A 288358-nucleotide genomic window follows, 5' to 3' on the forward strand; every position below is an offset into this window, starting at 1 on the left:
AAAAAGAAATTAGGAACAGCAGATTATAGATAGTGGCTGTTTTATAGGAGAAACATATATAAAGTTTTAAAAAAACATTTCAGGAGGTTCAGAATTTTTGATATTTTGTCTGTCACCCTTAACAGATGTTTCAGCACATGTGGGCACTTACTGGAATGCCACAGTAGCAAGGAAACCAGTGCTTTGATTTTTAACTTATTTAACAATATTAATGAGTTAGGTAACAGGGAACAGTATGACTACTGTTCATTGAAAACCAAAACATCAATCTTCTTAACATAGTGTTGGAGGCACAGGGCATGTCTTAGCGATTAATGACCAGTTGGAGGAGTAGGTATCTCAATACATAGCTAAGGGCCATTAACCCCAACTAGTCATTAATTCACAGGAAATGTCCTGTACTGAGGTCATTATTGCTAATAAAATGCACACACAGAAAGTTTCCTCTCTTTTGCCTGTGTACATAAACATGCATTCACACTACATACACAGTTACATGTCATAAAAGAATAGTATTACACATGTCCAGAAGCGCAGGAAAACTAAACCTAATGAGAAATTTCATATACTTAAACTCTTTGTTGCTGTTGCTTAGTCACTAAGTTGTGTTCGACTCTTTTCTGACCCCATGGACTGTAGCCCTCCAGGCTCCTCTGTCCATGGGATTTCCCAGGCAAGAATACTAGAGTGGTTTGCCATTTCATTCTCCAGGGGATCTTCCCCACTCAGGGATCAAACCTGTGTCTACTGCATTGGTAGTCGGATTCTTTACTACTGAACCACCAGGAAAGCCCTAGTTTAATCCTGACATTCAGCTAACCTTTCAGTCTTTTTGGAGACTGTGGGTAGGTGGGAGTATGCATGTTAGTATGGCAAAGCTGTGGATCTGCTGTGATCAGATACCCATGTTCTGCTAACATGACGATGCTGGGAAAATTGAAAATAACAGGCAAGTGGGATCAAAAAAGCACTGATGAAAATAGATGATAGCACTCATGGTCTAAGACTAAAGGCAGTGTGAATAACTGCATCATTTGAGTTCTACTATATTAGATATCAGAACAGGCATGAGGCACATTTAAGTGTTAGGCTGAACTACTCTTCGGTTTCCTCTCTCCTTCACCCACTGAATCATGCTACCTCCCTTACCCGTTTTTTTGGTGTTTTTTTTTTTAATCATGCTTCCAGCTGTTTTGGAACCCTTCACCATGTATTAGTGTCATCTGGAACTGTCTCTCCTTTTTTCTCTCTCTTTTTTTATTTTCTATCTCTGTGAAACTAGCTTTGTCTTACCTAAACCTATATTAAACTCCTTTGATTGTCTTCCATAGCATCATATCAATATCTTGATATTAACAGTTATTTCTTGGGAGTTTATTATTTGTATCTAATCAACTGCTCCTTTTAGAAAAGACTCTTATCTTTCTTCTCACCTTAATAAATGTTTAGAGATGAGTTATGGTGTTAGTGACCAGGAATATATATATAATATATATTGTTGAGTGTATATTCCTTAAAAAATATTTTATTTGCCAAAAAACACGTTTTTAAGGAGAATCTATAACACAAAGAATGTATCTGTGTTTTACAGGCATAAATGTAAAATTAAAAAGGTGAAGAAATAAATTTTTTAAGACACCAAATAATTGAAAGCTCATATAATTTAAAACTAATTCTTATAAATTTTTCTGTAGACAAATTAAGTGTTTTGTGCCAACAGTGTATGTGTTGTCCTAATAGTTTTTATATAATATAAAACTTTAGTCTTTTAGAGTTTGTTTTTAAAATGTTATTTACTGAGGGACTTCATTAGTGTTTTATTCTAAAATACATATTTTTACTTAAATTATTAAAGCTAGAATTTTCATTAAGGGCTGCTGATAGTATGGATCTTTTATGTCAGACTGAAATTTCTGTTTTCTCTTAAATTATATCATTCAGTTCAGTTTAGTTGCTCAGTCATGTCTGACTCTTTGCAGCCCCTTGGACTGCAGCCCACTAGGCTTACCTGTCCATCACCAACTCCTGGAGCTTGCTCAAACTCATGTCCACTGATGCCATCAAACCATCTCATCCTCTCTCATCACTTTCTCCTCCCGCCTTCAATCTTTCCTAGGTTTGGGGTCTTTTCTAATGAGTCAGTTCTTCACCATGTGGCCAAAGTATTGGAGCTTCAGCTTTAGCATAATTCCTTCCAATGAATATTCTGGGCTCATTTCCTTTAGGACTGACTGGTTTGATCTCCCTGCAGTCCAAGGGAATCTCAAGAGTCTTCTCCAACACCACAGTTCGAAAGCATCAATTCTTTGGTACTCAACTTTCTTTATGGTCCAACTCTCACATCCATGCATGACTACTGGAAAAACCATATCTTTGACTAGACCCATCTTTGTTGGCAAAATAATGTTTCTGCTTTTTAATATGCTGTCTAGGTTGGTCATAAATTTTCATGGCTGCAGTCACCATCTGCAGGGATTTTGGAGCCCAAGAAAATAAATCTCTCACTGTTCCCATTGTTTCCCCATCTACCTGCCATGCAGATGCCATTTGATTTTCTGAGTGTTAACTTTTAAGCCGTTTTTTCACTCTCTTCATTCAGTTTCATTAATATGCTCTTTAGTTCCTCTTCACTGTCTGCCATAAGGGTGGTGTCATCTGCATATCTGAGGTTATTATATTTCTCCCAGCAATCTTGATTCTAGCTTGTGTTTCATCCAGTCTGGAATGTCCCATGGGGTACTCTGCATATAAGTTAAATAATCAGGGTGACATTATACAGCCTTGACATACTCCTCTCCCAATTTGGAACCAGTCCGTTGTTCCATGTCTGGTTCTAACTGTTGCTTCTTGACCTGCCTACAGATTTCACAGGGGACAGGTAAGGTGGTCTGGTATTCCCATCTCTTGAAGAATTTTCCACAGTTTGTTAAATCGACAGAGTCTAAGACTTTGGTGTAGTCAATACAGCAAAAATAGATGTTTTTCTGGAATTTCTTGCTTTTTCTATGGTCCAGTGGATGTTGGCAATTAGATCTCTGGAATCATCACAAAATGTCAAGCAAATGTGAAGAATATTTGTGGGGCGTATTTGGTACATTATTCTTAAATGAGTATTTAAATCAACTTGATTCTTTTCATTTGTAGTAATCTTCTAAATCAAAGAATTAAATATGCACAGATTACACAAAGATAGAATAGTTTGGTACTTCCTACAGGTAATTAAAGTAACTGAGAAAACATAGTGTATTAAGCATTCATGTTGAACACTTCATGAATAAACAACATATAATCTGTAATGTATTCTTAGAATATTTGTCTTATGTATAAAATTAATACATATATAATTTGTTTTATTTCACCTTCCGAGACTGATTTTGACTTCTGAGATTTAAGATAAATTTAAGGAATCTTTAATCAAAGTCATTCTAATAAAAGCATTTTAATAAAGAGTTGATCTTCCATAAGAAAAATACTCTTAATAGACTTTCTCTTAAAATTAACCATATAGGCATATAGTATTTACTTTGATATTAAATAATTAGATAATTAGTAAAGTATAATATTTTTTAATTATGGCTTAACTTTCAGTAAGGAAGTACAGAAATTATTGATACTTGAAGCAGGTACCACATCTGGAATCCTTCCCAGAAGCAGGCAAAGCATTATTGCTCCTATGAGTTATGTCTTAGAAAATATCGAGGAGAGGGAAGACTTTTCAAGAGTTGAAAATAACTTGATTGTGACATAATGAAAAGCACATAAAATACTTTGGGGCTAAGGAGGCTGATTCTATCTAAAGTCTGGAACAAATGTTTTAATTCATCTTTTATTGGTCATATGACCTTGAGAGAATTATCAAAATGTGTACTTCAGTTTCCTCCTCTGTAAAATGAGGAAAACATATAATTACCTGTCTTTCTTGGATGTCACTAGCATTGATAAAAAATAAATGGAGGCATGTTAAAAATTTTAAGAGTATATTTGAGCAAAAATCAATCTGAATTGTGTGATACCAAACTGAAGTATCAACCACTAATACTGAGAAGCTGAAGCAGAAAGGTTCTATGAAGCGCTAAAAGACCTTCTAGAACTAGCAACAAAAAAGATATCCTTTTCAACATGGGGAGTGGAATACAAAAGTGGAAAGTGAAGAGATAACTGTAGTAACAGACAAGTTTGGCCTGGAGTACAAAATGAAGCAGGGCATAGGCTAACAGTTTTGCCAAGAGAATGCACTGATCTTAGCAAACACTCTCTGCCAACAGCACAAGAGATGACTTTACACATGGACATCACCAGATGGTCAATACCAAAATCAGATTGATTATATTATTTGCAGTCAAAGATGGAGAAGCTCTATACAGTCAGCAAAAACAAGACCAGAATCTGACTGTGGCTCAGACATGAACTCTTTATTGCAAAATTCAGACTTTAATTGAAGAAAGTAGGGAAAACCACCAGACCATTCAGGCATGACCTAAATTAAATCCGTCATGACTGTACAGTGGAAGTGAGAAATAGATTCAAGGGACTAGATCTGATAGACAGAGTGCCTGAAGAAGTATGGATGAAGGTTTGTAACATTGTACAGGAGGCTGTGATCAAGACCATCCCCAAGAAGTAGAAATGCAAAAAGCAAAATGGCTGTCTGAGGAGGCCTTACAAATAGCTGAGAAAAGAAGAGATGTAAAAGGCAAAGAAGAAAAGGAAAGATACACCCATTTGATGCAGAGTTCCAAAGAATAGCAAGGAGAGATAAGAAAGTCTTCCTCAGTGAATAATGCAAAGAAATAGAGGAAAACAATAGAACGGGAAAGACTGGAGATCTCTTCCAGAAAATTAGAGATACCACGGGAACTTTTCATGCAAAGATGGACACAATAAAGGACAGAAATGGTACAGACTTAACAGAAGCAGCAGATATTAAGAAGAGGTGGTAAGAATTCACAGAAGTTCTTCATGACCCAGATAATGACGATGGTGTGATCACCAACCTAGAGCCAGACATCCTGGAGTCTGAAGTCAAGTGGGCATTAGGAAACATCACTATGATCAAAGCTATTGGATGTGATGGAATTCTGGCTGAACTATTTCAAATCCTAAAAGATGATGCTGTTAAAGTGCTGCACTCAATACGCTAGCAAATTTGGAAACAACCATTTCAACGGACTGGTTCCAAATTGGGAAAAAAGTACATCAAGGCTGTATATTGTCACCCTGCTTATTTAACTTATATGCAGAGTACATGATGCTGAATACTGACTGGATGAAACACAAGCTGGAATCAAGATTGCTGGGGGAAATATCAGTAACTTAAGATATGCAGATGACACCACCCTTAAGCAGAAAGTAAAAAGGAACTAAAGAGTCTCTTAATGAAGGTGAAAGAGGAGAGTGAAAATGCTGGCTTAAAAATCAACATTCAAGAAACTAAGATCATGGCATCTGGTCCCATCACTGGATGGCAAATAGATGCGGAAACAATGGAAACAGTGAGAGACTTTTATTTTCTTGGGCTCCAAAATCACTGCAGATGGTGACTGCAGCCCTGAAATTAAAATATGCTTGCTTCTTGGAAGAAAAGCTATGACACACCTAGACAGCATATTAAAAAGCAGAGATGTCAGTTTGCCAACAAACGTTCATCTAGTCAAAGCTATGGTTTTTCCAGTAGTCATGTTTGAATATGAGAGTTGGACCATAAGGAAAGTTGAGTAGCAAATAATTGATGCTTTTGAACTGTGGTGTTGGAGAAGACTCTTGAGATTCCCTTGGAATGCAGGGAGATCAAACCAATCAATCCTAAAGGAAATGAGCCCTGAATATTCATTGGAAGGACTTATGCTGAAGCTGAAGCTCCAATACTTTGGCCAGCTGGTGAAGAACTGACTCATTAGATAAAGACACCCATGCTGGGAAAGATTGAAGTCTGGACAGAGGATGAGACGGTTTGATGGCATCAGCAACTCAGTGAACATGAGTTTGAGCAAGCTCTGGCATTTGGTGATGGAGATGGAAGCCTGGCATGCTGCAGTCCATGGGGTTGCAAAGAGTCTGACACAACTGAGCAACTAAACTGAACTGAAACTGAAAGTGGTTAAGAGCACTCCACTGATAGATGGATACTAGGGGAAAGATTTACCTAAAGAAACTTTCCAAAACAGGAAGATTATTTGATTGTCTATACCTTAAAGCCTAGTTAACTGTTTGATTGGTTGTTCTTAGTGTTATAAATTTGTACTTTTGAGGCATTTACAGGCTTAGGCTTTGTTCAATTAGATAGGCTACATGGCACTAGAGTAACCTCAATCTAATGACATACTTGTTTAATTTATCAGCATTAGGTCATTTAATTTATGTAAACCAGCTTTTTTCTTCTCTTTCTTTTTTATTTTCTAAATTATGAAAGTAAGATAACACATTATAGGAGACTTGGAAAATATAGAACAAAGTTACATATAGTTCCTCTATATATTACAATTATTTTTTAAGTAAGTAAATTAAGATTTTTAGTTGGAGTTTCAATATCAAACACAAAAATTAATAGAATGAATATACAGAAAAGTAGAAGTATGTAGTAGACATGAAAACCACCATGAACCAATTCAACGTAATTAAGAATTATACAATTTTCACAAGATAGCAGGATACAAATTTTGTCCTAGTTTCCATAGAGTATAAACTAGGAGACACTGTAACATATCCAAGAACATAAAGGAAGGTGCAAAAATTTCATGGTTTAAAGCTATTGAAATCATATAGTCTGTTCTCTTGTTACTGTGGAATTATGTTAGAAATCAGTATCAAAAGATATTTGAAAATTACCCACATATTTTCAACTACAATATGACATTTACCAAGGAGATATTTGACTTACCCATTTAAAGCCTCACTAAAGTTAGAAGACTGAAAAAAACACAGAGGGTGATTGTAGAGAAGAAAGTATTTAAATTAGAAATTAATATCAAAATGAGAGAGTAATATCAAAGATATTTTTAAAACTGCATGTATTTGGAATTTAAATGTCCACTTGTAAATGATGGATATGTTTGAAAAGCCATAACATGGAAGATTAGAAAATATTTGTAACAGAATAAAAATGAAATGGAGAAGGCAATGGCAATCCACTCTAGTACTCTTGCCTAGAAAATCCCATGGACAGAGGGGCCTTAGGAGTCAGGGTCATTAGGAGTCAGACATGACTGAGCGACTTCACTTTCACTTTTCACTTTTGTGCATTGGAGAAGAAAATAGCAACCCACTCCAGTATTCTTGCCTCTAGAATCCCAGGGACGAGGGAGCCTGGTGGGCTGCCGTCTATGGGGTTGCACAGTGTTGGACACGACTGAAGCGACTTAGCAACAACAGCAATAGCAAAAATGAAAAGGGTATTTATCAGAATTTGTTGCATGCAGCTGAACCTGCTCAATGCAATTAAATAAATATGGATTCTTGAATAGGGTAAAAAAAACATGCAATGAACAGTAGCATAAGATTTTTACACCACTTTTTTTTTTTTTTTTACTTTTCTGAATGTTGAGTTTAAAGCCAATCTTTTCACTCTGCTCTTTCACTTTCATCAAGAGGCTCTTTAGTTCTTCTCTTTCTGCCATAAGGGTGGTGTCATTTACACCACTTTTTAAAAAGTACCAGTTCATGTAAATACTCAATGAATATTATTTATAATTATTATTACAAGACTTAGTTGGAAATATGTGAGTTTTGATTTATTCCATGTCTTAACGAAGACAACCAAGGCAGCTTGATTGTGACAACCTATAATAACTATGTCCTCTTTTAAATTTTTTTCTTCTACGGTATTTTATATTTAGTGCCACCCTGTGTGGAGTAATATAGGTTGCAGGTAAGATTGCCTTGTCCCAGGTCTAAAATCTGTACTGGCGGCCCTGACCAGATCATGTTTAATTGTCCCAGTTATAGGTAGACTTGGGAATATTTTTTGGTCAGAAACAAAAGAACTCTCTCAAAATGATAGCTTTTATTCAGTTTTACTTGAGGATCTTTCTCTTTGAGGAAGGTATGAGGCAAGAGTAGGCTTCTACCAGTATTCTTTTCTGACCACGAATCCATCAAAATACAGAAAGAATTGGTTCCTCCTATATTTGCATAAAACAAGACAAACATTTTAGTAGAAGAAGGTATGCTAATTAACCTAAGTAGTTGAAGTTTTTGTTTTGCACTCATCTCCATGTCTGAATAAAGCCAGCTGTTTATTTATTACATTTTTATTATTCAGTTCTGATTCATTCCCCCTGCAACAATTTGTAAGAGCAGAACAAGAGAGAAGGAGAAATTATTTTTTTAAAAAACATACATTCAGAAAACTATAATTTACTAAGTACAGAGAAATCTGCAAACTGCTATATTAATAGTTGTTTTCTTCTTTTTAGATTCAGTTAACACTGTTTGAAAGAGAACATTGTTTTCATCATGGTTGTTACTAAAGATGAGAGACCAAAGTCCAGAAGCCACAATTTTCATCTTTTTCATGCCTTGATGATGATAAGCATGACCATGCTGTTTCTTCCAGTCATTAGAACTTCTAAGCAAAATATTCCACGACTCAAGCTAACCTACAAAGGTAAATGTGTCAGTGTTTTCCAGCATTTCTTCTTTTATTTAGAAACGCATGCTGAGTTCAGTGAAATGTTTGTAATCAGTTAATAATAATATATTATAGAACAAAAAGCCCAATTATTTATTTTTCTTGGTGAAGAAAATAGATGTAAAAACTGTCCATGTATACTTTCAGTTCATTATTTACAAGTATTAACTATTGATTAGCATAATTAGGAAAATTTTATCCTCAAGTTGCAGTCAGCTTGTATTAAAACAAATCAATCGCTAGATATGGTCAGGCCACTCAAGATGGTTTTTCTCTTGCTCTCTGTAAGTCTCCTGCTCAACCAGTACCCGCTTCACCTACATCTGCCAGACTCCTACATGCTTGCTTAGGCTCCAGCTAATGATTGTTCTAACTTTTAGCCACCAAGATAGCCTATCAAAGCGGAGGAAGGGGTTTCTGCTGATTGCCCTGGTAACTGATGAGCCAACCTGCTGTCAATTCTTTCTGTAAATGGTAACATCGCCCCACCTCCCTCCCCGCTACCCCCTAACCCCCGGCCTCTGGGAGTGAAGCCTGCTGCCATGTTCTGCTTTGGGGTCAGTCATAACCTCTGTGGGGTGTTGCTCTAAGATCTTACTTCAGGCATGTAAGCTCCCCTTCTGTTAAACTACTGATATTTCTGTCGCTGACCCTGGGCTCTTTCTTTGGTCTTGAAGCTGGGCAAATACAGGCCTCCTAGGCCTGCAGTGAGCAACCTAACACCCTAAAAATAGAAAAATTGTTAATTCCATACAGCTGCTACTAATTAGCTTATCCTTGGCATTTTTTAAAAACATTAAGATATCTTCAAAATACTAACAAACTAACATATCTTGAATATCTCAAGCATATACATATTTTATTGTTTAAGAAGTGTGAAAGGCTTAAAACAGATGAGAAAACATTGAAGAAGTGAAATCTAATCACTTTTATATTAATTTAAACATTTAAAAGCAAAGTTTATATGCTAGTATTTAACCATCATGTTTATATGTAAGTGTAATATATAAATATATATATATCGAGAGAGAGAGAGAGGATGTACCGTTTCGTGCTTGAAGATTTTTTTTTCCTGGTATCCCCTTGGCCTCTTTAATACCTTAACTAATGAGAGGAATATAGGGGATTTTCCTTTATTCTGAATTTGGCAGGTAAAAATAATGCTGGCAGTTTTAATCTTTAAGATAAAAAGTTATCTTAGGTAATCTTTTAAAAGATAGCTTTTCAGCTCAAATTAAATAGCAATACTAAAGCTAATTTGATGCTTAATGTAAGCATAAGTGGAATTATTTTATCACATACACTACACATTTCATATGTTGGTATTTGTTTTGAAGTTATATCTCATGAACAAACGAGTTAGGCTAGCATCATTATCTTTGAGTTTTTACATTCTTCTCAAATTGCTAGAACGGGTAAAACTAACCTATGGTTTTTAAAAAAATCAAGATATTGCTTTTGCATGGTTGAGGGGTGATCATATGGAAAGGAATGTGAGAGGAAACTCCCTTGAATTATGGAAATGTTTTCTATCCTAATAGGGATATGGATACATAATATGGGCTTTTCACAATCCATCATATTGCACATGTCTGATTTGTTTGCCTGTTTTTAAGGCAAATGCCTCTACATTTACCTTAAGTTCCCTGATAACTAAGTTGGTAAAGAATCCTCCTGCAATGCAGGAGATCCTGGTTCAATTCCTGAGTTGGGAGGGTCCGCTGGAGAAGAGATTGACTACTCCACTCTGGTATCCTTGGGCTTCCCTTATGGCTCAGCTGGTAAAGAATCCACTTGCAAAGGGGGAGACCTGGGTTCGATCCCTGGGTTGGGAAGATCCCCAGGAGACGGGAAAGGTTACCTACTCCAATATTCTAGCCTGGAGAATTCCATGGACTACAGTCCCTGGGGTTGCAAAGAGTCAGACACGACTGAGCAACTTTCACTTCACTTCCTCATAGAACAGAAAACAAATAGTAAAAGTCAAACAGTTAAAAAAAAAAAAATAGAAAGTTTGAAAATAGATTGAAGGGAAAAAAAAGGAAATATTACCTGGTTTCTGTGATACAGTTAATAATGCCAGAGCATTGTATTGATGAATATAAACATGCAAAATAGACTTGGAAAGAAACTTTAATAATAGTTAATGATTACTCTCTAGGATTCCTCATGAGCAAAGCGTTGGAATAAGGCTTGTGTGTGAATTATGTTATCCTCATCACCACCCTGGGAGGTGGAGATTATTACCATCTTCCTATAAATGAGGATACTGAGGTACTGAGAGATTAAGAAATTAAGGTCTCAAATTAGTTCGTGGCTCAACTCCTGAGCCAGCCCGGTGCTGCTGGGAGCCTGTGTGCCTATTCATATTTCTCACACCCTGGACAAGAGCTTTTCTTCCCTGAGGCACTTACCTACCTGACTGATTGTATGATTTCAGTTGTCAAAATCAAATGGGTTTGAAGAAAATCACAGTCTCCGTTTAAGATTACTCAGGAGCCAAAAGAGATTTACAGACTTGTGGGATTTCCTCCCCTCTGATAGTCTTACAGGAAGTAAAGATTGTCATTGTGCTAATTTGTAGTCATAATCAAAATTTTGTATGATTAACTGTAAAATGTTAACTCAAATGTGGTAACTTGATCATTTGAAAATAATGGATAAGGTTCTAAAAATTAAAAAGAATTAAAAACATTAATTTTAGGTAGCTGCTGGTAATTAGCTTATTCTTAATAAGAAAGTTTTGGGGAGCTGAATCTGTTTTTGTACTTGGAATACAAAGTACAAAAGTGTGGAGAGTTTAAAATCTTGTTTTATTTATCTCTCTGTATATTCTATATATTCTCACTTCTCCCAGCACCTAGTACTTATATAAAAGAACTGGTATAAATGTTGGATTCAATGCCATAAGAACTCTTCTTTTTATGGTTCTTATATTTAGTATACTTTATTTTTTAGGTATTTATTTACAAGTAGGTTATCTGCATTTCAAAAGCAGTAGCAAAGATTGAATGCAGTGAAGTAATTTAAAAAACCTCTGAACTTACCCGTGTTACCCACACACACTCCCTCTCCCCTGCCCCTCCTTCCTCCACCACTCTCCAATAGTGCTCTGTGGCTGCTGTTAGTTATTCACTTCCAGGATATGAGGCTAGAAAATTCAGGTCCAATGAAAAGTTGATTGTAATTTTCAAAAATTATTCATTTTTATGAGCACAAAATCAGCTTTATTTTCCATAACTCAAGCTTCCTTATGTGCAGACCGGAGACACAGCCCATATCAGTAGAGTTAGCTACTTTGAACAGCTGCAAGATTATTTTACGGGATTTCTTAAAGGTCAACAGAAATATAATAACCATTTTATCTAAAGAAGGCCCTTTGATAGACTTAGTTTTGAACCTCTGAATCCACAGGAGCTTGTTTGGTTCTTTTGTTGTGTAAAGAGATTCCCTCTCAGTTGAATATTTTGAATTCTTACACATTTATACATGCTAAATCAGTTTCTAGAGTAGTAAGTAAGGAACCTGGAGGTCAGGATGATCTGGGTTTCTGTATTTTGTGTTGTAAGGATAAAATATACATACATATATGGCCTTACAAGGTGGGCTTCTCACAGTGGCTTGTATACTTTATACTGCAGATGTATTAGATATAATTTTTGAAAAATGACCAACTTCAATCTTGAAATTAGTATAAACATTTTGTATATTGTTCTCCTGATGAAGAAACTTACACAAGTTAAGGATATTCATACCCAGGAATCTGTAGTATCTGCAGTGGTGCTTGGGAAACTCCTAAAGATGAAATAGGTAATACAGCTAAAGAGAATGTACAAAAGCTTTGGAAAAGGAAAAGCCACTCTCTTTTGAATTTCTTTTCCAGATAGGAAGGCAAACAATAAACAGGTAAACCAATGAGTGGAGGTTACTTCAATCATGGGTTGTGCCATCCAGGATATAAGTCAAAAGACTGAATCCAGGATCCTAGTTAGACTTTATCATGTCTAAGTTTTAGGACACTATGAAGAACCTTGTTTTTATACCCATTTTATAGATAAGAAACATGAGGTCAGAGCTTGAAGGCCTTGCTCTAAAGCATGAAGCTGTTAAGTGAAAGAACTAAGTTGTGTGTTTCCATCTCTCTAGTTCAGGTTCGTGTTCTTGCCACTTTATGCCCTTGAAAGAGATATTGCATGTTCAGAAATAGAAATATCAAGATATATAAAAGAAGAAGAAAACAAGGCTTCATTATTACATCTTTGGCAATATGCTCTTTTCAGTAACTACCAAGAGTACTAATTATTTTTTGCTCCTCCAAAACTTATGTGTTTCTGTAGAAAAAAAGCTTGATGTCACCCTTAAAATTTTCATCTGCTATTATACAAATAAACTTTAGTGTATTTGATAGAATAGTAATTTTGTTGAATTTTCTGAGGAATGAATGGATATCTATATGTTTTTTATTATTTGCAAAGAAATCTGTATAAATGTGAAATGCAGCATGTCTCAAGTAGAGATAACAATTTGAGGCATCTAACTTACTGGATTTGACTAGTCTAATATTGATTCTGTTCATCTTGATTGAGTATAGCAATGAAGAAGGCAGATTCTGAAGCCAAACTGCTTATGTCTGTGAGACATTTGGATGTTTACTTTCTGTATTGCAGTTTTCTAAATGCATTAATGTATTTAATAAGGATATTGTGAAGGTATCTTGATTCATGTAAAGCATGAAAGACAGTGTTTGACATAGTAAGCATTTAGTTGTCAGTTATTTTTTGCAAATCATTATTATCTTGCTAGGTATTAATGGTTGTTCCTAGACCACAATTTTCCCTGTGTAAACAAGTTTGAAAAATATTATATAGTTTCCTCCTGGGGATTTACAGCATATATTAAAATTGCCTCTGTTTATTCTCAGAGATTTTCTACTAGAGTTAGTTTCTCTTAGTCCAGTACCACCCACAGACTATGAATTTATTGAAGGTACTTTCCAGTATTTTTATCTTCATCATATTCTAGTAGTTAACAAGCCTTTGGATCATTATTGACCTTGATAAGAGGAGTGTCTTTGAGTGGTCGGTAACTTTCAGAGTGGGTTAAAAGGAATCATAAAATCATTCAGAAGCTCCTTTTGAAAGTGGACATTTTTGTTGTCAAATCAATGATTTGCTCTGAATTTATCTCCCCTTACGTACATAGTGAACAAGCATAATCAATCTTATAGGAGGAATCCCCATATATACATGTATATATTTTTTCCCCCATGTGGAGCAAGTCATTGATACTTTAATTTCTAATGAACTCACTTGTTTTCCTGGACATATTTTCCCTAAACTGAGGCTGTGTGTGGGATTGGTTTTTGTCTGGCACATTCAAGGATCCTAAAGAAGACAGTCAAAGGAACAACTATTAATACCTAGCAAGATAATAATGTTTCACAGAAAATAATAACTGACAGTATGGCTAAAAAGAGATGGAATGGGAGAAATAAGAAAAATGATTAAATCAGAGTTAATAGAAGGGAAGGAGGATCAGATTCTTTCACTGTTGCCATTGTTAAAACATTGGCTTTTAGTCTGAATGTTATGGGAGTCCCCTGGAGAATTTTGAACACAGGTGACTGGATCTGACTTTCGTTATTATAGGATCACTCTGGCTTCTGTATTGTATGCAATAAAAAGGAGAGATCAGGAAACTAGGGAGCTAAGTCTGAGAGGATTGTAATAATCCAGGTGGGAAATGATGGTCTGTGAGTCAGACTCCTTCTGTGGAGGTAGAAGAAGATGGGAAGGTAGAGCCAATATGGTTTGTTGATGGATTAGAAGTGAATGATGGGTTGGATGGGGTGGATGTGAAGTAAGAGAAAAATCAAGCCTAACCCCATGGTGTGTGTTTGTTTTTTGATCTAAGGATGGAGTTAATATTAATTGAGATGGTGGAGATTGTGAAAGACTGCTGTGTGGGAAGATCAAGTGGACATATTTATTTGAGAAGTCTTTTAGATATCTAAGTGAAATGCCAAGGAAGTATTTGAGTGTATAATTTCTGGAGTTTATGGGCAGTGTCAGTTGGAGATATGAATTTGGCAGTTAGCATATATAAATTTTAGTTCCTTAAGTCAGAGAATTAGAGAAAGAAGGAATGAGCATCAACATGAAGTAAAAGAAGTGCTCAGGTGTGGAGGAGCAAAATCAGAAGCTGTGGTGTAGAGGAAGTTATATGAAGAAAGTAAGAAGAGGACTCATCAGCAGTGCCCTGTTTAGCTCTGCCATGAAAGATAAGTAAAAATCAACATTAAATTTAACAACAAAAGTCTATTGTTGACCTTGATAAGAATAGTATCTTCAAGATTGGGAGCCAGAACAGAAGCATGCATTCTGGGCTCAGGAACTGGAGATAAGTGTAGATAATTCTTTCAAGGGGTTTTCCTATAATGGAGACATGGGCAGTAGTAGCTGAAAGGACAATGAGATCAATAGAATTTTTTTTTTTTCTTTTATGAGTGAAACAGCAACATATTTTTGTGTTAATTGAAATAATCTAGGTGAGGAATAATTAATGATTCAGGAGCAATATGGGATAATCCATACCCTATTGAAAATAATGATAAGACTCAATTTTTTTTTCTCTAAAATCAGGCTCCTTTTAGAACATAAGTTAATAAAAGTGGCTTATTTTGCATAATAAACTATTACCTGGTTCATTATCAGTGTCAAATGTTGTCCAGGTGGAAAGAGAGATTAAATAGATATGAAAATATATTCAGTTTGATATACTGACAAAGGTTGTAAGTACTACATATGTTTAGAAAATTTATACGTAAGGATTTGGAAATAACTCAAAAAGATTAAATGATAACATCAGAATCACATAAGTAGATAATTAAAAAACTGATCTGTCTTCTGCATTTCAGTTCAATAATGTCTGTATTACAACTTGCCTGTAATCTAAAAAATTTATTTAGTAATAATTAAAATCTATTTTCTGGAGTAAGAAATGACAGCCCACTCCAGTATTCTTGCCTGGGAAATCCCATAGACAGAGGAGCCTGGCAGGCTACAATCCAATGGGTCGCAAAGAGTCAGGCACTAATGAACACACACACACAAAATCTATTTAACAATATATGTAAAGCACTTTTCTAAATGTAATTGATCTATAGAGGTTCACAGAGTGGTAGAAGTTACTAATATTACCATACAAAGGTATCATATAAAAAGTGTCCTGGAATTAAGAACATATGTGAATCACTGAAGTCTGCACAGTCATCAGTGTCATCCCCCCAGCAGGGTGGGGTGAAGGAGAGCTATATTATGAGACACTTTGATTGTGTCCTGCTTATGCATAAATATGGAAGGAACTTACAAGAGTATAACTTAAGTAAAGGTAAATTTTTCTGGTATTAAACCCAGTCAACCTGTTTTTTTGGTTACAATAGATTTTTTTCTTTTAAATAGTGGGTTTACTATCTATAAATTATTGAGGAGATAAAAGTTTTTATATGCAATTGCTTTTTGTATGACTTCAATAGCCTAAAATTTGGCTCTATTAAGGACTTCTTACAGTGAGGGTCTTTCAATATATGTGTAAAATATAAATTTATGGATATTTTAAAAATGAATGTCATTGGGTCTTTTTAATAAAATTTGATGAATGCCTCTCAAGAACTTGTAATATACCTTTTGCATCTTCCTGAGTCCTTTAAACATGCTATTTTAATCCTATTAATTAAAAAGAGGCATAAATTAAAACTAAAGTGCTTTTTACTTAGAAAGATACTCATAAAGAGGTTTATTTCACTAAAGCCACAGTTAGCCAGACAGTCTAGAAAATAAGACAAATATTTCAGCAATCCCAATGGAATGGTGAAGTGGGGGAAGTGATAGAAGTGTACTCATTGATCTTAAAATATAAAATATAACTGTAGTGGGTGATTGGGCTTAGAGTTAGAAGACCTAGATATGTTTTTACTCTCTCTTTGGCGTGTACTGTTCTTACACCATTAAAATAGTTGGTTGCTCTTTCTGAGTCTAGGTTTTCTTATCTGAAAATTATATATAGATAATCCTTCTGGTTCTCCTTAAGGATCAAATTAAATACTAGAGGAGAAGCTCCTTAGATGTAATAAAGCACAAAATGGATATTATGATAGGCTTCAGAGAGAAACCAAATATATTATTGAATTAATTGAAGTAAGGTGGGAAGAAAATTCAAGGCCTTTAAAAATATATTTTGGCATTGTGGATATAATTTCTTATGCCACAAATAATAGGAAATTCACTTAAGTCGATAATAAATCATAACTTGTCTTTACATTTTCCTTCCAGGTTAATGGATATTAAATGGATTACTTCTCTTCTTTGTATGAGAAAACTGAGGGGGGAAAGCTTTATATGTCATTGGTTGAAACTAAGTAGGTCATTTATCACTTATAGCAATTAAGCTAGTTGTAAGTTAATCACATTGATCAAATCTGTTCATCCCTAACTTATTCTAACACTGTAGTATTGTATAGGAACAACAATAATTTGGCTATTTTGTGTAAATTAACACACCATCATTTAAGGGTTTGAGAGAAGCTCTAGTGTGGGGAGGAAAGTGTCCAGCACTTCAGAGCAATGGGCCCATGGTTTTCTTTAGTGTTGCTACTCCAACTGCAGTGTAAGTAGCAGCAGTACCAGCATAAATGAGAAACTCGTTAGAAATGCAGAATCTTAGGGCCTCCCTCAGATGCCTCAGTGAGAATCCGTTATTTTAGCAAGAATCTGAGCTGATTTGAATGCATGTTAATGCTGAGAAGCACTGCTTTACAGTGCTTTATTTCTGAAACCAACCCCTGATACACACACAAACAGGAATACTTGGATGTCACAACAGGAATCTCTCATGATTACAGAGCACTAGAGCCACAGTGGGGTCTCCAAATGGCACATTAACCTCTCTGAATTATTAATAAGCTTGCAATAAATTCTGATTTAAATGGAAGGTAGAAAACTCAACACAAACAAGAATCACTCCTTTGAAAAAATCAGTTAAATGTTTATTAGACTTCTTATGTGAAAAAAAGAGGTGATGAATTGCAGTGATAATTAAGACTTATTTTTATCTGCAAGGGCTTCTAATCTTTTTAAAGGATGGAATAACTGCAAAAAGACTGATGCCATAGTATTATGGTAAATAAATCAAAACACTTAAAAGAACTTCAGAAGAGGTTGGGTGTGAAATTGAACTTGGAAAATTGGAAGAAATTTAGTTTATTGAATTTAACTGTTTGTTGGTATTAGATAATTTGATCATGAAATTCTGACAATTCTAATTAGGGGAAAAAACAGAATATATAACTTCATGTGGATTGGAGAGGGATTGGCGAGGGATGGGAGCAGAGAACAAAGTTGTTTAGGAACCTGTTGCAGCAGTTTTGAGAAGTAGTAATATGGCTGTTTGCCTAGCTGACAATAGGAATAAATGTTTGAGGAAGAAGAATGAAAGATTTACATAAGAAAATCTACAAGGCTTTAAATTTACCTGGATGTTGAGGTGAGGGAAATGCAATAGCCTTGGAGGTACCAATTATTTAAACAGGGGAATAAAAGAGTAAGGGAATAAGGAAGAAGAACTAAAAACGATTCTGCTATCCTGAGCCTGAGAATTCAGTTATGTCATTAAAGTCATTGTAATTGGTAGGATGAGGTGGCTGAGGGGAAAATGACAATATCAAGCTAGCTATTGGAAATTCTGAACTATGACTTGGGAGATGCAATGGGGTTTTAGGTGTATGTTTTGAAATCATCAGTAGAGAACTAACACTTCATGAGAAAATGGTTATAGGAAACTAAATGGAAAAGCTTATTTCATTGTTTATGCCCTACTGCCTGAATTAAGGGGCCTTCCCAGGTAGCTCTAGTGGTAAAAACCCTGCCTGCCAATACAGGAGACATAAAAGACACAAGTTTGATCCCTGGGTTGGGAAGTTCCCCTAGAGTAGGAAATGGCAGCTCACTCCAGTATTCTTGCCTGGAGCATTCCATAGACATAGAAGCCTACATAGGCAGGATACAGTCCATAGGGATGCAAAGAGTCAGACACGACTGAAGTGACTTAGCATGCACGCATGTTTAAATTAAGGAGGACATTATTCTATGACTGTATTTTGAATCTCCCTCTTGCAATTCCATAAGCGTATTCTGATTCAAATTCCATGCACATCTCTATAGAATTATCTTCCTTAGGTAAGAGAGAGGACCCTTTCTGGACAAATCCTAGAGAAAAGTTCCATGGATAACTGACATCTGTTTGTTCTAAATGAAAAACCAAATGGACATTTCCCTGAATCAATGGAAATTAATTTTCAAATCAGATGTCATGCTGAATGCCCAGCATAATAAATGAAAAACAAAAAAGACATATTCAGGCCAATCATTTTAAATTTTATAATAGCAGAGTGAGGAGGGAAAAAGAAAGAAAAAATAAAAAACAGAAGACAGTCAAATCCTTGGGGCACTGATGGCATGAGACTTCCAAACTATGACTTTGGATATATGGAAAATTTCAAAAATCTAAGTCACAGACACTTCTGGAGATGTGCTCACCAAAATAAGAAAATAAATCAAAGAATGAAGACATGAGATCCAGGAAAGATGGGAGTCATACCAGGAGAGAAGTTGAAAAAAGTCTGAGAAAGTATTACTCAGGCCAGAGAACAGACAGTTCAGATTGGAGCAGGAGGAAGAAAGAGTCTAGGAGTGGGTATTCCTGGAGAGAAACAAAAACATATGACAATTTCATTTGAAAATGTTATGGACACAGTTTTCAGAAGGTGTGGAAAGGTTTGACTATGATCTTAATGAAGTCAAAGCAAATGTCACAATTAAGAAATTGTTAACAAAACCAACATATTGTTCAAGAAAGTAAGGATCATTAAAGAACAGTTTTTCTAAGTAGGGAAGAATATTTACCTTGTACTAATAATGGAATGATTAAATATAGCTTTCATAAAAATGGATATTCTATAATGTTAGGGACTTGGTTGGAGGGAAAGAGTTGGCATAAGAAATCTAAAATTCTCAGTTTCTGTAAATAATAATTCAATAGAAATGTCTGAGTGATTGAAAGAATAGTAATGCATATATATTATTTGTAAATAAGAAAATAAATAGAAAATAAACTAGTAAATATGTCAATAGATTCTAGATTGGAGGTGGACAGAGAATTGGAGATGACAGATGGGCTTATATATGCTTCTTAACATTACTTATATATATATATGCTTAACTTTGATTAGTGTAATTTAAAATTATTATTGTAAAATATTATGTTAGTCTCATAACTCTGCTCTGTAAATTAACTTGTATGCGTCTTTGCTTGAGGAATTATTTGCTGTTGTCATATTTGTCTTGCTATTTGGAATCAATAATAAGTGATGTATTATAAAATAAAATGTATTGACATTTTTGAGTTTTTTAAAATTAAATTCACATTCTAAATTGAAAACAAATTTATGCTCACTTGTGACATGGTGTTTAGACTTTAAGTATTCCTTAAAATTTGAGAAGGAAGACATTCTCAATACCTTAAAGTGAATTAAGAAAGTAATTGTCAAAGTAGAATGTATCGTTCCTAAAATTATCCTGTCAAGTATTTCTGAGGCAGTTTATTCTGTCATTTATTGCATTGTTCTGGAAATGTATCAGTTATTTATAATGTTAGCTTTTTTTATAGGTCAGTAGCAAAATTTATTATGGCCAAGCTTTTGAGAATTTAAAACTATTCATTCTTACTCAAAGAATTTAAAAGGGATCCATAATCATAAATTATGAATCTGACATGTGATGGATTATAAAAGGCATCTATTGTTGAAAGCTGGCCAAATAAGAATAAACCTGTGATTTAAAAGCATGGATGTAGATGAAAATGTGATGGTGTAAAATTACCACACTCCTATTCCACGTCTTGTCCTGGAAAAAATGTAGCTCTGATGATATAATAGACTGTACTTGTTCCTAGTATATGTTTCCCTATGTGGTGTCACCTGATTTATTATTGATATAGATAATGATCTGTCTGAGACCTAATGAACAGAACGGTTTCCAACATTCCATTGCAGATGAGCAAATGAGAATTTGATTTCTTTTTCTTTCTGATTTGAACTTGCATTATTTTGCAAGGTAGAGTTAGACTTTTCATCTAGAAAAATAGAACAGTAATATATTCTTATAATTTAATCTTTTTGTTGGGATTTTAAGTTTGAATAATATTCTTTATATATTTTGAGCAGTTAGCTATGGAGACTTAAGCTTCATACATAGAGAATAAGCACTATGTTTGATAGGTGAAGGTGAGCGATCTTGGTCACCAAAATCTTTTCATATAGTCTCAGGCCTCAGAAAACCAATTGAAAGTCAGGTGGGGCCAATTTAAAATGAGCTCTCTTTCCAAAGGTTAAATCCAAGAAAGAATTCTTGCCTTGCCTTGGACAAAAAGCAGGAGAAATACAGGTTCATAGCGGGCCAAAGAGACTCAGTGAGTCACAAAATTAGGGACTAATTTTCATTTTGGAATGAACAGTTTGCTCTCTTTACTCAACTCCTGACCCAAACAGAGAACAGGCTTTGGGGAAGTTGTGAGATTTGAAGTTTGTAGTGAGGTTGGTTTGACAGCCAGAACATTTCTGGAAACTGTGGGATCAAGAGGTTCCATAGAAGGAGTCTTGGGAGACTGGCAGTCATGGAAACCCAGGGAATTCAGAAGTCAAGAGGAAGAAGCTGAATTTATGGAGAAGGCAGGAATGAAGACACCTTTATGTCTTTATTTAGATGATGTTGCAGAGAACACACTAGAGGTGTGACTGTGTTCAAGAAACGTCAGAATAGCCCTAACAATATAATGGTTATTTCTTTGAAGAAAAAGATGAGCAGGTAGGGTAAGAATTTGTACTTTTCTGCTGAATATACTGAATGGTAGGGAAAAGTAACAGAGTTGTGTGTATGTGTGTGTTTGTCTTTCTTTCATTCTTTTTTTTTTTTTTGGCAAGTGCCGAGTCCTAACCAATGGACCACCAGGAGATCCCCAGGGTGACAGGGTTTTGATCTGGATTCATTTTGGCTATAAGCTTTTTCTGCTGAGGAATTTGACTGGAAACTGACTTTGCTCAAAGGTGATTTTATTTTTACCCCATGAAAATCTGCCCTTAATAACTTTGATTTTCTCCTTTAAAAAAAGAGCTTCCTGTTAAGTGTTCTTTAAAGGATGTGGGAAGCCATTTTTTAACTATGTAGTCTTCTCAAGAGAGAGATTGTCAGCTCCACCCAGTTTAGAATTTCTGGCAATAAATTCAGGATTTCAAGGGTTTGGGATTTTGTTCATTTAATAGTGAACATTGAGGAAGTCTGTGTTGCCTAATCCTAAATTTGTTAGATTCCGCGTGACTGGCCACTCCTTTCCTTTCTGGGGTGAAGAGGAAGAATGTAGAACATCAGGTCAAATATTTCTTCAGGCTGAAAGAACAATTATATGAAGGGACACTACAGGGAGATATAAAGACTTCTTTATAGAACAAGCCGTTGTTTCAAATAGGAGCAGGAATTGTGAGATCTTCCACCTTCCGCTCACATAGAGGGGCATGTGGCTGTGAGTCAGGGGGTTCATTGCTGTCCTATTCCACCATGAAGAACAAACTGGTTTTGTGAAGCCCACTTAACCATCCTGAACCTCATTGAATTGGTAATAGAGAATTCAAACAGCATTATCAAGATCTCCCTTTAGCTCTAATTACGTTATACTGTATTTCTGTTCTTCCCAAAGGTTAGAGACTACCTGTTCCAGGGAATAGAGCAATGGCCTGGAGTAAACAGATGAATGAGTTACTTGATATGTGTCCATTTAAGTTTGTTATTTGATATGTGTCTGTTTTAACAGAGTTCAATGTATGGTTCTAATGCCGTAGAACTTCAGTGTTGGAAGGTGATCAGAGACCATTTGGTTTCTCTATCCACCATATTGGCAAGAGCTGTGTTATTTGGCTTGCTAATGAAGACAGAGAGGAAGCTCTTTCTATTTTACTGTTAAAAGTATTTAACAATCTACTACTGTGGTACCATTGTCCTTTGTCACAAGTACATTCTCAAGACTTCCCTGGTGGTCCAGTGATTAAGACTCCATACTTCCAATGCCAGGGGCATGGATTCGATCCCTGCTTGGGGAACTAAGATCGTATATGCCCTGTGGTGCAGCCAAAATAAATAAGGTCTTCAGCTACTAGAAGTTAAAAAAAAAAGATATATTCTCATTTTTTTTTTGTGGATGAGCATTTTCTCCGCACTAGGCTGTGAGGTCCGTAAGAGTGGAACTTGTTAGCAGAGTTTTTACAGCATATGCAGAGAACCTGGTGATCTTAGATGAGTCAGTTGTTTGCCTTCAGAAATCTAGTTTTATGAAGGTAGAGACTGACTTGTTGTGTTAGAAATGAGAAATTATTTTAAGTATGCTATTAACTCTATGTGGGAGACATACAATTTATCTGTGCCTTTGGTAAGGTAACAGGAGATATTGATGAACTCTGGATATACTCTTTAGCAACGCACACATACATACAAGGGGACTGCCCGATGGTGTTAGTGGTAAAGAACCCACCTGCCAATGCAGGGGATCTAAGAGACTTGCGGGTTCAATCCCTGGGTCGGGAAGATCTTCTGGATAAGGGCATGGCAACCCACTCCAGTATTCTTGTCTGGAGAATCCCATGGACAGAGGAACCTGCTGGGCTACAGTCCATCAGGTTGCCAAGAAGCAGATACGACTGAAGTAACTTAACATGCAGGCACATGAATACAAATATAGGAAAATACTATGCTCTTTATAGGAGTTTTGAACCACAGAACCATCCTGTTGTAATGGTTTCTTGATTATGGATTATGAACATCTTGTCTGTGTCATCATTCAATTAAAATCCATCCTGTGCAGGGTTTTCATAGTTAAACTAGTAAATGATTAATCATAACTTTGATGTATTTATTTCAGAAATAATCAACTGTAGATTTTTCAAGAATCTATTGATAGAACAAGAATGGGAATTTGAGGCCCTGGTTGAGTGAGATTACAAACTGAGAACAAGGTGATAGGAAAATGAACTGCTAAAAGAACAGGAGTGATTATGGTGGCTTAGGTCAAAGGTTTAGGTAGAAAGAACAAAGAATGCATTTAGGACCTAGAGGTCTGCAGAAAGGTGGGGCTGGTTAAGTAAGTACAGAGCAGACCCCCTCTGAATGGCTTTTATGAAGCAACCCATTCAATCCACCACCAAAGTTGGGGGCGGGGGAAAACAAGATGATGTCTTTGTTAAAAAGACTTATAAACTGTGGACAATTTAAAAAATTATATGCCTAAGACTTGCTGGTTTAAGGAAAGAAAAAATAAAGCTTGGAAATATATTGCCAAATTATTAGTCTTTAACTTGCATGAGTTTTCAGCCTGCAGAGCCAGCATTCATATCTGATTCCTGAAATCCTGAGAGTATATCAGCTTTAGGTGTTAAGATACAGACTCTGGATTTAACTTTTTTTTTCCCTAGGCTTTTGTTGATGATCCCGTGGAAACAAAAGTGAATTTGCTTGGTTTGGCAGAAATGCGAGAAAGATAAGCTGCTTGGGGGAGAGGGAACCTGTTCCATTCCCTGTCCCAAGATCTTTTCAAAATGTGTCAACCTGAGAAATTTTCATATGTAATGTCTGAATCTAATTATTTACTTTGGCTGCCAAGCATCGGTAAAGCATGCTCTAATCGGTTTGATGCTAACATTGTCACAAGGCAACATTAAATCATTTTGAAATGATAATACTTAAGGTTAGTCAATATTTTTGCAGCTGTTTTTCCTAAAACTAAACTTGATAAAATTGGTTATGGAAAACGAAAATAAAGCAAATGATGATGTCCTTTATTTTCCTCATTTAAGTAGACAGAAAATGAGATGCAATATCCTAAACATCTTCCTCCTCCCCTTAGTACCACCATAATTCAGGGACTTACCATCTTTTAGAAACTTTAGGATAGTCTCTCTGCCCCTGTGTTTCCTGATTCTCATCCATCCTGAACACAGCAGCTAGACTTACGTTTGTAACGCTAAGCTATACTCTTTATCACTTTCTCTGCATAAAATATTTTATTGGCTTTCAGTTACATATATAATACCTAAGCTCTGCAGCCTAACGGTTTACACAGTGACTACTTTGAGACAGCCTAATTTTTCACTGCCCCTACCTCTTCTCTCTGTTCCAGCATACTGGACTACTGCAGTTCCACACATATTTATTAAGTTCTCAATTTGTCTCAGACTCTGAGCTGTGTGCTGAGGGTTCTAAGATAAGTAAGACCTGGTCTTTGACCCGAAGGAACTCATACCCCATAGTAGGAAATGCATTAAACATGCAATATGTAAGCATAATATAAGATGGTATATACCCTGGTACAATCCATTTGAGTGTTCCTCTGCTTGGAGTAAAATGTTTTTTATATTTTTCCTGTAAAGCTCTGTCTACCCTTCAGGAATGTTTGTAAATATCACCTCCTTCTGTAAGGTGATACATAATTAATTGCTTGAAAGATCTGTTAACATTTTGTGTATACTTCTATTAGAATTTATTTTGCTTGTATTGTATTATCTATGCCTATCTATTTGTATATGGATCCGTGAGCCCCTAACAGCGAGGCTCAGCCATCCCACAACCTTGTTTACATGCTTAATACTTAATACTTTCTAAGCTTATAAGTATTTGTAGACAAAATAGCTTTTTAATGTTATTTCAAAATCATTTTAAAAAACACAGAGATGTTCTAATCTTCATGAGTCAGATTTAATGGAAGATGAGATGATACTCCTTAATAGAACTCATTTGGTCCAAACCAGAGTTTAATATTCAAAGTAACACTGTTTATTGAACTTCTCCTATCTTTAGGACATTGTTCTAAGAACTTCATAAAGTTACCTCCTTTAATCATGGGAATTATGAGTTGGGAAATATGACTTCCTTTTTATAGATTATAAATCATTATTATAATAGCTAATAGTTACACAGCACTGCCAGGCACTATTCTAATGCTGGTCATATGTTTACTCATTATTCTTCACACTTTCATGATTTATTACATTGTTTCTATCCATCATTATTCCCATTTTATAGATGAGAAAACGAAGGCAGGTTAACTTTCTTGCCCTAGATCATACAGCCAGAATTGCAAAGTCCAGTAAAATATAATGGACTTTAATAAGTGACAAGTGATGTTATTTTTTTCATGTTATTTAATAGTCTAGGGTTGCAGAAAATGAGAAGGCATGATTAGTACTTGGAGAAAGAAATATTGAAAAGATTTGGGTTCCTGTAAACTCAGAACTAAATTTAAATTTATTTCCTTTTTTGTTTGTTTTGTTTGGCCATATCACATGGCTTACGGATAGTTCTCTTAGTTCTCTGACCAGGGATTGAACCTAGGCCCTCAGCAGTGAGGCCCTCATCCTACCAATAGGCTTTAGACCTAAATCTGAATAGAAATGTGTCTATATCACAATCACAACTGAAAGACTTAGGCCTTGTAACAGCCCCAAAATAAATGGAGACTGGGACTGAGGTTATATTATCAGCTTTGCCACTGTTGTTTTGTGACTTTAGGGCATCTGACTTCATCTTGATGGAATTAAACACCTTCATTTATAAAATCATGAACTGGCATAAATTAAGTTTTAAGGTCCCTTCTCACTTTATAATTCTGATTCCATGACTGGTTCAGGATCACATCTCCTTCAGGTCTCCTTCAGACTTCCCTGGTGGCTCAGACGGTAAAGCGTCTGTCTACAATGTGGGAGACCCAGGTTCGATCCCTGGGTCGGGAAGATCCCCTGGAGAAGGAAATGGCAACCCACTCCAGTACTATTGCCTGGAAAATCCCATGGACAGAGGAGCCTGGTAGGCTACAGTCCATGGGATCGCAAAGAGTCGGACACGACTGAGCGACTTCACTTTCACTTTCACTTTCAGAATTCATTACTTCTACGTTTACATCTTCCTGTATATGTGAACTTTGTGTGTGCATGCTCAGTCATGTCCAACTGTTTGTAACCCTATGGACTGTAGCCTGTCAGGCTCCCTGTTCATGGAATTCTCCAGGCAATAATACTGGAGTGGGTTGCCATGCCCTCCTCCAGGGTGTCTTTCTGACCCCGAGGATCTTTATGACCCAGGGATCGAACCACTATCTCCTGCATTTCCTGCATTGCAGGCGGATTCTTTACCACTGAACCACTGGGAACTAGGCAGTGTGTAATCTTCCAAACATAGATATCATAAAAAGTAGAAGGGGGAAAAAAATGTCTGAGATTTATCATATACTTAGTTGGCTGCTTCCTTTGTGTATATTGATCATTTGATCAGTTTGCAAATCTTACTGTAGCTGAATGCATTAATTTATAACTTAAGAAAGCAAACAGGATTGTGAAAAATTTTGTATTTATTGCTTTTCTTCTAACATGTTTTATATTTATTTTGATAATAATATAAACACATCAATAAAATAGAAGTATAAGTTGAATCTTTCTAAACAAGTGTGTGCTAAAATCTGTCTGTGGTTTGCATATATATAAATTGGAATTTTCATGATGTATATATGCATTTACAAAGTGGAATGGTGTGTATATGGAAGCAAATAAATATTTTGCTTAATAAGAATTTTTTTTTCTATCCTTTTTATTTTCCCATAGACTTGCTGCTTTCAAATAGCTGTATTCCCTTTTTGGGCTCATCAGAAGGACTGGATTTCCAAACTATTATGTTAGATGAGGAGAGGGGCAGGCTGCTCCTGGGAGCCAAGGATCACATCTTCTTGCTCAGTCTGGTTGACTTAAACAAAAATTTTAAGAAGGTCAGTTTATTTCTGTCTAGTTGATTGGATGCATTTATTTTCATCTATGCTCCTTTCCGTCTCTTTCGTTTTAAGTGATTCAGCATCAAATGCAGTAGGTCATGTGCATGTCAAAAAAGAACATATTAAAAGAACGTATTGCCTCTGATACATATTTCTGGATTTTATGGATTTAAACACATATGCATGCTTTTTGTTAACACTGAGTGTAATACTAAAACCTTTGAAAATACGAATGAAAGGTATGAAAAGTTAATAAATGGATGCTAACAGAAATGCAAAGTTTTAGATTTAAAAACTAGAAATGAGTTATTCATGAAGTATTAACATTTATATCTGTAGCAATTATTATAAATTTTTGAATTAATTTTCAGTGAACATATAAGCATACTTTAAAATGATAGTATGACTCCGGTAGCATTTTAAACCACGCTGTCTTCTCCACATTCTAATTTTACATTTAAACAGATTTCTTCTATGAATTACTCACATTCAGATAGTAAGGATGAACAATGCCTCAATTATGGGCTCATTAACAACAATCTTACCACTTAAAGAAATATATGCTCAAAACTGAAAAGCAATTACTATTGTATTCTACATTTTCAGCTAGCACTGTGATATGCAAAGCAAGGATGGCCACACTGTCTTAATTATTATTAACTAATATTGTAACTTAGTAAATATCAATATCTATGCAAACAAAAATGGATATCAAGACTAGAGGAGTTGAATGACTAATGAGAAGACATATGATCATTCTGCATCTGTAAGGTATACTTGGTTGTTTTTTCTTTCTCTTCTTTTCCATAAGAAATCCTATTGCAAAAGAAATACTAGGAACCATTGCAAGGTTTCAGGTCAGTAGTTCCCAATACTGTATTCTTGCCTGGAGAAGTCCATGGACAGAGGAGCCTGGTGGGCTACAGTCCACAGGGATGCAAATAGTTGGACACAACTGAAGCGACTTAGCATGTACACACTGAGTTAATAGATACTTCATCCCATTCAGAAAGAGTTATTTATAGGTCACTCTTGGACTTTGAAGCTTCACATAGCTTTCACCTACAATGACCATTTTAACTTAACCCTCTAATTATGAGGCACTTTTAATAACTAAATAACAGTTGTTCCACTATTTGAATATTATCAGCACCAAGAGTTTTAGTCTACATAGGCAAAATATTTGTCACCATATGCGTTACTATTGCTTAATGAGCACGTGCATTAGAAATATTGTTTTTGCTCTTGTAATCATTTAATTTTTAAGTAGTACTTCCACACATTTTGAGGCCCACCAAAGGAAAAGGAATACTTTTTAAATAAATGCTCAGGTATGGTAAAGAACTAATCTTTGAATGCAAATGTATATGTGTGCCTTTTGTGTAATCTGTGAGCACTACAGTATTGCCAGTAGTTCTTGACTTGTGTCAGTCCAAACACACAAACTCATAAGGTTATCTTATTTTTTAAGATGAGTATTATTCTATAGCCTAGATATTGTTTATAGTAAGATAAAATAAACAGTTGTGTGGTAGAATTTGAAAAAACTTACCTTTCATTCTGACATTAAAGCTTCATTCCATTTATTCCTTTTTAAAAATATATTTATTTATTTGGCTGTCTGGTCTTAGCTGTGGCACATGTAATCTTTAGTTGTGGTGTATGAACTCTTAGTTGTGACATGTGGGATCTAATTCCCCGACATTGGGATTGAACCTGGACCTCCTGCATTGATAGCATGGAGTCTTAGCTCTATGCTATGGAAATTCCCTTATATAATAACTGGGAAATCCCCCAGTTCTTCTTAAGGGTGTATTTTTTCCCTTAGGAGTATGAGTACTTAAAAAAATTCCTAGGAGAGGCTATAGACAATATCAACTAGTATCTCAACATCAGTAAATATCTTTATGGCTCTTCTTACGAAAGAGGACAAAGGAAATCTTCAACTTTGTGGTTTTTCTTTAAAAGACACTACATAGCTAACAAAGCATTTTTCCAAATATGTTTCAGTCTTAGAATAATAAAAAAAGCGATTCATACTTTTAAGGGAATTTGTTCTGGTGCTGTTCTCTGCCTTCAGAGATTGGAAAGGGTTGGAAGAATAAGTCCATTTATCTGAACTGAGTGTATTAGATCATTGCTTAAAATAAATTCTGATAGCTAACTTCCTCCTCTGGCTATTTTAAGTAAATCTCTCTTTGGCTATATTCCATGCTTGAAATGTGCTAATATCTAATAAAATAAATGTTTATGAAATATTGATTTCCCTTATGATGTTATTGAAATAAATGGTCATTTGAACATACTATAAAAGTAGAGTCTATACTAGAGACTTTCTGTTTAACTGACATTTATCTTTGTAAAATGAACAATTCATAAAGAGGTTAGGTATGCAAAGGTAAGAATTTATGTTTTTATAGGTATCCACCTTTAAAATTTATATAAATCATGTCAATTCTAAAAGGTTCTTACTGCACAGTAGCAAGTAAGTGTCAAGATGTAGTAGTTGAGCAGTGATTAGACCTACGTGGTTTGCATTGGCTCAGTGCCCCTCAGCAAAAATCCAGACTCCTCTGTGGAAGAAACCACACATGCTGGGACTCTGTGGGGCTGAAGGATTTCCTTTGTATTCTTTATAGAGTAAAGCAATCTACAACACATAACTGAGCTGTGAGTGACTGGTTGGGAATTTTTTCCTCTGGGAAATTTAAGAAGAAATTGTGTAGAAAGTATCCAGTTGGAGTATCAAAATTTAGGATATCTGTTTATTTGAAGTTTTTGTACAAACAAGGTTGTGCCTACTGAAATATCAGCCATTGTCATTTCATATTTGCCACAAGAATTTAGAGTGGAATCACTAAAAGTAGTAGCAAAAAGTCATTTCATCATAAATATTTAATAATATTCTTCTTATGATCTTAACTCTGTTCAGACTAGATTTTTGAGTCTTTTATAATGCATGAGGCAGGTATATGAATGGGGCAGGTATATGATCAATAATGTTTGAGAAAATAGCCGTAGGAGAAGAAAGTCGAAATTAGACCTTTCAGGGCATTTTCTCTATCTAGAAAGTCAAAATTAAGTAGACCAAATTTTTTTTTCAAATTCTGACATTTAGATAAGAGGGATAAGCTATATTTTTTTTTTTTAAATTTCTACAGAGACATAATAGACTTAAAGGCAAGTATAAGCATTACCAGGGACATGATATCCCAGAGTTTAAGGAGGCTTTTTCTACAGTTGATCTGTTGTTGTTTAGTCACTAAGTTGTGTCTGACTCTTTGCAACCCCATGGACTGTAGCTCACCAGGCTCATCTGTCCATGGGATTTGCCAGGCAAAGAATACTGGAATGGGTTGCCATTTCCTTCTCTAGAGGATCTTCCTGACCCAGGGATTGAACCCACATCTCCTTCATTGGCAGGTGGCTTCTTTACCATTGAGCCACCAGGGAAGCCTGTAGAGTTGGTCCATTAGTCCTCTATTTAGTTCAGAAATGTGAATTTCTGTGAATTTCTCTCAGAAGGTTTGAAACAGATAATGCACATTGATTTGATATTCCCTTCCCTCAACCCTAGATCAAAATGGAGCAATCAGATCCATTCAGAAGGGATCCCATTCCAAGGGCAGAGATCTGGATCTATATTTAATCACTCCCACTAGTTTTGTTGTAAGTTGAGTTCTCCCAGAAGCCAACTGTGAGATGAAAATTAGCTTATAGAGTATTTGCAAGGGAGGGTTTCTTGGGATCAACACACATGAGGTTACCACTAAGGAAGTAGCATTAGACAAAGGGAGAAACAAGCTCTGTTGCAGCTTGAACAAAAGCCTCAGCTGACAGACCATGCTGATAAGGTAGCAAACATTTCAATATTTTCATCTAATGTAAGTGATAATACCATTTTTCAGCTTCATTTATCTAGTAAAAGAGAATATCCATTCTCTCCCCATCTCATCCATTCACCATGACCATTTATGTTATCGCTTAGAAAAATAAGAATCTGATCATATTTCTTCTCTGTTTATAGACTTCTGGCAGTTCTCAATTTCCAAAGAACTTGCATAAACTACAGGATTCTGTTGACTTCTAAGTCCTTCCCATCCATTTCTACCCTGTTTCGTCTCCTTTTAACCCACTCTTCCTTGTTCTCTCACTAGCATTTTACTTTGTTTGCCTCTTTCTCTTTCTTTTACTCTAACTGCCATGTTAGTTCCTTTAAAATAATTCAAGTTTTGTACTTTGCTACAATTTCCTGAAATTGCCATTCACTTTCTTGCTCATCTCACTCTTCATTTTTGAAGGCATTTATCTAATTTTACTCTTTTACTGCATCCTGTTCTCCAAGGGTTCCTCATCCTCAGGAGACATAACTATCTTTGTGTTTACTAGAACATTTTATATATTTGTTGTTCAGTCGCTCAATCATGTCCAACTCTTTGCAGCCCCATGGACTGCAGCATGCCAGGCTTCCCTGTCCTTCACCATCTCCTGGTGCTTGCTCAAACTCATGTCCATTTAGTTGGTGATGCCATCCAACCATCTCATCCTCTGTCATCCTCTTCTCCTCCTGCCTTCAAACTTTCCCAGCATCAAGGTCTTTTCTAATGAGTTGGCTCTTTGCACCAGGTGGCCAAAGTATTAGAGCTTCAGCATCAGTCCTTCCAATGATGTTTCAGGACTGATTCCCTTAAGGATTGTCTAGTTTGATCTCCTTGCGGTCCAAGCAACTCTCAACAGTCTTCTCCAACTCCACAGTTCAAAAAGCATCTCTTCTTTGGTGCTTAGCCTTCTTTATGTTCCAGCTCTCCCATCCATACATGACTACTGGAAAAACCATAGCTTTGATTATACAGAGGTTTGTCAGCAAAGTGATATCTCTGCTTTTAATACACTGTCTAGGTTTGTCATAGCCTTTCTTCCAAGGAGCAAGCATCTTTTAATTTCATGATTGTAGTCGCCATCTGTAGTGATTTTGCAGTCCAAGAAAATGAAGTCTGTCACTGTTTCCATTGTTTCCCCATCTATTTGCCATGAAGTGATGAGACCGGATACCATGATCTTAGTTTATCAAATGTTAAGTTTTAAGCCAGCTTTTTAACTCTCCTCTTTCATCTTCATTAAGAGACTCTTTTGTTCCTCTTCACTTTCTGTCATTAGGATGGTGTCATCTGCATATCTGAGGTTATTGATGTTTCTCCCAGCAATCTTGATACCAGCTTATACTTCATCCAGCCTGGCATGTCCCATGATGTACTCTACATATAATTTAGATAGGCAGGGTGACAATATACAGCCTTGATGTACTCCTTTCCCAATTTTGAACCAATCTGTTTTTCCATGTCCAGTTCTAACTGTTGGGTTTTTTGCCTGCATAAAGGTTTTGCAAGAGGCAGGTAGGGTGATATGGAATTCCTATCTCCTTAAAAATTCTCCAAAGTTTGTTGTGATCCACACAGTGTCAAATGTCCTATCTGATAAAGCTATTATCATCCATTTGTATAAATATATCCCCCTTTTAATAATACACTCCTTGAGTGGGGGAACTATTTTACATGCACTTTTGATTCTCCTTTAAACATTGTACAGTGTCTTAGCCATAAAGAATACTAAATAATGTTTCCTCATTTTTTTGAGTTGGTAATTTTGTTATCTTCTTTTGAGTGTGAGACCAATATATTACTCTTTAATCAAATAGTGTGCTTTCCACTTAAAAGTCACCTTAATTGGGCTGGTTAAAAAAAAAAAAAGACTTATTAAACTATAGAATAAGTGTCCAGAGTTTGAGTGGCTATATAAAAGATAATATTATCTGCTTAGCAATAATATGAATGATCTGGTTCTTTCTGTGTCATCTGTCTGCCATCACTGGTGTTGGCATTACCCTAAGGTTTGTAGAAAGGTGGCTGTAGCAGTTTCATGGGCCACATCCAGACAAGGGAATACAAAAGAATAAAAAAACATTACTTACTATGTCTCATTCTTAGGAGCAAGGAAACCTTTTAAAGAATTCTGCCTTGTACCTCTTTGGCCTAAGCATGTCAATTCGGGGGAAACTATGATTTGCTTACATCAGCCAGCTGCTTTAGAAGGAAGACGTGTTCACAAATCGGTCACTTTGCAGACATGGAGGAGAAACAAGTTTTCTGAAAAAAATAATTTTCTTAGGGGAATTTTTCTTATTATTAACATAGATTTCCATAGGCAAACATGAAAGTTTTCTCAGATAATCAAAGACTGTGTATTTTCTCTTTGGAGGAAGTTATAAAGATTAGCTATTTCTACAAGGAAATTATCTGGAAGGATTTATTTTTCTTTCAGGAGATATCTTGGAAAATATTCACTGCAAGTAAAAATCCTTGAAATAATTTATTTTTCTGCACACTGTATGGTAAAAAATGAAAAACCTGCTAACCTTTACAAATACTTCTCTTGCTTATGTAAGAGTTCATTTGCCTCTATAAAACTTCTCTATGATTATTTAATCTAAGCTTTTAAAATCTAATCTGCTGTAGCTTTTTTTCAAATCTGCTGATATCCTGTAAGTTTTTTCCCTACAATATTGTTAACTGTTGTTTGGGTGATACAGTCAGTAGGGAATACATTACAGTTTAACTCAGAGAATTAAAGACTATATCATTATTGTGTAGTACTAGATTTTCACATTATACACTAAATATTTAATGTACAGATAACATATTTTTTTTAACAAATCAAGTAAGTAGACTTAAGAATCCTTGGGAATATTACCTAACAGAATTATATCTAAACTAATTTTGGCTTGAATGATGATCTAGTGTTGAAACCTATTATATGTATTTGTAGAACTAAAACTTTGAATAATTTTTAGCAACTGAACTTTGAATAATTTTTTCTTTTGGCCTTCTACCTAAGTCAGTTTTTTAAAATCTTTTTCACAGATAACTTTGAGTGTCTATTATTGGTGCTAAGAACGTGGTGTGAGTGCATGCTAAGTTGCTTCTGTCGTGTCTGACTCTTTGCAACCCTATGGACTATAGCCATAGGATGGGAAAAACATGTTTGAGAAATGGGGTAGAAAAAAATCATTTCTCCCCTCCACGTGTAAATTTCTCATGTGTGCATGCTAAGTTGCTTCAGTCATGCCAGACTCTGTGATCCTATGGACTGTAGCCCACCAGGCTCCTCTGTCCATGGGGTTCTCTAGGCAAGAATACTGGAGTGGGTTGCCATGCCCTCTTCCTGGGGGTCTTTCCAACCCAGGAATCAAACCTTCCTCTCTTAACATATGCATTAGCAGCTGGGTTCTTTACAACTAGCGCCACCTGTGGCCTCAGTTAAACTAGATTTCTGCCCTAACCCTTAACCTATCCCATCTCTAGAGTCAGAGGAATTTTAATATAGTCCTTGAAAAAGGTGGTCAACTGCAGACAGACATTTATATCCATTTATCATTCATTTATAAGTGATGCGTGAGAAACCTGTTCAGTGTAGACATCATAATAATGAAAGTGTTTGACAGTTGTACTGTATGGTTTAAGGACCAGTGGCTTCTAAACAAATTATCCTGAACTACACAGTATCTGTCACTTTGACTACAAATGAACATTTTCCACCTCAGCCAGCCTTAAGTAGTCCTAGCAATAATTCATGTAAAATCCAGAGCTCTCTCTATGTAAACTTTAGCAGTAATATATACAAGCTAAAAGTCTCTCACTCTCTCTTCTCACTCTTTCTTTTTAATGGAATCATAGTTGACAGTAAAAAAAAAAAAAAAAATCCAATACTCTGTTTGGTTATGTTATTTAGTTGGCTTCTTGATTTAATGAATTGTTGGGATCCTTCTATCTGAAAATGTAACTCATTTTGGAAGCAGTTCAAACCATGCTTGGGCGGAGTTAGTCTCTAAACCAGCATGTAAGCAAAAAGGTCACAAAGGGAATGATTTATTAAGCTAAGTATGGCCTTTGTATCTATTAATGAAGCATTTTTTTCTTGGTTTTCTTTTGTTTTCTCTCGTTTTTTTCAAGTAGGCTATAGAGGCTGATGAATAGACCAATGAGAAACAAGCTTACTCTGAAACTACAGTTATTATTTATTTCACATGCTAATCTAACAGCAACCGTTATGTCAACTCATGGAGCGTAATAATAAACAACTTTATTTTACCTCCCACAGTTCATTTCAATCTACTCTGTGGGACTCTGTTATCTCCCTGGACCTGTCTGACTTCAGCAGACCCCATCACTTTCCAGGTCACTCTTGGGTAGTATACAGTTGTTACCCAGCAGTTAAAAGGTCCATTCTCATATAACAGAGCATTCAACCTCATTTAAAATTCTCCCTGTTTGGGCATGCCATGGGAGGGAGGGCAGGCTCTCAAGTAGGGAGAAATTTAGAGGCTTCTTCACTCCTGACTCTGCTTAGCACACCTCCTCTTTTGTGAGCTGTTATACTCAGTGTCTGACCCTCTAATGTCATATCAGGAGGAGGGGAGAGGAAAGGGGTTCAGGGAAGTACCTTTTGCCATCACCAGAGAGACCCCACTTCTCATCCATCTGGCCTTGTCAGACGTTAAAGGGTGACTTTTCTTTCATAAGCACCATTGTGAGTTTCTGGAATGTCCTCTTTCTGGAGTTTCTTCTCTTGCAGTTCTCTGGATACAAGTGACTGTATTTCTGCTCTACCAGTGTGTCCTGATTATCCTGAAGCAGGTTGCAGTTCCATCAAATGTTAACTTCTAAAGTCTTTTCAATCAAGGGGATCAAGGGGACTTAATGCCCTCCCATTTTTGCATGAGCATGGCTCCCACCTGTCCCCTAGGAAACTGTCATGTGTATTTTCCTGGACACACTCTGGAATTTCAGGTTGATATCAGTATGGCCCCTGAGCCTGGCCTCTGCTTCTGCTGCAACCTGTCAGTCTCTCTCTCATTCTTTATGCATTCATCCACAATGTCCCACAGCAGCGTGTTTAACAGCTAGTGCATCTTCAGGTGTGTTCGACTCTTTGTGACCCTATGGACTGTAACCTGCTAGTCTCTTCTGTCCATGGGATTCTTCAGGCAAGAATACTGCAGTGGCTTGCCATTTCCTCCTCCAGGGGGTCTTCCAGACCCAAGGATTGAACCTGTGTCTCTTATATCTCCTGCATTGACTGGTGGATTCTGCACCATTAGTGCCACCTGGGAAGCCCCCAGGTACATCTTGAGGTGCCATCAAAGCTGATTCCCTGGCATCTACTCCTCACCCTAGGGCTTGTAAGACACATGATACAACTATCTCGGAGAAAATATCCTTCTCAAGGGAAAAGAAAAAGCTTTCTAATCTCCAGGATCCAACTATTTTATAGCTTGAACATAGATGTTCTATATGATTCTTGGCCACCTACTTTGAAGATTTTTTGCATCTTGAGCTAACATGTCATTTTCAATTTTTTATCAGCTAAATTTTATTTTTTAATACCTTGCTCTACTGTCTAAGTCATAAAATGAGCTTTCGAAAGAATGTTGCTTTACCTCCAAATGAAACAGGCAAGCTCATTGTATATCATTCCTGATGTATGCACTCTAGAATTATAGGAATAATGGAGAATGTCAGTATCCTTATTAGAATTTACATTTTGGATAGTAATAGCCTTATTCAAAACATTTGCTGTTTTACATCTTGTTTCCCATGTTTTTCAATAGTATTTCTGTTGGGTTCTAGCAAAGCTAAGTCATAACTGAGAAGCTAATAAATGAGAATGTAGGACATGCAATGATTCATTTTTAAATAATCGAAACATTAATCTTCAAATAGTTTAATTTCACTTTGAGACAGTACTTATCTTTTTCCCTTGTTATTTATTTAATTAAAAATATTTTATCTTGAAATTGACATGTGTCAAAATTAAATGCTATACATAAAATGTTCGAAGAATTGCTATGTTATCTAATCAAAAGTGAAGATTGTTAACCAGGCCCCAACAGAAACCTATTAGCTAAATTTGCAGGGTTGAAGGCAGAAGCAGTTTAATACTTAAAAATTTTTTATGTTCAAGATAGTTGAACATAATTTTTTAGTTCAAGGTATGTTGATGTTTGTTTTTAATGTAAAAAGCACTAAATATGTTTCTGGCAGAACCAAAGGAAATTTTCCTATGGGTTTTAAAATGAGAAAGCAATATATCAAAGCAATATAAATTTTATAGCCTACCTAAGAGGATTCCATATTTTTATGGAATAACTTGAGACAGTTTCATTTCACCTTGCAAAAGTTAGATCCCCACAGTTATGAACTTTAGATTCTTTCAGTTATTTAACCAAAAAATAATCAAAACTATTTAAAAGGAAACATTGGATAAAGATAAAACCCTTAAAAGCTAGAACTCAGACACTCTAAGAAGCTTGACTTCCTTTTTTACCTTATTGTTGATAGTCATTCCATGTTTATAAATGTGACAGTTTTTGTCTTCTTTCTAATAACCATAATGTAATTTTGTATTATTTTTTTCCTTATTTAACGTGAAAACAAGGTATGTAATTACGAAAATTAGATTACTTGAAATTTATCAAACTATGCTTCTGTTTTTAAGGACTTTGATTAGAAAAATTATAATTAGTTTATAATTTTAACTACAATAATTTTCAGTGGAATATTTAAACACCTTTTTTTTGTATAGCATGAAAGGAATTTATTTTCCTTTCCTTAGGGAAGCCTAAAACAAGAGGGTTTCTCATACATGGGGATGCTGTACTTGCTTGCTTTATATTGAGTATAAGCAGAAATGCTTTTATAAATCAGAGTGACCTTCTGACTATTTCATTAACTCATTTCATGGCTGAATAAGACATTCTCATCTAATGTGTGACCCTGGAAGTCTATTATCTGGGGGGAAAGACTCAGAATAAATAACTTTTCAATTAAAATCAAGTTATTGATGAAAGAAAATTGCCACTCTTTTCTTAGTTAATACTTGAAATAAAGAAAATATAAACCCTTGGAAACCATGTGGACATCCCTATAAATTAAGTTTTGGTATAAGGCGCCCTGCTTAGTTTCATGGTGATTAATCTGCTCCTATTGCCTGCAGAACACATGCTGTCTAGTCATCAGAGGTGGAACAATTGCCTCCTTCATGGATGGGCTGGCTCCCCCGCCCGGGTGCTGATGTGCAGGTCCCATCTGGTCACTGTAATGGACTGTCAGGATGTTGTCAGACTGCTCAGACCTCTGCCAGAACTCTGACAAGAACTCTTTCTCTGTCTCCAGTTTTACAGGAAACTGTGTAGATCACGTTTCAATAATTTTCAAGTACTTACTCTATATGCGAAGCTGTGCCAGGTGCTAAAGAGGGTAGAAAGGAAAAGTGATGTTCCTGGTCACTCAGTATCAGTGGTTACTTAACTTTAATGAGTCATATACTTGTTGAAGAAGATAATGGAGTCTGTGACTTATATTCCTTACAAAATTTTGGAATCTATCCACAGTTGTAATTGCACCACAAATTCAAAATTACCAGCCTATCTGTGGATGTCTTTCCTTTTAATTTGTATAATACAAAAGCTAATTCTGCAGATAATGCTAAGATAACAGTTGAAAGCACAGCATTAGCTGCTAACAAGTGATGCAGTAGAGACTTGAACTCCTGTCTTGGGAGTCCACTGCAGTTCATTGCTCTTTATGCCAGGCAAAAGTCCCAAGCTTAATCTGCTTGCAGAAAGAAAGGGGCAGATGGATGTGATAAGCATGAGTGTATCGGAATTCAGAAGTAGGCAGTAGAAGAAAACTAAATGTATTGGTAAAAGAGGCTTTGAGCCGAGTCCTAAAACAGGAAAGGGAAAGACAGTTCTTACCCAAGACTTACTTCATGAGGAAAGCTATGTGCCCAGATTAGACCCAAAACTTAAGAATTTAAACTTCCCCTTCTGTAACAGTTTCTGTCCAAGCCAGTCTGAGATCTATGAGCTTCACCGCTGGCCCTCCTGTCTTTATTTCCAGCACTTTGTTCTTTCAGCTTAGGTCTCCTACCTCTCTTATGTCCTGGGAACCCAGACTCTGGAGTAGTCACTGCTCCCTCAATTGTTCATATCCTTGTGTCATACAGCATTTAGAAAAGCATTTTCCCAACTTTTTTTACAACCATTCAAAAACTTGGCTCCTGTTCTTTAACAGAGATGGCCACTTGAATTTTTAAGACTGAAATTTTGTCTTTAATTAGATTTTATGGACGAGTTGTAACTTCCTCTTGGTATTCCATTCAGCTGTTTTGACATCTCTAAATTAGGGCAAAGGGCATTTGACTGACCTTGCACTTGCTAACTTGAGTCAATTAAATTGCTTCTCCAAAGATGAAACAAACAGCAGATATAATTAGCATTTCCTTAGGATGTTGTTATAAGGCCTTATCATTATTTGAATGTTTCTGTAACTTGCCTACGATTAACTAATTAAAAATAAAGTGCCTGACATTTCACCTTACTAAGAGATAACTCTTAATAAGTTATATAGCTTATAAATGAAACTGTAATTGTTAGAGACATTGCAGCATTTTACTGTGAGCTCCTCCTGCCTATTTGTATTCAAAGTGAAGTAAATATGCTTCAAAAAAAAAAAAAAACAAATCATTTTGGATTTTGGAAAGAGATAAGCAAACATAGTCTGCTTATGATTGTATACAATTGTGCTCATTTCGCATGCTAGCAAGGTAATGCTCAAAATCCTTCAAGCTAGGCTTCAGCAGTACATGAACCATGAACTTCCAGATGTACAAGGTGGATTTAGAAAAGGTAGAAGAAACAGAGACCAAATTGCCAACATCTGTTGGATCATATAAAAAGCAAGGGAATTCCAGAAAAACTTCTTCTACTTCTGCTTCATTGACTACACTAAAGCCTTTGACTGTGGATCACAACAAACTGTGGAAAATTCTTAAATAGATGGGAATACCAGACCACTTTACCAGACCACATTACCTGCCTGGGAAACCTGTATACAGGACAAGAAGCAACAGTTAGAACCAGACATGGAACATGGATTGGTTCAAAGTTGGGAAAGGAATTTATCAAAGATGTATATTCTCATCCTGCTTGTTTACCTTGTATGCAGAGTACATCATGCTAAATGCAAGGCTGGATGAATCACAAACTGGAATCAAGATTGCAGGGAGAAATATCAACAACCGTCAGATATGCAGATAATACCCTTCTGATGGCAGAAAGCAAAGAGGAGTTAAAGAGCCTCTTGATGAGAGTGAAAGAAGAGAGTGGAAAAGCTGGCCTAAAACTGAACATTCGAAAACTAATATCATGGTATCCAGTCCCACCACTTCATGGCAAATAGATGGTGGAAAAGTAGAAACAGTGGCAGATTTTATTATCTTGAGTTCCAAAATCACTGTGGACAGAGACTGCAGCCACAAAATTAAAAGACACTTGCTCGTTGGAAGAAAAGCTGTGACAAACTTAGACAGCATATTAAGAATTAGAGACAACACTTTGCTGACAAAGGTTCTACTACTCAAAGCTATGGTTTTTCCAGTAGTCATGTATGGATGTGAGAGTTGGACCATAAAGAAGGCTGAGTGCCAAAGAATTGATGCTTTTGACCTGTGGTGTTGGAAAAGACTCTTGAGATTCCCTTGAACAGCAAGGAGATCAAACCAGTCAATCCTAAAGGAAATCAACCCTAAATATTCATTGGAAGGACTAATGCTGGGAAAGATTGAGAGCAGGAGGAAAAGGGGGTAACAGGAGATAAGATAGTTGCATGGCATCACTGACTCAGTGGAGATGAGTTTGAACAAACTGTGGGAGATAGTGAAGGACAGGAAGAGAGGGAAGCCTGGCATGCTGGAGTCTGTGGAATTGCAAAGAGTTGGACACAACTCTGTGAATGAACAACAAAGCAAATAAAATCAACAGAAGGTTAATAGATCATAGGTTGTATTATCTCTGTTCAGACTAGGAATCTACATTCTGTAAATCTGAAAGAAACAGATATATACCTATTTGTACTTGTTTTTTAAAGAAATATGTAGCCCTTCACAAAGTTACATGTCATCCTTGTGTAGGGAGCATACTAATCTTTTCTATATACTTCCAATTTTAGTATTTCAGTGTCAGGTGAACAACAAAGGGGCTCAGTCATACATATACATGTATTCATCTGTTCCTCATCTCCTAACAACTCGATTATTTTCTTTCCTTAGTAAAAATTCTTAAGTCACTGCATAGCCTCTGTGCTAAATTGCTCAGTCATGTCCAACTCTGCAAGCCCATGGATCGAGGCTCTTCTGTCCATAGGATTTTCCAGGCAAGAATACTGGAATAGGTTGACATGGTGCTGACAAAGCAAGCACTACATATATCTATTTAGAAGTTAGTATCCAATCCTTTCAAGTGTTACAGGCAGAGATGAATCTTTTGGAAGTGATCAATTTCAATTATGAAATACTTTGAAGACAACATAAGCATACTAACATGGTAAGTCAGTAAATTGTTGAATATGGAAACTAACTTATCAGACATTTGTTTTAAAACATTAACTCATAAATTAATCATTTTCAAGTGGAGACATTTTATACAGTTATTTACTTCTCTTCTTTCCCATGTAGTTTTCTGTTATTGGCTTGATCTCTAAGATTAGCACTCAAATTAAAACCAATTTGCAACCCCTAATTATTTTGTAGTGGTTTAATTAGTAGTTTCACCCTAGGTAATTACGTTGAGAAAAATTCTTGGGCTCGTCTGGATCCACAGAAAAGATCTGTTTGATTTCTGATGTCTGCCCTGCACACGGATGGCAAGATCAGCTTTGTACATATTTGAGATCCTTCATGTCTAGGCTCCAAGGTCTGGAAGAGTACTCCCACCAAAATGAGAGCCTTAAGATCTGTGTCTGGTACATCATACAATGTTAGTTAAAAACTAGTGTTCTGTGGGAATATTTCAGGACAACTGAAATAAGGCAGTTATGCAGGTAACATCTCGGCTTCTGGTATGCCTCACATTGATAAGTGAAAGAAAAATGTCTATGGTTAATTTTCTAAAGGAGTAATGACAACTGCATCAACTTTTAGAAATAGAGTATGTGTTTTGTTTGCCTTGCACATGCAGCTCTTAATATGGTATGATGCTGGATAGGCAAAGCACCAAAGTGCAAGAGAATATGTATGTCATTTTACTGTTAATAAATTCAGTGAAGGCAGTGAGAGTATTAATAATCACTGCCGTAAAACTTTCCCATTACCTAATGATCAAGAAAGCCTTTTATAGAGATTGTGGACTTTGTATCTTCAAGTATGAGGTGTGATTTTTGTCTGAGCATGAGGCAGTTTCAAAGTATACTACCTGGGCTATTGAAATAATCTCAAGATCTCAGGTACTTCCTGGGCTTTTGTGTAAACCATGTTGATACTTGAAACTATATGTGAAATACTCTATCTCCAATCAGAATTATAATCTCTGTCTCTGTCTGTAGCTCTTTTTTTCTTACAGTTTTGTCCACTCTGTACCTCTCTACACACACATACACACACAAACATATTCAATCTCTCATATTATATACGTCACTTCAAAAGATAATTAGAAAACAAATACATTACTTGAACATATTTCTGCCAAATCTATGTAAGTGTGCCTGGAAATTTTGTTTCTTTGGCTTTGTTTTTATATTGAATTGCATGAAATTTTGCTGCTTTGTGCTGGAGGCGGTCACGGCAACCCACTCCAGTATTCTTGCCTGGAGAATCCCCATGGACAGAGGAGCCTGGCGGACTACATACCGCCCATGGGGTTGCAAAGAGTCGGACATGACTGAGCAACTGAGCACAGCACAGCACATTGTTTATCAACAAGGGATCAAAGGGAATATTTAAAAAATAAATAAATAAACCTTATTCTAATGACTAGGTAGCAAGTAAAAGAAAATTTCACCATAAATGATAATTAAAATGATTGCTTTTAAATACTGGCACAACTTCAGTGATTTTTTTTTTCCCTTTTAAGTAAATGTTTAGAGTCTGAAAGATAATCAGATATCTTCTAGATTGTTATTCTTAAGATAATTCTATTTGTGATTCCTAAATTCTTGACAGCAATATGTCAAAATAAGCCAATATAATTTCAACAACTTTATTTTTATGGCTTGAATGTTTCCTTAAGAAGTAAAATTGTCTTTATGATACTATCTTAGAATTCCTGTGGAATAACAATAATGACCTAGGGATAATTTCTGTTTTTTAACAAGTTTTAGGCTTTATGGGATTGAAGGTGAATCATGAAAAGTGAGATAACATTTTGGGGAAAAATTCTGCTTTGTAAACAGACATTAGAAGATTTATTAATATTGACTTTTGAAGTCCAACAAATTTTCAGTGCTTGAATATCTTTGTATAGCATTTACCCACTAATCAGAAACTCAGTTCTTGGAAGCTTGTCGTTTTAGTATTAATTGCTTCATTTACTAGGGTGACATAATTCAGTTTAAAACTGTATGACTTAAAGTTAATAACTGAAAATGTACAATTAAACCATTTAAACATCTTTTAAAATGTGTGCCCCTTTACAAAGAGAAAACAGAATCTTCAATTACTATTTTACTGTCAAGTCTTTAAGACACAATTAGAGCTGAAACTATTCAACTAAACTGTTCTATTAGAGTTGAAACTATAAGATCAAGTAATTTAAAATAATGCCTCAGAAGTCAAGACTGGTAGGGACTTTTTTCCCACATAGTGCTTCTAGGGCTCCCTGAGCATCCTGGCCCCATCCTCTGTGCTCCCTTCTCCCTAGGTTTATATCTCTGGTGGAAATGCCATTACCCTGTTTACAGAACTGTCTTCTGACTCATATTGTAGACCTCAGTGCCACACCTTACCAGGTATACAGAAGCCCTTTCGTAGTTATGTGTTTAATGAACAAATAAGTAATGAACAGTAAGTAATCTGTGCTAACCTTGGAACTTTGATTTAGACTTCAAAAATGATAAATAAAAAAAAGATCGCTTTTACATTTTATCAATCTTTAGATAACTCCTTTTTGAAGCTCTTATAAATATATTAAAAATCAATTTTAGAAACATCATTTATCTCATAATTTACTTCAACTCAAGCACTGAGTACATTGGTTTAAGGTAAAAGAAAGAACCCAATGATGTTCTTTGTCTTTTTTTTTTAAGTCACACTTAATATGAAAAAAGTCCTGTATTTCCTTTTTTTTTTTTTTTTTTTCGAATAGTACTAATACCAGTAAGCTATTCAGGTCTGAACAAATCTACAAATATTTATTCTAAATTTATCTCTGAAATATGATTAAATCTGACCATCATATAAAAACAGAAAAGAGCAAGATCTGACATACTGAAAGGATTCAAAGAAATATTAATCTGGATTAGACACCAAACAAAATGAGCTAGTGATTAAACAAGTTGACACATTGTGGATATGCATTCCGTGTACCATTTATTTTTATTCCAATGATACAAAGTTATCCTTTGTAAAATCACTGTTATGCAAAAGAATCAGCAAATGTAGCTTTGCAGTATTGCAAGATGAAAGAATTCTTGAGATTGCACAAAGTGCATATATGTAACAATACTGAACTATATGCTTAAAATAACTAAGGCGATACATTTGATGTTATGCATATTTTATCACAATTAAGAATAATAGTAAATAATCAGCAAGATAAAAGATGATATCTTGAGCTTATAAGTTCAAATATGAAACAAAGATTCCATAAATTCAAGATTCCATAAATTCAAGGTGTTATTTTTAAAGGGACAAGAAGTATACTCAGTTCAGTGTTTTTGCTGCCAGTGACTAAAAATAAAAATAAACAATAAAATAAAACAACTCAAAGAAACTCTCAAATTTCCTTATAGCTAAGCTACAGTGTTTTATTTTTGCTCTTCATATATTAATTGATTTAGGACTTCTTGATTTCAGATTGATGACAGACTGTTGTCTGTCATCTGGTTTATGCATGGCCCATTTTGATTCATTTACTAATTTACATAATTAAAAACACCTAAGAAATAAACATCTGAAAACACACCATCCAGAACAAAAGCTAAAATCTGTAATATCCTGTTTTTTTTTTTTTTACTGGTAATCTTTTTCTTTTTATTAGTCTTGTATAATCATCTGTCTGAATCCTGTATTCATCACTCTTCTGCTTTTGAATTCTGTATTCATCACTCTTCTGCTTTCTTTTTATGTATTTATCGTATGTACATACATACATAAAAAGTGCCTTTTATTTTAGTTGTTTTTAATATTATTCTAAGGAGATTATGCTATTGGTCATTTTGAGGAATATACTTTTTCGCTAATAATGAAATTGCTGAGGTCCATTCATACTGCTTTTCATTGCGATAGTCCATTCATATTTTATTGCTGGCTGTTATTCAAAACGTCAGATATGCAGATGATACCACTCTAATGGCAGAAAATGAAGAGGAACTAAAGAGCCTCTTGATGAGGGTGAAGTAGGAGAGTGAAAAAAAAAATCAGCTTAAAACTAAATATTAAAAAAATTAAGATCATGGCATCTGGCACCATTACTTCACGGCAAACAGAAGGGGGGAAGGGAGAAGTAGTGACAGATTTCCTCTTCTTGGGCTCTAAAATAACTGCAGATGGTGACTGCAGCCATGAAATCAGAAGACAATTGCTTCTTGGCAGGAAAGCTATGACAAACCTAGACAGTGTATTGAAAAGCAGAGCCATTACTCTGTCAACAAAGATCCGAATAATCAAGGCTATGGTCTTCCCAGTGGTCATGTACAGTTGTGAGAGCTGAACCACAAAGAAGGCAAAGCACCAAAGAATTGATGCCTTCAAATTGTGGTGCCAGAGAAGACTCCCGAGAGTCTCTTGGACAGCAAAGAGATCAAACCAGTCAATCTTAAGGGAAATCAACCTTGACTACTCATTGGAAAGGCTGATGATGAAGCTGAAGCTCCAGTATTTTGGTCATCTGATGTGAACAGTTGACTCATTGGAAAAGTTCCTGATGCCGGGAAAGATTGAGGGCAGAAGAAGAGAGTGTCAGAGGGTGAGATGGCTGGATGGCATCATGGATGCAATGGACATGAACTTGGGCAAACTTTGGGAGATGATGAGGGACAGGGAGGCCTGGAGTGCTGGAGTCCATGGGGTTGCAAAGGGTTAGACACAACTGGGCATCTGAACAATTGTTCAAAATCACGTGAATGTGTTTTAAACCATTTCTGGACAAACAGCATCTTTATGTCTTTATTGTGAGCCACATCCATGTTAGCTGGTCACCTGAGCCTGCTGCTATATCAACAACCATATCTGTGCACTCTTTTTCATTAGATTTGTAGTTGTTAAAATATGCTCTAGGACTTCCCTGGTGGTCCAATGGTTAAGACTCTGGGCTTTCAATGCAGAGGGCTTGGGTTCAATCCATTGTCAGGGAACTAAGATCCCACATGCCATCCGATGTGGCCAAAATTTTTTTTTTTTTAATGCTCTAAATGAACAACCTTGCTTTATTTAAAAATCACAGTAATTACATCATATACATCTATTCAAAGAATATAAGTGCTATTCTATGTTCTCTTTGTTCAGAAATATAAAACCCTGATATCTGACTATGAATATAATATCATATAAACATTAGTGACTTCTAAATCATTTGTTTAATTCCAGGTTTAACAAGTCTCTTTCAGTGTATTCCCTCAGGATATTTTCCTTTTTCCTCACCTATTAAAATATTTTCTGCTAACATTGATGAGAAACATAATGAAAGTTTGTCAGGAACTCTTGGAACATATAAGCTACTCAGAGCTTGACTTTCTTGTTTCTTCTTGCCTATAGCTTAACAAAGAGCAATTCTTTCTGTAAGCTAATGGAGTATTACAACAGTTTTAGGCTTTATTTTGAAAAACTTCCTGGAAGAACTTCTAAAGTTCATTAAAAACAAGACAAATTATTTGTGGTAAATTCAGGACTGTTCAAGCTGATTAAAAGTGATCAATCAAGGAGCCTACTGCCTTTGTCTGTATGCATTTGCTCGAATAATATTTATTATGTAGTGTTTGAGACCGCCCCCCGCCCCTCCCAGTTCAAGGCACAGACTTTGGGTCATGCTTTGGCTCTGTTGCAAACCAGTCTGATGGCCCTCGACTTGTTGTTTAATGACTATATGAAGAAATTTTCTGACCCCAAAATGGTTAGAATAAGCATAGCTATTTTAAAGGTCACTGAAAGATTTAAATAAGATAGTGCTTATCATCCTATTTTAATGTTTAACTAAATGAAAGATGTGTCTCAGTTTTATATGTGTTAAATATTATGAACATTTTCGCACTGGTCTTTGACTTGAAGTGATAAATTATGCTTGTGACAGAGAGCCGTTTCTCACACCTCATTGAATGTTTATAGTGCACTACTGCTCTGAGCAAACAGAGAAAAAACAGGCTAAAAAGAATCTCTTAACTATAGCAAATGCTAACCTGAAGTTCTGTTGAAGTCACAATAAGAAGTTATACCACATGATTTATCTATTACTAAATACATTTCAGAAGAAATTATAATATTGACAGATAGAAATGAATGTTTCTGACAGTTTTTTCTTATAATCTTTTTAGAAAATATTTAAATCTCAAAATTCTTAAATCATAGCTAACAATATGCTTTTGGCTTGATACTCACTCTTTAATTTCACACCCTTTCCTAATTAGAATTGTAGGGTGTTTTAAATATTCAGATTCTAACACACCTTGAAATGTTTTACAGATTTATTGGCCTGCTGCAAAGGAACGGGTGGAATTGTGTAAATTAGCTGGGAAAGATGCCAATGTAAGTATGAGACTTTAAAAAATATCTTTGTTAAACTGGTACTGATATGATAGCAAATATTTATATTAAATTTTATTGAATGAATGGCATTAGTGTATTATTTTTACAACCACACTAATAGTCTGTGTAAAGATTAATATGGTATAAAATATTCCTACTTTGCCAAAATGAATGACATTATTCTCAGAAATTTAGAAATACTACACTTTCTAAAGTGTTAATTCTGATTGTATTTTCTTCACAAAAAAATACCAAAAATACATTTAAAACATTTAAAAATAAACTATCAGGAAATACTATATTTCTAGAATTGTGTATTTTTATCTAATCCATGTATTTTGTGAATGCACACAAAATCATCAGTTGTTGTAGCATTACAAACACACACTTGATATTTAATTTTGGGTGAAATTAAACTTATAACTACAAGAATTCTTTCAAAAGTAGGCATTATAGAGATCCTAAGAAAGATCGATTGTCTTGCTTGCTCCGTCCAATTGTGTTGCCTGTTTAAGCTCCTGAGATGCTAAGGCTTTGACCACCTCTTCTCATCTGAAAGTTCTGATTCAGGTCAAATTCTCTGTATTCCACCCTGACTTCTTGCATTGTAATGATAGGGAGCATTGCTCTTCTTTGGAAAAATAAGTCACCCCCTGAATATAACTCAAGATGACAAAGTTCCAACTTTGGGCAAAAGCATGGACATCGTGAGGCTTCCTTTGCATCATCCTGGAATGTTTCCCCTCACCACTATATGTTTCCCCTCACCAAAAATATTAAGCTGAGAAGTACCCTTTTATTTAATAACAGCAAGTAGTGTGTGTTGTATGATGGCATAACTAGATTAAAAATGTCTCACTTAAATATTGTGATAAAGGTAAAGCAACATGACATGTTGCTTAATAAATTTAAGGGGAAGCTTAGAAGCCTACCAATCCAAAGTGAAAAATGAAAGTGAAAGTCGTTCAGTTGTGTCTGGACTGTAGCCCACCAGGCTTCTCTGTCTGTGAAATTTTCCAGGCAAGAATACTGGAGTGGGTTGCCATTTCCTTCTCCAGCGGATCTTTCCAACCCAGGGACTGAACCCAGGTCTCCTACACTGGAGGCAGATTCTTTACCATCTGAGCCAGCAGGGAAGCCTCATAACAACTGACTTATTCACTCATTTGTTCATTCATTTACTCAACAAGTATTTATTAAGAGCCTAAAGATGTATAGTTATATTCTTGAGTTATATTGATCCATATATCCGATTATGGATCAAAAATATTTCAAAAAAGAAATTCCAGACAGTTTCAAAAAAATAAACTTGAATTTACTGCCTTCTGACAACTTTTATATAGTATTTACATTGTATTTACAATTGTTTATGTATCATTACATAGTACTAAGTATTATAAGTAATCTAGAGATAAAGTATATGGGAAGATATGTAGAGGTTTTTCTGCCATTTTATATAAAGGACTTGAGCATCTTCAGATTCTTACATCTGTTAGGGTTTTGGAGCCAATTCCCTGAGGATACTGAGGGACGATTGTCCTACAAAACAAAATAATCAAAATGAAAGAAACTTTTGGTTATTCCTGATTTTGTATTCAATCAGTGTTAAATGTGATCTTTTCGGGCACCTAATATTAGCAGAAATATATCAGGGAGTGTTTGTTTCAAATGCAACAGGAAAACATTTTTATATTTATTTTACTAGAAATGAAAGAGATTAAACTAATTTAGAATATATTCTTCCTTTCATGTCTCTAATTTCTTCACCCTGTTCAGTGTCAGGTACCCTGGGAGCAGGCGCCCAGGTCTGAAAAAGCCACAGTACTTTTTTAACTCATGGGGAAAATAGATGCTTTGGTTATGGTTTTTCAAAATCATTTTGTTACATAACAATAGAAGCTTATCATAAACAGTGTGAACATTTCAATGGTTTGTATTTCACTAGTATTGAGTGTCTGATGAAGAGGCAAGAAGGAAAAGGCTGTTTTAAATGTGCTACAATGAAATAGTGTCAGTTTTCCCATGGAATAGATGAGGGATAAGCTCTCAAGGTCAGACAATCAGTGAAGGTTTTAATTGTGTCCGTGTTCTCATTTCAGTATGTTCACTAATTCCAGTTATATAGTAACTCAGTTGCCCCTCTTATTAAGTTAAAGTAAAGAGTGATAAACTTTTTTGATGGTAGTGTCCTAGATAGCACATAAGAACCAGTATATGGAATCTATTCTTCCAATTCAATTGTATTTGAGAGCTGATAATCACCTCTAACACGTACTGTTAACCTAGGATTAGAGATTTGGGGAGCTTTTCTCTTTTTACTGAAGTCAGTAAAGTTTACTGTTGAAGTATGTAGGAATAATAAAAGTGTCTGTCTCCTTTTTTAATTTGTCCCTTTAAAATAATATTATATTTTAGAGTTAATAAGAATAGGTAACATATTTATAGTACTTACCATGTTCCAGGAACTGCTTTCAATGCTTTATACCTATAATCTTGATTAATCCTTAAGACAATATATTAGATTTTATTATTATTCCTCATTTTCCATATGAGAAGACTGAAACCAGAACAATTAACTGACTTGCCCTATATTATGTATTCAGTAAATAGTGAAGCCAGGAATTAAATCAAGAAGACTTGCCCCACAATCTGTGCTCTTATGAAATACTATAATCTACACATAAAGATTTGAGTTTTATATGTAAGGTCTACAAACTGAATCCCTCAAATCATTTCTTTCTTTACTATCACTATAACACAGATCCTCATTTTACATCATTACATAGATTTTGGTCAACAGAAAACTGAGACTAGTATGTGGTTTTATTATCATCTCTTACTACCTTTGGCGTTACCCTCTCTCTCCCTTCTCTAGTAATTTTTACCTATTTCCCAAGAGTGTATTGAGAATTAACAAGTGTTTAGAAAGACTGTCCCTTTACACAAAGGTACTATATAACTGAAAAATAGTGAATTATTTACCATAATGAAAGTTAGCTAGTTGGTGTACAGAGGGGGTGGAAGAACAGGATACAAGAGAACTAGTCTTCTTGCTTGAGTACAGTCCACAGTTTTAATCCAGGGAAGGAAGAGGTGACAGACACTATTTGGTCTATTTTGTTTCTGTTTAGAATATTATTCAACAGAAAGTCACTAGAGAAATGGCTGGTCCGGCAAAGAAAAGTGGGGTAAACAGCTCAGTCCTGGCAAAAGAATGGATGAGGTGTGGGCAGCCGGGGCTGTTCATCAGCTTATCTATCAGGGCACACAACCTTGTCAATAGAGACACTGCATAGAGTTAAAGGATCTTCCGTCTCTAAAGTTCTCTGATTACATTTACTTTCCATTTTAAAGAACATCTAAAAGTAAAACAAAGTGTTCACTGCAGAAAGTTTGAAGACTATATAGATTCACTGTAAATATGTCTTTCCCCATGAACATTACCCAGAGATAGCTGGTGACATTTTGATGTTTATTCTTCTATCTTATCTGTTTACTATTTTTCAGAATGAAATCATTGTATACATAGTCCCTTAAACATTTTTTTTTCACTTCACAGACTGCCATGAGCATTTTCCCATGTCATTAAATTCCTTTTTATAACACTACTTTTAATAGCTGCACTGCATTCCTTTATATATTATTTCATCAATCCCCTATTGTTAGAATTTTGATATATATCCAGTTTTTACTATTGTAAATGATGCCACACATGAAAAACCTTATATATAAATATTGTGAACATCTTTGGTTATTGGGTAGAATTACTGGTCAAAGGATATTAAATATTTTATGCATTGTAAAATGGCCCTCCAGAAAGTTTAAGCTTCTTATACTTAAATTAGCAGTACCTGCTCTTAAGAGGGTATATTTCCCAATACCCTTGCTAATATTGTATACAACATATACTTAATGCTTAACATTTCATTCATTAATACATTAATGAATGAAATAAATATATTTAATTTTTGCCAACAAAAACAAAATTATTTTTATTGCTTTTAGCTTGAAGTTCGTTCATTACTATAAGCACTAAATATCTTATCTATTTGTAAAATTAAGATTTATATTCATGTATGATTACTTTGTGTCACACTCATGTAAAAAACGTCCTTTCCTAGTTTTCCTATTAGGTGTTTAGACTTTTATAGGCACATCTCTCAATTTTTTTCCTTTAATTATATTTTTTCCCTTTCTACCATAGGTGGTAGAAATCTGTTAGATTTTTTTTGTTGTTGTTAAATCACTTTTGAGAGAAATGTGATATCTGGATTTTCATACACTTATTCTGAAGTGTTAACAACATATTAAAATTTTTTAATATTATAAGACCGAAACATCTTTGCAGACTGAATTTTAACAGAGGTCTACCCGACAAACCTAAGATATACCACAATGATAGTTCAGTTCAGTTCAGTCACTCAGTCGTGTCTAACTCTTTGCGACCCTATGAATCACAGCACACCAGGCCTACCTGTCTATCACCAACTCCTGGAGTTCACCCAAACTCATGTGCATCAAATCAGTGATGCCATCCAGCCATCTCATCCTCTGTTGTCTCCTTCTCCTCCTGCCCCCAATCCCTCCCAGCATCAAGGTCTTTTCCAATGAGTCATCCCTTTGCATCAGGTGGCCAAAGTATTGGAGTTTCAGCCTCAGCATTAGTCCTTCCAATGAACACCCAGGACTGATCTCCTTTAGGATGGACTGGTGGTTAGATCTCCTTGCAGTCCAAGGGACTCTCAAGAGTCTTCTCCAACACCACAGTTCAAAAGCAACAATTCTTTAGCGCTCAGCTTTCTTCAGAGTCCAACTCTCACATCCATACATGACCACTGGAAAAACCATAGCCTTGACTAGATGGACCTTTGTTGGCAAAGTAATGTCTCTGCTTTTAAATATGTTATCTAGGTTGGTCATAACTTTCCTTCCAAGGAGTAAGCGTCTTTTAATTTCATGGCTGCAATCACCATCTGCAGTGATTTTGCAGCCCCCCAAAATAAAGTCTGACACTGTTTCCACTGTTTCCCTGTCTATTTCCCATGAAATGATCGGACCAGATGCCATGATCTTCGTTCTCTGACTGTTGAGCTTTAAGTCAACTTTTTCACTCTCCTCTTTCACTTTCATCAAGAGGCTTTGCAGTTCCTCTTCACTTTCTGCCATAAGGGTGGTATCTTCTGCATATCTGAGGTTATTGATATTTCTCCTGGCAATCTTGATTCCAGCTTGTGCTTCTTCCAGCCCAACATTTCTCATGATGTACTCTGCATATAAGTTAAATAAGCAGGGTGACAATATACAGCCTTGACGTACTCCTTTTCCTATTTAGAACCAGTCTGTTATTCCATGTCCAGTTTCAACTGTTGCTTACTGACCTGCATATAGGTTTCTTAAGAGGCAGGTCAGGTGGTCTGGTATTCCCATCTCTTTGAGAATTGTCCACAGTTTATTGTGATCCACACAGTCAAAGGTTTTGGCATAGTCAAGAAAGCAGAAATAGATGTTTTTCTGCAACTCTCTAGCTTTTTTGATGGTCCAGCGGATGTTGGCAATGATGTTGCCAACGGATATTTCCAGCAGATGTGGGTGGATGTTGATTTCTGGTTCCTCTGCCTTTTCTAAAACCAGCTTGAACATCTGGAGGTTCACGGTTCACGTATTGCTGAAGACTGGCTTGGAGAATTTTGAGCGTTACTTTACTAGCATGTGAGATGAGTGCAGTTGTACAGTAGTTTGAGCATTCTTTGGCATTGCCTTTCTTTGGGATTGGAATGAAAACTGACCTTTTCCAGTCTTGTGGCCACTGTTGAGTTTTCCAAATTTGCTGGGATATTGAGTGCAGCACTTTCACAGTATCATCTTTCAGGATTTGAAATAGCTCAACTGGAATTCCATCGCCTCCACTAGCTTTGTTCGTAGTGATGCTTTCTAAGGCCCACTTGACTTCACATTCCAAGATGTCTGGCTCTAGGTGAGTGATCACACCATTGTGATTATCTTGGTCATGAAGATCTTTTTTGTACAGTTCTTCTGTGTATTCTTGCCACAATGATAGGCATGTGGCAAATTATCAAAAAAACTGAGGATCACAGTATTCTGCAAAATATACTAAACACAAAGACTGACCAGATTCTTAATCATAGGTGTCTTTTCATGTAGCACCTAAATAAATTAAAATAAATGATTACAATTCAGTTATCAGAAACACATATAAAGCTGTATTGGATTTAATTGAATTACATATAAGATTAGGGACTTACAAGTACTTCCGTTTTGCTAATATTTTTCCAAGTATTAAGGGGAAACAAGTTATAGATGATAATACATAGACTAATAGGTATTTGTCTTTTCTCTAAGTATTAAGTTTTATATTTGTTTTATTTATTTAGCTAAATATCTATTTATATATGTGTGTAAGGATGTGTATGGGGCTTCACTAGTGGCTTAGTCATAAAGAATCCACCTGCCGATGCAGGAGACACGGGTTCAATCCCTGGGTTGGAAAGATCCCTGGGAGAAGGAAATGGTAACCCCCTCCAGTATTCTTGCCCTGGAACTCTCATGGTGTAAGAAGCATGGCAGGCTACAGTCCATGGGGTCACAAAGAGTTAGATAGGACTTAGCAACTGAATGAATAGCAACAACAGAAAGAAATGTGTATAAGGGTAGATGTTGAAATGAGTAATATTACTTGAAAATATCAGCAAGCCGGTGTGTGTGTGTGTGTGCATGCTAAGTTGCTTCAGTCGTGTCCAGCTCTGTGCAACGCTATGGACTGTAGCCTCCAGTTTACCCAAAAGTTAGTTCTGCCCAAAGTTTTCTGATTCATTGGAAAAAACCCTAATGCAATTTCCCAGCCAAGAATACTGAAGTGGGTTGCCATTTCCTTCTCCATCGGATCTTCCCAACCCATTTATCCAACCTGGGACTCCTGCATTAGCAGGCAGATTCTTTCACCACTGAGCCATTACTACTATGTGTGCATGTGTGCTAAGTCGCTTCAGTCCTGTCCGACTCTGTGCGACCCCATGGACTGTAGCCCTCCAGGCTCCTCTGTTCATGGGATTCTCCAGGCAAGAATATTGGAGTGGGTTGCTGTGCCCTTCTCCAGGGGATCTTTCCGAATTCTCTTAAGTCTCCTGCATTGGCAGGTGTTTTCTTTACCACTAGTGCCACCTGGGAAGCCCAGAAGATTGGTACTTGTTTTTAATTCTGTCTTTTTCAGTCTGTCTTATAGTGGAGAGTTGAGGAGGTAGGAAAGAGAGTAGGTAAAAAGCATAGGAAGGAAAGAGAAATTCAGTTCTCCTCCAAGGTTGAGTATATCACTCACTGAGTTGAATTGTTTGATCATGTGCAACAACCCTTACCATTGTGGCAATAGCTATAAATTAGTCAGCTTTCAGGGAAAATTAAAAATGCTGCCTCTCAGAGTTTTCTTTCTTCATGCCTCACAGAATTACACCACTCTTAGTAGCTATGCAGGTTGCTAAGTGAATTAAATCAAGTTAATTATTGCTCGTGCTATTTAAGCAAAACTTAATGAAACTTGTGCACAAAAAGAAAACACAGAATCTTTGAGCCTTAAAAAATGTTATAAATTAAAAGAGAAAGACTTTTGTTTCACTTGAGGCACTAGTGTTTGGCTGAAATGACCACCCTAGGCAAACTTTGAAATAAGAGACTTTATCTTTTAGAATCTCTTCCCACATTTCTTTCCTTCAGGCAACCAATGTCTTTTCATTGCCTCCAGTTTTCTTAGAGAACTGCCTGCCATCAACTTCATCGACTATTGTGTCTGACTATTTGTGACCCCATGGACTGCAGCACCCGAGGACTCCCTGTCCCTCACCATCTCCTGTTTTCCCAAGTCCCTCACCATCTCCTGTTTTCCCTAGTTCATGTTCGTTATATCTGTGGTACAATCCAACCATCTCATCCTCCATCTCCCTCTTCTCCTTCTGCCTTCAATCTTTCCCAGCATTAGGGTTTTTTCCAATGAATCAGAAAACTTTGGGCAGAACTGACTTTTGGGTAAACTGAGTCAGAAAATTCAGGATTGTCCCTACAGTGTTCTATTCCATGGCAGCCCAGTCTGAGAGAAGGGAGGAATTTCATAAACAAATCCTTGGTAATATCTCACCAAGTCAGGAACTAGCATAATGGGTTACTTTCCAGGGCTGGCTGCATCTTAATAAAGTACTCCCAGAAAAGTTAAAGGATGTGGAATGCTTTAGGTGTGATTCAGAGGTTTTTCTTTATCATCACTCAAATTGTATCTCCTTTGTGTGTGATGTTTCACTCTGGGCCTTAGTTGCCGTTTTAAACAGTGCTGTGTCTCACAGTCTCTAATCTCTTAGACTTTATAATTTATAATCTCGAAAGGCAGTTGTTTTATTTCTTTATACAAATATTTATTTCAAACTCTTGTAAAATTACTGTGTTAGTCGGCTTGAGCTACCATAACAAAATACCATAAACTAGGCTGCTTTAACAACAGCCATTTATTTCTGACAATTCTGGAGCCTGGGAAGTTCAAGATCAAAGTGCAGGCCAACTTTGTTTCTAGGGAAAATTCTCTTCTTGGCTCATAGGTGGCCGTCATCCGGTGGTTTCTGCACAGGGCAGAGAGAGTGAGAGCAAGTGCCCTGGTCTTTTCTTATAAAGGCCTGAATCCTATCAGGAGGATTCCAGCCTCCTGACCTCTTCTAAGGCTATTGCTATTATTCAGTTGCCAAGTTGTGTCTAACTATTTGTGACCCCATGGACTGCAGCACACAAGGCTTGCCTGTCCCTCACCATCTCCTGGAGTTTTCCCAAGCTCATGTTCATTATATCTGTGGTACCATCCAACCATCTCATCCTCCATCTCCCTCTTCGCCTTCTGCCTTCAATCTTTCCCAGCATTTGGGTTTTTTCCAATGAATCAGCTGTTCACATCAAGTGGCCAATGTATTGGAGATTCAACATTAGTCATTCCAAAGAGTATTCTGGTTGATTTCCTTTAAGATTGACTAGTTTGATCTCTTTACTTTCCAAGGGACTCCCAAAAGACTTATAGCTATTTACTTCCTAAAAACCTGACCTCCGACCACCATCACCCTGGAGGCATTAGGGTTTCAACCTATGAATTTGGGGAGGACTTAAATATTCACTCCATAACCATTCTTCTCTAAATTCTATGACTCTGGTGAAACAGCTTTTGAAAAATGATGTAATTACTAGCAGTGAGTCAATCCCACCTCACTCCAGGCATATCCATCTATACTTTTCCCCTCCCTGTGTACTATTCCTTGTATAGATTTTACCCTTGCGTAAGCCTCTTCGTGGGGAAAAGACTAATAAGTAGAAGTTCCTTCACTGAACATGAATGAGCAAGATGAAGGCTGGAGAATATTAGAATCTCTTAACCCTACCAGTGAAGCCATCATTAGAATTTATCTGATGATCACCTACATTTTTACTCTTTTTCGCCCTGGCTTATTTCATGTTACTGAGACATTTGTTCAAAACCATTAGTAGGGTGAATTTTCTCTCTGAATTAAGTTTTCACTTGTGATTGTCTAACATGATATAAAAGAACATGAAGCTAGTTTTCTACAGTGCTTTTATGTCAATAAAAAATAAATTCTCTTCATCAGATACCTCAATGGAAGTGTGAAAAACATATAATATGATTTTGTTAAGATTGTCTGCCAGATAAATTGTCTCAATGAATATAAAATTTTCCTTTCTTAGGAATCTACGTATAATACTTTTATGAGAACATATATTAAATGTATGAAAATATTCAAGATATTAAGGATTCAACAGTATGATTTGCATATGCTAAAATAGGGCTTTCTTTTTTGCAGCACAAATGTGTAACCATATGTAGTTTTCCTGCTGCTATTAGAGAATTCTGACTCTCCCTACATGATAAACATCCTTCTATTCTATGGCTAACTGAGGGACTGACTGATACTGTCCTCTCATTTAGTCTTAAGCAACTGCTTTGTTTGTAAGGGAGCAGAGAGCAGAAAACTCAGTAAGTTAGTTCTTTATAGCATTTTTCTGGGTAGAATGTGCAGATTTTATTCACTGGGATCTACAAATTCTTGAGACATGAGATTGCTAAGCCAGCTGGACAAAAAAGAACTAGGTACTAGAAACTCTGTACCACAGCTATGCAGAAATCGCTCTTTCCTTGAAAATCAGAACAGCCACTGAGAAACATTATTTTGTATAGATCAAAATCAGAGTATATGATAAGCAATTATTAAGTGTTATAGTCTTTATTTTAATCCACATAACAATCATAATCCTACCAGCTAAGTTATCATCTGCCATTAAAAATATTTAATTAAAAAAATCATCCTACCAGTTGGTTTTTATCTTTTTTTATTTTTTAATATTCTCCTCCTAACAACCCTAATGACAACAGGGACCTGATGGGTGAAGGACCTGTGGCCATTCAGGCAAGAGAAAATGGATCTTTTCTCTCAATCACAGTGATTTCATAGTTTTCCAACCTCCTTAGTAAACACTTGTCCATCTCCTAGGTAGAGCTGATTTAAAATAAAACCGTACTATTGCCCAGTGTTTTCTTGGAGTCTTTGGGTCCAAGAATCATGAAGTTAGTTAAAAATTGTTTCCAGTAATTATGTAAAGATAAGGGATGGCTTAGAGAAGATGAATTGAAAATAATAAGAATGACTATTCTGAAAAATGGAGTCACTATTTACAAGCAGTTCGGGGATAGAAAATAATTAAGTTATAAAGATACACATTTTAAAGAATACTTTTAGGCCCAAGCATTTGGAAAAGAGGCAGAAATATTAAGTCTCTTAAAATTTTGACATGGCATAAAAAAACCCACTCCAGTACTCTTGGCTGGAAAATCCCATGGATGGAGGAGCCTGGAAGGCTGCAGTCCATGGGGTCGCTAAGTCGGACATGACTGAGCGACTTCACTTTCACTTTTCACTTTCATGCATTGGAGAAGGAAATGGCAACGCACTCCAATATTCTTGCCTGGAGAATCCCAGGGACTGCAGAGCCTGGTGGGCTGCCGTCTATGGGGTCACACAGAATCGGACACGACTGAAGTGACTTAGCAAAGCAAAGCAAAAAATATTTATGGAACAAACAGAAGTTCTTGGAATAAGCTGGACTTAAGCTAAATCTTTAAGGCTCAGTTGCTGCTGCTAAGTCGCTTCAGTCATGTCCGACTCTGTGCTACCCCAGAGACAGCAGCCCACCAGGCTCCCCCGTCCCTGGGATTCTCTAGGCAAGAACACTAGAGTGGGTTGCCATTTCCTTCTCCAATGCATGAAGGTGAAAAGTCAAAAGTGAAGTCACTCAGTCGTGTCCGACTCTTAGCGACCTCATGGACTGCAGCCTTCCAGGCTCCTCCATCCATGGGATTTTCCAGCCAAGAGTACTGCAGTGGGGTGCCATTGCCTTCTCCGTAAAGGCTCTGTAACATTGAAAAAAATGGAAATAAAGTGGCAGGGCATTGTGGGAAATAAGAATGGAATAATATATAGGAAGACATCTGTGTTAAGTGTTATGTTTACTGTAGCTGATTCAGTTGAAACTGCACACAGTAAGATCTATATGGGACAGAAAATGAAGGAACATCAGAGCATAATATTTGGTTTGGGTTTGGTTCTGTAGGTAATTCTTGAAAGTAAGTATGGATACCTCTTTCATACTCTGTATATATTCATTCTGTAGGTCCCACTGAGTCCTACTGTAGAAATGTGCATTCTAGTACTCTGGTTACTTCGAAGCCATAAAACTTCAAAAAAAGCTTCAAGTCATAGTTTCTAATTTGTTTTGTCTCCTTTGCTAAGTCAGGTGTTAAGCATTTCTCATAAATCTTTTTTATTTTAGCACTTATTTTTGATGATTAATCTACTTGGAAAGCAGGTGGTATGAATGATACCTTGAAATACCTGAATTATATGCTAATGCTTTTATGTTTTTTATGCCCAATAGACAGAATGTGCAAATTTCATCAGAGTACTTCAACCCTATAACAAAACTCACGTTTATGTGTGTGGAACTGGAGCGTTTCATCCAATATGTGGATATATTGATCTTGGAATCTACAAGGAGGTAATATTGTGAAATAGCATGAAAACAATTTACTATAATAGCTTATTACTTACTGCCTATGACATAAAATAAGTAGATTTGAATATAAAAATTGAATCATTTTCTGTATGAACTAAGAACTTATGTTTCCAACCACTTGATAGATTATTACCATTTTGATTATCTGCTTTATCCACTGAATAAAAACTTCTTCTATTAAAAGTTTTCTAGTGACATGATGAAAATTAATAGTGTAAAATGTTGAAAGTACTTGTTTTCTAGGCTCTATGTACAGCTTTATTTCCTCTTGAGCTTCCTATATAACTAGATCTATTTATGATGTTGCTGTTGGTAAAGATTTGTTTCCTGTAAGACCTTGTGACAGAATGGTATCTTCTAAATAACTTAATTTTTCCCATCCGACAAATTTGACTTGTTGCATAAGTTTACAATAGCAGACACTAAATGTAGATAATTTTAATGATTTTCTTAAAATTGTATAGTTAGTTGTTATCATACTTGTTATCATACTGGACTTATTTCTGCCAGACCAAATTTGCATAGTGGAAATGTAGGAAGTATTAATTAGGAGTAATGCATTCCATCTATCAATGAGCATTTCAATAAATGAGAAACATACATATTGCAATAGTTTAATCAACATTAATTTGTTAGAGTACTTTCTTTGTGTCATGGACTGTGCCAGGCACTTTACATGGATTGTTTTTTGGAATTTCACAACACTGTTAATGAAGTTTGTATCTTTATAACTCCCGTTCACAAATTAGTGAAAATAGAATCTCAGTGGAATGAAATAACATGCATAAGATTACCCAGCTGATAAATGGCCTAGCAAGGAATTGAACTCAAGTAGTCTATCTCAGGAGAAGGAAATGGCAACCCACTCCAGTACTACTGCCTGGAAAATCCCATGGACAGAGGAGCCTGGTAGGCTACAATCCACCGGGTCGCAAAGAGTCAGACACAACTGAGCAACTTCACTTTCACTTTTCAAGGGAGGAAGAGGAGAAGGCAATGGCAACCCACTCCAGTACTCTTGCCTGGAAAATCCCATGATCAGAGGAGACCGGTAGGCTGCAGTCCATGGGGTCGCGAAGTGTCGGACACGACTGAGCGACTTCACTTTCACTTTTCACTTTCATGCATTGGAGAAGGAAATGGCAACCCACTCCGGTGTTCTTACCTGGAGAATCCCAGGGACGGGGGAGCCTGGTGGGCTGCCGTCTATGGGATTGCACAGAGTCGGACATGACTAAAGTGACTTAGCAGCAGCAGCAGTCTATCTCTAGAGAAAGCATGCCCATCTGAGCTTTAGAATCTGTACTCTAAAGCATTACTTTGTATAGCTTGATGGGTTACACTGTCATCCTTATGTTTATGTATATACTTCTTGTGACTAACCACACATATTTTAAGGAAATTTGGATGTGTGTTTGAAAGTAAAGTCTGGGCTCATCGTACAGGTTTCTTTGCATTGATTTAACTGATTCAAGCAGAGATTACACCCATAACTGTGGCTGGATAAATTTTTCTCTTTAACCAACTTGTCTAACCAGCCCAGACTCAATGGTTTGACAGTAAAGCAACCCTGATAGTTAAATCTCTGAACCACTAGGAGACTTGGCAACTTGAATCCATCATTCTTTGTTGCTGGTGTAATGTTCTCTTGCCTGGCTTTGATGAAGGGTAATATATAACAGTGGCTCATAGCATAGGGTGTAATTATATGAGATAGCCCCACAGCTTGAATGTATTTTGAGGCCTGGGGCTAAAGGCCAAACTCCCAACCTGCTGAGGGATGCAAATAATGTTCTTTAACTTCTAAAACTCACAAGTACTGAAAGGGAATTTAGAAGGAGCTAATTACTTAGCTTGAAACTGTCAAAAAGCCCTGGGGCCATCAAACTTACAGTTTCTGTGAATGAGAAAGTTATAAGTGAACAGGGGTATTAAGCCTTGTGAGTTTTTCACTAGTCAGGAAGACAGGTAATTGTATGGCAACACTGCCTGAAGACTGTCCACTTATGAAATGAGTTATTAGTCCCAGGATTCACTGTCCAGCTCAGAGGGAAGGCATGACATTCTCAAATAGATAAAGTTGCTTCTAAGATGACTTAGAAGGGGGAACAGTAATACAGAGATGGAGGAGAGAAGGGTGTAGAGTCCCCCTTCTTGGGGGACACTCTTTTGTGTTGGGGGCAACGAGAAGAAAGAGGAAGCAGCTGAAATGAATCCCAGATTTCTATCTTTGGCAATGAGCTGGAGAATAGTGTTATTTATTGAGGTGAGACAAGTAACAAATTTGTGGGGAAAATGGTGAGTTAGTTTTATACATTCTGCTTTTGAGAAATGCTCTTTAGGTCATGCCAAGTGGGCAGTTGGATCTGGATTTCAGGACAGAAGTCAGGGGCTGTTGACAACTACTGAGAATTTGAACATGGGGAGCCAGAGTTTGAATTATGGCCCCTGTCATTTACCAGCTCCATGGCCTTCTGCATATACTTTCTAAGCTTCTGTTTATTCAGCAGAAGGATGATGATAATAATAGTAACTCACAGAGTTATTTTAAGAATAAAATAAGAAAACGATTGCGTGGGCTTTGGCATATCACTTGCTCCATTCTGGTCACTTAATATTCAGCTGTATTAGGCAACAAGAACACAGAAAGGTAAAAAGGCAAGTATTTCCAAAGTATGTATATAAACTTTATTTAAAAATAATGTCTGCCATCTATCTATCTACTCTATACTACTGGGGTGCCTGATAGGTTTTTAATAGTTAGCTTGGAAACATGTTCTTTCCTTTGGAATCTCCCTTTGCTACTGCAAACCTCATATTTAAATATTAATAGTATTCATAATTAATATGATATTAACAATAACTTTGCCTAGTTGTTGTGATGATGAAAATTTCCATTCTTATCTTCTTCTGTCTGTATTTCAACAGTATTTCTCTGTGTGTAGTTTGGACAGGTGCTTTTTGTGTAATGAATTAGGTGGGACCAATCTTATAACATTAAAATTGTCTCAAAAGTTAAAATGTCATGTAATTCAGTTTATCTCAGGAAGTCCATTGTATCAGCCTTTATTTCTGACATCATTTTCCTGTTGGTGTCCTTGACTCTGGCTCAAGGAAACCTGCTTTCCTGTTCTCTCCTTTCTCTAGGAGATTATAAGGGAGACCTTGTCCTTAGCTTCCACAGATAACAATTTTATGGGCTTATCTTGAGAATTTCATGAAATATTACATTTTGACAACAGGAGTCTGTACAATTATAAGGATTTATCTAGGACTTTGCATCAACTATGACATTGTCCCAGATACTTTCTTGGGTTTTCTTTTTTAGCTTTTTACGATAATCTTCTGGCACACCAGAATTCAGTTTACTTTTTCCCTTTACAACATCCCATTATAGGCTTTAGAGTCAACAGTTCTGTTTGACCTGTGGAGAATAATGTGCCCTTAATGATATTTAAACATTCTTAAGGGCTGTGTTCTGTAGGTGTTTTTTCCTGGCATATCTCTAGCCCCATCCACAGTTGGGAAACATTCCCTAAAAGTGTTCTCATTGGACTTTTTTCATGCCTAGGCGCCACTATCACAACTTATCATTAGCTGAACTGTTCTAACTAAACATACTTGAGCTTAATCATGTTACATGGTCATGGTGAGTCTATAAATTAATTTCAGCACATTTTTAAATGCATGAATTTGAAATCCTGAGGTTAGATTTGTTAAGAGCATGAACTTTGGAGACAGCCCCAAGTTCAAGCTCTTCCTCTGCCTCTTATTCATTATGTGATACTGAACAAGATCCTTCTCCCTTTTACTCTCAATATTCCTTTTGTAAAGCTGGAATTCATAAAGTAGCCATGTGTTTACATTTATGGTGACAATTCAATCAGATAATGTACATGAAATTCCTGCTCATGGTTAGTATGTATTAACATTAAATACAATTAAGGTATTAAAGCCTATTTTCTTAAAACTATTAAATAGCAATCATTATTCATGCTATTTAAATTAGTATTGCTATTTTTTAAATAAGGCAGTAGTTACTGTTAGTATTGTCTAAAAGAAAAAGACATGAAATGTCACATCATACAAAAATAATAATCCAAATAATCAATTTTTTTCTCTCCCTTTTGCTTCTTTGCTTACTTTCTAGATAAGTGGCACTGAATGATTCCTTTTAATTGCATGTGTGTTCTGATATAACTCTGTAGATATGCCTTCTAGAGAGAATGTCAGAAATGCTGAATTTTGCTAGTGCATTTGTAGGCTGAATCATCAGTCTTTTTGCTGGATGGTAGTGTTGTCACTGTTATGAAACACTCAAACTCATGGGGCCATATTCATCATACATTCATATTTTTCTTGGAAAGTTCAACCTAAGATTTTTTTTTTCCCCTGACCATTAAAAGTCTGGCAATGCCATTCTGTCCGTGGCCACTATTATAAAAATAAATGTTTCTGCCAAAATAACTGTGTGGCTTTAATGTGCATAGTGTTTTCATAATAGTGAAAATACTACGTTGGAATTTTTTTGGCCCACATGTATCAATAGCTCTGAAAATGAACTGCCTGCCTTACAACACTTTTATGTCACTAAAATTACAAAATATCATAAGGCTTAAGTAATATGGTATAGTTGCAGATGCTTAGGTAGATAGACCATCATAGTTCTGAAAGTATGATTATTAAATTTATTTCTTAGAGGAGGAAACTGGCTTATTAGACTCAATATTAGTTAGTAGACTTAAGAAATAGGATTGCTTGATAGCGATTTTGATGATGATAGTGGTCCAGGCTAAATGAATTGATGAAGGCATTGAAAAATTCATTCATTATTATAATTACTACTTAGGGCAAATGGAGATCAAAACATGGGAATTGAGTCTTGACAGAAATAATATTTGTGGAAGAGTTAAGAAGCACAGTTTGATGTGCATGCTATATGTTCAGTTTTTGTTGAATTAATGAGTTAGAATTTAGTTCCTATCTCCGACGTTCTTGATAATTCTGATATTTAAAAAAAATCACACTTGTGTTAATATTTCTCTTAACAGGAAGTTATTTTCAAACTAGACACACACAATTTGGAGTCTGGCAGACTGAAATGTCCCTTTGATCCTCAGCAGCCTTTTGCTTCAGTAATGACAGGTAAGAGCAGCAAAGGATACTTCTTGCTTTTAGGTGTTTTTCTAAAAAGATGTGTGTAGATTCAACCACACTGTCTTAGTGAGTTAAAGATTATTTTGGATTAATCATCCACTGACTGTTTGGTGGTAGTTTTTTAGTGTCACGTCTCTCTGTATTTAGCTCCTTATCCATAAAATGAGTCTCCAGTAATCCTTAATGTCTGCACAGTTACATTTTAAATGAACTTCAGATTGAAAAGGCTGAAATGTGTTTAATGCAAAAGACATTCATGTGTGCTATAATTTTACATATAGATAACTCAGATTTTCTTATATTTAGCTTATATATCCCTATTTGGTTCATTATGGCAGTTAAATTTGGCAGTTCCTTGAACATAATATATGATAAAATATATTGAATATTTGAGTGGGAGAAGTAATAATAAGATGTAAGTGGATAAATTAATAAGACAAATAAATCAAACTATAGAGCACAGACAATAGAATGTTGTAACTCCTCAATTTCACCATAACCTGATTGTATTAATAGAAATGTGAAATTTTTGCTGGCACATTCAGTTTTCTCTTGCTTTGCATACATCATAAATTCTCTTATGGGGGGAACATCATGTTTAAAGAAGGTGGTACTGTGTGGTCTGAAGTCTTTTCTGAAGACTATCAACATGACCTCTGACCTCTAAGTTTCAGCCATTATAAGGACTACTTTTGTCTTGGTTTTGTTCATGACTTTAGTCTCTTTTTATTTAGCTTGTCCATCAGGTGTTTGAATAGACTATCAAGAGTGACACACCATGACATTTTAATTTTCACTTTGTGAGAACCAGTGCTCTTCTTTGAAGTGAAAGTGTGTGTGTTTTGAAAATTATGTGACTAATGTTCAGTCATTATCCTCAGAAAGTGAGGTCGATGATTTGTGACTGATCCGCTAAATGGAATTGACACACCTTTAACAATAGACTGTAGACATTGGTGACCCCTGAACCTCTAAGTAATTTAAGTACAATGAAGATGGTTTTAAAACCTGGATATAGAGATCCAACTTTTATGTTGAAATATACTTTTTTTTTTCCTGGCAAAATGAATGTTTGCAGTTTTATATTTCAAATTAATGGTGTATTTCCTTTATGTCTCTACTGATGATGTTGTTTGGTTCTTCTATTTTTAAAAATTTGCCCCACAATGAAATATTGTCTTGCACTATATTTTTTAAGAGATGGAATCAGTACCATGTCTACATTTACTTTATATAACTGGGAACTTCCCTGGTGGTCCAGTGGTTACCACTCTGCCTTTCTATTGCAGAGGGTGCAGGTTCAATTCCTGGTCAAAGAATAAGATCCCACATGTTGCACTGTGTGCCCCACCCCCCCAGAAAAAATAGTTGTAGTCTACATAACTGAGTTTATCTCTTTTATGTTTATGTGTGTGTGTATCTCCCCGCCCCCCCATCTTTGGAAACTGACGATTGTTATGAATAGTTAGATTGGTTGTCTCACATAGTTCACTAAAAGTCTTATTTCAGTAGATGTAATTGGAAGATTTTTGAAAATATCTGAATCACTTATGCAAAGGCAGAATTTTAAAGATATGTTTTGGAAAGAATTGAGTTTTAGTGATTGTAGTTGTTCTTATATTGGCTTTAACAAATCTAAATGCTCTGTAGAGATTTAGCTATTTTTTAAAATTTTAGTCTATTAAGTGTAAACCAAAGTAGTTGAATATAAAGATTTATTGAAACAGAAGCTTAGCTTCTAAAGGGACAACATGTTCTACTATGGGGACTGCATTCTTCCTGCCATACCCCACCCCCAACAACGTGCTAACTTGCATCAGGAACATGGACCACCACTCCCATTTCCCCTCTCTTGCCCTTGCAACCTTTTCTTTCCCCTTCTCCCACCTGTCTCCCTTCTGTCCTTTCTTCCACTCCTCTCCCTCATCTTAAACTCCTCTGCCCTCTCTTCCTCATACTTTCCACTCTCCATCTCCTTCCCCACCTCTCTCTGCCTCTGGCACCCCTCCTTCTCTTCTCTTCTCTCTCCCCTGTCTCTGGTAAGACATGGTTATCCACTTTACACAAATAACAGGACAAAGAAGTTTGGTATATTTAACTTATATGCAGAATACATCATGAAAAATGCTGGGCTGGAAGAAGCACAAGCTGGAATCAAGATTGCCAGGGGAAATATCAATAAGCTCAGATATGCAGATGACACCACCATTATTGCAGAGAGTGAAGAGGAACTAAAAATCCTCTTGATGAAAGTGAAAGAGGAGAGTGAAAAAGTTTGCTTAAAGCTCAACATTCAGAAAATGAAGATCATGGCATCTGGTCCCATCAATTCATGGGAAATAGATGGGGAAACAGTGGAAACTGTGTCAGATTTTATTTTGCGGGGCTCCAAAATCACTGCAGATGGTGACTGCAGCCATGAAATTAAAAGACACTTACTCCTTGGAAGGAAAGCTATGACCAACCTAGATAGCATATTGAAAAGCAGAGACATTACTTTGCCAACAAATGTCCATCTAGTCAAGGCTATGATTTTTCCAGTGGTCCTGTATGGATGTGAGAGTTGGACTGTGGAGAAAGCTGAGTGCCGCAGAATTGATGCTTTTGAACTGTGGTGTTGGAGAAGACTCTTGAGAGTCCCTTGGACTGCAAGGAGATCCACCAGTCCATTCTAAAGGAGATCAGCCCTGGGTGTTCTTTGGAAGGAATGATGCTAAAGCTGAAACTCCAGTACTTTGACCACCTCATGCGAAGAGCTGACTCACTGGAAAAGACCCTGATGCTGGGAGGGATTGGGGGCAGGAGGAGAAGGGGACAACAGAGGATGAGATGGCTGGATGGCATCACCGACTCAATGGACGTGAATTTGAGTGAACTCCGGGAATTGGTGACGGACAGGGAGGCCTGGCGTGCTGCGATTCATGGGGTCGCAAAGAGTCGGACATGACTGAGAGTCAGACACGACTGAGTGACTGATCTGAACTGAACTGAATGACCACATCTTTCCCTTTTCAGAAATTCCTGTTTATCAGAACTATTAGAAACATGATTAGCTACAAGGAATGCAACATGTTATAATTACAAAGTATGACTTTAGTGCTGAAAGCTCCCTTTCAGCAGAGGTTAGGCAAAGAAAAGTTGTGGTCACTGAGGCTCTGTTGGTTAAGTAAACACTAATTACACAGTCCATTCTTCATTATGATGTTTACTTTTTAAATTTGTGCGTGTGTGGTGTGACAAAGAGCGACTCCTAATTATGACATATCTTTGAATTATTTGTGAGGAGAGGGAAAGAAGATAACAGAAGCTAAATGCATGTGTAATTATTAATTCAGGAGACTTTGGCCTTTTTTATATTCAAGTATTTGGAATCAGCTTACCAAAGTTTATTGAGTTATCTTTTCTTCAGCTGAGCAGATTTTTCAAAATCTGAAGGGGAAATTTATAAGACAATATATTCTGATGTAAGCAGTAAGCATCTTTGGTTTCATGTTGTGAAATTGGTCTGTTTCAGTAGTGTCTGCTGGTAAACTCTTAGAAGTCCTGTGTATTCTTTTCTCCCTTGCAGATGAGTACCTCTACTCTGGAACAGCTTCTGATTTCCTTGGCAAGGATACTGCATTCACGCGGTCCCTTGGGCCTACTCATGACCATTACATCAGAACTGACATTTCAGAACACCACTGGCTCAATGGTTAGTGATTTTTGCACTTTTGATTTTTTTGCCTTTGCTTTTGAGTAGATAAGAAACTCTGGATTGTTCGTTCAGATTTGTTTTGGAAGTTATGTAGCTCAATATATAAAATACATTTGAAAGAGTTCCTCACTGTGTTAGATCTCTAGGACTTATTGCGTATATAATAATAATAATAGCTGACATTTATTATGCTGTGGTCCTTGACATTATTCCATGCTCTACTTGATTTTTAAAAATATTCACAATGTTTTAATGTGAGGGATGTGTTATTATTGTTATGTGCTTTTTAAAGATAAATAAACTGAGGTAGAGAGAAGTTGAGTAATTCAGTCAAGGTCTTAGAACTTGTCAGTTGCTAAGCTGGAGTTCAAGTTGGCAGTCTTTCTCCTATAGCCTATTTTTTAATGACTAAGCCAAATACTGTCTATGAACATAATAGAAAGGGGTTAGATTGTAATGCTAACTTCTTTTGCTGAAAAAAATAGTTTTTCTTTTGGTTAAAATATGTCTCTCCAAAATTTTTAGCATATTGATATTAGTTTGATTATTTTTGTGTTTAAGGTCATACAGCATTTAGAGTTTCTAACAACAAAAAAGACCTCCTGAATGAATTTATTTAATGGAAGGAATGGTGAAAGCCTTTTTTTTTTCTTTTTCCTTTTGCCCTGCTGCCTTCCAACAGGTCAGGTTTTTTTCATAATTTTCTACAGTTTTCCAGTTAACATAGGAACTTACTTCACCATATGGCAGAATAACTTAACTCTGCTATTTAAGCAGGCACACAGCATTTCCCATTCCCACTAAAACCCATAAATATTAGGTTTTAGTGGAGGAGGCCTGGGTAGAGATTTCCTTGCGGCTATCTATGTATCTCTCAGCATCATTCAAGCAGTGACAACATAAACAAAAGGGAAAAACACTTTTAAAACATTTCTTTAGTCAAAACCTCCAGATCCATTTGTTTACACAACAATGTGATCCATTGACCAAGAGAGAACCCTATTAATAGAGTAAACAAACTTAGAATATCCCCAACTAAGTGATTACTGTTAACTTCTTAACACTTGTGCAAGGCAGGACCATATCCTTGAATATTGTGAGGTTTTTGTGGCAATAACTTGGTTTGAGAATGACTCCTTAGATTTTACCAGCAGAAAAGCTTAGTTATCTCTTCAGGTAACAAAATAGTATGGCTTTAAAGTTAAGTATAAATTGTATTTCCCAGTCTTGGGATGGCAAATGTCATCATATTGCCACTCATTTAAGAGATTATTCTATTTTTTCCTTACCAGTGGAATATTCAGAAGAAGTCAGCAGTATTGCTAAGACAATAAATGTGAGAAATATGTATTCAGCTTTTATTTGTCTAGCATGCTGTTCTTAGTGCTATGAGAAGAGATTTACAAAGTAGGAAACTTGTGTTGGTTTAACTTGTTACTGATGAGCAGCTTTTAGGTCCTATGATATACTGAATGCTGTTCTGCCCATTGGGCCTGCAGGGATTATAGGGAAGGGTTGCCGACCTCCTGGATGATGAATGCCCAGAACATCAGAAGAGATGGTTGATGGGACTGAAAAGCTGTGAATGTTTCCTGAAACTATTTTGAAGTTATCTATTATTTAATTTTTTATTTCAGTTTTTTATTTTATTGAAGTATAATTGATTTACAATGTTGCATTAATTTATGCTATATAGCAAAGTTAATCAGATATATTCAATATAGCTATTGAATATAGCTCTCTGTGCTATACAGTTGGAATTTGTTGTTTATCCATCCTGTATATACTGGTTTGCATCTCTTAATCCCAGACTCCCAGTCCTTTCATCTCCCACCCCTCTTGCCCTTGGCAACCTGTTCTCCACATCTGTGAATCTGTTTCTGTTTCACAGATTTGTTCATTTGTGTAGTATTTTAGGTTCCACATTTTGCTTCATATAATAATCTGTAGTTCCATCCATAATGCTGCAAATGACATTATTTCATTTTTTTTAATGGCTGAGTATTATCCCATTTTGTATAAGTATACCACATCTTCTTTACCTTCTTTATCCATTCATCTGTTGACAGGTTTAATTCTTTTTTTGTGTGTCTTTTTTTTAAGGTATAATTGATAAATAACATTTCACCAGTTTCAGGTGTACAACATAATAGTTGATACTTGTATATATTGTGAAATGATCACCATAATAAGTCTAGCTAACTTCTGTCAATACCTATAGAGAATTTTCCTTCTTGTGATGAAAACTTAAGATTTACTCTTAGCAACTTTCAAATATTCAATAAACTGTTATTAATTATAGTCATCATAATGTACATTACATCTCCAAAAGTTACTTATTTTATAACTGGAAAGTTGTATCTTTTGGATTCCTTTTACTAATTCCCTAATCTTAACAAGAATCATATCTTTGTTTTTTATAGAGATAAATGATAATAATAGGAAGGGAAGTAAGGAGGAGGACAAAGAGAGAAGGGCCATTACACCAAAGATAGTAAAATGAGGTTCAATTCAGTTCAGTCGCTCAGTCATGTCCGACTCTTTGCAACCCCAGGAATTGCAGCACGCCAGGCCTCCCTGTCCATCATCAACTACAGAACAAAAGTGGTGGCAGTAGAGGTGGATGTGGGACTATACAGCAACAAATAATTAAAATAGAAGATATTGTTTGGGAATAGAGAAAACCAAGGATATGAGCACGAATGCAAGGATATGAGCAAGAGAAGATTTGGGGTACTGAGAAAACTTTGCAATTATGGAAGTCAGTGGAAAGGAAGTAATTGGAGGGAGAAAGTAGAAGTCTCACTGAATTGAATGCAGGAAACTGATGAAGAATTAGAATTATCATTTATACTTGTAGAATGTTTAAGGCAGATTCCTTTGTCCTTGTTGTTCAGTTGCTCGGCTGGGACAGATTCTTTGTGACCCCATGCACCATGGCTCGCCAGGCTTCCCTCTCCTTCACCACCTCCCTGAACTTGCCCAAACTCATGTCCATTGAGTCAGTGATGCCATCTAACCATCTCATCCTCCGTTGTCCCCTTCTCCTCCTGCCTTCAATCTTTCCCAGCATCAAGGTCTTTTCAAATGAGTCAGGTTTTCGTATCACGTGGCCTAAATATTGGAGTTTCAGCTTCAGCATCAGCCCTTCCAATGAATATTCAGGGTCATTTCCTTTAGGACTGACTCGTTTGATCTCCTTGCTGTCCAAGGGACTCTCAAGAGTCTTCTCCAGCACTGCAATTAGAAAGCATCAGTTCTTTGGTGCTTAGCCTTTTTATGGTCCAACTCTCACAACCGTACGTGACTTCTGGCAAAACAATAGCTTTGACCACATGGACCTTTGTTGGCAAAGTAATGTCTCTGCTTTTTAATATGCTGGCTAGGTTTGTCACAGCTCTTCTTCCAAGGAGCAATCATCTTTTAATTTCAAGCATCTTTTAATTTTCACAATAAGAGGGATGGTATAACCTGGTCTGCCTTGGACATTTTCAGTTTACCTTTGCTGTTCTTTAACTCTGAGGTGTCTGAATTTAGACATAAATTACAGCTCTGTTTATGTGTAACTTTATTACCTAAGTTTAAATAATGACCATCATTTTTTTGTGACTTTAGTCAAACTTTTCTTAGCATTTAAATTTTTTGTCTAAAAATTTGGCATAAATTCTCTGCGGAATTCTCTGGCAGCTCAGTGCTTTCACTGCTGAGGGCCCAAATTCGATCCCTGGCCAGGAAACTAAGATCTCACATGCTGCGTAGTGCAGCCAAAATAAATCAATAACACATTTAAAAAATAAAAATAACAATTTGGCGTAATAATAGTATCTGTTCGCAGGGTGTTACAAGAATTAAATTGTATAGGGAAGTCTGATGAAAGACAATTGTAAAAGCAATTCAGTGTCAATATTGTCATCACCCTCATCGTCATTATTCCTGAAGGTGAGAGAGGCAGCAGGTGGGACTAAAGACCTGGGTGCTCTGATTCTCTGACATCTGTTTAATGCTTAGCATTTTTAGATATTAATCATCTGTTCTTCCTCTGTCTCTGTAATTCTGTGATCTTATCTATTCTAATAGCTTTAAATGTTTTCTCTGTTTTAGTGTTTTCTCAAACTTTATTTTCAACCTTTTCCTGTAACTGTGCTGTGCTGAATTGCTTATTCATGTCCGACTCTTTTTGACCCCATGGACTGTAGCCCGCCAGGCTCCTCTCTGTCCAGGGGGATTCTCCAGGCAAGAACACTGGAGTGGATTGTCATGCTCTCCTCCAGGGGATCTTCCCACCCAGGGATTTAATGCAGGTTTCCTGCATTGCAGGCGGATGCTTTACCATCTGAGCTACCAGTGAAAGTGAAAGTGAAGTCACTCAGTCGTATCCGACTCTTTGCAACCCGTGGACTGTAGCCCACCAAGCTCCTCTTTCCATGGGATTCTCCCGGCAAGAATACTGGAGTGGGGTACCATTTCCTTCTCCAGAAGATTTTCCAACCCAGGAACCAAACTGGGGTTTCCTGCATGACAGGCGGATTCTTTACCAGCTGAGCTACCAGGGAAGCCCCTTCTTGTAACTAAATTCTCTTAAAAATATTTATTTGAATGTCTTACATTTTCATCTCAGTTTAAACAAAAGGAACTAGTTGCTAAATATGGGAAAAAGATACCTAAGCCTTGGCCTTGATTGTGCCATTAAAATCATTTGAGATTTATACAAGTTGTTTAGTGACCTTTTGCTTGAGTTTCTTTGAATAGTAAATAGATGTAGAAAACAATAATAGGATTTAAAATCTAAAAGCCTGGGAATCTAGTTCAAAATTTTCTTGTTTTCCCTTTCTAAACTGCCCTCACCTATTTCCTGATTTTAATCTATCTTAACATTCTTAATTTCATCCACCACGTAACCTTGAAGTTATCTTTAATTTCTTCCTCTCCTTTATCTCCCTTTATCTAATCTATCACTAAGAGCCTTTACTTCCTTCAAAATATTGGTTGACCTTGTTTTTTCCATGGCCACCATCTTTCTTTAGGTCTCCATCACCTTGTCTCTGTTTTATTGCCACTATTTTGTTTGTTAACCCATTTCCCTATATCTGGTTCTCTTATGCTTCAAATTAATTTTATATAGCTTCCATCCTAGTCACTGTTATTAGGCACTTTTAAAGTATTATCTCAGTTAGTGGTGTAATTTTGAGAGAATTACTATTTCCACTTTACAGTTGGGGGTAGATTAGAAATCAGATTAATAGTCTATGGTGAGACAGTTATTGTGCGATTGAAACTCAAGTAGGTGTCTCTAGCTCTAGACACTTTATTCTTTCTATTGTACGATACAGTCCACCAATCTAAATTCTCACCTTGTGGTTGCCCATCTGCTGCTCTTGCAGCCTCATTACAATCAGGGTCCATATCTCCATGCCATGTTGAGCAACAACAAACTGAAGATGTGCTTGTGGAGACCATAGCAAATAGAGAATGTGTGGGTTAGGCAAGCAATGTGGAAGCCCTACACAGCTTAGCCAATATTGTGAACATTTGCTAAGGGATAGTCTGGCGAGATGGAGAAGGCAATGGCACCCCACTCCAGCACTCCTACTGGAAAATCCCATGGATGGAGGAGCCTGGTAGGCTGCAGTCCATGGGGTCGCTAAGAGTCGGACATGACTGAGCGACTTCACTTTCACTTTTCACTTTCATGCATTGGAGAAGGAAATGGCAACCCACTCCAGTGTTCTTGCCTGGAGAATCTCAGGGATGGGAGAGCCTGGTGGGCTGCCATCTATGGGGTCGCACAGAGTCAGACACGACTGAAGCGACTTGCAGCAGCAGCAGCAGCAGCAGCAGTTGGACAGAATCAGAAGAGCACAATGTGTCAGTAGACTCAGTCTGTCAGAAGCTTCCTGGTGCAAGGAAACTATGGCAGAGCAAGGGAAAAATGACAGAAACTATATGAGATTCTTGTAAAGACAAGCTAAGGGAAAAAATTGACTTTGTTGGGGGGACATTTCTATTCTCTATTTTCAGAAGTAGCCATTTTCCAGATATAGTCAGCCTAGTATCCAAAGATAGAGGTCAGAGGAGTCATCTGGATAGTGTCAGGAATATAGGGAGACAAAAAAGCAATGGTTGTTAAAGGAGCTGTGTTTGGGGGTTAGACATTATCTTATTCAAACTTTACATTACACAAATTGAGACTCAGTGTGAAGAAGGGATGTGTTCAGGTCTCCAACTGCTCGGTCCATCCTTCCCTTACAATATCAAACTTCTGACAAAAGTATCATATCATGTCTCCTGAATTTTGGTGGCAGTTATGGAGATAAAAACTGTTTCCTCTTTAAACTGGACCTGACACAGCCAAGTTGCTGATCCAGGCTACTTGCTCCAAAGCTGTTCTGTCCAATATGGTAGACAGTAGCCACTCATGGCTATTTAAATGTAAACTAATTAAAATTAAATAAAATTTAGTTTCTTAGTTACTCAAATCATATTTCAAGAATAGCCCTGTGGGCTGGAGGCTACTTTATTGGACAGCACAGATATAAAATATTTCTATCATCACAGAAATTTCTATTGGACAGCACTGGTCTAAAGTGTCAGTCAGTAAGTCAGTTCAGTCGCTCAATCGTGTCTGACTCTTTGCGATCCCATGAATCTCAGCACACCAGGCATCCCTGTCCATCACCAATTCCCGGACTTCACTCAAACTCATGTACATCGAGTCAGTGATGCCATCCAGCCATCTCATCCTCGGTCGTCCCCTTCTCCTCCTGCCCCCAATCCCTCCCAGCATCAGAGTCTTTTCCAATGAGTCAACTCTTCACATGAGGTGGCCAAAGTATTGGAGTTTCAGCTTTAACATCAGTCCTTCCAATGAACACCCAGGACTGATCTCCTTTAGAATGGACTGACTGGGTCTCCTTGTAGTCCAAGGGACTCTCAAGAGTCTTCTCCAACACCACGGTTCAAAAACATCAATTCTTCAGTGCTCAGCTTTCTTCACAGTCCAACTCTCACATTCGTACATGAGCACTGGAAAAACCATAGCCTTGACTAGATGGAAAGTAATGTCTAGTTGGCAAAGTAATGTCTCTGCTTTTTAATATGTTATCTAGGTTGGTCTAAAGTGTACTTTTTATTAATTATGTACATAGCATAATCAGATAGTGTAATACCTGTCACATATCACAGTGCAATCCACAATCATATAATACAATGTGTAAATTTTCTTGACTACTTATTTTGCATGTAGATGTGAAACTCACTCTGGGGTTTTGTTCAATTACTAAGAACTGACAGGTACTTGATATTTCAAATAATGGGGCCAGTGTCAATGTCTAACTACTTTCCTTTATATATTATTGCATCATTCATTACTTTGTCTAATCCAATGCCAGAAGACGTAAGAAGTATGACTCCTGATTCCTTCTTTGAGAAATGAATCCATCAATTAAATCCCTCACCAGGAGGCTGAAAACTTGTGAAGGTGAACCCTATGGCTGTTCTAGACAAAGTCTTAGATACTTCCACACTTTTCTTTATCAACTTAATCTTAGAACACTTAAGGAAAGCTACAAGTCAGAGGGTTACTCAAACACATTAGACGTTTTTCATGAGAATTTTGAGATAAAAGTAAGAAGTATGACCATTTGGATAATGAAAACAAACAATGACGCCTCAGTTGCATATGTTTCTGTTTTCTTTCCTGGAGTAGATGAGAACTTTTGTTTTAAAATTTTTATTTCCAACATGTGGAGACAGTTTTCATTTGAAGTTTCTCTTGGAGTACTCTTGTCTATAAATTGTTTTTCCACACAGAAGGATAACATTTTTCAAAAGTGGTAGGAAAAAGACACTACAAGAAGAAATAAAGGAAAATAAGGAACTCACTATGTCTTAAGTCCTGTTGTAGGTGTACTTATCTGGGTGACACGATGTTCATAAGGAGAAATGAAAGTGATGTGCTTTCATCAGGCCATATGGATTTATGCCATTTTCATTTGGCAGGGTCTCTTGATGTCATGCTAAAAGTTAGGTTGTGAAAATGCACAATTTCAAACTCCATCCCTATTAAGACATGTGTTTCAAATGCCAAATGGGAGAAACGTACTCTAATAAAGCACAGGTGTCTCTTGGTATGAATTTAAATTATTTAATCCAACTATGCATGTCATATACTGGTGAAATGATATCTATTTTTACATAAACTTAGCAACAAATCAGAAAAGAGTTTCTATCATAAAATACTAACATCAATATTCTAAGACATAGGACCTCAACTGAATCTGTGAGAAAGAAAATTCTCTTTCTTAAAACTGGTATTTATTTTTAACTCAAAATTACTTATTATTTAAATCACAGAATAGTGTACTGTTGGATACTAATGCTTTTTTTTTTCATAATTAGATTTCTTCACATAATAATAAATATTTGGCTTAAATACTTCCACCATTTAATTTGTTTACAGTACTCCAAAATAATTTTCTTACAGTAATAATTTTTTACATGAAAAAGAACCAACATTTAAGAATCCAATATCAATCCAAAACCACAGTCACTGAATAAACACAGTAAGATCATCTATGTTATATATTAGTTGAAATTTAAAAGAAATATAACTTGGAAAAACATGTACTCTATTTTGCCTCACTAATATTATAAAGAAATTTCTGGAATGGGGACTAGTGTCATACTTTAACTTTTGACCTTTTCAAATGGCAATACCTAGCAACAACACCTGGATAATGTTTTGCATAGCCAAAGAGGCTCTTCTGTGCATTTCTACAATAGAATATGAATTAACATGTTTATTTGTATTGCTTTCAGGCAGAGTACATTCCATTCTGTTGTAGAGCTGTGTTTTGTTTGTTGAATTCCGCAAATAAGAGAACACCAATCAGCCCATATAACTGCTGCTTCCATCTGTGTGTCTGAGGAAAGTTTTACAAACAACTCTTTCCCTCACAGTAAAAATCCTTTTTACTTGTAATGATTTTCTGCTTTAAATCACTGAGATCTTTTTTTCTCTCTGAAGAGAGAAGACTGCAAATTTTGTACCACTATGTTATTTTTAAAACTATAAATTTAGCTCAATCATGGGCTTCCATGGTGGCTCAGACAGTAAAGAATCTGCCTGTAATGTGGAAGATCCGGGTTTGATCCCTGGGTTGGAAAGATCCCCTGGAGAAAGGAATGGCAACCTACTCCAGTATTCTTGCCTGGAGAATTCCATGGATAGAAGAGCGTGTACAATCCATGGGGTCGCAAAGAGTTGGACCTGACTGAGTGACTAACACTTACTGTGTTATTTTTAAAAGTATAAATTCAACTCAGTCATGGCAGTAGTTCTGATACTAAAATTACAAAGGGTCATCAGGCTGCATGGAGATAACTTCTACTTAAGTTCTTTTAAGCACCATGATAAATTCTACTTGTGTCGTCTCCATTTTAAGCTTATGTATTTGTTGAGATAAAACAAGCCAATTGTATTCCTATAATTTCTATATCAGTTCTGAAATCCTAGCTGTCCAAGGGACTCAAGAGTCTTCTCCAACACCGCAGTTCAAAAGAATCAATTCTTTGGCCCTCAGCTTTCTTTATAGTCCAATTCTCATATCCATACATGACCACTGGAAAAACAATAACTTTGACTAGATGGATCTTTGTTGGCAAAGTAATGCTTTTTAAGGTTGGTCATAACTTTTCTTAGGTTATGCCTAAGCTTGGTCATAACTTTTCTTCCAAGGAGTAAGTGTCTTTTAATTTCATGGCTGCAATCACCATCTGCAGTGACTTTGGAGCCCCCCAAAATAAAGTCTGCCACTGTTTCCCCATCTGTTTGCTGTGAAGTGATGGGATCACATGCTATGATCTTAGTTTTATGAATGTTGAGCTTTAAGCCAACTTTTTCACTCTCCTCTTTCACTTTCATCAAGAGGCTCTTTACTTCTTCTTCACTTTCTGCTTTAAGGATAGTATCATCTGCATATTCGAAGTTATTAATATTTCTCCCAGCAATCTTGATTCCAGCTTGTGCTTCATCCAGCCTGGCGTTTCTCATGATTTACTCAAGTTAAATAAGCAGAGTAACAATATACAGCCTTGATGTATTCCTTTCCCTATTTGGAGCCAGTCTGTTGTTCCATGTCCAGTTCTAACTATTGCTTTCTGACCTACATACAGATTTCTAAAGAGGCAGGTCAGGTGGTCTGGTATTCCCATCTCTTTCAGAATTTTCCACAGTTTGTTGTGTTCCACACAGTCAAATAAAGCAGAAATAGATGTTTTTCTGGAACTCTCTTGCTTTTTTGATAATCCAGTGAATGTTGGCAATTTGATCTCTCATTCCTCTACCTTTTCTAAATCCAGCTTGAACATCTGGAAGTTCACAGTTCACACACTGTTGAAGCCTGGCTTGGAGAATCAGAGCATTACTTTACTAGCATGTGAGATGAGTGCACTTGTGTGGTAGTTTGAGCATTCTTTGGCATTGCCTTTCTTTGGGATTGGAATGAAAACTGACCTTTACAGTCCTGTGGCCACTGCTGAGTTTTCCAGATTTGCTGGCATATTGAGTGCAGCACTTTCATAGCATCATCTTTTAGGATTTGAAATAACTCACCTGGAATTCCATCACCTCCACTAGCTTTGTTCGTAGTGATGCTTCCTAAGGCCCACTTGACTCTGCATTCCAGGATGTCTGGCTCTAGGTGAGTGATCATACCATCATGATTATCTGGGTCATGATCTTTTTTGTATAGTTCTTCTGTGTATTCCTGCCACCTCTTCTTAATATCTTCTGCTTCTGTTAGATCCATACCATTTCTGTCCTTTATCGAGCCCATCTTTGCATGAAATGTTCCCTTGGTATCTCTAATTTTCTTGAAGAGATCTCTAGTCTTTCCCATTCTTTTTGTTTTCCTTTATTTCTTTGCACTGATCACTGAGAAAGGCTTTCTTATCTCTGTTTCTGTTCTTTGGAACTCTGCATTCAAATGGGTATACCTTTCCTTTTCACAGCTATTTGTAAGGCCTCTTCAGACAGCCGTTTTGCTTTTTTGCATTTATTTTTCTTGGGGATGGTCTTGATCCCTGTCTCCTGTATAATCTCACAGACCTCCATCCATAGTTCTTCAGGCATTCTGTCTATCAGATCTAATCCCTTGAATCTATCTCTCACTTCCACGGTATAATCCTAAGGGATTTGATTTTGGTCATACCTGAATGGTCTAGTGGTTTTCCCTATTTTCTTCAATTTTACTCTGAATTTGGCAATAAGGAGTTCATGATCTGAGCCACAGTCAGCTCCTGGTCTTGTTTTTGCTAACCGTCTTTTTCTCCATCTTTGACTGTAAAGAATATAATCAATCTGATTTCGGTATTGACCATCTTTCTGGTGATGTCCATGTGTAGAGTCTTCTCTTGTGTTGTTGGAAGAGGGTGTTTGCTATGACCAGTGCATTCTCTTGGCAAAACTTTATCAGCCTTTGCCCTGCTTCATTCTGTACTCCAAGGCCAAAGTTGCCTGTTACTCCAGGGGTTTCTTGACTTCCTACTTTTGCATTCCAGTCCCCTTTATGAAAATGACATCTTTTTTGGTTGTTAGTTCTAAAAGGTCTTGTGGGTCTTCACAGAACCATTTTAGCTTCTTTAGCATTACTGGTCGTTGCATAGACTTGAATTACCATGATGTCAAATGGTTTGCCTTGGAAACAAACAGAGTTCATTCTGTCATTTTTGAGATTGCATCCAAGTACTGCATTTTGGAGTCTTTTGTGACTATGGTGACCACTCCATTTCTTCTAAGAGATTCTTGTCCATAGTAGTAGGTATAATGGTCGTCTGAATTAAATTCACCCATTCCAGTCCATTTTAGTTTGCTGATTCCTAAAATGTCAACATTTACTCTTGCCATCTCCTATTTGACCACTTTCAATTTGCTTTGATTCATGGACCTAACATTCCAGGTTCCTATGCAATATTGCTCTTTACAGCATTGGACTTTGCTTCTATCACCAGTCACATCCACAACTGGGTGCTGTTTTTGCTTTGGCTCCATCTCTGCATTCTTTCTGGAGTTATTTCTCCACTGATCTCCAGTAGCATATTGGGCACCTACCAACCTGGGGAGATCATCTTTCTGTATAGTTTCCATTTTATTCCTTTTTTGTCCCTGTCTAATTATGAATACTTTGTATTAAAGTCTTCACTCCTCCTGTCCATCCATGCATCTGCATGACTGACCTAGGGTTAATGAGTCCTGTCTATGTTCTTTTCCTGTATATGAAATGGTAATCTATGGCAGTGACTCTTAAACAAGAATTTTTACAAATCCTTGTAAAAATCACCTATGGGGTTTTATTTATTTCATTTATATATTTTAAAAATATACATGCCAGTGCATCAGGAGATTTGTATCCAGGTCAGTCGCATTGAATTGAGGCATCTGTAAATTCAAAAAGGTGCTATATATTATTATCAATACCTGATCTGTGCCTGTGGAAACCCACAATTGGTTGTCCTTTTCTCTACTCATTGTTCCAATCTTTTCAAGTCATTGGAAACATCAAGACTGGCCCTTCTTCTTAGCCATATCTTGGCCTTCTGTCAGTATTTTCTTTATCCAGATTGTAACTGAACAAAGAGTCAATTTTTGCTCACTTTGTGTTCTTTGATCCTAGAAGTTTTTCTTGTTCTAAGTGCCTTTGCATATAGTAGTAATCAAATATATCATTACTTTTCATGAATATTCTGAAATCCTAATGCTACATTTATAAGAAATTTTATTTCCACAGAAAAATTTTTTTAAAGAAAACATGATATATTTAAATCAAAAATTAATTTGTGACTATAAAGAATTTTAACTTTGCTCAGATATTCAAAACTATTTGTGATGTATCAACAATTTAAAAGCAGGGCTGGAGGGAAAAACAAAAAGCCTTCTGTAGAATTGTTAATGGAACTTGCTAATTTAAGATTAATTAAAAAAGAAAATTTTTAAAATGCTATATGATTTTCTATAAATTTTTTGTGTAATTTAGAACCATATCAAAGTGAGATTATTGAGAACATAAAAATCCACTGGAGTTCTAAGTTCCAGGGAAAGAACAAGGAAATGACAAAAAATAAAAGGGAGAAAGTTCATGCAGATACTTCCCACCCACCCACCCCAGTCTTTTCCTCTTAAGGTTTCACATTTAAGCAGAGAAGAGACTGGATGGGAGACCCAGGGTTGACCCAGAGAGGCTGGGATGATAAAGACTGAACTACTCATCACTTAGAATCAAACTTTAACTTTTGTCTGTTGAAGGAGTCTTTTGTGAAGTCTTGTTTGCTGGGCTATTGATCAACTGTTGTATATTTGCAGGGGCATGGCTTTTAATACCATGGGGTACCCGGCAATTAGGGCCCTGATCAAAACAAAAGCAGTGTTACTTTTTCACCTCCTACTTATTATATTTATTTTTTGGGAAACTTTGTTTTCTCTCATTCCTGCTTCTACTTCCTAAAGAGTGCTCATTGCTTTCTTCCAGGCATCTTGTATATTCTACTTAATTGAAGTCCTTTATTCCTCATTAACCAATTTTTGTCTTTCCTCTAATCAAATGATTTTTATTAATCAAAGTGTTTATTTCTGAACTAGTATCATCCAATAACAGATCTGTTACTCCCAGATCTGTATGTTGACCATATAAATGGTTAACTCTCATTTATATAAAACTAAGACTTAAAAGGCCAAGTACTTTTTAAACAAGGCATTAGTAACCCAAATTGATTTGTCACTGATGCAACTGCAAAGGAGTTAATTGTATTTCCATCATTTTTTTTGCTTGATATGCATCATGGACAATTTTCCCTGCCAGTACATTTAGAACTGCTTCATTTTTAATAACTACATGTTATACTATTGATAACAATTGTGTGAAAATGCTCAGTTTTCCATCATTCTCTTGTTTGTGGCCCTAATAATCATTATTATTATCATCCCAGTCATTTTAATAATGAATAACATTTATTAAATCCTTATTATGTGTCAGACACTACTGGATAGTAAATGCTTTACATGTATTAATTTACTTGATTATCATATTAGTGACCCTAGATATGATGATATTGGTAACCTCATATTAGGTATGAGAAAATTGAGGAATAGAGAAGTAAAAGATTTTTTGCATAAGGTCACCTTTCCAGTAAGTGGCAGAGACAGGATATAAACTTGGAAAGAGTGTCCTCAGAGCCAACACTGAAGTCAACCCAAGCATTTTACTGGTTGGTTGAGTTTTTTTGGCAGTTACACAAACTTCAGCAAATAACATCTTTTTCCTGACCTCTTCATAATGGAAACTGGTTAAAAAACCAATCATAAAAAAGGAAAATATAAAAGTCCAATCATAAACAAGGAAAGTATAAAATCATTGACTCTCTAGGTTTGAAAAAAGGACTTTATGTGTAATTCAGTTGAACTGAGATAATTATGAATCTCAGCCAGTCATGTTCTCACCTGGTCTCTGGAGTCCTAAAGAACTTGTTCAAAACTTCTTTGTGCGAATACCTGTTCCTACTTTGTGTCATGTTTATTTGTGTATATGCCTCACTTCCACATTTCATTCATGTTTTTTATTCTGCTGCTAATTGTTTTACATACAAAAGATACCAGTATTATTGTGGCTGAATTATTTCAGTATTTTAATGTAGAGCTTCTTTTCTTCCAAACAGGGGCAAAATTTATTGGAACTTTCCCCATCCCAGACACCTATAATCCAGATGATGATAAAATATATTTCTTTTTTCGTGAATCATCTCAAGAAGGGAGTACTTCTGATAAGACCATCATTTCTCGAGTTGGAAGAGTTTGTAAGGTATGGTATATTTATTTTACTTTATGCATATGTGTATATGTATGAATAATTAACCATGTAATTTTGAAGTTAATCCCATTATTCATAAATGGCAGAGTAAATTCATGTTATCCTATACACATAATTTTTGAGATCCAAAAGGGAAAAGAATTAAAAATTTTCCAATGTTAAAAATTATTTTTTCCAATCCCTGAGCTGTTTGCAGGTTTGAGTTAGCTCTGCTTGGCAGTTTGCTCCTTTTTATTGGTGGGCTATACCTCTGCCAGCTATCACTATTCCCAGTAAGACCACTGCATTGTCCTGATCCGTGGACATTAAAATGTTTTGTACATTAAATAATCTTAGTTTTAAATAGATAGTAGCAGCATCACTAGCAGAATCATATCCCATATTTTTTAATCAAAACACATCACATGTAAAATTATATATTTTTGCATAATAAGGTGAAAATGTAGTTATAATCTTACTATTTATTTTCTAGAGCATTAATCTAGATTAGGTTCTGAGAGAAAAACATGATAAGAAGGAAACACAAATAAACCAAAGAGCAAAACATTTATTTTGAAGAAAACTGAAATTTTCAATACTACCATTTTGTGGAAATTACAAGAAAACAGAAACTCTATGAAACACTTCCATTTTGTGCCATCAAAGCTGTCATGTAAATACAAGCTTTATAGAATAAAAATACTACTGCGATCATAGTTTACAGCATATTCTTTTGTTAGTGTGGATTTATCTTCACTAAAATCACTTTTCTTAAATATCCAGACACCTTCAGCATTAACTCAGTTATTAAGAGGAAGAGCTGTTAACTTAATAAATACTCTCAGTGGGAAGGTTTCTTTGGTCTTGTACAAACTTTTCATTTTCTTCCATCTGAGCCTATCACTTTTTTTTTCTCAACCTGTGCCCTCAGGCTTTTGAACACTTTCAGGGACAGAAATACAAACCTTCATTGCCCTTAAGAGTGCTAATGAAAACACAGTTTTTGAAAGAGACCAAACTTGTGAGTGCAGATCATTCTTTATCTAGTGTCCTAGCCAGTAATGCTGTCTCCCATTGATCCTTTCACCCCCAGGGGACAGTCTCTGAAAAGCATCCTCATTCTTTCAGAGTCATTTCTCTTGAAGTCTCTCTCCTGGAGATGAATGGCCATTGCTTGGAGTAGTCATAGTATGTGAGTGTACTGAAGCATGCCTTAGCACAACAGTACCCCAGCCCAGAGGCTGTGCTGTGGATGGACATCATTTGTATACATGAACCATGATAAGTATGTCATGAGAGATTTACAACAGTTAGATGTATTTTAAGAGTCACTTTGTGATGAACACATATAACAAGTATTAGCTTTGCGAACCAGTCCAATACTTATTTCTTGATAGGTCGATTCTATTTAATAGAAATTTGTTTATAACAAAGTCATGTTTTTACCCTCATATTAAATATACTGAAAGTTAACTTTAGAAGTGAAGAAATACACAGGTTGCCCCATTTATACATTTGTATTATAAAAATATAATCTAGACTTTAAGTATCAGCATGGGTTATTTTATTTATGAACAAACTCCAATAGAACTGAAAAAACAGAGACTGAAATATGAGTCTTTCTATCACAAAAAACTTCTGAGACCACACAGCAAGATTTTGCCATGCTATTATGTTTGGATAAAAAAGCTAACAAATTGTGAGATCAAATAAGAATGTGAGATGGACGAATTTCCTTCAAAAAAATGAAATAAAGGTTATTCTTAAATTGATGCATCTCTTTACTCAATCCCTGTCTTCAGTTAGCACCGTCTTCAAAATTTCTTGCTACACGTATGATCCACTGGTCAATGTTTGCAATATTTGGTTCTAAATGCATCTTTGTAATTTCTTAATTTTCTGTCCTGCCCTGTCCAAGTTTCTAACTTACCTAATAATTTAGGATTAGCTTAGTAAAAAGTGAGTACTCCTAAGATTTCACTGGCAAGATTAAAAATGATTTGAAATCTTAAAAAAAAGTCCTGCAAAAGAATAATAGGTTTAATTTAAAAAAAAATAGCTATTGAGCATCATCATGGTTGCTATTATACATTATTTTCACATACAAAATATTTTTGTGACACTTTTGGGAATATATTTATTCTTCTGTTTCATTTTTTTTAATCCAGAAGGTTATTATAATACTGTTTTTCTGTTTTCGACAAATAGTAACATAATGTATGTCTATGCTGTGAAACAAAATGATGTTCAATTAAAAAAGATCTAAGAAGAAAGAGAGCATGCTAGAGAGAGTTAAGACTAACTGTGTCCACTGTACTGAATTTACAAAGCTTTTCAGTAACATGAGCTTTTCCTGAGTATAAAGCTTTTCCTTTATACTATTTGTTCCACCAAGATATCCTTATTCCGCAAGGATATTTTTTAGGAAATACTAAGCTTTTGTTGTTCTTGTTGTTATTGTTTTATTTTCTTTTGGGGAGGCTTCCTTGGTAGCTCAACTGGTCAAGAATCTGCCTGCAATGCAGGAGACCCCAGTTCAATTCCTGGGTTGGAAAGATCTGCTGCAGAAGGGATAGGCTACCTATCCAGTATTCTTGGGCTTCCCTGGTGGCTCAGGTGGTAAAGAATCTGCCCACAATGCTGGGGACCTGGGTTCAATCCCTGGATTGGGAAGATTCCCCTGAAAAAGGGAATGGCTACCCACTCCAAAATTCTGGCCTAGATAATTCCATGGACTATACAGGTCACAAACAGTCAGACATGACTGACAGACTTTCATTTTCAGTTTTACCTGAGAACCTTTAGCCCAGTAAAAAACTGTTGACATTTTAAGAGCTCCCTACCTCTACAGCTACTAAAGTAAAAGTTGTTTTATTGACCTGACAAAGGAATTACTATTAGACTGAGTGGTAGAGGGACCAGATGTCAAATTGCCAACATCTGCTGGATCATTGAAAAAGCAAGAGAGTTCCAGAAAAACATCTATTTCTGCTTTATTGACTATGCCAAAGCCTTTGACTGTGTAGATCACAATAAACTGTGGAAAATTCTGAAACAGATGGGAATACCAGACCACCTTACCTGCCTCTTGAGAAACCTGTATGCAGATCAGGAAGCAACAGTTAGAACTGGACATGGAACAACAAACAGACTGGTTCCAAATAGGAAAAGGAGTCCGTCAAGTCTGTATATTGTCACCCTGCTTAATTAACTTATATTCAGGGTACATCATGAGACATGCTGGGCTGGATGAAGCACAAGCTGGAATCAAGATTGCTGGGAGAAATATCAATAACCTCAGATATGCAGATGACACCACCTTTATGGCAGAAAGTGAAGAAGAACTAAAGAGCCTCTTGATGAAAGTGAAAGCGAGTGAAAAAGTTGGCTTAAAGCTCAACATTCAGAAAACTAAGATCATGGCATCCAACCCCATCACTTCATGGCACATAGATGGGGAAACAGTGGAAACAGTGTCAGACTTTATTTTGGGGGGCTCCAAAATCACCGCAGATGGTGATTGCAGCCATGAAATTAAAAGACGCTTACTCCTTGGAAGGAAAGTTTTGACCAAACTAGACTGCATGTTAAAAAGCAGAGACATTACTTTGTCAGCAAAAGTCTGTCTATTCAAGGCTATAGTTTTTCCAGTAGTCATGTATGGATGTGAGAGGTGGACTATAAAGCGAGCTGAGTGCAGAATAATTGATGCTTTTGAACTGTGGTGTTGGAGAAGACTCTTGAGAGTCCCTTGGACTGCAAGGAGATCCAACCAGTCCATCCTAAAGGAGATCAGTCCTGGGTGTTCATTGGAAGGATTGATTTGAAACTGAAACTCCAATACTTTGGCCACTTGAGGCAAAGAGCTGACTCATTTGAAAAGACCCTGATGCTGAGAAAGATTGAGGGCGGGAAGAGAAGGAGACCACAGAGGATGAGATGGTTGGATGGTATCATCGACTCAATGGACATGAGTTTGGTTAGACTCCGGGAGTTGGTGATGGACAGGGAGGCCTGGCGTGCTGCAGTTCATGGGGTCACAAAGAGTCGGACATGACTGAGCAACTTAACTGACTGACTGGTATATTTTGATTGGCAGGGAGGAGGTTTTGGAAATAGGCAAAAATTACACAAAAATGAACAAATAACTGTTTACATGATAAGGGTGAATCTTTTTGTAACCCATTCCTTTATTATTTTATCATTTCATTATTTCAATAACAAAACATAAGTTCAGTGCAAACTGCAGTACACTAGATGCTGGGTGATAAGTAAATTGCTGTCTATCTTCTTTAACACGTTATAATACAGGTGAGGGTAATTGAGATACAAACAAATAATCACAGTGTAATGTGGTCAAGGTCAGACTGAGAACTCTGTGCACTCCATGAAGCCTAATAATTGAGAGGTAGGAGGACTACACCAAGGGCAGGAAAGGAGGATAGGCATTTCAGGTAGCCTTGTGACAAAATACATTTTGTTTACAGAACAGTGATATCTTGTTGTCAGTGGAAATTGAGAGATGGTGGGGAGCAATGTTATCTCTTAAATTGTGGTTAATTGGAAGATAAACAGTATTATTTTCATATTAAGGAGTTTCAATGCTATCATTCAGACAATGAGAAGTTATAAATGTTTTTAGGAAGGGAAGTGACCTCTAGGTATTTAGCAGTTCTTTGAGGAATGCATCTGCATTGAGAAATATTTGTCACTGAGAGACCTGTTAGGTAGTTTCCCAAAGAAAGTAGGAATGAAGAGATATGGGTAAGTTCAAGAGATATTTTTAAAATAGAATGTATGTTAATTTCTAAAAGGTCCTAAATTTACTACCACTCTTATTAATTGCCTGGTGTAGAAAAGGATTGTCCAATAGAACTTTCTGCAATGATGGGAATGTTCTGTATCTAAACTCTACATCATAGTAGCCATGTGGCTATTAGTGATCACATACACCTAATATGACTAATACAGCTAAGGAGCTTAATTTTTGGTGTTATTTAATTTTAATTAATTGCAATTTAAATAGCCTTGTATGGCTAGTGGCTACAATATAATATAGACTATCAAAACATTCATTTACTTAACACATTTATTGGTAACCAGCCCTCTACAGGGCATTTCTAAGCAACAGTTTGATAGAAGTTTTTAAAAAATCACACTTGGGCTCACTGAGCTTATAACCTAGTGCATGATATCTGAATGAAACAAGAAAGCACATAGATTAACACATAATTAGAAGGTATGATAAATGCTATAATGGAAAAATCGCAGGGTGCAATTGGAAAAATAAGTAAACTTAAGATTGGAATGGAGGGTCTTTCTGAGAAATTTACTTTTGAATCAGATGATAAAAATAATTAGGAAGTTGCAGGGCAAAGGTGATAGGGATGATAAGGAACATCACAGGCAGAAGGAAAAGTGCATGTGAAATCTCAGAGGTGGGAAAAAACACTTAAGAAATAAAAAGGTTTACTGTGATTGGAGCAAAACAGATGCATTGAAAATTAGCAGGATAGTGGTCATTTCCTTTTAAACCATGTATAAAATTTCACCAGTCTTCAGAAGTCTTATTTCCCCGACCACAATTAGAATTGACTAATACTGCAGGTATTGACTCCATGATGTTATATGAAAGGCTGCAACAACTTCCTGTCTTACTAGATCCTCCATGCATTTTAATTCTCCCTTACTGCTGTTCCAGAGACCTTGATACTAGTCATGTAGACAAGAGACTCCTACACTCTTAGTAACTGTGGTTTCCAGAAGATAAGGCACATATTAAGAAAATGCACAAAGAGATACATTCTGATATTTAAGATAAGAAACACCAAGAAAAGTTTATGGGCATAAATTTTATATTTGACCATATTGAACTTCATGTTCTCAGTTATGCTGCCATAATAACCTGTTGAAAATATAAAACCTGAGACTCAGTAATGTCTAGATTCATGAATGTGGAAATTACCAGTGTATTGGTAGTTCTTGAAGTCATGGAAATGTCTGAAATTGCCCAGGAAGATTTGTAGTACAAGATCAAAGGGCAAGGACAAAATCCTGAGGGACAATAACATTTGAGAAAGAGCAGAGTGAAATGTCCACAAAGGCACTGAGAAGAAATAGTTTGATAGCAGATAGAGAACTGGACAAGAATGTTGTCACAAGTCAGGGATAGAAACTGTCTGAAGAAGAAAGCAGTTGTCAGTAATGTTAGATACCGACATGTCTGACATTGTCAGGTATAATTATGACTAAAATTCAGGTACTAGTTTTGGCAATAAGAATATAATCAGTAACTTTTGCCCAAATGATACAAATAATTTGCCCAATTTAAAGTGAAATCTAGGCTTACATCTCTGCTGTACTTTTTTTCTAGCTCAGTTTCTTGGCCTAGATAATGAGGACAGTCAATTCTTCCCTGACTGGTTTACCACACAAATGAAAGGCTTGAATGGGATCACATGAACTTGGATATGACAGATACAGAGGAAAGTACTAGAAAACAAAGGCTACTTATACAGTGTTCAAGCAGTTAACCATCTAAGATATTGACATGTAAATAATGTGAGTACATGATCATACTGTCTTAAGTTACATGTCAAAAATCATGTATGCACACATGTCATATGTACACACTTTTGGAGTCAGATCAATTAACTGCTTAGAAGTGTAAGATAATAGTGTGTGTATATTGTGGGGGGTTTGGTGGTGCTGAGAAGCAGATTAGTTACTGAGAACAGATGGTATTTTACTCGTTTTAAATGTTAAAATTACTATTATTACTTTCCCATCATTTTTAGCAATATTTGTGCTTTGAGGATGGATCTTATTTCTGCATAGAGTCAAAGAATTTGCAGACATCTCCTGGTAGCTCAGATGGTAAAGAATCTACCTGCAATGCAGTAAACCTGGGTTCAAGCCTTGGGTTGGGAAGTTCCCCTGGAGAAGGGAATGGCAACCTGCTCCAGTATTCTTGCCTGGAAAATCTCATAGACAGAGGAGCCTGGTGGAGTACAGTCCATGGGATCACAAAGAGTCAAACATGACTGAGCAACTAATACCCACTGGTGAAAATTATGTGAACAATTTAAACAGTGCAAATTTTAGACAAGAAATAGGAATGAGAGATTCACTAAATAGTAAAGAAACTCACCTAGAAGATAATTTCATAGGGTGCTGTTGATCAATAACAGCCTCAGGAGAGTAAGTACCTTCATTCAAAGAATCTCTTCAAACAGAGTATGATTATCATTATAAATGGCAATAAATCTAATGAATTGTTTTCCAGTAGTGTCACTACTTTCTAGTCAAACTACTTATTCAGTTTCCTCAAATTTAAAATAAGGTGTTTAGTCTAGAGTGTTTTCTAAAGTCTTTACCAGGCTCTATAATTCTTGGATTTGAACAGTCAGTATTTTCAAGTACTAAATGGTGCACCTTATTCCCTGGACTGCTCTTGTGATGGTAAATTGCACAAATCTTTGTGGTGAGGTAATAAATGCTAACTGAAAGAATAGGTGAAACTGCATGAAATAAACCTTCTGAAAAGATTTATGTCTATTTACTTTGCAAGCTAGTCCTTTCTGATGTGATGTTTATTACTGTGTGTTTGTGTGTCTGTCTGTCTGTCTGTGTTTCTTTTCAAAACCCACCCTGTAACATGTGGAAATACCAGTCACGTTAGTGGAGCTTGCTCACAACTTTCTGCCTCAAGTTTGTTTTGCATTATTTTTGGATTCTATTCATTTAGCTTACTTATGCTAGCCCACTCCAGATTCCAGCTGCAGGTTGTGCCAGCTCTCTTTTTGTCCTGCGGTATTTCCTTTTGTCCACGCCAGGAATTCAGCTTGGATGGACCTTTCACATAACTTGCCTGGGGGTCTAATTAATAGCCCTTTTGCTTCGATTCTACTTGCATTGTCTATTTTGATATATGGTCCTATTTGGACAATTACTGCCTTTGAAGATTTGTGTTTTTAGGCTGATGACACTTTCGTATGTATTGATCTCCCTCTTGTGTGTGTGTGTGTGTGTGTTTTGCTTACTTACAGCTTGTCGCTTACAACCTAATGAGAGATTTAGAGCCCAGAGTTACAGATGTGCTTTTGCTTCACTTCCATCTGTTTTCCTGTCAGAAATTCCTAGGCAAGGGTTTATATTGTTGGCTATAGCTTTTTTTACTTTTTTTTAATTTAATGAACTCTGATCCTACCTGAAAAAGACTGCTGAATGTGCCTAGATATGCCTAAATTTAATCTGTTAAATCTTCTTAGACAGTGATTTTTTGAACACAGTGTATTACCCGAGTCCTGCATTTCTAATAATCTTTTTGAAGTAGTTAGAAAAACATGTTCTCCATTTTGGTTCTCCAACGACAAATCAAAAACAATCATCTCTAAACACTAGAGTTCTTTTCAGAAAAAAAAAAAAAAGAAAAGAAAAGAAATTTTTGTCTTGAAAGCCTATTCACAAGTTATCCCTTAAAAACCACTGTGTTCAATACCTGCCATCCAAGTTTTTGTTTGTTTTTTCGTCTCCCCTTTGAGATATTCAAGTTTCCCTAGTTTTGCTTCTTTTACTACCAAGGTATTTCAAGATTATTAGTAGATAAATAGAAGACTCATTATTATTTTCCTTTTCTGCTTTTATTTTTAGTGGTCATAACTTGTTTTGCATCTCTATGAAATAGTTAAAGGAAACACAGTTAGGACATATATTTGAAGAAGTCATATGCTGAAAAGGAAAGTAAAACATAGTTCTCTCATTTGATTCAGTGGGTTTCACATCACTATTTTCCATGAGTTCTTTAATGTATTAGAATATCCTCATTTAAGCTCTTCCTTGCAGTATAACAATGTATTTTAATATATATGGTATGTCTTTCCAATTAGTCTCCTGGGAATCTTGTGCTGGTTTTGATTTTTTATTTCTACCACATGATGATCATAGTTTCAAGCTTCTAAATAGGCCATCCTGCATTTGGATTACCTGTATCATTGACATATATAGCCTATACAGATCATCTATATTAAGTTTACAGAGTTTCTAAATTTTGTCCCTAGAATAATTCAGTGAAGAGTGAGGCACCCAGAGAGAAATACATTAAACAATTGCTCTGAAATGTTAGTTACTATGATTTTATCTCCACAATTTCCTGGTGCAAATGGGTGATTTGAAGCTATATCTCAACACAAGATTATTTAAAACCTGCAAGGTATAGCAGTTATTAGAAATGACAAATCAGATACAGAATATGAGTGATGTTTTAAAATATTATTCAACAGGCATTAAAGACACAGAAGTATTAACTTGCCTAAATATTTTTGAATTTGTAAAAATGATCAATAGAAAGCCTGTATGTTTGTCTCAATGTGATAGTGTCAGTTATAGAAAAACAAATGTTTTGTATTTTAATATTTAGATCATACTTCAGAAGAAAGTGGGTAGTGTTAGTTCAAGATAAAATCTCTGAGTATAAATGTTATTGACAGCTAGAATGGTGGAGAGGGGTTCACAAACGTGCATAGATTATGGTTTTTAAAGTGCTTCAGGGAATTGCATTCTCTTGTCTGCACAAAGAAGCAGGAGAGTTCCATTAGGCAAAATAACTTTTAAGGAAAGGAGAATTTATAACCTCTGACTTAACCATCAAACTATTTTTCTTAAGTGTTTAAGATGTTTATTTATTTAAAAAATCTGGTGTCCTTCAAATTTAACCAATTAATATGGTTACAGATTTCTGAATGCACATCTGTATTTTAATTGAATACACTGTGTTCAATGTTCACAAATGTCTTGAAGATTTCATTGATTTACAGAATCTTGAGGATTTAAGAGCATAGGAGCTGAACAGCAGTTAATACACTAAGAGCTTCTGTTTCTCAGTATAAAGGTGAACCTGACAATATTTATAAAGTGTTGAGAGATCCTTGGAGAGGGTGTTATATGGAGATAAAATCATGTTTAACAGATGAACCCAGCATAGTGACCTAAAGGTCAAAAAATACACTCAATAAAAGTTCATGTGTGACAGCTTGTAGCTACTCTATGTGTCCATGTAAGATTTATAAGAACTTGAGTTTGCTGTGACAGAAGAAGGAAAATGGAATCACTATTAACCTGCCTCCTGGCTGATCTCCCCATTAGGAGATTCCAGGATTAGAAGATCATAGTATTTTATAATATGCAGCTATTACCCAATCAAATGATTCAGAGATACTCTATTTTAAACTGCACAAAGATTGTGAATTGTTTTTCATTTAAAAAATTTTTGGTTTTCATTAATCACTTTAAAATTAAGAAATATGGCAAACGTAAAAAAAACTATAGAGAATGAAAAAACAGGCACCTCTACACTCACTACCCACATTGTACACATGTGGTTGGGCTTGTTTACATTTAATTTCATTGCTACTTTCATCTGCATCTTTGTGGAGAGGATGGCAAGGCTCTTGGCAGTCTGACCACAAAGAAGCTGTGGAGTGGAAACACACAGAACTGACCAATGACTAAAAGCTGCTGATTTTGACATCTCAATAATAAAGCTACAGTGTTAGTGAGATAGTTGTGTTCTTTAGAACCTCACAAAAGTAAGCAAGGAGGTGATAGTTTAGTACAAAAGTGGTTACTTCCCTTTCAGCCCTCTTCTGGGCTTAAAGTTCTCAGGGGGGATTTTGTGGATTTGCAAACAAATCCAGAGACTGAGAGCTGGCCCACAAAATCAGTCAACTGACACTTCTCTGCAGGAGAAATACAACTCCTTGTGAACTGAACTTTGCCATCCCAGGTCATGCTTCTGGATGTCTGTAAGAGTTACTATCCAGTCATTAAATGCTTATAATCCATTCCTGAGAGCTATTATCCCAGAAACTATACTTGTTTTCCCATTGACAGCAGGTGGCTTTCATCTTTGACCTGGATTTTTGTGTTTGTTTTTATCTTTTTATTCCTTGAGAGGCCACGCATGGCAGCTCAATTGGTAGGCAAGAACCTTTAAAGATTCTTTTGCTCAAAGTACTGCAGTTTCTATTTGTCAGATTGAAAAAAAAATATTCAGGTACAGTATAAATCTCTTTTCTTTTCAACAAATTTGGAGCTAAGAGAATAGGTAGAGTTTTTGATGGTTTGTCTTAAAATATGGGTGATAACTGCAAATATAAAGGGGACAGTGTTTGAAAATGAGCCATTTCTTGTCACTTTTATCTCATAGTATGTTGAAAAGAGAATGTGATTGCTTATTGTTACGATGACATAGTAATGTGTACAGTGTTAAAGTAATGTCATGGAGCAAATACTTGATACTATCTGCTTATTCACTTAGAGAAATCATTTGGATAACTGCTAGGGGTAAAGCAGTGAACCAAACATGATCCCTAGTATTGTAGTTATGATAGTCGATCTGTTTCTTCATGCACGTTGAGTCAATACTATTTTTAGTATTTATTACTGGCTCCCAAAATGTACAAATATAAGTGATAATAACTTTATAAATATTAGAAATATGTAAGAAGAATGCATTAAAATAGACTTTAGAGTTCTGCTTAGTATAACCTAGGCTCTGCTAAAATAAAGCAAAGGCTAGGTGTGAGAATTTAAAAAGACTAAAGGTCATTAAAAAGATGAGATAACATATGTTTAAATTTATTTAAAATCTTTCTTTCTGAATAATTACAGATAACATATTTTTCCCCCCACAGGCAGTATACTGTGCATTATACAGAATTCATTATTATCTTAGGAGGAAGCATTAATATTATGGAGAAGGCAATGGCACCCCACTCTAGTACTCTTGCCTGGAAAATCCCATGGACGGAGGAGCCTGGTGGGCTACAGTCCATGGGGTCACTGGGAGTTGGACATGAAGCATTAATATTAACATCTGGGTTTATATTAAGTGATCTTAGGATATTAGCAGTATAAGTAAAAATTATGTCTAGGAAAATCTGCCTTTGTATCTGCAGACACTGGAAATCATTTAATAGCTAGCTGAAATATTTTTATTTTTGAGCAGTGATACTCAAATAATAGATGTGGGTTCGATCCCTGTGTCAGAAAGATCCCCTGGAGAAGGAAATGGTAACCCACTCCAGTATTCTTGCCTGGGAAATCTCATGGACAAAGGAGCCTAGTGGGCTACAGTCCACGAGGTCACAAAGAGATACAACTTAGCAACTAAACAACAACAGTTCAAGTAATAGAGGCACAATATACAAACTATAAATTTAAGAGCAATTACAGTCATGTTTGCTTCTAGAGGGTTATTATATAAAATATATATTTTCTTTAACTTCTTTGCTAATTATTAAATCTTTTAGTAATTCTTTATTATGTACTAAATTATATAGAGACACTTTGGTCTGGTATCAAAGCCTTCCTTGATTTTACCCCAGTTTACTTTGTAATATTTTCCTCTATTTCAGTTTATCCCAGTCTTCATCTAAACCAGATTTGTCCTGGTTCACCTTACCCATCTCTGTTTCCCCAATTGTTCTTTGCTCCTCGTTTCCAGCATCTAGAATATTTCCGAACTAATCTCTGAATGTGTGAATCCACCTGTAATCTTAGACAATATTAAATTGTAGTAGTTTTGTCCTCGTTTTCCTAACAAATTTCAGAGGAGGCTCGGATTTTTTGGCATTTATCTCTATTTTTATCTGTACTTTTTCTAAAGAGTTCTGTCAATTTTATCTTGTATTTTTATTCACTAATTATTCAATATATTTTAATAAATACCTGACAGTCAGGATGTTAGTGGTATATTTGGAGTAGATGCTGGATAAAAGAATAAGAATACATTTTCTAATTAGAATTTAAAACTCTCAGAAGTTATTTTGCTTTTTATTATTGCCATGTGTTAATGGTTCTATATAGTGTCAGTAGCAGAATATTATTATCAGAAAAATCTTTTGTTTGTCCAAGTTCTAAACAATTGCTGTGGTTACCATTGTGTTTCTATTATGTATATTTATATGTATATGTATAATCAGCCTCCAACACACATGAACTCAGCTACACACATTTCAAGGGTAAGCTCACATTGAGGGAATGCCCTGGTGGTCCAGTGGTTAAGACTCCACACTTCTACTGCTGTGGGCCCAGGTAGGGACCTAAGATGCCACAAGTTTCACCATGAGGCCAAAAATAAAAAGGAAAGGGTAGGTTCACACTCACTTGGAGTTATTTAAAACTTATAACATTGAGACAATGTAAGCTGTGAGGTGTGACATTCTGTTCATTAAGTGCAAACTTGAGTTCATACTGCTTATTGATTTTGAATGTATTTAAAATTTTAAATTATTTTTTAAGTAGTTTGTTAAAAACCTAAAGAATTCAAGCAAATAATAATTACTCATCTATATGGAGCTATACTTGAACTACTTCTGCTGTTTAGCAGAGATGGATGTGAAACACCATTCACTCACTCTGGGTGTCACAGTACACCCTTGGTGTTGGTTACAAAGACAGCTCTGGTCTCCAGTCTCAGGGACCTTGCTTGCCCTGTTAGCTCTGCCACAGATCCTTTAGCCTTCTGAGATTTGCTCTGGTCTATTAGGATGTCGTCTGAGAATCTAGATTTCCATATTACCCGTGTTAAAACTCAAAGTGATCTCTTTCTCCTGCCCTCCCTTTCCTCTCCTCCTCTCCTTTTCTTTCTTCAAACAAAGCAACTATTTGTTGTGTATGACTTTGAATTCTCCTGTTTGGAGTTGTCATTTAGATGCTTTTCTCTAAATTAATTTTCAGAGATTAAAGAACCACAGAGAAATTAGTTCTAGCTATTCAGACCCGAAATTTGATAGTGAACTATTTATTAACTTCATAGTAACATAGCATGAAGGACAAATTTTTTTATATAATTTATCTTTACATGGAAATATAGTATTGGAAATCATGGCTTCATAGTTTTTGAAAGTCAAAATTAAGTACTGAATGCATTTATACCATGAAAGTCTTATTTATTTATTATAAGCATAGCAGATTTAGTTGAGCCAAATAAAAAATCATATTAATTTAGTGTTCACAGAGACATATTAAATTAAAAATAAGAAAAATATCTTTTTATGGTGAATTATTGAACAGCATAACCCTGTTTATTCTCCCTAATTGATTTAAATGCCTGCATCTTGCTAAATGTCTAAAGAATATATTTTTTCAATTTTTTACTGAGGTATAATTGGCATACAACATTAGTCACAGGTATATAACATAATGATTTCATATTTGTATATACTGTAAAAGGATCACCACAGTAAGTCTACTTAATGTCCATTATCATATATAGTTGCAATGTTTTTTACTCTTACCAACTTTCAAATATGAAATACAGAATTATTTATACTCACCATGCTGTATGGTATATCTCCACCTCTTATTTTGTAACAGTAAGTTGGTACCTTTTGACCCCCTTCCCCATTTCACTCACCTGCCACTAAAGAACATGGTTAATGAAATATTTCAGAATAAAACAGTCGGGAAAAACATCAATTAGTATTTAAAACAAGATTGTTTTTATATGTATGCTATTATGTGTATGTTATTTTGTCTTGCATTTAATTAGTGAAGTCGCCCGGTCGTGTCTGACTCTTTGCGACCCCGTGGGCTGTAGCCTACCAGGCTCTTCTGTCTGTGGGATTTTCCAGGCAAGAGCACTGGAGTGGGCTGCCATTTCCTTCTCCAGGAGATCTTCCCCACCCAGGGATCGAACCCAGAGTAGTCTACGCATTTAATTAGTAGAGTACTAAATTTGGAAAAGGCTATTTTTAGGTCATACCAAAGCATATTTCTAAAGGATGCAAATAATTCATCTAAATTGTATGACTAATGTACAAATCAGTGCTAACATTTATTGAATACAAGTTGTCTGGCCTTTGCTAAGCACTTGACAAAATTTTTTCCATTTAATCATCGAAATAATGATATCTCAAGGCATTTATCATATTTTGTCAATGAGAAAACAGAGACTTGGAGAATTAAATTGCCTTTTGTAGGTCATAGAGAGAAAATTGGCAGAGATGGGAGTTGATTCCAAGCCTGTATTATTTACTGTTGGCTTGCACGCATCTGCTCATTCAGCAGAGCTATGGTGTTTACACTGTACATTTAACTGAAAAAAGCATTTAATGTTGAAGGACAAAACTGCCTTTTCCCTCCTTAGAAAATTCAAGGAGGTAAGCTCTTGAATTGCTTACAAAGAAAGTGAGCAATGACATCAATGAGACACTACCTATAGTAACCACCAGTTTTAGTTGGTGATAAAATCATGTTGGTAAATCTGTATCTTATTTTTTCTTTTTTCAGAATGATGTAGGAGGACAACGCAGCCTGATAAACAAATGGACCACTTTTCTCAAGGCCAGATTGATTTGCTCAATTCCTGGAAGCGATGGGGCAGATACTCATTTTGATGAGCTTCGTAAGTCACATGTTTCTTTTCTCTTAAAAAAAAGAAAAAAAAAGGGTCTTACTGCCTAATTAAGAAATTTAGCATATATTTTATTTTAGCCCCAAATACCTGATTATAAAGCCCAAGACAGCTTGCCGGAGTGGTAGTTATTAAATTCCTACACACAAAAGAACATGGGTGCACATCGTAATGAAGCAATTCCCTTCTTTGTAAGTGTCCTTAAAGTTATGATGGAAACTAAACTGTGGTCAGAAATGGACACTTATGAGCTCTGGGATCCCACAGTTGATCCATTCTTCATGCAGTCTTTTATCTGGAAGGAGCCACCAGCTGTAGGTAACAAGAATGTGGGCTCCTCGTTCTATAGATGCCCTCTGCTGGAGATGCCCTGCAGATCTAGTGAACTCTGTCCCTTCTGACTTTCTAGTAAAAAGTATATGCCAAGAAGCATTAGATTCTTCTCTTTCGTTTCCCCTCTCTACTCCTCTGAATGTGATGCTAAAAGGAATTTGTCAGTTGGATATAAAGTTAGTATTAGCTTTTACCTTTTGAATTTTTTTTGTGGTTTTGTCATGCAATGTAAAAATGATATAATTGAATAATTTTTGTCAGATTGCATTTAAAATATTAAAGTCTATGTTCAATATTCATGGATGATTTCTCATGCTGTATAAAAGCATGCACACCTCTCAAATAATATTTTAAGGGATACTATTTACACTGCTTTAATATCAGTGTTGAACAAGTAATTACACTAGTAATACTGCACAAGAAATTCACTGCTCCAGCTGTTTTCATAGTTAACAAATAGGTAATTGAATTAGTAACAAGCTGGGGCAGTTACAAGAAAACACCTTGCTTTAACACTGGAGGGTAAAAATAACCCATTTTTACTTTCAATTCTCCATCAAGTCACATACACCTAATAGGAAACAGACATGGAGCTTATCAAGTGAACCATCCCATTTACAGGTGATTGAAGTAAACAACTCGGAGGTTAAATGTTCAACACAATGCCAGATAGCTAGTGAGAACTGGACCTTTCCCCTTAATTTCTTTTGTCATAAAGTAATGAATGTCACTGTTATCTTAATTTTACATACTATTTAGAGTTTCAGAAATATTGCATTATTAAGGAAAAAGCAAACATGATATTGAGAAATACGAATTACAGTGAATCATTATTTTTTCCCATTAATAGAAGACATTTACTTACTCCCCACGAGAGATGAAAGAAATCCTGTAGTATATGGAGTCTTTACCACAACCAGGTAAGTTAAAAAAAAGTACTGTAATCTTTCCAGACAATTGATATATGTATGTAAGAAAATAGTTGTATGTTCTGTTTGACCCTTTCTTTTGCATAAAAAAATACACATTTTTTTCATTTTACTTTTTCATATAGTGTTTCCTAGATATCAATACATAAAATGTCTCTGTTCTCTTTACACCTGCAGAGCATCCCCTATACTGACTACCACAATTTATTTAATCAGTCCCCTGTACAGACATTTCCATCGTTTCCAGTCCTTTGCTAATACGCATAATAGTTCGGGGACTAACTTTGTACATGTGCTATTCCTTGTAGGAGCAAGTATATCTCTGTGAGCTAAATTCCTAGACTAAAGTTACTGGATACAAGGGCACATGCATATATTAATCATAATAAATTGGTCGAGCTGCATGACATAGAGGTAACACTAACAAAATACAAAATACTGTCCAGGCTCTAATCAGGAGATGACACTCTTTACTTTTAGAATGTCTTCACATGGACTTACTTGCACTTCCCCTTTACAGAGATGGGAGAGTGGCTATTACTATCACCACATCATCATTGCTCTACTAACTTAAGCAGAGGAAGTTGGTATTAAATGTGTTTGACTGAAGAAGAGTAAGTAATTGCTAGGACAAGAACTGAAGTTGTTTTCCTAACTTCTGTACGTGTATTCTTATCTTCCTTCTGCTTAATGCTATCCTGTATTGTCACTGAGGCTCTGTGACTTCCTTAAAAGTTCTCCTAGCAGCCATGATCTGAGCCACAGTCATCTCCCAGCCTTGTTTTTGTTGGCTGTTGCCAAATTCAGACTTAAATTGAAGAAAGTAGGGAAAACCGCTAGACCATTCAGGTATGACCTAAATCAAATTCCTTATGAATATGCAGTGGAAGTGAGAAATAGATTTAAGGGTCTAGATCTGATAGATAGAGTGCCTGATGAACTATGGAATGAGTTTCGTTACATTGTACAGGAGACCAGGATCAAGACCATCCCCATGGAAAAGAAATGCAAAAAAGCACAATGGCTGTCTGGGGAGGCCTTACAAATAGCTGTGAAAAGAAGAGAGGTGAAAAGCAAAGGAGAAAAGGAAAGATATAAGCATCTGAATGGAGAGTTCCAAAGAATAGCAAGAAGAGATAAGAAAGCCTTCTTCAGTGATCAATGCAAAGAAATAGAGCAAAACAACAGAATGGGAAAGACTAGAGATCTTTTCAAGAAAATTAGAGATACCAAGGGAACATTTCATGCAAAGATGGGCTCGATAAAGGACAGAAATGGTATGGATCTAACAGAAGCAGAAGATATTAAGAAGAGGTGGCAAAAATACATGGAAGAACTGTACAAAAAAGATGTTCACGACCCAGATAATCATGATGATGTGATCACTAATCTAGAGCCAGACATCTTGGAATGTGAAGTCAAGTGGGCCTTAGAAAGCATCAGTACGAACAAAGTTAGTGGAGGTGATGGAATTCCAGTTGAGCTGTTTCAAATCCTAAAAGATGATGCTGTGAAAGTGCTGCACTCAATATGCCAGCAAGTTTGGAAAACTCAGCAGTGGCCACAGGACTAGAAAAAGTCCGTTTTCATTCCAATTCCAAAGAAAGGCAATGCAAAAGAAAGCTCAAACTACCGCACAATTGTACTCATCTCACACACTAGTAAAGTAATGCTCAAAATTCTCCAAGCCAGGCTTCAGCAATACGTGAACCGTGATCTCCCTGATGTTCAAGCTGGTTTTAGAAAAGGCAGAGGAACCAGAGATCAAATTGCCAACATCCGCTGGATCGTAGCAAAAGCAAGAGAGTTCCAGAAAAACATCTATTTCTGCTTTATTGACTATGCCAAAGCCTTTGACTGTGTGGATCACAATAAACTGCGGAAAATTCTGAAAGTGATGGGAATACCAGACCACCTAACCTGCCTCTTAAGAAATCTGTATGCAGGTCAGGAAGCAACAGTTAGAACTGGACATGGAACAACAGACTGGTTCCAAATAGGAAAAGGAGTATGTCAAGGCTGGATATTGTCACCCTGCTTATTTAACTGATATGCAGAGTACATCATGGGAAATGCTGGACTGGAAGAAGCACAAGCTGGAATCAGGATTGCAGGGAGAAATATCAAGGACACCACCCTTATTATGGCAGAAAGTGAAGAGGAACTAAAAAGCCCCTTGATGAAAGTGAAAGAAGAGAGTGAGAAAGTTGGCTTAAAGCTCAACATTCAGAAAACGAAGATCATGGCTTCTGGTCCCATCACTTCATGGGAAATAGATGGGGAAACAGTGGAAACAATGTCAGACTTTATTTTTTGGGGCTCCAAAATCACTGCAGATGGTGACTGCAGCCATGAAATTAAAAGACGCTTACTCCTTGGAAGAAAAGTTATGACCAACCTAGAGAGTATATTCAAAAGCAGAGACATTACTTTGCCGACTAAGGTCCGTCTAGTCAAGGCTATGGTTTCTCCTGTGGTCATGTATGGATGTGAGAGTTGGACTGTAAAGAAGGCTGACCGCTGAAGAATTGATGCTTTTGAGCTGTGGTGTTGGAGAAGACTCTTGAGAGTCCCTTGGACTGCAAGGAGATTCAACCAGTCCATTCTGAAGGAGATCAACCCTAGGATTTCTTTGGAAGGAATGATGCTAAAGCTGAAGCTCCAGTACTTTGGCCACCTCATGCGATGAGTTGACTTATTGGAAAAGACTCTGATGCTGGGAGGGATTGGGGGCAGGAGGAGAAGGGGACGACAGAGGATGAGTTGGCTGGATGGCATCACGGACTCGATGGACGTGAGTCTTGAGTGAACTCCGGTAGATGGTGATGGACAGGGAGGCCTGGCGTGCTGCGATTCATGGGGTCACAAAGAGTCGGACACAACTGAGTGACTGAACTGAACTGAACTAGCAGCCATAAAGCATTCTCAAAGAATATTTGGACCTCACTTGATCTTATTTAATGATAACTTTATTTAACTCAGTAACTTAGTAACTTACCTTTGACTCCATTCCAAATGCACTTTTATTCTCGTTACTTATTACTGCCTATATTACAGTCTTTGAAATACTTTTCACTTTTTCCATTGTGCTGCTGTCAGTCATTATGAATGTATATTGATTGCAGTATTGGAGGAATTGTCAGTGTTGGCATTAGCATTTGGACAAGTGGTCTTCCTGCCTCCTTTGGAATAAATTATTAAAATATTTTGTGGGCAACTTACGTTTTCTGAGAATTTACTGTCATTTAGTTCACAATACCTTTAACTTAAATGGACTTTTGGCTCAGAATATATGAGAAAACAAAACACTATTTAGTTAATTATAAAATATAGGGTGGAAATATTTAAATACAAGAATAGAGAGGATATGCTCGGAAGCTGCTATTTTGAACTCCATTTTTCTGCTATTATAATAATTTATATCTTAACTAAAAAGGTGCAGGAAGAGCACGTGCCTGTACTTATTCACGTATTTGAGCCCTGGTTCTCTTGACATCTTTTCATTCACAGAACTTTCTTTGAAGTCACTGTGCATTTCACACACAAGGCATAGACATGTGCCAGGGAAATACAGCCCCAAGATAGTCCTCATTTTCGACTATCAAGTTTTTGCCCTCCCAGAGTGTGAAGTTACAAGTCAGCTCTTTGTTCTTGGTGTACTTGATTATTTTATTTTTAATGCTGCCATGACGAGTGAGGTAATGTCAGGAGGCAAGTCACATCCTTGGTCCAATGACAAGATATAATTAATCTGCAATAACACCAATACCATTAAGCATAATTCCTTTAAAGTATCAAAGACAGATCATGTGATCGTTAGGGGGGTCATCATTTCCCTTCGTAGCAGCTAGTTTTCTCCCAGCTGCCTGTTTACCATCAGATCCCAATGCTTCCCATTAATGTCATTCCAAGAATTATTAATGATTGAGTTACTCATGTTAGAGAATCCTAAACTCGTTTGTGTAGTGCCAAGCTGAGCCTCTTAGAGTGTAAATGGTGATCTTATTTTTAAGAACACAAATCACTGTAAGTTTTAGATTCAGAGAAATGTCTTTTAATTTCTAGAAATAAAACAAAAATGAAATGTCTGCCAGTGCTAACAATTTTCATCATCAGTTTGAGACAATGTGTTGAATTCCCATGGAGCTTTTTTGCTCCTGAATTGGACATGTCCCCTTCCTGTGTAATCATGATGAATTTTAAGCATCAGATAAATTACATAAACTCAGAAATCCAAAAAGGGATTAAAGAGATTTCAGTTTTTTAATTAATAAAAATTATATGAGGAAATTATTAATAGCCAGTATTTATGGACATTCATTTTAAGAAAGCAGATAGACAAGATATTTCCATACCTAAATATTCCTTTTTATAAAAGTAGGTAATTGTAACTCTTAATTTTGTAAGTTCCTTGAAGGCATTATGCTATAATAACTTCAAATAAAATTCAAGAGTATGTGAATAAATGATACTATTTCTTACATAGTCCTGTCTATCCTCAAGTTTTTCTAGGTGATTCCTATTGTCCATCAGATATCAATATAGATGCTGTCCACTCTCTGAAAACTTACTAGAGACCCTTGAACTGGGTACCCATCTGCGTGTATAGTTTACTATAATTACTATAGTTATACTATAGTTTACTATAATTACCTGTAATGTAACTGTTATCAAACCTTATTCAGGATTATTTGGCTATAAGCTCCTTTAAGACATAGGCCCATTTTGTCTGCAGCACCTATCGGATAGAATGGACCAACAAATGACTGATCCTGTTGCTTTCTTTCAGCTCCATCTTCAAAGGCTCTGCCGTGTGTATGTATAGCATGGCTGACATCAGAGCAGTTTTTAATGGTCCCTACGCTCATAAGGAAAGTGCAGACCATTGCTGGGTGCAGTATGATGGAAGGATTCCTTATCCCCGACCTGGCACAGTATGTATTGAACTTAATAATCAAAATATTATTTTAGGTCCATGTTCTCTTCCTAATTCTAATAAACTACGTTATTCACCACAGCAAAATGCACTGTGGTTTTAAAATAACTAATTATTTACAGTGATGTGTTAAAACGTCTGACCTTTACTGGAACTTAACATTTTTCTTTTGAGTAAGAATTATAAGTACTACAGCAAATAAAGGGCTGTATGGTAAGGAGCAAACTACCCTGGGAATATAGTATTTATCCTCAAATTGTCAATAGAATTGTCAAAATGATTTAATGTCTAGAATGACAAATATTCCAAGGTAGAAGGAAATGCCAAATAAGTATTTATTCCTCACATACAATTCTGCATGTAGCTAGAGTCTTCTAGTCCTTATTTCTATTTTAAAAAGACTATACATCACTTATAATTGTTCTTTTAACTTATATTTTCTCTTATTCTGCATTCATTTTTATTATGTTGCACTTTAGAATTTATTTTAGATGTGGAAAATACCTAGGAAACACTTGGGTCCAAAATTTTATTCAAACAGCATAAATCATGTTTAGAACAGAGGTGAAAAAAGTAGGAAATGTGATTTAGAGTTTATGCATCTGTTTAAAAAAAAACCTTTGTAGTTAAAATCTGTATGTACATGATAAATGGAAGGCTTTTGTTTTGTTGATGTGATTAAAACAGTTATGTTACTATTTTAGGACTGGTTAATTGATCTAATAGAAAGGGAAAATGCCTTTTAAAAAAGATTAATTCATTATAAATATTTCTATGAAGAGCACTAAAATAATCATCAAAATCTCAGAAAAGTTACTGATTTAACCCATCTAATTCTAATGAGTTTTATCTTTTCATATGTTTGTTCTTAAAGAGGAAACATCTGGTAGGCAGGCTTTCTGAGTTCTCTTTTCATCTTCCTGTTATATAATCTAATTAAATTGGGAAAACATAGTTTACCACCATGTCTATTTTCCCTTTCAAAATTCCTCAACATAAATTTATTTCACGGATGTTTTCTGGACTGATAAGGAGTAATCACAACTTTGGAAATGAAGTTTTGCATGTAACATTATGGTTTGCAGTGTTCACTTTTTAATTTTCTTTGAATATCAGAGCTGTACTTGTTCTGTTTTTTTTTTTTTGGTTTTTTAAGACAGTAACATAGGGTGTAGGCACTCAGGGTGTGCAGGTACTCTTCTAAAGGCTTTACAAGTCTTTACAATATCATCTTTATGATGACTCTGTGAAGCAAGTTCTGTTGTTATTAATGTCATTTTACAGATGAGCTATATCAGACACAGGTAGGTGCAGTAACTTGCCCAAGGTCACGAAGTTTGTGAGTGTGCAGCTGAGTTTTAAACTCAGATAAACCTGTCGGCAGAATCCAAGCTCTTAGTCCTTGTACTCTGACACTATATTAAAAACTTGTTATGTTAAATTATATCTATTTTCCTCTTGCATGGGAGATCTTTTACTGGATATACATGCTATATATATGTATAGATAGAGATAGGGCTTCCCAGGTGGTCCAGTGGTAAAGAATCCACGTGCCAGTGCAGGAGACAAGAGACACGGAGACAGAAAGAGTCAGACACGACTGAGTGACTACACACAGACACATATATAAAGCCCTGTATGTATAGGGCTTCCTTTGTGGATCAGATGGTAAAGAATCCACCTGCAATGCAGGAGATCTGGGTTTGATCCCTGGGTGGGGAAGATCCCCTGGAGGAGGGAATGGCTACTCAGTCCAGTATTCTTGTTTGAGAAATCCCATTGACAGAGGAGCCTGATGGGCTACATCCATGAAGTTTGAAGGTTTTATTTATTTACTTTGAGGAGGATAGTTAAACTAAATTTCCTCTAGCTGAGAAAATCTTATGACATATGCTCATGGTCTCATAGTTTGTGAAGTGAGACTAGGATTAAATTTACATTCACATAATTCTAAATCAAATATCATTAACCTCCATGCCATTCTGCCTTCAAAGTGATAAAATCAAACAACACAACAGAACCTTACATTGTTTCTCCAGGGATCAATCTGTTCTCTACAAAAATAATGAAGTGTTGAAGCCTTATTGCACTTGTCATTTCTTTTATTGTAATTCAGGGAACACGGCTTACTTTAATCAAAAGCATGGCTGAATAATTTGCTTTCTAGGAAATGTCAGGAAAGTGGCTTACTGAAAGCCACTTTTCACTTAAGTTAAAAATTTTAAATAGATTATTTTTAAAACTGCCTTTGCAACTTATATTTTCTCAACCATGTTGCTATTAAGATTGAATTCTAAGTTCTCTCAACAGTGCCTTCTGTTGACATTATCACTCCAGTAAATACACACGGGAACTTTCTGTGTGCCGTAACTACTTATTTTTCTTAGTCTAACAGACTTTTGTACTTCCTGTGATAAAAAGTCAAACCTAAACTCGTAGCCTTATGGTGATATCACTGCTCTACAATGTTAATGAGCCTGGCAACTCAAGAATGCACAAGATTCGCTAATGGAATTCCTGTACTTCAAGTGATTCTTCTGCCCTCTGGTGTCCAAACAAAATCTCTGAACAAATTATATTTTGTTCAAATGGGCCTTTTCAACCATTATTGAATTGCTGGATCTTGATAATAAGTTCAAAGTGAAATACAGTATGAAAGAATCCACCAGTGAGTGATAATAGGTCAGATATAGAAACCAGATTGAGATCAGGCCAGAAAGTAGCAGAATCTGGGAAAGATTTGTAATAGCGGGAGATTTTGTTTCTTACATTTATTATTTAAATTTTACTCTGTAGTTTTATTCTGTGTGATAAGTTTTTATGTGTTTTTTTTTTGTGTGTGTGTGTGCTCGGTTGCTCAGCTGCGTCTGACTCTTTGTGGTCCCATGGACTGTAACCTGCCTAACTTCTCTGTCCGTGGAAAATTCCAGGCAAGAATACTGAAGTGGAGTGTGATTTCCTGCTCCAGGGGATCTTCCCAACTCTGGGGTGGAACTTGCGTCTCTAATGACTATTGCACTAGTGCCACCTGGGAAGCCTCAATGATTTATGCATAAATGTTAACAATACGTGTTTATTTCAATGTGAGCTTCAGTTTTTAAAATAGTCTCTTATCAAAAAGGTGAGAAGAAAGGATTTTTGAAAACAATTTACTGTGGTCAGAACACTTCTTACCAGATTTCTAAGTGTACAATACTGTATTGTTATCTACAGGCTGTAATGTCGTAGAGCAGCTCTCTAGATTTTACCCTGTGTACCTGAAATTGTATACCCACTAATTGGTGACTTACCATTCTTCACTTCCCCAAACCCCTGGAAACCACTGTTCTGTTCTCTGCTTCTATGCTTTTGACTATGTTATGGGGCTTCCCCAGTGGCTCAGTGGTAAAAGAATCTACCTGCAATGCAGGAGCCGCAGGAGATGTGGGTTCAATCCCTGGGTCAGGAAGATCCCCTGCAGCAGAGCATGACAACAGTATTCTTGCTTGGAGAATCCCATGGACAGAGGAGCCTGGTGGGCTATAGTCCATAGGGTTGCAAAGAGTCGGACACAACTGAAGTGAGTTAGCACTCATGAACATAATATATATATGGAATTAAGCAATTTTTGTCCTTTATGACTGACTTATTTCCCTTAGTGTAATGTTCTCCAAGTTTATCTACAAGGGTAGGGTTTCCTTCCCTTTAACACTGAATAATATTCTGCCCTATATATGTACCACTTTAAAAAATCCATTCATCAGTTAATAAACATTAGGTTGTTTTCACATAAGATCTGAAGGGTTAAAAGCAAACAAACAAAAAAAAAGATCTGAAGGGTTACCAAAAAATTAAAAAGTAAAACTAACACATGATTCAGCAACCCCACTTCTGGATATTTATCCAAAAGAATTAGAATTGGAATCTTAAAGAGAGATTAGCACTCCCATGTTCATTTGCAGCATTATTCACAATAACCGAAATGTAAAAAGTTTTTGAACTTAAAACATGTAAGGACTATATGTTTCACTACTTTTGAACCATTCTCCCAGGGTTTTTAAACAATTTCTAAACCTCTAATTTTGTAAAAATAACAATTCATTTTTAAATTACATTTTCTCCTAAATAGTTACCATTTTTATTGTTGAATGTTTCAGCTTTAATTTTAAAGATCAAACTTACATGTGAATTTCCCAACTAAGGCTTCATTTTTTGGTGGGGAGCAATAAGATGTAATTATCCATATTGCCTTTTAATTTCATAACTTATTTTTATTATGTGTATATTGGTGAATGAGAAATATATTAAAATTCCCATGAATAGCTTACACATCAGCAAAACCCATTCTTTCTTTGTGTCTAAATATTAGAAAGAGGTGATGCAAATGTTAACTCTGAAAATATCTGAATTCCTTGTTTCAAGGAGATATTGTTATCATATCGTAGGAGAATAATACCTAATGACAATAATTCAGTTTTTAGAGCAGACAGGCTATATGCATTGGTGCTTCACTTATTATTAAAATGCTTGCTGAGAAATTCCAACTTTTACATTGGTCCATGTCCTCAACAGCATGGGTTTGAAATAAAACATGGAATTCATGAGTTCCAAAACTCACCCTATTTTCTCTTCCTGATCTACCTAAAATATTTGGCCTGAGCAATGACATATTTCTGCAAAACATTGTTTTTATAGAGCTGATGATTCTTAGAATTGTATATCTTCACAAATTTCCTAAATTAGATGTCTTCATGAATCTCCTAGGAGAAGGCGCTGGCACCCACTCCATTACTCTTGCCTGGAAAATCCCATGGACAGAGGAGCTTGGTAGGCTGCAGTCCATGGGGTTGCGAAGAGTCGGACATGACTGAACGACTTCCCTTTCACTTTTCACTTTCATGCATTGGAGAAGGAAATGGCAACCCACTCCAGTGTTCTTGCCTGGAGAATCCCAGGGACGGGGGAGCCTGGTGGGCTGTCGTCTATGGGGTCACACAGAGTCGGACACGACTGAAGTGACAGCAGCAGCAGCAGCAGCAGCAGCAGCAGCAGCAGCGCCAGCAGCAGCGTGAATCTCCTAAATTAGATCTGAGTGTAACTTAGACTAGCTCCATTAAGTAAGGATTTTCTGATTATTTGCAGAGAAAAAAGGGTTTTAAGACTGATTCAAAGATAAGGGTACAAAAAGAAAAATACTTCAAAAAAGTATCCTAAACTTCTTTTCTATATTAGACTTTGAGTGCATGTACGCTTAGTTGCTCAATCATGTCCATGCCCAACTCTTTGTGACCCTTTGGACTGTAGCCTGCCAGGCTTCTCTATCCATTGGATTTCCCAGGCAAGAATACTGCAGTGGGTTGCCATTTCCCTCTCCTGGGGATCTTCCCTACCCAGGAGTTGAACTTGAATCTTCTGTGTTTCCCAAGTCTCCTCCACTGCAGGCCGATTCTTTACCACTTAAACTACCAGGAAAACCATAGACTTTGAATCTTACCAAATGAGATGAAAAAAGTAATGGAAGAATCCCCTCACAGTATTGCCCTATCTTTTCATTTCTGCATCTGATAAATGTCTAAAACTTGGTTGCCTTTCCTTTGTTTTAAGCTTTCCTAATTAAAGTATGTGGAAATCTTTGGGGAAATTAATTTTGTGTGTCACTACCTCATAGATGCCTCTCTATCATGTTAAATTCACAGTTTCATTTTTTTCCCCAATATTTGTTTACAGTATGGTTTTCCACTTACTGGATAAAAAACTGTTACTCTATTACCACTTCTAAATTACCAAGAATATCTTTAATTCTAATCCTTCTAGGTTTTTTATTCTGGAAGGGAGAAGCAGAAGCAGAACTAGAACCTGGGCCTCCTGACTCCTGGTTCCTTAATCTGATACACTGAGGCGAGCATATGACAAAACATCTCTCTTTTCCCTTTAACTGTATATAGGACATGTTTCTCTGACAGGGTCAGATTCTAACAAGTCAATCTTTTCAACTGGCTTTCAGCCTTCTTTTCCAAAGGGCCAGCATTCGCTTTTAAAATAAGATTCTCCAAATCCCAAACTATTGGCTGTGTTCAATCAAGTTTTCATTTTTTTTGTATAGAAATCTAAAAGACAACCTTCAAAAACAAGAGATTTACCTGTCTCTACCTCTGGCTCTTCTAACTCTTAAATTGAATATAGCACCTTTCTTGCTCAAATATGTTATAAACTAACTCTCAGAGTAATAAAGGGGCTAGGATGGCACCTATTAAATTTGCATGTTTTACTTTATAAATAAAAATCAGACTGCTTTACACATTTAGCTTATTTTTCCCATTTTGCAAAAAATGAAAGCCCGGTTCAGTTGTTCCCCATGCCATATCTTCCCTTGCACTGGGTCATCCCTCTGGTTTGTTTAAAAGGAAATTGCAACCTGCAGACAAAAGGTCTAAGCAGCAGGGGGAGAAAACTGTCTGGGGCCCACCAGGGGGCCAAGTTCTCTCATTGGATAAAACCCATTTTTTCTCCTCTTATCCATTGCTTCCCACTGCACTGACTGAAGGCCCTCTACAAACATGCAGATGTGCCAAGCATAACATGATCACACCTAGTCCGGGTGGCAGCCTGCCAGGGAAGATAGGCGTGGAACCAGGATTCACTAATGCTGGGTTTACCCTTTCATCCCAGATCCGCCTACAAGCTCCTTTTCTCCTCTGCACTTGTGCTGGTATTGTTTCCAGCAAGATACAGACATTTGAGAGTTTTGAGACTAGCTCTCTGCCCATTTTTTACCCTTCAAATTTTAAACTTAGAGTTTTTCTAAACAGTAGGTGGAGACACAGATAAGTTCCTTGATTGATTTCTTACAATCACAGGAGCTAAAGTGATGGGGGTCAGGCAAATGTTAGAAAGCTGGGGGCAAAAATAAATTGCCCTCTACAGTGTATTCAGATGGACTGAGTCAACAGGTAGAACTTAAAGTACATACGTACAGAGAAAACTTGGCTAGATTGTGAATACCTGGGATGTATGGTTGCAAATGGAAAATCTTCTAGGACTTGTGGAAGGAAGAGAATTGAAGATGGTTATTTAGATGGAGCATTTCCCCACACATTATCTTTCTCTTTTATGGAATTCTTCACTAGTTTCTATTTACCTGCATAAGATGCTTGGCATCTCAAGTTATTTTTAGATCTCTGTGTGATGCAGGTATATGATATCAAAGGGGAACATTCCCCTGGTTTTTAACATACTAAAATAACAATATTTGGTTCAAACTGTACTGTCTTAAACCTCAGGGAGTATGTCTACCAAATCACTTTCATTTGTGAAAGCAGAGTGGCGACGCAGACCAGAGAGATCACACACAGCAACCTAGAGGGTAAAGATCTTATCCAAACACTGGCTGCATGCCATGAGGAAAAGCTGCCATATGAAAAAAATACATTTTCGAAGATCATTTTATAATAGGCAATAGAAACCAGATTTCCTTTTATTTTTTCTTAGATTTTAATATACTTAAACCTTTTTGTCAGAAGGTGAGCAAGAAGGAAAATTTATACTTGTTTTTTGATAAATGGTCATAGCTTCATTTGCCTATACTTTCTCACATTAAAATTTCTTATAATTTGAATATTTGATATAAAATCTGGCTTGAACGGTACAACATATCTTTTGAAATATTGGCTACTCTGTGATTGTAGCTACACAGTCAAAAGAGCTGATTTTCTTAAGTTAGAGAGCTGTTTCAAAGATGTAATGCAGTCAGAAATCTTGCATTTGCTTTGATTTTAATGACAGACCCACCAGATAGCACCACAGGAGTTTTAAGCTATAAGCCTACTATGAATGGCCTTTGACTGAAACATGCAGCCTATAATTGGGCAAGAGCTTTGTATCATTTGAGCTCCATATCCACTTTGAGTTACAGCTTAATCTGCTTAATACGGGGTTTCTTCCATTATCTAGTTGACAGATTTCACTTGGCTAGGAGCAAAGTGCTAGAAACAGTGACTAAAGATACATTTATAGATTCAGACCACCAACCAGCTAAAAGTATGCTCAGTAAGTAACAAATGGCTAACATTCTAGGACATTTCTAACCTCTTTAGTGCAGATCTGGGACAAGACAATAAAACTAATCAGGAGAAGATCAGTTTCTTTTCACATTCAAGACTTTTATGACAGATAAATATATTCTTCAGTTATTTATGGAAAATCATTAACAGATTTTTTTTAAATTACAAGTTCTTTGATATTTCTTATAATTTGGTGAGCTATTACGATTTTATTGCTGTAAATTTAAGGTCAAGGTCATTTATTGTGACTAACTCTAGTATGTTTAGTTCCATAGAATGACCCTGGTGAATGCTTTGACTGAGAAATACAAATTCAGCCTTGACAAGATTCTAATTAGTGTAGTGATAGTGAAGTCGCTCAGTTGTATCCGACTCTTTGCAACCCCTTGGACTGTACCAGGCTTCTCCATCCATGGGATTCTCCAGGCAAGAATACTGGAATGGGTTACCATTTCCTTTTCCAGGGGATCTTCCCGACGGAGGGATCGAACCCAGGTCTCCCGCATTGGAGGCAGACGCTTTAACCTCTGAGCCACCAGGGAAGTTCGGGATATAAATAACTCGGTTCAGTGCAGATTATGATTCCAACTTGTTGAAGAGCTAAAATATGGAGAAAGCAGGACTCTCTTATAAACTTTCCTAATATTGCTCATTTTCTTTTCAATGCTTTCATCATATAGCTAAATTTTTTCATTCCCCAAAGAAATGTATTAGCCTATTAAGAATTCAAGTGTAATAACAGCATTGTTCTGAGATAAATTCCTAAACTGTAATAAAATAAAGTAGATTAGTTTGTGGGAGGGAAGATATTTGATGGAAAAAAGTCAAATATGAAGCAATTCCCTTTTCATATTTTTGGATAGAAGCACATGGAATTCATTTAATTTGTAGCAGTGTAAAATTTTTACTTTTACCACCAGGGGTCAGTGTACACTAACTATTGAATTAGTGGATGCCAAAAGGCACACATGAAGAGATGTTAGACAAGTGAAAAATTCCCTGAGGGTTTCTCCACAGATCGTTTAGGGGAAGAGCTGTTGAATTGCTGAATTGTTCACAGTAAATTTTCACACCAGTTATGAAAAGCTAAATGATTATAATGTCAAACTATTAAAGCTGTTTTATAAGTAATTTTATGACGTTGATTTGTTACATTTTATTTTTTAACAATCATGGTTTTAATTTAAAACTGAAATTTTACATTAATTAAAGGAAGTTGAAAATAATGGTGTTTATAAATCACTTTCTTTCAACTCAAATTTCATGTAACTTTGTAAAAACTAGAGCTAATTTTGGAAACGTTAGAAAATACAGATAAATGGATAGAATTTAGACATTTCTTTCGAACTTTAATAAGCAGGATACTTTGTTTTGTAAGGATCTCTTTGATGACCATTAGCCATTCCATCTGCCAACAAGTTAAGACAGTTGTCTTTCGGCCTCTGAATTTAATTCAAGAAGAGACCAGTGTAAAAGACAATAGAAATATCTATCATGGGGGTTTTATAGTCAGTTTTCTTAAGTTATACTTCTTGGAAGAAAAGATATGGATGGGAATTACCAATTTTCACCTATGCTAACACAACCAAAAAAGACTTTTCAAAAACTGGAGCCCAAATGGACATGGGTAAAAGATTTAAAATGTGTGCACTATTAATGTTTCATTGAGGTATAATTGACATATAGCATATTAGTTTCATGTATAACATAATTTGATATTTGTATACACTGAAAGAAATAGTATGGACCTAACAGAAGCAGAAGATATTAAGAGGTGGCAAGAATACACAGAACTGTACAAAAAAGATATTCACGACACAGATAATCACGACACAGATAATCACGATGGTGTGATCACTCATACTCACCTAGAGCCAGATATCCTGGAATGTGAAGTCAACTGGGCCTTGGGAAGCATCACAATGAACAAAGCTAATGGAGGTGATGGAATTCCAGTTGAGCTGTTTCAAATCCTGAAAGATGATGCTGTGAAAGTGCTGCACTCAATATGCCAGCAAATTTGGAAATCTCAGCAGTGGCCACAGGACTGGAAAAGGTCAGTTTTCATTCTAATCCCAAAGAAGGCAACGACAAAGAATGCTCAAACTACCACACAACTGCGCTCATCTCACACACTAGTAAAGTAATGCTCAAAATTCTCTAAGCCAGGCTTCAGCAATATGTGAATCATGAACTTCCAGATGTTCAAGCTGGTTTTAGAAAAGACAGAGGAACCAGAGATCAAATTGCCAACATCTGCTGGATCATGGGAAAAGGAAAAGAGTTCCAGAAAAACATCTATTTCTGCTTTATTGACTATGCCAAAGCCTTTGACTGTGTGGATCACAATAAACTGTGTAACATTCTGAAAGAGATAGGAATACCAGACCACCTGACCTGCCTCTTGAGATATCTGTATGCAGGTCAGGAAGCAACAGTTAGAACTGGACATGGAACAACAGACTGGTTCCAAATAGGAAAAGGAGGATGTCAAGTCTGTATATTGTCACCCTGCTTATGTAACTTATATGCAGAGTATATCATGAGAAACTCCCTGGGCTGGAGAAAGCACAAGCTGGAATCAAGATTGCTGGGAGAAATATCAATAACCTCAGATATGCAGATAACACCATCTTTATGGCAGTAAGTGAAGAAGAACTAAAGAGCCTCTTGATGAAGGTGAAAGAGGAGAGTGAAAAAGTTGGCTTGAAGCTCAACATTCAGAAAACTAAGATCATGGCGTCCGGACCCATCACTTCATGGCAAATAGATGGGGAAACAGTGGAAACCATGGCTGATTTATTTTGGGGGGGGGGGGGCTCCAAAATCACTGCAGATGGTGACTGCAGCCATGAAATTAAAAGACGCTTACTCCTTGGAAGGAAAGTTATGACCAACCTAGACTGCATATTCAAAAGCAGTGGCATTGTCAACAAAGGTCTGTCTAGTCAAGGCTATGGTTTTTCCAGTAGTCATGTATGGATGTGAGAGTTGGACTATAAAGAAAGCTGAGCACCGAAGAATTGATGCTTTTGAACTGTGGTGTTGGAGAAGACTTTTGAGAGTCCCTTGGACTGCAAGGAGATCCAACCTGTCCATCCTAAAAGAGATCAGTCCTGGGTGTTCATTGGAAGGAGTGATGTTGAATCTGAAACCAATACTTTGGCCACCTGATGCGAAGAGCTGACTTATTTGAAAAGACCCTGATGCTGGGAAAGATTGAGGGCAGGAGGAGAAGGGGATGACAGAGGATGAGATGGTTGGATGGCATCACCGACTCAATGGACATGGGTTTGGGTAGACTCCGGCAGTTAGTTATGGACAGGGAGGCCTGGTGTGCTGCAGTTCATGGGGTTGCAAAGAGTCAGACATCACTGAGTGACTGAATTGAACTGAAAGATGATCACAATAGGTCTAGTTAGCATCAGTAGTCATCCATAGTTATTTTTTTCTCTCGATTAGAACTTTTAAATTTTATTTTCTTAGCAACTTTCAAATATGAAATACAGTGTCTGTAACTAATAGCCACCATACATCACCAGGACTTATTTTATAGCTAGAGGTTTATACCTTTTGACCCCTTCACCCATTTTGCCCATCCCTCACCCCCAACTTCTGGCAGCCGCCAATCTGTTCTCTGTATCTACGAGCTCTTCTGTTTGTCCCATTGTTTAGATTACACATATATGGGATCATACAGTATTTATCTTTCTTTCTTTGACTTACTTCACTTAGCATAATGCCCTCAAGGTCCATCTATGTTGTTGCAAAAGGCAAGATTTCATTTTGTGTGTGGCTGAATAATATTTCTTTGTAATATTTTAGAATATTTTTGAAAGCAAAAACTTGATTTAAATATACTCACGGTGAACTGTATTTATTTATATCTCAATGTGACTTCATGTTGATCCTACTGACCATTCATTTAATATTACCAGTAATAAGCTCTAAAAACTTTGAAAGTAAATGAAAATTTCTCAGGTGCATGAATAATGTCTTTACTCCCTGCCTCATTTCTTTTCAGTGTCCAAGCAAAACCTATGACCCACTGGTCAAATCCACACGAGATTTTCCAGATGATGTCATCAGTTTCATAAAGCGGCACCCTGTGATGTATAAATCAGTATATCCAGTTTTGGGACGACCAACATTCAAGCAAATCAATGTGGATTACAGACTGACACAGATCGTGGTGGATCACGTCGTTGCAGAAGATGGCCAGTATGATGTGATGTTTCTTGGAACAGGTATGCTAGGACCATGTTATGCTTTCTTTCACATGAATTTTTCATTAGACAAACAGAAAATTCAGAAAAGTCTACTGATCAAAATCAAAATGAGTAATTAGTTCATACCTACTCAATGTTTTTTTAACTTGCATAACAATTGCTTTTAATTGACCATCATACCTATCTCCCAGCCTCCATTAGAGTTGTGTGAGATTTCAAAACATATTTCTATAATACAACTGCAGTGTGCCTGCTATAGATGAGGTGCTCAATACATATTTGCTGAATGACTATGGACTAAAACAAGTAGGCAAAGAAAAGTTTCTCTATCTTCAAACTTCACATTTCCTTCTTTACAGAGATATTTGACAATTCTACCCCAAAGGATCCCTTCACCCAGTTTTGAGAATCCCTAACTTAGTTGACATAAGATGGCTTTTCAAAAAAGTTAATTATTAATTTGTAAAGAACTTAAAGTAAAAACTTCTTGGTAATTATTTTTCCTGCCCTTGAATTTTGCAGATTAATTATTCATTATTAGAACTCATTTTATTTACTTTTTGATTGCCAACTCATTAAAATGATTACTTTTTCTAGGAAAAGAAATATTATTTATTTGGTGCATTTCAAAAAAGTAATATCTAATAATGTACTGTGAATTCTAATGGCAATGAAAATAGCATGTATTTTTAAAACAAAAGCACTGCATCCTGGATAATGTTGTATAATTTGATCGATCAAGCATTGCATTAAAAAAATAGAAATTTGATGAGTTTTGAAGAAATTGACACTTTTACTGAAAAAGGTTTTTAGGACTACAAAACAATTTTAGGCTAATTTTATTTCTAAAACAGTATTGGTTTTACAAAAGTTAGGTATATTAGGAAGCATCTGTGTGACAGACTCAAAGGACTTTCAAGCACTCCAGTTGTCAAACCTGATTATGCTGCAGATGGTGGTACCAAGGCCCAGGGAAGAAAAGTGGCATTTTCCAGACAACAGAGATTACTACTGAAGCATCAAAACATGAAATAATTAGTTTGTGATTAATTCTAACGAGTTTACCTCTTAATTGCATGGCCCACCCAAAGCTCATTCCTAGCTCTTGAACATTTCTGAGTCAGAAAAGCCATTTAGCCACTAGGTGGTACTACCTAACTTTTATTGAGAAAATTATAAGGATACTGAGGTAGACTGATTTCCAAATATGGTATTTGGAAAATGTATATTTAATATTTTTCAAAGATTCTAGAATCATTTAAAAACAATTCACGGTCTTTTGTACAAACAGGATTATTACCATACATGTTTATATATTCCAACCACAGTGCTCAGAAGTTTATAAGCAACTATTTTTAATTTATTTTTATATAGGTCAGTCTAGACATTAATCTCCAAATGGAAATTTTTTTCTTTTTCTAAAATGTTCTTTTGATCATCTTTCTGTAATTGCATGCCACCTTGTGGAACTGCAATGTATTATTAATCTTGTGATAATTTAAAATTCTAAAATAATTTTAGATAAAAACTTTACTTTCTAACCCATTAATGTTTCTGTCAGTTAAATACATTTGATTAGTAATGGCCACTTTTCTCATATAGATACCTCTATGATGTTTCTATTTGTTATCATTTCAACTAAGTTTTAAAGGAGACTTAGATATTCCTGTGCTAGGAATACACTCCAAGTATGTGTCTTTTAATATTTTCTTTATAAACATATGTTCTATGAGCTGAAAGCTATAATATTTCAGAAGAGGAGAATCATATATTAGTACATTAAGCTTTATTTCTTGCATGCTTTATTTAACCTGATTTCTTGAAAGGCATTGAGAAAAAAAATGAGGGGAGCAAGGTGAAGGTTGGTAATAAATGTTTAAACATTGAAGTAGAAACATAAGGATCATGGGTAATGTATTTTTTCAGACATTGGAACAGTCCTAAAAGTTGTCAGCATTTCAAAGGAGAAGTGGAATATAGAAGAGGTAGTACTGGAGGAGTTACAGATATTCAAGGTAAGACTTAGGCCAGAGTTCTGGGAGAAGAGACGGTGAACCCAAGCAGTTCTTATATGGGATGTGTTTGTCTCAATATATCATCACTTTTTCTGGAGAAGTCTCTGCAGTTAACTCCTTTATTTTTCGTTCCCTTAAGTGAAGGAAAAATGTTTAAAAAGCAACCAAGAGTTGGGCTCATTTTCCCCTGTAGAATATAACTGAGCTTGGTACTCCTGGGACTACCCCTTATGACTGAGTTTTCCAAGCTTATGCTCAGACAGATCACTACAGTAGATGAAAGCCTGGGATCTCTTTTACTATCCAGATGCTTTTCTGCTTTATAAATTTTACTTTTCAGTTTTTCCTCAGTTGAATTTGAGAAAACTGAAAAGTGTATAAATCATGTTTCCCTGTATTTCTATAAGAAATTTTTTTTTAAGTTGCATGATAGTAAATCTTTATGTATGCTAAGTTCCTCTCAATCACCCAAAAACTTAGTAGATCTAAAATAATAGTTCTCCAGATTTGGGGAATATCCTTAGACTTTTAACAGTAAATCTGAATTGTGGCATTCTTTGTAGATGTTCAGTGAGATTCAGTTCAAAGTTATTTTCTAAAAATGAAATTAGAAATAAAATTGCATTTCTTAGAAGAGCTTTTGAAAAATATGCTGGGTCTTTTGTAACATTTTTGTTGAGATAGCTATATTAAAATATACTGTTTCCATGTGAACATCTATTGTCATAAAAGAGAGTAGACCCTCCACTGTGAGGGGCTCAAGTTAATTAACATGCCGGGTTCCATTGGTTCCTGTTTACAGGATGATACTAGTGGTCCAGGAGTTAACAAAAACAAGACCTGCTGTCTACCATCTACTGAAAACAAAGCTTTGGATAGTTCCTGAGGGAAAAGTCAATGTCAAATATACGTGTGAACCCAGAGGCCAAAAATAAAGCCCCCACAACACATGTAGGCATGTTAGACTGAGTCTGTTCAGTGGCTGTTAGTTTCAAGAGGAATTGTTTGGATGGATTCCACTCTCAAGATTAAATAATGAACCTGTCTGCTTAATTCATTTTAAAAAGGTATTTGATAGAACTTCCTCATTTAACATTTTTCTTTTCATTTCTTTCATATACTTCCTTAAATTTTTTATATCTATTTTGAGAAATTAATATATAGAGAAAGATTGATGATAGATGAAAAGAATTTTAATCATCCCATCATTCTTAGTTTGGGAACTTTTCTGTTCATATATTAAATTTAATATTGCTTGCATAGAGATGTATTTCCTACAAATAAAACTTTCCTCCCATGAAATTATACACATCATGTTGTATAGGGTTCTATAAAGCATATGCTCATTCACAAGGAGCACTATAACTCTTTAGAATTCTGCTACTTGAACAAGTTTTGAACTACTGATCTAAGTGAGAGCAGAAAAAGGCAATAAATAATTATGGAGATGTTCTTGTCAACACTAGTTTGAATTATATGGAAGCAGTTAAGATAAGCAAAGTCAGAAGAGGGAGAAACCTTATGGGTAACTGGGAACAATTTGCAATGCAGAATGCCTTCACATATATTTAGGTAATTTTTCTTTAATAAGAAACTATTTTGATAATTTTCATTAAGGTTGAATCAGTGCACATGGGAAGGAAATAGCAAACATTAAGATCTTTTTCTCCTCGACATAACAGAGCCTTGAAGTTTACTCCAATTATCTTTGGTACAGGATAAAATATTGGCTACTATAAAAGACTGTTCACGATTATTAACAGTTAATTTCTATTTTCAGCATTCATCAATCATCTTGAACATGGAGTTGTCTCTGAAGCAGGTACTTTCTAATTTTTGTGTAAAAATTAGCCACAAAAGGAAGACCGTTTGAATCAAAGTTTGTTTTAGGGAAAATCCACTGAGGCAGGAAGTTAAATTATAAATCTATAAAAAGCTTTAGATTGTTTCTTTTATAACTGATTATTGGGCATTGTTTCAGCCTTGCCTTAGGAGACATGGAACCCAATTTCATTAATTGAATAATACATTCTCCCTTTCTTTGGCTCTTGAAAATTGAGCTCACTTTCCTAGTCTCATGAGAATGCCATTCTGTCAAGGCTGTAAAGTAATTCATGTAACAATAGAATACTAGCACTAAACATTAAAAATGGTTTTTAATCAGGGAGTGTAGGAGTTAGACTACAGTGGCAAACAGCCCAATAGTTAACCTCCAACCTTCCATTTAATATCTTACTCCAGGAGTCAATTTCCTCAACAGTAAAGTTAGAAGAATAATATCTACCTCCTAATAAATTGGATGCTGTATGCAAAATTCTAGACAGAGAGCTGGTACTTTCTAAGTGTAAAATAGATGGTAGCTAATGATAACAATAATAATATTTAATATGATGTCACAGTTCTTGGATATGATACCCCAAACCCCAGTTGATTCAAGAGGTTCAGACTTGCATTACCATTCCTATACATACTCTTGATATATAAGTAAAACACATGATAGACAATATGTTCAACATTAAGTTGTTGCAAAAATTGTCTTAATCCATAGAGTAAGTACACCTAGTATGATACAAGGATTATTAGGAAAATATCCAAGTAGATTTCTTCTTCAGTCTTTTCTGTTAGTTTGTTCATTCATTCAACATTTAGTTCCTGAAGGCCTGCTACTGTCCTTGGAGGGTACAGAAATGGATGAATGGCATAGGTCTTCATCTTTAGAAACTCTTGTCGAGCCGACAGGCAAAGGCACATGCAAACACAGTAGTGCAAAAATGGAACCATGTACTAGGGAGACGGAAAAGAGAAGAGCTGATGGAAAAGGGGGTCAGGGGAGCAGGGGGAGGAAGCTAAGAGAAAGACAACTTGAGCTATGAAAGCTCTTGCAGTTAATCAGATAGAAAGAAGGATGGGATGGACAAGTAGAAGTGGGGAACGTTTGAAAAGGTATAAAGAGTGAAAGATTGTAACTTATCCTGGTAAATTTGTACAGTTGGAGCAAAGAGCATACCTATCCTTATGGAGCAAGGAGGCTAGAAAGGAACCTGGGGAAGTAAAAACAGCAGAAGAGTAGACACATCTTTGCATGGATGCCCTTCTGAGAAGTTTAACATGTTTATCCAAGACAGTGAAAACCTTGAAAGATTTTAAGCAGGAGGGTGTCATGGTAAGATTTTCCTCTTAGAGAGAGCAATCTGGTGTGGCAGTGTGGAAGATGGATTGAGTCCCGGGGTAATAGTAGGACACTTACAAGTGATCCTGGAAAGAGATGATAAGGACTTGAGACAAAGGCAGTGGAGAAGGAGGAGGAAGTAGATTAAGAGTTCTGTATGAGAGAATGGAGAGATAAGGTGGCAGATGGAATGAGAGTGAAGGACGATTCAGAGACAACGCCCAGATTTGCGCCTTGTGTGACTGGGATGCTGTCTCTTGGTCAGCTAGGGTAGGAAGTGACTTCCCTGGTGGTGCAGTGGCTAAGACTCCGTGCTTCCACTTCAAGGGGCACAGGTTCCATCCCTGGTTGGGGAACTAAGAATTCCGCATGCCACACAGCTAAAAGAAAAAGAAAGGTAGGGTAGGAAGCATAGATTTTGGGAATCAGTATGTGCATATTTATGTTGTTTTCAAGATACCACTGAGTCTTTGTACAGGAAGAAGAGTAAAGAAGAGAACTGAAAAGAAGGAAACCCAACATTCACTGCAGAGAAAGGAGTCATCAAACGAAACAGAAATCTTAGACAGAAATAAAGAGGGAGAACAGGAGAAAAGGAAGAGTTTCAAGGACATTATAGAAAATTATATAGTAAAATAAGTACTAAACAATATATGCATTTAGCCTCTTGGAGGTCTTAACTGGCAGATTAGTGGCTGGTAAGGATATAAGACAGATTGCTATAGGTAGAGTACACATCTGTTATTTGTGCCAGTATCTATTTCTAGATTTTTTTCCCCTCCATTTAAAGTTTGGTATGTCCGCTAGACTTGACCACATGTCATTTGAAGGCACAGACAATGGCTTGTTCACTTGTATGATCCCTCCCCTCTGCCACCACCACATGTCCTCAAATAAATTCATGTAAGGATGTGAGGATGTGGTCCCTTATTTTCAAAATGTAATTTTATTTGCTGAGTTGTCAGTATCCTGCAGGCTTTTACGTGTGATACAGCATCCCACAAGCCTCCTTAATACTTTCTTCACAATGATACCAAATACTTTCTCTCTCATTTATAACTCATTTTCCTTCAGGGATCCATACTTCATTAGCAAATGAAATGGTTAGTTAAAACCACAGAAAAAGTTCTAGAAACTTCCTTTTGGTCATTTCTTATGGCAGGAGAAGACCGACCGTGTTGCCTATAGCATCTGTGCTTGATATAGTCTACCAAAGTCTATTTTCAACTATTGAGAAAGAATTTGACATCTTAATTCCTCAGTCTAGCAGCTGGTTTTTGACCTTCTTAAATTACTGCCAAGGTTACTCTAGCTCTGTAGAATGCTATCCAATTCAGGATCAACACCTTCAAATCACCATCCAGCCAGACTGAAGACTGACTTATCTTACTCTTCCTGTGGCAACCGAGGAGACAGATTTAGATCTGTGACATGGTATTCAAGAAAGGGAAGTTCTTAAGACTAGACTGAAAGATGCTTCTAATGGATTTGTTTTGCCTGATTTGCAGCAACAATTGTATGTTGGTTCCCGAGACGGATTGGTTCAGCTTTCCTTGCACAGATGCAACACTTATGGGAAAGCATGTGCAGACTGCTGTCTTGCCCGAGACCCCTACTGTGCCTGGGATGGACATGCATGCTCTCAATATGTGCCCACTTCAAAAAGGTGAGCAGCACCTCACATTAAGAGGAAGCCTTCCATTTTACATGATGAACAGCTCATGTGAAGTTGTGAGTAAAAGTTGGCCAATTTCTCTTGTAGTTAGTTTAAAGACAAAACATACAGGAAACATGGTCTGTGGTAGGGATATTATAACCTAAGTGTTTTATAGTTTTTCATAAAGCTAAATTTAAGGAGGATAAAATACAATGTTCTGAAGTCTAGAAATGTGGAGGTTTTACCAAACCAGGTTTGTCCAACACACAGCAAGCCAGTTGTGGAGATGCCAAGGTTTGCAGCTGAGAATGGGGTTTATTCATGAGGCAGTCAAGCGAGAAGACAGGAAACAAGTCTCAAATCCATCTACCCAAAGGTGAGGGCCCCAGGATGTGTATGAGATAAACCTGAGACCTGGGGAGCCTGGGAAAGGTAATTGGAGATAGAAAAGGTGAGGTAAGCAATGGCCTGTGCAGATGGAACTAAGCTACAGGCTTTTTCTTGGGATGCATGCTCGGAGGGTGGAGTTTTGGCCTCTGATGTCAAAAGGTAACTGGACACCCTCACATGCCCAGAGCGAAGGCCAATGTCTTAACTGGCTAGAGCTCAAACAGGACACAACTAACTCCAACAACTTGGGCAAAAAGTTCATTGTTCAGGTTACCTGAGGCTTGGAGATATGCACCTTTTTGTAGCAACAATTAAAGCAAGCTTGATCAATGAAGCCAGTTACAGGTTTAATGGATTTAACTGATAACTCTTGATTTCACAGCTTTAAAAAATTCTGATAATTGTTTATATCTTTTGCCTTCCTCTTTGTCAGAAAGCACAAAAAGTTTGCTTTCTTTACTGTTCTAGCCTTTGTACATTCTTCCTTTCTTCCCTTGTTTATAAGTATGCATATACTCACAGTTCAGTCGCTCAGTCGTGTCTGACTCTTCGTGACCCCATAAATCGCAGCACGCCAGGCCTCCCTGTCCATCACCAACTCCCGGAGTTCACTCAAACTCACGTCCATCGAGTCAGTGATACCATCCAGCCATCTCATCCTCTGTTGTCCCCTTCTCCTCCTGCCCCCAATCCCTCCCAGCATCAGAGTCTTTTCCAATGAGTCAACTCTTCACATGAGGTGGCCAAAGTACTGGAGCTTCAGCTTTAGCATCATTCCTTCCAAAGAACACCCAGGGCTGATCTCCTTCAGAATGGACTGGTTGGATCTCCTTGCAGTCCAAGGGACCCTCAAGAGTCTTCTCCAAGACCACGGTGCAAAAGCATCAATTCTTCGGCACTCAGCCTTCTTCACGGTTCAACTCTCACATCCATACATGACTACTGGAAAAACCATAGCCTTGATTAGATGGACCTTTGTTGGCAAAGTAATGTCTCTGCTTTTGAATATACTATCAAGGTTGGTCATAACTTTCCTTCCAAGGAGTAAGCGTCTTTTAATTTCATGGCTGCAGTCACCATCTGCAGTGATTTTGGAGCCCCCCAAAATAAAGTCTGACACTGCTTCCACTGTTTCCCCATCTATTTCCCATGAAGTGATGGGACCAGATGCCATGATCTTCGTTTTCTGAATGTTGAGCTTGAAGCCAACTTTTTCACTCTCCTCTTTCACTTTTATCAAGAGGCTTTTTAGTTCCTCTTCACTTTCTGCGATAAGGATGGTGTCATCTGCATATCTGAGGTGATTGATATTTCTTCCGATAATCTTGATTCCAGCTTGCACTTAATGTATGTTTTTGTAATACTGTAGATTATATACAGCCCACAGTACATACCAGTGATTATGTGGAATTTTGCTTTTACTCCAACTTAGCCAATTCCTGCCACCCAGATATGCTTAAATATCAAACTATGTCCCACTGTTTGTAACTTATTGCTTTATGTACTCTTAAAAGTAATGTCATTGTAGGCCAACAGTACCCAGGCTAGGAATTTATTTACATACACACAGGCAAAAAAGTACCGCAAATTATATGTTTGTTCATTTCAGCACTGTTTTCAATAGCAAAATTATTGGAAACAACCTAGTGCCTATTAATATGAGTTATGGTGGCTGATATATTAAAATATCATTATTTTAAAATGTGGTTTACAGTAACACTATTTATTAAAGTATCACCCAATTTATATTTTGTTCCAGGTTAAATGTCAGCAAACTATATATATATTTTTTTTAATCTGTAGGTCTTAACAAGATAGCAGGTGAGCATACAATAGTCCTACTACTATATATGCACTTCTATTTTTTGAAAGTTAACTGATCTGTTAAATTGTAAATTCTAGTATCTCAGATTGAATGTATAGTACAAAAACAGACACAATGCCAAGACCTTTTTATATTCCCTGAAATCTCTGAATTGAATTTAAGTTTAAAGTAAAAAGTCACAACATTTTTGTTAGTTTTTCACAAAGAATATACTCATCCTAGGTAATCTTTGGGCAATGCTTTTCTTTTCTAGAAGCTAAAAAACAAGAATGCTCATTAGTTGGTAATGAACCTTCAGTTTGATGAATTGATCCTGTTCCTTATGAATCCAAGATTTAAAAACATTCTTGACCTTATGTACCTTATACCATCATATTTTTTTCTTTTTGTATTTCCCAGGACTGTATCTCTGATCTTGCAGACATGCCACTGTGATGTTCTCCCTTACCTAACATAATGTTTGTGTGAGCCAAAAAATGTGTATGATAGATGAATCTTCCACAAGACTGTCATCCAGTCAACATTTCCCTTAAGGAACACCCTAGTATCACAGAATGTTCATTGTGACATCTGTGATCTCTGATGTGGCAACATAAAATAGCCAAAACAAATGAAACTGCGCACTGAGTGTAAGATTTATTTATCTTAGATGTAGCAGATTTTTTACTATACAATAGTTATTATTTTCTCTTCAGGAAAACATGTGACAATAATGTACAAGGCCATTATTTTATTATTACTATCATTAGCACCACTATGAGAGAAACATTGTGAATTGTGTGTGTCAGTAGATAGAAATAACATCTAGCCATTCATGCCATTTCAAACTTGTACTTCTGTTTCAAATAATATTTATCTTGTTGTTTAATCACATAAATAATGAATCTTCATATGATAAAGCATTTTATACTTGTGTGTACTTTCTTACCCACTGACTAAAGCTCTTTTATATCTTATTTCTTTCCACTGACTGACTGAAAAAAAGAAGATACAAATAGTTACCCCTCATTGGGTATAAATAAAAACTGGAGTACATTTGTTTTCAACCTGTTGTACTGAATAATCTGTCAAAACCAAAGAAACATTGTGATGGCTAAATAAAATTCAGATCATCTTATTGCTAAAACAAGATCCATTCTGTTAGGACTCTACCTAACTAGTAGTACTTGGATTAATGTTGCAGTGATTGGAATACTGACCTGCATTTAAGTTAAGCAGTGAAACAAGTACAGTTCTGCTTCTGCTACTGTTATTAGTATTAGATGTAGACTTTTTATATTCCAGATATCATGCTTGAAGTTCTAAACCGCTTAATCCCTTTTCTATAGGCGAGCTAGACGCCAAGATGTGAAGTATGGGGACCCAATCACCCAGTGCTGGGACATAGAAGACAGTAAGTATAGGTCTGCTATTCTTTACTCCCATTGAAAACTGTAAGCCTAATCTTTGTGTGTCTTTTTTATTATATGACTTAAAACATCTTTTGTGTAGCAAGATCCCATTTTGTGTAACGCTTGTGCTCTGGAAAAGCAATAGAAAGTTTTATAAATCAGCCCCCTGTTCACGTGCCTAAGTGAATATAAATCTTTGTTATATTGTTATTTGTTTCATATGGCTTTTAAAATTCCTATACCTTTTCCCTCCTTTTTTACTTCCTTGTCCATCCTTGTAAACTTTGAAACTGCCATTAGAGATAAAGCAGAATATAGTCCAAAACATACGGACATTTAGACCGTCCCAGAAGAGACCCTCCAAGAAAAGTTTGATAAAAGGGCTGGACTTATTGGAAAGAAACTTTAGGTAGCCTGTGCATTATTTGTATTCACTTATTAATTCAGGTACCATTCAATCAGTAAATATTTATTGAGTTCCATGTGCATATAATTGACCTGGTCATACTTTGAGACAAAGAGACTCCTTAGATAACTTATAGTTCTTTGGGGAGATGTCATAAGGTACAAATCGTGATGTGGGAGTTTAGGGAAAAAAAAAAAGACCAGTCACCAGAGGCTGTATTATTCAGAGAAAATGTCATAGAAAGGAGGATCTTGAAAGTCTGAGTGTGAGAAGGGAGGAGTAGAAAATTGAGAGAAAGTCTGTTGAGTGACTCTGGTAACAGAGAATACAATCTGTAAATGTATATATTCCAGAGCTTTAGTTACTTTCCACTCTCAAGCTCTGCCTTCAGGTAGAAAATATATGCACACAAGCGCATGCACACACACAAACATACATGCAACTGGAGGAAGAATGGAAATGCCTTCCTGTCCTCACATTGTTAGTAACCACCCACCACTGAATAAACAACCCACATTTCATAGTTTGTAACTGGTGGTCTGGCAGAGTTTTCTTAATTTAAAAACAAAGCAATTGTTTATAATTTAAAATATCATTCTTCGGAAAAACAAGTTCTAGTCCAGAATAGGACATTTGTTTTCTTGTTCCAATGTGCAGGTGACTCACTGTAACAGCCTGTGTTTTATTTAGCAATCATTACTGTGTGTTGTGCATACATTTTATCACATGTGCATATGAGATTAGCAGGGACTGTCTTAGGTATGATGGATACGCTCAGGAGTAAAGAATCCTCCTGCCAATGCAGGAGATGTGGGTTCCATCCCTCAGTCAGGAAGATTCCCTAGAGAAGGAAATGGCAACCCACTCCAGTGTTCTTGCCTGGGAAATCCCATGGATAGAGGAGCCTGGCAGGGCCACAGTCCACAGGTCACAAAAGAATTGAAAACAGCTTAGCGACTAAATGACAACAAATGAACAAAAAAGAAAACAACCTGCACATTCAGGGATTTTAAATTTAAGTGTGTGTTAGGGGAGGGAGCGAGCAACAAACATAAAAACAAGTGAAATATATGCCATGTTATAAGGCCTAAGGCACTCACAATCTCTGTCTTCACTTCATCACATCCCCTTCTTGTTATGCTCCATTGTACGTTGCCTTTTCTAAGCAACATCACCACTCTAACTCAGTCCAGTTTTTGTCAAGATCACCAAGTGATTTCCTCCCTTGCCAAATCCAATGCACACTTTTTAGCACTCATTATTACTTACTCTCTAGCTCCCTTCTCCCTGAAACACTTTCTTCACTTGGCTTCCATGCAGTGGTGCAGTGATATGCTGGAGCCAGTTCTTATGGCCCCATGAGAGCTGATTGTTTATTATGTAGGAGATTTTTGAGCTGGTTTTAAACCATTGGTACCTTGAATCAGCCATGGTGGGAGTTCTTATACCAGAAAAATCAGCAAGCACTACAAATCAGGGCCTTGCATTTACAGAGATGGTCTCCCAGCACATGTATGCTTCATGGCACCACATGGAAAACTTCTGGTTTTTCTTTTACCATATAGGCTTCTCCTTCTGAGTGTTCTTAACTTTCCTTTTCATTCTACTGCCTAAACATTCCATCTCTGTCTATTCATTCCTTAACACCATCCATTTCAATACTATCAGAGGCTTTTTTTAAAAATTGAAGTATAGTTGATTTACAGTGTTGTGTTAGTTTCTGGTGTACAGCAAAGTGATTTAGTTATTTTGTTGTTGTTCAGTTACTAAGTTATGTCAGACTCTCTATGGCTCCATGGACTGTAGACTGCCAAGTTTCTCTGTCCATGAGATTTTCCAGGCAAGAACACTGGAGTGGGTTGCCATTGCCTTCTCCAGGGAACCTTCCCAACCCAGGGTCGAACCTGCATCTCCTGCATTGGCAGGCTGATTCTTGACTACCTGAGCCATCAGGGAAGCTGTATATATTTATTCTTCTTCATATTCTTTTCCATTATGGTTTAACAGGATATTGAGTATAGTTCCCTGTGAAATACAGTAGTTGTTGTTCAGTCACCCAGTCATGTCTGGATCTTTGTAGCCCCATAGACTGTGGCACTCCAGGTCTCCCAGTCCCTCACCATTTCCTGGAGTTTGCCCAAGTTCATGTCCAGTACATTGGTGATGCCATCAAGCTATCTCATCATCTCACGCCCTCTTCTCCTTCTGCCCTCAATCTTTCCCAGCATCAGGGACTTTTCCAGTGAGTCAGCTGTTCGCATCAAGTGACCAAAATACTGGAGCTTCAGCATCAGTTCCTCCAATTAAGGGTTGATTTCCCTTAAGATTGATTGGTTTGATCTCCTTGCAGTCCAAGAGACTCTCAGGAATCTTCTCCAGCACCACAGCTAGAAGACATCAATTCTCTCTGGTGCTCTGCCTTCTTTACGGTCCAGCTCTCACAACCTTATGTGACCACGGGGAAGACCATAGCCTTGACTATACAGACCTTTGTCAGCAGTATAACATTTCTGCTTTTCAACACACCGTCTAAGTTTGTCATAGCTTTCCTTCTGAGAAGCGATCATCTTCTATAGAGTAGAACCTTTTTTCCTTAATCCATTCTAATATATAATAGTTTGTATCCACTATTCCCACAACCTCAATCCATCACTTCCTTATCCCCTTCCCCCTTGGCAACCCTTAGTCTTTTTTCTGTGTGAGTGAATCTGTTTCATAGATAAGTTCATTTGTGTATTATTTTAAATTCCACATATAAGTGACATGTGGTATATGTCTTTTTCTTTCTGACCTACTTAGTATGATAATCTCTAGGATCATCCATGCAGCTGCATATGTCATTACTTCATTTCTGTTTATGGCTATGTACTAGTCTATTATATATACATATGTGTGCATGAACATTGTGAACATCTTCTTTACCCATTCATCTGTTGATGGACATTTAGGTTGCTTCCATGTCTTAACTGTTGTAAATATTGCTGCTGTAAACATTTGGAGTGTGTATGCGTGTGTGCTAAGTTGCTTCAGTCGTATCAGACTCTTTGGGTTGGACTGTAGCCCACCAGGCTCCTCTGTCCATGGGATTCTCCAAGCAAGAATACTGGAGTGGGTTGCCATGCCCTTCTCCAGGAGATTTTCCTGACCCATGGATTGAACCTGCGTCTCTTATGTTTTCTTCATTGGCAGGTGGGTTCTTTACCATTAGTGCCACCTGGGAAGCCCATGATCTTTTGAAATTAGTTTCTGAAAAGCACTAGTCTGGTTCCTATCTCAGCCCTGTCTGCATTTGTTTCCTCTGTACCTGAAGAAATCTTTACTTCAGGTGTCCACATGGCTCTATCCTCACATCATTTCATTCTGTGATTGAAATGTTAGTATCAGTGTTAATTTCTCAGAGACACCCTTTCTGACCAACCTACCTGAAATACCTTTTTTCCCTATGCCAGCAAATTTGGAAAACTCAGCAGTGGCCACAGGACTGGAAAAGGTCAGTTTTCATTCCAATCCCTAAGAAAGGCAATGCCAAAGAATGCTCAAACTACCACACAATTGCACTCATCTCACAAGCTAGTAAAGAAATGCTCAAAATTCTCCAAGCCAGGCTTCAGCAATATGTGAACCGTGAACTCCCTGATATTCAAGCTGGTTTTAGAAAAGGCAGAGGAACCAGAGATCAAATTGCCAACATCTGCTGGATCATGAAAAAAGCAAGAGAGTTCCACAAAAACATCTATTTCTGCTTTATTGACTATGCCAAAGCCTTTGATTGTGTGGATCACAATACACTGTGGAAAATTCTGAAAGAGATGGGAATACCAGACCACCTAACCTGCCTCTTGAGAAATCTGTATGCAGGCCAGGAAGCAACAGTTAGAATTGGACATGGAACAACAGACTGATTCCAAATAGGAAAAGGAGTACATCAAGGCTGTATATTGTCACCCTGCTTATTTAACTGATATGCAGACTACATCATGAGAAATGCTGGACTGGAAGAAACACAAGCTGGAATCAAGATTGCTGGGAGAAATATCAATAACCTCAGATATGATTATGGCGGAAAGTGAAGAGGAACTCAAAAGCCTCTTGATGAAAGAGGAGAGTGAAAAAGTTGGCTTAAAGCTCAACATTCAGAAAACGAAGATCATGGCATCCGGTCCCATCACTTCATGGGAAATAGATGGGGAAACAGGGGAAACAGTGTCAGACTTTATTTTGGGGGCCTCCAAAATCACTGCAGATGGTGACTGCAGCCATGAAATTAAAAGACGCTTACTCCTTGGAAGAAAAGTTATGACCAACCTGGATAGCATATTCAAAAGCAGAAACATTACTTTGCCGACTAAGGTCCGTCTAGTCAAGGCTATGGTTTTTCCAATAGTCATGTATGGACGTGAGAGTTAGACTGTGAAGAAGGTTGAGCGCCGAAGATTGATGCTTTTGAACTGTGGTGTTGGAGAAGACTCTTGAGAGTCCCTTGGACTGCAAGGAGATCCAACCAGTCCATTCTGAAGGAGATCAGCCCTGGGATTTCTTTGGAAGGAATGATGATAAAGCTGAAACTCCAGTACTTTGGCCACCTCATGCGAAGAGTTGACTCATTGGAAAAGACTCTGATGCTGGGAGGGATTGGGGGCAGGAGGAGAAGGGGACGACCCAGGATGAGATGGCTGGATGGCATCACAGACTCGATGGCCGTGAGTCTTAGTGAACTCTGGGAGTTGGTGATGGACAGGGAGGCCTGGCGTGCTGCAATTCATGGGGTTGCAAAGAGTTGGACATGACTGAGCAACTGAACTGAACTGAACTGATCCCTATTATTCCCTAATCTGCTATTTTTACTTCTACTGCGTAACACAGCCAGATACTATATTATCTATTCATTCACTTGATTACTTTGTCTCTGTCACTGGAATATATAAAGGTGGTGAATTTGCCTGCCATAATCACTAATATATTCCCTACATTGAAAGTAATGCCAGTGTGGTAGGCAAAAAATAATAAGTCTGCACCATACTTAGGTGAAGCGAGGGATATTCAGAGGGATAGCCCTTGAGCTGTTCCTTAAAGAAACACACTTTCCTAAGTAGATTAAGTAACAAGTATTAAAATCAGAAAGGACTCACATAGGTTTGGTTAAGTTCGTGACCGTCCCTATGTTATTCTACGGAGTTTGTGTTTACCCTGTAAGTGATAAAGAACTGTTTTATATTACTAAGAAAAGTTGTTTTTAAATAAAAGTAATTTATTTTGGTAGTTTGGTGATTGATTGGAATAGGAGAAGTCAGTGATAGAGAATCAATTGTGAAAATTAAAGTAGAATTTAAGACGGTATTTTCAAACTAAGGGTTTTCAATCTCAAAGAAGAGAAAGGGTCACATTTGAACAATTGTTTTAGGTAAAAAAGAGAGGAGACGAGTTACTTATAACCCACCATAAATATGCATTGCATTGACCTGGTAATCAAGTTTTGAATAACTGGCAAATAGATGTTTCCTTTCTTCCTTCTTTTGTTCATCAATTGTTATATTCTATGATATTGCACGGTTATTAATGATAGTGTTGAAACAATGTTAACTATTTATAATCTTGCTACACTGACATCAGTGACGTGTCCTAAGTGTATTATGAAGAAACATTCCAGATATTTCTCTATGAAAAAAAAGATTTTTTGCCTCCAATCTGAAAGATTAAAATATTCTTTAAAATTATTTTACACTTAAATGAAAGAGACATATTCTACTCTTTAAAAACATTATTGCATGCAAATTTTTTACCTTTAAAAATGGATAGTAATAAAACACTTTTGAAAGTGCTGCACTTAATATGCCAGCAAATGTGGAAAACTCAGCAGTGGCCATAGGACTGGAAAAGATCAGTTTTCATTCCAATCCCAAAGAAAGGCAATGCCAAAGAATGCTCAAACTACTACACAATTGCACTCATCTCACACGCTAGTAAAGTAATGCTCAAAATTCTCCAAGCCAACCTTCAGTAGTTCATAAACTGTGAAATTCCAGATGTTCAAGCTGGTTTTAGAAAAGGCAGAGAAACCAGAGATCAAATTGCCAACATCTGTTGGATCATCGAAAAAGCAATAGAGTTCCAGAAAAACATCTACTTCTGCTTTACTGACTATGCCAAAGCCTTTGACAGTGTGGACCACAACAAACTGTGGAAAATTCTGTAAGAGATGGGAATACCAGACCACCTGACCTGCCTCCTGGGAAATCTGTATGCAAGTCAGGAGCAACAGTTAGAACTGAACTTGGAACAACAGACTGGTTCCAAATAGGGAAAGGAGTACAACAAGGCTCTATACTGTCTCCCTGCTTATTTAACTTATATTCAGAGTACATCATGAGAAACTCTGGGCTGGATGAAGCACAAGCTGGAATCAAGATTGCTGGAAGAAATACCAATAACCTCAGATATGCAGATGACAGATATGGCAGAAAGTGAAGAAGAACTAAAGAGCCTCTTGATGAAAGTGAAAGAGGAGAGTGAAAAAGTTGGGTTAGAACTCAACATTCAGAAAACTAAGATCATGGCATCTGGTTCCATCCCTTCATGGCAAATAGATGGGGAAACAGTGAGAGACTTTATTTTTGGGGGCTCCAAAATCATTGCAGATGGTGACTGCAGCCATGAAATTAAAAGATGCTTGCTCCTTGAAAGAAAAATTATGACCAACCTAGACAGCATATTAAAAAGCAGAGACTTGACTTTGCCAAGAAAAGTCCATCTAGTCAAAGCTATGGTTTTTCCAGTAGTCATGTATGGATGTGAGAGTTGGACTGTAAAGACAGCTGAGTGCTGAAGAATTGATGCTTTTGAACACACACACACACATATATGTTTAAATTTACAAATAGAAAAATTTAAACTCAGAGATAAACATTATTGGAATATTCAGTAAATTAATTTGTAGTAAAACTGATGTGGTGATGACTGTGTCAAAGGGTCACTTTCTGCTGAATTGAAGATGGATTTCATATAATCAGCTCACTATTTCGCTTTTCCAGTTGATTTCACTAATTTAATGTTTACTTAATTGACTAGTTCTTTGGTTGAATCCATCTAATTGAATTTCTCCCAAGCCCTTGCCCTGTCACCTAACAATCAGCCTGCATCCTCCCTGCTTTGTTCATGAACTCCCTTTGCTCAAGAATACAGTCTCTGTTACTGTAAAATGATGCATTTCTTTCTTCTCTGTGATGGGCACTGGTGATCTTCCTGTGCATTAGGAATTTATTATCTGAAAATCGTGGCTATAATCTGTTGAATTGGCAGAGAGAGAGTGGATAGACTACAGATTTCAAGTAGAATTCATGCATTTTGATGGTTAGATAAGGTTAATTCATAATAGGGTCAGCATGCTTGACTTAATCTTTGCTGGTAAAACACAAATAAGTTCAAAAGAAGTTTTGAAAAGAAACCTAACTATTGGATGCATGTGCATTCATGCCATTTGCTGATAATTCAGGGTGCTTAGATTGAAGATTCACTTAGGTCCCTTAAGCCTTACTCTGGTTTATGCCTAAAATGCTAAGTGGGCCCATCTGCAGAATTGAGACATCTGAATATACGTTGAAAAAGTGCATGTTTGGGCCAGGCTGAGAAGCCATCATTTTTTATTTGATCAAATTTGATCTACAGATCTTAGATCACACATGGGACACAGCCTTTGGCTACTCTGGATGGAATGTATTTCAGATGGTGCAGTTAATTTACGAGAAGAAGGTGTCTGAGACACTGATCCTTTAGCCTCCCATTAACTGTCTTATTGCAGATGCATGTGGGGCTATAATATCCCTCTTTGAATAAAAGAGAACCTTTTGGGGGTAAATAATATCCTGATTCAGAGTATTAGAATATCCAATGTATTAGCATCATCATAGAATTTCATCAAGTATAGAGAAGTACACTTACTTTTCTGATACTGAAATGTCATATGGTCATAACATACGGTTTGTGGTCAGCCCTGTGGACCAGTTCATAATGAATTTCTCTTTAAAGGTAAAATAAATTGCTCTTGCAGAACTATCTACAAAATTGGTTCTATTTTCTACAAATTAAAAGGTTTAAAGTTAAAAGCTGTTGAAGTTTATTCAGTGCAACTCAAAGAGGCTCAATGTTAGTTATACCTTGTGAATTCTTATTTAAAAAAAGAAACTTCAAAAGTTAATATATGATGAAAGAATAAAAACTGAAATGCTAGGATAGAGTTTAAAAATCAATCTATTTGTATTTTACTCATAGGTAGCAAATACTATGCTATGAATTTCATTTCTCTTTAATAATGTATATGAATCTTTCCCTCATGGCATCTGTTCTAAATCAGTCTATTTTCCCATTGCTTTTAAAATCAGGTCAAGGTTAATCTCCTATTCCATGTTTGCTTTCCAGGCATTAGTGAAGCTGCTGATGAAAAGGTGATTTTTGGCATTGAATTTAATTCAACCTTTCTGGAATGTATACCCAAATCCCAGCAAGCATCTATTAAGTGGTATATCCAGCGGTCAGGAGATGAACATCGAGAGGAGGTAAGTTATAGTCATCAAAGAAAGATCACCTTGAGGGAAAGAGTATAAAACTTACATCAAATTTAGGTTGTGAGAGAAGATGTTCAACTTTTAGTGCCAAATGCAGTTCTTATCCCTACTTGATAATAAGGAAAGTAAAATTTTATACTCTGGTATCCAAGGTAACAATGCCTTTGAGAGACAAATAGCCCAATTTAATGCAAATGTGTTAATGAAATACATTTAGAAGCAGACAAATAAACAAATGTACATGATTCTTCCTCAACTTTTTGTTTTTCATAGATTCTTTATATTTTAGAACAATTCTCGATCAAAAATGAGACTTTCTCTCACAATAGCACAATGACTAAATTCTAACTCACATTGTATTCAGTTTAGACTAAAATGAAACATGTCAAATTTGTACAAAACTGGAAATATATATCATATCATATCGTCACATGAATAAGTTGTATAAGTATCTACCTTTTCACTCTAGTGTCTTAAAATTAAATCAACAGAGAGGGAAAAGTAAATATGGCTGCTCTACTTTTGACTTTTCCCTGTTTCAGTTTTTCTAACACATATATGTGTTTAAAACATATTACAAAGATTTTGTGAGATAGGTAAGTTATACATGTTACTGAATTTAATGAGATGAGTTTGGGTCGTCTGAGAAATTGTATATTAATATTATTTGAACATCGTGAAACAGGTTAAATGACAGAATATGAGAAACCAGTGATAATCTAGAATTCTAAAAGTACCAGTATTAAATTAAGGATAATGTAATTGTAATGGAATGAACACAGGGTCAGAATTAGATGAGTTGAGTAATGACTCTTTGGTAATATTACTGAAGTCCCATGGGCCAAAATTTTCTAAGGTAAATAAAAAACGCAAAAGTTCCTGTCAAAATAAAATGAAAAAAAAAAGCACATGAGAATGTGAATTTCAAAGCAGAGGATTACTCACAAGTGTAAAATAATTCATATAACATTGCAGGCACTCTCTGTCTGGAAGGATGTGTAAAATAGGAAGTAGCACTAATGATGTGTTCACCCTGACTGCTGAGGGTTTCTGAGCAGGTGGTGACTTCTTTAACACTCAGTTTCACTGCCATATAAGTAGGAGGACCAGATGTCCTCTAAAATATCAGGCTTCTTGTTAACTCTATAAACATTTAAATAGGATATGTAATCTGCCAAACATTACTGTGGAATTATGGTTCTCAACTTCAGGCCGTTTTGCTCCCAAAGTATTCATATTTTTGGTTGTTGTCACTGCATGAGGTGGGGATGCTACTGGCGACTACTAGGTAGAGGTCAAGGATGATGCTAATCTTGGTGCAGTGCTCAGTCCCTCACAATAAATAACCATCCAGCCCCACCCAAATATCAGTAGTGCTGAGGCTGAGAAACCTTGGAGTCAAAGAGCCGACTTTTATGGTATGGTCCACTGTTAAACTAAGAAGCTGTTATTCTCTTCATCTAAGAATAATTTCTCTATCAAAGTATTGACCCTTCATATATTTAATACTAAGGGAATAATTGTCTCATGTCCTTATGTCATAACTGTCCTTGTGTCAAATATGACAAACAATTGTCCTTATGTCAGATTCTCTAATAAAACTTGATTCTTGTTGTTACATCCAGAAGTTTTAACAATATGACACATCCATAGTTATACTAAGTGTTTAAGAGTCTCATTGTTTACCAATATATAGTAAAGTTTTATCTGATACAAAAATGATATAAATTCAAGATATAAAGCATTTATTATTTATCCATGAAATATTGGAAGGACATTAATCTGAATTTTTTAACATTCAGGTGTTCTTTTAGTTACATTATTTTATTTTTGAATATCTCAAATGACTATTTTTAATTTTAGTCAGTAATGTTTGATGATTTGTTTTCAGTTAAATATAAATTGTTAATAACAATTTTATTCCTCCATGACAGATTTAATCCAACTTTTAAAAAACGTTGAACTCTGCCTGGGGTGCCCTGCCAGTTTTAGATACATACATTTGCCTATGCATGTTTGCATTCATATAGTTTATGTTTCCAGAAAAAGCTGTGCATTACTTTAATACACATTTTAACAGTTTATCATACAATCATGGTGGTACCGAGCTCCATAAATTTCAATGGAGCAGAAATAATGTATTTATTGAATTATACTTAAAATATTTTAGCTGTAATGTTTAAACTGATATTTTCATCTGTCTTTGTAAATAGGCAGTTATTCACTGTCCAGGATATGCAATACTGCTTCCTGAGCTGAGGAAAGGGACAAAATCCAGACTAGATTTGAAGCATTTTTCCCAGCAGGATACCCTCTGCTCTTTACCAAGAAGGTCACAGTTTGAAATCTTTCCTCCACTCAAAAAAAAACAAAACAAAAACAAAGCCTGAGGGAAGGCCCAGGATCCCCTGTGGCACAGAGGCTGTCACCAGGTTATTCTCTGCCAGGAGGAGAACGTTTCCTTGCCGAGTTGTTTCACAGTTGGGTGCTGTTGGGAAGGTCATGAGTCAGTTGTCTGCTGACTTTCTTATAGAGCTGTTCTTGAAATTGATGATGTTTATGCTATAACCAGCAAGTTAATTGACAGTCCCCAAGCTTCTATTAAACTGTTGAGATCTGAATAAATAATACACCATTTGTGATAGTAATTTTTTCCGTGGATTTTTAAAATATTTTTAAAACACCTTCAAATGTTTGTATGTTTCTATCTGTAGGTCTTTATTTTTATTGCTTTTATCATAAAAGCAATATAAATGGTTTTGAAAATACAGTAACATATAAAAGACTATGAGATCACAAAGTGTAGATAATCACACATATATTTTGATCTCTATTTCAGGTTTTTTTCCTACTAACCATTACACTATCAGCTATTTCCCCTGCCATTCAATTGTAATACACAATTCCTGTCCCACACCCTTGCCAGCCTGATGCCACAATCATCCACTCACGTTCCATGTTTTATTTAAATAGCTTGTGTTACCTCTTGAAGTAATCAATTTTTCTTTAGCTAAATCTTTCTCTACTTGTTTGTTTTCTTAGGACAGATTCTTAAATGTAAAATAAGTGAGTTAAAGACTTTAATATTCTTACAGCTTTGGATAAACAACTGTATATTGCTAATTTCTCATCAAAATCACCATATTGGCAAACTGCCTTACCTATTACTTGCTTGGTTTATGTTGATACAGTCATTTAAAAACTTTAATAAACCCTTTATATATTTAAATAGTAACATTTAACATTATGCATAAGTAACTTTTTATTATGTTTTATATCTCTGAAATTCTTTTGTGTGTTCAAACCACACACATTTGGACACTTCTATTAATTTATATGATTTCTCTTTGTGCTTAGAAGTTCCTTCCCCAATAAAAACATGTACATATTTTCTCATCATCTTATGATTTTACTTTTACAATTGCAATTTTTTTGGGTTTTTTTGGTTTTTTTGGCCGTACTGCATGGCATGTAGGATCTCAGTTCCCCAACCAGGGATAAACCCGTGCCTCCTGAAATGGAAGCACAGAGTCTTAACTACTGGACTGTCATGGAAGTCCCTACAATTACAGTTTATATTTTATATTTACATTTACTCCAAGATATTAATCAAGAATGAGTTATGTATTCATTTGATTTTTTTCTCTTTTAAATAATGAGCCAGTTGCCTCAGCACTATTTTTAATAAGTCTTCGTCTATGTTTGTTGAAGGGAAATACTCTTGAAGCGTTAGTCACTTCGAAGACACATGCTTTAGCTATGAAAGACCTGACAGGTGAATTATCTGCAAAGGAATTACCATTAGGCTGCTATTATCAGAGAATCAAGTCCCTGACCTTTACCTGATGCTTAATACCTAACTGTCCTTTGTCCCATTCCATGTTTCTCTTTTCATTTTAAATGAATTGCCCTTCACTGAAGATGTACATTTAATAATGCCAAATATATTATCCTTGTTCACATTAGGCAAATGGATAGTCGACCCGAGTTCAAGCGTGGTTTTGATTTGTAAGGCTGAGCAGCTTTTACATATCACTAGAATGGAGAAAATTCTATGAGTTTAAATCAGTGGCCAGAGATTACATTATCTCTTTGTAGAGGAGCTGAATTTTCTAAATTGACTGTGCTGACATTTCACTGTCGAGATACAGTCTGCATAATGCATCCTATTTCAGCATGGAATGAAAGCATTACAGAGAATGAGAATGTGAAGGAGGCAAATGTTAATCAACCACTTAATTTCTGGGTCACAGATTTCTATCTCTAGATTACAAAAATCCTATGAAAATATATCAATTAAAAATGTTTTGTTAGAGATACCATTTCATTAAAGACATATTTTTGAAATTTTAGGAAGACAAAAAAAATCCCTTAAATTATCTCATAGAGTTTAGATAAATCCAAAAAGAAATTCATTAAGGCAAACTTTTTATCTGTAGGTCAAAAACCAAAGAAAATGTAAGCATTCCATCAAAGAAAGGAAAAGTGAAGGACCTCAGTGGGGTAATGAAATGCCAGGTGTTTATGAAACCCTGAATCCTGTAGGGACTGGAAAGGAGGGAAGGGGGCAAGACTTCAGAGTAAAATAACGTAAACAGGACATAAAACAAGAATAGCAAAAATAATGATGAAATGTTGTGTAATATGTGTGAAATCACAAAGTCATCATTCCTTCCTGTCAGAAGGTTGAAAAGAAAAATTAAAAGTATTGAGTCAGAGCTGTAACAATCTCTAAGAGTCACATTAAATGCAGTTTAGCAAGATAGGATGGATGGGACACATGTATACCTATGACCGATTTATATTGATGTATGGCAAAAACCATCATAATATTGTAAAGCAATTATCCTCCAGTTAAAACAGATAAATTAGAAAAAAAAATTAGCAAGAATACCAGCTAGAAAAGAAAATCCAAAGGTGAACTGTAACTGAAGTCATCCACTTTGATCATCTTGCTATTAATAATAGCCACAGGCCATTTTCCATTAAATCACAGAAGTAAAGCTTCAGAACATCACCTCTCTAGCAGTATAGCAGTAGTCTATGATGCTTCTAATAATACTTCACATTTAACCTTCAAAGAGCTTTACTTTTAACCACCCCCCCTCCCAAATACACCATATGCTGTGTCACCAACTTGATAAATGGGAGACCAATCAGGGAAGATAAATGAATAGTCATAGGAAGTAGAGCAGAAAGGAACCAGAACCTAGGCTATGGAGTCAGAATTTCAGTTTCTTGATCTAAGATGTATTTAAATTAAAAAATAATTCCTACAATTATTTAAAACAAAAAAAATATAGTACAATTAAATTTGAGATTATTATTTTTGTTTAATCTTTTAGAGCTCTACCAATTCAAATTCAACTTTTACCCTAGGCAGGAGGTTTCTATAGTTTCTAAGAATATTAATGAATTCAACATGAGTTTTATTACAGTAGCATTTTAAAATGTCTGGGCCTTTAGAATAAATCCATTAGAAAAAAAAAAGAAACTACACACCAACTCAACCAAATAGGCAAAGTAAGGGTAACAAGCAAACCCCTGATGGTGTGGATTCAGTGTAGAGCAAAGGCAGGGCTGGAGACCATTCAGCCTCATTAACCAGGGATCTGAGCTGTGACCTGCCTTTGGCCTCGTGTGGTACCCCGCCAGCTGCACTTCTCTGGCACAGAGGGTGGTTGGCCATATACTTGTGAGTTAACTGGGCTGGTAGCCAGAGATGTTTCTTTTCCTTTTCTCATATTTCCAGAATAGGGGGATTTTTTTCCTACATATTTTTCACATAAAAATGCAAAGTATAGTCCACCCACTGTGAATAAATTTAATTTAGCCATCTTTATGCCTCTTTGATTTCCATCAGCTCAAAGTCCACAATACAGGGGCAGATGTGTAAACTGGGAAATCTTCCAGACTTCTTTGTTGTTGTTATCTTTATTCTACTTAGTGCTGAGCCCACTCAACAATACTCCACATTAAACAGGGCTCTTGTGTTGGTAAACATGTCTCTAGTTTATTGAAGATAGGTTCACTATTCACACCAGACTGGGGGCCAGGCAAGCTTAAACATTTGAATTGTCTTTCTGTACTATTGCTTCAAAGAGCAAAGAGCATCACATTCCAGGGGAGTGTCTTTTTTGTTCATTGAGCTTTCTCACACTCAAAGTCACATCACAGTGTTATAGTATACTGAGGTATCAGAAGTATTTTCACAGATGACATAGTCTAAACTATCATACAGACACACAGTATCAAAATTCAATTCATAGTAAAAAGAGAAATTCAGCTTTAAATGTTTCTAACCTTCTGACTATATGGTCCTACTTAGTTACAGCTCTAACATCCCAAAGGCTGTGTCCTCCATGCCTTTCCACTTGACTTTTAACAAGTCACCACTTATAGTTTCCATATGCTATTCAGCTCATTTATTTGGCAGTATCTAGAAAAAAGAGTAAATTCCTTTCAGAATCATTCTCTTCTACATGATAGGTAGTAGTGTGCACTATAAGCTCTTTTTGTACAGAGTGACTGCCAATGTTACATTCTAGTTCTAAAATTCAGATACAAATCAGTGTTCTTAGAATACCAATTAGTATGTGGAATTTCTTGTAAAGATGGTCAGTTTATAGTTTCCAGGTTTACTTCATTTTCATGATTTTTTATTCCTATCTGTAGATTGGGAGGAAAAACTAATTATATTCCAAAGATTCAGTTAGATATGATCAGATGCAACTATACATTTCTGGGGGCAGCTACTTGAGTTGAATTTTTCACTCTCTTCCACGATGACTGACAGTATTATGCTTAACGACAGAGAGATGGGGACTAGATCTTTTAGATTCATCTCTGGCTCTCATTTATTACCTACCTTTTTTCAACTCTGCAGGTAAAACCTGATGAAAGGATCATCAAAACAGAATATGGGCTACTGATTCGAAGTCTGCAGAAGAAGGACTCTGGGCTGTATTACTGCAAAGCACAGGAGCACACTTTTACCCACACCATAGTGAAGCTGACTTTGAATATCATTGAGAATGAACAGATGGAAAACACCCAGAGGGCAGAGCATGAGGAGGGGCCGGTCAAGGATCTGTTGGCTGAGTCAAGGTTGAGATATAAAGACTACATCCAAATCCTTAGCAGTCCAAATTTCAGCCTAGACCAGTACTGCGAACAGATGTGGCACAGGGAGAAGCGGAGACAGCGGAACAAGGGCAGCCCAAAGTGGAAGCACATGCAGGAAATGAAGAAGAAACGAAATCGAAGACATCACAGAGACCTGGAAGAACTTCCTAGAGCTGTGGCCACATAGTTTTCTATTTAATTTAAAGAAAAGAACTCTTTACCTGCAAAAACACTGTTGTCTGTTTTATTCATCCTTACACTAACTCATAAGAGCTTTCCATGGAGTTTTGCTAAAGCACAAGAACAGTAATCTGAATAAGACTATATGGTGGATATGGCATTAGTAAGAGTGAATCATTCATCTGAACCAGTTTTCCAAGAACTAAAACTTATACCTGCAAAGTATCAGAATTATACTTTACACTTGTAAATATAAAACAGGGGCTTTACACTTGTAAATGTTTTATATTCTGATTTTTTGAATTTATTATGTAAATAACTGACATAAGAAAGCATCAGATTTGACATTGAAATAAGGTGCTTTATGTCCTTTGCATGGCCTTTAAGCATGGAGTTTACCATGCAGTTGTTGCTTTATGTTCTTATGAATGGATATGTCATTCCACTTTAGAACTGGCTGCCTGGTGGTAGAATTGGAGGGAAGATGCAAAATACAGCTCACAGTATCAACAGGAACTTTCCCAGTGAGCCATTTGCTCTTGGGTGTGTGGTTTGGAGATTTGGAGAGGTGCATTACTCCTTTCAGACCCCAGGGGTTACAATTTAGTGTCCTGCAGCATTGATTTACTGAAGGGCATAAATGTTCCTCCCAGAATTCCTTGTGACTTGTCAGGATAACAGGTTCACAGAGAGAACTTGGTGCTCAGTTATGTGTTTTTAGAATATATGCTGAGCTTTATAGGGACAGAATGCTTAATAAATATTTTAATAGGGTATGGGAAAGCATTTTAATAAAAGAAAACATCACTAAGTATACTGCATCCTAATGGGGGGGGGGGAGGGGCACGCAGATGGGATTTGTTAAGAGAAAGAAAGACAGCCATAAATTCTGGCTTTGGGGGAAACTCCCCATAAAAAGGAAGATCAATCACAAATACAGTGGATGAAAGGTAATGTGGCTTTATGCACTGGAGTATAAGTAGCTGCCAATTTGTAATTCATCTGTTTAAAAAAAAAGAAAAAAAACTCTAGATTGTAAGAAACTGCAAGCAAAAGCCTGAGGAAAAGTTACATTTTCCCAAGGATCATGGGAAGAAAGAACACAAATTTATATACAACCAATGGATTTCAGTGTGTACTGCCTCTCTTTCTTCTAAAAATTTCATCATACTCTATAAATTATTTCTATTTAGTGTCTTTATTCTCTCCTAAATAATGGATTATTAGATTTTATTTGAGTGAATAGGAAAAGACAATATATACATATATATATAGAGAGAATTAGATAGACAACAGTCGTGGGGAGTGGGAATACTATGTATTTGTTAAATAATGAAATGCAAAAATTTTTACAACGGAAAGGGTTAAATTAACTCTTTGACATCTTTTTCTTCACAAACTTTTTTGCATTTCTGAGATTATATGATGTATAATCTCATTGTTTTAGTAATTTAATAATAAATAAGTCTACTGCATGTAAAGAAAACAAACTCACATTAACATTTTTCACATTTTGTTAGTGCTTTCAAATGTTTCCAATTTGACCTTCCCTCTTAATATGTATGGTATGTTTCCTGCCTGTTTAAGAAGGACTCACCTTTCCTTCATACAATTCAAAACCCTTAGCCTTCTTCTGTTTTGCCTTTCACGCCCTTTTTAGTGTGAAATGAAAAATTAGTCACTTCCTCACACAGAAGGCAGCTTTTCAGAAAACTAAATAGCAGACATTGCTCGTTTCTCATGCATTGTACGTGTCTTGAAAGTAAAAGCCTCTGAGAAGGCAACATATTACAGAGTTCAGTATCATGTCTGTTCCTGGATTTATGCTCAAAACGTTCTATCTTACACTCATTGTACTTGAGTTGCTTACTTACTCAAAGAAGTCACACTGATCTATGATGTTAAGTCACCTTTTGATAGGATACTCATAAACATTTGTAGATGTTTTACTATAAGCAAAACTTAAGGAAGATGGTTTTTTTAAGTGAACCAGAACAAATCACTCTATTAAAAAGTAATCCATAAGAATAGTTCGAGCAAGATCAGACTGCTAACAAGAGTGTTTGAAACTATTGATTTGCTGGCTTAAAATCTTCCCAGAACTCATAATAAGCTCAAAGCATATGAGTATGTTTTTTAAAAAGATTTCCAAATATGTGTATATTAGACAGTAATGATCAAATTACAGATAGCTTTGAGAGAATTATATGAAACTCAAGTGTTAGGATTGACTTGTGAAAATAAATTTGGTTTTCATCAAAATATGAATGTCCAAGCCATTTTTTAATTAATTCTTTCTTAGTTATTCAGAAAAAAGGAATTTTAATGGACAGCTAAATTTTAATGGCTGCTTTGGATCTAAATCTATTAATTTATGATAATTACTTAAATATGTTTGAAATATTGTTAGTAAAAAAGTCATGTAATAAATAAAACTTTTATTGGCAAAGATTTATGTATATTTATATGAATAAGACATGTAAGCTGCTACATTTAATTGTTTAATCTTTTTTTGCCCAGAACACTTAGGGAAACAGTGTGAATATATTAAGTCTAGAGATAAGACACAGTGTATACTTCCTCACCACTGAAAGTTTTTACCAAGTTTTCTTTGAAATAATGAAAAATAAAATTATAGTTAATAGTTTCAAATTTGCTAAAAACTCAGCTTTTTACTGAGAGGTCTTAAAATGTCTGTGTTTAGCCTTAATTTTATGGGTTTTCCCCCATGTTTTGAATACATGTCTCTGACTGATATTCATCATTTGAATTTCATTCCAGCTAAATTTGAATTTCATGCTGCTGTATCCTAACTGTGCATTCATTTACATTCAATGTATTGGGAATTTTAAGTTTGTTTAGAAATTGATAGTCTAAATAATTAGTGTAGAACCTATTATTCCACAGAAAGCTCAAAACACCACGTTCACGTTATTTAAAAAAATTTTTTTGAAAATCAACCAAATTATTTAAGAAATGGAAAATAGAGAAAATTAGAAACGTGCAAAAGCCACAACAGTAGTGAAAGAATTATAACTCACACCATACCTCACAAATCCATTAGCTAAATACTACTTACCTACAATATGCTGCCTGCAAAATGGGTTTACTCTTGAATTGTTCTTTTGGTCTTTGTTTCAGTTCTTTATATGCTATTAACTTTTGTTTCTGCTGAATTGTATAAACTCAAGCAAAAAATACGTTTACAGTTGCCAGTGCCTGTTTTTCTACATTGTATTGAAAATTAAAATTTCAAGGACAATTAGCCTCCAGATGTCAACACAATGTTAAATTGAACAAGAGCATTAAACACTGATATTTTAAAACTTAAATATATCTCATGAAATATAAATAAAAGTGGAAATGAAAGCTGAAACAGCTTCCCTTTATAATTTGTCTTGGACAAAATGTTGGAATTCATTAGCCTTATTAGGAATGGAGAATTTAGAAAAAAGAAATATTTAAAATGTTTTTATAGAAATATTTTTCTCACAGTAAATGACAATATTTAAATAATTTAATTTGCATTTGAGGTTAAAAAAAGATCTAAAATTCCAAGATTGGACACATTGACAGTGCAAAGACAGGAACATATACATGACTTATACCTCTCATTTAAATATTTTGTCATATTAAAGTATTTATGGTATGTTTGAAATAGGTGATTTGGGGGGGAAGGGCAAAAAAATCTGTCAGTTAATTATGTAATTTAATTCTTAATAATTGTAAGTGGTTAGCAATCTACTTTGAATTTATAGTTTTGCTATTTTAAAAGAAACGTAGTCTTGTAATCTAAAATAATTGCAAGTTGCTAAATGTATATTTTGGTTGTATTATAATAAAATACAAACATTAGTGTTTTATGGTTATAAACAGAATGTTGGTTTGTGTGCAAGTTTTGTTTTCAGACCCTAAACATGATAACCAGATTTTACACATAGAATCACACTGACTCAAATACAAAGGAAAATATCTCCTAAAAATTTTTAGTAGATATATTTTACACTGTAAGTATGCAATAATTTCCCTTATGAAAAAAAATAATTTTCTCTTCCCAATCATTATAATTATATACTTAAGCTTTACTGTGATTTAATTTAGACTTGAGTAGACTGAATTAATTACTACTCAAGTAACAACTTTTAAGATTTCCAATTACCATTCTATAAATGAAAATTAAAAATAGTCATCTGTATGCTTAGGTGTATGAATTTAAATTTTTAAAGGCATAAGTGGAGGTTTATGATTTTGTTTTATAAAGAATGTACTTGAATTTCTTTTAGAGACAATTATATTTCTTATTGATTTGGTACACCCATATAGGATATTTTATATTTGCAAATAGATAATATTATAATATCCCAAACCTGTAATGAAATAACTTGTAGGGATGTTGTATAAAGAAATGTCAAGTTTTCTGAGTGCTTTGACAAGCTTCAAACATGAGAATTTATGGTAATGTGTATATATAAAATTTTAAAAAGATTAAAAAAAATTATATAAGGTCCTCTTAAAGAGCATGGCCAATACAACCTAAGATTTAAAACTGAAAAAATTCCACGTGTATTTGTTTAACTATAGTAAGACATGGGAGTGATCCTGAGAAAAAAGACAGAAGTTTAACATTTGAGAATCAAAAATGTCTATAACCACACATCTTGTTATCTGCCATTAGTACGATTTGCTAGTCCAGGAAACTCATGCCTAGGATGATGAAAATGTAAATAACTATTTTTTGCTTCCAAAGCTCATATACTTGTCACTTGTGTATATATTAGTACAAACAAATCTTAGAAGAGGGATTTGACAATACTCAGTTCAGTTCAGTCGCTAGTTGTGTCCGACTGTTTGTGACCCCATGGACTGCAGCACGCCAGGCCTCCCTGTCCATCACCAACTCCCGGAGTTTATTCAAACTCATGTTCATTGAGTCAGTGATGCCACCCAATCATCTCATCCTCTGTCGTCCCCTTCTCCTGCCTTCAATCTTGCCCAGCACAGGGTCTTTTCTTTTTTTTTTTTTGATGTTGTATGCCAACTTTATTTCTTTTTTTAAAAAAATTTTATTATTTATTTATTTATTTATTTTTAATTTTAAAATCTTTAATTCTTACATGTGTTCCCAAACATGAACCCCCTCCCACCTCCCTCCCCATAATGAGTCAGTTCTTCACATCAGGTGGCCAAACTTCACAGTTTCAGCTTCAGCATCAGTCCTTCCAATGAATATTAGGACGAATTTCCTTTAGGATGGACTGGTTGGATCTCCTTGCAGTCCAAGGAACTCTCAAGAGTCTTCTCCAACACCACAGTTCAAAAGCATCAGTTCTTTGGCGCTCAGCTTTCATTACTGTCCAACTCTCACAAACATACATGACTACTGGAAAAACCATAGCTTTGACTAGATGGATCTTTGTTGGTAAAGCAACGTCTCTTCTTTTTAATTTGGCTGTCTAGGTTGTTCATATAACTTTTCTTCCAAGGAGCAAGAGTCTTTTAATTTCATGGATACAGTCACCATCTGCAGGGATTTTGGAGCCCCCAAAAATAAAGTTTGCCACTGTTTCCACTGTTTCCCCATCTATTTGCCATGAAGTGATGGGACTGGATGTTATGATCTTAGTTTTCTGAACACTGAATTCTAAGCCAACTTTTTCACTTTCCTCTTTCACTTCCATCAAGAGGCTCTTTGGTTCTTCTTCAATTTCTGCCATGATGGTGGTATCATCTGCATATCTGAGGTGATTGATATTTCTCCTGGTAATCTTGATTCCAGAGTGTGCTTCATCCAGCCCAGTATTCTCATGATATACTCTGCATATAAGTTAAATAAGCAGGGTGACAATATACAGCCTTGACATACTCCTTTCCCGATTTGGAACCTGTCTGTTCTTTCCTGTCCAGTTCTAACTGTTGCTTCTTGACCTGCATACAGATTTCTCAAGAGGCGGGTCAGGTGGTCTGGTATCCCCATCTCTTTCAGAATTTCCACAGGTTGTTGTGATCCACACGGTCAAAGGCTTTGGCATAGTCTATAAAGCAGAAGTAGATGTTTTTTTCTGGAATTCTCACTTTTTCAATGATCCAACAGATGTCAGCAATTTGATCTCTGATTCCTCTGCCTTTCCTAAACCCAGCTTGAACATCTGGAAGTTCATGGTTCCTGAACTGTTGAATCCTGGCTTGGAGAATTTTGAGCATTACTTTGCTTGTGTGTGAGATGAGTACAATTGTGCTAAGGTTGAACATGCTTTGGCATTGCCTTTCTTTGGGATTGGAATGAAAACTGAACTTTTTCAGTCCTGTGGCCACTGCTGAGTTTTCCACATTTGCTGGCACATTGAGTGCAGCACTTTCACAACATCATCTCTTAGGGTTTGAAATAGTTCAACTGAAATTCTATCACCTCCACTAGCTTTGTTCATAGTGATGCTTTCTTAAGGCCCACCTGACTTCGCATTCCAGGATGTCTGGCTCTAGGTGAGTGATTATACCATTGTGATTATCTGGGTCATGAAGAACTTTTTTTTTTAGTTCGTCTGTGTATTCTTGCCACCTCTTCTTAATATCTTCTGCTTCTGTTAGGTCCATACCATTCCTGTCCTTTATTGTGCCCATCTTTACATGAAAAGTTCCCTTGGTATCTCTAATTTCCTTAAAGAGATCTCTAGTCTTTCCCATGCTATTGTTTTCCTCTCTCCTTTGCACTGATCACTGAGGAAGGCTTTCTTATCTCTCCTTGCTATTCTTTGGAACTCTGCATTCAAATGGGTATATCTTTCCTTTTCTCCTTTGCCTTATGCTTCGTTTCTTTTCACAGCTATTTGTAAGGGCTCCTCAGACCACATTTTGTCTTTTTGCACTTCTTTTTTCTTGGGGATGGACTTGATCCCTGCCTTCTGTACAATGTCATGAACCTCTGTCCATAGTTCTTCAGGCCCTCTGTCTCTCAGATCTAATCCAATGAATCTATTTCTCATTTCCACTGTATAATCATAAGGAATCTGATTTAGGTCATACCTGAATGGTCTAGTGGTTTTCCCTACTTTCTTCAATTTAAGTCTGAATTTGCCAATAAGGATTTCATAATCTGAGCCACAGTCAGCTCCTGGTCTTGCTTTTGCTCACTGTATATAGAGCTTCTCCATCTTTGGCTGCAAAGAATATAATTACTCTAATTTTGGCATTGACAATCTGGTGAAGACCAAATGCTGAGTCTTCTCTTGTTGTTGTTGGGATAGGGTGTGTGCTATGGCCAGTGCATTTTCTTGGCAAAACTCTATTAGCCTTTGCTCTGCTTCATTCTGTACTCCAAAGCCAAAATTGCCTGATACTCAGGTATGTCTTGACTTCCTACTTTTGCATTTCAGTCCCCTATAATGAAAGGGACATCTTTTTTTGCATGTTAGTTCTAGAAGATCCTGTAGCTCTTCATAGAACCATTCAACTTCAGCTTCTTCAACATTACTGGTGAGTGCATAGACTTGGATTACTGTGATATTGAATGGTTTGCCTTGGAAACGAACAGAGATCATTTTGTTGTTTTTGAGATTGCATCCAAGTACTGCATTTTGGACTGTTTTGCTGTCTATGATGGCTACTCCATTTCTTCTAAGGAATTTTTGCCTGCAGTAGCAGATACAATGGTCATCTGAGTTAATTTCTCCCATTCCAGTCCATTTCAGTTCACTGATTCCTAAACTGTTGACGTTTACCCTTACCATCTCTTGTTTGACCACCTCCAACTTGCCTTGACTCTTGGACCTAACATTCCAGGTTCCTATGCAATATTGCTCTTTACAGCATCAGACTTTGTTTCTATCACTAGTCACGTCCACAAGTGTGTGTTGTTTTTGCTTTCTGTCTCTTTATTCTTTCTGGAGTTCTTTCTCCACTGATCTCCATTAGCATATTGGGCACCTACCGACCTGGGGAGTTCACCTTTCAGTGTCCTATCTTATTTCCTTTTCATACTGTTCATGGGGTTCTCAAGGCAAGTGTACTGAAGTGGTTTGCCATTCCTTTCTCCAGTGGACCACGTTTTGCCAGAACTCTCCACCATGACCCTCTGTCTTGGGTGGCCCTATACGGCATGGGTCATAGTTTCACTGTTTTAGACAAGTCTGTGGTCCATGTGATCTGATTGGTTAATTTTCTGTGATTGTGGTTTTTAGTCTATCTGCCCTCTGATGGAGAAGGATAAGAGGCTTATGGAAGCTTCCTGATCGGAGAGTTTTACTGAGGGGGTAACTGGGTAAAACTGTGTCTTGACAATACTCAAAGTTTAAAATGCACCTACACCAAGATCCAGTTTTTCACAATTAAGTATATTCTTGAGAACCTTCTCCACATGTGCAGTAATAGACATTTAAAAAAATATTTATTGTAAGATTAAATATAATAGAAAAAAAGAACAATGTCTATGTTCTACAGAAGTGACTGAAGTATAGTCACTAGATGGATACAGAAGTTTAAATGGGGGGGGGGGGGGGAGAGCAGCATGCATCTATAAAGAAAAATTTTAAAAACAGTGTTAAAGAAACAGAATCCCAAAGCATAGGAACACAAAAAGAATTATACTGGATTTTCAAGTTGAAAGAAGCAAATGATAGTGCTTATGGATACATACATTCACATGTAAGCAGTAAAACTTTCTGGAAAAGTTAAACACTATATTCAGAATATATTTTCCTCTAAGAAATAAGAGAATGAAGACACAGGGAGGTGTGGCTATTTCAATAAAGTATTATTTCTCTAAAAAAATATAAACTCCATATTATATACTACATATATTTGCTGTAACTAGTAAAATTAAGCATTAGCATTTCACAAAGTTGTGTGTTAGATTTATAATTTAAATATATTGTTCAACATAATTCTACATGCTTGAAATATTTCATAACAAAAAAATAGATGAAAGATTTAAATTGCAGTAAAAGAACAAAGTACTCAATAGTAAAGTCTAAAAAGAGACGGAAAGAGAAAAGAATAACATATAGAAATACTAGATATGGAGCCATCATAATAGATGCAACCTTCCAGTTCCACTGACTTACATTATGGACTTTCTTGGACACCCTGATATTTTAAAAATGTGACAGTGAGGACCTTGTTTGGCCTCAGGGACCCTGGAATAATGTCTATTTTCAAAGCAATACCTTATTGTTATGGAAATGCCTAAGGCATCTAGGATATCGAACCCTGTGTTTAATGTGCCAAAGGACTCCAAACAGCTGAATTGGCCTTTCTTGGAATGAACACTGTTTAAAGTTGATATTTAAAATATAGAGTTTCTGGCTTACATATCAAATTTATAAACCAACTCATGATTTTTAGGTAAACTGAAGAAATATTTATATCTTGTAAGAGGCCTTTAAATGATCCCACAAATCATTATCTTGTTTAGGAAAATTTCTACATTAATATAACATACATTTTGAATCTACTGTTGATGTTTTGCTCATGTGTAGAGAAAGGCAAAAATTTAGCCCAACATTTTTGCCCTTTGCAAATTTCTCAGTTTTAATGGACCCTGTTAGTGAGGGGCTAGTATATTTACATATGCACTGTAGGAGTAGAAGGGGGCATAGTGGAGAGTATTAAATTAAAGTACATAAACTTGAATAAGAAGAAAATGAGACCAATTTACCAGGTAGGAAGTTATCATTTAGCATTAGGAAAGGGGTTGTTTCATGGGCCATATCCCTCTAAGCTTTTAATATATTGAAACAAATTACTATTGGGCAATTATCTCCAATTATCGAGTTTAGTTATAATTGCAGCCCTTTCCCACAGGTCATTTTTACTACTGAAAAACAAATAAAAATGTCGAATCTCCCATGGTAATTTGTGTCATTGTAGTTAGTTTTTAGAAACATTTGGAAGCAGTCTTAGGTTTCAATGCTCACAGGCCAAGTTAAGCATGAGAATAACCATATCTTAGGTGTGGAAATTATAGAAAGCTGACCACGAAGGCAAAGTTCTGATTGTTAGAAACTTTATGATTCAGACTAGATAAAGATTTAATCCTGGAGACAGGGAATGACATTTTGGTATTTTTAACCAGACATGATATAACAATATTTTCATCAAATTAGCATTTGAGAAAAAAAAAAAAAGTGAAAAATTACCCCTAAATTTCTGTTTTGCAACTAGATAGATGATAGTTAAAAGCAAAACAAAACCAGGAATTATAGTGAGGAAAGGAGGTTAAGATGGGAAGATCACAGTTTCAGCATTGAACACTGAATTTGGATGATTTGAGGAGTGCATGGTAGAGTTTGATATATGGGTCTGATGCTCAGGAAAAATGAAAGCTGAAGTTATTCGTGGCTATTGGTACAGATGAAAGTAGTGTAGTAGGGAATGCAGTGAATGTAAGTGAGCTAGTGGTCAACTTAGCCTAAGTTAGTGTGTATCCTGATGTGTGTTATCATTAATTTCTCTAATGAGATGAGATATCCTAAGGCATCAAACAGCTTAAAAATTTATGAGTTTTTCTTATATCTTCCACAGGAAACTTAATTTCTGGAAGACAAAGTCTCTATTCTTCGTATCTAGTGCAGTCTCTAGCAACTTGTGAAACAACTTTTCTGCAAAATTTTCATGATTCATTACTGGAAGCATTTTCTAAAATTCCTACCCCATGTACTTCTTTTAGCTCCTCTCGGCCATGCTCTGTGCATTGCTGGTCTATTGTGATGGCGAACAGAGTGCGGCCGAGAGGAGCTACCCCACATCCAAGGTCAGGGGTAGAAGCTGGGAGGACCCCATGCCCGACGGGCAGCAACCAAGAGGAGTTACCCCATGTCCGAGGTCAGGGGCAGTGGCCAAGAGTCCCAGGTTGTGACAGTGCAGGAACGGCCAAGAGGAGCTACCCCAGTCCGAGGTCAGGGGTGGCAGGCAAGAAGAGCTACCCCACGCCCGAGGCCAGGGGCAGCAGCCAGGAGGAGCTACACTGTGTCCGAGGTCAGGGGCAGCAGCTGGGAGGAGCAGCCAAGAGGAGCTACACCAAGTCAGAGACCAGGGGTGGCGGCCAAGTGGAGCAACCCCATATCTAAGGAGCGGTGGCTGTGTAGGCGCAGGAGGGCCTAGAGGAGCTAGTCCACCTTCAAGGTCAGGAGGGGTGGCAGTGAGGAGATACCCCTCATCCAAGGTAAGGATAAGCAGCTGCGCTTTGCTGGAGCAGCCAGGAAGAGATACCCCACATCCAAGGTAAGAGAAACCCAAGTAAGATGGTAGGTGTTGCAAGAGGGCATCAGAGGGCAGACACACTGAAACCAAAATCACAGAAAACTAGTCAGTCTAATCACACTAGGACCACAGCCTTGTCTAATTCAATGAAACTAAGCCATGCTCATGGGGCCACCCAAGATGGGCGGGTCATGGTGAAGAGGTCTGACAGAATGTGGTCCACTGGAGAACATAATGGCAAACCACTTCAGTATTCTTGCCTTGAGAACCCCATGAACAGTATGAAAAGGCAAAATGATAGGATACCGAAACAGGAACTCCCCAGGGCAGTAGGTGCCCAATATGCTACTGGAGATCAGTGAAGAAATAACTCTAGAAAGAATGAAGGGATGGAGCCAAAGCAAAAACAATACCCAGCTGTGGATGTGACTGGTGATAGAAGCAAGAGCCGCTGCTGTAAAGAGCAATATTGCATAGGAACCTGGAATGTCAAGTCCATGAATCAAGGCAAATTGGAAGTGGTCAAACAAGAGATGGCAAGTGTGAACGTTGACATTCTAGGAATCAGCGAACTAAAATGGACTGGAATGGGTGAATTTAACTCAGATGACCATTATATCTACTACTGTGGGCAGGAATCCCTCAGAAGAAATGGAGTAGCAATCGTGGTCAACAAGAGTCCGAAATGCAGTACTTGGATGCAATTTCAAAAACGACAGAATGATCTATGTTCATTTCCAAGGCAAACCATTCAATATCATGGTAATCCAAGCCTATGCCCCAACCAGTAACGCTGAAGAAGCTGAAGTTGAATGGTTTTATGAAGACCTACAAGACCTTTTAGAACTAATACCCAAAAAGATGTCCTTTAAATTATAGGGGACTGGAATGCAAAAGTAGGAAGTCAAGAAACACCTGGAGTAACAGACAAATTTCACCTTGGAATACAGAATGAAGCAGGGAAAAGGCAAATAGAATTTTGCCAAGAAAATGCACTGGTCATAGCAAACACCCTCTTCCAACAACACAAGAGAAAACTTGACACATGGACATCACCAGATGGTCAATACTGAAATCAGATTGATTATATTCTTTGCAGCCAAAGATGGAGAAGCTCTATACAGTCAACAAAAACAAGACCAGGAGCTGACTGTGGCTCAGATCATGAACTCCTTATTACCAAATTCAGACTCAAATTGAAGAAAATAGGGAACACCACTAGATCATTCAGGTATAACCTAAATCAAATCCCTTATGATTATACAGTGGAAGTGAGAAATAGATTTAAGGGACTAGATCTGATAGATAGAGTGCCTGATGAATTATGGATGGAGGTTCGTGACATTGTACAGGAGACAGGGATCAAGACCATCCCCATGGAAAAGAAATACAAAAAAGCAAAATGGCTGTCTGGGGAGGCCTCACAAATAGCTGTGAAAAGGAGAAAAGTGAAAAGCAGAGGAAAAAAGGAAAGATATAAGCATCTGAATGCAGAGTTCCAAAGAATAGCAAGAAGAGATAAGAAAGCCTTCCTTAGCGATCAATGCAAAGAAATAGAGGCAAACAACAGAATGGGAAAGACTAGAGATCTCTTTAAGAAAATTAGAGATATCAGGGGAATATTTCATGCAAAGATGGGCTCAATAAAGGACAGAAATGGCATGGACCTAACAGAAGCAGAAGATATTGAGCAGAGGTGGCAAGAATACACAGAAGAACTGTACAAAAAAGATCTTCATGACCCCGATAATCACGATGGTGTGATCACTCACCTAGAGCCAGACATCCTGGAATATGAAGTCAAGTGGACCTTAGAAAGCATCACTATGAACAAAGCTAGTGGAGGTGATGGAATTCCAGTTGAGGTATTTCAAATCCTAAAACATGATGCTGTGAAAGTGCTGCACTCAATATGTCAGCAAACTTGGAAAACTCAGCAGTAGCCACAGGACTGGAAAAGTTCAGTTTTCATTCCAATCCCAAAGAAAGGCAATGCCAAAGAAAGCTCAAACTATCGCACGACTGCGCTCATCTCATACGCTAGTAAAGTAATGCTCAAAATTCTCCAACACAGGCTTCAGCAATATGTGAACAGTGAACTTCCAGATGTTCAAGCTGGTTTTAGAAAAGGCAGAGGAACCAGAGATCAAATTGCCAACATCCGCTGGATCATGGAAAAAGCAAGAGAGTTCCAGAAAAACATCTATTTCTGCTTTATTGACTATGCCGAAGCCTTTGACGGTGTGAATCACAATAAATTGTTGAAAAATCTGAGAGAGATGGGAACACCAGACCACCTGACCTGCCTCTTGAAAAACCTAAATGCAAGTCAGGAAGCAACAGTTAGAACTGGACATGGAAAAACAGACTGGTTCCAAGTAGGAAAAGGAGGATGTCAAGGCTGTATATTGTCACCCTGATTATTTAACTTATATGCAGAGTACATCATGAGAAACGCTGGACTGGAAGAAACACAAGCTGGAATCAAGATTGCCAGGAGAAATATCAGTAACCTCAGATATACAGATGACACCACCCTCATGGCAGAAGTGAAGAGGAACTCAAAAGCCTCTTGATGAAAGTAAAAGAGGAGAGTGAAAAAGTTGGCTTAAAACTCAACATTCCGAAAACGAAGATCATGGCATCTAATCCCATCACTTCATGGGAAATAGATGGGCAAACAGTGGAAACAGTGTCAGACTTTATTTTGGGGGGCTCCAAAATCACTGCAGATGGTGACTGCAGCCATGAAGTTAAAAGCCGCTTACTCCTTGGAAGGAAAGTTATGACCAACCTAGATAGAATATTCAAAAGCAGAGACATTACTTTGCCAACAAAGTTCCATCTAGTCAAGGCTGTGGTTTTTCCAGTGGTCATGTATGGATGTGACAGTTGGACTGTGAAGAAGGCAGAGCGCTGAAGAATTGATGCTTTTGAAGTGTGGTGTTGGAGAAGACTCTTGAGAGTCCCTTGGACTGCAAGGAGATCCTACTTGTCCATTCTGAAGGAGATTAGCCCTGGGATTTCCTTGGAAGGAATGATGCTAAAGCTGAAGCTCCAGTACTTTGGCCACCTCATGCGAAGAGTGGACTCATTGGAAAAGACTCTGATGCTGAGAGGGATTGGGGGCAGGAGGAGAAGAGGATGACAGAGGATGAGATGGCTGGATGGTATCACTTACTCGATGGACTTGAGTGCGAGTGAACTGCGGGAGATGGTGATGGACAGGGAGGCCTGGCATGCTGTGATACATGGGGTGGCAAAGAATCAGTCACAACTGAGCGACTGAACTGAAGTGTACTTCTTTTAAAATCAAATTGGTAAATTGAAGAAGGTCTATTTTCATTTTTGAATGTTCATCTATTTTAAACAAAACCATTAGAAACAGTGTTGTGGGTTTTTTTTTTTTTTTCCTTTGATTCAGGGGGACTCAGTGCCATAATTTACAAGGTTTAAACTGGTAGAAAGAAGGTCCATATAATTTGTAATAAATGATTTGTTTAAACACAAGGACTTTTAAAAGGTCTTTGAAGAAATCTTTAAAGATTTAAATTAATTGCAGAATCAAAATAATGGTAAATCAAATAGATTTACCTGACAGATATTGTTTGATAATCATACATTAAATTATTTTATTTATGCTGTAGCATTTCCCTGTACTGTTTACATTAAAGAACACATAAGTCCTAAGTGAAATCTTCTTGGAAAATCATTCTACTAGAACTTTACAGCCCAGCATTAAATGAGAGTCAACCAAATTTATAACCCTGCTTATCCATTTTCAATCCTGTTTATATTTTCTCAAAAATATAATTTAATTAGGCATATTCATTACATTTACACATTTTATCAAAAAGCAAAAATTTCTTTGACTTAGAACTATTAAGATGTATTGCTCAAGATGCATCATACATATATTTTTTAAAAGTGAATTACTGGCTGAGTAATACTCCACCGTGTATATGTACCACAGCTTTCTTATCCATTCATCTGCTGATGGACATCTAGGTGTTTCCATGTCCTGGCTATTATAAACAGTGCTGCGATGAACATTGGGGTACATGTTTCTCTTTCTATTCTGGTTTCCTCGGTGTGTATGCCCAGCAGTGGGATTGCTGGGTCATAAAGCAGTTCTATTTGCAATTTTTTAAGGAATCTCCACACTGTTCTCCATAGTGGCTGTACTAGTTTGCATTCCCACCAACAGTGTAAGAGGGTTCCCTTTTCTCCACACCCTCTCCAGCATTTATTGCTTGTGGACTTTTGGATCGCAGCCATTCTGACTGGTGTGAAGTGGTACCTCATTGTGGTCTTGATTTGCATTTCTCTAATAATGAGTGATGTTGAGCATCTTTTCATGTGTTTGTTATTCATCCGTATGTCTTCTTTGGATAAATCTCTATTTAGTTCTTTGGCCCATTTTTTGATTGGGTCGTTTATTTTTCTGGAATTGAGCTGCAGTGGTACATATACACAATGGAGTATTACTCAGCCATTAAAAAGAATACGTTTGAATCATCTCTAATGAGATGGATGAAACTGGAGCCGATTATACAGAGTGAAGTAAGCCTGAAAGAAAAAGCACCAATACAGTATACTAACACATATATATGGAATTTAGAAAGATGGTAATGATAATCTGGTATGCGAGACAGCAAAAGAGACACAGATGTGTAGAGCGGACTTTTGGACTCTGTGGGAGAGGGAGAGGGTGGGATGATTTGGGAGAATGGCACTGAAACATGTATACTATCAAGTAAGAAATGAATTGCCAGTCTATGTTCGATGCAGGATACAGGATGCTTGGGGCTGGTGCACGGGGATGATCCAGAGAGATGATATAGGGTGGGAGGTGGGGGCAGGGGGGGTTCATGTTTGGGAACTCAGGTACACCCGTGGTGGATTCATGTCAATGTATGACAAACCAATACAGTATTGTAAAGTAAAATAAAGTAAAAATAAAAATTTAATAAAAAAATAAATTTAAAAAAAGTGAATTACTTATATATAATTTTTATTTGGACCCAGGATAATATATGTAAGTAGAGCAGAAACCAACAGAAAACCAGCAGAAAAACAAGCATTGGCTCTGGCAAAACTTGGAACTACTTGCTCTCTTTGACTATATAAAAACAGAAGCAAGCAACAATCCTTTCTTTTGGACACTTAATATTCATTAATGCTATTCATAAATGCATTTACATAGCAGTATTTTATATTTCTAGTGAAGAAATCTAATTAAAAATAATTATTTCTGAGTATATAAAAAGTTGTCTGAAATTTTATATGATGCAGATGTATATCTGGGGAATCTCAGTAGGAAACCCACACCAAAAACATTTAGAAATTTTCCTTTGTTTTCCACTTAATCTCACCAAGGGAACGACTGATATGAAGTGGTTTGTTGCATCTCTTGAAAAGATGGCAAGTTGGTTAAGGTTTGATTCATGCTTTTCAATGTCAATATTATGGTGTGAGGGATGAAAAGGACCAAAAGGAAATAAAAGTGTGCTCACTTCTTGTATTACTGGTAGAAAATGAAGATATTGATAGAGTAAGGAATCAGTAAGAGTGAATTGATTGGCATATGGCTTAAGGACAACTTCCATAAATATTGAAAAAGAGAGAGAGAGAGAGTGAAAGAACTGGGCTCCATTCAAGTTCAACATAAAGAAGTGGGAATTTATAGCCAAGAAACAAGAGAGTTGGGCTCAGTGGATAGAAAACTACTAAGACAAACCAGTGTCTAAACTGACCTGGCAGGATCTTTGCTAAAACTGGGTGACACAGATCCAACAAAGATGGATACTGAGGTCCAAGATTAAATCAGTTCAAGAGGCCTTCAAGAAGCCTGACTAAGGTTTGGTCAAGGAAAGCATTGTTTTTTGTTGTTGTTGTTGTTAGTGTGGCATCCCCAAGCCTAGGATGTGGGGTAGTGAAGGAGGATGGAATACACATGTGTACCCTGTGGCAATCACATGCATCTGCTTGAGGTTCCCTGAAATTCAGGAAGCAAACAGAATCATGGGCCTGAGGCCTCCATTTATACTCTTTCCCCAACCCAGCAAATATAATTGGGCTTCCCAGATGGCAAAAGTGGTAAAGAACCTGCCTCCCAGTGTAGGAGACATAAGAGATGTGGGTTTGATCCCTATGTTGGGAAGATCCCCGTATCCTCGCCTGGAGAATCCCATGGACAGAGGAGCCTGGCAGGCTACAGTCTATAGGGTCACAAAGAGTTGGACATGACTGGAGCAACTTAGCATGCGCAGCCTAGATATGGGGATAAAATAAACAAGCGAGTAAGCAAAGAGAAAGAATTTGAATGAGCCAATGATAATAATGTGTGATGCACTATGGACTGTGACCCACTCAAGTCTCTGTAGCTGAACATACGAGAGAGAAAGAGGGTTGCATTTGTGCAGACCAAGAGAACACAGTCACTTGCCTACTGGTCCATAGGAACATCTACTGCTTCATGGACAAGAACACCCTTCCATGAATGTGACTGGAAGAAGAGGGCTGCCTCCGGTGAAGACACTCATGGTCCAGATTTCTCAGAGGGTTCTTAAGATTGCTATGTTTTCATTGGAATATGGCTTTTGTTTTAGTTAATCTGTTTTGTTTTATTTTTACTTAATCTTTGAAATATATATATATATATATATATATATATATACATATATTTTTTTTTTAACCTAGATTTTTCTAAAATACTGGTCACAACCTGACATATAGTATTTTTGGGGAAAAGGTGATTTGAGTTTCAAACTGTGGAACCCAATAAATATGAAAGTTACTAATACCCAGCAATTACTGAATGCACACAGAGTGCCAGCTACTTTACAAACATGGTATCAGTTAATGTTCACAACAAAACTTAGATGCAAGAATTATTATTCACATTTTTCAAAAGAAGAAGCTGACAGTAGCAGAGAATAGTGGTGTGATTTGATGTCATTATAGGTATTACAAAGCTGGTACGTGACAGAACCAAGATTTACATCCACTCTGTCTGATTCTAAATTCCAAGTTGTTAACAGTAACAGTCATGTCTCTTAACCCATTTCCAAATTGAAAATGTCTATAATAAGTATTCTCATTACTGCTACATGGAGATTTAATTTTGTTTCTATTTATTGCTGCTAAGTTGCTTCAGTCATGTCCGACTCTGTGCAACCCCAGAGATGACAGCCCACCAGGCTCCCCCGTCCCTGGGATTCTCCAGGCAAGAACATTGGAGTGGGTTGCCATTTACTTCTCCAATGAGAAGGAAATTTCTATTTATTAACAGCTAATAATTATAGAAGCTAATATTTATTTAATGCAATCTTCATTAAATTCTCTTAACAATATAATGAAGTAAATACTATTTTACCTTTATTAATGAAAAAACTAAGAATTCCAGAGATTAAGTTTTCCAATGATATTTTCATTATTTTACACATAATTATATAGACACAGTTGGTACTAGTTAAAAGGAATTTAGAAATACTAATTTGTTTAATTCCCACAACCTCATGTGAAATAGGATTATTTTCATCTAGATTTTACAGATAAGGAAACTTAAGGCACAGAGAGGTGATATAACTTGTCAAAGCCACATTGGGTGGATTGGGTCTAAATCATTCTGTGTTCCCTTGCAGCTGCAAGGTGATAAAAGCAGGCAAACCATGATGCTAAAGCCCAACTCTTAAACTATGTTCTGAGAACATCTGTATTACATTATTTCAGTGAAGAAATTATACTTAGGATAATTTAGGTAACAAAAATTAAACAGTCATACTAATTTTAATGTTGCAGTGTAAGAATTCTTATTAATTGAATTTGTTTTTTCTTTTCTTCTGAGACAATGTCCATCCTTCTCATTCTTTGGATTAATCTCAAAGATTCGGAAAATGCCTTCATGGAGTTAGGAAATAGCACTGAATAAACTGGGTAGTAGCTGGGACACAGGTTAAAACATTCATGTTCATAAATTCAATTAGTAGTGTTACAGTTACTTATTCATATTTGGAAAATTAAAGCCTTCCTTTTTATAAATAGTTACTTTTGTGTTTTAACATTACCCTTTCAACTAAGATCAACTGTGGCTTTTAGAGTGAGTATCAAATAAATATCAAACGAAGATTCCTTTTTACATCTGAGAGAGTCTGTTGGTCAAAAGTTAACGCTTTTCTGCTTAGAAATAGAACTTAAGTGAATTATGGCTCCATTTTAGGAGGGATATTAGACAGAAAACCTTTGCTAGAAGCTCAGAGGATTTCAATCCATTTTTCCTTTTGGCATAGATTGCCTTTTCTCCAGGGAGCCAAGTCTGTAATCAGGATATATGTCAAGTAACACTATCAGTTGGAGCAGGCTGTGCTTTTCTGCAGAACAGCATTTGTATACATTCTGTGCTGACCAAGGTGCAGGACTGGTTGCACCCAAACCATTGCACATAGGAGAGTGGAGTGAATTCCAAAAGAAAGTTGCAGGCAATTACTATAATGAGTATTTATAAAGAAATGAACTAGAGAGAACACCTTGTCCTAAAATTTTGACTGACTAGGAACAAATATAGAAAAAAATAAAAGATAAGGGAGGGGTGAATAATAATGTTCTAAACTATAAGTTTCTGGTGAGTGAAAGCCTGACAGTTTTCCACCAATATTTGTTTTTTTTTTTTTTTATTTCAAATTGTCCTCCGTCATTTTAACACATTGTGAATTAATATGTACTACATAATCATCCAGTATTATAAAGAAAGAGTGAAGTAATACAGTTTTATTAACTGTGTTTTATTAACGCAGTTCTGTTTGTATCTTTACTTTCCTCTTGGACCTTACTTTTGAACTGGAGATATCCCTAAAGCAATGGGATTAGACATAGTTCATCAGGAAAAAAATCTCCTGAGAAACAGAATCTAAACTTCTCAGGTGTGTGTGTGTGTGTGTGTGTGTGTGTGTGTGTGTGTGTGTGTGTAGGGAATCTTTACTCATTATTCTGACTTATTGTGTTTCAAAGATGTGTGAGGGAAGAAAGAAATCTGGCCAGGGAAAAGAAAGCAAAAAGTGCATGAAAATGTCAATGCTTTTCTAAGAGGACCTTAGTATGCTAGGATGTTAACAGATACCTCTCTCTTCCTCTTCCTGAAATCATCTCCCATATGATTTTCATAGTTTTTTCTAGCCTAGTAAAATCCTACAATATCCTTCCTGGTGATGGGTCCACAGTTTAGCCAGTCACAAATGTTCAACCACATACTTATTTGACTAAGTAGACATAAAGACATGCACTGAGTGGTAGGTATCAAGTGTATGTTAGGTTGCATATTACACTCATTTATATATATGTAAAACATGCCCACATCTAATAGATGTTATGAGATTTTGACATAAAAAGAATTAAAAGAAGTCTAGTGATCAGAGAAGGGCAATGGAATAAGATAGAAAGGAAGATGGAATTGATGAGACAATTAGTAGAGATTATGGCTAGAAAATTAACATGGAATGAAACCTGGATGAGAAGCTAAGTGTAAGTAAGACCAGAAAGTGTCTCATTATATGGCCCTCAAGTTCTGAGATTGATTTGGAAGTGACGCAAACACCAGAATCTGGGGTTGTACATGTGAGATAGGGAGAATTACATTACCTATACCGTAGCAGAGTTGAGCTTCACTGGTGCTCAGATGGCAAAAATTCTGCTTGCATTGCAGGAGGTGTGGGTTTGATCCTGGGTTGGGAAGATCCCCTGGAGGAGGACATGGCAACCCACTCCAGTATTCTTGCCTGGGGAATCTCCATGGACAGCAGAGCCTGGTGGGCTACTGTCCATGGGGTGGTAAAGAGTTGGACACGACTAAAGGGCTAAGCATATAGTGGAGATGAGTGAGCAAACACTTCTTTCTTCTCCAGGAAAAGAAGTAATCCTCAGCTGGAAGGATCCCAGGGATGAAAAATAATATGTAAATTAAATAATGGTACCTCTTACATCCAGGGGACAGGCCTGGAGCGACTGTGCTGAAGTTGAGAAAGAAGGAAGGATGGGGCTACAGCCATGGAGATGACAGAGATCCTAAGTTCTCTCCTGCATCACTGTTAGATTCAGACTCAGGTTTTCCAGGAAAACCAATTGAAACATCTCTAGAACGTTTGCCTAGCATTAATTTTTTCTCCTGCAAAATAAACAGCTCTAGTCAAGTTTCCACTCATTTCCAGGTGTACTTAATGGTCTTGACAATGTGACATGGAGTTGTTAGAAACTCTCCTCTGACAATAGAACAATTCCTGTCTTTCATCCACTACAATGTTTGACACTTCTGTTTTTAGAAATACGAAGGGTTTTCCCAGGATAAATAGTTCTATCTCTTTTTAAATTAAAATATGTTTAATTTATTTCTCAAAGAGACTCAGCTACAAATTTGTTCAACCTCCCGTTATCTATATTACACCTGTACCTATTCTTATCCATTTAAACTGTATTTTAAAATTTGAAGCTAATCTGTCCACTTATGCTCTTGACCTCATCCACTTCTGTCTTCATCAAGAAATTCAGTCAGTTCAGTCACTCAGTTGAGTCCAAACTCCTTAAGACCCCATGGACTTCAGCATGTCAGGACTCCCTGTCTGTCACCAACTTTAGGAGTTTACTCAAACTCATGTCCATTGAGTCAGAGATGCCGTGCAACTGTCTCACCCACTATTGTCCCCGTCTCCTTCTGCCTTCAATCTTTCACAGCACCAGGGTCTTTTCCAGTGAATCAGTTCTTCACATCAGGTGGCCAAGGTATTGGACTTTTCAGCTTCAGCATCAGTCCTTCCAATGAACATTCAGGGCCGATTTCATTTAGGATGGACTGGTTGGTTCTCCTTGCAATCCAAGGGACTCTCAAGAGTATTCTCCAACACCACAGTTCAAAAGCATCAATTCTTCGGTGCTCACTTTCTTCACAGTCCAACTCTCACATCCATACATGACTACCGGGAAAACCATAGCTTGATTAGATGGACCTTTGTTGGTAAAGTAATGTCTCTGTTTTTTACTAAGCTATCTAGGTTGGTCATAATATTTCTTCCAAGGAGCAGGCGTCTTTTAATTTCATGGCTGTAGTCACCATCTGCAGTGATTTTGGAGCCCCAAAACATAGAGTCTCTCACTGTTTCCATTATTTCCCCATCTATTTGCTGTGAAGTGATGGGACCACATGCCATGATTTTAGTTATCTGAATGTTGAGATTTAAGCCAACTTTTTCACTTTCTTCATTCACTTTCATTAAGAAGTTCTTTAGTTCTTCTTCACTCTCTGCCATAAGGGTGGTGTCATTTGCATATCTCAAGTTATTGATGTTTCTCCTGGCAATCTTGATTCCAGTTTGTGCTTCATCCAGCCCAGCACTTCTCATGATACACTTTGCATATAAGTTAAATATGCCTGGTGACAATATACAGCCTTGACGTACTCCTTTCCTGATTTGGAACCAGTCTGTTGTTGCATGTCCAGTTCTAACTGTTGCTTCCTGACCTGCATACAGACTTCTCAGGAGGCAGGTCAGGTGGCCTGGTATTCCCATCTCTTTCAGAATTTTCCACAGTTTGTTGTGATCCAAACTGTCAAAGGCTTTGGTGTAGTCAATAAAGCAGAAATAGATGTTTTTCTGGAACTCCCTCACTTTTTCGATGATCCAACAGTAGTTGGCAATTTGACCTCTGGTTCCCTGCCTTTTCTAAATCCAGCTTAAACATCTGGAAGTTCACAGTTCATGCACTGTTGAGCCTGGTTTGGAGACTTTTGAGCATAACTTTGCTAGCACATGAGATGAGTGCAATTTTGAGGTAGGTTAAACATTCTTTGGCATTACCTTTGTTTGCAGTTGGAATGAAAACCGACCTTTTCCAGTCCTGTGGCCACTGCTGAGTTTTCCACATTTGCTGGTATATTGAGTGCAGCACTTTCACAGCATCATCTTTTAAGAATTGGACTACTCAACTGTAATTCCATCACCTCCACTAGCTTTGTTTGTAGTGATGCTTCCTAAAGCCCACTTGACTTTGCATTCCAGGATGTCTGGCTCTAGCTGAGTGATCACACCATCATGATTATCTAGGTTGTGAAGATCTTTTTTGCACAATTCGTTTAAGTATTCTTGCCTCCTCTTCTTAACATCTCCTGCTTCTGTTAGGTCCATACCATTTCTGTCCTTTATTTTGCCTATCTTTGCATAAAAAGTTCACTTGGTATCTCTAATTATCTTGAAGAGATCTCTTGTCTTTCCCATTCTATTGTTTTCCTCTATTTCTTTGCATTGATCACTGAGGAAGGCTTTCTTATCTCTCCTTGCTATTCTTTGGAATTCTGCATTCAAATCGGTTTATCTTTCCTTTTCTCCTTTGCCTTTTGCTTTTCTTCTTTCCACAGTTTTTTGTAAGGCCTCCTCAAACAACCATTTTGCCCTTTTCACTTCCTTTTCTTGGGGATGGTCTTGATCCTGCCTCCTGTACAATGTCACAACCCTCCGTTCATAGTTATTCAGGCACTCTACCTATCAGATCTAATCCCTTGAATCTATTTCTCACTTTTACTGTATAATCATATGGGATTTGATTTAGGTCATCCTTGAATGGTCTAGTGGTCTCCCATACTTTATTCAATTTAAGTCTGAATTTGGCAATAAGGAGTTCATGATCTGAGCCACAGCCAGCTCCCAGTCTTGCTTTTGCTGACTGTATAGAGCTTCTCCATCATGGCTGTAAAGAATATAATGAATCTGATTTCAGTATTGACCATCTGGTGATGTCCATGTATAGAGTCTTCTCTTGTGTCGTTGGAAGAGGGTGCTTGCTGTGACCAGTGCATTTTCTTGGCAAAACTGTTAGCCTTTGCCCTGATTCATTTTGCACGCCAAGGCCAAATTTGCCTGTTACTCAGGTATTTCTTGACTTCCTACTTTTGCATTCCAGTCACCAGAACTTACTGCATCAAATTTCAACATTACTTCTTTCTTGACTATAGTCTCTGGTTATATCTCTTCAAGTCTCCTTTCTTTTACAGGGTTCAAGATGATGTTGCTATAATTGCTGTATATATTTCTTCCATTTCCTCGTATTCCTCAAATCACTCAGTTTTCCTATGATAACCTGTAATGTAAGAGGTGATAATTCCAACATACACTTATTATTTTTTATTATTTACTCTTTCTACCAACTCTGACACTGATGATTAATAGTGAATTCTTCTTGAATTAATTTCAGATTGGTGTGAAATTCTGAATTTTGAATTTGAAATTTGAAATAGTGAATTCCTAAAATAGTGAATTCTTCAATTAATTTCAGATTGGTTTCTTTCACTTAGTAATATGCATTTAAGTTTCTTTGATTTTTTTTATGGCTTTATAGCTCATTTGTTTTACTGTTGAATAATATTTGACTGCTTGGAAGTAGTATAGCTTATTTATCCATTCACCTACTTAAGGACATCTAGGGGGCTTCTACATTCTAGCAATTATGAATAAAGGTGCTATAAACATCTGTATTCAGATTTTTGTGTGGACTTAAGTTTTCAACTCCTTTGTTTTGGGTCAGTACCAAGGAGTGTGACTGCTGGATGATGCGGGAAAAATATATTTAGTTTTGTAAGAAACTGCCAAACTGTTTTCCAAAGTGGCTGTACCATTTTATATTCCCACCAGCAATGAGTAAGATTCCCTGTTTCTTCACATTTTCACCAGCATTTGGTGTCACTGTTCCACAGTTTGGCCATCCTAATCAGTGGGCAGTGCTGGCTCATTGTGGGATTCTTCATAGGACTGAATAACTAGACTGAATCCAGAGAAAAAGAACGTGTAAAGGCTGAAACTAGTTTTACATTGTATTTACATGGGAGTCAGGTAGGAACTTGAAGAAAGATTTTGACTATATAGAAAGGAGAAGCATGCTAAGGAGCAACATACATGGAGAAAGCTGGGAGGAAGCTTCTGTTTCTTTATACCACATGGTATCGGGTTTCTTGAAGACCCAGAAATCCATGTGTCACAATCAAAGCAAGAAAAATAAATAGGTTTCTTTTATGTACACTAGAATTTGATAAATTTATCTATAGTGTTTGTGATACTGAAATAAACTCTTTTTTATAACAAATAATCATGAAGCATTCCCTGTGAAAGGACTACAACAATGCAATTATTGCACAAGATGATTAAATTAATCCAAATTTTATCTTGATTTGAAAAAATAATTTTCTGTAATGGAAATAATCAGATTTTCAAGCATATTTTACTTTCTGAGTTATTACCAATTTGGTAAAAGTTCACTTACTATTCAATGTACCACATAGTTTAAAAGCCTTTAGAATAAAGTTTCAAAAAATCTTTGCATAAAAACAGCGTTAATTTTTCCCTGAATCAGTCTTCAACAGTTACAATCATACCTAGTTCTGTTTAATGAGTTAGGTGCTCTCATAATGGTTTACCACCAATCCTTTGCTCCAAGAAACTAATATAGTCTGTATATTATTGGAATGTAAAATTTGATTAATAGCAAAACTATTTATTTATAAAAAGGACTTCAGTCAATGCTTTATTCTGAGTAGGCAGTAGATATATAAACATTGGACTCAGATTAAATGCACAGTTGTGGGAATGAAGAGAAACATGTTATAGACTAACAAGAGCTTTTTGACCATATTTTGCTGACTATAATCAAAGATTTAAACAAAATCATTCAACTTATATTGATTCCTATCACTTGCATCATTTAGTTTATACTAAAAGAGAGTCAAATATAAACAAAGCTGCTGAATAAAACATAGCAGCTTTGGCAATTTTGGACTCTTTACTTGATTGGAAGTTCATTAGACAATGAAACAACTCTTTAATAAATTAGAAAATAGTAAAGATACAATATAATTCTATATAGATAAGTGTGTTCAACAATACTTATCTAGTGTTGATATGTGTACATCTTTGAAGTGTGTGATGTGGTGGAAAAATTAGGCTGGAAATCATGATCCTGGGTGCTATTCTGGGAATTGACTCTAATAGATGAATTCTATCAGATTCCTTTCAGAAAAATGAGAATGTGTGGATAAATAGAATATTCTTCTAGAAAATATTAACAGGTATGAAACGGAATATAAGTTTAGGAAATACTGTATTTTATATCAGGTCTTAAAAATCCACAGTGTATATTTATAAATGAGACTCTAAAAAAAGGCTGTAATTTAACTTTCAGGGGGACATGTGTTTAACAAGTTTAGTTGAACATGAAACACATTTTTAAATGTTATTTTTAGACCCATTTATAAGCCAGACGACTTTCAAAGTTTTTCCTCATTTTTTTTAAAGTACATGATTGTCTTTCTGAGAGCACGTAGATAACACACCAGTTAAAAGATATCTGTCTTTATCAATGGCATCTAAATTCATGAGAAATGACAAGAATAGAAATGATTTTAAGATATTTTGCTTTGATCAGGCACTGATGGATATGGAAATTGTGGACTCCCTATTTTACTTGTAAACCGTGTTTTTCTGAGCATGTCATGGAAATGCCTACATTCTTTTAATAACATTCACTGGGATCAAGGACAAGTGATTAGGATTTTCAGGATGGGAGGAGGGAGGAAGTTTGAAGCATTAGTCAGCTCAGTGGCTCAGTCATGTCTACTCTTCTGAGACCCCATGGACTGCTTTCATGTCCATCACCAACTCCGGGAGCTTGCTCAAACTCATCTTCATCGAGTCGGTGATGCTATCCAAACATCTCATCCTCTGTCGTCTTCTTCTCCTCCTGCCTTCAATCTTTCCCAGCATCAGGGTCTTTTCCAATGAGTCAGTTCTTCACATCATGTGGCCAAAATATTGGAGTTCCAGCTGCAGCATCAGTCCTTCCAATGAATATTCAGGACTGATTTCCTTTAGGATGGACTGGTTGAATCTCCTTGAAGTCCAAGGGACTCTCAAGTATCTTCTCCAATACCTCAGTTCAAAAGCATCAATTCTTTGGCACTCAGCTTTCTTTATAGTCCAACTCTCACATCCATACATGACTACTGGAAAAAATATAGCTTTGACTAGATGGACCTTTGTTGGCAAAGTAATGTCTCTGCTTTTTAATATGCTGTCTAGGTTGGTCACAGCTTTTCTTCCAAAGAATAACCATCTTTTAATTTTATGGCTACCATCTGCACCTTCTTGGGCCCCCCCAAAATAAAGTCTCTCACTGTTTCCATTGTTTTCACATCTATTTGCCATGAATGATGGGACTGGATGCCATGATCTCTGTTTTTTGAATGTTGAATTTTAAGCCAGCTTCTCACTCTCCTCTTTCACTTTCATCATGAGGCTCTTTAGTTCTTCTTCATTTCTGTCATAAGGGTGGAGTCATCTGTGTATCTGAGCTTATTGACATTTCTCCCAACAATCTTGATTCCAGCTTGTGCTTCATCCAGCCCAGCATTTTACACAATGTACTCTGCATGTAAGCTAAACAAGCAGGGTGACAATATACAGCCTTCATATACTTCTTTCCCTATTTGGAACCAGTCTGTTGTTCCATGTTCAGTTCTAACTGTTGCTTCTTGACCTGCATACAAATTTCTCAGGTGGCAGATAAAGTGTTCTGGTATTCCCATCTCTTGAAAAATTTTCCACAGTTTGTTTTGATCTACACAGTCAAATGCTTTAGAGTAGTCAATAAAGCAGAAGTAGATGCGTTTCTGGTATTCTCTTGCTTTTCTGATGATCCAACGAATGTTGGCAATTTAACTTTAACTTGATTTAGCTTCTATTGATAAAAGTCTTTATTAAGAACAGGTCAGCAGGTTTAAAAGTTGGCTGTCATTAGATAAGTGTATGTTGGAATGCTGGGCTCCATGGCAGGACACCTGAGGCTTCCCTTAGGGTACTGAGATCATTTTTAAGTCTATATACTACAATCGGTTCATATCCCATTTCAAAAGGGAAATTTGCCTGAGAAGTTTGGGTGATGAAATTTTGCAGCAAGTACATTTGCATGTGGAAAAAAAAATACTCCAGGAAGATATATCTTTTCTCTTTCATTCTCTAGAAATCACAAACATTTCTCCAGATAACAGAGTGAAATGACTATCTCCTGAAGCAATTATTCTCTCCCCACCAGCTCCCATTGAAATTACCAATAGAATATAAGTACATCAGTGTAGAAAACTAAAGAAGTCTATTACAGAAGACCTCCCAGAAATTTCAGAAACTGTTATATCTAGACAGATGGGATAAGTTTAAAGGAAAGTATGGTAAAAACACTTGGAATTTTCCCTTTATTATTACAAACTCCATTAATATCACATATACATAACAAAAACAACAAGGGCAATTTAATGTGGGAAGGATTATCAATCCAAAAATTAGATAGTTGGGGGCTACCCTTGATTTGTGCAACCAAGCCAGACTGCAGATCCTACAAGTCTCATTTATGCCACAGGACAGGATAGCTTCATAGGAGATTCCATGCTGTGACTTCTCTGACTCTTGACTCTCTCTTCATTCCCCAAGTGAGAGCTCTGACATTACAAAGTAAAATCACAGTAGCTCTGTTTTCCTTCTTGCTTTAGATAGATCTGAAGATTTCAGGAAGAGACCCATCAATATCTGACAGGACTTTCTCATCTTCCGGCTTGAGTGTGAATCAGTAGTCTTCATAGAAAAGGCTTAAAGGGAGGGGCAAACAATAACAGGAGAACATGAACTATAACCCTATGAATAAAAGGATTCTGCACTGAAAAAGTTGGAGGTCTGGCAGTCGTAAGCTGGTAGCCAGACCTACTGTTTCCAACCGTGCATAAATGATGCTTGCAGAATACTACTATACCTCATTTTATTATGATTCACTTTATTGCCTTCAGCAGATATTGCATTTTTTTACAAACTGAAATTTCATGACAATTAAGCAAGTCTACTAAGAGCCATGTTTCTAACAACATTTGCTCACTTTGTCACATTCTGCTCTCTGTGTCACATTCTGTCAATTGTCACATTTCAAACTTTTTTGTTGTTACCATATTTGTTATGGTGATCTGTGATCAGTGATATTTGATGTTACTACCTGACTTGCTAAAGGCTTGGATGATGATTAGCAACAACATATTTTTCAATTAAAGGTACAGACATACTTTTTTTAAACAATGTTATTCCATACTTCATTGACTAAAGTACAGTGCAAACATCCCTTTTATATTCACTGAAAAACTAAAAACTGCATATGATTCATTTGATTGCAATATTCACTTTGTTGCTGTGGTCTGGAAAGGAACCTGAAATATCTCAAAGGTATGTCTGTATAAACAATACTCAAACCCGGCCACCTGGTGACTATGGGGAAAAAGACAGATGAGGCCACTCAGTGATTATGCCTGAAACAAGACAGAGACAAGGATACCCAGAACTATAAAAATAACAGCCCTTCTGCTAATTATCACGAGGGACAACGGCTTCTTTATCAATGACAACTTTAGCTTGACTTTAATCCTTTCTCTTTCCAGATAAAAATGACTAAGACAACTGTAACTGAACGGCTGTTTCCTGAGAGTAATCACTCCAAAATGGACCTCCATTTTCTCCATCCCTTTGTGGAATCACATAGTTCAAACTCTAATATTACAATAAGCATCACCCACCCCCCTAAACTTCTCCAGAAAATCCACATGTTGAGAGCAAGGCAAATAAAGTGTGTTTTTGGAAGTCATGCCTGATGGGCTTTGATCCCAGCTTGACTCATCAGAGGCTGTGATTCTATATGAATTAATTGGACAAAAAAAGCAAATCAAAACAAAAATGGCAACACTAAGGATAATGGGGAAGAGAAAATTTCAGATTTTTTTTTTTCCTTTTCAAGTTTATTCAAGAGAATATAGAACTCTGAAACCTGAGCCAACTGATAAAGAGAAATTTGAACCAAAAGGAGATTTCATGAAGACAAGAAGCAGAATCCATAAATTTAAAAGTAAAAGGTGGTCAGTGACTGGTAGGTTTGAGATTGCCTAAAATTAGCTGAGTGAAAGAGGACAGTGGAATGCTGAGCAGACATAATGATATAAAGCACACAGTGGAGGAATGAGCAGGGATGGAAGCCAGCACCTGAAACCTGTGCCAAGCAGTAGGTTTTACGAAGCTGGATCCACCTAAAGAAGGGAAGCATTTTTACCACCCCCCTCTTCAAAGCACCATCTGTACAGAATACATAAAGGTTAGAATATGTTAATGACAGACCTGAAGAAAAGTATATTTCAGGCATATTTCATGATTTAGGTTAGTGCTTCCCACGCAATGGGCCACAACACATGCAGGTTGTCAGAAAATCAACTGCTCATTCTTTGGGCACCCCTAGGATCTGGAGTATGCTGGAACCCTGAAAGCCAATCCTCTCCAGCTGCAAGTAACCACATCTATTCATCCTTCCTTGCCATACATTTTATGAGCCTACTGTGACATGAAAAGACATGGAATCATTGGCCTTGAACAATTCACTTCTTCAGTCAAGCAGTACTGATCATGGTGTGCTTAGTTCTGTAGAACAACTGGACAAAAACACTAAGGACCCTACAATTTTCCAATTTTATCGTCTCTCCTGCCTGTGTGTTTAGTTGCTTCATTCGTGACTGACTCTTTGTGAGCCTATGGGCTGTGGCCCACCAGGCTCCCCTGTCCATGGGATTCTCTCCAGGCAAGAGTCCTGGAATGGGCTGCCATGCCCTCCTCCAGGGGACCTTCCCAACCCAGGGACTGAAGCCACATCTCTACACTGAAGGCAAATTCTTTACTGCTGAGCCACCAGGGAAGCCCTATTATTTGCCCTACTACCACACAGCTCTTGTCTTCTATCTTTCTCTCCCTCCTCTTGAGGAATCTTGTTAGGTACTGAACCTAGACTCTTTATAAATATGATTTTGTTTATTTATTTAATTTTGTCTGTGTTGGGTCTTTGTTGCTGTGCATGGGCTTTTTCTAGTTGTGGAGAGGGCGCTACTCTTCGTTGCAGTAAACAGCCTTCTCATTGCAGTGGCTTCTCTTGTTGCAGAGTACAGATTCTGGGTACATGAGCTTCAGCAGCTTTATAGTGCAAGCTTAGTAAAATGGCACACAGGCTTAGTTACACCTTGGTATGTGGGATCTTTGTTTCCTGGATCACGGATCAAATCTGTGTCTCCTGCATTGGCAGGCAGATTCTTTACCGTTGAGCCATCAGGGAAGCCCTGGACTCTTTCTTTAGCAGCCTGGACTCTTTCTTTAGCAACCTTCACTTCGATTCCTTAAAAGGATTGTATTAAGATACATGGATCAACAACCCACAGAATTCCTAAAATTGTTACTGGCAAGCAAGCATCAGCTCATGGCGGCAAAGAAGAGAAACACTGTGTATAACTTCAGCAAAAAAGGAATGAGTGAACTGTAAGCAAATTCAGATTGATGAAGCTTAGTAAACTGCCTTAAAGTAGGAGAAGGGCTGTTTGGCCCTATTTAAATTTTTATAGCTGGATGTAGAGTTCTATTGTGCCCTGTGGCTTCCCAGGTGGCCCTAGTGGTAAAGGTTCTGCCTGCCAATGCAGGAGACACAATGAGATGTGGGTCCAATCCCGAATCAGAAAGGTCCCCACTCCAGTATTCTTGCCTGAAAATTCCTTGTACAAAGGAGCCTGGCGGGCTATAATCCAGCGGGTTGCAAAGAGCTGGCCATAACTAAGCACACGCATATACACACACTGTGTCCTATTTAGGGATTTTCTGAAATAGAAGTTGTGTTCTAGAAGTTCAGATGTTCTTAGGAAATTCCAGATATAAATTCCTTATTTCAGTGTTGCTCTCTCCTAGTCTACTCTTTCTGTTCTAGTTCCTTTTAATGGGATGTTCCTGCTATTGCCCATTTTCCTGTTTATGATGTGCTCAATACAGTGTCTGACACATAATAGATGATAGATTAAGGTGAGTTTCACTTTTCTTAAATTTTCTGCTTGAGTAGATCTATCCCCAAGGTTCTTCTCTCCTATCTAGTCTACCAAAATTTTTCCCGGACCTTTTCTCACACTTTCTTCTGTATAAAATTTGGGCTGACATTGTTCACAATTCTGGACTTCATCACATTTGTAATTTAATGGCAATGCCAACTTCAACTATGCTGTTAAAATACTAAGGGCCCAGTGATTACATTTCAAAACAAATATGTTAGGCCCATTGTTTGGAAAAGTTATCCAATCCATAGTTCTTTTTCTGGATATGATGTTATTCTAATATTCACCCTTCATGGAAGTCGTTCCAACTAATTAGACCTAGAGTCTTTTCTTTTTACACATCTCTTCACTTCACCACTTGTCCAAATCCTATATTAGGAAAGTCAACAAAGGGAAGAGATAAAAACCCATTTCTAAGCTTTTAAAGTTTTGCCCTGAGTTCTCTTGAGAACTAGGACTCAAAACCATATAGATGCTGCTCCCTTTAAGATAAAAAGAGATACTGTTGCCCCACATGGAGAGTAAATCAAAATAAATCTAAGACCCAGAACAAGATGAGCATTAGCAAGAGACCAGAGAGCAAGTTTGGAGAATCTGAGGATTAGCCAATTGCTCCCTAATGTCAAACCAAGACCCAGCAGAAATAATCATTCTGACATCTGACAGAAGTCAAAGGTCAAGATTTAATGTCACCATAGTCTGATTCCCCAACTTCACTGAGCAGGTGCTTAATAAGACAAGATTATTTGTTATGTTTAAAGAGCTCAGAGCAAAGTAAGATATAGAATCACAAGAGAGAATGATTCCTGGCTCTTTTATTCTGGTGAGAACACTGTAACCTTTTTGTTAATGACAGTTATGTTAAGGTCATTACTTTGTCATAGTTGATTTCTCTGCCTAAGGAAAATACGGAATGAAAACATATTATATTACACGGAACTAGTAATGTCACTGATGAGTCGTCAATGATTACGAAGGATAAGAAAGAATTTAGGGTCAGCAGAAAGAGCTCTGGGTGATCAGAGATAAAAATGCATTTACCTGAAATTTCTAAGTGAAAAGTTTGTGTAAAGCGAGCAGAAATTTTCACACAACCATCACAATTTACCCATGAAAAGAGAATAAGAGCAAGAACGAGATAGAAGAGTTAGATCTTTCCACCACAAATGTAAATAATGCTGTGACCATAAGAAGTTTCAGTTAATGAGACCTTCTTTAATCATAACAAGCATAACATCAAGGACTTAAAATATTTCTTAGTAGGACTAAATTTTTGTCCTTAAAAGTTATTTATATAAACAAGTTTAACACTGAAACAATTGACAAAATGGGCAGGGGCTCAGGAATCCAAAGTCTGGGTTTGTAGCCCATGTTCCCCACTTACTGAGGAACCCTTGCTTGAGCATGTTTCTTAACTTCTGTATCTTTAAAGTAACAGTACACGATTATGAGAATTACTAGTGACAACCCTCATGAAATAAATACCTTGTTGAAAACTGAACCAACACTCAAGAACATTAGTCTCAAAGTCTCTTCGAATTTATACCCTTGTGTATTTTCCTTCCATCTTGAATCTGCTGGCTCCATGATTCACATTAAATAACAGTTATCTTTAAACAGCTGCTGTCTATGGGGTCGCACAGAGTCGGACACGACTGAAGCGACTTAGCAGCAGCAGCAGCAGCATTGAAATAGTACAGAAGTGACACTGTGCCAAGTCTTACATCTAATCCTTAAGAGGGTCTGGAAGGTTCTCCATTGAGCTCTGGGGAGCCCTGAACCACAGATATATTAAATCTGGCCATCTTACTGGAGAGACCAGAAGCAGAGATCCTGAGGCTTCAGGACAGGAGAGAGAGACCTAGTTCAGCCTGGTCTTCCAGCTCTCCCGGCCAAAGAGCCAGACCTGTGATAAGGCCATTTTGGATATTCCAGCCCCAGTGGTTCTCTAACACCATCAGCATGAGAGACACAAAGCAAGAATAGAAAATTATTGCAAGGTCAACTCAAAGCATCATGAGATATAATAAACTATTGTTATTTTAAGGCAATAATTTGGGGGGAAGGGGTAGTTTGTTATACAGTAGACCTTAGAAACCAACAACAAGGAAAACATTTGGAGTTATCCTGTTCAGTGAGGTTAAGCACTTGAAATGTAGCTTGCAAGCCTGAGAAATGAAATTTTGAATTTTTTAAATTACACTTCACTTTACTTCTTGATTTTCTATTTTATATAGGAGTAGAGATGATTAATGATGATCTGATGACCTGACATGATGAGCTGGTGATTTAGAGCAAAATTCAGGCTTTAATTAAAGAAAGCAGGGAAAACCACTAGTCCAGTCAGGTATGACCTAAATCAAATCCCCTATGAGTATACAGTGGAGGTGATGAATAGATTCAAGGAATTAGATCTGGTAAACAGAGTGCCTGAAGAACTATGGACAGAGGTTAGTAACACTGTACAGGTGGGACTGACCAAAACGATCCCAAAGAAAAAGAAATGCAGGAAGGCAAAGCGGTTGTCTGAGGAGGCTTTACAAATAGCTGAGGAAAGACGAGAAGTAAAAAGCAAGAGAAAATAGGGAAAGCTATACTGAACTGAATGCAGAGTTCCAGAGAATAGCAAGGAGAGACATAAGGCCTTCTTCAATGACCAATGCAAAGAAGTAGAGAAAACAACAGAAGGGGAAAGACTAGAGATCTCTTCAAGAAAACTGGAGATATCAAAGGAAAATTTCATGTAAAGATGGGCACAAAAAAGGACAGAAACAGTAAAGACCTAATAGAAGCAGAAGAGATGGCAAGAATACACAGAAGAACTGTACAAAAAAGCTCTTAATGACCTGGAAAACCATGAAGGTGTAGTCACTCACCTTGAGCCAGACATCCTAGAGTGTGAATTCTAGTGGGCCTTAGGAAGCACTGCTGCCAATTAAGATAGCAGAGGTGATGGAACTCCAGAAGAGCTATTTAAAATCCTAAAAGATGATGCTATTAAAGTGCTGCACTCAATATGTCAGCAAATTTGGAAAAACCAGCAGTGGCCACAGGACTGGAAAAGGTCAACCTTTATCCCAATTCCCCAGAAGGGCAGTACTAAAGAGTATTTGTACTACTGGAAAAGTATACTCATTTCTCATGCTAGTAAGATTTGTACAAACTACTTCAAGCCAGGTTTCAGCAGTAAGTGAATAAGAACTTTCAGATGTACAAGGTGGGTTTAGATAAGGCAGAGGAATCAGAGATGAAATTGTCAACATTTGCTAGATCATAGACAAAGCAAAGGAATTCTAGAAAAACATCTACTCCTGTTTCATTGATTATGCTAAAGTCTTTGACTGTGTGGATCATAACAAACTGTAGAAAATTCAATGAGATGGGAATACCAGGCCACCTTATTGGTCTCCTGAGAAACCTGTATGCAGGTCAAGAAGCAACAGTTAGAAATTTATATGGAAAAACTGACTGGTTCAAAATTGAGAAAGGAGTACAAAGAGGCTGTTATATTGTCACCCTGCTTATTTAACTTAGATGCAGAGCACATCATGAAAATGCCAGGCTGGATGAGTTACAAGATGGAATCAAGATTGCCAAGAGAAATATCAACAGTGTCAGATATGCAGATAATACCACTCTAATGACAGAAAATGAAGAGGAACTAAAGAGCCTCTTGATGAGGGTGAAAGAAGAGAGTGAAAAAGCCAGCTTAAAACTCAATATTAAAAAAATTAAGATCATGGCAGCCAGTCCCATCACTTCAGGCCAAATAGAAGGGGAAAAGGTAGAAGCTGTGACAGATTTCCTCTCCTTGCACTCTAAAATCACTGTGGATGGTGACTGTCGCCATGAAATTAGAAGACGATTCTAATTTCTGCTTAGAAGAAATTTCTGATTCTTGGCAGAAAGCTATGACAAAACTAGATAGTAAAAAGCAAAAACATCAGTTTGCCAACAAAGGTACATATAGTAAAAGCTATGGTTTTTCCAGTAGTCATGTATGGATATAAGAGGTGGACCCATAAAGAAGGCTCAGGGCTGAAGAATAGATACTTCTGAACTGTGGTGCTGGAGAAGATGCCGGAGAGTCCCTTGGACAGCAAGGAGAGCAAACCACTCAATCCTAAAGAAAATTAACTCTGAATATTCATTAGACAGACTGATGTTGAAGCTGAAGTTCCAATACCTTGGCTACCTGATGCAAACAGTTGACTCATTGGAAAATATCCTGACTCTAGGAAAGATTGAGGGCAGGAGGAGAAGAGGGTGACAGAGGATGATATGGTTGGATGGGATCACCAACTCAATGGACGTGAACTTGGGCAAACCCTGGGAGATAGTGAGGGACAGGGAGGCCTGGAGTGTTGGAGTCCATGGGGTTGCAGAGTTGGATATGACTTGGTGACTGAACAAGAAACAGATGATTAATAATGTTATGCTAGTTTCAGATGTATAGCAAAGTGATTCACACACACACACACGTGTGTGTGTGTGTATATATAAATGGGAAAAGAACTTGAAAAATAGGTACGTGTGTGTGTGTATATATATATATATATATATATATATATATATATATATATATATACAAAAAAATCAAAAAATGTGGTTTTGGAAAAAAATCACATATATGGTTGACTTTATATTTCTATTTGACAGAATTGTTATAAAGGATTAATCATAGAGTTGTTTTAAAGTAGACTTTGAACTTTAGAACAGTTTTAGATCCCATACGACCCACACCCAATTTCCATTATTATTAACATCTTACATTAGAATGGTTCATTTGTTACAATGGATAAACTAATGTTTACATATCATTATTAACTAAACTAATTCTTTATTCAGACTTCATTAGTTATTTCCTAGTGTCCTTGTCTTCTTCAGGGCCCCATTCAGGATATCAGATTATATTTAGTGCTCATGTCTACTTAGGCTCTTCTTGAATGTCACAGTTTTTCAGACATTCTTGGTAGTCCACGAAATGGTGGTCCTCAAAAATAAATTTCCATGTTTTAATTCTGAAATCTGTGAATGTGTCTTTATCTGGAAGATACACTCCAACCACTAGTGCCAAAGAAGTTGAAGTTGAAACGTTCTTGCTGCTGCTGCTGCTAAGTCGCTTCAGTTGTGTCCAACTCTGTGTGACCCCAGAGATGGCAGCCCAGTAGGCTCCCTATAAAGATCTGCAAAATGTTCTAGAACTAACACCAAAAAGTCCTTTTTATCATAGGGGGCTGGAATGCAAAAGCAGGAAGTCAAGAGATCCCTGGAGCAACAGGCAAATTTGGCCCTGGAGTACAAAATGAAGCAGGGCAAAAGCCAACAGAGTTTTGCTAAGAGAACACACTGGTCATAGCAAACACGCTCTTCCAACAACAAAGAGATGACCCTACACATAGATATCACCAAATGGTCAATACCAAAATCAGACTGATGATTATATTCTTTGTGGTCAAAGATGGAGAAGCTCTATACAGTCAGCAAAAACAAGACCAGGAGCTGACTGTGGCTCAGATCATAAATTCCTTATTTCAAAATTCAGACTTAAATTGAAAAATGTAGGGAAAACCACTAGGCCATTCAGATATGACCTAAATCAAATCTCTTTTGATTATACAGTGAAAGTGACAAAGAGTTTTAAGCAATTAGAGCTGACAGAGTGTCAGAAGAACTATGGACAGAGGTTCATAACACTGTGCAGAAGGCAGTGATCAAAATTATCCCAAAGAAAAATAAATGCAAAAAGGCAAAGCGGTTGTCTGAGGAGGCCTTACAAATAGCTGAGAAGAGAAGAGAAGTGAAAGTCAAAGGAGAAAAGGAATGATCTATCCATCCAAATGTAGAGTTCCAAAGAATAGCAAGGAGAGATAAGAAACCCTTCTTAAGTGAGCAATGCAAAGAAACAGAGAATAATAATAATAGAATGGGAAAGACTAGAGATCTCGTCAAGAAAATTAGAAACATCAAGGTAATATTTCATGCAAAGATGGACACAAAAAAAAGGACAGAAACTGTAAGAAACTAACAGAAGCAGAGAAAATTAAGAACAGGTGGCAAGAATACACAGAAAAACTATAGATAAAAGGTTACTAATGACCCAGACGACCACAATAGTGTGATCACTCACCAAGAGCCAACGACCACAATAGTGTGATCACTCACCAAGAGCCAAACATGCTGGAATGCAAAGTCAAGTGGGCCTTAGGAAGCATTACTACCCACAAAGCTGGTGGTGGTGATGGAATTCCAGCTGAGCTATTTAAAACCCTAAAAGATGATGCTTTTAAAGTGCTGTACTCAACATGCCAGAAAATTTAGAAATCTCAGCAGTGGCCACAGGGCTTGACAAGGTCAATTTTCATTCAAACCCCAAAGAAAGGCAATGTCAAGGTATGTGCAAAATACTACGCAATTGCACTCATATCAACTACTAGCAAGGTTATGCTCAAAATTCTTCATACTAGGCTTTAGCAATACATGAATCAAGAACTTCCAGATATACAAGCTGGATTTACATAAAGTGAGGAACCAGGGATCAAATTGCTAACATCTACTGGGTTATAGAAAAAGCAAAGGAATTCCAGAGAAACATCTACTTCTGCTTCATTGACTTTACTAAAGCCTTCAACTGTGTAGATCACAACAAACTATGGAAAATTCTTAAACAGATCACCCTATCTGCTTACTGAGAAACCTGCATGCAGGTCAAGAAGCAACAGTCAGAACTGAACATGGAAGAGCGGACTGCTTCCAAATTGGGGAAAGAGCACATCAAGGCAGTATATTGTCACCCTGCTTATTTAACTTATATGCAGAGTACATCATGAGAAATGCTGGACTCGATGAAGCACAAGCTGGAATCAAGATTGCAGGGAGAAATATCAGTAACCTCAGATACGCAGATGACACCACCCTAATGACAGAAAGTAAAGAGGAACCAAGAACCACTTGATGAAAGTTAAAGAGGAGAGTAAAAGAGCTGGCTTAAAATTAACTTTCAAAAAAACTAACATCAGGGCATCCAGCCCCATCACTTCATGGCAAATAGATGGACAATGACAAACTTTATTTTCTCGGGCTCCAAAATCATTGAGGACAGTGACTACAGCCATGTAGTTAAAAGACGTGCTCCTTTGAAGAAAAGCTATGACAAATCTAGACAGCATATGAAAGAAAACAGACATCACTTTGCTGACAAAGGTCCTTATGGTCAAAGCTATGGTTTCTCCAGGAGTCATGTATTGATGTGAGGTTTGAACCATAAAGTAGGCTGAGTGTTGAAGAATGGATACCTTCAAACTATGATGCTGGAGAAGACTCTTAAAAGTCCCTTGGGTAGTATGGAGTCAAACCAGTCTATCCTAAAGGAAATCAACCCTGAACATTCATTGGAAGGACTGATGCTGAAGCTGAAGCTCCAATACTTTGGCCACCTAATGCAGAGAGACATTAGAAAAGACCCTGATACTGGGAAAGATTAAGGGCAGGAGAAGGGGATGACAGAGGATGAGATGGTTGGATGGTATCACCGATTTAATGGACATGAGTTTGAGAAAACTATGGGAGATAGTAAAGGATGGGGAAACCTGGTGTGCTATAGTGGATGGGGTCTCAAAGAGCTGGATACAACTGAGTGACTGAATAACAACCAGTGAAAGATCCATGGTAAGATCTTCCTGAATTATCTGAGCAGGCCCTCAACCCATTACAAGTGTCCTTATATGAGGCAAACAAAGAAGACACACATAGAGAGAGGAGGAAGAAGCAATGTGGTCACAGAGGCAGAGATTGGAGTGATGCCACCACAAGCACAGGAATGCAGAAGCTGGAAAAGTCAAGGGACAGGATATCTCCTAGAACCTCTTTCGGGAGAACAGCACTGCCAATTCACTGAGAAATTAAAACAATGACTTTGACAGTTTTGATAGTACCAGTCAGGGTTTTTTCCTCACATGCCTTCTATTGAAATTTGGCTGATGTTTTTCTCATCATGAAAATGGGGATATGCATTCCTGGGAGGAAAACCACAGAGATAAAGTACACGGTGTATCAAATGCACATACTATCAACATGATTTATCACCGCTGATATTGACCTTGATCATCTGGTTCAGGTAGTATTTCCCCACTATTAAGTTACTCTTTTTTCCCCTCCTTTGCATACTGTATTCTTTGGAAGGTATTGTGACAAATCAAAATAAAACTTATAATCAAAAGGGAAGGAAGACATGGCCATGAGAGTTTCTGAAAAGAAGGCATAGATACTGAGTGGCTAGTGGTCTTGGAGAAAGACAGATCAATAACAACCATGATTTAAACTGGTGGGATTACACTTGAGAAAGAGGGGAGAACCCTACTTCTCTGCAACAAGAAGAAACAAATAAAAGAGAGGTAAAAGAGATAGACACTGATTAGGTAATGCAAAGAAAGACTGAAGACCTCATAGAGGTTTCTTCTCAAGCAAGCAAAATTTACTTCAACAGACATTGAAATTTACTATATATCAGACTTTGAACTTAGATTCTGAAGAATCCAAATTTAGAATATTTAATTTGTCATAAGGTTTCCCTCGTAGCTCAGAAGATATTTATCACTTGAAAATGAAGAATATCATATGAATAAGGTATAAAAATAAATATAACAATGTAGGGATATTTTAAAAGAGCAGGAGAAAGTAATATTCACATCCCTCTGAAACTCAGGAAAGTTTCCAAAGATTAGCTGGTATTTGAGAGAAAAACCACTAACCACAAAAACTGACATGGTAGAATGACCTAAAAATAATTGTCAAAATAGTTCTCAACTTTGCAGTTTCTGAAATGCTATTGGTCACTGACCCAGAATTGATTAGACCTGGGGATAGAATTCAAGCCAAGAAAAATCATAAAAATATAAACCAGACTGAAAAGTATTAATTATATTGAGAACTAAAACTGTCAGACAAGCTCTATATGGAAAGGTTATGTGAAAAATTGAAATCTTAAAAGATTGTTTGATAAACTTTGAATGGGAGAATGGAGTATTTGTTTTTTACATGGGTTCAATGTGTAAGATCATTAACCTGGCAAGCTTCAGTTGCATGGTCTGTGAAAAATGAGAATAGAAATAGCTCTTACATCAAAGGATCAAATGAAGGAAGGCATGCTCAGCAAGGGCCTGGAACATAATAAACTCTCAGGAATTATTATCATTACTATGACTGTTATATTTGTTTAGTCATCAATTTCCTTCCTTATCCTGGTTTCCTTCAAGATGGCAGCCATATCATACTCATTTATGCCCCTCAAGTGGCCAACAAAATACTTGTCATCAAGAAGAAATGCAGTAATCAGCTTATTCCACTTAATTAAAAAGGAGCTGATTATGTCAAAGAACAAGAAATAAAAATAATTTAGAAGTTGATAGAAACAATGTGCTTCAAATGAAGTTGTTCCGTAAAAAAAAGGAAAACATAAAATATTTATCCATTTGAAAAAATATCTTATTAAAAGTAATTTTAAGGCTCTTAAAGGTATAGCTAAGAAAACGTTTACATGAAAAAGCTGTAATTCACTTTATAGCAATACTATGTCCTGTTCTTGATTAAATGGAAAGAAGGACAAGCATGAGGGAGTGAGGTTGGGATAGCTGTGGTTTGGAGACTAGGTTACTATTTATAAGTAAAGAATGGAAAAGAAGGTGTCATAAAGTTAAACTAGGGAGGTCCAGTAATAACTAAATCGTGGGATTGTCTCTATGGACTGACTTAAGCCCTTTAACAACTTCTCTGTTTTATCCTCTCCATCTGTTTTACCAGACTATCAGGAGAATTATTTGGTTAATGTTGAAGACTATATTTATCAGCTCCACAAAATGTCTGTTATTTAATGATGAGAGAGCTCTAAATGATGCCGTGGGAGTATCACAGGGACCAGCAACAGCGTTATTGTCAGTTGAGTCCTTCAGAGACCCACAGGACAAAATATGATATGCCATACTCAGAGTACTTGGAATTGTGTTTCAATAATTATTTCTCCCTTTTACTCCTCCAAGGTAATTGAGTCTTATACTTTGTGGGCTTGAGAAGCAATTTGGTTTTTATGATGGTAGAAATTTAGAGAGGTCTCAACATTATCCTGAAAATGATTCTTTCAAATAGAAATTACAGTGACACGATGCACTACAAGTGATAACTTTTCTTTCTAAGGATCTAAGGATTTCTTTGCTTGAAATCCTTGTCCAAGATCTTTCTCTTTTCCTTTAGTAAAAGAAACAATATCATGTTTAGTAACCTGACCCTAAATTACAGACTTGGAAGCCTTTAATACATCAAATGTTATTAACTGCATTTATTTTCTAAAGGCCATACAATACAGAGTAACTCAGAATTTGAAACAGTGTATTTTGAATAAGTGAAGGAGAAAAGCATTTCCTTTGTGATTCAGGGTTTTAAACAGTCTGCATTTTTAATTTCATAATAGGTATCACCCTGACTCAGTGCAGATGATAATGCAGCTCAGTATGCGTCAGCACACCAGTGATTTTCAGATCTAGAATATTAACTCAGCGCCTTGTAACCTGCAACTAAATATCAACCTTCTTATTTTAAAAAAGGACCATAGGGAAGAAAAATATTCCAATACATTCTTAATCAGCATACAATGTGTCGGTCTTACAATGAAGCCTGGTAAATAAAATCTCCTCTAAAATGAAACCTGCATATGAGGTAAATCAGTTTTTTTGGGTCAGTAGGGTACCATTTGGTAAATTGCCTCTGTTCTTTTCTACCATGAGAGATTGATAGTCCCTCATGTATGTGAGCTAGTAATGCTCAACGTGCATTAGACTCTTCTGAATTGCTCCAAGGATCATGCCCCTTTTGAATAAAACTGAAAATATTATTAATGGATAATTTAGACTTTAGGCCTGGGGCTAGATTCATGCTGTTACTTGGTCAGGATATTGGCACTTTCTCTTCTTTAATTTATGTTTGCACAACAGTGACATGAGCTAAGCTCAAATATCCTCCCAGAAATCTGGCCTGAATCCCTCTTTGTGTGGGTTTAATTTGCACCCTTCAAGGTATTTCTGTGTATTATAGTTGCTTTCATACCAGGTTGAATGGAATTTCAGACATGATTGAAAGGAGTTCTATTTTCATAATTCAAAATAATCATGCCCCAGCTACGTGAATGGAGCTCTCTGGGTGGTAATCCTGCAGTTAATCCTCTCACTTGAAAATGAAAACATTCATTTGTGATCTTTATTGAAGGTTATCATGTCTACAGAGCATGTGTTTGGCGTGACTTCAGAGTGTGGTTCCGGTAATTTCTACTGTGCTGTATATTAATCATGTCAGTGCAGGGGCTCAGTCTCATGTCAGAATCAAAAACAGAGTCTTCATGTTTTCCAGTGTGGAGGAGGGTGATGGTAACCAAGCAGTCCAGGAAGGGTCAGCAGGCTCAGAGGAAGCATCATAGAAAATGGGGATTAAGAGACAGATTCCCTTATACTGTCTTTTTTTTCCCCTCTGTACTAATAGAGGGGCTTGCAGTCATCATGGACTTGGAAATCACTTCTGGAAAAATTAGTACACTCAATCTATGTGTTCCAACATAAATTTCACAAATCAGCATCATTCATTCCTGTTGTCTCATCCAGTCAACTCAGTTCCTACTCCTACCTCCCCTTACTCTCACCATGCAGATTCTGCCTCCTGCCCAACCACCCTCCAAAAACTGCTATAAGTTCTAGCACATTAGTCAGCTCTGGATCATCATTCTTACAATAGTGATTACTTGACTGGATTGGGGATTCCCTAGTGGCTTGGTGGTAAAGAACCCACCAGTCAATGTAGGAGACACGGGTTCGATCCCTGGGTCAGAAAGATCTCCTGGAGAAGGAAATGGCAACCCACTCCAGTGTTCTTGCCTGGGAAATCCCACGGACAGAGGATCCCGATGGGCTACAGTCCATGAGGTAGCAACAGAGTCGAACACAACTTAGACTTAGCCATTAAATAGCAAATAACAAACAACAATAGTTGAATGGATTATTGGAATTTGAATTAGCCATTTGACACACACACTGTGAATGTGTGTGAGAGAAAGAGGTTTCCCTTATCTGCTGCGTACCATTTTCTTTTTTTTTCCCCTAGGGTTCTATTGCACTTTCTCGTTCTTCCTCCCTTCCCTAGTTTCCCTTACTCTCTTGGTCTCTAAATCTCCTCTTTGTCTTCCTCTTTTTTATTTCCTGTCTCTTTAGCTTTCTGTCCTTTTCATTTTCACTCTTTCTGCACTCTCTCACTCATTTTTCTCTCTCTCCAATTCTGTTTCCTCCCCTCCATCTCTTTTTAAACTTGAATTTCTCTAAATTTATTTTCCTTGCAATTAAATAGAATGATGGTTTTTAAGCATCTTGTAAGACAAGCAAGCAATCCAAGTTTATTTTTTAAGTGATTATGCTGTTTTGGGAGATTTCCTTTGCACCTCACAAATCACCCCCACTTTATCTAAGTGTAGGCAGGAACAGCATTTGTGATGATGCCTTTTAAACACTGGATATTAAAGGCTCTGCTGACCTATTTTGAAAAATGGCGTGAACTGTTAGCAGAACTATGATCTATTTTCAGATGTGAAAATGGAAATTGTGAACTCTGAGAAGCCTGGTGGTATTACTGCTAAATCATTTGTAAACCGTTAAATGATATAGTGATGGGGGTGCCAGTTCCTTCAGCAGTATTCGCTTTATATTTCCAACTCTCCAAGACTTTTCATAACTGCTTTCTCAAAAAATTTAGAGTAGTAAGGGACATAAAACATAGAAATTTGGAATTCAATCTTTGATTTGAGAATTCACTAAATAGAAGGGAATGTGTGCTCTTCTAGCTATTTTAAGATCTGAGGACAATATAAGAGAAGTGAAACCTCAATATTGTGTATGATGCTGTAGTTTCACACATGGTCATTTTAATGAGACTAAATTATCACCTGCCTAAAAAAGTAATTGGTTTAAATAGTCTAAGGTTATTTCCTTTCCTTTACCCAAATTACTCTGTTACATTGTTTTTCCTGGATTAAACTTTATCTCAAAACTATACATTGATGCAAACAATAGTTTATAACATTACATCTACATGTTAAACTGTAACAAGAATATCAACCTCATGTACCTACCAACCAATTTGAGAAATGGATCACTTGACTAAAACATAAGCCCCTCTGTAATCCTGGTACAAATTTTAGTCTTTTTCAACCCATTTTGTCCTTCTGGCTCCCTGCAACCCTTCCCCCCATCTCCCATATGTCCCTGCCTAGGATGTGAGGCAAAGGAGACTATAAGCAAAGACAGTATTCATCCTTGCCTTATTTTCATCTTATGGTTTTCAGTATTTTACTACTAAGCATGACTGATGTTGAAGCTGAAACTCCAATACTTTGGCCACCAGATGCGAAGAGCTAACTCATTTGAAAAGACCCTGATGCTGGGAAAGATTGAGGGCAGGAGGAGAAGGGAATGACAGAGGATGAGATGGTTGAATGGCATCACTGACTCAATGGACATGAGTTTGGTGATGGACATGAGTTTGGTGATGGACAGGGAGGCCTGGGGTCACAAAGAGTCGGACACGACTGAGTGACTGAACTGAACTGATGATGTTTGCTCTGATTTTTTTTATTGATGTCTTTGTATCAGAATGAAGAAAAAGTCTCCAAGAAAAATCACAAAAAAACTTCCAAAAATAGAATCCATAAACCATCAGAATCTTTTAAAAAGATTCTTTCTGCACAGTATACTATTGAAAGAGTGTATGAATCTTCTTGCTAGATGAAGGACAAAGTATTATATTAATTTATATTTAACTTAACACACAGTATACTTAGGGGATTATCATAAACTGACAATATTTCTCATTATATATTTTGGTACAATGCCATGTTTGACATTAATTGACAGTTATTCTGACATATAAATAAATCAGCATTTTTTTAAAAGTCCTCAGTGACAAACTAATAAGCCTACATTCATCTGTGAATGGATGATAAACACATTATTGATGTAGCATGTAGAAAACAAAGAGGTGTGGTGCAGGTTTGGGCCAAGCGGAATGACAATGAATTATGAAAAAAAATAAAAGGCACAACAAAATTTAAAAGCCAATGATTTAAATTCCTGTCCAGGCATGAAGGGTTGGAATAATTTTCTATCAATCAAACATTTCCAAAATAAAGCCATCTGTCAATCATCAACTCAAAACCCAAGGATATTTAACTTAATGCAGTAACTTACTGGAATTTTTCCTTTAACTGTCAGTGATATTTAAATATATCCAGGAGTCATGTATAGATGTGAGTCAGACCATAAAGAAGGCTGAGCACCAAAGAATTGATGCTTTTGAACTGTAGTGCTGGAGAAGACTCTTGAGAGTCCCTTGCTTGGGCAACAAGGAGATCAAACCCCTCAATCCTAAGGAAATCAACCCTGGAAATTCACTGGAAGGACTGATGCTAAAGGTGAAGCTTAAGTATTTTGGCCATCTGGTGTAAAAAGCCAACTTGTTGGAAAAGACCCTGATGCTGGAAAAGATTGAAGGCAAAAGGAGAAGGAACTGGCAGAGGATGAGATGGTTAGATAGCATCACCAACTCAATGGACATGAATGTGAGCAGAGACAGTGAAGGACAGGGGAGCCTGGAATGCTGCAGTCCATGGGGTTGCAAGGAGTCAGACACAACATAGCAGTCAAGCAAAAACAATAATATTTGAATTGTTATTAGCATCTCATTTATTTTAATTTAGAAAGCCACTTTCTAATAAGATTGAATTATGGAAAAGTGGGAACTGGCACTCTCTCTGCAATAATTCACCTGCTTAATGGTATACAATATGCAAGAAAGTAAAATTTTCACCAAACTGTCAGTGGACAAACCTGGAACTACTTTTATATCAAGAAAGTGGATATACAAATGGGCAGCGGCCAGATCATATATAACAAAGACCTCTGACTCATAATCTGAGTTATCAGCAGGATCAGCAGGAAAGGCAAACCATAAACCATGGTCTCTGCAGCCCAGAACAGACAGCATTTGGTCAATGAGTGTCAGCTTCCTTAGTTTTTATCAACCAGTGAAAGTCAAATGCGCCCCTCAATGAACCGTATAGAATTCTGCACTACAGTTAACCTCATCTAGCTTCCCCTTGCCAACAACTTTTAATCGTATACATAAAGCCTCCTTCTCCCTTTTTAAACTATAAAACTTTCTTTGGGTCTCTGCCAAACCAAAGTGATGGTGGCCAACTCCTTTGTAATAGCAAGCTCTGAATAAGCAGCCTGTTTGTTCTCATTTGGTGGTCCTCATTTATTTCTACCGCACATCTTTCTATAACAAGGTATGTTAAATATTCACTGAAAAATATAATAGCAGAACATTTTATTCTAATTTTTTAAATATTTAAAATATCTCATAATATCTTTGAGAAGATATATAGGGCCAGTGGTAATTAATCACATGCATTATCTACTTTCAATGACCACTCATTAAAATGAACTTTCATCAATGAAGAAAATGGTTACTGAGCATTAGCAGACAAGGTATCTCAGTAGATTTCTAAAAGACTAGGTAAATTACCTCATGGGCACTGTGGAGGACACTATAGTCAAGTATAGAATGGAAGAAGCATGTTTCTCTGAAGTCACAAAGGCCTTAATAAATGGTCTTATTCTCAGAAAAAAAAAAATTTTTTTTCCTATAGACACTAAATGAATTTTGCCAAAAGATCTAAGGGATCTAGTGTCCCCAGATAGAGAGGTCTGGGTTTTTGAACTTAAAACAATAATAAGCGACTCTCTGCCCTCCTATATTTATCACAGGAGCACCAGATAAATATAAACTGTTCCTAACTGGCACAAACAAAAGGGAATTCTATTGCTATATAAGATATAATAAGTTCAGGCAAGACCAAATTTCTCATTACAACAGGTAGGAAAAGCTGATTAAATTACAAAGTTCATATTACTTTTTAAGGCACGAAAGATCTGTAGAGTGAAAGAAGTCCTGACTGGCTAAAATTCCAGAGATATGCTCATCATTCACGTATAAGCTAACAAGAAGCAGCTTATTTCCTTCCATGGTATCTGGTGATTCTGAGAATGGATTTAGCAAGTAGCCTTTAAGAGGGGAAAGAAAATCCAAGAAAAGCTTTTAGCAGCTTCAAAGAGAGAGTAACAAAACTGGGTATTTCCAGGTCCCAACTGAGGAGTGAATTCGTGAAGAATTTGCTGAAGTCTAAAGGTCATGGAACAAATAAAGCTTAGTCTGATAGGAATGTAATCTGCCTTCTCATATTAAGCAGAGATTCTGGATTTAAGGTGTTAAGCAGAGAATGATCCTGACAGTTTTCTTGGTTGTCTACACCAAACGAATTTGAAATTGCAGATCTTCCTTGGTATGTTAGAGGAAGGTATGCAAAAGCTCATAGAGACTGGAAGCCTAGAGTGGATTTATCATTTCAGGTCAGCTCAACCAGTAAAATGTTCTTGCCTGCAGAATCCCAGGGACGGCGGAGCCTGGGGGGCTGCCATCTATACAGTTGCACAGAGTCAGACACGACTGAAGCGACTTAGCAGCAGCAGCAGCAACCAGTAAAAGCATCTGCCTACAATGAGGGAGGACAAGGGTTCAATCCCTGGGTCAGGTAAATCCCCTGGAGAACAAAATGGCACCCCACTCCAGTACTCTTCCCTGGAAAATCCCATGGATGGAGGAACCTGGTAAGCTACAGTCCATGAGGTCACAAAGAGTTGAACACAACTGAGCGACTTCACTTTCTTTGAACCATCCTCTTAATATCTCCCCTGGGATTGTCTAGGGGACACTCTCTTTACAAAGTTGTATAGGGCTACATTGCTGAGCAGAGTCCTGGCATCCTACAGGAGTTCTGTGGAGGCTGTTCTCCACTGGCTAGGGATACTTTCAGAATGCCATTGACCTGGACTCCATGAATTCACTATGGATGATGTGCCCTGACAGTGGAAGCCAAGTAGTGGCACTTAATCACCACAGAAAAGGTGACTGTGGTGACCACGATGGGCATCACAGTCAAAGCAGTAATTAAAATGGCTTTACCAGCTGATGTTTTTGCCTTTGGCTAATTGGCCCTGATTTACCTATAACTGAAATACATGGTATTCTACAAAAATCTTACTTGATTTATATATATAAAAGCATTCTAAATCTGGTTAATGTTAATAGAAGTCTGACTTGAATTAACAAAATAGAGAGCTATAATCCCTCCACCAATTCCTATACTTGATCCAGTTCACAGACTCAGAACCCCTAGACTATATGAGAGGGCAAGACCTCTGGAAGAAGGACCTTGCTATAATGACAAAAACATACCATAAATCTTCCTCCTTCTTCAAAGAACTTCTGGCCATTTTTCAGAGTGACTGCACTTGTGAAGGGGGAATAAACAAACTACTCACAGATTACTGAGCACTGACTCTGAACTGACCCTAATTCCTGGAGACACCAAACACTAACACCGGCCCAGCAGTGTGAGTTGGAGTTATATGGAAGTTACATGATCAATGGAGAGTTGGCTCATGTCCATTTCAGGGTGAGTCCTGTCTGTCCATAAATACACTCCAGGTTTATGTTTTTGTTTTTTGATTCATCTGGGATTCTTTGCTGGAATAAATAAACTTAGTAACTAGTAGAATCCTTACATATGTTCCTTGACCTATGGACTTGGTGAATGTTGGGAAACTTCTGCAGCCAACACTCATAGCAGATGGGGAATGGGTGATCCACCGAGTAAAGGGGATCTGCAGATATTTCTGGGTGGTTAGGTATGGGGATGGACCTTGACATTTCAATTATTTACTTAAATTTTATTTTGATCTCATTCCTTTAAATCCTCTTATCATTCCTTTCCATGTTTGAATTTTATTTCCATTGGATCAGTCAGTCAGTTCAGTTGCTCAGTCATGTCCGACTCTTTGCGACCCCATGAATCGCAGCACGCGAGGCCTCCCTGTCCATCACCATCTCCTGGAGTTCACTCAGACTCACGTCCATAGAGTCAGTAATGCCATCCAGCCATCTCATCCTCGGTCGTCCTCTTCTCCTCCTGCCCCCAATCTCTCCCAGCATCAGAGTCTTTTCCAATGAGTCAACTCTTCACATGAGGTGGCCAAAGTACTGGAGCTTCAGCTTTAGCATCATTCCTTCCAAGGAAATCCCAGGGTTGATCGCCTTCAGAATGGACTGGTTGGATCTCCTTGCAGTCCAAGGGACTCTCAAGAGTCTTCTCCAACACCACACTTCAAAAGCACCAATCCTTCGGTGCTCAGCCTTCTTCATAGTCCAACTCTCACATCCATACATGACCACAGGACAAAACATAGCCTTGATTAGATGGACCTTAGTTGGCAAAGTAATGTCTCTGCTTTTGAATATGCTATCTAGGTTGGTCATAACTTTTCTTCCAAGGAGTAAGCATCTTTTAATTTCATGGCTGCAGTCACCATCTGCACTGATTTCGGAGCCCCCCAAAATAAAGTCTGACACTGTTTCCACTGTTTCCCCATCTATTTCCCATGAAGTGATGGGACCGGATGCCATGATCTTCATTTTCTGAATGTTGAGCTTTAAGCCAACTTTTTCACTCTCCACTTTCACTTTCATCAAGAGGCTTTTTAGCTCCTCTTCACTTTCTGCCATAAGGGTGGTGTCATCTGCATATCTGAGGTGATTGATATTTCTCCCAGCAATCTTGATTCCAGCTTGTGTTTCTTCCAGTCTAGCATTTCTCTTGATATACTCTGCATATAAGTTAAATAAGCAGGGTAACAATATACAGCCTTGACCTACTCCTTTTCTTATTTGGAACCAATCTGTTGTTCCATGTCCAGTTCTAACTGTTACTTCCTGACCTGCATACAGATTTCTCAAGAGGCAGGCCAGGTGGTCTGGTATTCCCATCTCTTTCAGAATTTTCCACAGTTTATTGTGATCCACACAGTCAAAGGCTTTGGCATAGTCAATAAAGCAGAAATAGATGTTTTTCTGGAACTCTCTTGCTTTTTCCATGATCCAGCAGATGTTGGCAATTTGATCTCTGGTTCCTCTGGCTTTTCTAAAACCAGCTTGAACATCAGGGAGTTCACGGTTCACGTATTGCTGAAGCCTGGCTTGGAGAATTTTGAGCATTACTTTAGTAGCATGTGAGATGAGTGCAATTGTGCGGTAGTTTGAGCATTCTTTTGCATTGCCTTTCTTTGGCATTGGAATGAAAACGGACCTTTTCCAGTCCTGTGGCCACTTCTGAGTTTTCCAAATTTTCTGGCATATTGAATGCAGCACTTTCACAACATCATCTTTCAGGATTTGAAACAGCTCCACTGGAATTCCATCACCTCCACTAGCTTTGTTTGTAGTGATGCTTTCTAAGGCCCACTTGACTTCACATTCCAGGATGTCTGGCTCTAGATGAGTGATCACACCGTCATGATTATCTGGGTCATGAAGATCTTTTTTGTATAGTTCGTCCATGTATTCTTGCCACCTCTTCTTAAAATCTTCTGCTTCTGTTAGGTCCATACCATTTCTGCCCTTTATCGAGCCCATCTTTGCATGAAATGTTCCCTTGGTATCTCTAATTTTCTGAAAGAGATCTCTAGTCTTTCCCATTCTGTTGTTTTCCTCTATTTCTTTGCACTGATCGCTGAAGAAGGCTTTCTTATCTCTTCTTGCTGTTCTTGGGAACTCTGTATTCAGACACTTATATCTATCCTTTTCTCCTTTGCTTTTTGCCTCTCTTCTTTTCACAGCTATTTGTAAGCCATCCCCAGACAGCCATTTTGCTTTTTTGCATTTCTTTTCCATGGGGATGGTCTTGATCCCTGTCTCCTGTACAATGTCAGGAACCTCATTCCATAGTTCATCAGGCACTCTATCTGTCAGATCTACGCCCTTAAATCTATTTCTCACTTCCACCATATAATCATAAGGGATTTGATTTAGGTCATACCTGAATGGTCTAGTGGTTTTCCCTACTTTCTTCAATTTAAGTCTGAATTTGGTGATAAGGAGTTCATGATCTGAGCCACAGTCAGCTCCTGATCTTTTTTCTGTTGACTGTATAGAGCTTCTCCATCTTTGGAGAAGCTTTGACAGAATGTGGTCCACTGGAGAAGGGAATGGCAAGCCACTTCAGTATTCTTGCCTTGAGAACCCCATGAACAGTATGAAAAGGCAAAATGATAGGATACCGAACTAAAATGGAGTGTAATGGGTGAATTTAACTCAGATGACCATTATATCTACTACTGTCGGCAGGAATTCCTCAGAATAAATCAAGTAGCCATCGTGGTCAACAAAAGAGCCCAAAATGCAGTACTCGGATGCGATCTCAAAAACGACAGAATGATCTCTGTTTGTTTCCAAGGCAAACCACTCAACATCATGGTAATCCAAGTCTATGTCCCAACCAGTAACGCTGAAGAAACTGAAGTTGAACAGTTTTATGAAGACCTACCAGATCTTTTAGAACTAACACCCAAAAAAGATGTCCTTTTCATTATAGGGGACTGGGATGGAAAAGTAGGAAGTCAAGAAACACCTGGAGTAACTGGCAAATTTGGCCTTGAAGTACAGAATGAAGCAGGGAAAAGGCAAATAGAATTTTGCCAAGAAAATGCACTGGTCATAGCAAACAGCCTCTTCCAACAACACAAGTGAAGACTCTACACATGGACAGATGGTCAAAACCGAAATCAGATTGATTATATTCTTTGCAGCCAAAGATGGAGAAGCTCTATACCGTCAACAAAAACAAGACTGGGAGCTGACTGTGGCTCAGATCATGAACTCCTTATTGCTAAATTCCATGGGATATTTTATACCAATTATAAACAATTCAAAGATAAATGAAATTCTATCTTTGAATCTGACCTTAAGGTAATACAGTAATGGTTTCAAAGCACCTTTTTAACAATTTCTATTGTATAAACTGAGGATGCCAATGATTCAACCCAAAGCATAATGCCTCATTCTTCAGAAAATGTGGGGTAACTGATACCAGTTGGCTTTAAAATGTCTTGAATTTATTACAATTCTCATTATTTCTCCATGTTTCTGCTGATATTTGTATTGTGTGATGAGAGCAAAAAGGTCTGCAAACATAAAACAGAACCATTATGTTAATACTGAGAAATCACTTGGCTCAACTCCCTTATTTTAGAGATAATATTGTGGACACACAGAAGATGATGAGTTGATGAGTTGATGGAGTTGACAGATACTTAGAAAAACTAGGACCCCCCCCCCCCCACCTCCCTCACTGCTGTGCTGTGTATTTAGTTACTCGGTGGTGTCTGACTCTTTGTGGACCCATGGACTGTAGACTACCAGTCTCCTCTGTCATGGGAGTTCTTCAAGCAAGAACACTGGAGTGGGTTGCCAGGACCTCCTCCAGGGGATCTGCCCAACCCAGGGATCGAACCCAGGTCTCCCTCATTGCAGGAGGTTTCTTTACCGTCTGAGCCACCAAGAAAGACCAACTACTGTGTTGCAGTCCCCCATTTACCCACTTTTCACAAATTTATGAAGTCTTAATTTTTAGACTGAAAATGTTTGTTGATTGGGCTTCTCTGATTATCTGTTATGTTCTTATATATCAGGGAAGAGATAAATAAAATCCAAGAAGACTCATTTTGTTGCAATGAATATTCAGTTAGTTGAATATTAGAAAGAAATGATGGGATGTTTTATTTATCAAAGTTTTCATTAAAATACATACATATATACATTTCCCCCCACCCCTGCCCCCAGGGAAGGGGAAAGTAGATTGTGGGAACTTTTAGGATAGGATGCAAAATTTCTATTGTATATATCAGAAGAGAAGACAAAGTAGGAGCTTGCTTGACCCAGAGATAGCCAATAAGGCTAACTATGCTACAAACTAGTGGTCAATTCCAGGGAGGTTGAATAAAGAGAGGGGAAATTTACTGATTAATATATCTAATAATAAGCAGGGTACAAAAATGTGTTAATCATACTCTGCAACAACATGTATAGAAGTAAATAATATTTTTGTATTTACCTTCATATATGCAAAATATCTTCTGCAAGGATACATAAAGAATTGATTATATGAGTTTCCCCTGACAGGAAACCAACTGGTTGGAAAGAAGGAGGAATGAAGAGTCTCCAATATATACTCTTTGTTAATCTTCATTTTTAAATCGTTTAAATTTTAAACCATTTAAATGTGTTGTCTACCTTAATTTTGAATTATGAAATGAAGGTAGAGCTCCAGATTAAAAAATTATGATGACAATAGTATTGAAAACCTTATATTGGTTAACCACACGCATATGACTGGTATTTTACATGCGTCATCTCATTTAATCATTACCTCAATCTCATTTCTCAGACTTGGGAAAACTGAAGTTTGATGAGGTTCTCTTTATAAGTTTTCTGTAGGTTTCATTCTGTGTGAAAGACAGCTATAGCACTAAACAGTTGCTTTCAATATGAGACTAAAAATTAAATATCCAGACGAATCCTGCCTACCAACTGGCATTACAATTTCCCCAACTGTTTTTTGGTGAACATTGCATGTTAGCAAATCTATATTCTTAAATTTGATTGAGATGGATTAAAATAGAAACAGTATGAGGTACCCAAGGAATCAGTCAGAAAGACTGAATTGTGGATCCAGAACCTTGTTGACTGCAGTTGCAGAATACTGCCAGTGGATTTTGAACTAAAATCACTCTGCCCTTGGTGTCTTCCCTCTCCTGCCATTGAGAATGATCTTCAAAGCAGAGAATTGGTTTGTGGCATGTTAAAAGCCATGTGGAAAGCATTTTCCTCACTGACTGCTGAGATTGAGTGTGAGCTTAAGTTTACCTTTTGAAAAATCTTTATATCATTTAGCAGATTGCCCAATATTACACTTTGCAAACAGAGATACTCATACAAATTCTACACATAATTCAAACATTATGTTTATAAGAGAAGCAACCTAGACTTGAACCAGTGTTACAATTCTATAATCTTGCTTTATATTTTGTTGAATATCTGAAAGAAGATATTTTTCAAAGAAACTTCAAAGGTTGTAAATAATTCCTAAAACACGAAAATGTGTAATACTTTTACACATGTAACAAATTCATGAATCTCTGACTGTTTCTCATTTGTGTGTGCATGTGCTGGATATTTGTAAGTTTATCTCAATTATTGCACAAAGTTTGAAAAGAAGTAATTTTAAGTACATAAGAATAATGTTGATCATTTTAACTTCCTGTCCTCAATCTATAATTTCAGAATTAATCCTGTTAATATATAGTAACTACTAATTATTTTAATAAAATAATATTTCTTGTATTGGCTCTTTCTTGTGTGTTATCATATCATACTTGCTTCAACAACAGATGCATATTCCACTTTAAAAGAATTTCAGAGGCAGGTCTTTCCTAATAGTTCCCATATTCTAATATAAATAACTTATTTTACATTATGAACTCAAACTGCATTCCATAAATTACCTTTAGTGACTTAGTATGATTCTTAAAGCAACTCAAACTGAGAATTATACACTTCACATCCCAATAACATTAGCAGAAAACTATAGCCTTCTAAAACTGGATTTCATCTCCTATAAATTTATTTTTAAAAGAAACTAAAATTTTCAAGAGCAAACTCAAATGTCCCTCATACTGAATAACATTTGAAACACTATATTCTGCAGAATAATGTGGAATGAATCCTCTGTGTTATCAGATTTTTATTTTTCTAATAAGGGAAAAATCGGCTTCTAAATTTCACTCACACACCACTCTTTCATGAAAACGCCACACCACCTGAAAATAATCTAGCACAGGGCTACATCTCACCAAGTCTAAGGGAGATGGAAACATTTAAGTATCTCTTTGGAGAAAAGGAAATGCTGTCTCTAGTGTGCCTCTCTAGACACTGTGTCAACTTCATAGTTAAATTATACTGTGGACTCATACCAAGCCCTCCTCTTGGTCGTACCTTTTATCCCTTTATTAACCTTTAGGCTTTTATGATCTGTTAGGTATAGATAGATACACATCTGCTCCACAGACCAAAATCATACATAGGCACCTGCCTAAATATTTCAAAGGCTACTAGTAAAAATACCTTGATGTATAAACAGTGCCCAGCTTCACTTTAAGATGAACATATTTTCGATGCACCACCATCCTCCTGGCCCTGTTTTCAGCAACTCACATGGTTGACACCTGTGGCTAGTTGGTTTTGGATTTGTGTAAGGCATAATAACATCTCAGTTTCAAAGTACCTTGCATCATTTAACAGGAGGAGGGTGCAAATCAACCATGGGACCACATGATAAAAACTCATTAAAAAATTAGTTGTACCCAAGTGGAAATTTAATTTGAATGAGTCCAAATAATATTATTGGAATCTTAATTTTTTCAAAAGCAATATTAGTCTGTTTAAAAATATCTTGATTTTGTACCATTTATTTCAAAGCCTTAGAGAAGTTAATTAGTAGAAGAGGGATATTCTATCATTTAAACATTTTTTCATTAAAATGTTCTAGTTTTTTCCCCAAATGTCCAAACAAATGTTAATGTATGTTAAAATATAAGGAGTACACTCAATAATTAATAAATCTGGGGTTAATTGAAGACAACGGAGGTAACATAAGTTCCCTTTTAACTAGAAAAAGTCTAGATGTCTATCAAATGGTACATAGAAATAAGAAAGCTATAGTTAAGATTATTATTATTATTATTTTTAACCTTGGCAAGGTACTGTATTTGGAAACAGTCACAAGTAAGAATATAATACTAATCATATAATTGAAGGGACCATATTATTATGCAATTGAGAGAAATAGTATTCAAAATGACACCATGAAGCTAAACTGGCTTTTATAATATTTAAAGAAAATATAGCCAAACAGCTATATGCCAAATTTAGGATTGTGTTGCATTTGGGAAAAATATAGTCCAGAAAGCCTTTGTTAACATTTTGGCAATGCTATAAGAGGAACAGAAAAAGACATTGGGGATTCAGTTTGAATAAGGGCAAGAAAAATATAAACAGGAGTAGCACTGTTCATTGCTACTATATGTTCTTGTGTCAAAGACAACAGGCTATTGTTAGAGGAGTATTATTTGCAGGCCATGAAGTTTAGAAATTAGAAAAATAAAAGATTTCACAAAATGCCATTAATTTTATAATTGTAGAAGTTTCCTGCTATCTTGAATAATAAATGATAGAAATCTGACTTGAAAATGCAATGTTAGTTATTGATATGCAAATAGAGAGCACTTTCCATTTCCTCTTTTTCCCTCATCCTGAAGGAATACTAAAGTAGATGTGTTATTAGCAATTGACTGTATCATTAAGTGTCTGTAGAATTTGAGTGGATTTGGGGTATGGCTATAGTCCCCAGCGAAATAATTGTTCAGTGAAGACATTACAGGCAGTTTTTAATATTTTTATTTTACAGTGGCTTTTGTGGTCTATTTTTTTCATGAAATCAGGAAAAGTCAAAATGCTGAATGCATTGGAAATCCGATAGCTCATGAACACCTGAACATTCATCACATTGTGTGTATTTACAGTAAAAAGAACACATAAGATTTACAGCTAAAGACAATCTACTTATTGCCCAAAGATACCTCAAGAATAGATGATTTCTATCATATGTCATATGTCTTTCAGTTCAGTTCAGTTCAGTTCAGTTCAGTCGCTCAGTTGTGTCTGACTCTTTGTGACCCCATGAATCGCAGCATGCCAGGCCTCCCTGTCCATCACCAATTCCCGGAGTTCACCCAAACTCATGTGCATTGAGTCGGTGATTACATCCAACCGTCTCATCCTCTGTCATCCCCTTCTCCTGTCTGCAATCCCTCCCAGCATCAGGGTCTTTTCCAATGAATCAACTCTTCGCATGAGGTGGCCAAAGTATTGGAGTTTCAGCTTCAGCATCAGTCCTTCCAATGAACACCCAGGACTGATCTCCTTTAGGATGGACTGGTTGGATCTCCTTGCAGTCCAAGGAACTCTCAAGAGTCTTCTCCAACACCACACTTCAAAAGCATCAATTCTTCGGTGCTTAGCTTTCTTCACAGTCCAACTCTCACATCCAACTTCCCACATGACCACTGGGAAAGCCATAGCCTTGACTAGATGGACATTTGATGGCAAAGTAATTTCTCTGCTTTTGAATATGCTATCTAGGTTGGTCATAGCTTTCCTTCCAAGGAGTAAGTGTCTTTTAATTTCATGGCTGTAATTACCATCTGCAGTGATTTTGGAGCCCCCCAAAATAAAGTCTGTCACTGTTTCCACTGTTTCCCCATCTATTTCCCATAAAGTGATGGGACCAGATGACATGATCTTGGTTTTCTGAATGTTGAGCTTTAAGCCAACTTTTTCACTCTCCACTTTTACTTTCATCAAGAGGCTTTTTAGTTCTTCTTCACTTTCTGCCATAAAGGTAGTGTCATCTGCATATCTGAGGTTATTGATATTTCTCCTGAATCTTGATTCCAGCTTGTGTTTCTTCCATCCCAGCATTTCTCATGATGTACTCTGCATGTAAGTTAAATAAGCAGGGTGACAATATACAGCCTTGATGTACTCCTTTTCCTATTTGGAACCAGTCTGTTGTTCCATGTCCAGTCTAACTGTTGCTTCCTGACCTGCATATAGGTTTCTCAAGAGGCAGGCCAGGTGGTCTGTATTCCCATCTCTTTCAGAATTTTCCACAGTTTATTGTGTTCCACACAGTCAAAGGCTTTGGCATAGTCAATAAAGCAGAAATAGATGTTTTTCTGGAACTCTCTTGATTTTTGATGACCCAGCGGATGTTGGCAATTTGATCTCTGGTTCCTCTGCCTTTTCTAAAACCAGCTTGAACATCTGGAAGTTTATGGTTCCTTTGGCACCTTAAATTTTATTTCATTGTTTTTATAACGATACTGTTGAAAATAGTACCATGGAAAATGGTTTTAAAATAAGATGGAAGCAAAAGATATATTTAGTTGCATACTTCTCATTGGTTACTACAACTTTCTCTAAAAACCAAGACACATATACCATTATAGGTGAAAGACATGGACACAGATGTCTTCACAATTCTTTGTTTTTGGTTTCACTGGGTGTTCTCCAATATTGTGGTTAAAATAACAGCAAGTAAGACACAATCATGTTGTCAAGAGCAAATGTAAGATTTGCTGCTGCTTCATTACTTCTCATAATTTTTAGTGGCTAGCCCTTTAATACAGGTGTTGCAGTTATCACTGAGAGAATCTCTTAGCTTTACTTCTCTTTCAATCAACTTTCACTAACTTATTGATGCAAGGAGTGCATTTGCCTCCAGCAAGTAGCTTAAAAGCACTTGTAATTCAGAGAGGGACATTTATATTGTTTCTGCTAAAACATGACAATTATAATGTTCTGCAAAATTTATAGATGGAGAAAAGAATCAATTTATGATTTCCAGGTGGAAATTACTGGTGTCATGAGAGAAAGGAACCAGTAATTTTGCAGTTATCAACAGTTTCAAGAAGGTTCATGTCCGCTCTTGTTTACCCCTCCAGTTGAAATTTGAAGGTACTGTATGACTGATGACAACTCTTACACAAGCTGGAATGTGAACAGCTGGTGTAACCAGTATTTCTTTAGACCACAACAGGAAGCTAAGGAATCAACACTGTCATAATCATAATGAAAAAAGTTCAAGCCAAACTATAGAGCTGTGAGAATTACAGATTCCTTCAGATCGTTATGCTCAGTCATGTCCAACTTTGTGACCTCATGTCCTAGAGCCCGCAAGGCTCCTCTCTCCATGGAATTTTCCAGGCAAGAATACTGGTTGGGTTGCCATTCCCTACTCCAGGGGATCTACCTGACCCAGGGATTGAACCCACATCTCGAGTCACTGGATTGGCAGCCAGATTCTTTGCCAGTCAGTAGCACCACTGAAGCCTACCCAACTATTTTAAGCATTTCCTGTTAGGAAGGGGTCTCACAGTGCTCCCAAGGACTCTTTCAGATTCTATAAAATACATAGTTACACTCTAAGTGTATTCCTTCTCTGCTAAGCCTCAGATACTAGTGAATGGGGGCTGAATTTAGCAATCATTTTAGAGATACAATATCAAGAGCTAATATTTCTCTCTCACTCCACACTTTATAGATGTTGTCTCTCTCTTTCCTCAGCAAGGTGTTCTTCCTTCAAAGCATCTCATATATGCTGGTCCACATCACTGGCCCTTTAGATTTGCTGTTGTAGGCCTTCTGATATTTAAAAATATTTTTTATTGTGGTAAAATGTACATAAAACCTACCATCTAAACCATTCTTAGGTGTACAGTTCTATGGAATTAAATACATTGATATTGTTGCACAGTCATAAACACAGTCCATTTTCGGATGGTTTTCAACATTCCAAACTGAAGCTCTGTACCCATAAACAATAATTCCCTATTCTCTCTGCCACCCAGGCCCTGAAAATTGCCCTTCTACTTTTTTCTCTAAGAATCTGACTGCTCTAGGTATTTCATAAAAGTAATATTGTACAATATTTGTCCTATTGTGTCTAGCTATTTCTCTTGGCACAATGTCTTCAAGGTTCATCCATGTTGTTACATATATCAGAATTTCACTTTTTTTTTTCACCTATTTTTAAAAAGGAGTAATACTCCACTGTATGTGTATGCCATATTCTGTTTATTCATCCATCAGTGGACATTTGGGTTGTTTCCACCTTTCAGGTACTGTAAAATAAATTTTCTAGGCAAGAGTACTGGAGTGGGTTGCCATTTCCTTCTCCAGGGGATCTTCCCACCCAGGGATCGAACCTGGGTCTCCTGCATTGCAAGCAGACGTTTTACCATCTGAGCTACAAGGGAAGCCTGCTATTATGAACACTGGTATACAAATATCTGTTCAAGGCCCTGCTTTCTATTTTTCTGGGTATATATGTGGTAGTGATATTGCTGAATTATGTGCAAATTCTATGTTTAACTTTTTGAGGAACTGGCATACTGCTCTCCATAATGGCTGTACCATGTTACATTCCCATCAGCAACGAGCAAGTGTTCCAATTTATCCACATCCTCACCAGCTCTTGTTATTTTCTGATTTTTGATAACAGCTATACTAATAGGTATGAAGTGGTATCTATGGTTTGATTTTCATTTCCCTCGTAATTAGTGATAAGCATTTTATCATATCCTTATTTGGCCTTCTGATATTTTTAGATCATGCTACCACATCTAGAACTGTTCTGTGCTAGAGCATGTAGAAACAACAATAGATTTAGCCATTGAACTGAAGTTCAAGAAAAGAAGTTCTTGGTCCTTAAATCGAAATTCATTTCTATAAAATTAAGGGAATCTTTTTCGTCATCTAGTGCCTAACTTATACTGAAATTAGTACCTTGAAGAAGGTACAATCATAAACAAAAACTAACTTATAGGTCATGGGCCAAGGTATTAAGTTGCAAATAGCAAAAATAATAGCTATTCAAGGTTGGAAAACTGATGATCTACCATATGCAAAGCAAAAATTTTCTGTAATAGCTGGAGGGGAACTAGCAGATTTTGACCCCACTGAGATTATCTCTATGTAAACTTTTTTCTTTGAAAAATAAACCAATGTCAATAAAACATGCTAAAACATGTTAAAACATGCCTCAAAACAAATCCAGGGTATAACCTTTAAGACAAAGCCCCAGGACATGATCTACTTAAAATGTGACTAGGCCTCTGAAAGGATTAAGGTAGATGCTTTGAGTCAGACATGAAGAAACCAATCCTAAGAAAGATTAAACTCACAGTGTGCAGAAATATGGTATGTCCAAAGTGTTAGTAAATAAGTCTAGAGGAAATGTACAGGTCAAAAGGAATTATTAGTTATGAACCATAAACACAGACTACCTATAGAATTTGTTAGCTCTATTGACAATAAAATACTTTAAAATTTAAGATCTATGAATACCTCTAGAATTATAACTTTACACAGGTACAAAGTGGACTTAGAAAGTTACTCAACCAAGATTTTGTTCCTCAATTCCCTTTTCCAATATAACCAAGGTGACTGACATCAAAGAAGGACATGCCATGTAGTAAAGCAACAATCATGGAGAAAAATGGACTAAGGAACTACTCCCAGGAGGTAGATAAGGGCCTGATGAAAGTACGTACCGTAACTACATAAGGTGAACCATGTAACATTTGGCCTCTAGGATTTCAGAGTTCCTGAATTACTGTGGAATAATAGCTACTGTATGATTCTCATCCCTCCCCCTTTTACATAAGAGTGTTGATTACAGCTGTTCTCTGGTACTAATGGTATTCAGAAGACAGTTTACTTATCTTTAAGTTCATCAGTCTCCTGATCAAGAGACTCCTCATCTGGTTCTAAGGTCAATCATCAGATCCTGGACTTCAAGCCTGATGATGTGACTGCATGAGAATTTGGGAGTTGGGACAGGGAGAGTGAATTTTGCAGTGGTAGATTGAAATTCCCCAACAACTCTCCACATTCCTTTTGCCATAGGATCTTTCAGGTCTCTCGAATAAAGGGATATATGTTCTCATACCACTAATACTGAGCAAGGCCACATGACCAGTTTTGGCTAAAGAAATTTTACTGGAATGTGATGCAAACAAAGATTTTTAAACTGTTTGCAGGGCATGGCTTTGATAACCATGATATAAACATGCCCTGGAGTACTGCAGGTACAGGAGCATTTAGATAGTTGTGGGCTGAATGAAATCCAGTGTGAAGACTGGACTCAATTTGAGCCACTATGTTAAATAATGCAGAGCCATCCTATTCAAATTACAAACCTGTGAGTGGGAAAAGTAAATGCTCTTATTGCAAGCTACTAAGATTCTGCAGAGGTTTGTTTCACATCCTTATTGTGGCAATACTTGATTAATAAGGAGATGTAAATTTCTATTCTGCAAGGAACTTTTCCTTTTCAATTTCCTGTAAAAATTAATAATGAAGAGCTATTCACCAAGGACAACCTAACTACTGATACATTCCTTTTGGTATCTTGGTTATATTCTCCTTAAAAACAATTTTCCACTTCTCCACCCACTCCACACACCTATTTTAATATATTAAATGAACATGATTCCAATCTACTCTCTACATATTTTATTAGAGTTTTTGTATAGTATAAACTATACTGCATCTGTGCAACTTTACTTTGCATAAATTATACACACGTTTCTTACCATTTTTCACAAAAAATATTTTGAGACTGTAATGCTGAGATATATAAAAGTCATATTCCTTGACTGAATTTTGCAGTGGTATTCCAGCACATGTATGTAACAGTCTCGATTCTCTTATTCCCCTGGTCGTAACAACCCAGATGGTTTTTTTCTTCCACAAATACCAATAGGATAAGTACCCTTGTCTATGTTTCTGTATGAACTGCATGAAAGTTTCTCTGTGTTGTATATCTAAAGGTAAAAATGCTTGGATACTCTGAATTGTGGAAAATTTTTCTCCTTTGAGTTTATAGTAGTATTTGTTATTTTAATTTACACATATGTGATTACTTGTGAATTTGTATCACTTTCCCTTTCTTATTGGATTTAATACATATTTCTACTTTTCCCAGGGCAAATGAGGAACAGTCTAAGGAAACAGGGCTTCCCAGGTGGCGCTAGTGGTGAAGAACCTACCTGCCAGTGCAGGGGACATAAGAGACGTGAGTTCGATCCCTGGGTCAGGAAGATTCCCCTGCAGCAAGGCCCCACTCCAGTATTCTTGCCTAGAAAATCCCAAGGATAGAGGAACGGGCTACAGTCCATGGGGTCATTAAAGAGTCGGACACGACTGAAGCAACTTAGCAAGCATAAGGAAATAAAAAAGCACTTGTGTCTGAAACCCTGTCCCCCTTTGTTGTTTGCTGAAGATCCTCCCATGCCACATCCAAAGCACTTTGGGTCACCCTAATGATTGTCCCTAGTGCTGAAGGGTGTTGGTAAGAATGGCACTGAGATCAATTAACCTCCCTAATCTCTCTATTTCTCCTGGCAATGTTGATTCCAGCTTGTGCTTCTTCCAGCCCAGCATTTCTCATGATGTACTCTGCACAGAAGTTAAATAAGCAGGGTGACAATATACAGCCTTGATGTACTCCTTTTCCTATTTGGAACCAGTCTGTTGTTCCATGTCCAGTTCTAACTGTTGCTTCCTGACCTGCATACAGATTTCTTAAGAGGCAAGTCAGGTGGTCTGGTATTCCCATCTCTTTCAGAATTTTCCAGTTTATTGTGGTCCACACAGTCAAAGGCTTTGGCATAGTCAATAAAGCAGAAATAGATGTTTTTCTGGAACTCTCTTGCTTTTTCCATGATCCAGCGGATGTTGGCTGGAAGAAGCACAAGCTGGAATCAAGATTGTCAGGAGAAATATCAATAACCTCAGATATGCAGATGACACTACCCTTATGGCAGAAAGTGAAGAGGAACTAAAAAGCCACTTGATGAAAGTGAAAGTAGAGAGTGAAAAAGTTGGCTTAAAGCTCAACATTCAGAAAACCAAGATCATGGCATCTGGTCCCATCATTTCATGGGAAATAGATGAGGAAACAGTGGAAACAGTGTCAGACTTTATTTTGGGGGGCTCCAAGACACGGCTGAGCGACTTCACTTTCACTTTTCACTTTCATGCATTGGAGAAGGAAATGGCAACCCACTCCAGTGTTCTTGCCTGGAGAATCCCAGGGACAGGGGAGCCTGGTGGACTGCCGTCTATGGGGTCGTACAGAGTCGGACACGACTGATGTGACTTAGCAGCAGCAGCAGCAGCAGCAAAATCACTGCAGATGGTGACTGCAGCCATGAAATTAAAAGATGCTTACTCCTTGGAAGGAAAGTTATGACCAACCCAGATAGCATATTCAAAAGCAGAGACATTACTTTGCCAACAAAAGTACATCTAGTCAAGGCTATGGTTTTTCCAGTGGTCATGTATGGATGTGACAGTTGGACTGTGAAGAAAGCTAAGCACCGAAGAATTGATGCTTTTGAAGTGTGGTGTTGGAGAAGACTCTTTAGAGTCCCTTGGACTGCAAGGAGATCCAACCAGTCCATTCTGAAGGAGATCAGCCCTGGGATTTCTTTGGAAGGAATGATGATAAAGCTGAAACTCCAGTACTTTGGCCACCTCATGCGAAGAGTTGACTCATTGGAAAAGACTCTGATGCTGGGAGGGATTGGGGGCAGGAGGAGAAGGGGACGACAGAGGATGAGATGGCTGGATGGCATCACTGACTTGATGGACGTGAGTCTGAGTGAACTCTGGGGGTTGGTAATGGACAGGAAAGCCTGGTGTGCTGCGATTCATGGGGTCACAAAGAGTCGGACACGACTGAGTGACTGAACTGAATCTCTCTATGGCATACTTAAGCCTGTGATTCATGCTATTTTCTACAAAATCCGAAGTCTCTAAAATATTTTACCTTTATCAGCTTGTTATGTTAGTACTTTTTAATAGCCCAATAGCAATTTAGAAACAAAGAACATATTTAAAGTCAAGTAGTTGATTCCTCCAGTTCCATTCTTCTTTCTCAAGATTGCTTTGGCAATTCGAGGTTTTTTTGTATTTCCATACAAATCTTGAAATTATTTGTTCTAGTTCTGTGAAAAATATGGCTGGTAGCTTGATAGGGATTGCATTGAATTTGTAAATTGCTTTGGGTAGTATACTCATTTTCACTATATTGATTCTTCCGATCCATGAACATGGTATATTTCTCCATCTATTAGTGTCCTCTTTGATTTCTTTCATCAGTGTTTTATAGTTTTCTGTATATAGGTCTTTAGTTTCTTTGGGTAGATATATTCCTAAGTATTTTATTCTTTTCGTTGCAATGGTGAATGGAATTGTTTCCTTAATTGCTTTTTCTACTTTCTCATTATTGGTGTATAGGAATGCAAGGGATTTCTGTGTGTTGATTTTATATCCTGCAACTTTACTATATTCATTGATGAGCTCTAGTAATTTTCTGGTGGAGTCTTTAGGGTTTTCTATGTAGAGGATCATGTCATCTGCAAACAGTGAGAGTTTTACTTCTTCTTTTCCAATTTGGATTCCTTTTATTTCTTTTTCTGCTCTGATTGCTGTGGCCAAAACTTCCAGAACTATGTTGAATAGTAGCGGTGAAAGTGGACACCCTTGTCTTGTTCCTGACTTTAGGGGAAATGCTTTCAATTTTTCACCATTGAGGATAATGTTTGCTGTGGGTTTGTCATATATAGCTTTTATTATGTTGAGGTATGTTCCTTCTATTCCTGCTTTCTGGAGAGTTTTAATCATAAATGGATGTTGAATTTTGTCAAAGGCCTTCTCTGCATCTATTGAGATAATCATATGGTTTTTATTTTTCAGTTTGTTAATGTGGTGAATTACATTGACTGATTTGCGGATATTGAAGAATCCTTGCATCCCTGGGATAAAGCCCACTTGGTCATGGTGTATGATCTTTTTAATGTGTTGTTGGATTCTGATTGCTAGAATTTTGTTGAGGATTTTTGCATCTATGTTCATCAGTGATATTGGCCTGTAGTTTTCTTTTTTTGTGACATCTTTGTCAGGTTTTGGTATTAGAGTGATGGTGGCCTCATAGAATGAGTTTGGAAGTTTACCTTCCTCTGCAATTTTCTGGAAGAGTTTGAGTAGGATAGGTGTTAGCTCTTCTCGAAATTTTTGGTAGAATTCAGCTGTGAAGCCGTCTGGACCTGGGCTTTTGTTTCCTGGAAGATTTCTGATTACAGTTTCAATTTCCGTGCTTGTGATGGGTCTGTTAAGATTTTCTATTTCTTCCTGGTTCAGTTTTGGAAAATTGTACTTTTCTAAGAATTTGTCCATTTCTTCCATGTTGTCCATTTTATTGGCATACAACTGCTGATAGTAGTCTCTTATGATCCTTTGTATTTCTGTGTTGTCTGTTGTGATCTCTCCATTTTCATTTCTAATTTTATTGATTTGATTTTTCTCTCTTTGCTTCTTGATGAGTCTGGCTAATGGTTTGTCAATTTTATTTATCCTTTCAAAGAACCAGCTTTTGGCTTTGTTGATTTTTGCTATGGTCTCTTTTGTTTCTTTTGCATTTATTTCTGCCCTAATTTTTAAGATTTCTTTCCTTCTACTAACTCTGGGGTTCTCCAATTCTTCCTTTTCTAGTTGCTTTAGTTGTAGAGTTAGGTTATTTATTTGACTTTTTTCTTGTTTCTTGAGGTATGCCTGTATTGCTATGAACTTTCCTCTTAGCACTGCTTTTATAGTGTCCCACAGGTTTTGGGTTGTTGTGTTTTCATTTTCATTAGTTTCTATGCATATTTTGATTTCTTTTTTGATTTCTTCTATGATTTGTTGGTTATTCAGAAGTGTGTTGTTCAACCTCCATATGTTGGAATTTTTAGTATTTTTTCTCCTGTAATTGAGATCTAATCTTAATGCATTATGGTCAGAAAAGATGCTTGGAATGATTTCGATTTTTTTGAATTTATCAAGTTTAGATTGCCTGACTTCAGGCTCTACTACAAAGCCACAGTCATCAAAACAGTATGGTACTGGCACAAAGACAGACATATAGATCAATGGAACAAAATAGAAAGCCCAGAGATAAATCCACACACATATGGACACCTTATCTTTGACAAAGGAGGCAAGAATATACAATGGAGTAAAGACAATCTCTTTAACAAGTGGTGCTGGGAAAACTGGTCAACCACTTGTAAAAGAATGAAACTAGATCACTTTCTAACACCACACACAAAAATAAACTCAAAATGGATTAAAGATATAAATGTAAGACCAGAAACTATAAAACTCCTAGAGGAGAACATAGGCAAAACACTCTCAGACATAAATCACAGCAGGATCCTCTATGATCCACCTCCCAGAATTCTGGAAATAAAAGCAAAAATAAACAAATGGGATCTAATTAAAATTAAAAGCTTCTGCACAACAAAGGAAAATATCAGCAAGGTGAAAAGACAGCCTTCTGAATGGGAGAAAATAATAGCAAATGAAGCAACTGACAAACAACTAATCTCAAAAATATACAAGCAACTTATGCAGCTCAATTCCAGAAAAATAAATGACCCAATCAAAAAATGGGCCAAAGAACTAAATAGACACATCTCCAAAGAAGACATACGGATGGCTAACAAACACATGAAAAGATGCTCAACATCACTCATTATCAGAGAAATGCAAATCAAAACCACAATGAGGTACCACTTCACACCAGTCAGAATGGCTGCGATCCAAAAATCTGCAAGCAATAAATGCTGGAGAGGGTGTGGAGAAAAGGGAACCCTCCTACACTGTTGGTGGGAATGCAAACTAGTACAGCCACTATGGAGAACAGTGTGGAGATTCCTTAAAAAATTGCAAATAGAACTCCCTTATGACCCAGCAATCCCACTGCTGGGCATACACACCGAGGAAACCAGAATTGAAAGAGACACATGTACCCCAATGTTCATCGCAGCACTGTTTATAATAGCCAGGACATGGAAACAACCTAGATGTCCATCAGCAGATGAATGGATAAGAAAGCTGTGGTACATATACACAATGGAGTATTACTCAGCCATTAAAAAGAATTCATTTGAATCAGTTCTGATGAGATGGACGAAACTGGAGCCGATTATACAGAGTGAAGTAAGCCAGAAAGAAAAACACCAATACAGTATACTAACACATATATACGGAATTTAGAAAGATGGCAATGACGACCCTGTATGCAAGACAGGAAAAAGACGCAGCTGTCTATAACGGACTTTTGGACTCAGAGGGAGAGGGAGAGGGTGGGATGATATGGGAGAATGGCATTCTATCATGTATACTATCATGTAAGAATTGAATCGCTAGTCTATGTCTGACGCAGGATACAGCATGCTTGGGGCTGGTGCATAGGGATGACCCACAGAGATGTTGTGGGGAGGGAGGTGGGAGGGGGGTTCATGTTTGGGAACACATGTAAGAATTAAAGATTTTAAAATTAAAAAAAAAAAAAATAAAAAAAATAAAATAAAATAAAGTCAAGTAGTATATTTCAGTACTGTTGTGGACTGAATATTTGTGTCCTCCAAAATTCTTATGTTAAAGCCCTAATTCCCAATGTGATGGTATTTGGAAGTACACCATTTTGGAGGTAATTAGGTTTAACTTAGCCCATAAGGGTGTGGCCCCATGATGGGATTAGTATCTATAAGAAGAGAAGAGAATGGGAATGTAAACTGGTATAGCCACTGTGGAAAACAGTATGGAGATTCTGCAAAAAATTAAAACTAGAACTACTATATGGTCCAGAAATCCCACTTCAGGTTATATATCCAAAGAAAATGAAAACAGGATATCTGTGAGATAACCACAGTCCCGTATTCATTGCACCATTGTTCATAATAGGCAAAATATGGAAACAATCAAAGTGTCTGTCAATGAATGAACAGATTAGAATGATGTGTTTAATACATGTAATTATATAAATATATGAAGTCAATACATAATGGAATATTAATTAGCCTTACAAAAGAAAGAAATCTTGCCATTTGGATAGGACATGGATCGACCTAGAGGGCATTATGCCAAGTGAAATAAGTTTAGACAAAGACAAATGTTCTATAGTATTACTTATAGGTGAAATCTAAAAAGACAAACTCATAGAAACAGAAATTAGTTACCAGGTAGTTACAAAGGGCTGGAAATTGAGAGGAGGTAAGTAGGGGATGAGGTGAGGTGAAGTCGCTCAGTTGTGTCCGACTCCTTGCGACCCCGTGGACTGTAACCTACTAGGCTTCTCCGTCCATGGGATTCTCCAGGCAAGAATACTGGAGTGGATTGCCATTTCCTTCTCCAGGGGATCTCCCCGACCCAGGGATCGAACCTGTGTCTCCCGCATTGGAGGCAGACGGTTTAACCTCTGAGCCACCAGGGAAGCCCTAAGTAGGGGATCAACAATAAAAGTAGGGGATATTGTTGATCAAAGAACATAAGCCTCTAGCATAAGATGATTAAGTTTTAGGGGCTTAATATACTGCATAGTAATTATAGTTAATAGGCTGTATTATATATCTGAAAGTTGCTAAGAGAGTAAGTCAAATGTTTTTACTACAAAAGAAAACGGTAATTATGTGATGTGATGTAGGTATTAGCGAAAGCTATGGTGGTAAAATAGCAACCCACTCCAGTACTCTTGCCTGGAAAATCCCATGGATGGAGGAGCCTGGTAGGCTACAGTCCGTGGGGTCGTGAAGAGTCAGACACGGCTGAGCGATTTCACTTTCACTTTTCACTGTCATGCATTAGAGAAGGAAATGGCAACCTACTCCAGTGTTCTTGCCTGGAGAATCCCAGGGATGGGGGAGCCTTGTGGGCTGCTGTCTATGGGGTCACACAGAGTCAGACACGACTGAAGCGATTTAGCAGCAGTAGCAACAGCATGGTGGTAATCAATTCTGTAATATATTAATATGTCAAATCAATATGTTGTTCGTGTGTGTTAACATTACACAATGATATACTGTATTGCATTAAACTTACATAATACTATGTATCAAGTCTATCTTAATAAATCCAGATAAAGAAAAAAAGAAGAGGAAGAGAGACTAGAGCTGTTGCTTTCCTTCATGTGAGGACATAGAACAGCTGCCTGCAGGCCAGGAGGAAAATGTCACTAGGAATCAAATTAGGAAGGAACCCTGATCTTGAACTAAAGTTGTCCCATCTATTTTGCTATGGTGGCTTGAGCTGACTAACACAAACTTCCTTCTATGAGCAGGTTCTCATGCATAAAAAATTATCTAGTGGAATACTTTGCTATTTTCTTCAAATTTATGTCAGTGCTATGCATAGAAAGATGATTTATAACACCTTCCAGCACCTTTCTTGAATTATTGCTGGTATTCCTCCACAATCCCAAGCACATTAGTGTGGGGATTTTCTTACTTCTTTCTAGGGTATTATAGATGAGCACCTATATTTTTACCTTACAGCATTGTCTTCAGCATTTTATACCATAATGAAATAACTGTCAACTAAAAGATCTTACTTAAGTACAAATTCTGAAATTTAAGAATATTACTTGTCAGTATTATGTATTATTGACATGTAGAACTAAAATTTTTCAGACTACTTGTTGTAGGAAAGGGGGGCCCCTCTCCAAGGCCCCAAGAGAGAGCTCTTGTCTAACACTTGGAAAAGAATTGTCCGAGGAGATACATGCTGACAAAGCAAGAGACTCTATTGCAAGACACCAGGTCTTCTTGCAATAAAGAGTGCAGTAGGGTAAGGGAACCCAGGAGAACTGCTCTCAGTTGTTAGGGGAAGCACACTGACTGAAACCGCCTACTCTGGCCAGGCTCTCTGGTAACCATTCGCATGAACTGTTTTACGACAGGACGTCTTGGTAAGGAATAGGGAACTAATAAGCCACCACCAACCAGAAGAGTTTGCGAAAGGTCAAAAGGAGACACCGGGTGTCCGTCCACTTCCCAGAATCCCTCTCTAGCATCTTTCTTGGCTGAGCGATGCGTGTGCCACCAGGAAGGACTCTGAATCAGAATGATTGGCCAAAGACAACCTGGAAATTAATCCCATCACCATAAAACCCAAGACTGTGAGCCACATGGCAGAGCAGTTCTCCTGGGTTCCCTTACCCTGCTGCTCTGTGCCCTAGTGCCTTCTTCCAATAAAGTCTCTCTTGCTTTGTCAGCATGTGTCTCCTTGGACAATTCTTTTCCAAACGTTAGAAAAGAGCCTACTCTTGGGGCCTGGATGGCCCCCCACTTCCTACAACACATTCAGTCTCCTTTTGTTTTCTTTTTTTCCCCCAAGGGTCTCATACTTTTTTTTTTTAATTGAAGTATAGTTGATTTACAACTATTAGTTGTACAAGTATTTACAAATATTAGTTTCAGGTGTACAAATTAGTGACTCAACATTTTTATGGATTACACTTGATTTAAAGGTATTCTAAAATACTGGCTATGTTCCTGTGCTGTACAATATATCCTTGTAGTTATTTGTTTTATACACAATACTTTGTACCTATCCTTATATTGTCCTTCCAATTCTCTCTCCCCACTGGTAACCACTAGTTGGTTCTCTGTACCTGTGAATCTGTTTCTATTGTTATATCATTTGTTTGTTTCTTTTCTTAGATCTAACATATAAATGAGATCTTGCATCTTTCTCTTTTTTTAAATATACGTTTATTTATTTTAATTGGAGGCTAATTACTTTACAATATTGTATTGGTTTTGTCATACATCAACATGAATCCGCCAAGGGTATACACGTGTTTCCCACCCTGAACCCCTCTCCCACCTCCCTCCCCATACCATCCCTCTGGGTCATCCCAGTGCACCAGCCCCAAGCATCCTGTATCGTGCATCAAACCTGGACTGGCGATTTGTTTCATATATATTATACATGTTTCAATGCCATTCTCCCAAATGATCCCACCCTCTCCCTCTCCCACAGGGTCCAAAAGACTCTTCTATACATCTGTGTCTCTTGTGCTGTCTCGCATACAAGGTTATCATTACCATCTTTCACTGTTTATAATAGCCAGGACATGGAAGTAACCTAGATGTCCTTTTATTTTCTAAACAATTTGAAAAGTAAATTTTAAAGTTCAGTGTTGTTAATTCTAATTTATAGACAATTAAATTCAGTAAATAAGCAAGTGATTATATTAATTCTTATCAATAAAAAGTATTTCTTTCTATATATACTCATACATACACAGAGAATATGAATTATATGCAGATCAGAAAGATAACAAAAACTTCTTTAAAAGGGGAGGATATGTTTTCCCATCTATTTTCTATTTGGAAATTCAAACCAGTGGAAGATTCAAGATCATAAACACAATCCAAATGACAAATGCAAGACCACACAACCAAAGAAGATAGCTCTTTCCAAGGGTTATCACAGTTGTCAATTGTCCTTTCATTAGCATGTACACAGTGTCAATTTGAACAGACTCTATTGATAACCACTGAAAATAAATCACTTCAATAGTTGGGTAAACATAAACACTCTCAAATTGAGATTAAGACATCTTTCTAATCATTTTTAAGGAAAATCTTGCAGAAGGTGTGTTTTCAATCCCAGGACCAATAACATAGTTTAAGAGGGGACAAACATTTCTCGATACATTCCAGTGATAAAAGGTATATGAATTAGAATAAAATAATACAGATGGCAGGTTTTTAAAATATCTTACAATGCATTTCAAACATTATTTTAAACTGTTTAAAAGCATATAACTTATCAGAAAACATTATACTGAAAATAAGGAATTATAAGACTGTATACATTTTTTTCCTTCTGTTGAAGCAATCTGTCTTCTCTCTAGTCATTTAAAAGCTTTTTATTTCTTTTTACCATAACTTAACTTTCAAGCCATAATTTCAACAACCTTTATTGTATCTTACTAACCTGAGGTTCAAATACATTTCAGAGGAAAATGATAAAATAACACATAATTAGCTACTTCATATTAAAAATATTCTCATTTTTTTAATCACTGATATGTATTCTCTACTTAATGAAGTTAGACCAAAAAGTGAATTTTACTATGGAGTAAAATGTACCCACAGTTACACTTTATTATCAGTGTAGAAATTCACACCCCCTTTGCCTAATATGAAAACATTTGAGGAAGGAATCTCAAAGTTATCCAAAGAAATGACTTGTCTTTTTTTAAAATGTCAATCACCCACTCGTGTGTATGGGTACAGAGTAGGATGCTTAGATCTACCCCCACCTCCTCACACACACACACAAAATAAAAGCTAAAATGAGATTTCATGGACTTTAATTCCCACAGAATTTAGCAAGCACTGAAATTAATCAGCATTATAAAAGTCTATGTAAATGTGCAGGAAACTGAGACAAGAAGGATAAGATTTTATTTAAACTAGAATCAATTTAGTTGAATACAGTATGAGAAAAACTGGACTTCATTCAAATCAATTTTCTCCAGGCTAAAATGAAAATACCCCTTTCTCTTATGGACTATTATGCAAAATTCTTTGACTTTTATATCTATTATGAGACTATTTTTGACATAAGTAGATACAAAACCAATTATCATTTGAATCTACTTAGTGAAACAGAAAAAAGCTATAGAAATTCTAGGAGAAAATAGCTATTGAGATACAAATTAGTTTGCAAGAAAACATCAAAAAAGGGCAATTAACATTCTGTTGAATACCTTGTCTGTAATCTCTGTATAATAATTAATAAATTAAACTGTTTTTTAAAAAGAATTATAAATCAAGTCTATTAACTTTTTATTTCAAAGCCATGTGTGAATATTGAGTCAGTCTTTCTTACGCAGAAACCCAAGTTAATTTTGAAACTAGGAAATTTAAGTATTTTATACATTTATTCCAATAACAAAATCTCTTCACATTATAATACCTATAGATTCTAGAAGGCTGTTAGATAAAGAAATCATATGTATTCATTAGGAATAAGGGTTTATTTAGATTTTCTGCCTCATAAATAACATTGTTTTCCTTTACATGCTTACTGTAGACTGAAAGTTATGGCTACAGGGAAATGCAATTAAACATAATAGTTTAACATGAATAAAATTTTACTTAGCACTTGAAAGTCCACTTCTCCTTATCTTACTCAAAGTTACAGTATTATTTGGTTTCTAAGATAGGGCATATATAGGTGACTATTACTAGATATTGAAGAAGATAGATAATAATCAATTACACTGTGGTTCTGCCCTTGTTGTAGGTGGGGAAAAGGACTGGGATTAAATGCAAATTTTACTCTCAGGGATTAACTCCACTGGCTATGGTTTTACATGACTCCTATTCATCTTCCAGGAGAGTCTTCTTTGATCACTTCCTGAAGTGGGTTTGGAAAGTATTCCTTCTTGGGTACTGAATGAATTCCACAGCAGGAATCCTGATCCTGTAAATCTGGGCATCCAATGTTTGTTTTAAATTTCAAATAATCAAATGACTTTGAAACCCAAGCTTGTGAGGTTTCTTTGGAGTACACTTTACTCAAAAATTTCTTAGGCGTCTAGTCTGTTTCTCATGAATAGCCAAGCCAGAAGTTCTTCCTTAGAACTAGTTTTCATGAATAAGCTCTTTCTTTGCATTCTCCCATGACTCTCTCAATTTAATGAGTCAATTCTAAAGCTATCTGGGAAAGAGGGATCTCCACAGTACCTTTAAATTCTGCTTGCAAACTAGCCAGTTTTTTTCCCCCCTTTTTCTGAGCTTATCTCTCTTGTGGTAACATCACGTACATGCTGTAGCAATAATGCACTCATGATATCCACATTCTGTCTCACAGCTTGCCCAATACCAGAAGTTCTTTGGGTATATTTTTTGACTTCCAGGTTACCACAGATAACACTTTTACCAGATATTTTGCTACTGTATAATGGCGATCTTCATGTTCTCAGTCCAGTATAACAGTTTCTTCGACATCCACTACCCAATTGTAAATTCAGCTCTTGGCACATGTTTTGGAGATCTGCTGGTGGCACCATTCTATTTCTGATACCATTTTCTATTGGTCAGCTAACACAGAAATAAGTTTGCACAGTGAAACTCTCCAAAATTTGATGGCTTACAATAACATGTTTTTAAGTTTTGCTCATGGTAAACCAGCTACATGCCAGGTTCCAGCTTGAGGCTGCAGGATGGGTTCAGGCATGCTGCATGTGTTCCTATGCATTTTTGGACAAGCAGCTACCCAGGCCAAGCCATCTGAGCCAAATCATGCAAGCTTGTTTAAGATCTCTGTAAGTCATGCTCCTTAATATTCTGTTTATCAAAGTTAAGTCCTGTGGGCAAAGCTCATCAATTAAATGGAAAATTTTAGTTCACTTACTCTGGGGCACAGCAGAGTCATTTGGTTGAATGAGGCAGGTGAAGACTGAAGAAAAACAATTCAATCTACATACATTCATCTATCATCTATTATTAACTATTATGTTTTTATTTTTTTCCTATATAATAAGCAGAAGTGATGCCATAACAATATAAAAAGAGACAATGTACTCTACAAATTAAATGCCAATCTATTTATGTCTTTTAGTAAGCTTCTACCCTCTTTTTAACATGATAATTTAAGGGAAAAGATATATACTTATATATACATACATATATGCATGTGTATGTATATATGCATAAATGAATATATATTTTACACATAATATGTAATATCTACTTTGTCTATAATTTAATACAAATTATGCATAATAAATATATATCTGTTCTATGTATAAAGTACACAATTTTATTTGTAGACTTTTTAATGATGGACATTCTGACTGGTCTGAGGTGATACCTTATTGTAGATTTGACCTGCAATTCTCTAATAATTAGCACTATTACATCTTTTCACATGCCTGTTGGCCATCTGTATGTTTTCTCTGGAGAAATATCTATTTAGGTCTTTGCCCATTTTTGACTGGGTTTTTGTTTTTTTTTTTTTTTTACATTAAATTGTATGAACTCTTTGGGTATTTTAAAAACTAACCCCTTGTAGATAGCATTGTTTGCAAATATTTTCTTGAATCCCATAGGTTGCTTTTTCATTTTGCTTATGGTTTCCTTTGCTGTGCAAAAGCTTTTAAGTTTAGTTAGGTCCCAATTATTTATTTTTGTCTCGATTTCCATTACTCTAGGAGATGGAGCCAAAAAAATATTGCTGAGATTTTTGTCAAAGAGTGTTCTGCCTATGTTTTCTTCTGAAAGTTTTACAGCATTCAGCCTTATATTTAGGTCTTAATCCATTTTGAGTTTATTTTTGTATATGGTATTAGAAAATGTTCTAATTTCATTTTTTTACATGTAGCTGTCCAGTATTCCTGGCATCACTTACTGAAGAGACTTTTTTTCTCCATTGTATATTCTTGTTTCCTTTGCTGTAAATTAATATGTGTGGGTTAGCTTCTGGTGCTCTTCGTTCAGCTCCACTGATCTCCATATCTGTTTTTGTGCCAGTTCCATACCATTTTGATTGATGTAGTTGTAGCATAGTCTGAAGTCAGGGAGCTTGATTCTTCCAGGTCCATTCTTCTTTCTCAAGATTACTGTGGCATTCTAGGTCTTTCATAATTGCATACAAATTTTACATTGTTTTGTTCTAGTACTGTGAAATGCCATTGGCATTTTGATAGGGATTGCATTGAATCTGTAGATTGCCTTGGGGAGTATGGTCACTTTAAGAATATTGATTCTTCCAATCCAAGACCATAGTATAACTTTCCATCTGTGTTTTCTTCAGTTTCTTTCATCAATATCTTACAGTTTTGAGGGAATAGGCCTTTTGCCTCCTTAGGAAGGTTTTTTTGCCTGGTATTTTTGTGATGCAATGGTAATTGGTATTTTCTTAATTTCTTCTTCTGATATTTCATTGTTCATGAATAGAAATGTAATAGATTTCTGATATTAATTTTGTATCCAGCAACTTTACTGAATTCATTGATGAGCTCTAGTGTACAAATAATAATGCTGGAGAGTGTAGGGAGGAAAAGGAACCCTCCCACACTGCTGGTGGGAATGTAAATTACCACAGCCACTGTGGAGAAGAGTATAGATGCTAGTTAAAAAAACTAAAAATAGAGTCATCACATGATTCTATTTGATGGGCAAATATCCATCCTGGGCATATATCCAGAGAAAACTCTTTTTCAAAAAGATACTTGAACTCCAATATTCATAGAAGCACTATTTACGATAACAAGAAATGGAATCAACCTAAATGTCCATTGACAGATGAATGTATAAACAAGGTGCGGTATACATATTTATAATGAATATTGTGTGTAAACGTGTGTGTGTGTGTGTGTGTGTGTGTGTGCATGCACATGCTCAGTCACTTCACTCATATCCCACTCTTTGTGACTCTATGAACTGTAGCCCTCCAGGCTTCTCTGTTCATGGAATTATCCAGGAAAGAATACTAGAGTACATTGTTATTCCCTCCTCCAGAGGTTGAACCAGAGTCTCTTAGTATGTCTTTTGCATTAGAAGGCAGTTATTTAATACCACTAGCACCACCTGGGTGGAGAAGGAAATGGCAACCCACCCCAGTGTTCTTGCCTGGAGAATCCCAGGGACGTGGGGAGTCTGGTGGGCTGCCGTCTCTGGGGTCGCACAAAGTCGGACAGGACTGAAGCGACTTAGCAGCAGCAGCAGCAGCACCACCACCTGGGAAGCCCTACAGTGGAATCATTTTTTTAAGATTCTGCATATAAAATATATCATATGATATTTGTCATTCCTTGCCTAACAATATGATAATTGTGGGGTCATGATAATTGTGGGGTCCATCCATGTTGCTGCAAATGGCACTATTTCACTCTCATGGTACAACCATAAGGCTCCTCCGTCCATGGGATTCTCCAAGGCAAGAATATTGGAGTGGGCTGCCATTTCCTTCTCTAGGGGGTCTTCCCGACCCAGGAATCGAACCCAGGTCTCCCGCATTGGAGGCAGATGCCTTAACTTCTGAGCTACGCAGGGAAACAATTATTAACTGAAGGCAGAGAAAGACAAATATCATATGATATCATTTATATGCAGGATCTTAAAAAAATGATACAAATAAACTTATTTACAAAACAGGAATAGTCTCACAGACACAGAAAACAAATTTATGGTTACAGTTGGTGAAGTGGGTGGGGGAGAAGAGGCAAATTAGGAGTTTGGAATTAACATATACACATACTATACATATACACATTACTCTACACAAAGCAGGAACAACAAAAGCCCACTCTGTAGAATAGGGAACTATACTCAATGTCTTTAAAAGTACAGATTTTAAATATTATATAGATCCATATATAAACTTTATGCAATCTCTTTACTGGTAATCTACACAAAAAGTGAAGCTTTTTATTGAAATGTCAGGGCAACTGATTGAATAGTCATTTATTCACCCATTTCTTCATAAAACATTTAATGTCTCTCTATATGCTGGACACTGTGAGAGTAACTAGAGGTTCATAATCATCATTTTCCATTTTTCCTTTGGTCTTATTTATTTTTAGGGATTCTTTATATAGAAAATATATTACCTTTTTGTTTATGATGTGTTACAGGTAAGTTTTTCACTTAGTTTATCATATATGCTTGCTTAGGTGTGTCAAATTTATTGTTTGATACATATTTAATTGGATTCATCAATCATGATTTATCAATTATGGATTCTGAAATTTAGTCATAGGAGAGCTGCATCTTTGAGAACTTGAAAAAATATACATATGAAAAAGTTAATGGGAAATCTTGGGAAATAATGGGAAATCATTATTTAATGAGTCTGTAAGGAAGATAACTATTCATGCCATAAAATCAAAATAAAACAAAACAAATAAAAGCAGGAAGGAATATATTCTTTAGAATCTGTGACTTACAGAAGTAAAGAAGAAAAACATAAGAAAAAGGAAACATGAAACTATAATCAGTTGTTTTCAAACCAAAAGCATCACAATCTATAGAAATGCAAAAGTATGTCTGTCATTTAGTTTTTAATCATAGGCAATTTTACCAACTGAGATGATTATTCTTCAACTGTCAAGCTTCCCTGGTGGCTCAGATATTAAAGAATCTGCCTTCAATGCAGGAGACCTGGATTTAACCCCTGCATCAGGAAGATCGTTTGGAGAAAGAAATGGTTACCCAATCCAGTACTCTTGCCTGAAGAATTACATGGACAGAGGTGGCTCCCTTTCAACAACCTTGAACTGCTTCTTAGAGTTCAGTCTTTCGATGTATTTAAATCTGGAGACACTCAAAGTTATCTGAGAAAAAGACTAGGCTTTATAGAGTGGGGTCCATAGTCATCTACTTTCATGAAACACATAGAAAGCCTTTTCTTGAATATGATTTGCCATAGTAAAGCAATTGTGAAGCCTGAATTTATTACAATAATCACAGCATTACCTGATACTGCATCCACTTTTATCAGGCACCCAGGTGCTAAGCAAACCTCACAGTATAAAGCAGCTGACAAGTTGAAGATAACCAGACGTTCAGTAGAAGTAAAAAATGTGGTTTCTAGCCAAAAAATAAGAGAAATGTCCATGTGAATGATAACATAACATACCAAGGGTAGGTAGTCAAAATGAACAGCCATCGCTGCAGTGTTCTATAGTAACAGATGCTGTGTGCTTTTAATGTGTGTGTGTGTGTGTGTGTGTGTGTGTGTGTGAGTGCATGTATAACTTTGTGCATGGAGAATGGGGATCCTAATATGTTTAAGTAAGGACAGATACATCACTTTATGTAAAGTTTTGCTGAAAATATGACATTTGTCCAAGCCCATTTTTGTTCTTGACGGTAGCTTGCTTTGCTTCACTACATTCAGTGTGCATTCTTTCTCTTCATTGGGAAGCCATAAATAGACCAGTTTATATAAAGAATATCACAAAGCTATTTTACTTCAAACATTTTTTTAAAATATTTACTTTAATAGTCTCCCTGCGCGTGCTGTTGTGACAAACGTGTTTGAAGATCCAGTGCTAATATAGAAAAGATTCTGTGCCAGTTATGCCATTAAGATATTCAAGACACTGTATTGTAAAATAACTGGACATTGGATAGCCTGGGAAATTTGGAAAAATCCTTTGGGTAACCAAACATTTATGATTTTACAGAGGGGAAGCTAAAGACTCTTTAATGTGAAGAATGCAAGACAGAACATCTGAGCAAGATCTGGCATATTGTTACGGAATTCCACTCCCTAATGCATATTATTAAACTCTTCAGATGACTTTAATCTTATAAATCATTAAATCACTTCCAGTCTATCCTTGTCTGTCCTTTCCAAACATTTTAAAACACACTCCTGATTCTCTATATATTATCTGCATGCCTGTTGAGAAATGCAATGTCAATTTTTCTTATTTCCAATATATTTATGTCATTGCTATCTAGGTGACAAGAAAAGTAAAAGGAAAAATATCTTTCTAAAAATCCTTTGACATTATGATACTTACTCACGGATTAAAAAAAGTCACACTTTTAGACTATCACACATTTAAGAGCTACAGTATAATGTTATGACAGGTTTGAAATTTAGAAACAGTAGAACTTCATCTTGATATGACTGAACATCATTCAGATACACCTCATAAAATTGGGCTACTCTTCCCCTAATTAAAATGAAATAAACATTTTTATACACAAAGCAATATACATAACTATATTACTGGTTTCCAAGATTTGTATATGAGTCTTGCTGCACAGTCACTGAATTTTTCATGAAAGCAGACCATTGGACAATTATTGAAAAATTGTAAACACTGGAAACAATTTTTGAATTGTTTGAATTCTTTTGTACCAAATGAGTAGGTGTCACCATTAAGAAAATATATTGTTTATATTTGCTTTATTAGTATTGATGATAATTTTTAAATGAAACAATTATAGTAAAATAATTTGGTGATTAGAATTTTATCTGACCACAGTTTAACAAGCCAAAAAATGATATAAGTCACTCTCTCTTTTTCCTGACAATTCTGTGATAATCTATTAGGAAGATAATGTATGTCAGGTTGGTTTATATATTTATACATCTTGCAGATATTTTGAAAGTCATATTTAAAGTCCACAATAAATAGTCTAAATAAACAAACTTCCCACAGAAACTAAGGAGGAAATATATGTTCAGTTTCCAGGAAAGGAAAGAGATAACTGGGATTATAGATAGCATCCCTTTAAATATGATATGACTGTACAGTGAACTTGACTGCATGACTAAGTACAAGCATATGAAGTAATATCTCCAAATCTGGTGTAACATCCTCTGATTGGATTGAGTTTCTTTCTTAATAAGTCCTACTATTCCTTGGGTAATATGAAAATAAAATATTAGAACTTAAACAATAATTAGACATGTTGATTTGTATTGTATTTTAGATTCTACACATAAGTGGAGAGGGGAAAAGGATTGGGAGTCTGGGATTAGCAGAGATAAACTGTTAAAGATAAAGTGGGTAAACAAGGTTCTGCTGTATTACATAGGAAACTGCATTCAATGTCTTGTGATAAATCATAATGGAAAAGTATGAAAAATAATATATGTATGTATAACTGAGTCACTTTGCTGTACAGAAGACATTATCACAACATTGTAAATCAACTGGATTTCAATAACATTTGAAAAAAGAAATTATTGCAACTATACTCAGTTCAATAGTCACTTTGTGAAAGACATGGCAGCTTAAAAAAGATATTTTGGGGCTATTATATCCAATGTATGGAAAGATTAACTGGTGAAATAAAATACCTTCATTTATCTGAAGCACTTATATTATTTTTATTTTTAAAAAAGATTCTATTTAAACCCCACTGTATGCTAAATTTAAACAATACTATTTTGGTGCTAGTCACTCAGTTGTGTCCAACTCATTGTGACCCCAACTGTAGCTTGCCAGGCTTCTCTGTCCATGGAATTCTCCAAGCATGAATACTGGAGTGGATAGTCATTCCCTTCTCCAGCAGATCTTGCAGGCCCAGGCATCGAACCTGGGTCTCCCACATGACGTGCAGACTCTTGACCGACTGAACCACCAAGGAGCCTTACCTGCCTGTCAATGCAGGAGACACAGGGGGTCCAGGTTTGATCCCTGGTTTGGAAAGATCCCCTAGGGAAGGAAATGGCAACCCACTCCAATACTCTTGCCTGGAAAATCTGATGGACAGAGAGAGCTTGGTGGGCTACAGTCCATGGGATTGCAAAGAGCCACACATGACTAAGAATGCACACACACACGCACACACACAATTTTGTTTCATGAGAATATTATTTTTGCCTAAAAGGACAACTACACTTATTTTTTTGGAATATCAAGCTGTACCTCTGGGCAGTGCTTTTGAAAGTCAGTAACTTGTCTTTTTTCCACTTTGGCCATAAAATTTCATTTTCCCAATACCAACCACTTATTCATCTCCAAATCTCATTTCAGGAAAAAGGTGATACAAAATCTCATGGCTTAAATGAAAATGGTTATTGGGGAAAAACAAAATAATCTATTAATTACTGCATATTAATATTTAAAATTCTTAATCTAACATAGCTATTGGTTTAGGAGAGACTTGGGGTCTCTTAGACACCAAAGCCATTGACCTCTAAATGAATTTTTATCTTTTTTGATTCTTAGGCTGGTTACTTAACCCATATTACTTTGCCCTAAGCTACTGTTCCAGAAGTTTATGGAGAAACCAGATGATTAAATATTTGCACTTGCTCTTATGGGACAACAGAACAAGCAAAACATAGTTTCTGTACTGACAGATTTATATTCTAATAGAGGAAAATAATAAGTATCTTATATCAAGTCAGATCATGAATTCCAAAAAGCCAATTTCAGACTTAAATTGAAGAAAGAAGGGAAAACCACTAGATCATTCAGGTATGACCTATATCAAATCCCTTACGGTTATACAGTGGAAGTGACAAATAGATTCAAGGTATTAGATCTGATAAACAGAGTGCCTGAAGAACTATGTACTGAGGTGCATGACATTGTATGGGAGGCAGGGATCAAGTCCATCCCAAAGAACAAGAAATGCAAAAAGGCAAAATGGCTGTCTGAGGAGGCCTTACAAACAGCTATGAAAGAAGAGCAGAAAAAGGCAAAGGAGAAAGGGAAAGATATACCTATTTGAATGCAGAGTTCCAAAAAATAGCAAAGGATGATAAGAAAGCCTTCCTCAGTGATCAGTGCAAAGAAATAGAGGAAACCATAGAATGGGAAAGACTAGAGGTCTCTTCAAGAAAATTAGAGATACCAAGGGAACATTTCATGCAAAGATGGGCACAATAAAGGACAGAAATGGTATGGACCTAACAGAAGCAGAAGATATTAAGAAGAGGTAGCAAGAATACCAGAAAACTATTAAAAAAAAAAAATCTTCATGACCCAGATAATTATGATGGTGTGATCACTCACCTAGAGCCAGAAACCCTGGAATGCTCAGTAAAGTAAGCCTTAGGAAGCATCACAATGAACAAAGCTAGTGGAGGTGATGGGTTTCCAGTTGAGCTATTTAAAATCCTAAAAGATGATGCTGTTAAAGTGCTGCAACAATATGCCAGTAAATGTGGAAAACTCAGTAGTGGGCACTGGACTGGAAAAGGTCAGTTTTCATTCCAATCCCAAAGAAAGGCAATGACAAAGAATGCTCAAACTACCACATAATTGCACTCATCTCACATGCTAGCAACGGAATGTTCAAAATTCTCCAAGCCAGGCTTCAACAGAACATGAATGTGAACTTCCAGATGTTCAAGCTGGATTTAGAAAAGGCAGAGGAACAAGAGATCAAATTGCCAACATCTGTTGGATCATCGAAAAAGTGAGAGAGTTCCAGAAAAACATCTACTTCTGCTTCATTGAGTATGCCAAAGCCTTTGATCATGTGGATCACAATAAACTGTGGAAAATTCTTCAAGAGATAATACCAGACCACTTGGCCTGCCTCCTGGGAAATCTGTATGCCAGTCAAGAAGCAACAGTTAGAACTGGACATGGAACAACAGACTGGTTCCAAATTGGGAAAGGAGTATGTCAGGGCTGTATATTGTCACCCTGCTTATTTAACTTATATGAAGAGTACATTATGAGAAATGCTGGGGTGCTGGAATCAAGATTGCCAGAAGAATTATCAATAACCTCAGATATGCAGATGACACCACCACCACCCTTATGGCAGAACGTGAAGAACTAAAGAGCCTCTTGATGAAAGTGAAAGAGGAGAGTGAAAAGTTGGCTTAAAGCTCAACATTCAGAAAACTAAGATCATGGCATCCGGTCCCATCTGCTGCTAAGATGCTTCAGTCGTGTCCGACTCTGTACGACCCCATAGACAGCAGCCCACCAGGCTCTCTCCCGTCCCTGGGATTCTCTAGGCAAGAACACTGGAGTGTGTTGCCATTTCCTTCTCCAATACATGAAAGTGAAAAGCGAAAGTGTAGTCGCTCAGTCATGTCCGACTCTTAGGAATACCATGGACTGCAGCCTACCAGGCTTCTCAGCCCATGGGATTTTCCAGGCAAGAGTACAGTGTGAACCTGTCATTTGTGTGAATTTGAAATTATAGCAAAGCTTTGCTGTAATAGTTTTCTTGTAGTATATGTCACAATTCTCCTTTTTTGGAGCAAAAACTAGAATTTGTATAGCTTGCCTTTTCAATAAAGTAACGGTCTAGTGGGAAAATTAAGGTAGTTTTAGTTTAAAATAAATGTCATGCATTACCTTTTGTTATCTGTGTAGTAAAGTTTCACTCTTTTTTTACAAAAATAATATTGGAAAAGTGTGAATGCTCAACATTTGGAAAATATTATGTTAATAGGCAAGAGTTAGTAATTTTCTAGTACACTTGATCTTTATCATGAGTCTTTCAGGACTTTATTTAATATTAACATTTCTAGTTTTTAAAAACAAACTTTCTTTTCTTTTACATTATCAGGAGAAGCAAACTGACAATTATGGAATAATTGTAAAAAAAATATGGAGTAAAGTAGAAAGAAAAAGAATTAGCTTCCAAAACACAAATAGTTTGAATCCTATAAGCTGAAAAAAGTGATGATAATCAAAGTCTGATGATGAAAACAATGATAGCAAGCAGATTATATATGAAGAGAAAAATCAGTTTCACATTTTTGATGCCATGTTTATACAGTCTCTGAATTCATGAGAGGTGGATGACAATCTACTGATGAAAGCTGGGTAAGACCATGTGTAAAATACTAAATTCTATTTTTACTGGTATTGACAAACTGGGAAAGACATATATAGGAGCCATGAAAATGATCAAGAGGCAAAAGACTCAATTCTTGATAAAATATTACAATGTAATTTGGAAAGATTAAGTAAACAATGTGATGCCTATACAAATATTAATAACATAATACTCATAAAGGAGTGAAATTACTTGGCTAACCCAAGAGCAAATTGTTAGAAATGATTAAGTATGATCATATAATTACCTTTTTATCTTAATTTTTTTTGCAAACTGTTAAACTTAGTATTGAACATTTGCTATGTCTACTGATATGTGACAGCGTTTGAAGCGATAAATATGAGGTCATTCTAAACCCTTAGTTTCTTGTTGAAGACATTTTGAAAATTATAACACTAGTACTTGCTGTTTCTGGAGCTACAAAAGGTGCCATAATCAATTAGAAAGGAGCAATGTGTGTGATTTAAAATTAAGTACATGTGTTCAGGTTACTTTTCTTAATCCTTCAAATATATATTTTTCTTAATATCCTTTACTGTGGACACAACTTTATTAGAATACTAATCCTGATCTATACAACTGAATTTCTGTTGATTAATTTTATCTCAAGTGGGAGATTTCTGCTGCTGCTGCTGCTAAGTCGCTTCAGTTGTGTCCGACTCTGTGCGACCCCATAGACGGCAGCCCACCAGGCTCCCTCGTCCCTGGGATTCTCCAGGTAAGAACACTGGAGTGGGTTGCCATTTCCTTCACCAATGCATGAAAGTGAAAGGTGAAAGTGACGTCGCTCAGTGCTGTCCGACTCTTAGCGACCCCATGGACTGGGAGATTTCTAAGGGGAGGCTAATGTGTAAATGATATTCAGAATCATTGTTACTTTGTGACTGTGACCTGATTAAGTGAAATAATAATATTTTGGTCACACTTGCTTTTCTTTATGTTACAATAACTGTAGTTATCATAGAACATTCACAGATAGTTCTCCCAAAAGCATTATTATAATCATGAAAAACAGTTCCTTAGGAAAACAAAGTGACATCTGAACATTCTTCTGCCCTTTGTCTTTTAAGTTGCATCCTGAAATAAATGAGAAAGTGGAAAATGCAATTTCTACCGAGCCACTTTCATTCCTTTATTGATCAGGAACTTCTCTGAGAGTTCATTAACTTGCACTTGATGAGTTGCTTCATCATGTGTCTGATATAGATGGGTGTCTGACATGTGTAGGAGACATAGAATTAGATTAGGTTAGGTAGCAGAAGAAGTGGTGAGTTAAAAATGAAGAATGAATAAAGATATAATTACAGGAAAAATGCAGGGAATAAAAGAGAAGGGAAGATGTATGTTGAGTCGGTCTTTTTTCCTCCACTCATTATTCATACATTAGCTTGAATTTCCTAATTAGAATTTCAGTATATAATACTTTTATACTCTTAAAGTAACTTTTAATCCACTATCCTAATTTTAGGCACTAAAGAAGACAATGTGAAGTTTATCAAATCTCTCAAACATCCTGTTTTTAAAATTCAAAGCGTAGATTATCTTATGCAGGTAACCTTGATCTTTTTGAAGGGAATTGATATTAAGTAGGTTATTGCTCATCATGTATGAAACTATTTAGCTTGAAGTCTTTGAGTAGAAAAGGCAGGAAATGCTAATGCTGAGACAAGGTTTTGCAGGATACCCCTAAAGATGGGATGCAGGTGCGTTGAAATTGACAAGCTGGCATTGAGTTTAAGTTTACATATCAGTACTTCAAAGCCTCTTCCAACTTTAAGATTTTGTGGCAATTTAGTAATTTCCAATTAAAATTGTATTACTTTATTACTTCTGTCCTTTCCGACAGAAGATGAAAAAATTGAATAGAGAACATTTACTTGGAGTCAACATATACATAAACTAATAGAACATTTTACAACAAACGTATCTATGATTAATACATTCTTACTCTTCCTAATTCAATCTCAGATCACAGGAAAGTGATATTGAAAGTCGCTAGTTCTGAAATAGGTCAGCCTTAAAGAGAAACTTATTTTGCACTTTATATAATGCAAATCTTTTCCCACTTCAAGAAACAGCTCAAAGGTTTTCATCATGAAGCCCATAAACACAAATGCTCAGTAAATATTTAAGGAGAACTAGCTAATGCTATATAATAGAGCGTTTCCATTTATAAAACCAACAGTTTTGGCCTGCAAACTGAACTATAAAGTAAATGTTAGATATTTACAAACTATTAAAATTGTTCATGAGTATCTTCAAAATAAGATTTGAAGAAAAGAAAGAGTCTGGAGTTTAAGATTAGCAAAATAAAATCTTATAATGCATACTGGTGATATTTTGAATCTGTGTTAGAATATATTGTACTCTAAGATTGATTCCATTTGAGAAATAAATTTACTGCAGAAAAATTCACCAAAACATTCAATGTACTTTACATTTAAAATTTCACATATAGTCAGGTATGTGTTTATTTCTATTAGTATATAATGTCCTAAATTGACTCATCTTAATTCACCTATATACAGACTGGCAGATTTGCCTTATCTATTCTATTTGCAAGTTTTTAGGGAATTTTAACCTATACATTTTCATGATCTAGATCATGAAAATGTATAGGTTAAAATTCTCAACTCAAATTCCCAGAAATTTTAAAGTCATGGTGAAATTAAAATAGATTATATAGAGAGAAAAGAGTTGAAATGTGCCAAAATTAGAGACTTTGACACTGTCCAACTTTAGAGATCATACGGCTGATATTACCCTGGATTAGTTCATCTGATATGAGTAGCTATGATCTTATGAAATGATGTAAATTACCGTTATGATAGGCTATAAATTATTATTTTTTTTGCAGAGAATCAAAAACATGAAAAACAAAGATAATCTTAAATGCTATTGCAAAATATCTGCCAAGCTAGAAAAACACATTTAGTGTCTTCAAGAGGTATGAGTCAGGCAGATGATTTCTGGTGATGACAGGCTGGGTGATTCCTACTTTGAGTCCCTTATACAATTAGATTGCAGTTAGATAGAGACTGAGGCTGGTGACCTTTGAAGACTGTTCCCCCTCACCTGCTTAGCACCTGGGCTGGGATGACTGAAATTCTTGAGGTCTTTATTGGTCACCTCACTCCCCAGGAAGTATCTTTCTATTTTGTACGGGCTCTGTGGCTTTTAGTCAAACAGGAAATGCCTCTTCAAGTATCACTCTATTAAGAACTTTGAGCTTCCTATTAATAATATCAGAATTTACTATAAAAACAAAAGGCATAGTTTCAAATCACCTTCAGAAAGATTATTTTCTATCTTGGGCCCTATGTCAGGCTGTTGTGGAACAAGTTCCTTAAAATTCTTAGGAGCCCTATTACTTAACAAAATTCTTTAATGCCCTTAAGTCTTTTGAGATTTTCTATGGTGCAGCATTTTTTATCTTTTTTTTTTTTTTCATTTTGTATCTTAGTAAAGGATTTAACTGCCTCATTTTGAATTGTATCTTTGCCCATTTCTCACTCTGAGAATATTTTACTGGGGAAAAGAAAGATTTTTATTTTTGAATGTAGCAATTCCTTGTTCCTATATATGTCCTCTAAATTATGCTAAAAAAATAGAACTACTTTTTCTTTAAGGCATCTTTCTCTTCCCTATTATATACATCTAAAAGAAATAATGTAGAACTTTCAATTTTTGGTGTTGAAATCTTGTTAATTATGCACAAATTATAACCCCTTTCCATTTTTCACATTACAGAGAAAAAAAATTCTGCAACTTTTCTGTCAGCATGTAGTTGGTACCTTTCGTTCACTGTCCTTCAAGCCCACATCAACAGTTTTCTTGAGTCTTTTCAAGCTTATAATAACTTTTTTTAATGTCCTTTCCATTTCTGCCCACTGCATGGTATAAAAGCTAATGACATACATGTTATATTTTTTTCATACATTTATCCTGCATCTAAAAAGTAAACACCATTTCAGTTATTTATTGCTGCATAATGAATTACCCCAACATTTAAGGGTGTACAGTGACAACCAGGTACAGAAAATATCAGGGCTTTCCAGGTGGTGCCAGTGGTAAAGAATCCACCTGCCAGTGCAGGAGACATAAGAGACATAGGTTCAGCCCCTGGGTTGGGAAGATCCCTTGGAGGAGAGCATGGCAACCACTACAGCATTCTTGCCTGGAGAATTCCATGGTCAGAGGAACCTAGTGGGCTATAGCCCATAGGGTCACAAAGAGTCGGACATGACTGAAGTGACTTAGCACATAATGACAACAATTAAATTTTTTTAATTTTATTTCTTTTTAATTGAAGGATAACTGCTTTACAGAATTTTCTTGTTTTCTGTCAAACCTCAACATGAATCAGCCATAGGTATATACTGAAATTCTGTGGTTAGGAACTCAGGTGGGCCACAGCAAGGAAGGCTTAGCAGTGGAGCCCTACCTAGAGTAGGTCAAATGGCCAAGATGGTTGGGACAGCTTAAGTAGGGCCTTAAGCTTTCAGCTTTAGTTGTTGCTTTTAACTTTGAGACCTCCTAGAGCTGGAATATTGGAGAAGGAAATGGCAACCCACTCTAGTGTTCTTGCCTGGAGAATCCCAGGGACAGGGGAGCCTGGTGGGCTGCAGTCTATGGGGTCACACAGAGTCGGACACGATTGAAGTGACCTAGCAGCAGCAGCAGCAGCAGAGCTGGAATATGCAAGGTGATTCCTTTACTCACATGGCTGACAGCTGGTCTGGGATAGCTATTTTTGTATGCACTCAGTCATTCAGTCATGTCCAGCTCTTTGTGAACCCAGGAACTGCAGCTTGCCAGGCTACTCTGTCCATGGAATTTTCCAGGCAAGAATACTGGAAAATTCCAGGGGATCTTCCTGACCCAGAGACAGAACCCACATCTCCTGCACTGGCAGGCAGATTCTTTACCACTAAGTCACCCGGGAAGCCCATAGCCATCTCCACGTGGCCTCTTTACTTGGTTAGTATTCTCATAGCATGGTGATCTTAGTTTCTTCGACTTTTGACATGGCTATTGTGATGTGGGTATTCCTAGAGTCCAGTATTTGAAAGCTAGTCTTGAACCCATGCATCATTATTTATGCCATAATCTTTTGGCTATATGTGGTCAGAGCAGATTCAGTGTTAGCAGGGCCCATCCAAGGGTGTGAATATCAGGAGGCATGATTCACTAGGGGACTATTTTGTAGTCTTAATTAACAAATGCCTATTGTCTAGTACAAGAAATGGCTAGAGGCCCAGCAGAGCACATAAAATTAAAAGAGCAGTTCTAGAGATTATCATACTAAGTGAAGCAAGTCAAAGAAAAATATCATATGTTATCACTTACATGTAGAATCTAAAAAGATGATATAAATGAACTTATTTACAAAACAGAAATAGACCCACAGACTACAAAAACAAAATTATGGCTACCAAAGGGGAAAGGTGGGGATAGGGAGGGAAAATTTAAGAGTTTGGGGTTAACATAAACATTAAAAAACCAACAGAGCATTGTAAAGCAATTATCCTCCAATTAAAAACATTTTTAAAAAGAAAATAAAGGAAGATAGCTTTATGACCCCAGGTTGGTAGATAATTTCAAGCAGTAATATAAAAGAAAGGAATGATAAATTCTATTATATTGAAATTAAGAATTATTGACAATCAATATACACTGCTGCTGCTGTTGCTGCTAAGTCGCTTCAGTCGTGTCTGACTCTGTGTGACCCCATAGATGGCAGCCCACCAGGCTCCTCTGTCCCTGGGATTCTCATAAAATACATAATCGACAAGGACCTACTGTATAGCACAAGAAACTCTACTCAATATTCTATAGTAACCTAAATGGGAAAGGAATCTGAAAAAGAATAGGTATATGTATACTTATAACTCAATCAGTTTGCTAATAATCTGAAACTAATAACACTATAAATCAATTATACTCTAATATGAAACAAAAAATTTTAACAATCTTGAGCAATTCCATAGTCTTTTATTGCTCCATAGCTTCACCAGTTCTCATCAACATTTAATGTCTTCAACAGTCAGGTTTGAAAGGCATTTTACTGTGGTTTTTGTTTTTATTTCCTTTATTAGTTGTTCAGTTGTGCATTTTAAAAAATTGGAGACTCATTTTTAATCTTCTGTGTCTTTTGACTATGGGCTGTTTTTTCTTAATGTTTTTTAGAAATCATACACGCATACATATGTAATTCTCCTACTAGATGGCATGCTATTTTTATTCCCTTTCACTCCAGTGTTCTTGCCTGGAGAATCCCAGGGACGGGGGAGCCTGGTGGGCTGTTGTCTCTGGAGTCACACAGAGTCGGACACGACTGAGGCAACTTAGCAGCAGCAGCAGCAGCAGTGTATATTGATTGTCAATAATTCTTAATTTCAATATAATAGAATTTATCATTCCTTTCTTTTATATTACTGCTTGAAATTATCTACCAACCTGGGGTCATAAAGCTATCTTCCTTTATTTTCTTTTTAAAAAATTTTTTAATTGGAGGATAATTGCTTTACAATGCTGTGTTAGTTTCTGCTATACAACCATGCAAGTCAGCTATAAGTATACATATATTCCCCTCCCTCTAAAGCCTCCCTCCCACTCCCCACCCCACCCCTCACAGAGCATTGGTGAGAACTGGTGCAGTTATGGGGCAATAAAAGATTATGGAATTGATAAAGATTGTTTAAATTGGTATAAAAACTTTGAAAAACAATTTTGCATTACTCAGCACAGTTTAAAATAAAGTTACCTTTACACCATAAGAAAAAGAGTGACAACTAGACATATGTCCCTAGAGGAGATGCAATAAGAAGACACAGCACCATCTGTAAAACATCTTGGACTCACTGATCTTGGACTGAAAGTGTAGAAAATATAAGAATAAGAGAGTAAGTTAAATCTCACCACAAGGAAGTCATCACCCATTCTAGAATGTGTAATGCAAATGAAAAAATGGGATGAGGGCGATAAGAGGGGAACTCTTACAATTTAAAAGTAATTTAAGAGAGTGTACTAGTCAAATACAATGTGTATACATTGTATGCAAAAGGAATGTTGTATATACAATATTTCAACTGATTTCAACAAACCAACTGTAATGAGAAGCTTTTAGACCACTGGCGAAATGCAAATATGGACTGCACAGCGAGTGATGTTAAGGAATTATTGTCTATTTTGATAGATATGCTAATAAAAAGGTTTAACAAATTAAAAAAAAAATCATATCTGGTAAGCTAGAATTTAAAATCGTGGTAGAATTTATAAATTTTAATTTACTGCCACTACTGGTAATTTTCATATTCTTTCATTTAGATTTCAACATACCAATATTCATCTTATTAGGATCTTTGTAAATCCATCATAAAAATGTATGGCAATCATATGTATACTTCTGTACATATCAAACTGAGATAATGTTAGATTTTTTTTTCCTTTGAGGCTGTCTTACAATCTTTCCTGATTATTGCAAAAATTAATGATTTGTACCACTAAAAGAATTTTCATTCAATCCCTTAATTATGATAATTTCTTCTTTCTTCAAATTTTTATATCAGTCCACGGATGACATTCATGGTTAAAACTTAATCAGCTTGAAATAATTATATTAAAAAATTCTAGTCTATTTAAAGATGTTTCCTTGCTAACCTCAAGTTAAAAAAAAAAAAAATAGCTTTTCTTATTCATTAACCCTGGAAAGTTCTCAGTTGACCAAAACACATTTTGGGAATTCTAAAGAGATAAATATTGTCTATATGTTAAGACATAATCTTTGGAAAGAGTAGGAACACAAGGGATACATTGTGTTTGATACTGATACTTTGTTAGTAAAATAGAGATTCAAAATATTTTGAGTATGTGATTATCAGATGAGACGTTATGGGCACAGCATGGAACACATACTGTGACTAATGATCCTAAGGATGCGAAGTGTGGAACAGAGCATAAAATGGTATTTGAATGCACAAACCTTATGTTGCCCATCACATTTAGCAGGGAATATTGTGTCTACCAATATGAGATAGACCACTGGTTCACAGGGTCAGGGAACCGGAAAAAAGAAGATAAGATAATGAATTAAGAGGGGAAAAAAGGAGGCAAAACACGTAGCACAGATGATAAATGAAGTATGAGATAAGGGGAAGGGTGGCAGTGATGCTCTGGCTACATCGTTTTGTTTTTCACATTTTTAAGTGAGTAAACTAGGATAGATTATTTTGATAGCCTGGTCATAGTTTATTTTCTTCTCCATCTTTCCCTCTGTGTACATCAGTTCAAATCATTTCCATATTGGGATAAATGGCACTGATACAGATATAGGTGGAGGAAATGGTCCTCTGCTAGTTTTTCTATTAATTTAAAGCAGAAACAATCCTTCTTTATCCACCTTCTCCTTTTCTTCTTTGGGTTCTTGAATATCTCCTTCCAGCTTTCCCCAAACTGTTGCAGCTACAGCTGCAAAACACACACTAAATAGAGCACCTCCCATAGGGAAAGAGAGAAGTTAGAAGGGCTTTGGTTCAGTGAGTGGTCTCCAATGTCTGTTCTTTGTAATATCTGTGGACAATTATCATGTGATCTGATTGTGAATCTTTTTCTTTCAAGAGAGAAAGTGCATTTCTTTTCTTCCTGGTGAGTTTATCTTTTATTCTTGGTTACTGCTCTAGTGTGTTTACTACACGGGGGCATGAGGAAATACCCATTCTGCCCTGTAAATATTTTCAAAGGGAGATTTCTGTTTCAACAAGATTACACTTAATAAATGAAAATAATCCTGGTATTTCTGTCCTATAAATTTTATTTCCATTAGGATAGAAGTTTAAAATTGAGTATTGTAATCTGTTTATTCTTATTTGGAGCAGAATTCATGACTAAAGAGAATTTCTTTTTGATCCTGAATGTTTGACAGATAGTGAGTGGTTAAGACCACACAAGATTAGCTGAAGCTGTCGGAAGTACATTTTAGAAGAGAAATGATTAAACTACTTTCTTACAAATATGAATTTTTGAAGCTATTCCCTAAAAGAGTTCTATACACCTCTACAGTATTCTTTTAATAAGATTACACCTGGAAATTTGTGTGTTTTGCTCAAGGCATTTTGCTAGAGAGGTATTTGAAAGGTATCAGAGAGATAAATGAAACCACCTGGAAACTGTCACTCCAGTTGCAATCACTTGCCTTCCCTGGGTCGGAGTTATGTTCTTTTTACCGCAGCTGTCAACCTCCTACTCTGCTCTTTACAGCTCCTCTCAAAACCATACCCATCAAAAGGTGTCAACTAGCTTTCATAGGGAGCAGCAACTCCACTTTTCCGAATTGCTGTTATTAAAATGTTAATAATATTGATAATAACTATTTAAATATTTATGAGGGCAAACTATACGACTCAAGTCCTGGAAGAAAATAAAATTGCTCACAAAGTCAGGAAGCCCAAGAAAGCAGAACAAAGCACCTCAAAGGAGTACAAAATAATCATTTTCACCCTAAAATATTAAAATCTGAGAGACAACCCAGGAGAGGAATAATCAATAGGAGAATGTAATCAAAAAAGCTTGAGTAGCCCTGTTGAAATTATTGTCACTATGCAAATGGAAGTCACTTCTCCCATAAAATATGCCTAGAATTTTCAATTTACTTTTATATTTTCTCTTCCTCAGATTTTAAGAACTTGTAAAAAACATACATTTGAGCATAATGCAAAAAAAAACCCCACAATTCAAAAAGATATATACACCAATGTTCACTGCAGTACCATTTACAATAGCCAAGACATGGAAGCAACCTAAATGTCCATTGAAAGAAGAATGGGTAAAAAGATGATATGATACATATGCACAATGGAATATTACTCAGCCATAAAAATGAAGTAATATCATTTGACCAATATTCATGGACCTAAGAGATTATTCTAAGTGAAGTAAGTCAAACACAAATGTCATATGATATCACCTATATGTGGAATCTAAAAAAAAACTACATAAATAAACTTAAGTGACTCACAGACTACAAAAATAAATGTATGATTACCAAAAGGGAAACACTGCAAGGGATAAGTTAAGAGTTTGGGATTAACATATACACACCACTGTACATAAAGTAGATAATCAACAAGAACCTACTACATAGCAGAGGGAACTCTACTCAATATTCTGCAAAAAAATCATATGGGAAAGAATCTATAAAAGAAAGGTATACATATATATCAATGTAACTTAATCACTTAGCTGTATACATGAAACTAACACAACATTGTAAATCAACTATAAGTCAATATAAAATAAAAACTAAATTAAAAATATATAACATGAAATAAGGAGAATTTAGAGAATCATATATCCTGCTCAGTTCAGTTCATTCGCTCAGTCGTGTCCGACTCTTTGCGACCCCATGAATCGCAGCACGCCAGGCCTCCCTGTCCATCACCAACTCCCGGAGTTCACTCAGATTCATGTCCATTGAGTCCGTGATGCCATCCAGCCATCTCACCCTCTGTCGTCCCCTTCTCCTCCTGCCCCCAATCCCTCCCAGCATCAGAGTCTTTTCCAATGAGTCAACTCTTCGCATGAGGTGGCCAGAGTACTGGAGTTTCAGCTTTAGCATCATTCCTTCCAAAGAAATCCCAGGTTGATCTCCTTTAGAATGGACTGGTTGGATGTCCTTGCAGTCCAAGGGACTCTCAAGAGTCTTCTCCAACACCACAGTTCAAAAGCATCAATTCTTCGGCACTCAGCTTTCTTCATAGTCCAATTCTCACATCCATACATGACTATGGGAAAAACCATAGCCTTGACTAGACGGACCTTAGTCGGCAAAGTAATGTCTCTGCTTTCGAATATGCTATCTAGGTTGGTCATAACTTTCCTTCCAAGGAGTAAGTGTCTTTTAATTTCATGGCAGCAGTCACCATCTGCAGTGATTTTGGAGCCCAAAGAAATAAAGTCTGACACTGTTTCCACTGTTTCCCCATCTATTTGCCATGAAGTGATGGGAATGGATGCCATGACCTTAGCTTTCTGAATGTTGAGTTTTAAGCCAACTTTTTCACTCTCCTCTTTCACTTTCATCAACAGGCTCTTTAGTTCTTCTTCAGTTTCTGCCATAAGGGTGGTGTCATCTGCATATCTGAGGTTATTGATATTTCTCCCAGCAATCTTGATTCCAGCGTGTGCTTCTTCCAGCCCAGTGTTTCTCATGATATACTCTGCATATAAATTAAATAAGCAGGGTGACAATATATAGCCTTGACATACTCCTTTCCCAATTTGGAACCATACTGTTGTTCCATGTCCAGTGCTAACTGTTGCTTCTTGACCTGCATACAGATTTTCCAAGAGGCAGGTCAGGTGATCAGGTATTCCCATCTCTTGAAGAATTTTCCAGAGTTTGTTGTGATCCACACAGTCAAAGGCTTTGACATAGTCAATAAAGCATAAGTAGATTTCTTTTTTTAACTTTCTAGTGTTTTTCTATGATCCAGTAGATGTTGGCAATTTGATCTCTGGTTCCTCTAACTTTTCTAAATCCAGCTTGAACATCTGAAAGTTCATGGTTCATGTATTGTTGAAGCCTGGCTTGGAAAATGTTGAACATTCCTTTGCTAGCATGTGAGATGAGTACAATTTTGCTGTAGTATGAGTATTCTTTGGCATTGCCTTTCTTTGGGATTAGAATGTAAACTGACCTTTTCCAGTATTGTGTCCATTGCTGAGTTTTCCACATTTGCTGGCATATTGAGTGTGACACTTTCACAGCATCATCTTTTAGGATTTGAAATAGCTCACTTGGAATTCCTTCACCTCCATTAACTTTGTTAATAGCGATGCTTCCTAAAGCTACTTGACTTCGCATTCCAGGATGTCTGGATCTAGGTTGGTGATCACACCATTGTGATTATCTGGATCATGAAAATCTTTTTTGGATAGTTTTTCTCTGTATTCTTGCCACCTCTTCTTAATATCTTCTGCTTCTGTTAGGTCTATACCTTTTCTGTCCTTTATTGCGCCCATCTTTGCATGAAAATTTCCCTTGGTATCTCTAATTTTTTGAAGAGATCTCTAGTCTTTCCCTTTCTATTGTTTTCCTCTATTTATTTGCACTGATCACTGAGGAAGGCTTTCTTATCACTCCTTGCTATTCTTTGGAACTCTGCATTCCAATGGGTATATCTTTCCTCTTCTCCCTTGCTTTTCATTTCTCTTCTTTTCATAGCTATTTGTAAGGCCTCCTCAGACAGCCATCTTGCCTTTTTGCATTTCTTTTTCTTTGCATTGGTCTTAATCCCTTTTTCCTCTACAATGTCATGAACCTCCATCCACTGTATAGTTATAAGGGATTTGATTTAGGTCATACCTGAATGGTCTAGTGGTTTTCCCTACTTTCTTCAATTTAAGTCTGAATTTGGCAATAAGGAGTTCATGATCTGAGCCGCAATCAGCTCCTTGTCTTGTTTTTTCTAACTGTAATAAACTTCTCCATCTTTGGAAGCAAAGAATATAATAAGTCTGATTTCAGTATTGACCATCTGGTGATGTCCATGTGTAGAATCTTCTCTTGTGTTGTTGGAAGAGGATGTATGTTACGACCAGTGCATTCTCTTGGCAAAATTCTGTTAGCTATTGACCTGCTTCATTCTGTACTCCAAGGCCAAATTTTCCTGTTACCAGGTATTTCTTGACTTCCTACTTTTGAATTTCAGTCCTCTATAATGAAAAGGACATGTTTTGGGGGTGTTAGTTCTAGAAGGTCTTGTAGATCTTTATAGAACCGTTCAACTTCAGCTTCTTCAGCATTACTGGTCGGGGCATAGACTTGGATTAATGTGATATTGAATGGTTTGTCTTGGAAATGAACAGAGATCAATTTGTCGTTTTTGAGATTGCATCTAAGTACTGCATTTTGGACTCTTTTGTTGACTATGATGGCTACTCCATGTCTTCTAAGGGATTCTTGCCCACAGTAGTAGATATAATGGTCATCTGAGATGATAAATTCACCCATTCCAGTCCATTTTAGTGCACTGATTCCTAAAATGTTGATGTTTACTCTTGCCATCTCCTGTTTAATCATTTCCAATTTGCCCTGTTTCATGGACCTAACATTCCAGGTTCCTATGTAGTACTGCTCTTTACACCCTCAAACTTTACTTCCACCACCAGTCACATCCACAACTGGGTGTTGTTTTTGCTTTGGCTCTATCTCTTCATTCTTTCTGGAGTTAGTTCTCTATTGATCTCCAGTAGCATTTGAGCACCTACTGACCTGGGGAATTCATCTTTCAGTTTCCTATCTTTTTGCCTTTCCATACTGTTCATGCATATGTACTACATGTACATAAAATATTGCAGCTTCTCAGGGGTGCTAGTGGTAAAGAAATGCCTGCCAGTGCAGGAGACATAGAGACAGGGGTTTGATCACTGGGTCAGGAAGATCCCCTGGAGAAATGACTGACTACCCACTCCAGTATTCATGCCTGAAGAATTTATGGACAAGGGTGCCTGGCGGGCTATTGTCCATTATGTCACAAAGAGTCAGACATTACTGAAGTAACTTAGCATGTATGCACACATAAAATATCAGACTGCCATGTGCTAATTTTCATTAATTGTTATTTTTGCATATTTATGTACAGAATTCATCTTATCAGTAGATTTGGAATTCTCCAACTATACCTCTACTATCTTTTGTAGCTGGTTTGGCTAAACCATGGTTCAATCCAGACTCATTTACTGCATTTACCTGCCACATCCCTGAAGTCTTCTCTCCTTTAATCTAAAACAGATTTTTTGTTGTTGTCATCTGTTTGATTTTGTTTTCTTTCAAAGATTCATTAAAGAGACTAGGCCAGTTTCCCTGATGAATAATCTATTTTTGATTTGTCTGATTGCTTCCTTGAGGTATCTTATAACTTGTTTCTCTATGTCCTATATATTCTATTGTTTTAATATTTAATTCAAGCAACTTTATTTATTTTAAAATTAAATTTATTTAATTGGAGGCTACTGACTCATAATTCTATGAGTGTGAATGTGGATCTGAAAGTTTGGATTTTTTTCTTTCCAGAATATGTTCAAGATGATGTTGTACACTTTATATTTTATCTGCCTAGGAGGCTCAAAATATATGCTTGAACCAGCATTATGGATGCTGAATCATCACTAAGGTTGCATAGCACTCTTTTATGCTTCCTTGTACAACATGAAAGTAACATGTGCAATGCTGGTTTGGTATTACATAAATATCCACCTTCTCATTTATTGTCCACCTAGTGGTTTTTAAACCATTCCAAAATTGGGACAGGAGTACATCAAGGCTGTATATTGTCACCTTGCTTATTTAACTTATATGCAGAATACATCATCTGAAATGCCAGACTGGATGAAGCACAAGCTGAAATCAAGATTGCTGGGAGAAATATCAATAACCTCAGATATGCAGATGACACCACCCTTATGGCAGAAAGTGAAGAACTAAAGAGGTCCTGATGACAGTGAAAGAGGCGAATGAAAACACTGGCTTAAAACTCGGTGTTCAGAAAATGCAGATCATGGCTTCTAGTCCCATCACTTCATGGCAAATAGGTTGGAAAACAATGGAAACAGTGACAGACTTTATTTTGGGGGGCTCCAAAATCACTGTAGATTGTGACTGCAGCCATGGAATGAAAAGATGCTTGCTCCATGGGAAAAAAGCTATGACAAACCTAGACAGCATATTAAAAAGCAGAGATATTACTTTCCTGACAAAGGTCTGTATATTCAAAGCTATGGTTTTACCAGTAGTCATGTATGGATGTGAGACTTGGACCACAAAGAGAGCTGAGCACCAAAGAATTGATGCTTTTGAACTGTGGTGTTGGAGTAGACTCTTGAGAGTCTCTTGGAAAGCGAGGAGATCAAACCAGTCAATCCTAAAGGAAATCAGTCCTAAATATTCATTGGAGATACTGATGCTGAAGCTGAAACTCCAATACTTTGGCCACCTGATGTGAAGAACTGACTCATTGGAAAAGACCCCAATACTGGCAAAGACTGAAGGCAGGAGGAGAAAGTGATGGCAGAGTTGAGATGGTTGGATGGCCTCACTGACTCGATGGACATGAGTCGGAGAAAGCTCCAAGAGCTGGTGATGGACAGGGGAGCCTGGCATGCTGCAGCTCATGGAATCGCCAAGAGTGGGACACAACTGAGTGACTCACTGAATGGCTTTTAAATTGTCACTTATCTTTTGACCTTGATGATACTGTTTTCTATCTTGGATACATTTGGCTTTATAGAGGCTTCTCCTACCACAAAATTCAGTGATTTGCATTTAGATCTTTAGTCTTTTTGCAGTTTATACTGGTGTATGGTGTGAGGCAAACAGTCTAACCTGAATTTTTTTTAAAACAAACTGTGCCTATACCTGACACCATTTATTAAGAAGTCCATCTTTAACTCAGTAAATTGAAGGGCTGCTTTTAACATATAGTCAATTTCCAAATGTGTGTGGTGGTATTTCTGGCTTTTTTGTTTCATTTCCTGCCTTTTTACATGCCACTACCACTCATTTTTTAGGTTTTATGGTATAGTGTAATATCTCGTAATGCTGCTGCTGCTGCTGCAAAGTCGCTTCAGTTGTGTCCGACTCTGTGCGACCCCATAGATGGCAGCCCACCAGGCTTCCCTGTCCCTGGGATTCTCCAGGCAAGAACACTAGAGTGGGTTGCCATTTCCGTCTCCAATTCATCAAAGTGAAAAGTGAAAGTGAAGTCGCTCAGTTATATCCGACTCGTAGCGACTCCGTGGACTGCAGCCTACCAGGCTCCTCCATCCATGGGATTTTCCAGGCAAGAGCACTGGAGTGGCATTGCCTTCTCCGCTGGTAATGCTAGCCCTATCTTATTTCTTTTCAGACTTCTCTTGGCTGTTCGAGCTGATGTTTTCCTCCTAAGAGTATCAGAATCTATATGTCTACTTCCATCAAAATACCTGTTTGTATTTTGTAGGAATTAATTTTTAATTCATAAATTTTCAAAATAATTGATATCCGTATGATTTTGGTTTCCTATTGAATGGCATGACAGATCTTCATACCCAAGTTTACTTCTGTGTCCTTGAGGAGTATGTTAAAGCTTGCTTCACTTAAGAATCATTTCTTTCAAAAGGACTAATGTCTATTTTATGTTTTATTACTCCCAAACCTACAATATGGAAAGCATATACATATATATAACCTGACAATACTTCCTCCTCTTTTCTATGGGCTAGCATACCTTTATGAAATGTCTTAATTTCTTAATTTTCTGCTATCGCTTTTCTTTTTCATATATGACTTATCCTAACATATTATTGGCATTTGTTTTAAATTTTACATTTGAAGGGAGACTTCCCAGCAATACCTATGCTGACTCCCCTCTGTGCTGCTTCTTTTTCTAAAGATGTCTTTATTTTAAAATGAGGCTGAGCCATATTTTAAGTTACATAAACTCCATTTTGGTGTTCTTAAGATATAGCTGTGATAGGTTAACTTCAGAATGTAGTATCTTAGAAAAGGTATGAAAAGATTTTGTTCTGAATAGTCCACACATTATTAAGCCTGCATATAGTACTTTTTAAAAGTTAACACATACGCTGTGGAAAGTAAACTATGCTCACCTATTTTGTCTGTTGTTACTAGAGAATCTCATGCTATTCCTAAAAATTAACAAATGTATTATAAAGTAAAAATATGGTCATATTAGTAAAATTCAAATTCCCTCTTAAGGCTTTGAGGAAAATAAGTTATACAATATTAAAATTAACTTTAATATGCTTAATATTTAATGTTGATCCCTCTTAGGTGATATAAGAAAAGAAATACTGTTCAGAAATAAACTTTAGACAGAGGCAGTGTTCCCATCTTTACAGTTAAAGTAATTCATGAACTGTCTACATTTCCTAGTTCTCTATAACAGTGATTACAAGATTTCTGATTCCTATTATTTTTAAAAAAGCTATTCTGAAAGAATTCTTTTTTTAAAAAAATGAACTAATACCAAGTGAAACACAGTACACTAAAAGAAAGTAAACATATTAATAAAAAAGATTATCTGTGAAATAATCTAGCTGCCAAAAAATAAAAATAATAAAAATATATTGCCTACCTAAGAACAACTACAAAAGCTGGGCCACCAATTATAGTAAACAGTACATTAAAACTAATATGAAAAATTTAAATTAGTGAAAAAAAACAGCAAATAGTTTAGAAATATGTGAGATTTCTCATATTCCAGGTATAGAACTAATTATTGGAATGTGAAGTCACTTACTCAGAAAATTTATCTCCTTATTTCAAAATAAGAATTGCAATTTAAGTTTTCTGAAAATTAGCCTAAAATATTTGTTACTAAGCAGAAAGTGAAGAAAAACTAAAGAGCCTCTTGATGAAAGTGAAAGAGGAGAGTGAAAAAGTTGGCTTAAAGCTCAACATTCAGAAAACGAAGATCATGGCATCCAGGCCCATCACTTCATGGGAAATAGATGGGGAAACAGTGGAAACAGTGTCAGGCTTTATTTTTTGGGGCTGCAAAATCACTGCAGATGGTCACTGCAGCCATGAAATTAAAAGACGTTTACTCCTTGGAAGGAAAGTTATGACCAACCTAGACAGCATATTAAAAAGCAGAGACATTACTTTGTCAACTAAGGTCCATCTAGTCAAGGCTATGGTTTTTCCTGTAGTCAAGTATGGATGTGAGAGTTGGACTATAAAGAAAGCTGAGCGCCGAAGAACTGATGCTTTTGAACTGTGGTGTTGGAGAAGACTCTTGAGAGTCCCTTGGACTGCAAGGAGATCCAACTAGTCCATCCTAAAGGAGATCAGTCCTGGGTGTTCATTGGAAAGACTGATGTTGAAGCTGAAACTCCAATACTTTGGCCACCTGATCTGAAGATCTGACTCATTTGAAAAGACCCTGATGCTGGGAAAGATTAAGGGTAGGAGGAGAAGGGGATGACAGAGCATGAGATGGTTGGATGGCATCACCGACTCAATGGATATGGGTTTGGGTAGACTCCAGGAGTTGGTGATGGACATGGAGTCCTGGCGTGCTGCGGTTCATGGGGTCACAAAGAGTTGGACCTGACAGAGCGACTGAACTGAACTGAACTGACTAGATGGACCTTAGTCGGCAAAGTAATGTCTCTGCTTTTGAATATGCTCCCTAGGTTGGTCATAACTTTCCTGCCAAGGAGCAAGCGTCTTTTAATTTCATGGCTGCAGTCACCATCTGCAGTGATTTTGGAGCCCCAAAAAATAAAGTCAGCCACTGTTTCCCCATTTATTTGTTATAAAGTGATGGGACGGCATGCCATGCTCTTCGTTTTCTGAATGTTGAGCTTTAAGCCAACTTTTTCACTTTCCTCTTTCACTTTCATCAGGAGGCTTTTTAGTTCCTCTTCACTTTCTGCCATAAGGGTGGTGTCATCTGCATATCTGAGGTGATTGATATTTCTCTGGGCAATCTTGATTCCAGCATGTGCTTCATCCAGCCCAGTGTTTCTCATGTAGATTAACAATAACACTCTTTCCCATAATGACTACTGGGATTAAAACCCAGTAAATGAGTGGGTAAATAGTTGAGTTAATCCATGATCCACTAAAAGTAGATCTTTTCATCCTTTTTACCTTCATGAATTACTCTACCATTACTGTTGGTCTAATTATTGTAACAACAGCTATTTTATAATCAAAAACTAAAATCATATCTGATTATGGATTGAGTTAAAAAAGAATAAGATCTCAAATCAAATTTTAAATATATCAATACTTAAAACAATTCTGGTGCCTTCAGATTATGAAAATAAGACCGTTTATATTGGAGCAAACCAAATTACATCACACTGCAGAGGATTCTTACTGATACTTGATGAGTGTTATCTGTGCATTTTATAGTTTAGGTTGTCTAATTTGACATGATTCTTTAGAGACCTTTGAACTTAAAAACAGGAACTGGTTTAAATAATTGGAAAAATAACCTTCACTACAAGTTATGGCAATTTCCTACAGCTATGAATAATGATAAACACTCTTCTTATTGATTAACATGAGGTTTTATTAATATTAGAGCAAGAAAAAGATATAATTGGATTCACTTTAAATAGAAAATTGCTGGCAGAGGGTAGGCATGTAGATTATAATTGCTCTAATTCTAAAGAAATCTAAATTCTTCTGAATGCTTAGTGAAATGAAAGGTGGCTTCAATTTAATGTGGAAAAATCCTATTGTAACTATGTATATTAAAGTATAATAGACATATGGAAATAACCTGTGACTCAAATGAACTTCTATATATAATGAATTTATTGCATTCCTATAAAATGCCAAGTTCAAAAGCAGATGATATTGGCTAATCCATGGACTATTACAATTATAGGAGGAGAATTCTGTCATTTACTGTGTGTCACTTGGGACTCCTTTGTTATGTTTAATGCAAATAGACAGGATATTTTCAGATCATAACTTATTCAGAATGGCTGATATTAGAGTTCATTTTGATATCTGAATGAGCTTTCCTCTCCTTATTTCTTTGTTGGCCCCCATGATTGTCCTGTGCTATTTTTGCTATGCTTAACTTTTAAATAACAATAAATTTTCTCTGTTTAACTTATTTCATAGGGTTTAAAGTGCTTTAGCCAGTTCCTTTTAAGGGATGCTGAGGAATCCTAGTGATTTCATGGAAAATTATGTAATGAAACTAAGTCTCTCTAAATTAGAGTGAGTTAGGTTTCCAAAATCTAGTTGAAGGGATACTGAAACAACATGACATTTTAAAATTAAAATACTGTCATTAAAGCTACTGGCTATCACTGCTCTAGGAGTAAGATTCTGAGAAACTATCTTAAGAAATAATTATCGAAAATTAAAAAGTGAAACATATTTTTAAGTGACTGTTTAACTTAATGAAGTACAGACAGACTAACTAGATTAGACTTTCTATTCTCTGAGGTGCCATTACACTAAACAAGCTTCTGAATATTTTGTAAGAAAATTTAAAGAAAGGCACTTAAATCAGGATACCACTATATGATTTATCTGTGAAAACATGTTACCACATGAAAAATTCCATTCTGAAATTCCTCCTCAAAACTCAGGGACTATGTGCTAAGGCAACAGCATAGGCTGTGTTATGGAGGCCAGTGGGGATTACTAGCCTTGGTCCGTTTTCCTCCATTTGGAACTGAAACCATACACAAACCTCTAAACTGTTAGCCCCAGGGACTTGGAAGCATGGTGAAAAAATTTTTTAAAAAAACTCTTCAAGTAGAAGAATTGCAAAAAATTCACTTACTTGTTAAAAAGCCACAGCATTTTAAATGATGTTATTTTGAGAAATAAAATTAAAGTTTAAAGGATATTTGGTATGTTAGCATATGATAGGCTAACAGTTCAATTAATTTAATTTTTGCTCCAAGATCTGGGATATTGCTGAAATTCCCTGTATTAAATTACATTAAACTGATATTCTAGGATCCATAATTCTAGGGTTGTCTTTCTGCCTCTCTTTCCATGGCAACTGGAAGAATATTAAAGGAAATCAGATCATTTATCTCTCCATTTATTACTCTGGATTACAATTTTTAATGGCTTTCTTTCACTGTTGCCAGATAAAATATAGGATGTGTTGCATGTTAGGTATCATATTACTATAGTATAAGTAGTGATGAAACATTTTATAATAAAAGCTATTAATTGTTTATCTGAAATTCCAATGTGTATATTCATCTGCTAAATCAGTCACTCTAGTTTAGTTCATAAAACAAGTGCTTTTTAGTGGCCTACACATATCACCTTCTCTGGGACCTGCTTATCTTGACTGCCATTATCATCCTAATCAGTTTCTACCATACTCCTCTACCCTGTTTTACAAACTGCAAGGTGAGCAATTAGGAAAAAGTGAAATCAACTTATGGTTCTCATCTATATAGAGAGACAGACAGAGAGAGAAGAGGAGGAGGAGGAGGAGGAGGAAACTGAAGCAAAGATCAAAACGTATTACAACATCTAGTAAGTAAAAATGTTTCATAAAGCTCTTTCAAGTTATATATATGTGTCTGTTTGTGTCTGGATGTATATCAAGTGGTAACATACAACTAATCAACTTCGCTGTGTGTCAGAGTCAAGAATTTTGAAAGTCAGTGCTTAGCCACATTGCTGTTCCTTACTTCAAACCTGAAAGTGCACTTTCCTGTTTCTGGGCTTTTTGAAATTTTCTGTGTCCTCTGCCTGGAATAATTATCTCCACATACTTTATTCCTCTCATATATCTATCTATTTGTCATTCTTTAGTTCTAAATTTAAACAGCACTTTCTAAAGAGACTTGTGACATCTGTTGAGTACACGAGCCTGCTTGGCCTTCCTCTAATGCTCTGGGACTGACGAATACAGGATGTTGAATGGTAACACACATCTTTTGAACTGTGGTGTTGAAGAAGACTTGAGAGTCCTTTGGACTGCAAGGAGAGCCAACCAGTCAATCCTAAAGGAAATCAATCCTGAATATTCATTAGAAGGACTGATGCTGAAACTCCAATACTTTGGTGACCTGATGCAAAGAGCTGACTCATTGGAAAAGACCCTGAGGCTGGGAAAGATTGAAGGCAGGAGGAGAAAGGGAGGAGAATTTTATTTCATGCTTTCTCTTTGTTAAACATAATCGCAAGTAATGAAATTTGAGAATAGGAAATTATTTTGGTCGATCTAATTTACATATTTCTTATAATGTATAACTACCTGATTTTTGGAAAATGGATTTCTGTGTTCTGTTTTTAATCCATAAGAGGGATTCACATCTTGTTGTGTGAAGTAATTTGTAGAAATCTGTTTTGAGGATTGGAGAAAAACTCTTCTTGAATATGCTTATGTGGACTAAATAGCACTGATTTTATTCTGAGTGATACTTATAAAAGCCTTTGCATAATGTCACTCTTTTCCATTTATATAGACTTCTAAAAAATGAGCATGCTTGTCTTCTAGCTACCAACAACAGATGTGCTTAGCAGAAAACATCAGAAGTAGATTTTGCAGACTGTAACTAAGATCTAGTAAAATTGGAATGAAAATAAGCCTTCAAGGGAGCCATGTGCTATGTTTTTTCCCTGCAAACCTGTTTCATATTTTCCTTAGAAGGGTAGGAGAAAGTATGAGACTCATTCATACTTCTGTGCTAGCACTACCTCTGCTTACCAACTTTTAAAAGACTTTTTAAAAAGGTTCAAATTAGTCCTTGGTTTAGGTTTTTAATTTAAAATCCCTTCTGCCACTTGTATCTAAATAAGCTAATTTAAAATTCAATCACCTTTGTCATAGAGTTTTCAACCTAAGCATTCCTTTTCATTTTTTTTTTTTCTAAAACTTGCTCTGAATTTAAAAGCCACAGTGTTAGTCGCTCAGTGATGATTTTGTGACCCCACAAACTGTAGCCTGCCGTGTTCCTCTATCCATGGGATTTCCCAGGGAAGAATATCAGAGTGGGTTGCCATTTCCTCATCCAAGGTAAACTCAAAAGCATATGAGACTGCCTCTTCTAATTTACGACAAAGAAATTTACTGTGTAGGCTTCTTTTAATATTTATAAGCACTTTTCTAAAGTATTATGTTCTATCGCACACCTATTTTCCTTTTAATAAAAATTATGAGAGGTTTTCAAGTTCCTAAGAGCAATCTTTTGATATACCCCAATGTTTTGGTATATTATATTTGTGTTAATAATTTGGGTAATAGAGTGGTTATTAATAGTATATTTCTATACTATGCAGTATGGGAAGCATAAATTTATTCTTTTAAATTCTAAACTATATTTTTATTTTGCAAAGATTCATAAGTGTTTTGCTTGGGAAATTTTAACAAACCAAATTCAATTTTTAAGCTAAGATGTTTAAAAAAAATTGACTTGGGAGAATGGCATTGAAACATGTATACTATCATGTAAGAATCGAATCACCAGTCTATATCCGATGCAGGATACAGCATGCTTGGGGCTGGTGCACGGGGATGGCCCAGAGGGATATTGTGGGGAGGGAGGCGGGAGGGGGGTTCATGTTTGGGATCGCATGTACACCCGTGGTGGATTCATGTCAATATATGGCAAAACCAATACAGTATTGTAAAGTAAAATAAAGTAAAAATAAAAATTAAAAAAAAATTGACTTGGAATCTTTTCCATTAACTTTTTTAACTGGCTCTATTCAACCATGCTATGAGAGTGAAAGGGTTAGTCAGTCAGTTGTGTCCTACTCTTTGTGACCCCGTGGACTGTAGCCCACCAGGCTCCTCTATCCATGGAATTCTGCAGGCAAGAATACCAGAGTGGGTTGCCATTCCCTGCTCCAAGGGATCTTCCTGACCCAGAGACTGAACGTGGTGTGGGCAGATTCTTTACCATCTGAGCCACTAGGGAAGCCCATGCTACGAAAGCTCTTTATTAAAAACTATTAATCATCAGGAAGTACTATGGAAATATTTTACAAGCAGTTAAAAATATCTTTTATTACATAATTATGAGCCTTTATTTCAAGAAAAATATTGAAATTTTATTTATTTATCTGGATTCATTGTACTATACCTTTTTAGAAGTACTATGCAGTTATGACCAACCTAGACAGCATATTCAAAAGCAGAGACATTACTTTGCCGACTAAGGTCCATCTAGTCAAGGCTATGGTTTTTCCAGTAGTCATGTATGGATGTGAGAGTTGGACTGTGAAGAAGGCTGAGTGCCAAAGAATTGATGCTTTTGAACTGTGGTGTTGGAGAAGACTCTTGAGAGTCCCTTGGACTGCAAGGACATCCAACCAGTCTATTCTGAAGGAGATCAGCCCTGGGATTTCTTTGGAAAGAATGATGCTAAAACTGAAACTCCAGTACTTCGGCTACCTTGTGCCAAGAGTTGACTCACTGGAAAAGACTTTGATGCTGGGAGGGATTGGGGGCAGGAGGAGAAGGGGACGACAGAGGATGAGATGGCTGGATGGCATCACTGACTCGATGGACGTGAATCTGAGTGAACTCCGGGAGTTGGTGATGAACAGGGAGGCCTGGCGTGCTGCGATTCATGGGATCACGAAGAGTCGGCCACGACTGAGCAACTGAACTGATGCAGCTGTGAAAGAAATTCACTATATCAGCATGTACCCCATTTTTTGTGGAACCGATTAGTTTTGTGTTTTGTAATACAATTTGCATGATGTCAGACTAGAAGTTTGTTTCATATTAATGCACAAGTAAATTTATTCTTTGATTTTGCTACTGCAGAACTAATCACTAATCACTATTTGAAAAATTGCTTCTGACTTGTCATTGGCTAGAAGTCTTCACTGCAGAACACACCCATTCCTGAATGTAAGGCACCAGGTGTTTTTTTTTTTTTTTTTTCTCTCAAAACTTGACAGTTTCAACAGTTTAAAGCCAAGTCTTGGTACATTACTAAATTACTCTCTTCTTCCATGTAGAGATTGACATTTCATAACTTTCAAGCATTTTGCTCCCTCTTTTGTTGAAATGAGCACACGACTGAAATCACAATAGGAACTGAAATTCATTCAAAAGACTACAAAATTTTTGGTGATCCTGTATTGGCTTTTTAATATAAAAATTCCTGTAAGAGGAAAGTAGTAGTATTGTTAGAGAAACTGACAATGAAATATAAAAAGTATTTGTGGTATGTGTAAATTTCAAGATTTCATCTATAAAAGATGATTGCATATTATAATTTTCATACTGTCCCCAGTACGTGATCTATGCTTGTGCATCATACACCACCTTGAGCGTTTGCCACGTGTGATTTTCATCGTTTAGTTTTTTCTTACATTTTTCTTAATGTGCTGCATTAAGTAAAGAATTCAGAGGGAAGTAGTTGCAGTGACAAGGGTGCATGTCACATGAATTTCCTGGAATGTACTGCAAAGTGTCCTTCTGCATGTCCAGTCTTAGCTATCCAAAGCACTGCAAGAATTCTGCAAGACCTCCAAAAGCCTCACACATTCTAGGATCTTAATTCTAATTGTTTAGTTTATGCACTTAACAAGACAAATTGGAACTCTGTTCAAGATGACAGGAAGCAGATGTTGATAGCACCTGTAAATCAATGGCCATTTTATGTTTATTTTTAAAGGAACAAATTTAACGTTTAAGAGTTTGACTCAGCTGGACTCACTCTGTAAAGGACACTGAACAGTCAATGTAACTAGGGTGACGATGAGAATTGGCCCACTCTCTCCTCAGATCTTCAGCTACAGGGAGTTTACTTGTCAGGTGACCCAGAATGGTTTGAAATTCACATTGCTGCTTGTGCCCAGGGGCTTCCCTCAGGCCGTTCCTTGCCAAGAGTGAGCAAGGGAGGAATACCAAGACAGACTTGTTCCTGGGAGACACAGGACTCCTCTGAGGGAATGATTTTGCCTTATGGACTCAAAAGCTGCCTTGCGTAACTTTCCTGAGAACTGACTACGTCGTAGTCTGAGATGCTGCCACGCTCAGTCACCTTCTTTTCTGCTTTATTTTTTAGGAATTTGACTTGTATCATGGTCATGGCTAATCTCTCCCAGGTTTCTCCCCAGTTCGTTTCACAGGCTTTTGCCTTTTAAGATTTCTTTCTAATTTAATCCTGTTTTGGAGGCTGCTTCTCAGAGGACCTCAGTTCAGTTCAGTTCAGTTGCTCAGTCGTGTCCAACTCTTTGCAACTGCATGGACTGCAGAGCGCCAGGCCTTCCTGGCCATCACCAGCTCACAGAGTTTGCTCAAACACATGTCCACTGAGTCATTGATGCCATCCAAGGCTGCGAGCTGGCGCAGGCGGCGGTGGCGAGCCGGCACACTAAGCGCAGGTGGCAGCAGCGAGCCGGCGCACTAAGCGCGACTGAGAGGAGCTACCTCACGTCCGAGGTCAGGGGCAGCGGCCTAGAGTGCCAGGCTGCGATGGCACATGAACGGCTGAGAGGAGCTACCCTGCATCCGAGGTCAGGGCAGTGGCCGGGAGGGGAGCTACCCCGCGTCCGAGGTCAGGGGCGGCCGGGAGAAGCCACCTCGCACCCAAGGCCAGGGGCAGTAACCCTGAGGAGCCACCCCGAGCTCGAGGCCAGAGGCGGCAGCGGGGAGGTGCCACCACACCTGAGGCCAGGGCCGCAGCCGGGAGGAGCAACCCAAGGAGCGGTGGCTGCACAGGCGCAGGAGGGCCTAGAGGAGCAATCCCATGTTGAAGGTCAGGAACCCCAAGGGTAAGGAGATACCCCTCGTCCAAGGTGAGGAGCAGCGGCTGTGCTTTGCTGGAGAGGCAAAATGTTAAATGTTTTGCCTTGGAGACGAACTGAGATCATTCTGTCGTTTTTGAGACTGCCTCCAAGTACTGCATTTCAGACTCTTGTTGACCTTGATTGCTACTCCATTTTCTTCTGAGGGATTCCTGCCTGCAGTAGTAGATACGATGGTCATCTGAGTTAAATTCACCCTTTCCAGTCCGTTTTAGTTTGCTGATTCCTAGAATGTCGACGTTCACCCTTGCCATCTCTTGTTTGACCACTTCCAATTTGCCTTGATTCATGGACCTGACATTCCAGGTTCCTATGCAATATTGCTCTTTACAGCATCGGACCTTGCTTCTATCACCAGTCACATCCACAGCTGGGTATTGTTTTTGCTTTGGCTCCATCCCTTCATTCTCTCTAGAGTTATTTCTCCACTAATCTCCAGTAGCATATTAGGCACCTACTGCCCTGGGAAGTTCCTGTTTTGGTATCCTATCATTTTGCCTTTTCATACTGTTCATGGGGTTCTCAAGGCAAGAATACTGAAGTGGTTTGCTATTCCCTTCTCCACTGGACCACATTCTGTCAGACCTCTCCACCATGACCCGCCCATCTTGGATTGCCCCACGGGCATGGCTTAGTTTCATTGAGTTAAGACAGGCTGTGGTCCTAGTGTGATTAGATTGACTAGTTTTCTGTGATTGTGGTTTCAGTGTGTCTGCCCTCTGATGCCCTCTTGCAACACCTACCATCTTACTTGGGTTTCTCTTACCTTGGGCATGGGGTATCTCTTACCTTGAGCATGGGGTATCTCTTCACAGCTGCTTCAGCAAAGCATAGCCACTGCTCCTTACCTTGGATGAGGGGTATCTCCTCACTGCCGCCCTTCCTGACCTTCAATGTGGGATGGCTCCTCTAGGCCCTCCTGCGCCTGTGCAGCCACCGCTCCTTGGACGTGGGGTTGCTCCTCCCGACTGCCGCCCCTGGCCTCTGGTGCCACCCCGGCCTCGGACGCAAGGTGGCTCCTCTCGGACGCGAGGTGGCTCCTCTCAGTCGCGCTTAGTGCACAGCCACCTACGCTTAGTGCGCCGGCCACAGCCGCCTGGTGGTCTCCCTCAAAAGATCCCATGCATGTACTGCTATGCTCAGAGGACCTAGACTAAGACAATAACCTATTCTTACACTGTGAAGTCTTGAAGAAGTCTCTGTGAATATGTAGATCTATTATTTTATTATAATGAGGTCCATACTTACTATAAAATATCCAAGGAAGTCAGAAATAATTTCATAAGTAAATTCAAACAGTTTGATGAATAGACAAGACACAAAATACAAACTAAAAAAAAAGAAAAAGAAAAATGCTTTCCATACCTCCATACCTGAAGATGTAGAAATAAAATATAGTGCCAACCTCCATATTACATATTTTAACAATAGGAGGAAGAGGAATAAATGAGTTAATGCTTTAAAAGACCTTTGAAAAGTGATTGGTATTAGCATGTAATCCATAAGAGTTAAACATTAACTATTTTATATTGAGAATTGTATGTGTAATCATATTTCTAATTTCAGGATTGTCTTGGTATCATTACGTGTTTTTATTTTTATTGTAGACTACCACTAGACTATTTATCTTCATTTGTCTTGATCCCTTGAGGACAGAGACTATGACTAATTTACTTTGTATTTCAAATACCAATGAAAGGCAAATTCAGAGTAAGTGTATAATTGTGCTTAGTTGCTCAGTTGTGTTGGACTCTTTATGACCCCACGGACTGTAGCCCACCAGGCTCCTCTGTCCATGGGGATTCTTCAGGCAAAACACTGGAGTGGGTTTCTGTCCCCTCCTCCAGGGGATCTTCCCAACACAGGGATCTAATCCACATTGTAGGTGGATTCTTTATGCTCTGAGCCACCAGGGAAGCCCAAGTGTATAAAGACCACCCTTAAAATTTCCCAGTCACATTGTCCCAGGGCAGCATTATTGGCACCATCTAAGGAAAGTTATGACCAACCTAGATTGCATATTAAAAAGCAGAGACATTACTTTGCCAACAATGGTCCATCTAGTCAAGGCTATGGTTTTTCAGTGGTCATGTATGGATGTGAGAGTTGGACTGTGAAGAAGGCTGAGCACCGAAGAACTGATGCTTTTGAACTGTGGTGTTGGAGAAGACTCTTGAGAGTCCCTTGGACTGCAAGGAGATCCAACAAGTCCATCCTAAAGGAGATCAACCCTGGGATTTCTTTGGAAGGACTGATGCTGAAGCTGAAACTCCAATACTTTGGCCACCTCATGCGAAGAGTTGACTCATTGGAAAAGACTCTGATGCTGGGAGGGATTGGGGGCAGGAAGAGAAGGGGATAACAGAGAATGAGATGGCTGGATGGCATCACCAACTCGATGAACATGAGTTGAGTAAACTCCAGGAGTTGGTGATGGACAGGGAGGCCTGGCGTGCTGCAATTCATGGGGTCGCAGAGTTGGACATGACTAGCAACTGAACTGAACTGAACTGAGGAGTTTGTTAGAGCTGCCAACAATTCAAAGTTCCCCTACAGCCTTTATGGATTCTAACTTTGCACTTTATCAAGATCTCCCAGTGTTTTTTGTGCATATTAAAGTGTACGAAATGGTGATGGACAGGGAGGCCTGGAGTGCTGTGATTCATGGGGTCACAGAGTCTGACACGACTGAGCGACTGAACTGAACTGAACTGAAAGTGTAAGATGCAGTGATCCAGAAGACCTGTCTATTGAATGTTCATCCGTTCTACATCATCTTTCCTAAAATAACCCTGGTTGGGTTATCACAGCCATTTAATTCAGAGAAAATGAATACCACCTGTGCATGAGGGGAGAAGCCACATTTATCTAAACTTATGGGGGCCTGATTCTTTTTCAAATGATTTGTTTACCCACGGGCCAACAAGTCAGGAGGTAAATATACTGGAAGAAACTCTTCTGGGCAAGGAGTTTTTTATTTCAAAAAGAGAAAATGCCGTTTCTTTGGATGTTGCTGTTTCTTTATGGCACTCAGCATTGACTTGGCTTCTTTTTTACTTTCCTGATAATGAAGCCAACAGAAGGTAGGATCATGAGAAAGAGAGAGAGGTAGAACCACAGCCTTGACCTATTTTTATAAATGGTTTTTGTCTTTGGAAACCAAAGCCTTATTGACAGTATTTCAGTTTAATTACTCTGTCAAATACTCAAAGTATATAATAAGGGTAATACTCTTGAGTATTTAAAGCTCAAACCCTCCTTCTTGAAACACCTGTCTTTGGTGGCCTATGAGACTCTAGTCTCTTCTTTATGGCTCTTTTATCTGAATTCTTCAAATTAAGCCTCTTCACTACCGATTCTTTGCATTCAGGTATTACCTGTGGACAGCTTGTAATCCCATGCCAGACATTCTTCTTGAGCCGTTCCTTCCATACTGCCATGGCTTTAACCACCATACATATGCAGGTGACTTCAAAAATCTGTATTTATTAGCCTCAGGTTTACTTTTGAGTGTCACAGAAAACTAAAAAGTACATAGTGCTTTCATTATGGACCAAACACTGAACTAAGTGCTCTAAGAATATTAAATCACTAAATTCCCACAGGGATCCTTTGAGGTAGGTACAATTATTACTGCCATTTTATAGATGATGGATTTGAGGTACATAATCTGTGATGGTTTGTTTTTCATGTTAACTTGACTGAACCATAAGGTGTCCAGATTAAACATTATTTCTGAAGGCCTATGGGTTTTCTGGATAAGATGAACATTTGAATTGGTGGACTCAGTAGACTGTTCTCTTCAGTGTTGGTGGGCATCATGCACACTGCCCTTTCCAATATCTGTGGGTATTATCCAATAAATCAGTGGGGCTTGAATACAACTAAGAGAGGAAGAAAAGTAGATTCATCCCCTTCCTGCCTGTCTGACCTGGGATACAGCTCTTTCCTGTCTTCAGATTGGGATTTACACCATTGGCTCACCTAGTTCTCAGATCTCTGGACTCAGATTGAATTACACCACTGGCTTTCTTGGATCTTCAGCTTGCAAACAGCAGATCATAAGACTTTTCAGATTCCAAAACTGTTTGAGTCAATTCCTCATACTAAATCTCCTATGAAGTTAGGCAGCTTGACTTTCAATCTGAGCTGTACTTCTCAACAGCTCTGCAACTTAGGAAGCCCTCCCAGTGGTTCAGCATCTCTGGAGACCTTGACTAAGTAACAGGGCTAACAGTTTTATCAAGAGAACACCCGGTCATAGCAAACACCCTTTTCCAACAACATAAGAGATGACTCTATATATTGACATCACCAGATGGTCAATACCAAAATCAGACTGATTATATCCTTTGCAGCAGAATATGGAGAAGCTCTCACAGTCAGCAGAAACAAGATGTGGAGCTGACTGTGGCTCAGATCATGAATTCCCTATTGCCATTTCAGACTTAAACTGAAGAACGTAGGGAAAACCACTAGACCATTCAGATATGACCTAAATCAAATCCTTTACGATTATATGTAGAGGTTATGAATAGATTCAAGGGATTAGATTTGGTAGACATAGTGCCTAAAGACCTACAAACAGAGGTTTGTTAACATTGTACAGGTGACCAAAACCATTCAAGAGAAAAACAAATGCAAGATGGAAAAGTGGTTGTCTGAGAAGGCTTTAAGAATAGCTAAGAAAAGAAGAGAGGTGAAAAGCAAAAGAGAAAAGGAAAGATAAACCCAAGTGAATGCCGTGTTCCAGAGAATAGCAAGGAGAAATAAGAAGACCTTCTTAAAGGAACAATGCAAAGATACAGAGGAAAACAATAGAATGGAAAGATTAGAGGTCTTTTCAAGACAATTAGAGATATCAAGGGAACATTTCATGCAAATATGGGCACAATAAAAGACAGAAATGATAAGGACATACAGAAGAAGAGATTAGGAAGAGGTGGCAAGAATACACAGAAGAACTATACAAAAAAGGTCTTTATGACCTCAATATAACCATGATGGTGTGATCACTCACCTAGACCCAGACATCTTGGAGTGTGAAGTAAAGTGGGCCTTAGGAAGCATCACTACAAACAAAGCTAGTTTAGGTGATGGAATTCTAGCTGAGCTTTTTAAATCCCTAAAAGATGATTATGTTAAAGTGCTACAGTCAATATGTCAACAAATTTGGAAAAGTCAGCAAGTGGTCACATGACTGGAAAAGGTCAGTTTTCATTTGAATCCCAAAGAAGGGCAATGCCAAAGAATGTTCAAACTACCATACAGTAGTGGTAATTTCATATGCTAGCAAGGGTATGCTCAAAATCATTCATGCTAGGCTTTAGCAGGATGTGATTTGAGAACTTCAGATGTACAAGCTGGGTTTAGAAATGGCAAATGAACTAGAAATCAAATTGCCAACATCTGTTGGATCATAGACAAAGCAAGGAAATTTCAGATAAAAGGGCTTCCCTGGTGGTTCAGCTAGTAAAGAATCGATCTGCAATATCGGGGGAGACCCTGGGTTGGGACGATCCCCTGAAGAAGGAAATTGCTATCCACTCCAGTATTCTGGCCTGAAGAATTCCCTGGACTCTATAGTCCATGGGGCCACAAAGAGTCAGACACAACTGAGTGACTTTCATTTCACTCTGTGTTTCATTGAATATGCTAAAGCCTTTGACTGTATTTAGTTCAGTTCAGTTCAGTTGCTCAAACATGTCCGACTCCTTGAGACCCTATGAATCGCAGGATGCCTGGCCTCCTTGTCCATTACCAACTCCTGGAGTTCACCCAAACTCATGGCCATCGAGGTGATGCCATCCAGCCATTTCATCCTCTGCTATCCCCTTCTCCTCCTGCCCCCAATCCCTCCCAGCATCAAGGTCTTTTCCAATGAATCAACTCTTTTCAAGAGGTGGCCAAAGCTTTAGCATCAGTCCTTCCAAAGAATACCCAGGATTGATCTCCTTCAGAATGTACTGGTTGGATCTCCTTGCAGTCCAAGGGACTCTCAAGAGTCTTCCCAGCACCACAGTTCAAAGGCATCAATTCTTCGGTGCTCAGCTTTCTTCACAGTCCAACTCTCACATCCATGCATGACCACTGAAAAAACCATAGCCTTGACTAGATGGACCTTTGTTGGCAAAGTAGTGTTTCTGCTTTTGAATATGCTATCTAGGTTGGTCATAACTTTCCTTCCAAGGAGTAGGCGTCTTTTAATTTCATGGCTACAATCACCATCTGCAGTGATTTTGGAGCCCAAAAAAATTAGGTCTGACAATGTTTCCACTATTTCCCCATCTATTTCCCATGAAGTGATGGGACCAAATGCCATGATCTTCATTTTCTGAATGTTGAGCTTTAAGCCAACCTTTTCACTCTTCTCTTTCACGTTCATCAGGAGGATTTTTAGTTCCTCTTCACTTTCTTCCATAAAGGTGGTGTCATCTGCATATCTGAGGTTATTGATATTTCTCCGGGCCATCTTGATTCCAGCTTGTGCTTCCTCCAGCCCAGCGCTTCTCATGATGTACTCTGCATATAAGTTAAATAAGCAGGGTGACAATATACAGCCTTGATGTACTCCTTTTCTGTATGGATCATAATAAATTGTGCAAAATTCTTAAAGAGATGCAAGTATCAGACCATCTTACTATCTCCTGAGAAAACTGAATACACAGGTCAAAAAGCAACAGTTAGAACTGGACATGGAACAACAGACTGGTTCCAAGCTGGGAGAGGAGTACGTCAAAGCACTGAAGAATTGATGCTTTTGAATTGTGGTGCTGGAGAAGAGTCTTGAGAGTCCTTTGGACTGCAAGGAGATCAAACAAATCAATTCTAAAGGAAAAAAACTCTAAATATTCATTGGAAGGACTGATACTAAAGCTGAAGCTCCAGTATTCTGGCCACTTGATGTGAAAAGTTGACTCATTGGAAAAGATCCTGATGCCGGGAAAGACTCAAGGCAAAAGGAGAAGAGGTGGTGGAGGATAACATGATTAGATAGCATCACCAACTCAATAAACATGAATCTGAGCAACTTCCAGGAGATAGTGAAGGACAAGGAAGCCTGGTGTGCTCCAGTCCATGGGGTCACAAAGAGCCAGACATGACTTAGAGTGACTGAGTAGCAACAAAGTCACAGACCTAATGAAAAACTGAACCAGAATGTCTGTTTTTAGACACTGTTCTATTTTCTAGTTGCTTTCATATTACCAAAAAATGAATTAAAAAAATTTTTTTGTTGCTTTTCTCCATATAATAATGTTGGCATCTACCTAGTCACCAAATTAGAAACCCAAAACTCATCCTGAACTCTTTATTTCCCTTTTGTGTTGTTTAGTGGCTCAGTTGTGTTTCATTCTTCGTGACTCTATGGACTGTAGCCCACCAGGCTTGTCTGTCCCTGGGATTCTCCAGGCAAGAATACAGGAGCGGGTTGCTATTTCCTTCTTCAGGGGATCTTCCTGACCCAGGAATTGAACTTGCGTCTCTTGCATTGCAGGTACATTCTTTACCACCAGTTCAGTTGCTCAGTCGTGTCCAACTCTTTGTGACCCCAAGAATCACAGCACGTCAGGCTTCCCTGTCCATCATCAGCTCCCAGAGTTCACTCACTTTCATGTCCATCAAGTAGGTGATGCCATCCACCATCTCACTCTCTGTCATCCCCTTCTCCTCCTGCCCTCAATCCTTCTCAGCATCAGAGTCTTTGCCAATGAGTCAGCTCACAACGGAGGTGGCCAAAGATTTGGAGTTTCAGCTTTAGCATCAGTCCTTCCAATGAACACCCAGGACTGATTTCCTTTAGGATGGACTGGTTGGACCTCCTTGCAGTCCAAGGAACTCTCAAGAGTCTTCTCCAATACCACAGTTCAAAAGCATCAATTCTTTGGTGCTCAGCTTTCTTTACAGTCCAACTCTCACATCCATACAAGACGACTGGAAAAACCATAGCCTTGGCTAGACAGACCTTTGTTGGCAAAGTAATACCTATGCTTTTCAATATGCTACCTAGGTTGGTCATAACGCTCCTTCCAAGGAGTAAGCGTCTTTTAATTTCATGGCTGCAGTCACCATCTGCAGTGATTTTGGGGGAGCAAAAAATAAAGCCTGACACTGTTTCCACTGTTTCCCCATCTTTCCCATGAAGTGATGGGACCAGATGCCATGATCTTAGTTTTCTGAAAGTTTTAAGCCAACTTTCTGAGCTTTAAGTCAACTTTTCACTCTCCTCTTTCACTTTCATCAAGAGACATTTTAGTTCCTCTTCACTTTCTGCCATAAGGGTGGTGTCATCTGCATATCTGAGGTGATTGATATTTCTCCCGGCAATCTTGATTCCAGCTTATGTTTCTTCCAGCCCAGTATTTCTCATGATGTACCCTGCATATAAGTTAAATAAGCGGGGTGACAATATACAGCCTTAACATACTCCATTTTCTATTTGGAACCAGTCTGTTGTTCTATGTCCAGTTCTAACTGTTGCTTCCTGACCTGCATACAGATTTCTCAAGAGGCAGGTCAGGTGGTCTGGTATTCCCATCTCTTTCAGAATTTTCCACAGTTTACTGTGATCCACACAGTCAAAAGCTTTGGCTTAGTCAATAAAACAGAAATAGATGTTTTTCTGGAACTCTCTTGCTTGTTCGATGATTGAGTGGATGTTGGCAATTTGATATCTGGTTCCTCTGCCTTTTCTAAAACCAGCTTGAAGAACTGGAATTTCATGATTCACATATTGCTGAAGGCTGGCTTGGAGAATTTTGAACATTACTCTACCAGTGTGTGAGATGAGTGCAATTGTGCGGTAGTTTGAGCATTCTTTGACTTTACCTTTCTTTGGGATTGGAATGAAAACTGACATTTTCCAGTCCTGTGGCCACTGTTGAGTTTTCCAAATTTGCTGGCATATTGAGTGCAGCACTTTCATGGCATCATCTTTCAGTATTTGAAATAGCTCCACTGGAATCCATCACCTCCACTAGCTTTGTTCATAGTGATGCTTTCTAAGGCCCACTTGACTTCACATTACAAGATGTCTGGCTCTAGGTGAGTGATCACACCATCGTGATTATCTGGGTCATGAAGATCTTTTTTGTACAGTTCTTCTGTGTATTCTTGCCACCTCTTCTTAATATCTTCTGCTTCTGTTAGGTCCATAGCATTTCTGTCCTTTATCGAGCTCATCTTTGCATGAAGTGTTCCCTTGGTATCTCTAATTTTCTTAAAAAGATCTCTAGTCTTTCCTATCCTTTTGTTTTCCTCTATTTCTTTGCACTGATTGCAAAGGAAGTCTTTCTTATCTCTCCTTGCTATTCTTTGGAACTCTGCATTCAGATGCTTATATCTTTCCTTTTCTCCTTTGCTTTTCACTTCTCTTCTTTTCACACCTATTTGTAAGGCCTCCTCAAACAGCTTTTTTGCTTTTTTTTCATTTCTTTCCCATGGGGATGGTCTTGATCCCTGTCTCCTGTACAATGTCATGAACCTCCGTCCATAGTTTATCAGGCACTCTGTCTATCAGATCTAGTCTCTTAAATCTATTTCTCACTTCCACTGTATAATCATAAGGGATTTGATTTAGGTCATACCTGAATGGTCTAGTGGTTTTTCCCATTTTCTTCAATTTAAGTCTGAATTTGGCCATAAGGAGTTCATGATCTGAGCCACAGTCAGCTCCTGGTCTTGTTTTCACTGGCTATATAGAGCTTCTCCATCTTTGGCTGCAAAGAATATAATCAGTCTGATTTTGGTGTTGACCATCTGATGATGTCCATGTGTAGTCTTCTCTTGTGTTGTTGGAAGAGAGTGTTTGCTATGACCAGTGCATTCTCTTGTTACATATACACAATGGAGTATTACTCAGCCATTAAGAAGAATACATTTGAATCAGTTCTAATGAGGTGAATGAAACTGGAGCCGATTATACAGAGTGAAGTGAGCCTGAAAGAAAAACACCAATACAGTATACTAACACATATATATGAAATTTAGAAATATGGTAATGATAACCCTGTATGCGAGACAGCAAAAGAGACACAGATGTATAGAACAGACTTTTGGAATCTGTGGGAGAAGGAGAGGGTGGGATGATTTGGGAGAATGGCATTGAAACATGTATAATATCATGTAAGAAATGAATCACCAGTCTAGGTTCGATGCAGGATACAGGATGCTTGGGGTTGGTGCACTGGGATGACCCAGAGAGATAGTATAAGGGGGGGGGGGGGGGGGGGGAGCGGTGTTCAGGATTGGGAACTCATGTACATCCGTGGTGGATTCATGTTGATGTATGGCAAAACCAATACAGTATTGTAAAGTAAAATAAAGTTAAAAAGAAAAATCAATCAGCAAAACAAACAAAGAAAAAAAAAAAACTATTCGCCTTGCCCTGCTTCATTCCATACTCCAAGGTCAAATTTGCCTGTTACTCCAGGTGTTTCTTGACTTCCTACTATTGCATTCCAGTCCCCTATAATGAAAAGGACATCTTTTTTGGTTCTAAAAGGTCTTGTAGGTCTCATAGAACCATTTAATTTCAGCTTCTTCAGCGTTACTAGTTGGGGCATAGGCTTGGATTACCGTGATAGGTTAAGTGATATTACCACTTAGTCACCTGGAATTCCATCACCTCCACTAGCTTTGTTCCTAATGATGTTTCCTGAGGCCCACTTGACTTTGCATTCCAGGATGTCTGGTTCTAGGTGAGTGATCACACAATCGTGATTATCTGGGTCATGAAGATCTTTTTTGTTCAGTTCCTCTGTGTATTCTTGCCACACTGTACAGGAGATAGGGAGCAAGACCATCCCCAAGAAAAACAAATGCAAAAAAGCTAAATGGCTGTCTGAGGAGGCCTTACAAATAGCTGTGAAAAGAAGAGAAGCCGAAAGCAAAGGAGAAAAGAAAGATATATCCATTTGAATGCAGAGTTCCAAAGAATAGCAAGGAGAGATAAGAAAGCCTTCCTCAGCAATCACTGCAAATAAATAGAGGAAAACAACAGAATGAGAAAGACTAGAGATCTCTTCAAGAAAATTAGAGACACCAAGGGAACATTTCATGCAAAGATGGGCTCAATAAAGGACAGAAATTGTATGGACTGAACTGAACTGAACAGAAGCAGAAGATATTAAAAAGAGGTGGAAAATATACACAGAAGACCTGTACAAAAAGAGCATATTTTTGGCATGAAATAAATATTTAATTAAATATTGTTTCAGTTGAATTTAAATCATACTATTCTCTGTGGGCAAATACTTCTATGTGCCTTGTTGTTCTATGTGAATATATTTTACCTGTTACCAGTTTGCACTCTGATTTATCAATGTTCATCAGTCAAACATAGTACGTGTAGAATAAATATATAAACACATGACTTCAGTTCAGTTCAGTTCAGTTCAGTAGCTCAGTTGTGTCTGACTCTTTGCGACCCCATGAATCGCAGCATGCCAGGCCTCCCTGTCCCTCACCAACTCCCGGAGTTCACTCAGACTCACATCCATCGAGTCAGTGATGCCATCCAGCCATCTCATCCTCTGTTGTCCCCTTCTCCTCCTGCCCCCAATCCCTCCCAGCATCAGAGTCTTTTCCAATGAGTCAACGCTTTGCATGAGGTGGCCAAAGTACTGGAGTTTCAGCTTTAGCATCATTCCTTCCAAAGAAATCCCAGGGCTGATCTCCTTCAGAATGGACTGGTTGGATCTCCTTGCAGTCCAAGGGACTCTCAAGAGTCTTCTCCAACACCACAGTTCAAAAGCATCAATTCTTTTGCACTCAGCTTTCTTCACAGTCCAACTCTCACATCCATACATAACCACTGGAAAAACCATAGCCTTGACTAGACGGACTTTTGTTGGCAAAGTAATGTCTCTGCTTTTCAATATGTTATCTAGGTTGGTCATAATTTTTCTTCCAAGGAGTAGGCATTTTTTAATTTCATGGCTGCAATCACCATCTGCAGAGATTTTGGAGCCCAAAAAAATAAAGTCTGACACTGTTTCCACTGTTTCCCCATCTATTTCCCATGAAATGATGACTTACATCACTCCAAATGTGTAAGCTGTTGATTTCATTATTAGTTTTTTTTTTCATTATGTATTTAATTACTGGATTAGTTGGAGGTGGAGTAGGAATAGGATTCATGAATCCAGAGACACTAACTTAAATGCATTAAAGGCTTATTTAAACATTTATCTTGCTAGCTCTTGATTGAAGGATTTTAAATTACTAGTGAAGAGCAGAACTAGACATTACCATGTGTACTATGACTAGCTAGAGTCAAGACACTATAAAATTCAGTCTTTATTTAACATAATTGACCCTTTACATGAAAGATTCCTGCTTTTGATTAAGAACTAATTCAAGGGTTATTCAGAGACTATTATGTAAGGCCTTGTGTGTGTCCTCCTGGGATACAGGTGCTTAAAGAAAAATCTTGAAAGAAATAATAGATATGGAATGCCCAAGAGATACCTTAGAATAACAGAGTTCTGTTAAGAAGGAATTAGAAAAATGTATAAATATCTTAATATATATACAGACTTTAAAAAAATCCCCCTGCATGCACAACTTTTAATTTTTAAATAAGAGAAGGGAAAAAAAGATCAACTACAGAAACATTTTGAGCATACAGTATAGTCTATAAAGTAGTCATCTAGAAATTAATCAAGATTTTTCAGTTAGAAAACATGCTTCCTTTGAAGTTTACAATTATTTTTATATAGTATCAAAGGATTTGTAGATTTGATCTTGATGCAAGAGAGATCTCTAACTTGTTAAGAAAGACACTGCATGCTAAGGGGAATTTACAAGACTTATTGAATAATAGTGTAGGACATAGTGAGTTGGTCTTCTGCATTAGAAGGACAAATTCTTGGTACAGTTCACTGTATCAAGTTGATTAAACTTGAAAAGGCTGACTCATGTTGATTAAAATCAAAAGTGACATATATAAGCTACAATGCCAATTTATTTTCTTACGATAGAAATACAGCTGTCATAGCACATTTCCTTCACACAAGCTACATGAGGAGACCATTATCAGAAGATAACCAATTGACAACAGGATCAGAACTGGAGTCTGGGTGGTGGCAATATGGTGGAGGGATAGTTATATGATTTGAATATTTAATGCCCACAGGTTAAATTAGACAGATATATCCATTTTCTCAATAGATTTTGCTTTTTCACTCCATAATGAGAGTTACATTTTTAGTTCAAGGCAGTCTCTTTCTTGCATAATGTTAGATGGCTATTGCCAAAACTTTTTTCCCTCCATATACATTTTTGACAAAATTAATTTGGCACTATTTTTTTTTTAATTTTAGCAAAGTTAATTTTTTAATGCACTTGCTGTCGGGTTTTTCTTGTAAGTAATTCTATCTTCATTCAATGTTATCTCTGGCCTTATATTTAATGACTTGAATTTAGAGTTCATCTTTTCAAGTGAAATTCTTTCTGTCCGATTTCATGCTTCTGGGTAAAGCTTTCTTGCCCTTCCATGCACTAAATGTCCAAAGAGCTGAAAGCTAGATTTACAGAGCCAACACACAATAGTTTCTTCACATTAAAATTATACTGCACATTTATATTAGTGTAAACTTTATTTTTACTGAATAATGATTTTGTAGAATAATGATTTTGTAGAATAATGATTAGTGAGATAATTTTGTAGAATAATGATTAGTGAGGTAACATTAGATTATTAGAGCCTTATATAACATTTAAACTGTTACTACATATCTAACAAAAATACTCAGTGACATTTATAAGGTACTTCTGTTTAGCAATTAAGGGATTGATTAAGAATAACTTTTTCTTTTTACATTTAGTCAAAGATTAAACAAATTATCTTATACACAGTAGTTTGTATATCCTAATTCCCTACCCCTGTCTTGCTCCTCCTCCCTTCCCTTTTCCCACCAGTAACCAGTCTTAACATCCATACAGACTTAAAAAAAAAATCCTCCTGTATGCATAACATTCAATTTTTTTTAATAAGGGGAAAAGGATATACCACAGAAACATTTTGAGTCTATAATATAGTCTATAATGCCATGATCTAGGAATTTATCAAGATTTCTCAGTTAGAAAACATACTTCCTTGGATATTTACAATTATTTTTATTTTATGTATCTGCGAGTCTGTTTCAAAAATCAGTATTTTTCACAAAGGCAAGCTTGGTTGACATATACCTAACTTTTTGGTTTGGGAGATCTGATATTGTCAAAGCAGAATGCAACCTAAAAGTCTTGATTACTCAATTTCCTTCACGGTGTCTCAAGTGAGATAAATTCAATTAAATGAAGTTTGGGAGTTGCATTATAGGTAGTTGTTATCATTCTAGAATTTTGTATCAACTGCTATAGAAAAAATTAATTTATAGACAATAATTGCTGAGTTCAAAAAGAGATTTCTGCTTATCAGTGTATTTCATTTATGCCATCTACTGAATGGGGAGACCATTCAGACAATTTATTAAAGGCATTTAAGGCTCTTTCCATAATTTTCACAATTAAGAAGGTCAGATGACCAGAAATAGTTTTACTAAGCTATTTAGCAATTAAAAGAAAAATCATGTTATAAAAAATAATTTTATTATAAACTGTTTCCTTAATGAAATACAGAAAATGTTCTAAAACTGGTAGTTTATTAAAATTTTCTTCAAGTTTTGTATATTAGCAGTTTTTGTATATACTTAAAAACAATATTTTTTACAAATAACTAATATATGATTTTGATTGATATATTCAATACACATTCACTTGAGCAGTGATGGCATAATACCACCATTCTAAGCCTGGGAACACTCTTGAGAGGGAAGTTAGACAATAAAAAAGTAATTATAAAATATGTCAAGTAATGAAGGCACTCTAAAACAAAAATAAAGCAGGATAAGACAGTAAAGAGTGGAAGATGGTTGGGGAGAAAGGGAAGGTGCTATTTTAGATAGGATTGTAAGGGAAGCCCTGGCATTTAAGGTAGGCCATAAAAGAAGTCAGAAAGGGTGCAGCTACTATAGAAAAGAGTATGGAGATTCCTCAGAAAACTAGAAGTTGAATAACTGCATGGTCCAGCAATCCTACTCTTGGGAAATTACTGGACAAAACTATAATTCAAAAAGATACATGCACCCTATGTTCATGGCAGCAACTATTCACATAGTCCAAACATGGAAACAACCTGAAAGCCCATAAATAGATGAATGGGAAAAGATGTGGAAAACATATACTGTGGAATACTACTCAGCCATAAAAAAGAATGAAATACTGCAATTTGCAGCGACATGGATGTAACTGGAGATTATCATACCAAGTGATGTCAGAAAGAAACAAATAAATACCGTATGATATCACACATATGTAGAATATAAAATATGGCACAAATAAATTATCAACAAAACAGAAATCTTCACAGACATAGAGAACAGACTTGTGGTTGCCAAGGCAGGAGTGGGGATAGACAGATGGACTCGGGGTTTTGTGTTGGTAAATGCAAACTATTCCATTTAGAATGGATAAACAGCAAGGTCCTAATGCATGTGGCACAAGGAACTATATTCAATATCCTGTGATAGACCACAATGGAAAGTAATATAAAAAAGGAATGCATACATGCATATAACTGAGTCATTTTGCTATACAACAGAGATTGATACAACATTGCAAATTAACTATACTTCAATCTTTAAAAAAATGAAAAAAAGAAGTGGGAGAGGTGTACTTTATCTTTCTGGATAATGGGCAGTAGTTGGTCATTGAGGCTGACCCACTACAGTTAAGCTTTTTATAAAAAGATTTACCTTTAAGTCTAAACCTGGCTACATTACTCCATTAAACTTTATCGGAGATTTCAGACTGCAATACAATCTAACCCTAAATGAAGTTCTGAAGGAAAAAAACTGGACTTTTAGTGCTAAAATCTAAGGGAACGCAGGGCCCAGCCTCACACTGGAATGACCCAGAGAGACGGTATGGGGAGGGAGGTGGGAAGGGGGTTAGGGTTAGGAACACGTGTACACCCATGGCGCATTCATGTGATGTATGGCAAAACCAATACAGTATTGTAAAGTAAAATAAATAGATAAGAAACACTCAGGTAATATACCTAGTATGAGTTATGCCAATTTTAAGTGATGTATTTAAAGAATATATTGACTTAGATGTAGGGGGTGGGGCAGTGGTTATTTTATTAGAACAAGAGATAAGGATTATAAAACAGCCTCAAGCTTGGCTCAGAGTAAACACTTCACAGGGGTACACGCTATTGCTATTATTGTTATATTGGTGCTTGCTACTATTATTATATTGGCCTTGAAAAATGGAGGTAAGTGGGAAAATATGTTAACTATGCATAGGATGAATAAATGATGGTGGACCAACTGTTAATCCTCAATCAAGCATGGCTTATAAGTCTTAAAAATCTACCAAAAAAGATGTTTTCCTGATTTTCATCATCCTTATGGAATTTTTTAATGCTATAGCCATTGCCCTATTTAAACTCAATAGGTAGGTGCCTGCAGCTCACTAGAAAATGCCGAAGAAGGGATTTTCCTGGCAGTCCAGTGGTTAAGATTCTTTGCTTCCAATGCAGGGAGCCCAAGTTCAACTCCTGATGGGGCTACTAAGATCCCACATGCCATGAAGATGGAGCAGAAAAAAAAATAATTTTAAAAAAATTTTTAAAAATGATATAAGGCTGAATTTCTTTAAAAAAAAAAAATCCAAAGCAACCCTCATTGCTTTATCCAAAGTTACAGAAATTTAGCCAGTCAAACCTCTGTGGAAGAACTGTGGAGTGGAGGGGAATTAAGAAGGTATAGGCTGTAGTTGGAGAAGGCGATGGCACCCCACTCCAGTACTCTTGCCTGGAAAATCTCATGGACGGCGGAGCCTGGTAGGCTGCAGTCCATGGGGTTGCTAAGAGTCGGACACGACTGAGTGACTTCACTTTTACTTTTCCCTTTCATGCATTGGAGAAGGAAATGGCAACCCACTCCAGTGTTCTTGCCTGGGGAATCCCAGGGACGGGGGAGCCTGGTGGGCTGCCATCTATGGGGTCGCACAGAGTTGGACACGACTGAAGCGACTTAGCAGCAGCAGCAGCAGCAGCATACTGTTGTTGCGTTTCAAATGTATCCCACTGGAATCTGACTTTTTGTAATAAAAATACTCAAATACCAAATTGTTCTTTCCAGCTATTTGTCTAAATTCATACTGTTCTCTTTGACAGGACTGCTGTTTGCTGTTTCCCCACCCACTACTTTCTTTCCTATCCAAACAATTTCTCATGTTTCATGACTCAAGAACAGAATTAACTTTTCCAACAAGGCTTCACTTATCTCTACCCTTAACTTGTTTTGATGGGTGCTGCACCTTTACTTTCCAACAGCATGTTGTATTTTGGCAAAATTGAACCTTGTGTATGAAACTTAGCTCTTCCTAAGTGTTTGCCTGCTTCCATAGAACAAGACAATTTGTTTTTGTTTGAATGCTGTCTTGACTCAATTTTAAAGCCCTGGCTAGAGTCCCTTTTCCTTTCCTGACAGTTAATTAGACTACAGCAGACCTTTCCCTTTCTGGCTCTTACACTTAGGGCCACCTCAGGTACAGGTACCAGAGACTGGAGACAACCCTCTTGAATGTGCAAAATTATTCAAACTGGCCAAGCTGCAGAGATTCCACAAAACCTAGTTAATTCTACCTTACTTGCCATCCTTAAACTAGCCCCCACAGCTCCAGCTTGTTGCTATCGGTCCTCAGTGCAACCCGCTTTGTGAGCCCACAACTATAGCCTTCTCTGTTTGAGCTGCAAATACCAAAGAGTCCTGTCTTTTATCTATCCCAGTGTCACTGTATTATGTCCTTCCATCAAAATAACCTTAAAATTCTATAAAATACATAGCCAGCACACCACTCTCTGGTTTCTATCAAGATTACAGGAAAAATTCCTGGTTTCTAGGTACACTGGGTGGTTATATACCCCACCAGCTGGAGTCTCTCTGGAGAGTTTCACACTCATTCTCACATTCCATTAAGCATTCCTATAAATAGAACCCACCTGTGATCACTTGAAATTGAATCACATGAAAATGCTAATATTTAATATTACTTAATCTCAAATATAGCAATTTCATCATCAACCTGAGTATATGTTCTGTATCATATAACACACAGCACGTGAAATATCTAGAGGTAGGAGACGACACTACTTCATTCTTTACACTCTTCCCTATCATTCTTCAGTCAAATAGGAGTTGGTAAATTGGTTGATTATAGTGATGGCTCTTCTCTAAGGACCATTCTTACTATGGCTCAAAGCTAACACCTGTATACTGCCCACTCTCTGCTGTAAGCAAGTAAAGCAGGACCTAGTGCCAAGGCTTCTGCCCATATTTGTCACTTCTTCCAAGCCATTGAAATTAAAATTATCCTTAGAATACTACTGGGGAAAGTAATTTAGGACAGAATCATCCCTCGTCATACATGCCTGTTCCTAGTTTTCACCTAGAGATTTCAGTACCATTTCTGATAAAACAACCACATTGGAGGTTGCTTTATCAGAAATTATAATCAGCAACATTTAGGAAGGAGGCTATATGGCAGAGGTCATGTGTTCTTACTGACTCTCATAAAACACAGACTTGGGAAAGGTCAACAATAGTAGTAGCACAAGGCTAAGAACATCTTCTGTTACAAAAGCAAATTTATTTATTTATTTTTTCAAAAGCAAATTTAATCTTTTCAGTTAATCTCTTGATATGAGATTTGGGTTTGGTGATGTTTGAGGGGGAAGGAGGGTAGTGTTGGAGTCTCTGCTTAAACCTTCAGTTCAGTTCAGTTTCAGTTCAGTTGTTCAGTCACGTCCAACTCTTTGCGACCCCATGAATTGCAGCACGCCAGGCTTCCCTGTCCATCACCAACTCCCAGAGTTCACTCAGACTCACATCCATCCAGTCAGTGATGCCATCCAGCCATCTCATCCTCTGTCACCCCCTTCTCCTCCTGCCCCCAATCCCTCCCAGCATCAGAGTCTTTTCCAACGAGTCAACTCTTCGCATGAGGTGGCCAAAGTACTGAAATTTCAGCTTTTGCATCATTCCTTCCAAAGAAATCCCAGGACTGATCTCCTTCAGAATGGACTGGTTGGATCTCCTTGCAGTCCAAGGGACTCTCAAGAGTCTTCTCCAACACCACACTTCAAAGGCATCAATTCTTCAGCATTCAGCACTGGAAAAACCATAGCCTTGACAAGACAGACCTTAGTCGGCAAAGTAATGTCTCTGCTTTTGAATATGCTATCTAGGTTGGCCATAACTTTTCTTCCAAGGAGTAAGCTTAAACCAAAACAAATGCTACAACAATTCATCCCTTGACAGAGAACATTGTATTGCAGAATGTGAGATGCTATTCTTATGTTAATGAGTAAGTACCTTGATTTGGAACATTCTCTGCACTCCTATTTCCTAGGGAAGTTTGGATGATTTGCGAGGCAAGATTTAGGAAGTTTGGGGAGCTGGTAAAATCTTATCATCATAGCTCCAAAAGCTTCCTTCTACTCTCTAAGAAAATCTTATTTAAACAATAAAAAAACATAATGATATAAGGGGATTGACCTACTTCAAAGACAAAAATCCTCCAGAGAATTCAGAAGCTATGAGAGTGATGAGGAGCAAAAGTAAGGAAGAATGTTTAATGTGATTAGAGATTACATGCGTGCGTGCACATCACACACACACACACACACACACACACACACACACTTTTATGATCCAGAGAGAAGTGCTATACAATCACACTCAATTATTTCTTAAAAAAGATATTTCAGTGATAATCTATCCAGCCATTGATTCTATCACTGAAAATTCTGACTAAAATGCCAGAAGTAGCTCCACTGATCTCTAATAGGAAATCACTTAGAAAATTCCTTTCTTCTGGAACCAACTATACTCAACCAACTATTTCTCTTTGACAGCCTAGCAAATTAGAGGGGTGACCTTGACGAGTTCCTGACAACAGCTGTGAGAGTCTATCATAAAAGACTAGCTCTAAAGATATATTCCATATGTGATAGATTAAATGAGGTCAATGAAAAAGTTCTAGCTGATTTCAAGTGTGCAAATATGAGGATCACTGTGACAGACAGGTAGAGGAGGAATACACCTACAAAATTGTTTTCCTTTATGTCCTCTGCCATTTAATAATGGCAGTTAAAGTCAGTCTGTAAGAGATTAAGTATAAGGCATCACTATGAGAAATTTGGCATTAAGTGAAAAGAAACAGTGTTGTCGGATTTTATTCGTTTGTATGTGTGTGTATGCATGCATGTGAGCACATGCATTTTGTTATTCATAACACAGGGAAAAATGTTTGTTGATGGGATGGAGTAAGAAGAGGGCATAAAAATGCTACACTGTGAACAGGTGAAATTAGGAACGAAGATGAAATTAACCGTGGATATAGGTGGGAAGCTCATGCTGAAAAAAGAGGTAAAGAATAAGGGATATGGTTCCTTCAAAGACCCTTACTGACTTGTGAGTTAAGTGATTATTCCTGTAATTTAGTCCTTTCTGAGGTATTGTATTAACAAAGTTCCCAGCACACTGGATTATTTGCCTCAAGTTTCCCATTTCTCACTGTGTTTTGCAGTCAACATCACAGGGTTTTAAGCTGAGTGTGGATGTGTTAGAAAGACTTGAAACCCTTAAATTTTCTGTTACACTGGCTGTAGTCCAATTTTTACTCTTATAATTACAGCGCATTCTTAAAAAAAAAAAAAACCTCACAGAGTTGGATTGAGTTTGGGTTTTAACAAATAAACAATGCAAGCTAAATGACCTCATTCCCTTAAAACCACTCAGTAATTCGTTATTTTCTTGAAGAGACCTAAAATCAAGATGCTGCTGTAGACGCTTTCTTCACCTCCATTGCAGGTATGCTATGCTTTCCCTCTTGAACTTCATGTTTTAGAATCTAAGGTACAATTTGTGTTTCCCTGAACCCAAAAGTTCTCGTGTGTATGCCTTTTTCACTCAGCCTTTTCTTTTCTTTCATCTCTACCTCTCTGTTCGAACTAAACCCATGTCCCCAGGCCTCCCTTAGCACACACACACTTGATGGGTATTAATTACCGCTAATCATCTAAGTCTCAGGCTGGTTATTTATTAACTTCCACAAAGATGCACATGAACTTTACTTCTATGACTTTGATTTCTGATTTCTCGGAATTACTTATAACTGATCTTAACAATATATTTACTTGTCTGTTATTTGCTAAGCAGAGATTATGCTCCTTGAGAACAATCCAGTTCACCATTTTTTTATAACAAAAATCTTAATTATGTCTGGCACATGAGTAGTCAATAAATACTTTTCTTGTGTATGAACTCTGAGTCTTTTTTTGTTTGTTTGTATCGAAGTGGAAACCCAAGGGGAGAGGGACATATTTCTAAGTTCTTGTTTTTAATAGTTTACATATAGAATATTATATGCAGATAAGTGATAGATGTTATTTTTAGGTAAATGTTTAGAAGGTACAGAATGCAAATAAGAATTATCAGTGATTTAAGTACAATACAGTAAGTAAGGCAGTGAAAATTCACTCTTCTGGTAATTGCAAATTCCTCAAGATAATTTAAGCTAATTTGATAATTTGATAAGAAGATAATTTGATAACACTGAACTCATTGATGTCTGACGCAGGATACAGCATGCCTGGGGCTGGTGCATGGGGATGACCCACAGAGATGTTATGGGGAGGGAGGTGGGAGGGGGGTTCATGTTTGGGAACACATGTAAGAATTAAAGATTTTAAGATTAAAAATAAATAAATAAAAAAAATACACAGCTAAATATTAATGTTTAGAAATCTACTATCTAATATGAAATACTTGCTTATTTAAGACATTTTTAAATTAACTAAGACAAGTTAAGGCCTTTATGTGAAATAATTAGAAAATTTGTCAACAGGAGTAGAAAGATATAGAATCCATGTATATAAATGGGAAGCTTATACTAAGCCATATTAGTAGTAAGACCAATGTTTATAGGAATATATTTGTTTCAAAGTGGTACCAAATAATGTATCAACTTTTAATCTATGTACTTAAATGCCTTCTACATTCTTTCAAAGAAAAATTGGGGGATTCTATGTCTCAATGCAAGAGAAATTACTGGTTCCCCCTACTTGGAAATGCCATCTAGGTGACACATTTCCTAGGGTAAGGCATATTTTTCAAAGATAACAACTGTGTATTCTCTAAAGCTACCCTTTGGTTACTTTGAACCCTTCAACTGAAATATAAGGTTATTTTGTAGAAAAGCAAATATCAGCCATATATATATGTATATATATTACCAGCTTTCTACTTACCAAATGAAAGCAGTGAACTGGTCCACTTTTTATCAAAAAGAAAATCATAACTTTAAAAGTAATAATTAAAATTAAACATTTTATGTTTAGTTATAGAGAAGCATATAGATACTATTTGTAACCACAATATTATGCTTTCATGTTAGCCTGAAGCAACAGATGTCTACTGTAACCATTTTGAAAATTTATAAAATAAATAAATGTTTTTAATTACATATGTTATATTTGGACAAAATTAATGTTTTTACCATTCTAGAGACTGAGATATAAAACTGCCATATAATGTACATATCATTTATAATTAAGCTACACCCTTCAAAATACACAAACACAAAACCCGCCATAAATTTTAGAACATAAAAGATGCATTGTTTTCATCAACATGTAAATTTTTCCATTTAGTATATATTTTGAAAATTTTAATTCTGAAAGTAATCACGAGGATTGTAACACTTCCTTATTAATTGAAAAAAATGCATTCTACCCTGTTGATAGTTAAGATTACTAAAAATATATCTAAATAAGAACTGTTTTTGCTAAGTTGAGGGAAAGTTTAGGAACATTCAGTCAATAAGCTATTGTTCAAATTAAATAACATTTATTTAGGAATAAACAAATTTGAATTAGAGGTAAATCAGTTCAGGCTAACTATAACAAGTAAGATTTCCTTTGTATTTGTTTTTCTTCATTTCTGTCAGAGAGTTGAATGTTTCTTCCAAATTATTTCTGTAATGTTTATTTATATATCAATCGATTCTAATTCGAGTAAGTTACATTCAACTGAAGTTCGTTCAATGTTGATATTCCTTTCAACAATCATTTTAAAATTAACTTTTCATTTTAGAAAATTTCAAAAGCAGGTTAAAATAGGTAAAGAAAGAAACTTGCTCAGTCGTGTCCAACTCTTTGCGACCCCATAGACTGTAGCCTACCAGGCTCCTCCGTCCATGGGATTTTCCAGGCAAGAATACTGGAGTGGGTTGCCATTTCCTTCTCGACCCAGGGATTGAACCCCGGTCTCCCACATTGTAGGCAGATGCAAACAGGTAAGACAGTATAATAAACTTTCACTTACCCATCACACATTTTATCACACAATTATTAACTCGTGACCAAGACCATGTCAAATCAATCCCTACCTATTAATTCCTGTTCATTATATTATTAAATTCCAGACATAATATCGTTTGTATGAATTCCAATAAATATCTGAAAAGACGGACTCTTACTTTTCCAAAATAAAATCACAGTACCGTTGCCATACCCAAAATAAAAATACTGATATTCCTTCAATGTCACCAAATATCCAAAAATTTTTCCTGAATGTCTCAGCTTGTCTGTCTGCTAAAAACAAGACAACAGGTCCCAAATGAAGTTCCTGTACTAAGCGCCACATCACACACACTGAAACTTTATTAGTTTCAGCTTTAGCAATAAGGAATCTTAAACCAGTTAACTAGGAATCACCCTGATCAGCATTAATTAAATAATCTGCCTAATCCATGCAGCTCCCTCAACGAAAGTTAACTTCCAATAACCAACTGCTATTTTTGCCTAACATAACTTTCTTGCTCCCTTTCCCTTCCGCCAAGCCTTTCCTTTTGTACAGGTCCTCAGAACTGTTTACTTTCTGCCAGACTGGATACTGTCCAACTGGAATCCATTTTTGTACAAATAAATACTTACAACTTTTTAATATACCTCAGTTTATCTTTTAACAGCCCTGGTATCTGAAGTGGGAACTGAAGGAGGCTCCTGCCTCCCCTACCCAGCCCAGGCCCAGCCCCAGGCCCCAAGAGCACTGAGCAACCAGCCCTAGGTACCTGTTAAATCTCACAAGGTCACTGCATGTGTTAAGAGCTTCCAGACTTTATTTGAGCACTTCTTTTTCCAAACTGGGTTGAGAAACTAGCCAGACTTGAACAGGGACTGACTCAAAAACCCGGCTGGGCCCAGGGATGAATCAGTTTTAACTCTGAAGCTGGACTGGTTCCAGGGTAGGACTGGTTTCAACTCAGAAGCCGGATCATGTTTGGGGACAGACTGGTTCCGACTCAGAAATCTGATGGGTCTGGAACGTGAGTGGATACGGCTTAAACTGATCTGGGCCTGGTGTCAGGCCTCAAATAAGTAACATTTTGTTTCAAGGCTGAACAAGCAGGTTAACATTAACTAAAGATAATCTTGACTACCTGTGGCCACAGTGGAGAAAGGCTAAGCGAGATAAACAGAACCATTTATGAGGTGCCCTCAAGAAAAAAAAGCCTGTCGGCACTCACTAGACAGGATGAAGGGAAAGTTATTTTTCATCTTCTATGGTTTCTGGTGACCAGGATAGGAAGTGCTGGCTCACCCTAGTTACTCTGGTGCCAGTAGACTGGATCCTGAGAAACAAGCAGAAGTTACCAAAAGGTGAGAATGCTTACCAAAGTCATTTCTTCCTGATTTCTAACTGTGGTACCTAGTGGAGAGAAAGATAAAATTTGACAGGTCCTTTCCTTTCCTTTTTATTTATTTATTTTTTAAAGAATTGCCTTTTTGCAAAATGATAGTCTGAGGAGGCCTTACAAATAGCTGAGAAAAGGAGAGAAGCTAAAGGCAAAGGCGAAAAGGAAAGATATACCCATCTGAATGAAGAGTTCCAAAGAATAGCAAGGAGAGATAAGAAAGCCTTCCTCCATGTTCAATGCAAAGAAACAGAGGAAAACAATAGAATGGGAAAGACTAGAGATCTCTTCAAGAAAATTAGATTGTAAGGGAACATTTCATGCAAAGATGGGCTCAATAAAGGACAGAAATGATATGGACCTAACAAAAGCAGAGATATTAAGAAGAGGTGGCAAGAATACACAGAGAACTATACTAAAAAGATCTTCATGACCCTGATAGCCATGAGCCAGACATCTTGGAATGCAAAGTCAAGTGGGCCTTAGGAAGCATCACTAGGAACAAAGCTAGTGGAGGTGACGGAATTCCAGGTGAGCTATTTCAAATCCTGGAAGATGATGCTGTGAAAGTGCTGCACTCAATATGCCAGCAAATTTGGAAACCGCAACAGTAGCCACAGGACTGGAAAAGGTCAGTTCATTCCAATCCCCAAAAAAGGCAATGCCAAAGAATATTCAAACTACCGCATAATTACACTCATCTCACATGAAGCAAAGGAATGCTCAGAATCTTCCAAGCCAGGCTTCAACACTACATGAACCGTGAACTTCCTGATGTTCAAGCTGGTTTTAGAAAAGGCAGAGGAACCAGAGACATACTATAGCCAATATCCGTTGGATCATAGAAAAAGCACAAGAGTTCCAGAAAAACATCTACTTCTGCTTTGTTGACTATGCCAAAGCCTTTGACTGTGTGGATCACAACAAACTGTGGAAAATTCTTCAAGAGATGGGAATACCAGACCACCTGACCTGCCTCCTGAGAAATCTGTATGCAGGTCAAGAAGCAACAGTTAGAAGTGGGCATGGAACCACAGACTGGTTCCAAATCGGGAAAGGAGTACGTCAAGGCTGTATATTGTCACCCTGTTTATTTAACTTATATGTAGAGTACATCATGTGAAATGCCAGGCTGGATGAAGCACAAGCTACAGTCAAGATTGCCAGGAAAAATATCAATAACCTCAGATATGCAATGACATGACCCTTATGGCAGAAGGTGAAGAAGAACTAAAAGAGCCTCTTGAAAGTGAAAGAGAAGAGAAAAAAGTTGGCTTAAAGCTCAACATTCAGAAAACTAAGATCGTGGCATCTGGTCCCATCACTTCATGGCAAATTGTTGGGGAAACAATGGAAACAGTGACAGATATTTTTTGGGGAGGGAGTTCCAAAATCACTGCAGATGGTGACTGCAGTCATGAAATTAAAAGACTCTTGCTCCTTGGAAATAAAGCTGTGATCAACCTAGACAGCATATTAAAAAGCAGAGACATTACTTTACCAACAAAATCCATCTAGTCAAAGCTATGGTTTTTCCAGTGGTCATGTATGGATGTGAGAGTTGGACTGTGAAGAAAGCTGAGCGCTAAATAATTGACGCTTTTGAACTGTGGTGTTGGAGAAGACTCTTGAGGGTCCCTTGGACTGCAAAGAGATACAACCAGTCCATCCTAAAGGGAATTAGTCCTGAATATTCATTGGAAGGACTGATGCTGAAGCTGAAACTCCAATACTTTGGCCGCCTGATGCGAAGAACTGACTCATTGGAAAAGACCCCAATACTGGGAAAGATTGAAAGCAGGAGGAGAAGGAGATGACAGAGAATGAGATGGTTGGATGGCATCACCGACTCGATGGACATGAGTTTGAATAAGCTCCGGGTGTTGGTGACGGACAGAGAAGCCTGGCGTGCTGCAGTCCATGGGGTCACAAAGAGTCAGGCACAACTGAGCAACTGAACTGAATAAACTGAATTGAAAAATATATTTTATTTTATAATCATGCAGAATACTTACATGGTTCTAAAATCATATTATAAAACATGATATAGGCAAGAAATCTAGTTATAATCCCTATACGGTATACCTGGTTAACTCCTCCTTCTATAGGTAAGTATTTTAAAATGTGTATTTTCTTCAACTTTTACATATATGAAAATATATTCATAGACATACTGAGTATGTATATATATGTATTTATGTACATGTGTGTGTATGTACATGCATGTACATAAATATTTTCAAATCAACCTCCACCTTTCTTTGATAAGCAGGGGAAAGCATATAAACTTTTCTCTACTTTGCTATTTCACTTAATATATTTTGAAGATCACTCTCTGGCAGTGTATAAATATTTTCTTCATTGTTTATAGCTTAATAGACTCTATGGTGTGAATTTTCCATAGTTTATATTACAGCTACCTTTGTGTTTTTTTTTTTCTTTCTTGTTTTCAAAGCAGCATTTACAAACACTACTAAAATAAATAGCCTTGTTATGAATACCTCCATATATTTTCCAGTGCAAAAATATGTGAATAGAAAGTGAAATTGCTGGGTCACATTTCATATACATGTGCATGTTTTTTTTTTTTTTTTTTTTTTTGCCAAATTTTCTCAATAATGATTTTATTTTGGCATACTCTTATTGACTTTTGTAGGACATAAATATAAACTGACTATCTAGTTTCTAAGGTTATTTTGTGCCTTCATCTGATTATTTCTCTGGGGAATTAAGAGGACTTCTTTTTGAAATCATAGACCACAATGAATAGGGCAAACAAGTTGAATTCCTATTTGAAAGTTGGCCTAAATAAAAAGTTGCTCATGCCACTGAATTATATGCATACATAAGGTGGAGAGTGCATGTCTGGAAATGATGCAACTGGATGAGTTATAAATCATAAATATTTTCGTAGGTTTATAGTCTCATAGAATTCCAGGTACCATTGTCTTAAAGGCATTAATGCTTGTTGTCTATATTATTTCCATGTTTTATTCATTTTTGTATTTGTTTGTATTTGGGTATTCTCTTGTGATTTCTTTTTTTCTGAGATGGTGCTCAAAAAAAAAAAAAAACTTAATCATGAAAATAATGGAACTAGAAGGGAAGATTTTGCAAAGTCTGCCATGTTGAAAAACCTAAACATTTTAAAGTCCTCTATGTAACAAAACCCCACTGTTATAAAAAGTAGTTCTAGATTTTGTTTAGTGGTTAAAAGTTCCCTTAAATTACAAATTGGGTAACATTTTCCTAGAGTAGTTCAAGACCTATAAATCATTTTAAGAATGTTTCACTTTGAAAATCGCTTGTAATCAACAGAGTATTAGAAATTTTTTGTTAAAAGGTATAACGTATAAAAGGTATAACAGAGAAAACATATCAGAAGGATTTCAAGTTTTGAGCTACTTCTCATTGTCACTCTTCCTTTTCAGTAAAGTTTTGTTTTAGTCCAAACTCAGTTCTCTTTCCCTTATCATCTTACAGTCACACTTCAGCTCACTTTTATCTGGCTTCTACTCTTCTCTGAAATGCCTCCCAAACTCGGAAACAACATCCTACTGACACTTTTTAATTCTTATCATACTGGCTATCACAGGTGCTTTGAACACTGTTGACGTCTTCCTCCTTTTTAAAACTTACTACTCTAGAATCAGTGGAACAATCCTGCTCTGATCTCTTCCTCAGTCTCCAGACATTAAATGATGGAGCTACTCAAGTCTCTTCAAAATTCCTTCTTCAATGTTTTTTTTCATATGTAAGAAAAAGTTTCACATGTATCTCTTCTTTTCCTCTGCTTTTCTGGCTCTCTGTCTCATTTATACATTTGATTCCACATAAGCATGACTATAGAGTTTCTGAATCATGATGTTTCTTGGTACCCCTAACTGAAGATGCTATAAGCCATGTTCATATATTTATGGGAAAGGTTATGAAGAAAGATGAAGCTTAAAATATTAATCTTTCTTCATAATCTTTCCCATCGATATTTCTAATCTCAGTTTATGTAATATTCACTAACAGAATTTCAAAACTTGAGCTCTTATTTCAAAATTTCTTTCTCACATTCACCTCTAATGGTCTTGATATTTCTCCAGTAACTCTCATTGCCTATCTGACTTTTATCCAAGGAACAAATTCAACCCCTTTCATTTCATGCCTTGTCCCTTTCAGTAATCACTCAACTTCTCTCCTTGCCTGAAGTCTTACCTAAATCAAGCCAGTCATCTACATTGGGGCCAAAGGATTATTTTAATGCAATATGAACCCTGTCATTCAGTTCAGTTCAGTTCAGTCTCACAGTCGTGTCTGATTCTTTGCGACCCCATGAATTGCAGCATGCCAGGCCTCCCTGTCCATCACCATCTCCCGGAGTTCACTCAGACTCACGTCCATCGAGTCCGTGATGCATCCAGCCATTTCATTCTCTGTCATCCCCTTCTCCTCCTGCCCCCAATCTCTCCCAGCATCAGAGTCTTTTCCAATGAGTCAACTCTTTGCATGAGGTGGCCAAGTACTGGAGCTTCAGCTTCAGCATCAGTCCTTCCAAAGAAATCCCAGGGTTAATCTCCTTCAGAATGGACTGATTGGATCTCCTTGCAGTCCAAGGGACTCTCAAGAGTCTTCTCCAACACCACAGTCCAAAATCATCAATTCTTCAGCGCTCAGCCTTCTTCACAGTCCAACTCTCACATCCATACATGACCACAGGAAAAACCATAGCCTTGACTAGAAGGACCTTAGTAGGCAAAGTAATGTCTCTGCTTTTGAATATGCTATCTAGATTGGTCATAACTTTTCTTCCAAGGAGTAAGCGTCTTTTAATTTCATGGCTGCAGTCACCATCTGCAGTGATTTTGGAGCCCCCAAAAATAAAGTCTGACACTGTTTCCACTGTTTCCCCATCTATTTCCCAGGAAGTGATGGGACCAGATGCCATGATCTTCGTTTTCTGAATGTTGAGCTTTAAGCCAACTTTTTCGCTCTCCTCTTTCACTTTCATCAAGAGGCTTTTTAGCTCCTCTTCACTTTATGCCATAAGGGTGGTGTCATCAGCATGTCTGAGGTTATTGATATTTCTCCCGGCAATCTTGATTCCAGCTTGTGTTTCTTCCAGTCCAGCATTTCTCATGATGTACTCTGCATAGAAGTTAAATAAGCAGGGTGACAATATACAGCCTTGACATACTCCTTTTCCTATTTGGAACCGGTCTGTTGTTCCATGTCCAGTTCTAACTGTTGCTTCCTCACCTGCATACAGATTTCTCAAGAGGCAGGTCAGGTGGTCTGGTATTCCCATCTCTTTCAGAATTTTCCACAGTTTATTGTGATCCACACAGTCAACGGCTTTGGCATAGTCAATACAGCAGAAATAGATGTTTTTCTGGAACTTTCTTGCTTTTTCTTGCTCATCCAGCGGATGCTGGCAATTTGATCTCTGATTCTTCTGCCTTTTCTAAAACCAGCTTGAATATCAGGGAGTTCACGGTTCACATATTGCTGAAGCCTGGCTTGGAGAATTTTGAGCATTTCTTTACTAGCATGTGAGATGAGTGCAATTGTGCGGTAGTTTGAGCATTCTTTGACATTGCCTTTCTTTGAGATTGGAATGAAAACTGACCTTTTCCAGTCCCATGGCCACTGCTGAGTTTTCCAAATTTGCTGGCATACTGATTGCAACACTTTCAGAGCATCATCTTTCAGGATTTGAAACAGCTCCACTGGAATGCCATCACCTCCCCTAGCTTTGTTCGTAGTGATGCTTTCTAAGGCCCACTTGACTTCACATTCCAGGATATCTCGCTCTAGATGAGTGATCACACCACCATGATTACCTGGGTCATGAAGATCTTTTTTGCACAGTTCTTCCGTGCCACCTCTTCTTAAAATCTTCTGCTTCTGTTAGGTCCATACCATTTCTGCTCTTTATCGAGCCCATCTTTGCATGAAATGTTCCCTTGGTATCTCTAATTTTCTTAAAGTGATCTCTAGTCTTTCCCATTCTGTTGTTTTCCTCTATTTCTTTGCATTGATCGCTGAGGAAGGCTTTCTTATCTCTTCTTGCTATTCTCTGGAACTCTGCATTCAGATGCTTATATCTTTCCTTTTCTCCTTTACTTTTTGCCTCTCTTCTTTTCACAGCTATTTGTAAGGCCTCCCCAGTCAGCCATTTTGCCTTTTTGCATTTCTTTCCCATGGGGATGGTCTTGATCCCTGTCTCCTGTAGAATGTCACGAACCTCATTCCATAGTTCATCAGGCACTCTATCTATCAGATCTAGTCCCTTAAATCTATTTCTCACTTCCACTATATAATCATAACGGATTTGATTTAGGTCATACCTGAATGGTCTAGCAGTTTTCCCTATTTTCTTCAATTTGAGTCTGAATTTGGTAATAAGGAGTTCATGATCTGAGCCACAGTCAGCTCCTGGTCTTGTTTTTGTTGACTGTATGGAGCTTCTCCATGTTTGGCTGCAAAGAATATAATCAATCTGATTTTGGTGTTGACCATCTGGTGATGTCCATGTGTAGAGTCTTCTCTTGTGTTGTTGGAGGAGGGTGTTTGCTATGACCAGTGCATTTTCTTGACAAAACTCT

At 36.9% G+C, this 288358-nt stretch overlaps 1 protein-coding gene and 1 non-coding gene across 2 annotated transcripts; one reads left to right on the top strand and one right to left on the bottom strand.

Moving 5' to 3' along the window:
- Positions 1-8451: 8451 nt before the first annotated feature.
- Positions 8452-144740, top strand: SEMA3D (semaphorin 3D). Its single transcript, XM_052638848.1, has 17 exons — positions 8452-8602; positions 27372-27532; positions 48260-48322; positions 60305-60424; positions 65494-65587; positions 69168-69293; positions 84003-84145; positions 99428-99542; positions 100735-100804; positions 105603-105747; positions 117813-118035; positions 119944-120032; positions 121813-121854; positions 124710-124867; positions 128402-128466; positions 137283-137419; positions 144315-144740. Exons 1-17 carry the CDS (start codon positions 8452-8454, stop codon positions 144738-144740), a joined length of 2328 nt encoding a protein of 775 aa, XP_052494808.1.
- LOC128047126 (U6 spliceosomal RNA) lies at positions 41519-41623 on the bottom strand. Its single transcript, XR_008199314.1, has one exon. It is a non-coding gene; the product is annotated as a U6 spliceosomal RNA (small nuclear RNA).
- Positions 144741-288358: the final 143618 nt, after the last annotated feature.

This window comes from Budorcas taxicolor, chromosome 4, assembly GCF_023091745.1.
Source record: "Budorcas taxicolor isolate Tak-1 chromosome 4, Takin1.1, whole genome shotgun sequence".
Lineage (NCBI taxonomy): Eukaryota > Metazoa > Chordata > Mammalia > Artiodactyla > Bovidae > Budorcas > Budorcas taxicolor.

What these genes read in the sequence shown, in the direction of transcription:
- SEMA3D (XM_052638848.1), top strand. Translation starts at nt 8,452, where the DNA reads ATGGTTGTTACTAAAGATGAGAGACCAAAGTCCAGAAGCCACAATTTT. An exon ending in TAGCTGGGAAAGATGCCAAT is followed by an intron (nt 48,323 to 60,304) that starts GTAAGTATGAGA and finishes TATGCCCAATAG; the next exon opens with ACAGAATGTGCAAATTTCAT. An exon ending in AGAACACCACTGGCTCAATG is followed by an intron (nt 69,294 to 84,002) that starts GTTAGTGATTTT and finishes TCTTCCAAACAG; the next exon opens with GGGCAAAATTTATTGGAACT.